Consider the following 288,358-nt stretch of genomic DNA (forward strand, 5'->3'; position numbering starts at 1 on the left):
TTTCTAATTTTTTTTTTTAAAGAGTAAAAACTACCGTAAAGCACAAAAATTGTTGCTAAATGTCTTGTAACTTTAGAGGCATGTTTATCCATTGTATATCCTCCTGAGAGCCAGAATTCTCTGCAATAGAGATTTTTGTTATGCATAACAGAAGAAAGAAGAAATAGACTAAAAAAGTGTTATGTTAGCTACTTGCAACAACTGAGTCCTGCCACTCCCCCCTTTAATAAGGAGCGCTTTTGTCACCTTTATGAGAGCGGCTTAGTGGTTTATCTGAGGGACTGGGTCATTCATAAACTTGCAAATGGTAGTTTTCCAAGACATTAATGACATGCCTCATGATGGCAGAGCTGCTAGATCTCCTCTTAGAGCTCTTATACAAACTCCGGACTGGAGAGAGAAACCATATTTGGAGATTTGTTTACATTGATTTGATGTGATGCGATCTCACTTTAACGATCTTTGCACTAAATATGAATGTCTTCAGCATGGTGTCATAACAATATAACCAATGTTTTGTTTGTTTGTCTGTTAGTTAGGAACATAATTTAAAGTTATGCTGATTTTCATGAAATGTTCAGTAAATGTTAAAAAAAACAATGGGATAAGGAACAACTGATTAGATATTAGATATTATGATAATTTCTCCTACGTTACAAGAGAAATGCTTTATTTGTCATTGAACTTTAAAAGTACAACAAGTTTTGTTTACAGTCAACCTGTTCAAGAAATAGAAATACAGTATGACAGGACACGAAGCTGATGGGTCGCCATGTGGGCGGCTCCCTGTAAAAGATGGGCAAAAAATAAAAAACAGGAATAGGGAGAAAAAAGCCACAACCAAAATAGTGCTCCTGTACGGAGCGCAGTGTGGGACTAGGAAAAAAAGACTTCACCAATCTTAAGCACAGTAAGTAAAGATTACGACAAACAACTTGGGACTTACAATAGGGGTTTGGTGTTGTTACAGCTCAGGCAGCCGACCTCTGCTGCAGCAGGAAACTGCCCAGCTCTGTGTCAATGTGCCATAGATTAGGATGTTTGTGTTAGGGCGAGTAGATACATTTCAATGCTTGTCTACCCTGTGTCTGTTCCTGTCCCTCAAATTGATCATAATTTTGCCTTGCAGAACTTAAAGCTTCTTCGCGATGTTATCCAGTTTGCAATTTAGTTCAGAAATGGCCACAGACATAGCACACACAGCCCTGCCTATCCATCAATCATGACTGGTAGTTTCTAGATACTTTGAACAGCTGCCGACGTCTTCCGACTTTGTTGATAATCTCATAAACTGATACCGTTATCATAGTTCCTAATAGGTAGATAGTTTTGATGTCTTCAACAGAAAGAATCGCCTGGTACTTGACCATATTCTTCTCCCAAACGTCCATCGTGTATTCAGCAGCAAACGTTCCATCAAGACAGACAGGTTACCTCGAACCTGAACTTCTCGTCAAGAAAAAAATTGTCAGATGTGTTAGAGACTAGTTTATCAATTCCATGTTTAAGATTTAGAAAACAGTTCGGGGAGAGACTCAAAAAAAGTTTAAGACGAGACAAAGTAAATGGTAAATGGGCTGTACTTGTATAGCGCTTTTCTACCCCTTTTTCAGGAGCCTAAAGCGCTTTGACAGTATTTCCACATTCGCACACCAGGGGCGTCACTAGACCTAATACTGTACTGGGGCACACCTGGGGCACAAATAATTCATGTGAGCGTGCAAAGCGCGCAAGCAAAAACATTTTTAGCACTTATTTATCATAAAAAATACATAAATAGTGCTTTAAACTATGAAAATCATATCAGATTATGTTATATGGATCTTTGATTAACCACCTGAAATTAACTAATGCATTTGACCTACTTGTGCACTTTTTTACTCCAGACTTCTAAACTGCTACTGGTAAAAGCAAAAAGGAAGAGCAATGGATCTTTTTGAAATATATATTGCAGTAATCATCTGCAAATTTAACATCTACAAAAGTAAAACAAAAAATAAAGCACCCCTACATCTCTGGGTTCTTTTATATTATTTAATTTCCATTCATGGCAATGTGGCTAATCCTATTTCAGATACACAAAACTATAAAATATACACAAAACAATAAAGCCATAGTAGTAGAATAAATGAACAACTGTTGTGTGTCTGTTCAGGGAATCATTTTCTGAGAAGTAAACTGTAACGTCTCGTTTTCATTTTTGCAAAGTGGTCAATCACTCTGGACAGACATGGAAATATTACAGTAACTGTTATACAGTTGACCAGTGGTTCCCAACTGGTGGGTCGTGACATAAAAGTGGATCGTGTGTCATTTTCAGTGAGTTGCAGTCAGATGTGTGCATGAAAAAAAAAAGTTAAGGGAGAAAAAAATCAAATTGTGGCAACAAAACCAGATATTTTTAGCCATTTTTCTAGTGACTATTAGTGAGTATTTTAGCAAAAGGCAAACCGACTAACAAGTTGGAGGAGGACTCAGGACAGACATGGAAATATTTATTTTTTTAAATCTAAATGGGGCAACAAAACCCGATATTTTCAGCCATCTTTCTGAAAACAAATACAGAAATGTTACTATTTTTTTCTGGAAACAAAACCAGATGCTTTAGCTGTAGCCATTTTTCTGGTGACAAAACAAGATTATTTTAGTCAAAGTCACACCGATTAACAAGACAAGTCTGCTGTGCTATTTTTCTGTGAAATAAACTTGAATGATTTAAAAATTTGGCTCACGACTTGATGATATGGAAAAATGTTTTTCTTCCTGAAGATAACCCATTTGAGAAGCACTCAACTCACACATGCTTACTCCAAATCATCATTGATGCAGAGGTCCTGAGCAGAAACAGCAGACAATAACCAACATTATGTTTCATGTTGATTGGAAATTCCCCCAACAGCTCGTACAGCAAATGAATATGTTTGTCTTGATACAAGGAATAACGTTAGCTAACTTAGCATAAACTTAAGACAATGATGTTGCCTAGCAAGGTAGGACTTCACTTACATATCTCATTCCTGCTGCTTCTTCCCTGCTGCGGGCGAATAACTTTCTGATATCCATCTAAGAGTTACAGTTTGAGTCAAATCCAAATCAAAATAATATAATTAACAAATTGTTGTTGGCTAACGTTACCTACCTCACGCAGTGACTCTCATCCTCTCTCTCTCTCTCTCTCTCTCTCTGTCTCTCTCTCTCTCTCTCAACCGAAATCTCGATCCACACGTAAATAAATTACCATATTAATTAGCCATGTGCTCATTGTTTCGTGGAGTGAATACAGTAGCAATCAATTACCGTACTAAGTAGTATGTGCGCTGTTGTCTATGTTATGTGGACTTGAAACTGAAGCGTTTTTTTTTTTTTGGGTGAAATTTTTACTGGGGCACTGCAGATCAACAGTGGGGCACGTGCCCCAGTGAAATATGTCTGGCGACGCCCCTGTCGCACACACATTCACACACTGATAGTGGGAGCTGCCATGCAAGGCGCTCACCAGGACCCATCAGGAGCAAGGGTGAAGCGTCTTGCCCAGGGACACAACGGACGTGACTGGGATGGTAGAAGTTGGGGATTGAACCAGTAACCCTCAGATTGCTGGCACAGCCACTCTACCAACTTCGCCACGCCGTCCCCAACAAAAGCTGGGGAAAGGGAAGGGAAGCGTCCGCCTTTATTGAGAGCAAGCAAGAAATACCTTACATTTATGTTATGAGCCTCAACTTCTCAGTGTGTGTGTATGCTAGCTGCATCCATCCCACCCACAGAGGCAAAGAGAGTGGATGACTGACAAGAGGGTTGACTTTGTTTCTTTAATTCTGCTGTAGATACTGTAAAATCAAAAAGTTACGGGCAGATTCTGCTTAAGCTTTCAGGAAATCTCAGAAATGGGATAAGGAACAAATTATTAGATTCGTGGGTGATCTTTCAGAATCTTTTTAAGATATTTTTTTTTACTATTGAGAGATGGTGCACTCAGTGCTTTTTTTAGTTTGATATAAAATGCTGTTATCAGCTTTGCAGCCACACTTTGTGTCTGTTTCCTCAAACACTCTGCTTGCCTGGTAATATTAGCAGCATGTCTAGATTACACAGATAGGAATTATATATGTTGTAATAGTATAAAATATTTTATTGGGAGGCCATAAATTTGAATGGGTGTGGAAGGAAATGTAGCCTTTTCAACTTGCAGCATTTCTACATTTTTAAATTTCTCTCTATACATACTAAATGTTTATACTCTTGTCTAACAAAGGTGCTGCGCTAATTTAGTTTTTTATTGTTCATTATTATGTCTTGACTACAATGGCAATATAGTGTTCAAAGAGCCACAATTATTTCTTCTTTCTAACAATTTAGAATAAAAGTACATTTTGTTAGTTGCTGTGGGAAAATCCGTGCTTTTATTTTGAAACTTACTTTGCACTAAACAGGAAGTGACTGCAGGCAGCACGGTGTAAGAGAGGTTAGTGCGTCTGCCTCACAATACGAAGGTCCTGTGTGGAGTTAGCATGTTCTCCCCGTGGCTGCGGCTTCCTCCCACTTCCAAAGACATGCACCTGGGGATAGGTTGATTGGCAACACTAAATTGGCCCTAGTGTGTGAATGTGAGTGTGAATGTTGTCTGTCTATCTGTGTTGGCCCTGCGATGAGGTGGCGACTTGTCCAGGGTGTACGCCGCCTTCCACCCGATCGTAGCAGAGATAGGCACCAGCGCCCCCCGCAACCCCAAAGGGAATAAGCGATAGAAAAAGATGGATGGATGGGAGGAAGTGACTGCATGTTTTACTTGCTGTATGTTGTTTCACGTTGCCTAGTGATAATGAAAAGGTTAACAATATTACATACACATACCAACATCTTTCATAAAAAGTACCTTATTAGCACTCATATTTTAAGTGACAAAAACTGTTGGCCGTGGATATTAACATCATCCCAACCGTTTACTTTGCTGTACTAAAAAGACTTTGCTGTACCAGGACTTGGGTTGTTCAACAAAGACTGGATGTCAACAAAATGTACATAAGCATGGTCTTACAGTCCACTTGAGAAAACTTAAATAGATGCAATTTAAGCTGCCTGATGCCAGTGTGTCTATTGTTGCAGCTTTCTCTTCTTGCTGTTCGCTAACAGGGTAGGAACAGGAACAGAGACGCCGACCTCGAGAATATGTTTTGTGTTGGATTTAATAAAACTCTCAACTAGCTGGAATCATAAGACTGTAAATTGTAATAGGCATAATATGACGTAGTGTAGCGACCAATTGTGTTGTGGTAAACAAATGTAGGGCTACCCAGCCCTAACTGTCTTTTCCTTCCCCACTGACACAGGTGAATGCACGGCCCTTATACTGTAATCACTTCCGTCCATGCATGCACATACACACACACACACACACACACACACACACACACACTCTTCCTGACCATCCTGTAGACCTGTCTCCAATATTTTATTATCTATATCTATCAGTGTCGGGCCGTGCGTTTCTCACCTACGCCTTCAGTGATGTCCTACTTTGTCCGACTTCATCTCTCAAAATACCGTAATTCATATTACCACATGGACACGGCTGGAGATACTATATGTAAACACACTTGCACACTACTGTGCATTGAACCCTAAACAGTGTAAAAAACGGTCTATTTTTCGGCACATTTAATATTCAAAAAACACGCTTCAGCAATTAAAACATATCTTACGTGGTACTGTCATAATTAAATAATTATATAAAACAAATGAAACATGAAGACTCACAATTTGTAGCACCCATCCAACGTTGTATAAGCCAGTCGGTAGTCGGTTGATTCGTGTGAAAGTGGCGAACAAACCATTTCACCGCCGGTGTTGTGCCAAAATGTGATTGCCTGCCAAAAATGTATTTCCTTCGTGGGAGCGCGAACCGCCCGCTAAACCTGCATTGCTTAGCTTTATTTTTGTGGTCATTGTACCTGTGAGTTTTTTGAGACTTTCTATGGCTCGTATGGTTCCAGTGCCACTTCATGTTTTCCCATCTTGTGATTGGATACTCACTTGGGACTCCCATGTGAGTATCCGGTCTCAGCGTTAGACCGGCTAGAAGGCCTTACTGACAACAACTCGTGATCTGATTAGCTATCGCAGTTGTCTATCCCCTCTATGTGTTCGTTCACTGATAGTGCACAGACGCCTGCATTGTTGATTCTGAACGCTCCGGGCTGATTTTGTACAGCATTGCAACATAAGCTAGCTGATTTTTGAGTGGATACAAAATCGAAACTAAAAACAAGAGCATTGGAAGGAGCATAATATGACATGAAGAGACCATGAATACTTTTAGATATTTAGGGAAAGTAAATAAAAAAAATACTTCTATCTTTAGTTATGATTATGATTTCTGGTTATGTTAGGCCAGCAGAGAAGGTTTTGCTAGCCCTGACGGCACACCACTGATATCTATAACATGCGACGTGTGACTACTTTAGCTTGGTGCAATTACACAAATGACCTCCACTCAAATTGAAACCTTACTTTGATAAAATATGTTTTGTACTTCCTGTGGTTGAGTAAATACAGTATACATCACTGTTTGAAACACTCTTTGTCTTGAGGGAAATTTACATAAAGGATGATCTCAGGAGTGGGATTAAAACCAATGCCTTCATGTAGAGCAGTGGTCTAGCAGCGGTACCGGGCCGCGGCTCGATTGATACCGGGTCGCAGGATAATTTATTTTTGTTATTATTATTATAATTTTTATATATTTTTTATTTTTATTTTTTTATTAAATCAACATAAAAACACAAGATACGCCTACAATTAGTGCACCAACCCAAAAAACCTCCCTTTTTCTAAGTATGACGTAGAACAATGTTTTATTAGTAAAGGTAGCATAGTTTATTTGTAACATGTGTAACAAAGTTACATTGAAGTGCATCAAGAAGAAGCACATTTTTTAAATACTATCTCTAATGTAACCAGCGTGGTTCAGTCCCTGCTTTGTGTTATCCCCAGAGTTGAAATCCCAAACTATCAATGGTTTACCAATGTACATTGGCTGGCCTCCGTTATACTTATCCATGTTTCAGTATTTTGTCCCTGGAACATGGCGCGGCATCTTCAGTCATGCGTACGCTGTATCGATCCGTTGTGGTGAAGAAGGAGCGGAGCCAGAAGCCAAAGCTTTCAATTTACGCGTCGATCTACTTTCCTATTCTCACCTATGAGAGAATTTAAGGGGATACCTTTAGTCAAAAATGATTTATGGGGGTCAAAGGTCAATGATTTATGAGGGGTCAAGGTCAAAGGTCGAGGTCAAAGGTCAAGTTTGAAGGTCAGGGTCAAATGTCAAGGTCAAGTGGGTGTGGCTTACCCCGGAAGAGGGTGGAGTTAAGACCTGCGGTGGGAGTGGTTAAACCAGGAAGAGGGTGGAGTTTTAACCAGAAAGAGGACGGAGTTAAGACCTGAGGTGGGAGTGGTTAAACCAGGAAGAGGGTGGGGTTAAGACCTGAAGTGGGAGGGGTTAAACCAGGAAGAGGGTGGAGTTAAGACCTGAAGAGGGAACAAAGGAGGGTTCAGGTTGAGGTCAGTTTTTAAGGAAGATTGAGAATGTCATATGAGCAGCATGTGACCATCCATTTGACAGTTTAAATGTTTACGATCGTTTGAAACAACTTCCAGACTTCCCGAAAACATATTTAAATGATTGGGAGGAACTAATTAGGTTAAGGTTAACCATATGTTTGACCCTGCTTCGATGTATTGATGGCTGGGAATGTTACGTAGGAAGATGTGCACACGCACACACACACACACACACACACACACACACACACAATTACCTCTGCTTTACCATGTTATTAGACAATGGTTTAACTCCGTTTAAGCATTTAAACGTTAAAAGCATTGCACGTGTACGACGTTGTAATACTTTTTTTTTTTACCAGCCGATGACGACGAAGTGAAAGACGAAGACCTTTGTTTAAACGATCTTACAAAGTTGGAAGATGATTATCGAGGTGTGTTTAAACCTTCGAATGATTTAATACTATGTTTATTCATTATTTTGTTTCATAGAGGAATTGCCGTAAGATCCTAACGCGATCGTTTTAACACAAACGCAGTCTGGTGAGTCAAATGATTCTCATTTTACAAGAAAAAAACATGCGGTATACAATACATATATACATATATTTACTTACAGATTTTCCGTTTACATCTCCGGCTCACTGGTCTCCCTTAACGCTGACGGGTCCGTCAATGGCCGTCGAAGAGAGTCGGCCATTCCAGGCAGAGGAGAAGGCTTGATTGCGCCAAAGAACCCAGACATCGAAACCTTGGTCCGGGACAATATCATCGAAAACAACGGCGAATGTCCGACATGCCCCCGCCGCAAGTTTTTCTTGCTTTCTGTAAGCTTTTTAAGATTCTCCGCGGTTTTAAAGAACTCCTCTCACTCCTCTGTCTTCCGCTCAAATGAATTTCGCACCTAAGGGGAATGGGCGGGGACTGATTCCGGAGGTGGGCGGTTGTTTCCGGCAAGCAACCTTCTGGTGTGCATTAGCGTCACCTACTGAAATGGAGTGTGGACCAAGATGGATCCCTACTCTATATTGTTTTATTTAACACAATATTTTTTTTAAATACGTGTATAATGCTTTATATCCTATGTGTTGTGAATTCCATCCTACTATATCTTCCAAGGAACCCAAAGAAATGTTACCACACCTCCCGCTTTATTTATTCTATAGATTGCCTGAACTATTTCATAAACTAAATCTTGTCTTGTTTCTGATGCTACGTTTTTTTATGCTCATCAATGCACTGCTTGAGTCCGAGCACACAACTACTTTCCTTGCTTTGTTTTCCTCTATCCAGTTAACTGCCGTATAAATTGCTACCAATTCCCAGTAAAAACAGTTTATCACTGATTATTTTATTTAATACTATGTTTCCTTGTGGGATAACTGCTACAGCTCTTACCTTTAATTTTTTTTATAGTTTTTGATGCATCCGTATATATCATATCTCAATCCATTTTTCTATCTGGTAACTATTTAAATTTCTATTCTTTAGTAATTGCATGTTTTCTTTTGGGTTATCAAACATTCGCGGTGGTATTGCAGGCATTGGTACTGTAGGACTAACTTTAATATTGTCAATTTTAACTTTATTACATATGTCTCCTATAATCCACCCAAAACTATTCTTTTTTTTTTTTCTCTTTTTCTTGGCAGTTTGGTAGCACTGGACAAGTCGGATATCCTTGCTTGGATCCTTTTAAAGTTGCCCGATAAACTGCTGAGAGTTGATCTCTCCTCTTGTCCAAAGGTTTTTCGTTCATTTTTACTTGTAATACTGCCACTAGGGTTGATGTAGTAGCTCCACAACATAACCTTAAAGCCTGTGACTGGATCCGGTCTATTTTCCCAAGTCATGTTTTTGAAGCAGATTGGTAAATAATGCATCCGTAATCAATAACAGATGGAATTAAAGTGATATATATACATATATTGTTTTCAACGTCAACCTATCACCCCCCAATCATTACCCCTCAAAGCCCTCATTATATTTAACACCTTTTTACTTTTTCCCCTATTTTTAATTTTCCTGAAGGAACACTCCTGAGCTGCAACCTTATCGTGGTAGAGGAGTTTGCGTGTCCCAATGATCCTAGGAGCTATGGTAGGGTCTCCCAAGGCAAACAGGTTCTAGGTGAGGGATCAGACAAAGAGCAGCTCGAAGACCTTTATGAAGATGAAAAACCATGGACCCAGATTTCCCTCGCCCGGACGCGGGTCACCGGGGCCCCCCTCTGGAGCCAGGCCCAGAGGTGGGGCACGATGGCGAGCGCCTGGTGGCCGGGCCTGTTCCCATGGGGCCCGGCCGGGCACAGCCCGAAGAGGCAACGTGGGTCACCCCTCCAATGGGCTCACCACCCATAGCAGGGGCCATAGAGGTCGGGTGCATTGTGAGCTGGGCGACAGCCGAAGGCAGGGCACTTGGCGGTCCGATCCTCGGCTACAGAAGCTAGTTCTTGGGACGTGGAACGTCACGTCACTGGGGGGGAAGGAGCCTGAGCTAGTGCGCGAAGTCGAGAAATTCCGGCTGGATATAGTTGGACTCACTTCGACGCACAGCAAGGGCTCTGGAACCACTTCTCTCGAGAGGGATTGGACCCTCTTCCACTCTGGCGTTGCCGGCAGTGAGAGGCGACGGGCTGGGGTGGCAATTCTTGTTTCCCCCCGGCTCAAAGCCTGTACGTTGGAGTTCAACCCGGTGGACGAAAGGGTAGCCTCCCTCCGCCTTCGGGTGGGGGGACGGGTCCTGACTGTTGTTTGTGCTTATGCACCAAACAGCAGTTCAGAGTACCCACCCTTTTTGGGAACACTCGAGGGAGTACTGGAAAGTGCTCCCCCGGGTGATTCCCTTGTCCTACTGGGAGACTTCAACGCTCACGTTGGCAACGACAGTGAAACCTGGAGAGGCGTGATTGGGAAGAATGGCCGCCCGGATCTGAACCCGAGTGGTGTTTTGTTATTGGACTTTTGTGCTCGTCACAGTTTGTCGATAACAAACACCATGTTCAAACATAAGGGTGTCCATATGTGCACTTGGCACCAGGACACCCTAGGCCGCAGTTCCATGATCGACTTTGTAGCTGTGTCATCGGATTTGCGGCCTCATGTTTTGGACACTCGGGTGAAGAGAGGGGCGGAGCTTTCTACCGATCACCACCTGGTGGTGAGTTGGCTGCGATGGTGGGGGAGGATGCCGGACAGACCTGGGAGGCCCAAACGCATTGTGAGGGTCTGCTGGGAACGTCTGGCAGAGTCTCCTGTCAGACAAAGTTTCAATTCCCACCTCCGGAAGAACTTTGAACATGTAACGAGGGAGGTGCTGGACATTGAGTCCGAGTGGACCATGTTCCGCACCTCTATTGTCGAGGCGGCAGATCGGAGCTGTGGCCGCAAGGTAGTTGGTGCCTGTCGGGGCGGCAATCCTAAAACCCCTTGGTGGACACCAGCGGTGAGGGATGCCGTCAAGCTGAAGAAGGAGTCCTATCGGGTCCTTTTGGCTCATAGGACTCCGGAGGCAGTGGACAGGTACCGACAGGCCAAGCGGTGTGCAGCTTCAGCGGTCGCGGAGGCAAAAACTCGGACATGGGAAGAGTTCGGGGAAGCCATGGAAAACGACTTCCGGACGGCTTCGAAGCGATTCTGGACCACCGTCCGCCGCCTCAGGAAGGGGAAGCAGTGCACTATCAACACCGTGTATGGTGCGGATGGTGTTCTGCTGACCTCGACTGCGGATGTTGTGGATAGGTGGAAGGAATACTTCGAAAACCTCCTCAATCCCACCAACACGTCTTCCTATGAGGAAGCAGTGCCTGGGGAATCTGTGGTGGACTCTCCTATTTCTGGGGCTGAGGTCCCTGAGGTAGTTAAAAAGCTCCTCGGTGGCAAGGCCCCAGGGGTGGACGAGATCCGCCCGGAGTTCCTTAAGGCTCTGGATGCTGTGGGGCTGTCTTGGTTGACAAGACTTTGCAGCATCGCGTGGACATCGGGGGCGGTACCTCTGGATTGGCAGACCGGGGTGGTGGTTCCTCTCTTTAAGAAGGGGGACCGGAGGGTGTGTTCCAACTATCGTGGGATCACACTCCTCAGCCTTCCCGGTAAGGTTTATTCAGGTGTACTGGAGAGGAGGCTACGTCGGATAGTCGAACCTCGGATTCAGGAGGAACAGTGTGGTTTTCGTCCTGGTCGTGGAACTGTGGACCAGCTCTATACTCTCGGCAGGGTTCTTGAGGGTGCATGGGAGTTTGCCCAACCAGTCTACATGTGCTTTGTGGACTTGGAGAAGGCATTCGACCGTGTCCCTCGGGAAGTCCTGTGGGGAGTGCTCAGAGACTATGGGGTATCGGACTGTCTTATTGTGGCGGTCCGTTCCCTGTACGATCAGTGCCAGAGCTTGGTTCGCATTGCCGGCAGTAAGTCGAACACATTTCCAGTGAGGGTTGGACTCCGCCAAGGCTGTCCTTTGTCACCGATTCTGTTCATAACTTTTATGGACAGAATTTCTAGGCGCAGTCAAGGCGTTGAGGGGTTCCGGTTTGGTAACCGCAGGATTAGGTCTCTGCTTTTTGCAGATGATGTGGTCCTGATGGCTTCATCTGACCGGGATCTTCAGCTCTCGCTGGATCGGTTCACAGCCGAGTGTGAAGCGACCGGAATGAGAATCAGCACCTCCAAATCCGAGTCCATGGTTCTCGCCCGGAAAAGGGTGGAGTGCCATCTCCGGGTTGGGGAGGAGCCCCTGCCCCAAGTGGAGGAGTTCAAGTACCTAGGAGTCTTGTTCACGAGTGAGGGAAGAGTGGATCGTGAGATCGACAGGCGGATCGGTGCGGCGTCTTCAGTAATGCGGACGTTGTACCGATCCGTTGTGGTGAAGAAGGAGCTGAGCCGGAAGGCAAAGCTCTCAATTTACCGGTCGATCTACGTTCCCATCCTCACCTATGGTCATGAGCTTTGGGTCATGACCGAAAGGATAAGATCACGGGTACAAGCGGCCGAAATGAGTTTCCTCCGCCGTGTGGCGGGGCTCTCCCTTAGAGATAGGGTGAGAAGCTCTGCCATCCGGGAGGAACTCAAAGTAAAGCCGCTGCTCCTCCACATCGAGAGGAGCCAGATGAGGTGGTTCGGGCATCTGGTCAGGATGCCACCCGAACGCCTCCCTAGGGAGGTGTTTAGGGCACGTCCAACCGGTAGGAGGCCACGGGGAAGACCCAGGACACGTTGGGAAGACTATGTCTCCCGGCTGGCCTGGGAACGCCTCGGGATCCCCCGGGAAGAGCTAGACGAAGTGGCTGGGGAGAGGGAAGTCTGGGTTTCCCTGCTTAGGCTGTTGCCCCCGCGACCCGACCTCGGATAAGCGGAAGATGATGGATGGATGATGGATGGAACACTCCTGAAGGAATAAATAAAGTACTATCTAATCTAATCTAATCAAATCTATTTTGCTGATGTGGGTTGACTAGTTCATATTTTTATCAAACCATATTCCTAAATATTTAAATACTTGTACCTCTTCTATATTTTCACCGTAGAGTTTTTATTTGGAGCTTGTTTTGTACTTTTGTCTTTGTAAAATGTATGACTTTTGTCTTTCCAACAGAGAATCTTAAACCCCAAGCCGTTCCCCAGTCTTGAACATTATTTACCACTTTGTTAGTTTTTTGATTATTTCTTTTGACTCTAAATAATATACTAGTCTTTCATTAATCATTTTTTCCATTACTTTCCCCAAATTTGAGGTCAATGCTATCGTCCTATAATTTGCTGCCTCTTCCGGGTCTTACCCTGACTTGGATATTGGAATTATTACCGCTAATTTTCCCCTCTGCCGGTCATTCTCCTTCTTCATATATCCTGTCATATCATTTCAAGACCACTTCTTTGACGATGCTACCTAAGTTTTTGATCATTTGATAACTCACCAGGTGTTTCCCCGGTGACGTATTTTTAACCTTTTTCAAAATTCGAACCATTTCATTCAAAGAAAATGTCATATCCATAGTGTTGGTAAAGCTATTATCGTTGTCTTCCATCATTTCCCCAATATTTAAACTCATCGTTTCTTCTCTCTTTTGTTTTTCTGCATTTCTCAAATTATCATTACTGTGCACTTTAACACATTTTTTTTTTGCTAAAGGTTCTGCTGGGAGTTTGCCCAACTAGTCTACATGTGCTTTGTGGACTTGGAGAAGGCATTCGACCGTGTCCCTCGGGAAGTCCTGTAGGGAGTGCTCAGAGAGTATGGGGTATCGGAATGTCTTATTGTGGCAGTCCGCTCCCTGTATGATCAGTGTCAGAGCTTGGTCCGCATTGCTGGCAGTAAGTCGGACACGTTTCCAGTGAAGGTTGGACTCCGCCAAGGCTGTCCTTTGTCACCGATTCTGTTCATAACTTTTATGGACAGAATTTCTAGGCGCAGTCAAGGCGTTGAGGGGTTCCGGTTTGGTGGCCACGGGATTAGGTCTCTGCTTTTTGCAGATGATGTAGTCCTGATGGCTCCATCTGGCCGGGATCTTCAGCTCTCACTGGATCGGTTCGCAGCCGAGTGTGAAGCGACCGGAATGAGAATCAGCACCTCCAAGTCCGAGTCTTATTTCCAGCCTGTTCTGTACAGTTTATTACGTAAGCCAGGAATACAACTAGTTTGTCCGTGGAAATTCCTGTATTTGTTGCCTCTTGTTTTTTTTTATTTCTTGAACTATTCACACTTCTGTTCTTTTCTACACTTTCTTGATTTCTCACTTTAAATGCCTCTGCGTATGTAATATTTCTTTCAACTTTGATTTGTTGTACTTCTGTTGCCTGTTTCATGATGTATGGCTTTTGATTATTTCTTTTTTCAATCTACAATTCCAATAAATAACACGTATTTCAAGATTACTGATAACTTTTTCAAAATAAAATGTAATTCCTGAATAAGATAATTGTATCGAATCCAATGGATTGTCTGGTCCTAAAACCTCTTTGTAATGTTTGTTTGATTCCCCCAAAATACGACACAGTCTAATTTGAAAAACATATGTGCCTCGTCGGCTGTAGTAAAAAAAAAAAAAGCAAACCCATGCCTCCTCGGTCTAACCTCTCACAGCCCTTTTTTTCTTTCGTGTCAAAGATGGATCAGAGACCACCTTGGCCCCTAACCCCCACTTCTTCTCCACTACCAAGAGAACAGTAATTAATCCGAGCTGAGTTTTTTAAAATATTCCAACATGACTTTTTACTTTCATTTTGTATCAAAGCTGAGTTGTGCTCTCTGGTTTATTTTGCAAATGAACCGACAGAACATGATCATGTACAAGACTCGCCTACCCACAATGCACTGCAGCCCAACGCTCCTGGTCGGATGTTTGTATCGGGGTTCATGGAGAGATGCGGTAAAGAGTGGTAGCCAAGACACACGGTCACACACGGTCACACTCGGCAATTATTTTGACCTGGGGAGCAGATTTAGAGGAAAAAAATGTGTCTGGGGGGCCGGGATATCTGATTTTCAGGTACAAAAAACTTCACAATGACACAAAATAAACACAACAGTTAAACCTCACACTAAAAACAAGACATTGACTTGTACGTTCAAAAGACAGAATAGAACAAGACAAGACATGCAATGCCATCTACAAAATGTTATGTAAATGTTAGTCATTACACACGCGGCTATGGTTTTGATGTATTTGTTACAGACATGTTTACGTCAAGTAACATCACATGGTTCCATTTGCACCTTTCAACAAATCTGAAAAGGAATATTAAGAAGTAAAACTTATATTTAATCCTACCTCTTCTCCGAGCACACGGTGACTGTACATACGGGTCGAAAAATGTTGACCTAATTCAGCATTTCTCAAAGTGTGGGGAATAGAGACATGACAGGTGGGGCGCGAGGAAAGGGAGGAAATTTCACTTTAATTTTTTTTTTTTTTTTACTATGCTTTCATTTTCTATACACACTGTAAATCACTTTGCGATTCTGTCTGTGAAATCCGCCGTATAAATAAATGTAAATTACTTATTTTTCCTGTAGGCTTTAAATTTCTCGGCAGGAGCGAAAGTTTGACAGACATAGCAACAGTAACTTTTGCAGGCGGATGGGTAGCAGGCTAATGTGCGGACCACAATTACACAAAATGGATAAATTTGCAACTCGCACCTCAAAGGTCTGCAGAGAAACAAAAATATGACGGGTCTAATCAACCAAAAAGTCAACCTAAAAGAAAATATGGCGAAGGGTATCTTGCTCTTGGATTCACAGCAGCGGAGGTGGGGGCAGAGGAGAGACCCCTGTGTGTTCTTTGTCTAAAACCGCTAGCAGCAGACAGCATGAGACCCAACAAATTAAAGAGACACCTCGAGACCTCACATGATGTCCAATAAATTGTTTTGTTGGGGCGATGGGGGTAGGTGGGCCTTGAAAACTAACCCCTTAGTCTAAAGTGGGGATGACAGAAAAAAAAAAAGTTTGAGAAGCCCTGACCTAATTGTACGGATCTCACTTTAAATGGCAAACCGATCATTTAAATGTTTTCACTTTGAATATGAAACGAGGAGTAAAATGTACAATGTACAATATTATCAATTATTTCACAATGACATGTTTTAAGGACATTGTACAGTATAATTAAATCTAAAATGAATGTGATCACTTTCAGGATCATTTTATTTTTAGCCAGTAAACAACTGTTATGTACTTTTGAATCGGGTTTTCCCCTTTAAATAACAAAAATTATAGAATTTTACAATATTCATTATTATTAAATATTAAATGTGCCAACTAGTTTTACAGCATACATCATCCCCCCTTTACCCATTTGTTAAAAAGACGAAAGTTGATGCGAACGCCTACGTGCTGTCAGAAAACTAAAAGAAGAAGAATGCCTTTGTGCAATTACTGCTATCCTGGCACAAGTTATAAAACAAACAAAGTTACCACATTTTTTTCTGAGGAGACAAAACGAAAAAGAAAGAAAAATAATAAATCAATCAATAAAATGCATCAGTCAAATAGTACAGGCAACTTCGTTAACATGGAGCCACAGACAATTTCATTCAAAAAGTCCCAATTGCTAACATAAAGATACAACAACAAATAAAGGCAAAGAAGGCCTAGTAGGTAATTACAACAACAGACAAAGTATTAAAAATGTCGGTCCAATAACTGCACAGGGATGGGCAGAGCCAAAACATGTGTAGCAAGTAAGCTGGAGACTGTTGACACTGAAATAAGGCTATATGTGGCACAGATACAAGATTTATAAACTCTACTTAAAGCCCCACTTAAGAACTTTCAGTTTTGGTTTATATTGGCCGCACCAGTGAACCAGAGCGATGGCGTTTTCCCAAAAGGAAAACCACATTTACCATGAGGACTAGCGCATATAGCGTCAAACTGACACGATAATGCCACAATGATTCTGTATTACTGAACTTTCCACAGTAGGAACCTATATCCATTTTCTACCGCTTATTCCGTTTTGGGGACGTGGGGGGCGCTGGCGCCTATCTCAGCTACAATCGGGCGGAAGGAGGTGTACACCCTGGACAAGTCGCCCCCTCATTGCAGGGTCAACATAGATAGACGGACAACATTCACACCAACCTACATATTTTACTCAAACCTTATATTTGCAGTTAGAAGTCACTGCATTGTTTTTTCCTTGTACAGTTCTTTTGAGTTTGTTGCGTGGTTGGTCAGTGTGGAACTGCGAAGTATCGCGCTGGTGGGTATTTATTGCTACCACACAAATTTCCAGTAGCTAAAATTAGCATTATTATTCTAATTTGAGCATTGAAAGTCACTTACTAGTTTAGCAGGAACAGATCCAAGGCAGCATTGGTCTAAAATCTCTCGTCTTTGACCTCACGCAAGCTAGTGAAAGTCGTGCCATTGTTGATCCTTGATTGTCCCTCCCTTTTTCTTTTTTTTTTGTCTCCTCAGAAAAAAATTTGGTAACTTTGTTTGTTTTATAACTTGTGCCAGGATAGCAGTAATTGCACAAAAGCATTCTTCTTCTTTTAGTTTTCTGACAGCACGTAGGCGTTCGCATCAACTTTCGTCTTTTTAACAAATGGGTAAAGGGGGGATGATGTATGCCGTAAAACTAGTTGGCACATTTAATACAGTATTTAATAATAATGAATATTGTAAAATTCTATAATTTTTGTTATTTAAAGGGGAAAACCCGATTCAAAAGTACATAACAGTTGTTTACTGGCTAAAAATAAAATGATCCTGAAAAAAAAATCACATTCATTTTAGATTTAATTATACTGTACAATATCCTTAAAACATGTCATTGTGAAATAATTGATAATATTGTACATTGTACATTTTACTCCTCGTTTCATATTCAAAGTGAAAACATTTAAATGATCGGTTTGCCATTTAAAGTGAGATCCGTACAATTAGGTCAGGGCTTCTCAAACTTTTTTTTTTCTTTCATCCCCACTTTAGACTAAGGGGTTAGTTTTCAAGGCCCACCTACCCCCATCGCCCCAACAAAACAATTTATTGGACATCATGTGAGGTCTCGAGGTGTCTCTTTAATTTGTTGGGTCTCATGCTGTCTGCTGCTAGCGGTTTTAGACACAGAACACACAGGGGTCTCTCCTCTGCCCCCACCTCCGCTGCCGTGAATCCAAGAGCAAGATACCCTTCGCCATATTTTCTTTTAGGTTGACTTTTTGGTTGATTAGACCCGTCATATTTTTGTTTCTCTGCAGACCTTTGAGGTGCGAGTTGCAAATTTATCCATTTTGTGTAATTGTGGTCTGCACATTAGCCTGCTACCCATCCGCGCGAAAGTTTGTTCCTCTTAGCCCCGCCTGCAAAAGTTACTGTTGCTATGTCTGTCAAACTTTCGCTCCTGCCGAGAAATTTAAAGCCTACAGGAAAAATAAGTAATTTACATTTATTTATACGGCGGATTTCACTGACAGAATCGCAAAGTGATTTACAGTGTGTATAGAAAATGAAAGCATAGTAAAAAAATAAAAAATTAAAGTGAAATTTCCTCCCTTTCCTCGCGCCCCACCTGTCATGTCTCTATTCCCCACACTTTGAGAAATGCTGAATTAGGTCAACATTTTTCGACCCGTATGTACAGTCACCGTGTGCTCGGAGAAGAGGTAGGATTAAATATAAGTTTTACTTCTTAATATTCCCTTTCAGATTTGTTGAAAGGTGCAAATGGAACCATGTGATGTTACTTGACGTAAACATGTCTGTAACAAATACATCAAAACCATAGCCGCGTGTGTAATGACTAACATTTACATAACATTTTGTAGATGGCATTGCATGTCTTGTCTTGTTCTATTCTGTCTTTTGAACGTACAAGTCAATGTCTTGTTTTTAGTGTGAGGTTTAACTGTTGTGTTTATTTTGTGTCATTGTGAAGTTTTTTGTACCTGAAAATCAGATATTCCGGCCCCCCCAGACACATTTTTTCCTTTAAATCTGCTCCCCAGGTCAAAATAATTGCCGAGTGTGACCGTGTATGACCGTGTGTCTTGGCTACCACTCTTTACCGCATCTCTCCATGAACCCCGATACAAACATCCGACCAGGAGCGTTGGGCTGCAGTGCATTGTGGGTAGGCGAGTCTTGTACATGATCATGTTCTGTCGGTTCATTTGCAAAATAAACCAGAGAGCACAACTCAGCTTTGATACAAAATGAAAGTAAAAAGTCATGTTGGAATATTTTTAAAAACTCAGCTCGGATTAATTACTGTTCTCTTGGTAGTGGAGAAGAAGTGGGGGTTAGGGGCCAAGGTGGTCTCTGATCCATCTTTGACACGGCAGAAAAGGGGCTGTGAGAGGTTAGACCGAGGAGGCATGGGTTTGCTTTTTTTTTTTTTACTACAGCCGACGAGGCACATATGTTTTTCAAATTAGACTGTGTCGTATTTTGGGGGAATCAAACTAACATTACAAAGAGGTTTTAGGACCAGACAATCCATTGGATTCGATACAATTATCTTATTCAGGAATTACATTTTATTTTGAAAAAGTTATCAGTAATCTTAAAATACGTGTTATTTATTGGAATTGTAGATTGAAAAAAGAAATAATCAAAAGCCATACATCATGAAACAGGCAACAGAAGTACAACAAATCAAAGTTGAAAGAAATATTACATACACAGAGGCATTTAAAGTGAGAAATCAAGAAAGTGTAGAAAAGAACAGAAGTGTGAATAGTTCAAGAAATAAAAAAAAACAAGAGGCAACAAATACAGGAATTTCCACGGACAAACTAGTTGTATTCCTGGCTCACGTAATAAACTGTACAGAACAGTCTAGAAATAAGACTGAGAAGATCAAAATAATTGTCAAAGCAGCAGCAAAGTTGTTGAAAGAACTATCTTGGGACCGGGTGCAAGCTGTACTACAGAGAGTAGACGTGACTGAGTCATGTTACCACATTCCAATACCCTGTTAATTGTCCGGTGGAATGCCAGAAGTTTGATAGCAACCGAACATGAATTAAAGGGATATATTAAAAATATGAAAACTAAACCACATATAATTTGTATTCAAGAAACAGGGCTGAAGCCAAAATTAAACTTTATAATAAAAGGATATATAACGATTCGTAAAGATAGGAATGAAGGGTAAAGAGGATGATGTGCCACATTTATTAAAGAAGATGTAGTCACGGGTAAAGAAACAGCAGAACCTTTAGCAAAAAAAAAATGTGTTAAAGTGCACAGTAATGATAATTTGAGAAATGTAGAAAAACAAAAGAGAGAAGAAACGATGAGTTTAAATATTGGGGAAATGATGGAAGACAACGATAATGGCTTTACCAACACTATGGATATGACATTTTCTTTGAATGAAATGGTTCGAATTTTGAAAAAGGTTAAAAATACGTCACCGGGGAAACACCTGGTGAGTTATCAAATGATCAAAAACTTAGGTAGCATCGTCAAAGAAGTAGTCTTGAAATGATATGACAGGATATATGAAGAAGGAGAATGACCGGCAGAGGGGAAAATTAGCGGTAACAATTCCAATATCCAAGTCAGGGTAAGACCCGGAAGAGGCAGGAAATTATAGGCCGATAGCATTGACCTCAAATTTGGGGAAAGTAATGGAAAAAATGATTAATGAAAGACTAGTATATTATTTAGAGTCAAAAGAAATAATCAAAAAACTAACAAAGTGGTAAATAATGTTCAAGACTGGGGAACGGCTTGGGGTTTAAGATTCTCTGTTGGAAAGACAAAAGTCATACATTTTACAAAGACAAAAGTACAAAACAAGCTCCAAATAAAAACTCTAAGGTGAAAATATAGAAGAGGTACAAGTATTTAAATATTTAGGAATATGGTTTGATAAAAATATGAACTAGTCAACCCACATCAGCAAAATAGATTTGATTAGATTAGATTAGATAGTACTTTATTTATTCCTTCAGGAGTGTTCCTTCCGGAAAATAAAAAAATAGGGGAAAAAGTAAAAAGGTGTTAAATATAATGAGGGCTTTGAGGGGTAATGATTGGGGGGCTGATAGGTTGACGTTGAAAACAATATATGTATATATTTATAACTTTAATTCCATCTGTTATTGATTACGGATGCATTATTTACCAATCTGCTTCAAAAACATGACTTGGGAAAATAGACCGGATCCAGTCACAGGCTTTAAGGTTATGTTGTGGAGCTACTACATCAACCCTAGTGGCAGTATTACAAGTAAAAATTAATGAAAAACCTTTGGACAAGAGGAGAGATCAACTCTCAGCAGTTTATCGGGCAACTTTAAAAGGATCCAAGCAAGGATATCCGACTTGTCCAGTGCTACCAAACTGCCAAGAAAAAGAGAGAAAAAAAAAAAAAAAGAATAGTTTTGGGTGGATTATAGGAGACATATGTAATAAAGTTAAAATTGACAATATTAAAGTTAGTCCTACAGTACCAATGCCTGCAATACCACCGTGGATGTTTGATAACCCAAAAGAAAACATGCAATTACTAAAGAATAGAAATTTAAATAGTTACCAGATAGAAAAATGGATTGAGATATGATATATACGGATGCATCAAAAACTATAAAAAAAATTAAAGGTAAGAGCTGTAGCAGTTATCCCACAAAGAAACATAGTATTAAATAAAATAATCAGTGATAAACTGTTTTTACGGGGAATTGGTAGCAATTTATACGGCAGTTAACTGGATAGAGGAAAACAAAGCAAGGAAAGTAGTTGTGTGCTCGGACTCCAGCAGTGCATTGATGAGCATAAAAAAACGTAGCATCAGAAACAAGACAAGATTTAGTTTATGAAATAGTTCAGGCAATCTATAGAATAAATAAAGCGGGAGGTGTGGTAACATTTCTTTGGGTTCCTTGGAAGATATTGTAGGATGGAATTCACAACACATAGGATATAAAGCATTATACACGTATTTAAAAAACATTGGGTTAAATAAAAGAATATAGAGTAGGGATCCATCTTGGTCCACACTCCATTTCAGTAGGTGACGCTAATGCACACCAGAAGGTTGCTTGGCGGAAACAACCGCCCACCTCCGGAATCAGTCCCCGCCCATTACCCTTAGGCGCGAAATTCATTTGAGCGAAAGACATTGGAATGAGAGGAGCTCTTTAAAGCTCCTGAGAATCTTAAAAAGCTTACAGAAAACGAGAAAAACTTACAGCGGGTGCCTGTCGGACATTCACCGTCGTTTTCGATGATTTCCCCTCGGAGCAAGGATTCGATGTCTGGAGTCTTTGGCGCAATCAAGCCTTCTCCTCTGCCTGGAATGGCCGTTGATGAACCCGCCAGCGTTAACGGTGACCAGCGAGCCGGAGATAAAAACGGAAAATCTGTAAGTAAATATATGTATATATGTATTGTATACCGCATGTTTTTTTTCTTGTAAAATGAGAATCATTTGACTCACCAGACTGCGTTTGTGTTAAAACGATCGCGTTAGGATCTTACGGCAATTCCTCTATGAAACAAAATAATGAATACACATAATATTAAATAATTCAAAGGTTTAAACACACCTCGATAATCATCTTCCAACTTTGTAAGATCGTTTAAACAAAGTTCTTCGTCTTTCACTTTGTCGTCATCGGCTGGTAAAAAAAAAAAGTATTACAACGTCGTACACGTGCAATGCTTTTAACGTTTAAATGCCTAAATGGAGTTAAACCGTTGTCTAATAACATGGTAAAGCAGAGGTAATGGGGTGTGTGTGTGTGTGTGTGTGTGTGTGTGTGTGTGTGTGTGTGTGTGTGTGTGTGTGTGTGTGTGTGTGTGTGTGTATCCACATCTCCCCAAGTAACATTCCCAGCCATCAATACATCGAAGCAGGGTCAAACATATGGTTAACCTTAACCTAATTAGTTCCTCCCAATCGTTTAAATATGTTTTCGGGAAGTCTGGAAGTTGTTTCAAACGATCGTAAACATTTAAACTGTCAAATGGATGGTCACATGCTGCTCAGATGACATTCTCAAGCTTCCTTAAAAAACTGACCTCAACCTGAACCCTCCTTTGTTCCCTCTTCAGGTCTTAACTCCACCCTCTTCCTGGCTCTTCCTGGTTTAACCACTCCCACCTCAGGTCTTAACTCCACCCTCTTCCTGGTTCAACCACTCCCACCTCAGGTCTTAACTCCGCCCTCTTTCTGGTTAAAACTCCACCCTCTTCCTGGTTTAACCACTCCCACCGCAGGTCTTAACTCCACCCTCTTCCGGGGTAAGCCACACCCCCTTGACATTTGACCCTTGACCTTCAAACTTGACATTTGACCTTTGACCTTGACCCCTCATAAATCATTGACCTTTGACCCCCATAAATCATTTTTGACTAAAGGTATCCCCTTAAATTCTCTCCTATGGTCATGAGCTTTGGGTTATGACCTAAAGGACAAGATCACGGGTACAAGCGGCCGAAATGAGTTTCCTACGCCGGGTGGCGGGGCGCTCCCTTAGCGATATAGGGTGAGGATCTTTGCCATTCAGGGTGAGCTCAAAGTAAAGCCGCTGCTCCTCCACATCGGGAGGAGTCAGATGAGGTGGCATCTGGTCAGGATGCCACCCAATCGCCTCTCTAGGGAGGTGTATAGGGCACGTCCGACCGGTAGGAAGCCAGGGGAAAGACTATGTCTTCCGGCTGGCCTGAGAACACTTCAGGATCCCCCGGAAGGAACTGGACGAAGTGGCTGGGGAGAGGGAAGTCTGGGCTTCTCTGCTTAGGTTGCTGCCCACGCAACCTGACCTCGGATAAGCGGAAGAAAATGGTGGATGGATGGACCCTGGGACACTTTGTGTGGGAAAATGTATTTCCAAATCCAAGCTGACCAACATCTCCGCTTCGGTTCTCACAGCTCCCTTGTTTGATGAAGGTGAGTAAAACCAGCATTGAGCAAAAATAAATAGGTTTGCATTTTTAAAGAGAGCTAAAAAGTCTAACAGAGTTTTATTCATGACCTTGCGTGAATCTGAATAAAATTGTCAATATTCATCTTGTTGGCGGACAAATGGGAAAAGAACATTCAGTGTGAAATGTTGACACATTTTGAAGTGTCATGTCTTGCTTGTGTAAGCCATTAAGCCCTTGCATATATTTCTATTTCTATGCATTTTTCATATTGTGTAATCACATCTCTGCTGCACTTAGCGTGACGTGTGGAAGTCAATGTCAACGCTGCCTCCCTCCCCTGCAGAGAGAGAGAGAGAGAGAGAGTCTCCTCATATAAACATGTAGGGAGCCACCAGCAGGATGAAGTGACTGAGAGGACACGGGATGCTCCATTTGACTTTAAACAGCGAGATTTGACATTTCTCAAGTTTCAATTCGACAATGAGAGAAGAAGAAGCACATTCTCCCTAATTGAGCCCAAACTTTGCCGAACCGGCACCATGATGTCCAGTGTTCGCCGGCACAGCCTGCGCCTCCAGACCGAGCTCCTGCACCGCTGGAGCGTCTGCGACCCGAGCTCACACTTGCTTCCCGACGGTCTCCTGGCCCGCGTCCCCGCCTGCATCTCCCACTCCAAGTCGAGCTCCGGCTCAGCCGGAGAGTCCGACGGAGGCAGCCGCGGCAGTTGGTCCTCTTCCGACTCGGTCATCTCCGCCGACTCCGGTAGTCCTTACCGGGTGGTGCTCCTTGGGGCCAGCGGGGTTGGCAAGTCCGCCTTCGCCTGCATCTTCTCCGGGGCCGCGGACAGCATGGACAGTGATGACTGCGAGCTTTGTGGAGGTCAGAACCGAGCATTCAGTTATAATTATGTCCTGTTTTTCCAGCTCGCACAGCACTTCCATAGCTCCTCATTTTCAAAATACTTCGGTCTGTTAAGTGCTAAAAGTTAAGATATGTTATTAATAGACATTACTCAAATAACTATTTTTATTTTGCCACTTTTGTGGTGTTTTGTTTAGTAAATTAGCGTTTACAGCTGGTTGTCAACATTTTGATTATCCATCCATCCATCCATCCATTTACTACCGCTTGTCCCTTTTGATTATCTGCAATGGAAAATATATGTAATGCAATAGACTACAAACTTAAAATCCACAATATTAAACATATTGTTAATTCATGGTATTAATGAGCATTATTAGCATTGACAATGCGTGAATTCTGCACATGAACCTACAAAGGTATATAAAATAAAACAACTTTTCTCCCCCAGATGAACTGCAAGAAAAGGAGGTTGAAGTTGATGGAGAACCTGCAACTATAACTCTTTTAGACACATGGGATGCAGAGGTGAGTCAGGGTCAATGATACATACCACCTAGCAGGCACAAGACATTGAAACAACATTGACAACTTGTTAAATTATGTCCTGACATTGAGTAACTCAAACTTAAAGGCCTACTGAAACCCACTACTACCAACCACGCAGTCTGATAGTTTATATATCAATGATGAAATAATAACGCTGCAACACATGCCAATACGGCCTATTTAGTTTACTAAATTGCAATTTTAAATTTCCCGCGAAGTGTCGTGTTGAAAATGTCGCGGTATGATGACGCGTAAGATGACACGTGCGTCTGACGTCTCTTGTTGTAGCGGACATGATTTTCCAGCGCCAATCCAAGCTAAAGGTAGTCTGCTTTAATCGCATAATTACACAGTTTTCTGGACATTTGTGTTGCTGAATCTTTTGCAATTTGTTCAATTAATAATGGAGACGTCAAAGTAAGGAGGTGGGAGGCTTTTAGCCTTTAGCCACACAAACACAGCCGACGTTTCCTTGTTTAACACAGCGGTCAAGCGAACATGGATCCAACCACATGTCAATCGGCAGGTTTCGGTAAGAAAATTGTGGTAATAAGTTGGCTCTTTTATGAGCGGAGCCTCCGTCCTCCAGCAGCTGCTGCGGTGACTATTACCTCCTCCCACATAGACACTGGCGCTCACTACACCCGTGGCCACACCCCTCTGACTTTCAGGTACTCTATAATCTCACTAAAACACTAGCAACACAATAGGCAGATAAGGGATTTTCCAGAATTATCCTAGTAAATGTGTCTAATAACATCTGAATCGCTGCCACTGCAATCGCCTTTTTTTAAATTAAAAAAACAACAAAAACATTTCTAGTCCTTTACTCTCAATATCCTCATCCACAAAACTTTCATCCTTGCTCAAATTAATTGGAAAATTGTCGCTTTCTCGGTCCGAATTGCTCTAGCTGCTGGTGGCTATGATTGTAAACAATGTAAGGATGTGAGGAGCCCTACAACCCCTGACGTCAAGCGCACATCGTCTGCTACTTCCGGTAAAGGCAAGGCTTTTTTATTAGTGACCAAAAGTTGCGAACTTTATCGTCGATGTTCTCTACTAAATCCTTTCAGCAAAAATATGGCAATATCGCAAGTTGATCAAGTATGAGACATAGAATGGACCTGATATACCCGTTTAAGTAAGAAAATCTAATTTCAGTAGGCCTTAATGTTGGAACAACATGCTTTTTGCCGACTCTTAATCAATCTTGGGTCCTGACGTGGATCTAACCATTGAAATTTGGTCATTTGCTTAACCAACAATGTAAATCCAACATTGGACATCAACGTTGTTTCAGTTTACAATACAACTATTTTGCAACATTGTTTCAAAGTCAATTTCAAAGGACATGTATGTATGATCAACATTGTGTCAATTCTTGTGCCTGCTGGGCAGCAGTTCAGGTGCTAACTTTGTAGTAAGACCCCCATCAAGTTGCTCCCCTCAAACTGATCCGTGTGTGTGTGTGTGTGTGTGTGTGTGTGTGTGTGTGTGTGTGTGTGTGTGTTTGTTTGTTTGTTTGTTTGTTTTACAGACTGACAGCGAATGGTCCCAGGAGCTCTACATGCAATCTGGTGACGCCTTCCTGTTGTTGTACTCCATAACTGACCGTGCGTCGTTCCTTCGTGCGTCAGAGCTGCGCATCGTTCTCCGCCGCTTTCGCCCTGCCCAGCACACGCCCATCATCCTGGTGGGCAACAAGTGTGACCTGGTGCGACGGAGAGAAGTTTCCACCAACGGTAAGTTCATTTGTGAGGTGCAGTAGAAGTGAAAATACAGGACAGATATCGCAGATTTACCGATACTTATAACTTTGAAATGTTTTAAAATGTTAGCCTGTAATTGTTAATCGTGAATTTAATCCAACTAAAACACAGGATGAAGATTTAAGGCACACAAAAATATCAACAAACTTATCTGTAAACAATTTAACAGTATAAAAATGTAAGACCAATATCGGCGTTAGATACATTTGGGCTACAACTAAAGAGTTACACACATAATAGTAGATCTGTCTGTGACTTGTTAGAACAACTCTGTACAGTAGATGGAATCATGACTCTGCTTCTTCACACACCTCATACACACCTGGTCTGCCAGAGAATAAAAACATGGAGCAGGACAGACCAGTGTTGCCAACTTGACGACTTTGAATGATTATATGTTTTTAATACTGAAGAAAGACATTTCAATACATGCACAATAAACTGAGTGCAATCATATTTGGAGCATTTCCAGCTTTTTAAAGATTTTTTTTTTTTTTAAATTTGAAAACTGGTTTATCTTCTTTTTGGTGTTTTTATCAATTTCTTTTTATCGTAACTTGAAAATTACATTATATTAAAATTATGAATCTAAATTTCTGTTGCTATATTTAGCGAGTAACCAGACCATATAATTTTTTTTTAAAAAGCAACTAACTACAAATGTATTCAAAATGTTCTTTCTTATTGGATAATTTTGGAGACCTTTGACAAAAGTCTGTGTTACACATGTGCTGTAACTAAATGTAAAAATACTCAAGGCGTCTCAGTCTTGCTTGTGTGTTACAAAAATTTAAAAAAGAAGCGATAAAATAAAGTTAATTTCCACAAGTATTTCTAAACATCTTTTCGTTTTTTTATGTTTTTTGCTCCTATCCAGTTAGAAAGATTGCTAATACTTTTGTTATCTTTTATTACATAACTTGTGGAACAATAATTTGGCAAAAGATGCTATTTTGTCCTAAATTCAAATTGTTCCAAATCCAAAGCCCTCTCGTGTCCAATAACTTATTCTCTGAATACCCTGATAATGATAATATCAACATATGCATCCATTTGCTCACCTACACAGTATCCTAACCAGTGTTTGAAATTGTACTTCTTGGTTCTAGAGGGCCGTGTCTGCGCCGCCGTCTTTGACTGCAAATTCATCGAAACGTCGGCCGCCATGCAGCACAACGTGTGGGAGGCTTTCCGCGGAATCGTGCGGCAGCTACGGCTGAGGAGAAACTCCAAGGACGCCGACTCCGCTGCTGCCAGATGCCGCGGCCGCCGGGAGAGCCTTCCCATAAAGGCCAAGCGTTTCCTGGACAAGATGGTGGCGAAGAACAATCCCACCAGGGCGTTCTGGCTCAAATCTAAGTCCTGCCATGACCTGTCTGTCCTGTAGGTCAGTGATTGACACATCTAGGCGAGGATGGCAGCTTTTGGGAAAACAGATGGTGTCATGAGGGGCGTTCAAGAGATCACTTTTGACCCTGATGATGACATGAACTGTTCAAATGTACCTGCTGCACAAAAAACATGTTTCTTCTCTCCTCACTGTGTGTGCATTCTGACTGCTAAGATGATTTATTTTTTTATAACTGCACTTTCCTGTCAATGCTACCTTAACGTAACTGCAGTGTTCCTTTAATAAAGTCTCTTCACTGTTGAACTTACACAAGCCTCTTTTTTATGTTGCCCCTGAGCTACACAATGTTTAACAGGCAGAAAAACACAACATGCTCCTGACCCAAAATAACATAATGACAAACGATGAGTCATGATAACGATGTCAAGATATATTTTGTAAAGATCAAATGAGCTCTTCTTTTGTGTACGAGCGTGTCTCACTCATTCACTGATGGGAGATGTAGGTCATAGTGTGACAGCGAGCAACATGCTCATATCAATGCCACAAACACTGCAAATAATGACAGAAAATGTTTCTAGGGTAACATTTACGTGATGTAAGTTATTGTTTTCGTGTCATAATGACATCCAACCTGTTCGTGAACTTTGTTTTTGTGAGTACTTTTTGGTTAGTCCACACAAGAAAAATGTGTGGATTAACGCCTGAATATGGGGACTGTTATCAGGGAATAAAACACTCTGGTCAATCCCAAATTCTTATGGATGACATATTTGTTGAGTAAGAAGGACCACCGAGAAGAAATAGTACTTGGCAAAGTTTTACTAAAGCTATAGGAGAGCAGCCCTTACAATGCGACAACAGCGTCCGCAAGAAGAGGTCTAAATCCAAACAGAAAGCGTCAGTTTATGTAGAGCAAAAACAGCTCCTCTCGCTCAGAAAGCAGCAAAGCTAAGACCTTTGAAGCAGATAAGAACTTGCCAAAACAGCTTTGTGAGCCAACCAACAGGAGCCCTTAAAACAAAACAAAGGGTTTACTAGCGGGCATAAGATAAAAGCACAGGGATCACATGAAAACACACTACATAGGAAAATACTAGCTGCTTTAAACAAGACTATGGATTAAAAATAACACTTAAAAATATCTCATTCTCACAGGACCTTTTTGTTTTTATTTATTATTTTTTTCTTTTTTTCAAGATGGCGCCGCTGTAGTGGCTGCTGTTGGCAGGAGCTCTGTGCTCTTGTGTCATCTGTTTGTGTTTCCCTCCTTTTTTCATGTGTTATATGTATATATATATATATATATACATATATATATATATATATATATATTCTTTTTTTCTTTTTTTTTTCTTTTTGCCTTTTGGTCCGGGACCCTTTGGGACTGTGTGACAAGGGGTGGCACTTTCTTGACCTCTGCGGTGCTTTTTTGTGGACTTCACGATCTGCCTCCCGGGAGCCTTTTGGCCATGGAGACCAGCTGCTGGGTCTCTGCCACACCAGAGTCAGTTTGGAGAGACAGGAGGAGATGCGGATGAAGAAACAGGGCTGCGGAGCTAGCACTGAGCGCTGGGACGGAGAAGCTTCACAGTGTCTTGGCTGAATGAGCAGGTATCGGACACCTCAGTCTCCTCGGACATATCCTCGCTCATCCACGCGGACTGGACGCTGGCCGAGAGTTGGTTGGCAACCCAGAGTGGAGGCGGCTCTCTTGGTTGCTTTGTTGGGTCTGCTCCTGTCTCTGGCCATGCTCTCTCCACCCCAGCAGACGATGGCGTGGAACACCGCAGAGGCCACCACAGTGTGTATGTTTCTTTTACTTTTTATTTATAGCTGTATGTAGAAGTGGCTGGTGTCATCAGCTCTGCTCTTTTAATGTATCTAATGTCCTTTGTTTTGTTTGATTTTAGCTGTTTCCTTCTTCCACACATGTAAGAGGGATGTGTGCTATGGCTATGAGTTGTTTTTTTCCCTTGGCCTCAGTCTGGACCGCCTCTCCAAGGGCCCAGGCTTAGACTGATTTTTTTTATTTTATTTTATTTTTTTCCACCCCCATGCTTCACTGTAGGTGTGGTGTTCTTGGGATGCAACTCAGTATTCTTCTTCCTCCAAACACGACGAGTTGAGTTTATACCAAAATGTTCTATTTTGGTTTCATCTGACCACATGACAGTCTCCCAATCCTCTGCTGTATCATCCATGTATTCATTTTGGTATGAACTCAATTCGTCGTGTTTGGAGGAAGAAGAATACTGAGTTGCATCCCAACAACAGCACACTTACTGTGAAGCATGGAGGTGGAAACATCATGCTTTGGAGCTGTTTTTCTGCTAAGGGGACATGACGATTGATCCGTGTTAAGAAAATAATGAATGGGGCCATGTATCGTGAGATTTTGAGCCAAGACCTCCTTCCATCAGTGAGAGCTTTGAATGGTTGACCAAATACTTATTTTCCACCATCCATCCATCTTCTTCCGCTTATCCGAGGTCGGGTCATGGGGGCAGCAGCCTAAACAGGGGAGCCCAGACTTCCCTCTCCCAAGCCACTTCGTCTAGCTCTTCCCGGGGGATCCCGAGGCGTTCCCAGGCCAGCCGGGAGACATAGTCTTCCCAACGTGTCCTGGGTCTTCCCCGTGGCCTCCTACCGGTTGGGCGTGCCCTAAACACCTCCCTCAGGAGGCGTTCGGGTGGCATCCTGACCAGATGCCCGAACCACCTCATTTGGCTCCTCTCGATGTGAAGGAGCAACGGCTCTACTTTGAGTTCCTCCCGGATGACAGAGCTTCTCACCCTATCTCTAAGGGAGAGGCCCCCCACACGGTGGAGGAAACTCATTTCGGCCGCTTGTACCCGTGATCTTATCCTTTCGGTTATGACCCAAAGCTCATGACCATAGGTGAGGATGGGAACGTAGATCGACCGGTAAATTGAGAGCTTTGCCTTCTGGCTCAGCTCCTTCTTCACCACAACGGATCGGTACAACGTCCGCATTACTGAAGACGCCGCACCGATCCGCCTGTCGATCTCACGATCCACTCTTACCCCACTCGTGAACAAGACACCTAGGTACTTGAACTCCTCCACTTGGGGAAATGTCTCCTCCCCAACCCGGGAATGGCACTCCACCCTTTTCCAGGAAAGAACCATGGACTCGGATTTGGAGGTGCTGATTCTCATTCCGGCAGCTTCACACTCGGCTGCGAACTGATCCAGTGAGAGCTGAAGATCCCGGCCAGATGAAGCCATCAGGACCGCATCATCTGCAAAAAGCAGAGACCTAATCCTGCGGCCACCAAACCGGAACCCCTCAACGCCTTGACTGCACCTAGAAATTCTGTCCATAAAAGTTATGAACAGAATCGGTGACAAAGGGCAGCCTTGGCGGAGTCCAACCCTCACTGGAAACGTGTCCGACTTACTGCCGGCAATGCGGACCAAGGTCTGACACTGATCGTACAGGGAAGGGACTGCCACAATAAGACAGTCCGATACCCCATACTCTCTGAGCACTCCCCACAGGACTTCCCGAGGGACACGGTCGAATGCCTTCTCCAAATCCACAAAGCACTGGTTGGGCAAACTCCCATGCACCGTCAAGAACCCTGCCGAGAGTATAGAGCTGGTCCACAGTTCCACGAACAGGACGAAAACCACACTGTTTCTCCTGAATCCGAGGTTCGAGTATCCGGCGTAGCCTCCTCTCCAGTACACCTGAATAAACCTTACCGGGAAGGCTGAGGAGTGTGATCCCACGATAGTTGGAACACACCCTCCGGTCCCCCTTTTTAAAGAGAGGAACCACCTCTTTTTAAAAACCTCTGGATTGGTCTTCCAATCCAGAGGTACCGCCCCCGATGTCCACACGATGCTGCAGAGTCTTATCAACCAAGACAGCCCCACAACATCCAGAGCCTTAAGGAACTCCGGGCGGATCTCATCCACCCTGGGGCCTTGCCACCGAGGAGCTTTTTAACTACCTCAGCAACCTCAGTCCCAGAAATAGGAGAGTCCACCACAGATTCCCCAGGCACTGCTTCCTCATAGGAAGACGTGTTGGTGGGATTGAGGATGTCTTCGAAGTATTCCTTCCACCTATCCACAACATCCGCAGTTGAGGTCAGCAGAACACCATCCGCACCATACACGGTGTTGACAGTGCAATGCTTCCCCTTCCTGAGGCTGCGGATGGTGGTCCAGAATCGCTTCGAAGCCATCCGGAACTCATTTTCCATGGCTTCCCCAAACTCTTCCCATGTCCGAGTTTTTGCCTCTGCGACCACTGAAGCTGCACAACGCTTGGCCTGTCGGTATAATAGTCCACCATAATATACAAATAAAGTCTTAAAAATTCCTACAATGTGAATTCCTGGATTTTTTTTTCACATTCTGTCTCTCACAGTTGAAATGTACCTATGATGAAAATTTACAGACCTCTGTCATCATTTAAAGTGGGAAAACTTGCACAATCGGTGGCTGACTAAATACTTTTTTGCCCCACTGTATATATCAATGATGAAATATTAACATTGCAACACATGCCAATACGGCCTTTTTAGTTTACTAAATTGCAATTTTAAATTTCCTGCGAGTTTCTTGTTGCGTCGCGGAATGATGACGCGTACGCGTGATGTCACGGACTGTAAGGAAATATTAGCGCTGCACCAAACATGGCTAAAAGTCGACTCAGTTCATGGCGTAAGTACACAGTATTTTGGACATCTGTGTTGCTGAATCTTTTGCAATTTGTTCATTTTATAATGGAGACTATAAAGAACAATGCTGTTGTTGGAAAGCGTTGGGTTGCAGCTGTCTTTAGCACCGAGACACAGCCAGTGTTTCTTTGTCTGTTGTGAAGCGGAGCGGTCAAGCGAACATGTTTTCTCTACGTCAAGCAGCATGTGTTTGGATGGGAAATTGTGATATATATCTTACCGGAGACATCAATGGATTATTCGTCGTCCTGCAGCAGCTGTAATGTCAAAAAAGGGAGCTGTGAGCTTTGCTCCTCGGCTTCTCTCTGAGACACTGCGTGTTCACCGCAGCCATCCGACCTCGAGGTATGTCTTTACAATATTTAAAATTTCACTAAAAACCTATTACAACAATAAGCAGATAAGGGATCTTCCAGAATTATCCTACTAAATGTGTCTAAAAACATCTGAATCGCTCACAATGCAATCACCTTTTTTTTTTTTTAAACTTTATTTATTTTTTTCTATTCCTTCGCTATCAATATCCTCAGCCACAAATCTTTCATCCTCGCTCAAATTAATGGGGGAATTGTTGTTTTCCCGCTCCGAATAGCTTTTTTTGTTGGAGGCTCCCATTATAAACAATGTGAGGATGTGAGGAGCCATCACACGGGTGACGTCATCGTCTGCGACTTCCAATACAGGCAAGGCTTTTTTATTAGCGACCAAAAGTCGCAAACTTTATCGTCGATGTTCTCTACTAAATCCTTTCAGCAAAAATATGGCAATATCTTGAAATGATCAAGTATTACACATAGAATGGACCTGCCATCCCCGTTTAAATAAGAAAATCTCATTTCAGTAGGCCTTTAAAACCAGCTTATGTGTCATCCAACGAACTCTGGGGGGTGACCAGAAGAAGACCGGGTCAGAACACAACAGCCCCCCGCAACCCCCAAAGGGAATAAGCGGTAGAAAATAGATGGATGGATAAATAGTGTGTGTAAGTGTTCTTGTCATCCTATCTTTGTGTGGCTCATGTTTGAAACCCTGCCTAATAATTGGCACCTTTTGTCTTTTGTAGACTTTTTTGCTGCTCCAGTCCAAAAAATGGTAGGATGAGATCCTTTCACATCAAGAATGTGTGTGTGAGTATTCTTCTCATTCTATCTTTGTTTGGCTCACCTCTTGACGTCCCACCCTTATGAAGGGCACCTTTGTATTTTCATGGACTTTTTAGCTACTCCACTCCAAAAAAATAAGGATCGGTTGAGAACCGTTCACCCTAATCCATTATTTATTATTATTATCATAATAGTGTTTGTGAGCATTCTTGTCAGCCTATTGTTGTGTGGCTCCCCTCTTGACACCCCATCCTCAATATTGAGACTTTTGTCTTTCATTATTCTTTTTAGCTGCTCCACTCCAAAAGTGATAGGATGATCGGCTTTCACTCTAATAATTTGTGTGAATGTTCACTTGTCATCCTATCTTTGTGTGGCTCACCTCTTGACACCACAGCCACAATTGCTTATATTCTGACAGGTGACTTCTTCCCACAAGTAAAAAACTGTGGAGGTTAACCAGGCTAAGATGTCTGTTTTGCAGCAAACGGTGTCAACTATCTGAGGACGCAATGGGCCTGGATCTTAATGCAAAAAGCAGATATGATAGAGAAATTGATCTTTTTTCTTTATCAAAAAAAGACCATGTATGCATGATTACATAATGGTTAATGTGAATTCTCTTTTTGCTGTTAAGTCACAGGTTGTGTTAAACGTCCTCGCTGCTGTGAAATGGTGACTCATTCACAGGCTGTTCACTCCTCGCGGTTAAGGATTCACACACATTTTCGCCTTTTTTTTTTCATTCCTTCTTCAACCTCCTCCTCCTCCTTCTGCCCAGCTTGTCACAGGATGTTTGGATAGATAAGGACTCTGGCATCTTCTACTTAAAGACATGTAAATATGCATGAATATCCACTAAGGCGGAATTTTAGCGGCAGCCAAGGTCAGCCGTTTAACATTCACCATGGTGGATCCGCCAGGTAACCCCTGTGACCTCATATCAATGCTTTCTTGTTGCAGAGGGTGTGATCCATCGGTGCTCTTGACGACATGAAGCTCCTTATCAGCCGTTGCCACTAATGGACAATCTGACAGAAAGCAGTCCCCAGTGTGCAGATCAAAGTCTGAAAAGAGAAACTTAGCGCTGAGTAGTAGAATTTGTTGACTTTTAACATTTATGTACTTGTGTACAGTTTAAATGGCTCTTTACACATTGAAAAATTATTATAAGCGTGTCCAATCTCTTGTTATCTATTGTGGTCAATGTGTGATCCAATGGTAAGATACTACTTACTTGTGCTTTAGAGCGCAAGGAACCTTATTTGGTAACACGACACAGGTCTACTACGATGGTGTACCATGCGACTACATCCAGCCAAGAAGAATTCACTGTTGTGCTACAATATCGTTTTACATTTGTATGATGTGATAATGAATACACATTTCCAAAAGTTACTGAAGTAAAAATTTATTAAATACTGACAAAAAGAAAGGTACATATTTATATTCTTAGTAAATATCAGTGATGGGCAATCTACTTGGAAAATGTAGTCAGTCATTCTACAAGTTACTCTTGATTAAAGGTAGCTAAGCTACATGGGAAGCTATCCCCAGATAATTGTAGCAAGCTACACGACCAGCTACACGGCAAAAGTAGCTTACTACATCAAAGCTACATTTAACAGCATTTATATTTATGGGCCCTCATGTTTAATATCAATGTTAATGTAACCAAGAGTGTACAAATGGACCCAATAAGGGTCCGTTACTATTAACTATCTGTCATTTACCTGGGGACGCCCTACAACTACCTCTAGGATTCCCTGCATCTTACTGTACAATCATATTTATTATAGTTTTTTGGCCCACATTTTCTCTGTCTACAGTAAAAAAAAATTTCATTTAGTATCTATATCTTGACAAAAAAAAATACTTATGTGTTGTTGACGATTATTAATAGTTATGTGCAGTAAAACTTTTCATGAACTCAACTCACCTTAATATGTGTTCCTAAATTTGTGTTGACGCCTTCAATGAAGAGAGCAGTTATGATTTTGGTTTACAGAGTAAAGAACTGAAAACTAACGTTTGGGGCGTTGTTTTCTCTAAAAGCATAAATAGGACTAAATATGGTTAAGGACACGCATTATTGTGGGTTTCCTGGTTTTCATCGTCATTACTGAAGGAAAAATCTAATCCGCGGGAAATTCCTCTGCCAACTTATTTTTTTCTGAGTGGTCAGCTTGAAGCATCCCTCTGTCTCTGACTCCCTCATCGTTATGTGACATGAGTGCGTGATTGTTATGATTTTGCTTATTAGTTTCGATGACCTGACTTATCTTGCCTCTGATTGGCCAGTTCGTAATGTTTCGCTCTAACCTTAGCCATTTTGTGACTCATCATACGAACATCTATACATACAGATTTTCTCTGTATGAATGGATCTTATCATTTATCCAGGTGATTGTATTTTTTTTGGCCTGTATGTTGTAGATCTGTTGTAATGGGTCTAAAAGTAGCTAAGATACAGAAAAGTCTACTTGTTAAAAAGGCTACAAGAAAATGTTGTTAAGTTACTTAGCTTATTACTGCCCATCACTGTAATGTATAAGTATATTGCATATCCTTGTTATAAGTATGAATATAAGTTTTGAATCTGCGTGATTCTTTCCGATGAGGCTTTGTCATATGTATGTACGTAACAAATACTTTGTTTACAAAGTTCCAGGTAGTTCATACTGCACTTCTTTTTCTAACATTTTTTTGCAACAAAGCAGCTGTAAGGAGATATTTGAAGTGAAAGCATCAAAGTGTTACTAGCTGATGATTGAATTAAGACTTTTAACTGTATTTTTCCCCTCCTTCCTTCTTTCCCTTCAGGCCGACCCCCCATTGGCTGGGAGTCCAGAGGTGATTAGACAATCATTAGATGCAATAAAAGTTTGCAGCTTTAACATGTGGTTAACGTTTGACCAGACAGGATGAGGCGGCTCCACATCCATCTTCACTCGGACTGACTGGCAAGAACTCTCTGGAGAAAGGTAAGATAACTCCATCTAAGCATTTTCCTTCTTTTGATTTTTTCTTTTTACTACTTTAGACAATTTGTTGATGTTACATTTTTCTACTTAAAACAATTTGTGTTGATGTTTTTCTGTCTTTTGAGTGCCGGAAGCTTTAATTTGGACTAACTTCCTTTGTCAAGCTCTTCTTGGCCACGGCTCCTAATTGGAAATATTATATACTAACTTTGGAAATGTGTCACCGTGAGTAAAATGGTTGAATATGATTTTGATTCTGTTTGTGACTTTACAAAAAGGTCACAAACAGTCACCACTCAATGTCACCTTCACCTTGTCTACTTCCCCTTTTACTACCCTTGTGTCCTTTGTGTCAACACTAACTGCTTAATCACACCGTAGATAAGCTTTGGTTTTTATAATATTATCAATTAAATGTGCTTTTCAGCATATTTGCAAAATTAGTGTAACACTTGAACATGTCTTCCAGTACAAGAACTGTATTAAAAATAAAAAATTCAGATGTTAGATTAATGATATACATTTAACAGTGTTTTATAGCTGCCCAATTTATTTGAAATATCTCTCATATACATATTTTTACATAATATATATTATAGATTATGCAGGCGTATAAGGTTATGAAGGGAGGAGAAGTTTTTCTCTTTGGCATGTTTGTTTAATATCTAACAAAGTTCATTCACCAAGTCGTAGTCAATTTTCCTTTTGTGTGTGTGTGTGTGTGTGTGTGGTTGTGTGTGTGTGTGCGTGTGTGTGCGTGTGTGTGCGTGTGAGTGATTGTTTAAAGCAAAGTATCACAATTACCTCATGATTACATGCAGGGACATCATGCCATCAATGGCTCCTTGAAAAGTGTCTGTTCTCTCCTACTCCCCAAAGACTGATCTACTTTTCTAAAGGGTGGTTGGGTTGTCCTTGTACCATTTGACTCTGGTTCCCTTGGTAGCGGCTCCTGTGCTGGCTTGTCTTGTTGTGTGATGCTTCTTTTCAATAACTCACACCGTCGTGTCAGTGACATCGTGTTACTTTAGAACGGGGATGTCGACACTTTTTGACACGGGGGCCGCATTGGCATAAAAAAAATTTGGCCGGGGGCTGAAAGACGACTGTATATATATATATATATATATATATATATATATATATATATATATATATATATATATATATATATATATATATATTTACATATATATGTGACAGGCTTCCTGCCGTCCTCGTGTGGGTTGCGGGGACACCTGAAACAGGACGCATCATAAAAGCTTTGACCTTGATTTATTATTTCAACAAATCTTTTGTCGACTGGCCCTTTTGTCGCGTCACTTTTCAGTGCGCTCTTCCGGCCTGTGTGCTGCCGCTGCGCGCCTTTCGGCGTCCGGGGCTTGCGTCCGCTGCGGGGGTGCGTCATCGCTCTCTTGGTGTGGGTTGTCGCGCTCTTTGTCTGCTGGCCGGTGTTTCCTCCTCCGTGCTGCTCTCCCGGTCGTTCCTCCCTCGCCCTTTTTGTATTATAGCAGCAGATAAACAGATTGTGAGCAGGTGTGTGATATACGCACCTGGCTCAGATTGCCGCTGAGGTGTCGCTCCGCGTGTGTCACGCCTCTCCTCGCCGACGCATGCCCCGCCTTCCGGCCTCCAGGTGGGCCCGCGCTGCTGCTTTCCGCCCGTTGTCGGCCCGTCGGCGGTGTCTCTCCACAATATATACAATATATATGTATACACACACACACACTACAGGCCAAAAGTGTGGAAACACTTTCTCATTCAATACAATTTCTTCATTTTCATGACTATTTACATTGTAGATTGTCATTGAAGGCATCAAAACTATGAATAAACAAATGTGGAGTTATGTACTTAACAAAAAAAGGTGAAATCATTGAAAACATGTTTTATATTCTAGTTCCTTCAAAATAGCCACCCTTTGCTGAATCTGAACCGAGGGTGTCGTTGTGGCTTGTGCAGCCCTTTGAGACACTCGTGATTTAAGGCTATATAAATAAACATTGATTGATTGGGTGTACGCCGCCTCCCGCCCGATTGTAGCTGAGATAGGCGCCAATGCCCCCGCGACCCCAAAGGGAATAAGCGGTAGAAAACGGATGGATGGATGGATGATTAATTGATTTGCTCTGATTACTGCTTTGCACACTCGGGGCTTTCTCTCAATGAGCTTAAAGGGGTAGTCACCTGAAATGGTTTTAACTTCACAGATGTCATAGTTGGATACCTTCAGTGACAATCTAAAAGGTAAATAGTCTTGAAAATAAAAAACAACGCATTGAAATAAGAAGGTGTGTCCAAACTTTTGGCCTGTACTGTGTATATATATATATATATATATATATATACAAACCCCATTTCCATATGAGTTGGGAAATTGTGTTAGATGTAAATATAAACGGAATACAATGATTTGCAAATCATTTTCAACCCATATTCAGTTGAATATGTTACAAAGACAACATATTTGATGTTTAAACTAATAAACCTTTTTTTTTTTTCAAATAATTATTAACTTTAAAATTTGATGCCAGCAACACGTGACAAAGAAGTTGGGAAATGTGGCAATAATTGCTGATATAATTGAGGAATGCTCATCCCACAGGTGTGCAGGCTAATTGGGAACAGGTGGGTGCCATGATTGGGTATAAAAACAGCTTCCCAAAAAATGCTCAGTCTTTCACAAGAAAGGATGGGGCGAGGTACACCTCTTTGTCCACAACTGCATGAGCAAATAGTCAAACAGTTTAAGAACAACATTTCTCAAAGTGCAATTCCAAGAAATGTAGGGATTTCAACATCTACGGTCCATAATATCATCAAATGATTCAGAAAATCTGGAGAAATCACTCCATGGCCGGAAACCAAAATTAAATGGCCGTGACCTTCGATCCCTCTGACGGCACTGTATCAAAAACCGACATCAATCTCTAAAGGATATCACCACATGGGCTCAGGAACACTTCAGAAAACCACTGTCACTAAATTCAGTTTGTCACTACATCTGTAAGTGCCAGTTAAAGCTCTACTGTACAAAGCGAAAGCCATTTATCAACAACATCCAGAAACGCCGCCGGCTTCTCTGGGCCCGAGATCATCTAAGATGGACTGATGCAAAGGGGAAAAGTGTTCTTTGGTCTGACGAGTCCACATTTCAAATTGTTTTTTGAAATATTCGACATTGTGTCATCCGGACCAAAGGGAAGCGAACCATCCAGACTGTTATCGACGCAAAGTTCAAAAGCCAGCATCTGTGATGGTATAGGGGTGCATTAATGCCCAAGGCATGGGTAACTTACACATCTGTGAAGGTACCATTAATGCTGAAAGGTAAATACAGGTTTTTGAACAACATATGCTGTCATCTAAGCACCGTCTTTTTCATGGACGCCCCTGCTTATTTCAGCAAGACAATGCCAAGCCACATTCAGCACGTGTTACAACAGCGTGGCTTCGTAAATAAAAGAGTAAGGTTACTTTCCTGGCCCGCCTGCAGTCCAGACCTGTCTCCCGTCGAAAATGTGTGGCGCATTATGAAGCGTGAAATACGATAGCGGAAACCCCGGACTGTTGAACAACTGAAGTGCTACATAAAACAAGAATGGGAAAGAAATCCACTTTCAAAGCTTCAACAATTATTTTCCTCAGTTCCCAAGCGTTTATTTAGTGTTGTTAAAAGAAAAGGTGATGTAACACAAGTGGGGAACATGCCCTTTCCCAACTACTTAGGCAAGCGTTGCAGCCATGAAATTCTAAGTTAATTATTAATTCCAAAAGAAAATAAAGTTTATGAGCTTGAACATCAAATGTCTTGTCTTTGTAGTGCATTCAATTGAATATGGGTTGAAAAGGATTTGCAAATCATTGTATTCCGTTTATATTTACATCAAACACAATTTCCCAACTCATATGGAAACGGGGTTAATATATATATATATATATATATATATATATATATATATATATATATATATATATATATATATATATATATATATATATACATATATATATATATATATATATATATATATATATATATATATATATATATATATATATATATATATATATATGATTGGGTATAAAAACAGCTTCCCAAAAATATATATACTATACTAGGGGTGGGCAAATTAGTGCGTTAATTATGAGTTAACTCATCAATCTATTAACGCCGACAATTATTTTATCGCACATTTGCGTATATTGTTTACATGCTTTTATTTTGTTAACGCCTTTTCTTAACAAGATGGCGTCGCCCGGCGTCGAGGGGCTCTTGGTAAAGATGGAACATTTGGCAAAAATACCGGACAATTCTGCAAATTTCATGGCTGCCTTACAGCGTGGTCACTCCGGGATCACTTCCGACCGCCAGACAATTCTGGATGTGGATAGATCGGGCCGTTTTGGACTGAATGACGCGTGCTTGCTAGACCGGCTAGCTAGCATGGGAATACTTTGCCGGCTACATCCAGCGGCCTGTGAAGCAGCGGAGTATATGTGTTGTCTGTCTATTCATGAATAATGCAGACGAGGAGTGTTGGCTGAGTTCTTAACGTTTGCTTTCAGAGCGTGCATATCACAACATACAAGATGCCGTCATGGCGACACACAACCTATACCGGGCTACCGTGCATGCTCGTCACTCCTGTTGCATGCTGGGTAGGGTAGTTCTTTTTTTCCCTGGCTCATAACGTCACAATATAGTACCATGTATATGATGCGTTCAGTTTATCAAAGCACCAAGCAAACAATCGGAAAATTCCCATCATATCAATTCCTAGATATGGTCATAATTATTTTAAGTGCACTACGCAGAATAAACACAACATTATTAATATTGCTACTACGGATAATTTGATCAAAAATTCCCTAAAACAGCCCACTACCTATAATATAGGTTTTTTAAACATAAGCTCCCTGATAAAAAAAAAAAAATTCTGCTGTTACCTCAGAAATTGCCTGTTCAGATGTTATGATTGTGGCTCAGAGATTTGTATGTAGATTATATTTATTTTCCATAACAAACAGGATAACTTAAATACCCTGGCAGTTGTAGTAATTAGCTTAAATGTTTGTATTTACATTTTTTGAGTTGATTTTCATAAAATATGCTATTTAACTGCTACTGTTTAACAGGACTGATTTAAATTGTGTTTCCACAACAAATGTTTTGGCACTTTTGTTCATGTGGGAGGATATTCCAATAAAGGTGCACTACACACTACTTTTGAATTCATTATTGGGCTTTGCGTATACAATGCAGTTAATCGCGATTAATTAGAGAAATTGTGCGATTAACTTCGATTAAAATTTGTAATCGTTGCCCAGCCCTAATATATACATATATATATATATATATATATATATATATATATATATACATACACACACACACACACACACACACACACATTTATATATATGTGTGTGTGTATATATATATACACATATGTACACACAGATATATATATATATATATATACATATATATATATATATATATATATATATATAAACAGTATATATATATGTGTGTGTGTGTGTGTATGTACAAACCCCGTTTCCATATTAGTTGGGAAACTGTGTTATAATGTAAATATAAACGGAATACAATGATTTGCAAATCATTTTCAACCCATATTCAGTTGACTATGCTACAGACAACATATTTGATGTTCTAACTCATAAACATTTTTTTTTTTTGCAAATCATCATTAACTTTAGAATTTGATGCCAGCAACATGTGACAAAGAAGTTGGGAAAGGTGGCAATAAATACTGATAAAGTTGAGGAATGCTCATCAAACACTTATTTGGAACATTCCACAGGTGTGCAGGCTATTTGGGAACAGGTGGGTGCCATGATTGGGTATAAAAACAGCTTCCTAAAAAATTTTTTGTCTTTCACGAGAAAGGATGGGGCGAGGTACACCCCTTTGTCCTCAACTGCGTGAGCAAATAGTCAAACAGTTTATGAACAACGTTTCTGAAAGAGCAATTGCAAGAACTTAAGGGATTTCAACATCTACGGTCCATAATATCATCAAAAGGTTCAGAGAATCTGGAGAAATCACTCAACGTAAGCGACATGGCCGGAAACCAACATTGAATGACCGTGACCTTTGATCCCTCTGACGGCACTGTATCAAAAACCGACATCAATCTCTAAAGGATATCACCAAATGGGCTCAGGAACACTTCAGAAAACGACTGTCACTAAATACAGTTGGTCGCTACATCTGTAATTGCCAGTTAAAACTCTTATATGCAAAGCGAAAGCCATTGATCAACAACATCCAGAAACGCCGCCGGCTTCTCTGGGCCCGAGATCATCTAAGATGGACTGATGAAAGTGGAAAAGTGTTCTGTGGTCTGACGAGTCCACATTTCAAATTGTTTCTGGAAATATTCGACATTGTGTCATCCGGACCAAAAGGGAAGCAAACCATCCAGACTGTTATCGACGCAAAGTTCAAAAGCCAACATCGGTTATGGTATGGGGTGCATTAGTGCCCAAGGCATGGGTAACTTACACATCTGTGAAGGCACCATTAATGCTGAAAGGTACATACAGGTTTTGGAACAACATATGCTGCCATCTAAGCACCGTCTTTTTCATGGCCGCCCCTGCTTATTTCAGCAAGACAATGCCAAGCCACATTCAGCACGTGTTACAACAGCGTGGCTTCGTAAAAAAAGAGTGCGGGTACTTTCCTGGCCCGCCTGCAGTCCAGACCTGTCCCCAATCGAAAATGTGTGGCGCATTATGAAGCGTAAAATAAAACAGCTGAGACCCTGGACTGTTGAACGACTGAAGCTCTACATAAGAAAATAATGGGAAAGAATTCCACTTTCAAAGCTTCAACAATTATTGTCCTCAGTTCTCAAACGTTTATTGAGTATTGTTAAAAGAAAAGGTGATGTAACACAGTGATGAACATGCCCTTTCCCAACTACTCTGGCACGTGTTGCAGCCCTGAAATTATAAGTTAATTATCATTTGCAAAAAAAAAAAAATGTTATGAGTTTGAACATCAAATATCTTGTCTTTGCCGTGCATTCAACTGAATATGGGTTGAAAAGGATTTGCAAATCATTGTATTCCGTTTATATTTACATCTAACACAATTTCCCAACTCATATGGAAACTGAGTTTGTACATAGTCTATACATGTTAAGAGTATGTGAAAGTTTAACTTCTACCTTGTTTACTTCCATGATGACCACCTTAAAGTTTTTAAATCAAACAGAAATATCAAGCAGCGCTAATACATTGTAGTGGCTTTAAATGGGTGTCATCTTGAAATATATATATTGATTGGACATGGTTTTGTTACATCCACAAAGTTCAGTGAGCAGGTTGTGTGACCACGTGTGTCGCCCTACTTTGTTGGTTCCAGTTCACGCCATGGGGGGGAAGGGAAGTTTGTTTGGATTGGCTCATTTAAGTGAATGCTGTGTAATTTACAATTTAAAGTAAAATTCTTGTTCATCGACCTGATTTAGTCACATTGATCACAACATGGCAGCAAATTTTCAGCAAGTATGATGTCAGCTATTTAAATTAAAGCTGTTTGTCCTAAATTTCTTACCAAACTTGTGACGTCTCGCAGGCCAAATTGACGCACTTGGCAAGTTTGGACACACCTGCTTTAAAACTAACCATTTACAGTTATACCTAATGATATACTACAACAACTATAGTTGATATACTTATTTCAGGTGTATGTGTAGTTAGCATTAAAATGTTTCCAGTTAGCATAAAAAGATTGGGACGGCGTGGCACAGTTGGGAGAGTGGCGGTGCCAGCAACATGAGGGTACAATGTGTTATATATTTATTCTCAAAGTAATATTGTAATTCTTATGATTACATTAATTACATTTATAATGTGCATGTTGTCACCCCACTTTGTATAAATATTAAATCAAAATACGACGTTGTTGTGTATGTAAGGTATGTCATTCAATACAATGACAAATAAATGCTGTAAGGAAATCTAATAAAAATAAATGAAGATCATTTTCTGTAGTTCAATATTTTAGCGCAGTGATTGTAATAATAAGAATAATATGCACAGTATGATTTCATAAGACAAAATTTTAGTTTTTTCCCCCAATTACTGTCACATTGTTGTGAAAGCTTGAAATCAGTCACACAACATTGTAAATATAATTACAAATTAATGTACTCATTTTTTAAAATTCTATTGAACTAGTATTGAATCAAACAAACTTATTAAAACATACCACAGTAATATTCTCATACAGTACAAATACAAATACTAATACTGTGAATACATTTTTTTTCTTTTTAAATGAACAGCAAATTGCGATCTATTGTGCAGCAACTGTCACATTTGTGCATTGAAATGTGAGAGTGTGCGTATCCGGCATCAGGAGGGTCACGCCTATGAGGACTTTAAGCGTGCAGCTCAACGTGCAAGTCAAAGACGGATACAGCGTGCACGTGCATGCTCTCACAGAGAACAAAGCTTTTCTTGGAGAAGCTTTGTCAATCAATAACACGTTTTTTCTCTGCTTTGTGCACACATACTGTACAATGCAAAGGAAACAAAGAGAGTTAATTTCTCAGTCACACAACTTGACCTGCTTGCACTTTGCTCAAAGTAAAACATTTTTAAGGCAAACATGAAACAAGAACACCATTGGCTAGCTTATGTTACTGTTAGCAGAACATGTAAGTGTCTATATTTTTAATGATTACAAATTACTGGCATATTGAAGAATATTTTCACAGCGATCATATGCACTTACACAAAAACAGTAACTAACAATTTGCAGTCATGTTGTTGTTTTGATACAATATACATTCAATAATAACTGACTTAAGTACCTAAATTAATGTAATCAGCTGACAACACACAAAGCTAATATGTGTGTGTGTTCCTTACGAGCATATTTGTTTACATCATAATGTGCTAAAAGCAAGAAAAAGGACAGAATGTAATGGTAACAACACAAGTTAGCATCCTCTAGGCAGCCGCATAAAGGTTTCAAACAGCCCATTTACAGTCTTGATCATAAGTTTCCATACACTTGTAGAGAACATAATGTCATGGCTGTCTTGAGTTTCCAATACTTTCTACAACTCTTATTTTTTGTGATACAGTGGTTGGAGCCCATACTTGTTTGTCACAAAAAACCTTTAAGAAGTTTGGTTCTTCTTTTATGAATTTATTATGGGTCTACTGAAAATGTGAGCAAATCTGCTGGGTCAAAAGTATACATACAGCAATGTTAATATTTGGTTACATGTCCCTTGGCAAGTTTCACTGCAATACATCGCTTTTGGTAGCCATCCACAAGCTTCTGGCAAGCTTCTGGTTGAATTTTTAACCACTTCTCTTGATTTTTAACCACTTCTCTTGACAAAATTGGTGCAGTTCAGCTAAATGTGTTGGTTTTCTGACATGAACTTGTTTCTCCAGTATTGTCCACACATTTTAGTCAGGACTTTGGCAAGGCCATTCTAAAATGTTCATTCTAGCCTAATTTAGCCAGTCTTTTAACACTTTTGATGTGTGTTTGGGGTCATTGTCCTGTTGGAACACCCAACTGCGCCCAAGACCTGACCTCCACGCTGATGATTTTATGTTGTCCTGAAGAATTTGGAGGAAATCCTCCTTTTCCATTGTCCCATTTATAGCACCAGTTCCAATGGCAGCAAAACAGGCCCAGAGCATAATACTATAACCACCATGCTTGATGATGGGGATGGTGTTCCTGGGATTAAAGGCCTCACTTTTTCTCCTCCAAACATTTTGCTGGGTATTGTGGCCAAACAACTAAATTTTTGTTTCATCTGACATATGGACAAAGATAAAACCTTCTGGAGGAAAGTTATGTGGTCAGATGAAACAAAAATTTAGCTGTTTGGCCACAATACCCAGCAATATGTTTGGAAGAGAAAAAGTGAGACCTTTAATCCCAGTAACATCAAGCCTACCATCAAACACGGTGGTGATAGTATTATGCTCTGGGCCTGTTTTGCTGCCAATGGAACTGGTGCTTTAAAGAGAGTAAATGGGACAGTGAAAAAGGAGGATTACCTCCAACCTAAACTCATCAGCCCGCAGGTTGGGTCTTGAGCGCAGTTGGGTGTTCCAACAGGACAATGACCCCAAACACACGTCAAAAGTGGTCAAGTAATGGCTAAATGAGGCAAACATTAAGGTTTTAGAATGGCCTTCCCAAAGTCCTGACTTAAACGTGTGGACAATGTTGAAGAAACAATTCCATGTCAGAAAACCAGCAAATTAAGTTGAACTGCAACAATTTTGTTAAGCTTGGTGTGTCAAAAATTCAACCACAAGTTTGCCAGACGCTTGTGGATGGCTACCAAAAGCGCCTTATTGCAGTGAAACTTGCCAGGGGACATGTAACCAAATATTAACATTACTTTTTTGTATACTTTTGACCCAGCACATTTGTTCACATTTTCAGTAGACCCAATAATAAAGTCACAAGGGAAACCAAACTTCATGAATGTTTTTTTGTGACCAACAAGTATGTGCTCCAATCACTCAATTACAAAAAAATTTGATTTGTAGAAATTATTGGAAACTCAAGACAGCCATGACATTATGTTCTTTACAAGTGTATGTAAACTTTTGATTGCGACTGTATATCGACAAGCTATCTAAGTAACTAAGTCCTGCTGCACGGTCTTCTTATTTTTACAAAATATCACCCGTTTAGGTTGACATTGACAAGGAGTCATGGGTAATTTTTTTATTCTGACATGTGTTGTAGTATTTTGTATTGTTTGTGATGAAGTCCAAATGAACACCAATAAATGAAGAAGGATGGGAGGAGCAACAGGAAAGGATGATCCAAAGGTCTTTTTTTTTCTTGTTTGGCAGTAAACTTCTCAGCCATTTGTTTTTTCCCCTTTTTCGTACATCTAACAAAATACAAACATTTAAATTTTGCACAAGATCATGTCAACACACTTCTTTATTATCACCCGTTTTCCTAACGTATTAAAGGACAAAATCACAAGTAAATACACAAGCATGGCAGATTTGTTCTTGTCGACAACCGCCTAATTGACAGACAACCGCTTATGTCGACGTGGACCTTGCAATCAGCCGGACATTAACTTAACATAACATGGAAAAAGTTCTGCGCTGTGAATACTCTCCGGGTGTAATGTACAGTAATCCCTTGCTTATCGCTGTTAGTTGCTTTTGAATTTTTTGGAAGTGGGAATCCTTACTTAAAAATTCAATATTTTCAAAAACCTGTTTACTAGCATTTGTCAGCATTATGGAAGCCCTTTTAGAAGTGAAATACCATCCTTTAGTCACCTTTACACTCTTTTAATCAAAAATGGTAAAAAAAAAATCTGCGACGTGGTAAAAGGCAACATTTGAATGTTGATGTGGTGAGAGACCACCGTATATACAACACAATAAACTACAATCTAAGGTGTACAAATGGAGGATAATCATGTCAACAATCTGCCCCCTCACTATCAGCCATTCAATTTCAAGTAAATGCACAAGCAAAGTCTAGTTTTGCTTATGTCGACAACAGCTTATGTCGATGTGAGCCAATCAATAAGAGGGACGTCACCTTAAACGTGTTCAACTGTACTCTGGAAAAGTGACTTATTAATTTGAGCAGTGATGTGCCGTCAGGGCCATCAAGGCCTGCTCTGCTGGCCTAACATAACTAGAAATCATGATCATAATTAAATAAAAAGTAATTCCTAATTTACTTTCCCTAAACATCTAAAATTATACATATTCCCTTCACGTCATATTATGCTCTTTCCAGTGTTGTTGTTTTTAGGTTAGAGTTGGTATCCAATCAGAATTCAGCTAGCTTCGGTTGCCATGCCGTACGAAATCTGCCTAGGGCCTTCAGAATTAACAATGCAGGCGTCTTTGCACTGTCAGTGAACGAACACATACGGTTGATAGACAATTGTCATAGCCTATCAGATCACAAGTTGTTGTCAGTTAGACCTTCGAGACAGTATTACGCTGTGATTGGATACTCACTTAGGGGTTCCAAGTGATTATCCAATCACAAGTTGCAAAAAAAGGGAGTGGCACCGGAGCCATACAAGCCATAGAAAGCTCACTGGTACTCACAAAGAGGAAGTGCAAAATGTTGATTAGGTGGCAAATATACAGTATATTTGCGAGACCGTTTTCAAGAAGGATACTTAAAAGAAACTACAAACCCCGTTTCCATATGAGTTGGGAAATTGTGTTGGATGTAAATATAAACGGAATACAATGATTTGCAAGAAAATATTTGAAGTGCACCAGCTTATATCGGCGTGAGGCAGGCAATCAGAGGGACATCCACTTAAACAGTATTAAGGAACTGTGACTTATTGTATGCAGTATACACACATATTTGAGTCTCTGAAATGTATGTCTTAAGAAGATTGTCATTATTATTATGTAAATTATTCTAAAATGATTAAAACCACTTATATTAGAATCTGATATATATTTATCAAACTGAATAGATGCAGGACATGCATGTGAACAATCTACCCCTTTATTCTCACCTATTCTCCTTACTTCCAAATCTCAAATAAATGCACACATGCTAGTTTTCCCTTATGTCAACAACCGCTTGTGTTGGCATGAGCCGAACAATGTGAGTGCAGGAGTAAAACGTTGTGCTGAGAACTTTGCCGTCAACTTCCCGATGGTATTTTCTTCCCAGACTGTTACGGCGATGACTCCCATGGTGCATCTGTGTCTTCTGGCTCTCCTGCTGGGCTCTGTGAGTACGCACCCTGTCAGTATGCGTATGAATATTCATGGGAAATCCTCAAACTCCACATTTCCCAGAGCATGCAGCAATAAGTGATTACCAGAATGGTTCATGGGTGACTCATTGATGTCAAATGTGTCCTTTGCCCTGCTCTGTCCTCCCTTTGCCGGGGATTTTTGCTGTACTCTAATAAATAACCCGCACTGTCATGTTTAGTTAGGCACTGCAGTGTTAAAATTGTTATTTTCTATGAAAACATTTACCCCCTGATAGGCTAATGGGTCGGGTCTGGAGGGTCAGAAGGTGTCCTTTGAGAACATGGTGGTGGAGGTAGCAGAAGGGACACCTGTACCTTATGTCCTCTACCAGGTATGACGCATACAAGCACATTCACTGACCTAATTCCATTTGACAAGTTTTGAATAGAGATTTCTGATCTTTTTCCTCAGTTCCAAGTCAACAATCCAAGTGTGAACGGCTTCAGGCTGAACGGTGAAGGCAGCGATGCCATCAAGATCTCTGAGGACGGATGGTTGTACCTGGACAAATCTCTGGACTGGTCCCACAATGACAACTACTTGGTTGCGGTAACATGCTCGCCACAAAACAACCACCCTTATTTTCTTTTTCATATCTATTTTCTGTATCAGATATGTCTTAAAAGTGTATCACGATATAAGTGTTTTGTATCGGTCGATATCGTTAATTATAGATATTTTTTATGGTTTTTAGAAAATAAGGACCAGGAGAAAAATATATATTTTGTTTAAACATTTTTGGTTCAGATGTAACCTTCCTCTGATTATCTCTGCCATCAAGGCAGAAACGAAAGGAAATGTCAACATAACCACGGAAAACACTCAACACCCAATCGATCAATGTAAACGCAATTCTTAAATTCTAAAATTCTAGGGACGGCGTGGCGCAGTGGGAGAGTGGCCGTGCGCAACCCGAGGGTCACTGGTTCAAATCCCACCTAGAACCAACCTTGTCACGTCCGTTGTGTCCTGAGCAAGACACTTCACCCTTGCTCCTGATGGGTGCTGGTTGGCGCCTTGCATGGCAGCTCCCTCCATCAGTGTGTGAATGGGTAAATGTGGAAGTAGTGTCAAAGCGCTTTGAGTACCTTGAAGGTAGAAAAGCGCTATACAAGTACAACCCATTTATCATTTATTTATTTAAATCACATTGAATACTTGGGACGGCGTGGCTCGGTTGGTAGAGTGGCCGTACCAGCATGTTCAGGGTTCCAGGTTCGATCCCCACTTCCGCCATCCTAGTCACTGCCCTTGTGTCCTTGGGCAAGACACTTTACCCACCTGCTCCCAACGCCACCCACATTAGTTTAAATGCAATTAAAATATGTATATAATGGGTTTTACTTAACGTCACTTAACATCCATCCATCCATTTTCTACCGCTTATTCCCTTTGGGGTCGCGGGGGCGCTGGTGCATATCTCAGCTACAATCAGGCGGAAAGCAGTGTACACCCTGGACAAGTCGCCACCTCACTGCAGGGCCAACACGGATAGACAGACAACATTCACACTCACATTCACACACTAGGGCCAATTTAGTGTTGCCAATCAACCTATCCCCAGATGCATGTCTTTGGAGGTGTGAGGAAGCCGGAGTACCCGGAGGGAACCCACGCAGTCACGGGTGGATAGATCTTTATTGTCATTGCACAAGTACAAAAAAATTAAATATTCAGCACAAATCGTTTCAACGCAATAGCTAGTTTGGATTATGTCCACAACCGCTTATGTCCGAAGTTCATCGACCGAGAACCATCACTCTTCCACATATTGAAAATTTTTTTCAGTTTTTCCAAAATATTTACATGCTAAATGTCAGATTATTATAGTGCATGAGTGTATTTCAATAGTGAAGAAGTGCAATGCATCATTCATGATAGTGACAGGCGTGTGCCTCCTGTGCTGCTTGTTGCCAATGGCAACAGTATTGGTCTACACTCCTGCAAATACAACCGCAAAAATAATCATTATTAGCTTTATTTTTGTAAAAAAAAAAGCTGATTTTTTTCATGCATATTTTGTGTTGGATCTCATTGAGTGTACAGGTGTTGCTAATGTTGTGACCCCAAAAAATTATTTGAATAAAAAAACTAATAATTGAATATTTATACATTCTGGATAAATACAATACAAATTAATTATATTATTTATAATAATAATAACAAAATAAATGAACAAAAAGTAAATATAGAATAGTAGAATTAATAAATGCAAATGCATTATTAATATTTTAGAGCATCCTATTTCTATGCAAAACATGCCAATATATGATTAAACAAAAAAAGATGCATCTCCAAATCTTCATATGTAACTAAAATTCCATAAAATATGCACATTATCTCTACATTTTCTTTTTAATCCGTAAAACGGCAAAATAAAATGTTCTTTGTGTTGTGCATAAAAAGACTCAGAAATTTTGGAGATGCATGCTTTTTGTTGGAGCACATACAGCACATCTTGTTTACCTGTGATAGTTTTGCTCTATAGTACGGCTATCGACTATTTTAGTAATCAACATCCACAGTTATGTCATTACGGCCTAGAAGCCGGAAGAGGGTGGGATTTAACACTTAAAAAACATTTGAACATTAGCACTCTCTTGGCATCTGTGTAATTGTTGCAGACTTTTAATGGAGAAATCAAATGTGTTTTATCTTTGATTTATTTGCCTCAATGCATATTTATTATAGTAATAATAAAGATAAAAACATTCTTGATTGGCATAATCCTCATTCTTCTTTTGTAACAAAAACAGATAATCACCATTGAAATTACACTTTTAACACGTGTGCACAATTTTTTTTATTTTTTTTTACTTAAAAACAAAAATTCAGCTGATGGCATCACACCACTTCATGTGCGCTCTATTTCAGAAACTGTGACTGTCTATTTAACGTTCCAATTTTGTAAATTTTTATTCGCTACACTCATAAAACAATACATGTAATCAACACATCATAAATAAAAATGTCTTCAAATCTAATTATTCGATTAATCGTTCATCCTTATTTGTGTGATTTTATTCCAAACACAAAGGAAATTATCATTGCTCATACATTTATTAGAAAATATTCCCAAATATTGTAAATACAAGCTTTTTTATTTGGACATCAATTACATGTTCGAGGTGCTTAAAAATTTGATTCATATCCAACTGGTGATTATTTTTTTATTCAGATTATAAAATGATTCATAATCATCGAAAATGTATTTTAAAAAAACATACCTTCTTTAGTTTTCTTTTTTAAGAATCAGTTTTCGATTTAAAACATTATTGATATCCACATTGTCAATATTGAGACTATTGATTTTATTATTTTTGTTTAAAAAATGTTTAATATTAAATAGTTTTTTAAATGTATTTTCAACTACTTTGTACATTTTCATTCCGAGTTTTTTAAAGCTGGAATTGGGTTGGAGTTGCTCTATTTTCTTTTATTAGCTTGACTAAATGTGTGTAAAATTCGCACATCAGCAGCGAAAAGGAGCTTTTGTAAAGATTGTAGACCTGTTTAAAAATGTTTATTATGATGTATTCGCCAAATAATATATTGTGAGATTTGTGTTCAATCCAGAATCGAATAGTCACCCCGAGAATCAGAATCAAATAGAATCGTGAGGCGCCCAAATAAAAACAGAAAGAAATCATCATGCTTTTAAAATGGACATTGTGTGTGTGTGTGTGTGTGTGTGTGTGTGTGTGTGTGTGTGTGTGTGTGTGTGTGTGTGTGTGTGTGTGTGTGTGTGTGTGTGTGTGTGTGTGTGTGTGTGTGTGTGTGTGTGTCCAGGTGGAAGCTTTGGTCGACGATGAAGTCGTGGAAGGGCCAGTTTACGTGACCATCAACGTGTTGGACATCAACAACTACGCTCCCGTCTTTAACCAAAGTTACTACACTGCTGTGTTCCGAGAGAACGCTCCAGCTGGTGGGTGGGAGGTCTAAACACGAGAAACAGGAAACTCTATCCAACTGTAACGTGTCCCGCCAGGCGTCCCCGTCACTCGCGTGTTTGCGTCGGACCGTGACGACCCCTTCACTCCCAACGCCCAGCTGAGATACAGCCTCGTCAGCCAGATCCCCAACAAGAACAACACTCTGCTCTTCCAGGTGGACGCCATCACCGGCGAGATCTCCACGTCCCAACAAGGTGCTCCTCTTCCTGTGGCTCACATTCATAGAGCCAGATCTAGAATCTGTCTGGGCCTGTAATCTGTCGGAATAGTGCCACTGTAAAGGCGGATTATGCCGCTCATCTTGTAAGATTAACACGGATTAGAGGCAGAGCGCCTAAACGAGTCGCATGAGGTTTGATGACACCACTTGATTACTTTGAGTCAGGGAGCACGTGAGTGTTTACAACCAAGCGGCCCGCAACTCATTTTTTTTAACGGCCCGCGGCACATTTTAATAACACTATGGCAAAAAACAACATTAAAAGTCGAATAAAAGCACAAACAGGTGTAATGTAATAAAATGTTGCAATACTGACACTAATAACACAAAGCTGCCATACAGGTAGTTTTTTACTTTAAAACTGGCACTAGGAAAATAATAAAACGTTTAATCAATTTAAGCGCTGAAAGTAAAAACATTATACATATATTGATATATTATTTATTACCAATACTAGCCCTTAGTTAGATTTTTTCTTAAAGGGGAATTTCACTTTTGGGGAAATTTCGCCTATCGTTCACAATCGTTATGAAAGACATGACGATGGATGGATTTTTTAAATGCATTCTATATATTAAATAAATGTACTGTAAATAAAAGTCTGCTTACAGCGGAGCCAATGGGAGCTCCTCTATTCCGCCCATAAAACCCAATACATAACCATTCAAAAAGTACCAACAATAATCTATTTACATTTTGTGAACTGAATATTAACCAAGTATTAGTGGTATTGTTATTATAAGCGCTAACGCAGACAAACTATTTATAGCGGCGACTTGATCACTCCCGTGTATCCCTATGTTTACATCATCGAGTGGTCTGCTGCTTCCTCGCTTCCTTGGAAGTTTATTGTAGATCATAAATGATGCCTCTCGCCTGGAAAGTAGATGGCTGAGAATGTAATCCGACAAGTTGGGACATTTTGACAGACATTTAAGACCCAGAACTGGCGAGACCGACACCCCATTTCTTCGTGAGGATTATGAGTCATTCTTCATCTAAATGGGAATATATCAACATCCAAGCAGTCAGCATCCAAATGACAGCAGACCTTACACAGTAAGTGATGTTTTATTATGTTTGTTGGCTCTCATAAAATCTGCAGTGAGTAATAATCAGGGATGACAAAAGAAGCAATGGTTGTGTTGCCATCCATCCATCCATCTTATTCCGCTTATCCGAGGTCGGGTCGCGGAGGCAGCAGTCTAAGCAGGGAAACCCAGACTTCCCTCTCCCCAGCCACTTCGTCCAGCTCTTCCCGGGGCATCCCGAGGCGTTCCCAGGCCAGCCGGGAGACATAGTCTTCCCAACATGTCCTGGGTCTTCCCCGTGGCCTCCTACCGGTCGGACGTGCCCTAAACACCTCACTAGGGAGGCGTTCAGGTGGCATCCTGACCAGATGCCCGAACCACCTCATCTGGCTCCTCTCGATGTGGAGGAGCAGCGGCTTTACTTTGAGTTCCTCCCGGATGGCAGAGCTTCTCACCCTATCTCTAAGGGAGAGGCCCGCCACACGGCGGAGGAAACTCATTTCGGCCGCTTGTACCCGTGATCTTGTCCTTTCGGTCATAACCTAAAGCTCATGACAATAGGTGAGGATGGGAACGTAGATCGACCGGTAAATTGAGAGCTTTGCCTTCCGGCTCAGCTCCATCTTCACCACAATGGATCGGTACAGCGTCCGCATTAAGGAAGACGCCGCACCGATCCGCCTGTCGATCTCACGATCCACTCTTCCCCCACTCGTGAACAAGACTCCTAGGTACTTGAACTCCTCCACTTGGGGCAGGGTCTCCTCCCCAACCCGGAGATGGCACTCCACCCTTTTCCGGGAGAGAACCATGTTTTAGGGGCTTTTGTAGACAGACAGACAGACTTTTGGTCGCATTTATTTGATATCTAATATGCTTTAAAAAACAAAACATCATCATAATGATTGTAAATAATAGGCAAAATTCCCAAAAAAGTGCAATTCCTCTTCAAACTGTCATTGATTAAATATAAAAATGACTCAAAAGCCATGTTGTTATGAATTGTTTACATATTTAAAACTCCAATTACTTCACATTAAATATTCCATTTTGAAAAATGTTTTAGGGAAAATATTGCACATTTTGTGTTTTTGCCATAAAAGATAAGGTATTCTTTGAAAAAGAAGGGCATAAAACAGAAAATTTTTTGGGGCAACGAATAAATCTGAAGATGATCTATCGGTATTTAAGTGAGAAAATAAAAAAATAACAAATATATAGGACTTATTTTTAACTCTGGAATGACTGAGACCCCCCCGAGACCTTTATCATTCACTAAATTAAGGGGGGGGGGGGCTTATGGGTTTCAATATATGTTGTATTAGTTTTGAAAATCAAACATGTCAAAATTATTTAATTTTTCCCTCATTGGGAAAAAGTGTGGACACCCCTGGTTTACAGTGCTGTAGCGACTGTTCATACACTACAACACAATCCCATTTACTGTACTTTAGGAGACAATGGAACATGAAATCATCTGTTCCCGGGTCAAACTGGGACCACAATAAAGATTTTTTTTAACTGGACTGGCAATGTTTTAAGTAGCATTTTCACCTCATGATTAAGACCAAATTTCTATATTCCAAACAATCCTCCTACTCGCACCAATTCTAGGACATTTAGGACAACAAGTATTTATTGTCAAAAACCTGCAAACACCCCGAGATCAGCATATGTCATTAAAAAGTCCTCAAAATTAATTAAGCTAACGTTAGCTACTCCATGGGGAAAAAAAAGGGTCCGGGGCACCTGAGAAACATGGTTTAGGGTTGAAAAAAGAAAAGAAGTTAACAATTCAGAAAAAATGAAGAGTGTAATTAACATGAACTTTAACAAGGAATGAATGTGCAAGTGATGTGAATCTCTTAGTCTCGCCATGTTGTATCGAGGCACATGTACCTCGTTTTCCTACGTCACAATCAACTCCACTTTTTGTTTTATGGTTATCGTCACACTTTTGCTGTCTGTGAGTGACATCTCACCAAGCGGTGCTGATTGTTTGTGTGACAGGACAGCAGAGCTTGAAGGCCAGTGAGACTATTCAGTACGCCAGAGGAGAAGACCACGGCGTTGATGCTCTCAAGGCAAAGTTTGACGGCTACTGCCCGGCGCCCACTGTCCCACATGACCAGAACCCCTTCTTCACCTGTGTGGAGAGAGCAGGTGTGTCTCCCACATCTTTTATTTCATTTGGCTGATGATGCAACACTGTGGAGGAGTTTAATTTCAAATGTTCTCGTGTTTTATTCCCTTTAAATGAAGCTGCAACAATGACTTGTTGACTTGTTTGACAAAAATGGTTTTATTTTTACTGAGGGGGCCAACATCTGCTATTTGCTGCTTGATAATAGGTTAGTTAGATGACCAGTTTCTGGTTGATGATAGGTTGGTTAGATCAGTGGTTCTCAAATAGGGGTACGCGTACCCATGGGGGTACTTATAGGTATGCCAAGGGGTACGTGAGATTTTAAAAAAATATTCTAAAAATAGCAACAATTCAAAAATCATTTATACATATATTTATTGAATAATACTTCAACAAAATATGAATGTAACTGTGAAAAGAAATGCAACAATGCAATATGCAGTGTTGGCAGCTACATTTTTTTTGTGGACATGTTCCATAAATATCGATTTTAAAGATTGCTTTTTTTGTGAAGAAATTTTTAGAATAACGTTCATGAACCCAGATGCATCTCTATTACAATCCCCAAAGAGGGAACTTTAAGTTGATGATTACTTCTATGTGTAGAAATCTTTATTTAGAATTGAATCACTTGTTTATTTTTCAACAAGTTTTGATTTTTTTTTTACATCTTTTTTTCCAAATAGTTCAAGAAAGACCACTAAAAATGAGCAATATTTTTCACTGTTATACAATTTAATAAATCAAAAACTGATGACACAGTGCTGTATTTTACTTATTTACTTCTTTTTTTCAACCAAAAATGCTTTGCTCTGATTAGGGGGTACTTGAATTTAAAAAATGTTCACAGGGGGTACATCACTGAAAAAAGGTTGAGAACCACTGACGAGACGAGATGACGAGTTGCTGGTTGATAATGGGTCAGTTAGATGACCAGTTGCTGGTTGACTTTGCTCAATTAGTTTGATTTGATTTAGATTCAATTGGAATGACTTTGATCCAATTATTTCACTCTGATTTGATTTAATTTGCTTTAATTTAAATGAATTCAATTCCATGTCGATTGGATTTACTTTGATTTAATTTAATTTGCTTTATTTTATCTCAGTTTGATTTGATAAGATTTGATTTTGTTTTTATTTTGGATTGGATTTGATTTACTGTACTGTTCTTTATTCAAACCATTTTTTAGCAATTAATTGCTTAATCAGCTAACAATTCATTAAATATCACCTTCTCTGAATAAGCCAACAAATATATGTATTTTTGTATTTAAGAGTAAATTCCAGTACATTTTCAAAGGAGTTGGGGATTAATATTCAATATTCAAAATTGGTCAACGTTTAGAATTGATGTCAATTAGTGTGAATGAACTGAGAAATGTATGGACGTATTCCGGTTCACGCCCATGTAGCGAAGTGTCAAAGTGGGTTGTGTGTGGAGAATTAAAAAGTTCATTCATGTGGTTAATTACAACACATTATCACATTAATTATGTTAATATGGAGATTAATCAATCATGCATATAGTTTTTTTTTTTTTACCTTATCCGTAGATGGTTAGCTGAAAGGTTGTTTTACGATCAGTGATCAGATCGATGCAATGTCGGTGCAAAGATGTGCGAGGAGACTGACTGGTGTGCTGGCTGGCTACTTTCACTTCAAAATTAACTCAGATGGAATTTTAGAGCAAATAAATGAAATACATTCAAGTTAAACATTTCTTAAATGTTCCTTGATGACATTTTGACGATAACATTTTTATTCAAATGTTGGGGTCTTTTTTACAAAACCCAAAACCAGTGAAGTTGACACATTATGTAATTAGAAAATAAAATCAGTGTACAACAATTTGCAAACCCTTTTCAACTTATATTCAATTGAATAGACTGCAAAGACAAGATATTTAATGTTTGAACTGAGAAACGTTTTTTTTTTTTTTTTACATAATCATTAACTTAGAATTTAATGGCAGCAACACATTGCAAAAAAGTTGGCACAGGGCATTTTTTACCACTGTGTTACATGGCCTTTCCTTTTAACAACACTCAGTAAATGTTTGGGAACTGAGGAGACCATTTTTTGAAGCATTCGGGTGGAATTATTTCCTATTTTTGCTTGATGTACAGCTTAAAGTTGTTCAACAGTCCGGGGTCTATGTTGTGGTATTTGACACTTAATAATGTGCCACTCATTTTCAATGGGAGACAGGTCTGGACTACAGGCAGGCCAGTCTAGTACCCGCACTCTTTTACTACAAAGCCACGCTGTTGTAACACGTGCAGAATGTGGCTTGGCATTGACTTGCTGAAAGAAGCAGAGACATATGTTGCTCCAAAACCTGTATGTACCTTTCAGCATTAATGATGCCTTCACAGATGTGTAAGTTACCCATGCCTTTGGCACTAATACACCCCCATACCATCACAAATGTTGGCTTTTGAACTTTTGCGCTTTGGACAATCTGGATGGTTCTTTTCCACTCTGTTCCGGAATTTGAAATGTAGACTCTTCAGATCACAGAACACTTTCACACTTTGCATCAGTCCATCTGCGTTTCTGGGTGTTGTTGATAAATGGCTTTTGCTTTGCGAAATAGAGTTTTAACTTGCACTTACAGATGTAGCGACAAACTGTAGTTACTGACAGTGGTTTTCTGAAGTCTTCCTGAGCCATGTGGTGATATCCTTTACACACTAATGTCGCTTTTTGATGCAGTACCGCCTGAGGCATCGAAGGTCCGTAATATCATTGCTTACGTGCAGTGATTTTTCCAGATTCCCTGAACCTTTTGATGATATTACGGACTCTAAATTCCTTGCAATAGCTCGTTGAGAAATGTTGTTCTTAAACTGTTCGACGATTTGCTCATGCATTTGCTCACAAAGAGGTGACCCTCGCCTCATCCTTGTTTGTGAATGACTGAGCATTTCATGGAAGCTGCTACCCAATCATGGCACCCATGTGTTCCTAATTAGCCTGTTCACCCGTGGAATGTTCCAATTTTGCCACTTGTGCCATCTTTTTTGAAACAGGTTGCAGGTATCAAATTCCAAATGAGCTAATATTTGCAAAAAATTGTGTTTTCCAGTTCGACCATTAATTATCTTGTCTTTGCAGTCTATTCAATTGAATATAGGTTGAAAAGGATTTGCAAATCATTGTATTCCGTTTTTATTTACTACGATTTACACAACGTGCCAACTTCACTGGTTTTGGGTTTTGTAAGTTAATTTACATTATACAAGCGATGACATCCTGTGATTGGTCATGATTAATCCAAATTCAAAAGTGTGATTAATTAGTGTAATTAATTAGCATTTAGCAATCTTAACATTTTTGCTATTTCAAACTGGTGTCAGAGACGAGAAGGAGGAACATAAACCCCGAGGAGGACCCCGACTACACCTTGTTTGTGCGCGTCCAGGACATGGCGGGCGCGTCTGAGATGGCGTTGAGCGGTAACACCAGAGTGCACATTGTGGTGCAGCCCAACCTGTGGGTGAACCCTGGCAGGCTCAGCGTTAAAGAACACGCGGAAGGACCTTATCCACGCGTCCTTACAAAGGTGAGGACAAGTCTGTGAGGAAGACACTTGACAACACTCAAGTACGCATCGTGTTGTCCGCTTTCAGGTCCAATCCAATGAGCCTGAGGCTGTCTACAGACTTGTGCAGAAAGAGAGAGAGCTGTCCTTCCCCTTCCAGATCAATGAAGATGGAGAAATTCTTCTTACGGAGGAGCTGGACAGAGAGGAGAAGGACATGGTGATAAAGACCTTCATCTTTCCTCAATGGGGGCTGATGCTGAGCTGGGCTTTGCGTGTCTTCCAGTACATCCTGGTGGTGATGGCCGAGGACCAATTCAACAAGGAGGTGGACCCGCCCATGGAGATCCAGGTTGTGGTGGAGGACGTGAACGACAACGCACCTGTGTGTATGACGGAGGAGAGTGTGTTTGAGGTGCAGGAGTACGAGCCCGTAGGTGAGACCACGTCAGAAAAGTATGGTTTCAACCGGGGAGGACGCCCCTCCCAATACATGGATCACGTGTAAAATGTCCATGTTTCATATCAAACGTATTTTTAGCCAATTCCTACTTGATCAATGATAAGAATGCAATGGAAAATGACTTATCTTCCATGGCGCTCGGCCACTACACAGTTGTCTGGATGATGTTTAAAAGTCAAAGTTATAGTACAACTGATAGTTACACACACACTAGGTGTGGGGAAATTACCCTCTGCATTTCACCCATCCCCTTGTCCACACCCTGGGAGGTGAGGGGATGGCGATGGCCGCGCTCAATAATATTTCTGGTGATTTAGCCCCCAACTCCAGCCATTGATGCTGAGTGCCAAGCAGGGAGGTAATGGGTTCCATTTTTCTCGTCTTTGGTATGACTCAGCCGGGGTTTGAACTCACGACCTACTAATCTCAGGGCAGACACTCTAACCACAAGGCCACTGAGCAGGCTAATTAAAATGATGTTCAATTTCTTATTTTGTCCTAAAAATGATTAATTATTGAACAATTTATTTCCCATGAATTCATTTCACTACAAAACAAGCATCAAATAAAAATTCAGTTTTATCAAAAAAGTATTAAATATTTTCACATACATAAAGTGTAAAGAAACGTTTAAATGTGGGCTGGGTTAAAAATACAATTCCACTTCCAGCCCCAATTGAAACGCAATAACACTCTCTTTATTGTAGAATGAGCAGCATCATAATGAGAGATGTTTTACTTTAATGCATATTTATATTATCAGCTAAAGAAGCTTACCAAAATATGCAAAGTAAACAAAACTTTACTGTAGGACTGAAATGAAGGCACATCATATTTACTCATTATTTTTTTTACTTGCCAACTTTACAACTGTGGCAGCAAAATGTGAAATAATATTTGCTGTAATTTACAGTCAAATGTGTTTACTTGGTCAAATACATCTGATTAAAATAAAAATAAAAAATATATATAAGAATTGAAATGAAACATAACCTGATCAAGTATGGTAATGGTTAAAGTTACACAGAAGTGCATCAGTTAGACAATTCAACTTGGCCGAAAAGTAGTAGGAAGAAGCAGAGCTTTTTAAAATATTTATTATTCTCAAGAATTACTGATAGTTTGATCAGTTCCTGTGTTTAACTTTTGCCACTTTTAGAATTTTTAACGGGGAAACAAGAGTTTAATAGAGTTTGTAGATAGCATCCACAGTTACAGTATATGAATAATAGAAAAAATAAACGTTGGGATGTTGTTAAATTAGTCAAATGAATAAGTTCCAATTTTTAATAAGAAAAGAAAAGAGGATAATGGGTTGCATTATAAAGTTATTAATTTATAGGTATGATTCACAGTAAATTAAATAGAACAATATACAAACATAGGCTTACAATTGAACCGAAACATAATAAATAAGTAAAATAAATAAGTTAATTTCAAAATATTTGAATTGAGGATAACACATTCTAAAATATGATAATGCTAACTTACAGTTTCAACTCCAGAATTTGCATGCAGTACATTTGAGTAAAACGTATATATTATTTCATTGTGTGTATATATATTTCATATTTTAGTGGTGATATTTATTGTACTACAATGTCACTATAATACTCTTTACTTACGTCACTGCTTTTATTATCGTTACCTTTCTTCCCTGGGAGCAGTCACATGGTTCCACTGCCTTGTGATGAGGCGTGCGGCATCCTTTTTGGTTTAAGTTTACATTTTAAGATGTCAGGCCAATGAGCTACTTGGGAATATGCCATCAGTCTTTTAATTTGATTATATACTGTACCATATGCGTACTAGAATAGTGATATGATAATACATACAATATCAGGGACGGCGTGGCGCAGTGGGAGACTGGCCGTCCGCAACCCGAGGGTCCCCGGTTCAATCCCACCCTAGTACCAACCTCGTCATGTCCGTTGTGTCCTGAGCAAGACACTTCACCCTTGCTCCTGATGGGTGCTGGTTAGCGCCTTGCATGGCAGCTCCCTCCCTCCATCAGTGTGTGAATGTGTGAGTGAATGGGTAAATGTGGAAGTAGTGTCAAAGCGCTTTGAGTACCTTGAAAGTAGAAAAGTGCTATACAAGTACAACCCATTTATTTATTTATTCTATATTGGAAAGTATGATTTGTACATATATTTCTGGCCTCCTACTGTCTCTTGTGGTTTCAGGCAGCCTGGTTGGACAACTACTGGCCCACGATGACGACGAAGAGGGGACGCTCAACGCTCTGCTGTCCTACACCCTCTTGTCCCAGGACCCGCCCACTTCGCCCGACGCTTTCACCATTGATGCCGCCTCTGGTCGAATTCAAGCATTGCGCTTGTTGCAGCGTCAAGAGCATCAGGTGTACAGACTCAGTGTCAGAGTCAGTGATTCAGGTAAACACACACACACACACACACACACACACACACACACACACACACACACACACACACACTCACACACACACACACACACACACACAGGTATGTGTACTCATCCTGTGTGTCCCTTAGTTTACAGTGCAGAATGCAAGGTGGTCATCAAAGTCATCGATGTCAACAACGAGCTGCCTCTCTTTGAGAAGAACGATGTAAGAACACACACTGCAGTGTGTGTGTGTGTGTGTGTGTGTTTTAATGGGTGAGTTGTGCAGTATGGCAGCCACACGTTGGCGGAGGACGCAGACGTAGGACACACGGTGCTCAGCATCAAGGCATCAGACGCAGACGACGCGGAAAGCGGTAGCTCCTTCATCGAGTTCTACATCTCGGCAGGCGATGATGACGGGGTGTTTGCCGTGGAAACGGACGGCCGAGGTGTCGGCCACCTGGTCATCGCCAAGGTAAGCACGACCTTTAACCTTTCATTTCCACCCGTGAATCGTACAAAGTAATAATTCTGTTTATTTAGTCTGGAAACATAATTGAAAGTTATCTTAGCTTGTTTGAAAAATATGTTTTTTAAAATTGTTCTCAAGTTGTCGCCGTTATTCTGGCGCCTCTTATCATATATCCATCCATCCATTTCTACCTCTCGTCCCTCAGCTGCATCCAGGCGGAAGGCAGCGTACACCCTGGACAATTTGCCACCTTCTTATCATTTATATTGACAGTATGTTGTCCACTTAGGGGAATAATCATAATAATAATGATTACAATTGCAATATTGATATTTTTTTGTACCAAACTCATTGTTAGAGGATACACACATTGTTATGATAGCAAATACATTATTGTGTCTTAAGAACTGTGAGGTTTGAACATCATTTGTTACTATTATTATTATAAGTATATGTATGTATGTATGTATGTATGTACAGGTATTATGGTAGGAAATAAAATACTTATCATTATATTTGAAAAGAATAAATGTTGATTAAAATAACACTATCATTTTATTAATGGTTTTAAAATTAGGATCATAATTATTTGTTATACATTGTATTATTGTATTATCATTATATATAGCCTCTCTATTATGGTCAGAAATAAAATAAACATTGTATGAAATAGAATACATGTCAACTAAATGAACTTATAATTGTATTTTTAGTAATATATATTTCGTTGTTATTATTATTATCCAAATATATGTGTACTATAGGTGATAAGAACAACTATTGTATTATTATAATAAAATAACTGTTGATAAAATAAAAATATTAACTCATGGTTCCAAAATATTTTTTTTTATACATACACAATACATACATACATATATTTTATTTATAGTTTCAAAATAAAGGATTTACAATTTTCATTAATATACTGTATACATACATATTTATGTAAAATTATACTTTTTATTCATATATTAAAATATATGTGTTTTACAGCTCATAATGAAAACAATTATTATTATGTTTTTAAAAAGAAAAAAAGTTGAGGAAATAAACACATTCTTTTATTCGTGGTTAAAACATTTATATTAAATATGATTATTAAATACATAAAACGTATGTAATACATTCATAAATGTTACTCATGGTTTTAAAAAATGTACTATTGTTGTCATATATATATATGTATATATATATATATATATATATATATATATATATATATATATATTCACATTATATTATATGTATAATATAAAAACCATATATATATTATTTATAATATATATTATATATATGATAAACATATGAAGATGGGTTAGTGCATCTGCCTCCCAATACGAAGGTCCTGAGTAGTCCTGAGTTCAGCTCGGGATCTTTCGGTGTGGAGTTTGCATGTTTTCCCCGTGACTGCGTGGGTTCCCTCCGGGTACTCCGGCTTCCTCCCACCGCCAAAAAACATGCACCTGAGGATAGGTTGATTGGCGACACTAAATTGGCCCTAGTGTGTGAATGTGAGTGTGAATGTTGTCTGTCTATCTTGAGTTGGCCCTGCGATGAGGTGCCGACTTGTCCAGGGTGTACCCCGCCTAACATCCGAATGCAGCTGAGATAGGCTCCAGCAACCCCCCCCCAAAAAGGGACAAGCGTTAGAAAATGGATGGATGGAGATATATATATATATATATGTACTGTATATGTATATATATGTATATATATATATATGTATATATATATATATATATATATATATATATATAGATATATATGTATATATATATAGATATATTTATATATATATATATATGTATATATATATATATCTATATATCTATATATCTATATATATATATATATATATATATATATATATATATATATATATATATATATATATATATATATTTATACACACACACATACATTTATACACCAGCATGTGTTTTTGTCAACAGCCTCTGGACTTTGAGACGTCCACCTCCTACAAGCTTAAGATCGACGCTCGTAACCCGGAGCCTCTGATGAGCGGCCTGCAGTACGGCGGCGACTCCAGCACCTTTGTGTCCTTGTCTGTCACCGACGTGGACGAAGTCCCGGAATTCACTTTGGACGTGCTGGATGTGGCCGTGGCAGAAAACACCACCAAGGGCACCGTGCTGCTCACTGTGGAGGCCAAGGACCCCGAGGGCAAGGAGATACGGTAAAGGGCAACCAGGGGGCGCACTACATTTTCAACATAATTGGTGCACTTCTTTTTAGGATTGCACTCGTGTTACAGTCTGCTTGCATTGGGTTCACTGAGCACTCCTGTCATATAGAGAGAGCAGTGTTCCTCATCCACCGGTCGCACAGAAACATTAATTAATTTATAAACTACCACATTTTCTCAGACCTAACTTTCTCCTGTCCCACTAATAAGCCTGTTAATAGATGTATATTACAACTCCATTGTAGTTGTAATGGGACAATGTACATCAATAAATATATAACATTATAATGTGCCAGATTGTGGGCAAAGGATAATTTACTCGTAGAAGGCCGGGCCGTGAAAATAATGCATACATTAAACCGGTCCCTGGTGGAAAAAAGGTTGAGGGACACTGATATAGAGGACCTTTGACTAGTGTTTTTGTAGCAGATTCCCAAAGAGCTAAACACTGTAGTAGTAAATGTAGTTGTAAATACTGTAGTAGTAAATGTAGTTGTAAATACTGTAGTGGTAAATGTAGTAGTAAATCAATCAATCAGTCAAAGTTTACTTTATAAAGCCCTAAATCACAAGTGTCTCAAAGGGCTGCACAAGCCACAACAATATCCTCGGCTCAGATCCCACATTAGGGCAAGAAAAAACTCAACCCAATGGGATGACAAATACTGTAGTTGTAAATACTGTGTTAGTAAATGTAGTTGTGAATGATGTAGTTGTCAATAATGTAGCAGTAAATATTGTAGCTATAAATGTAGTTGTAAATAATGTGATTGTTATTACTGTAGTAGTAATAAATACATACTGTAGTAATAAACAGAGGTGGGTAGAGTAGCCAGAAATTATACTCAAGTAAGAGTACTGTTACTTTAGAGATTTATTACTCACGTAAAAGTAAGGAGTAGTCACCCAAATATTTACTTGAGTAAAAGTAAAAAGTATGTTGTGAAAAAACTACTCAAGTACTGAGTAACTGATGAGTAACCTGATTACGGCAACAAATGCACAAAAACATAAAAATAGCAATGAGCAAATTCAGAGCCAGGAATATCTCTTAAGCAACTAAAACAATAATATATATTAAATAATAGTACATTAAAATCAAATTAAAAAATGGCACATTGAGCCACAATAACTTAACAGCACCATAGCCTCAGTAGGCATTCATTGATTTGATTGATTGATTGATTGATTGAAACATGTATTAGTAGATTGTACAGTACAGTACATATTCCGTACAATTGACCACTAAATGGTAACACCCCAATAAGTTTTTCATTGTTTATCAATTACTTAATAAATGACCAAGTCGAGGCGATCTACCTCATATATACATATATATACACACACATACCATTTATACACACACATATCATATATTCACACACATATCATATATATATATATATATATATATATATATATATATATATATATATATATATATATATATATATATATATATATATATGTATATATATATACATACATACATTTATATACACAGTATATAATGTATATTTAAATAAATAAATAAATAAATGGGTTGTACTTGTATAGCGCTTTTCTACCTTCAAAGGTACTCAAAGCGCTTTGACACTACTTCCACATTTACCCATTCACACATTTATTTATTTTGCCGTTTTTGTTGACATGTTAAAGGTGTTTTAATGAATATACATACATTTTTAACACATAGATTCCTATCTTTCATGAAGACAAGAATATAAATTGGTGTATTACCTGATTCTGATGACTTGCATTGATTGGAATCAGACAGTATTGATGATAACGTCCATGTTTTCAAATGGAAGGAAAAAAAAGTTCCTCTTTTCTGTCCAATACCACATGAAAGTCGTTGGTTTTTGGGGTCTTATTTGTCCAGCTTCCATATTCGTTTTCATACACTTTATAAGAAATACATTGACGGCAAACTCCGTAGCTTGCTAGCTTGTTTGCGCTGGCTTTCGGAGACTCTTATTTTGTTAGCGCAGGCGCGATGGAGCGGCGCTTTTATTGTGAAGACAGGAACAGTGCGATCAGTCTTTAGGCCATTGACGGGAAGTACGGTTGAAATAAAAAGTGTCTTTTTTTCTTTACACTTTTGATTGATTGATTGAAACTTTTATTAGTAGATTGCACAGTACAGTACATATTCTGTACAATTGACAACTAAATGGTAACACCCCAATAAGTTTTTCAACTTGTTTAAGTCGGGTCATGTGACCGCCTGGTTCTGTTTAATTGGTCCAACGTCACTAGTGACTGCATGTGATTGGTGAAAAGCAGGCATGCGTACATCCTACTTTGAATCTCTGTCATAAACCAAAACAAACATTAATTGAGCGATAAAAAAAAAGTAGCGAGTAGCGAGCTGAATGTAGATAAATGGAACGGAGTAAAAGTAGCGTTTATTCTCTATGAATATACTCAAGTAAAAGTAAAAGTATGTTGCATAAAAACTACTCGTAGAAGTACAATTTATCCCAAAAGTTACTCAAGTAAATGTAACGGAGTAAATGTAGCGCGTTACTACCCACCTCTGGTAATAAATACCGAAGAAGTAAATACGGTAGTAGTAAATACTGTAGCTGTAAATGTAGTTGTACATACTGTAGCTGTTAATACTGTAGTAGTAAATGTAGTTGTAAATAATGTAGTTGTAAAAACTGTAACTGTACATAATATAGTAGTACATAGTGTAGTAGTAAATACTCTAGTAGTACATAGTCATTTAATTCAATTTCATTCCAAGAAATTTAACAGTATTTTTGCATCTGACAAAAGGCACCTACAAACGCTGGCTTACTCTAATAAAAACGCCATGTTTGTTAGAAATCCAGTTTTAAAAAATAAGAAAAGAAAGAAATGCTGGCTTCCGCTGGAGAAACACATGTCTGTTTGTTTGAGCGCCCCCACTTCTACCAGTGTGGCGAGTCGGAGTACTGCTGAGGCATTGAACTGCAAATTGACAATATATCGGCCCCTACCTTGAGGCAGAGGTAATTGCTGCCTCAAGACCTGCCTTTTCCACATGGCAACAAGCATGCGCCCCCTCGCAGGCACATGCCCAATACACACCGTGTGTAACCGTGGAGGCAGCGCCTGTGTCTGGCTAACTTATCAGCTGCTGCATTGTTTTGATCAGGAAACATGGAATTTTTGCAATTTTGACCATGAAACTTATCAAAATATACAGGAACCACACCAAAATCACATAGAAAGCATAAACCATAGGAGAAATAACAAAACTTATTTTATTACTTTGTTTTGGAACATCTCATGGTTAGGCCATCTGGTGGCAGGTGAGGCACTGCCTCATTTGCCTCACCTAACAGCACGTCACTACAGTATAGTAGTAAGTACTGTAGTTGTAGTACATAGTGTAGTAGTAAGTACTGTAGTAGTAGTAAACAGTGTATTAGTAAGTACTGTAGTAGTAGTACATAGTGTAGTAATAAGTACTGTAGTAGTAGTACATAATGTAGTAGTAAGTACTGTAGTAGTAGTAGTACATAGTGTAGTAGTAAGTAGTGTAGTAGTAGTAAACAGTGTAGTAGTAAGTATTGTAGTAGTAGTACATAGTGTAGTAGTAAGTACTGTAGTAGTAGTACATAGTGTAGAAGTAAGTACTGTAGTAGTAGTACATAGTATAGTAGTAAGTACCGTAGTAGAAGTACATAGTGTAGTAGTAAGTACTTTAGTAGTAATACATAGTGTAGTAGTAAGTACTGTAGTAGTAGTAAACAGTGTATTAGTAAGTACTGTAGTAGTAGTACATAGTGTAGTAATAAGTACTGTAGTAGTAGTACATAATGTAGTAGTAAGTACTGTAGTAGAAGTACATAGTGTAGTAGTAAGTAGTGTAGTAGTAGTAAACAGTGTAGTAGTAAGTACTGTAGTTGTAGTACATAGTGTAGTAGTAAATACTGTAGTAGTAGTAAACAGTGTATTAGTAAGTACTGTAGTAGTAGTACATAGTGTAGTAATAAGTACTGTAGTAGTAGTACATAATGTAGTAGTAAGTACTGTAGTAGTAGTACATAGTGTAGTAGTAAGTACTGTAGTAGTAGTAAACAGTGTATTAGTAAGTACTGTAGTAGCAGTACATAGTGTAGTAATAGTACATAGTGTAGAAGTAAGTACTGTAGTAGTAGTACATAGTGTAGTAGTAAGTACCGTAGTAGAAGTACATAGTGTAGTAGTAAGAACTGTGGTAGTAGTACATAATGTAGTAGTAAGTACTGTAGTAGTAGTAGTACATAGTGTAGTAGTAAGTACTGTAGTAGTAGTACATAGTGTAGAAGTAAGTACTGTAGTAGTAGTACATAGTGTAGTAGTAAGTACCGTAGTAGAAGTACATAGTGTAATAGTAAGAACTGTGGTAGTAGTACATAATGTAGTAGTAAGTACTGTAGTAGTAGTACATAGTGTAGTAGTAAGTACTGTAGTAGTAGTAAACAGTGTATTAGTAAGTACTGTAGTAGTAGTACATAGTGTAGTAATAAGTACTGTAGTAGTAGTACATAATGTAGTAGTAAGTACTGTAGTAGTAGTACATAGTGTAGTAGTAAGTAGTGTAGTAGTAGTAAACAGTGTAGTAGTAAGTACTGTAGTAGTAGTACATAGTGTAGTAGTAAGTACTGTAGTAGTAGTACATAGTGTAGTAGTAAGCACCGTAGTAGAAGTACATAATGTAGTAGTAAGTACTGTAGTAGTAGTAAACAGTGTATTAGTAAGTACTGTAGTAGTAGTACATAGTGTAGTAATAAGTACTGTAGTAGTAGTACATAATGTAGTAGTAAGTACTGTAGTATTAGTACATAGTGTAGTAGTAAGTACTGTAGTAGTAGTAAACAGTGTATTAGTAAGTACTGTAGTAGCAGTACATAGTATAGTAATAGTACATAGTGTAGAAGTAAGTACTGTAGTAGTAGTACATAGTGTAGTAGTAAGTACCGTAGTAGAAGTACATAGTGTAGTAGTAAGAACTGTGGTAGTAGTACATAATGTAGTAGTAAGCACTGTAGTAGTAGTACATAGTGTAGTAGTAAGTACTGTAGTAGTAGTACATAGTGTAGAAGTAAGTACTGTAGTAGTAGTACATAGTGTAGTAGTAAGTACCGTAGTAGAAGTACATAGTGTAGTAGTAAGAACTGTGGTAGTAGTATATAATGTAGTAGTAAGTACTGTAGTAGTAGTACATAGTGTAGTAGTAAGTACTGTAGTACTTGTACATAGTGTAGTAGTAAGTACTGTAGTAGTAGTAAACAGTGTATTAGTAAGTACTGTAGTAGTAGTACATAGTATAGTAATAAGTACTGTAGTAGTAGTACATAATGTAGTAGTAAGTACTGTAGTAGTACTCCATAGTGTAGTAGTAAGTAGTGTAGTAGTAGTAAACAGTGTAGTAGTAAGTACTGTAGTAGTAGTACATAGTGTAGTAGTAAGTACTGTAGTAGTAGTAAACAGTGTAGAAGTAAGTACTGTAGTAGTAGTACATAGTGTAGTAGTAAGTACCGTAGTAGAAGTACATAGTGTAGTAGTAAGTACTGTAGTAGTAGTACATAGTGTATTAGTAAGTACTGTAGTACTTGTACATAGTGTAGTAGTAAGTACTGTAGTAGTAGTAAACAGTGTATTAGTAAGTACTGTAGTAGTAGTACATAGTGTAGTAATAAGTACTGTAGTAGTAGTACATAATGTAGTAGTAAGTACTGTAGTAGTACTCCATAGTGTAGTAGTAAGTAGTGTAGTAGTAGTAAACAGTGTAGTAGTAAGTACTGTAGTAGTAGTACATAGTGTAGTAGTAAGTACTGTAGTAGTAGTACATAGTGTAGTAGTAAGCACCGTAGTAGAAGTACATAGTGTAGTAGTAAGAACTGTGGTAGTAGTACATAATGTAGTAGTAAGTAGTGTAGTAGTAGTACATAGTGTAGTAGTAAGTACTGTAGTAGTAGTAAACAGTGTAGCAGTAAGTACTGTAGTAGTAGTACATAGTGTAGTAGTAAGTACTGTAGTAGTATTAAACAGTGTAGTAGTAAGTACTGTAGTAGTAGTAAACAGTGTAGTAGTATGTACTGTAGTAGTAGTAAACAGTGTAATAGTAAAATGTGCATGAGTGGTGAAAAGTGTGTGTTGTTGTGTCGTGCAGTTTCAAGATGGAGGGCGACTCTCAAGGCTGGCTGGAGATGGACGAGACTTCAGGACAAATCAGGACCAAAGAAAAACTGGACAGGGAGACTTTGGAGACCTTTGAAGTCAAGGTCACGGCCTTTGAGAAAGGTCAGCGACACGATTGCTAAGGTTTGGAACCAGTGACCTCTGACCTTTCCAAGTGGCCTAGAAGTCTGTGTTTGAGTCCACAGACAACGTGGACAAGTTTGAGGAGCGCTTGGTGTCCGTCAGGCTGCTGGACGTCAACGACAACATCCCCAAACTGACGGAGACCAAGGCCTTCATCTGCCGGAAGAAACCGGAAGCAGTCTTCATCAAAGCCCGTGACACAGACGCCTCCCCCTTCTCGCAGCCCTTCTCCTTTGCCTTCGCCCACGGGAAGAAGTCCCACAACTGGGACCTGCAAGTGGTGGACGGTACAACACGCACATGGTGCCACTGCCTCTGTTGGCACGTCCATCATGGCCATCTTTTTGTCTTCACATGCAGGAACCACCGCAAAACTCACCCTCAAGAAAACTCCTGAGAAAGATGATATCTTCTCACTTAACATCAACATTAAAGACAACGCGGGAGTCGGAGTCACGCAAGCCTTCCACGGTACACTCATGCATCCTCCTGACATCAGACTGCAAAAACTGCAATCTAAGTTATAAGGGGGATATTTGCTTATTTTCTGTCTGATAAGATAATTCTTCTCACTAAACAGATTTTATGTCAGAGTGTTTTACTTGTTTTAAGGGTTTTGGTCCCAACTGATCTCAGTAAGATATCACAGCTTGTTGCTGAGATTTTATGACCTATATTGAGTAAAACATGCTTGAAACTAGAATATCAAATGTTGCACAACTGTGGCATTAACACAAGTATAAAACTACTTTTTTAAAGTAATAACTTTTATTTCAAGCATTAAAAAAAAAAATCAAGACTTTGACACAATCGTGTCTCATATTAAAACACATGACAGCCAAATGGACTTTGCTGTTTTATTTTCAATGAAAGAATAGAAAATACATACTCATATAGTAGTACACTTGTTATTAGTGAGAATATACTTATTTTAAGGTATTTTTGGGTTCATTGAGGTTAGCTCAGTGGTGTCAAACTCATATTACCTCAGGGGCCACATTAAGGAAAATCTATTCCCAAGTGGGCCTGACTGGTAAAATCATTGCATGATAACTTAAAAATAAAGACAACTTCCGATTGTTTTCTTTTTTAGAAATAGGACAAGCACAACCTGAATATATACAAATTATAATGTTGTTTGTGTTTTTTTTTACACTTACATATTGCAGTTAATAGTGTTTTATCTTCCTATGTCGTTATTTCTACTTTCTGAATAAATTATGTAAAAATGTTCATCAGTGAAATAGGTAGAATTGCGTCTGGCTGAGTTTTAAATTGCTCCCATTGGTCTTCATTTTTATTATATCAGAAGATGGAATTGATAATAATGTAAATTATTATTATTATTATTACTATTTATCCATTTTCCTCAACTGATGTACTAACATCATGTAGTTTATTTTGTACATGTGTAGCATCATCTACACCAAAACTTGTGAATTTGGGCTTATTTCATTAATCACACATGAAGTTGAAGGGGGATGAAAATTATTTCAGCATATTTATGTGCGCCCAGACAATGTGTCCCCGGTTCTGTATTTTAACAGGGCACATAGCGCCGCCTCCTTAGTACCAGAGGACACAAAGAACTGCTATTGTGACATTCAATGGACACATTTAAAACAGCAGTTTCTTTCATTGAAAAATTTCAACTTATTTTTATACTTAGCAAATTCATCTCGCGGGCCGGATAAAACCTGTTAGTGGGCCTGATCCGGCCCGCGGGCCATACGTTTGACACCCCTGGGTTAGCTAATTCTACTTGTTTTGGAAAGTCTTGACAAGCCAAATTTTCTTGTTCTATTGACAGATAATTTTGCTTCGTTCAAATAAAATACCCCTCATTTTTGTATTTTTTATTCTTGTTTTGAACACTGACTTTTTGCAGTGCATAACTTTAGCACAATAATAGCAACTCCAAAATGATGCTTTATGATGCTCCATGTGCTCCAGGTTGCTTGAAGTTGCCTTTTGGCCAGTTGTTTTTAAGACAAATGGAATTAGCTAAAATTGTTCCATAATACATTAGCATGCTAACATTGGAACAGTTGCGAGACGGCACCATATATCAAAAACTATGATTTTTTTGTTTTAAAGGTTGAACATCAGGAAAAATGCTAAAATGTAACCTGGGAAAAATGTGTATACTTGCAAAATGCATGTATCAAAATCCATAATTTTCATGTTTGAACATACAAAATGAGCTATAATGCTAGTTGAAAAAACATTAGCATGCTAATGTTAGCATGCTATACTGAGAACACTTGGTATGTTCACAAGATGGCACTAAGTATCAAAAGCTATGATTTTTAGTTTTAAATGTGGAAAATCAGCCAAAATGCAAGCATGAAACGTAATTTGAGAACAATTTGCATATCTGCAAGATGGTGACATGTATAAAAATCCAAGATTTTGATGTTTGACCATACACAATTAGCTATATTGCTATTTAAAAATACATTAGCATGCTATACTGAGAGCAGTTAGTATACTTGCAAGATGGCACTGTATCAAAAGACAGGATTTATACGTACCCAAACATAAATGATTAAAATGCAAGCATAACATGATTGTCCAAGCATGGAAACCGTTAGCATACTTACAAGATGGCGCCAAGTATCAAAATCCATGATTCATAGATTTAATGGAATAAAATGAGCTAAAATGCAAGTATAAGTTATTAGCGTGCTAATGTTAGTATGCTAACATAAGAACAGTTAGTATTGTAAAATGGCGCCAAGTAACAAAAGCTATTATTTTTAATATAATCAGCTAAAACGCTTGCCATGTACATATTTGTATTTATATATGAGTAAGGGCAGCTAAAGTGCTAATAGCTAGCATGATAGCAGCCAACAGGAGAGTATGTCAAGAATCTACCGATCATTTTGACGTTGGAACAGTTGAGAATTGAGACAAATAAGGGATTGGTGAGGAAATCAATTTATATAAGTGAAGTTGGTGGGAGTGAATGGGGGGCTTTGGGGTAGGGCTTGGCGATGTATCGAATATACTCGATATATCACGGGTTTGTCTCTGTGCGATATAAAAAATGACTATATCGTGATATTTGAGTATACGTTCTCACACAGTTGCTTTTAGCTGCGGGCATTACACTACAGATGTTTTTCACTCTTTCTTGTCTCCTTCTCACAGAGACATAAAACAAGCGCACCTTCTTACATACTGTCGGGCGTGCAACGTCATACGCCCTCGCGGAGCAGAGAGGTAGCAGCATGGGTAAAGTTAGCTGTGATGCTAGCGGAGTGGTGCGAGTGGTAATTCGAGTAAAACAAGGTGCGAATCTGGTAACAAATGAAGAAATAATTAATTCCCAAGAAATACAGTCTGGTGGTGGTTTGGCTTCAAGCGGGAAGATGTCGAACAGACAACTGTATGCTGCAAAAGCGTTGCTACAAAAAGTAGCAGCTCTACTAAAGTGTAGCATCATTTGAAAAGTCACCTGCTAGAGAATGAGGAATGCTTGAAACTCTGCATGTCAACATCTCGGCCGGTGCCACACCCACAAAATGCCCAAGCAACCATTTCCACATCAACACCGTATGACAAAAAATAGTCAACAACAGTAGGAGATAACGTCCGCAGGAACCAACCACATAGCGAAGGATACACACTATTGGATTTCCTATTATGCAGCTCATTTTTATTTGACAGCTATTGAAATATCTTGTGTGACATCATGCACAAAAGTGCACTTTATTTGTTTCAAACTATTGTAGTGCCGTTCTGTACAAAAAGTGCACTTTAATTTAGTGTTGTTTTGATATGTCATCTTAGTGACATCATGCACAAAAGTGCACTCATAGCTTGTTTTAAAATGTCTCTGACAATCATGCACTTTCTGTTTTGGAAATGAAATGAATGTTTGTGCCACTGCTTAATAACTGTTTAATAAATACACTTTTGGTCAATTGACTTAATTGTGTTTTCCTTCTCTGCATTGAAGTTTGAAATGAGCATATATTAATGCAGTATGAAGTAGAATGTTTTAATGTAGACACATAGAATCATCATACTGCTGTGATTATATGTATCAAGTGTTCATTCAAGGCTGAGGCAAAACATCGAGGTATATATCGCGTAACGTGACATGGCCTAAAAATATTGAGATATTAATAAAAGGTCATATCGCCCAGCCCTACTTTGGGGCTCTCTGCCCATCACCTCATAGAAGTTAGGACAGTCACTGGACAGACAGGAATTACTAATGCATCACTGAGAGAACTCAGCTGTCATGTGACAGGCAGCCATCTTACAAATCATTGTGCAAATTTTACTGACAATTTTGTGGCCAAACTTAGTCCAGATGTGGACTAAGTTAGAATAAGAAGAATAAGTGCAAGCAATATTACAAACACTAATGCTGTGGTGTGACTGTGTGCTCCCCCTACAGTCCACGTGTGTACCTGCACTGAGTTAGGTTACTGCTACATGGCACCTGAGGAGCGCGCCTTCACCTTGGGCCTGGGACCCACAATCGGCATCCTGGCAGGAGTTCTGGGATTCGGCGGTGAGTCTGGCAAAGTCTTCACACGACCGTAATGAATCCATCCTAAACATCAACCTGTTTTATTCCTTGCAGTCATCGTCTTCGTCATCGTGATCAAACGTTCGAGTAAAAAGGAGGCGACGGAGGAGAAGAACGCTCTAATGTAAAACAACTTGTAGTGTTTTGGCGTGTGAGAGACGTTCGTGGAAGACATTAGCTTAGCTTATATTGACTTTTTACAAGACGTGATTCAAAACAGGCGCAGCAAACCTAATTTATTTTTATCGGAATGTACATCTATGCGCAACATATGCAAATGAGCCCTGAGCTATAATCTGATATATTTACATGTGTATATTTTTATCAATATGTATAAACAAATGATAATATGAATGGCATATTCAGTATTCAATATTTATCAGTTAGTCTTTTGCAATCACTGCTCTTTCCCCCTCCAATAAACCTTAGTGGACGCCACTTTAACACTGTGCTTGTTGTTTCTGAGTGACAGACACACACACACGCACGCACTCGTATTTTTTTTTACCTTCTTGAGACCTCCGATCACCCTTTGCGTGTGTGTGTGTGTGTGTGTGTGTGTGTGTGTGTGTGTGTGTATATATATATATATATATATATATATATATATATATATATATATATATATATATATATATATATATATGTACATATATATATATGTGATCGGAAACGCGGATGCCGAGCGGGGCAAAAAACAAAGCAGAAGGCTTATCCCCACAGAACACCACTTCCCTCCATCCTGAAGACGGATTTAAATGGAAGATGCGAGACTACTGGTCTGGGTAAGGAGTCAGTTGAATTAGAACAAGTTTGTTCTGCTTTGATTGTTTCAGAGTTGGACATGCGTTCTACTGAGGTGGCAAACTATGATGCGTTCAGTTTATCAAAGCAACAAACAAACTATTGGAAAATTCCCGTCGTATCAATTCCTAGATATGGTCGTAATTATACTAAATGCACTGGGCATAATAAACACAACATTATTAATATTGCTAGTACGGATAATTTGATCAAAAATTCCCTAAAACAGCCCACTACCTATAATATAAGTTTTTTAAACATAAGATCATTGTCTCCCAAAACGTTGTTAGTTAAGGATATCATCAGAGAAAACAATCTTAACGTCATCGATCTCAGCGAAACCTGGCTTAAACCAAACAACTTTTTTGCGCTAAATGAGGCATGTCCTCCCAACTTTACACATGCGCATATTGCCCGTCCTCTTAAAAGGGGTGGGGGGGTCGCACTAATATACAACGAAAACTTTAACCTTAGTCCTAACATAAATAATAAATATAAATCATTTGAGGTGCTTACTATGAGGTCTGTCACACCGCTGCCTCTACACCTGGCTGTTATCTACCGCCCCCCAGGGCCCTATTCGGACTTTATCAATGAATTCTCAGAGTTCGTTGCTGATCTAGTGACGCACGCCGATAATATAATCATAATGGGGGACTTTAATATCCATATGAATACCCTATCGGACCCACCGTGCGTAGCTCTCCAGACTATAATTGATTGCTGTGGTCTTACACAAATAATAAATGAACCCACGCATTGCAACGGTAATACGATAGACCTAGTGCTTGTCAGGGGTATCACCGTTTTCAAAGTTACGATGCTCCCGTATATTAAAGTATTGTCCGATCATTACCTTATAAAATTCGAGGTTCAGACGCATGTTCGTCAAACTAATAATAATAATAACTGCTATAGCAGCCGCAACATTAATACGGCCACAACGACAACTCTTGCTGACCTACTGCCCTCGGTAATGGCACCATTCCCAAAGTATGTGGGCTCTATTGATAACCTCACTAATAACTTTAACGACGCCCTGCGCGAAACCATTGATAACATAGCACCGCTAAAGTTAAAAAAGGCTCCAATAAAGCGTACCCCGTGGTTTACAGAAGAAACTACAGCTCAGAAATTATTATGTAGAAAGCTGGAACGCAAATGGCGCACGACTAAACTTGAGGTGCACCATCAAGCATGGAGTGATAGTTTAATAACTTATAAACGCATGCTTACCTTAGCTAAAGCTAAATATTACTCAAATCTCATCCACCGTAATAAAAACGATCCTAAATTTTTGTTTAGTACGGTAGCATCGCTAACCCAACAAGGGACCCCTTCCAGTAGCTCCACCCACTCAGCTGATGACTTTATGCAATTCTTCAGTAAGAAAATTGAAGTCATTAGAAAGGAGATTAAAGACAATGCGTCCCAGCTACAACTGGGTTCTATTAACACTGACACGATTGTATATACGGCGGATACTGCCCTCCAAAATAGTTTCTCTCGTTTTGAGGAAAAAACATTAGAGGAATTGTTACAACGTGTAAATGGAATAAAACAAACAACATGTTTACTTGACCCTCTTCTTGGGTAACTGATCAAGGAGCTCTTTGTATTATTAGGTCCATCAGTGCTAAATATTGTAAACTTATCACTTTCCTCGGGCACTGTTCCCCTAGCATTAAAAAAAACGGTTATTCATCCTCTTCTTAAAAGACCTAACCTCGATCCTGACCTCATGGTAAACTACCACCTTCCCTTTATTTCAAAAATCCTCGAAAAAATTGTTGCGGAGCAGTTAAATGAACACTTAGCGTCTAACAATCTATGTGAAACCTTTCAATCCGGTTTCAGGGCAAATCACTCTACGGAGACAGCCCTCACAAAAATGACTAATGATCTACTGCTAACGATGGATTCTGATGCGTCATCTATGTTGCTGCTCCTCAATCTTAGCGCTGCTTTCGATACCGTCGATCATAATATTTCATTAGAACGTATCAAAACACGAATTGGTATGTCAGACTTAGCCCTGTCTTGGTTTAACTCTTATCTTACTGATAGGATGCAGTGTGTCTCCCATAACAATGTGACCTCGGACTACGTTAAGGTAACGTGTGGAGTTCCCCAGGGTCCGGTCCTTGGCCCTGCACTCTTCAGCATGTACATGCTGCCGCTAGGTGACATCATAGGCAAATACGGTGTTAGCTTTCACTGTTATGCTGATGACACCCAACTCTACATGACCCTGAAGCTGACCAACACGCCGGATTGTAGTCAGCTGGAGGCGTGTCTTAATGAAATTAAACAATGGATGTCCGCCAACTTTTTGCAACTCAACGCCAAAAAAATGCTGATTATCGGTCTTGCTAGACACTGACCTCTATTTAGTAATACAACTCTAACATTTGACAACCAAACAATTAAACAAGGCGACACGGTAAAGAATCTGGGTATTATCTTTGACCCAACTCTCTCCTTTGAGTCACACATTAAAAGCGTTACTAAAACGGCCTTCTTTCATCTCCGTAATATCGCTAAAATTCGCTCCATTCTGTCCACTAAAGACGCTGAGATCATTATCCATGCGTTTGTTACGTCTCGCCTCGACTACTGTAACGTATTATTTTCGGGTCTCCCCATGTCTAGCATTAAAAGATTACAGTTGGTACAAAATGCGGCTGCTAGACTTTTGACAAGAACAAGAAAGTTTGATCATATTACGCCTGTACTGGCTCACCTGCACTGGCTTCCTGTGCACTTAAGATGTGACTTTAAGGTTTTACTACTTACGTATAAAATACTACACGGTCTAGCTCCATCCTATCTTGCCGATTGTATTGTACCATATGTCCCGGCAAGAAATCTGCGTTCAAAGGACTCCGGCTTATTAGTGATTCCCAAAGCCCAAAAAAAGTCTGCGGGCTATAGAGCCTTTTCCGTTCGGGCTCCAGTACTCTGGAATGCCCTCCCGGTAACAGTTCGAGATGCCACCTCAGTAGAAGCATTTAAGTCTCACCTTAAAACTAATTTGTATACTCTAGCCTTTAAATAGACTCCCTTTTTAGACCAGTTGATCTGCCGTTTCTTTTCTTTTTCTCCTATGTCCCACTCTCCCTTGTAGAGGGGGTCCGGTCCGATCCGGTGGCCATGTACTGCTTGCCTGTGTATCGGCTGGGGACATCTCTGCGCTGCTGATCCGCCTCCGCTTGGGATGGTTTCCTGCTGGCTCCGCTGTGAACGGGACTCTCGCTGCTGTGTTGGATCCGCTTTGAACTGGACACTCGCGACTGTGTTGGATCCATTATGGATTGAACTTTCACAGTATCCAGTTAGACCCGCTCGACATCCATTGCTTTCCTCCTCTCCAAGGTTCTCATAGTCATCATTGTCACCGACGTCCCACTGGGTGTGAGTTTTCCTTGCCCTTATGTGGGCCTACCGAGGATGTCGTAGTGGTTCGTGTTGTGGTTTGTGCAGCCCTTTGAGACACTAGTGATTTAGGGCTATATAAGTAAACATTGATTGATTGAGATATATATATATATATATATATATATATAAAAATTTGTACTTTATACCTTTGGTAAGTGCCGGAGTGAGAAGAGGTTTTAAAATAATTAGTGCATGCTTACTATTACCAAATGCCTTTGGTAAGTGCAGGCGTGAGAAGAGGTTTTAAATTAATTAGCGCCCTGGCGGAAATTCAAGGAAATATGGTATGTATATATATATATATATATATATATATATATATATATATATATATATATATATATATGTGTGTGTGTGTGTGTGTTTACATCTCAAACATGTTATGCTGGCAAAATGAACAATGATTACTATTTTGCATGCATTGAATGCAATTAACTGTATCGCAATCTTAAAATGTAAAACTGTTGGCGTCATTATTAAGTGGTTTGTCTTTTTATATTGTTTATGTATTGTCGGCAAGTTGAAAACAGCTCGGCGGATTTGCGTGGAGAAACCACCTATTACATGGCATTGTATAATTATCATCAAAAACGCATGAGAGACAAGAACTTCATTTATGCGGTCACACCACATAGCACATAGTACACCTGTTTTTAATAGCACACAGAAATTGGCACAATCAACCACGGACGCATTTCAGCTATGCGTGTCAGCCTTCAATAACAAAAACAGGCGTTTAGGAAATAAAAGCCAATTAGGCCAAATGCAATAATTGAGGGCATATTATAACATGTATAATTAAACCATAATTAAGCAAAAATATAATTTATTCGATTACTTGATTAATTGATCAGGATATTCAATAGAATACTCGATTACTAAAATATTCAATAGCTGCAGCTCTGCTCTATATACATATTTATTTAAATTTGTTTTGATACATTTTGGCCAAAGAGGGCACATTTCAATTTCTGACACCCATCCATTTTCTACCGCTTATTCCCTTTTGGGGTCGCGGGGGGCGCTGGCGCCTATCTCAGCTACAATCGGGCGGAAGGCGGGGTACACCCTGGACAAGTCGCAACCTCATCGCAGAATTTCTGACACACACTTGTTATTACATATGTTGGCCGGAGGGGGAGCACTTCAATTTTTTACAGACAATTGTTATTTCATATGTTGACCACAGGGGGATCACTTTGAAAAATCTCTCCTTTTTGGGACCGCCCTAATTTAAATAGATTTCACCACCAGGGGTGCAAATGAGACATTCTCTATTAGTTGCAATGGTTTTCTTTTTCTGTATTGGGACCATGATTTATGGAAGGTACTTTTCCTTGTTGATGTCTCAAGGGTAGCAACAGAAACAGAAACACACGCACACGCACACATTCACACTAACACTGACTCTTGTATTTCTTTACCTCTTGAGACCAGTGACGAGCAGTGAGCTTTGACGTTGGGGAGGCACTGACCCACTCGTCACATTTACAAACATACAGTATGTTGCTGAGTCACTGACTCAAAAGTCATATGATAATATGATGGAATGGCACCGGCTCAAAATCACAAAAACTCACAGTATGATGCTGGAATAAAACATTTCAACACCCTTAGCCCCGCCACCCCAAAAGGGAATAAGCGGTAGAAAGTGGATGAACACACTTAGCACACATTTAACACAACACTGCAGAGCAGACACTAAATGGGTTGTACTTCTATAGCGCTTTTCTACCCCTTTTTAAGGAGCCCAAAGCGCTTTGACAGTATTTCCACATTCGCCCATTCACACACACATTCACACACACATTCACACACTGACGGCGGGAGCTGCCATGCATGGTGCTCAGCAGGACCAAGGGTGAAGTGTCTTGCCCAAGGACACAACGGACATGACTAGGATGGTAGAAGGTGGGGATTGAACCAGTAACCTTAAGATTGCTGGCACAGCCACTCTACCAACTTCGCCACGCCGTGCCCAAACATTTTGACTCGAGGGGCCGCATTGGGTATAAAAAAATCTGGCCGGGGCTATGTGTGTGTGTGTGTGTGTGTATGTATGTATATATATATATATATGTATATATATATATATATATATATACTGTATATATATATACATATATATATATATATATATATATATGGTATTCCTCACGCACCAATTGACTAAAAGAGTGAGCACTTGCCGCACGCTCGCCCGACACTGCAAGCACGATGATGTCATGGTATGGATGGGAAAATGCATTTTTTGACAATATGATTTGCCTGAGCGGCGAGAAGACCCCGAGAGTAACAAGCTGTAGAAAATAGATTAAAAAAGACAAATTGAAAAAAAAACTATAACTTGAGACTTCCCGCGAGCCGGATTTTGGACGCTGTAGTTTGAGGACCACTTTACCGCTGTGGGGTATTTTTTTCTATACTTTTATTGTAATATTTTCAGAATGTGTTTGTTCTAATTTTGGCCGAAGTAAGACAAAGAAAACTATTTGAAGTTGTCTTTATTTTTTAGTTTTGATGCCATGATGGGCAGCACAGTGGAAGAGAGGTTAGTGCGTCTGCCTCACAATATGAAGGTCCTAAGTAGTGCTGGGTTCAATCCCGGGCTCCGGATCTTTCTGTGTGGAGTTTGCATGTTCTCCCCGTGAATGCGTGGGTTCCCTCCGGGTACTCCGGCTTCCTCCCACCTCCAAAGACATGCACCTGGGGATAGGTTGATTGGCAACACTAAATTGTCCCTAGTGTGTGAATGTTGTCTGTCTGTGTTGGCCCTGCGACAAGGTGGAAACTTGTCCAGGGTGTAACCCGCCTTCCGCTCGAATGCAGCTGAGATAGGCAGCGCCCCCAGCGCCCCCAAAGGGAATAAGCGGTAGAAAACTGATGGATGGATGGATAATGCCATGATTTTAATAGTCCGGCCCGCGTGTGTGCAGATTTCCTTCCATGCAGCCCCTGAGCTAAAATGAGTTGGACACCCCTGATTACGTTATTAAAGTATATGTAACAGCTGCAGTAACAAAAAAGGGCAGCATATAATACAGAGTAGATCCAGCAGAAAATAGACATTATAAACAAAGAGAGGTAGCGAACAGAAGCGGTCGGACAAATAAAATAAAATAAAATAAAATCCCACGATTGGAGGAGCTTGCACTCTCATCGTTACCACCAAATGCAAGCTCCTGTTCCCCCAAAAACCAAGAGGCGATGAGGTGGTGACTTGTCCAGGGGGTACCCCGCCTGCCGCTCAAATGCTCCGTGACCCCGAAAGGGACAAGCGGTAAAAAATTGATGGTTTATCAGGTCTTTTAATATATCATGATTTTCCTTTACATTGGCATTGTGGATGCTGATATTTAGTCTCATTTAGAGCCAGATCAATACGTGATATTCCAAATGTTTTGAAAGAAATCTGACCTTAAATGTGGGAAGATGAGCTTTCATTTTTTTAGAGGCTTATCGGCACGTTTTTCCAGATCAGTTTATCCCATTTGGGTCTAAACACGGCCACTCGTTGAGAATAAAAAGCAGGGAAAACAATAAAGACGTTGTTTTGTAGCACAGCCACAAAGCCATTATTTTCTAGTATACCATCCGTCCATTTTTCTACCGCTTGTCCTTTCGGCATCGCGGGGGGTGCTGGAGCCTATCTCAGCTGCATTCGGGCAATCCTTTTGAAATGAGCAAGTTATTTTCTGTCCTCGAATCAAATCTGGCAGCTCTGGCGTTGGTCTCCCAGTATTAATTACTTATTGCTTTGATTGAAAGTCCAGTTTTGAAAAATTCCCTCTTTTAGAAAAAAATTCCTCCATTTTTAGGGCGAAAAAGCGTCACAGTTGCGGGAAGCTTAGCAGTTGTTGTCTGTTGTTTTCTTCCCCTACTTCTTAAGGGTTAAGCGGTGTTGGCAGTTCATGAAATTTTGTTATATAGCCCCCTACTTTGAGGCAGATGTACTTCCTGCCTCATGGCCTGCCTTTACCCCGTGGCAAGAAGCACACACTCCCTCGCACACACACGCTCCACACACTTTGTGTGTAGCCGTGGAGGCACCACCTGTGTCTGCCTCACTTCTCATTATGTTTATCAGTAAACACGTAATTTCCACGATTTTGACCATGAAAATGATCAAAATACACAGGAACAACACCAAAATCACATAGAAAGCAGCGTCTAAAAGAGAAGTATTCAAACTTATTTTATGTTATGTTGTTTTTGAACATCCCATCCATCCATCCATTTTCTACCGATTGTCCCATTTGGGTTAAGCCTTTTACCCCCCTGGTGGGAAGTGAGGCAGCACGTCACTGCTTGAGACCTCCGAATAATGTCTACTTTAGGACCAACCTTTATAGATATATAAAGATTTGTGTTCACAACATTAATAATACGTACATACTATGCAAATATAAAAAAGCTTGTTGTGAAAAAATACTTGGACTTTCTCAAGAAGAGGTCACAGTTTCACAAGAAAAACTTAGAATTCTGGCAGTATTTTAATCAAAGTCAAAATTTCACAAGAAAAACTGAACATTTGTGCAATGTTATGATAAAAGTTGGAATTCTACTCAATAACAGTCACAATTTTACAAGAAAAACTTAAAATGTTGGCAGTTTTATGAAAAGAGTCTTAATTTTACTCGACAAAAGTTAAAATTTTATAAGAAAACTAACATTTTGGCAATAAAATAATAATCAGAATTTTTACTTGGCAAAATTATGACAAAAGTCACAATTTTACTCCAAAAATTGTACTATTTTACAGGAACAACAACAAAAATTGGCAATATTGTCAATTATGTCACCATTTTGCATTACAGAGTAATCATTTTATATAAAAAAGTAATAATTTTACGAGAAAATATTGCAACATTACAGAAACAGAAAGATTATGTTGGATATATATATATATATATATATATATGTATATATATATATACGTTGTGATATGTTGTGATATGTATATATGTGTGTGTGTATATATATATATATATATATATATATATATATATATATATATATATATATATATATATATATATATATATATATATGTGTATATATATATATATATATGTATACAGCCATCCATCCATCTTCTTCCGCTTATCCGAGGTCGGGTCGCGGGGGCAGCAGCCTAAGCAGGGAAGCCCAGACTACCCTCTCCCCAGCCACTTTGTCTAGCTCTTCCCGGGGGATCCCGAGGCGTTCCCAGGCCAGCCGGGAGACATAGTCTTCCCAATGTGTCCTGGGTCTTCCCCGTGGCCTCCTACCGGTTGGACGTGCCCTAAACACCTCCCTCGGGAGGCGTTCGGGTGGCATCCTGACCAGATGCCCGAACCACCTCATCTGGCTCCTCTCGATGTGGAGGAGCAGCGGCTTTACTTTGAGTTCCTCCCGGATGGCAGAGCTTCTCACCCTATTTCTAAGGGAGAGCCCCGCCACACGGCGGAGGAAACTCATTTCGGCCGCTTGTACCCGTGATCTTATCCTTTCGGTCATGACCCAAAGCTCATGACCATAGGTGAGGATGGGAACGTAGATCGACCGGTAAATTGAGAGCTTTGCCTTCCGGCTCAGCTCCTTCTTCACCACAACGGATCGGTACAACGTCCGCAATACTGAAGACGCCGCACCGATCCGCCTGTCGATCTCACGATCAACTCTTCCCCCACTCGTGAACAAGACTCCTAGGTACTTGAACTCCTCCACTTGGGGCAGGGTCTCCTCCCCAACCCGGAGATGGCACTCCACCCTTTTCCGGGAGAGAACCATGGACTCGGATTTGGAGGTGCTGATTCTCATTCCGGCCGCTTCACACTCGGCTGCGAACCGATCCAGTGAGAGCTGAAGATCCCGGCCAGATGAAGCCAACAGGACCACATCGTCTGCAAAAAGCAGAGACCTAATCCCGCGGCCACCAAACCGGAACCCCTCAATGCCTTGACTGCGCCTAGAAATTCTGTCCATAAAAGTTATGAACAGAATCGGTGACAAAGGGCAGCCTTGGCGGAGTCCAACCCTCACTGGAAACGTGTCCGACTTACTGCCAGCAATGCGGTCCAAGCTCTGACACTGATCGTACAGGGATCGGACTGCCATAATAAGACAGTCCGATACCCCATACTCTCTGAGCACTCCCCACAGGACTTCCCGAGGGACACGGTCGAATGCCTTCTCCAAGTCCACAAAGCACATGTAGACTGGTTGGGCAAACTCCCATGCACCCCCAAGAACCCTGCCGAGAGTACAGAGCTGGTCCACAGCTCCACGACCAGGACGAAAACCACACTGTTCCTCCTGAATCCGAGGTTCGACTATCCGACGTAGCCTCCTCTCCAGTACACCCGAACAAACCCCACTGGGAAGGCCGAGGAGTGCGATCCCACGATAGTTGGAACACACCCTCCGGTCCCCCTTCCCAAAGAGAGGGACCACCACCCTGGTCTGCCAATCCAGAGGTACCGCCCCCGATGTCCACGCGACGCTGCAGAGTCCTGTCAACCAAGACAGCATCCAGAGCCCCAAGGAACTCCGGGCGGATCTCATCCACCCCTGGGGCCTTGCCACCGAGGAGCTTTTTAACTACCTCATATATATATATATATATATATATATATATATATATATACATATACATATACATATATATATATGTAATATATATGTTATATATATATATAAGCGGTAGAAAATGGATGGATGGATATATATATATATGTTGTGGTTTGTGCAGCCCTTTCAGACACTAGTGATTTAGGGCTATATAAGTAAACATTGATTGATTGATTGATTATGAGAAATGGTTCCCAATTTTATAAGAAAAAAGTCGACACATTGTGAGAAAAAGACCGATTTTAGTTAATTTTTTGTTAGAATTATTTTTTTGTAGTAGCTTTTTAATCTTCATTATTTACTTCCAAGTTATTACAGTATGTCTCTATATATACATTTATTGTGTATTTGTTATACATTTTCGCCAAAAGGGGCGCAATTCAATTTCTGACACACACTTGTTATTACATATGTTGGCCAAAGGGGAGCACTTCAAATTTTTACACACACTTGTTATTTCATATGTTGACCAGAGGGGGAGCACTTATAAAACCGACACACAGTCAATTTGAAAAATCTCTCCTTTTTGGGACCACCCTCCTTTAAATAGATTTCAACACCAGGAGTGCAAATAAGATTCTCTATTAGATGCAATGGTTTATGTCCTAACTTGTTCACCAGTCCTCATAGGGAAGGTACTTTTCTTTGTTGATGTTTCAACAAGAGTAGGAATACAAGAACACGCACGCACACATGCACACAGTACCTATGTTCGACCACTGGTCCTACACACTTCACTCAGAAAATTCCTGAAAGGGGACCCTCAGGGGAAGATTTCAACCCTTGGGGATACCCCAAATATGGTGAATGTTAAAAGTCCCAGGGGAACCAAAAGGGTTTCAGCCATAAAAGTAAGTCATTTTTGTTTTTTATACCTCCAAATCTCTAGATCAGATAGAGTCTCAGACTGGTACGCGGGTAATATCTAGTGGTATGCCAAATAATCATTAAACTATTCAAAGACATTGTTACTGTTCAAACTGTGTGTGCTGTTACAGTGGCCAGGAATATTAAATATACTTGTTAAATAAACCCTCGGCCTTGTTTTTAATGAATACTTAGCCCTCTTACGCTACCGTGTTTTAATGTTGGTCATAATGGCAGTCTTGCTAACTTAAAGGAGCCATATGTAACAATTTCATGTCTAGTCATCATTAAATGGCCCTGATATGTCAAAGCCACTGTGATGAGGTGGCGACTTGTCCAGGGTGTACACCGCCTTCTGCCCAATTGTAGCTGAGATAGGCACCAGCGCCCCCCGCGATCCCAAAGGGAATAAATGGATTGATGTCAAAGCCATTAATAAATAATGTTATTTTCGAACACCTCTATAACTGATAACAGTAGTTTAGCCAGGATGTGCTCATTTCAAAATTAGATTTGCAGCCCTGAAATCTTATTGTTTTCATTTCGGTGCCCCGCCCTCCACTGTTTGACCGATTAAAAAGTCTGTGTGTGTGTCACATCCAGGTTGCCAGTTACGTCGTCGAGCTACAGCCACTGGTAAAGTTACCAAACATGTCAGACCTGAGTAAAACTAAAAGGCCTTGTTACGATTCTCAACTTGTTAATGACAAAAGCCAGGAACATAATGAGGATTTGTATCGGGGATGCCTTTGGAAGATGGAGACGATTGAAGGGGGAGAAGATTTTTTTCATCTGACACCAAACTTGCTAATTTCCTCCTTGATAGGTCAATCAGGCATTTACATTTTCTTATTACTTGTAATAAATGGAAAGGGACATTTCGTATCCAATACAGTCTATGATCTTGTCTAACAAAGCTAATATGTTCGTGCAACGAAGGTTTAGTGTGATGGTGCTTCACTCCTAGTGTCATGCTTAGCATGCTAACCATTGCTAGCGTTGGTTGTAGTTTTTTTTAAGTCTTTGTTTTCTGATAGTACTGACAATAACCATACACAGGCATGACGTTCTTCTTCCTGAAAATAGCCTGTGAGGCAGTGGAAGTTTGAAGTTCCTTGGAGTAGCCCAGACCATCGAGCTGGATTCAGCTACGTATCTCGCAACCTAAGTCAAGGAGAGAGGGGACGACAACAGAATTTTGACTGTGATTGCAGAACCATTTCTGGCCACATTATTAGATATGGCATCTTTAACAAAGAACAGACAATGCAAATTTATAGATTAATCCTTTCCCACTCCTGTGGCCATATTTAATCCCGCTAACCTTTAGAATGAACATTCTGTTGCATGACGACATCTTAAAAAGCAATAAAAAGACCCACAAAGGTCCCAGGTCTCCCCAACATCCATCCATCCATTTCCTACCGCTTATTCCCTTTGGGGTCGCGGGGGGCGCTGGTGCCTATCTCAGCTACAATCGGGCGGAAGGCAGTGTACACCCTGGACAAGTCGCCACCTCATCGCAGGGCCAACACAGATAGACAGACAACATTCACACTCACATTCACACACTAGGGTCAATTTAGTGTTGCCAATCAACCTATCCCCAGGTGCATGTTTTTGGAAGTGGGAGGAAGCCGGAGTACCCGGAGGGAACCCACGCATTCACGGGAGGACATGCAAACTCCACACAGAAATTGAGCCCTGACTACTCAGGACCTTTGTACCGTGAAGCCCTCTCCACAACATGCTTAAGAAATCATGCTTACTGTCGGGTCTATTAGCAGGCCATTTTCTGTTGTTTTCACATCTCTAACTCCTGACATTTAAATTTGTGTTTACAGCCAAACACTCTTCTGTCAGTCCGTCTGTCGCTGAGCAGAGTGCTGACTCATCTTTTTATACAACAGAGGCTACACAGTTGCATGATTGTGGCCTTTTGTGTCACACAAAGAGAACGCAACACTCACGCTTCTGGTGACAGAAAGAAAACATCACATGTGAGGGTTGGCTGTGGATGCCGTGTGTGTGTGTGTGTGTGTGTGTGTGTGTGTGTGTGTGTGTGTGTGTCTAACGTGTCTGCACTTTGTCTCTGCTTGTATCCCAGCAACACTTAACTCAACACAAAGATGGAATTTAGCATCCAACTCTCATTAGCCACAACAAAAAGCACAAAATAGTTACCGTATTTTTTGGACTATAAGTCAGTTTCTTTCATACTTTGGCTAGGCGTGCGATAAGATAAGATTTCATGGGATTTATCGATTAGGAGTGACAGATTGTTTGGTAAACGTATAGCATGTTCTATATGTTATAGTTATTTGAATGACTCTTACCATAATATGTTACATTAACATACCAGGCACCTTCTCAGTTGGTTATTTATGCGTCATACAACGTACACTTATTTAGCCTGTTGTTCATTATTCTTTATTTTAAATTGCCTTTCAAATGTCTATTATTGGTGTTGGGTTTTATCTAATACATTTCCCCCAAAAATGCGATTATACTCCAGTGCGACTTATATATGTTTTTTTCCTTCTTTATTATGCATTTTTGGCAGGTGCGACTTTTATAATTTCAAAATAAAATTATACCTTTCCTGCTGTAATAATGGACCTACTCAAATAAACATCACACCAATTGACAATGTATTTGATTACCTTCTGAATATTCCAACATTTACAGTTGGAATTGAAATCTTACCTGAGCACAAGCTATAATCATAACCCTCATTTTAACTTTCTGACTAAATCAGAGACCAATCCTGAAATCCAATAAAAGTCTTAACATCCTGAGTAAGATTCTAACCAGAACCTGAATCCTGACTGACATAAACCCCAACCCTACTGTAAATATTGTCATTGTAACATTTACAATAATTTAATTTGAATATTAAATGCTGTGAAATATGAGACCATTGTCATTTTTACAGTAATTTGTTGCAAGGTTCAATTTTGATTACAGTACTTTACTGTAAAATTTTGCTGTGAAATACTGTCCAATTTATACAGTGCATGTTTAAATCCCAACACTAAACCTGACCCAAAACTCATAAACTTGATCATAACATTGATACAAACTAGGGTTGTACGGTATACTGTGATACTACTGAATCATATTCAGTACTGTACCGCCTCTAAAAAGTACCGCTCGCCCACCCACCGTCGTCGTCACGTTGTGTCATTGCTGTGGTTTTGCGAGCTGGCGAGTATGTTCGGCAGCGCACAATCACGGAGTACTTACAAACAGACAGTGTGTAGACAGAAAAGGGAGAACGGATGCATTTTGGCTTAAAAACTAACTATAAAGGTGAAGTTATAACACTGAAACACCCTCAGGAAGAGTTGTTTTAAGACATGGCTGGTTAACGTCCATTCGCAGTCTGCAGTGTTTTAGCTACCTCTAAATCACTAATCATGGCGACAAAGAAATTAAGTTTCTTACAAGTATCATCCCTACAGGACGAGGAATAGCTAAACATGTTTCACTACACACCGTTGCTCACCGGCGTCACCGCTAATGCCGCCGTTCCTGAATGTAAACAAACGCCATTGGTGGATCTACACCTGACATCCACTGTAATGATACCAAGTACAGGAGCGTATCTAGTCGATACCACTACTATCGATATTCTTAGCATCACAAAAAATGTTTTCCTTCTGATACAGGAGTATCAGCTTCTAACCCCGCTTTTGAAAAGCTGTGCACTTCAAAACATGCTCGTTGTAGCCATTAATCCATGTTTTGTAGTTTGAAGTGTTTTCTATACTGCGCTCCTGAGTTAATGTTACTAATCAATTTGAATGTATTGAGTTTATTACATTTATTCATTGTCAAATGGGACAGTCCAAAAAATGTTTGAGTTATGTAAATAAGTATTTGCGGCGGTGAAGAAGAGGCTGCATTGATGTCTCAACGTGAAGTTTGGTCTTCTCTTCCCTTGTGACATTGCAGATCACTTTATCCAAAGGCCAGACACACAGATTCCATGATGCAACAAAGGCAGCGGACTTTGTAGACAAACTCCATTTTGGAGCTAAAGGACTACGAATACCAGAAGTGTGAGATATCTTGCCTTTCTTATTGATTATTCAGATGGTATAGAACAGGGGTCGCCAACCCAAAATGTTGAAAGTGCCATATTGGACCAAAAATACAAAAATAAATCTGTCTGGAGCCGCAAAACAAATTTAAAAGCCATATTACATACAGATAGTGTGTCATGTGTGTCCTCTCTGAGCTGCAAGCTTATCGTGGTAGAGGAGTTTGCGTGTCCCAATGATCCTAGGAGCTATGTTGTCCAGGGGCATAAAGCCCCCTGGTAGGGTCTCCCAAGGCAAACAGGTTCTAGGTGAGGGATCAGACAAAGAGCAGCTCGAAGACCTTTATGAAGAAGAAAAATCATGGACCCAGATTTCCCTCGCCCGGACGCGGGTCACCGGGGCCCCCCTCGCCTGGTGGCCGGGCCTGTTCCCATGGGGCCCGGCCGGGCACAGCCCGAAGAGGCAACGTGGGTCACCCCTCCAATGGGCTCACCACCCATAGCAGGGGCCATAGAGGTCGGGCGCAATGTGAGCTGGGCGGAAGCCGAAGGCAGGGCACTTGGCGGTCCGATCCTCGGCTATAGAAGCTAGCTCTTGGGATGTGGAACGTCACGTCACTGGGGGGGAAAGAGCCTGAGCTAGTGCGCGAAGTCGAGAAATTCCGGCTGGATATAGTCGGACTCACTTCGATGAACAGCAAGGGCTCTGGAACCACTTCTCTCGAGAGGGATTGGACCCTCTTCCACTCTGGCGTTGCCGGCAGTGAGAGGCGACGGGCTGGGGTGGCAATTCTTGTTTCCCCCCGGCTCAAAGCCTGTACGTTGGAGTTCAACCCGGTGGACGAAAGGGTAGCCTCCCTCCGCCTTCGGGTGGGGGGACGGGTCCTGACTGTTGTTTGTGCTTATGCACCAAACAGCAGTTCAGAGTACCCACCCATTTTGGGAACACTCGAGGGAGTACTGGAAAGTGCTCCCCCGGGTGATTCCCTTGTCCTACTGGGAGACTTCAACGCTCACGTTGGCAACGACAGTGAAACCTGGAGAGGCGTGATTGGGAAGAATGGCCGCCCGGATCTGAACCCGAGTGGTGTTTTATTGGACTTTTGTGCTCGTCACAGTTTGTCCATAACAAACACCATGTTCAAACATAAGGGTGTCCATATGTGCACTTGGCACCAGGACACCCTAGGCCGCAGTTCCATGATCGACTTTGTAGTTGTGTCATCGGATTTGCGGCCTCATGTTTTGGACACTCGGGTGAAGAGAGGGGCGGAGCTTTCTACCGATCACCACCTGGTGGTGAGTTGGCTGCGATGGTGGGGGAGGATGCCGGACAGACCTGGGAGGCCCAAACGCATTGTGAGGGTCTGCTGGGAACGTCTGGCAGAGTCTCCTGTCAGACAAAGTTTCAATTCCCACCTCCGGAAGAACTTTGAACATGTCACGAGGGAGGTGCTGGACATTGAGTCCGAGTGGACCATGTTCCGCACCTCTATTGTCGAGGCGGAAGATCGGAGCTGTGGCCGCAAGGTAGTTGGTGCCTGTCGGGGCGGCAATCCTAAAACCCCTTGGTGGACACCAGCGGTGAGGGATGCCGTCAAGCTGAAGAAGGAGTCCTATCGGGTCCTTTTGGCTCATAGGACTCCGGAGGCAGTGGACAGGTACCGACAGGCCAAGCGGTGTGCAGCTTCGGCGGTCGCGGAGGCAAAAACTCGGACATGGGAGGAGTTCGGGGAAGCCATGGAAAACGACTTCCGGACGGCTTCGAAGCGGTTCTGGACCACCGTCCGCCGCCTCAGGAAGGGGAAGCATTGCACTGTCAACACCGTGTATGGTGCGGATGGTGTTCTGCTGACCTCAACTGCGGATGTTGTGGATAGGTGGAAGGAATACTTCGAAGACCTCCTCAATCCCACCAACACGTCTTCCTATGAGGAAGCAGTGCCTGGGGAATCTGTGGTGGACTCTCCTATTTCTGGGGCTGAGGTCGCTGAGGTAGTTAAAAAGCTCCTCGGTGGCAAGGCCCCAGGGGTGGACGAGACCCGCCCGGAGTTCCTTAAGGCTCTGGAAGCTGTGGGGCTGTCTTGGTTGACAAGACTTTGCAGCATCGCGTGGACATCGGGGGCGGTACCTCTGGATGGGCAGACCGGGGTGTTGGTTCCGCTTTTTAAGAAGGGGGACCGGAGGGTGTGTTCCAACTATCGTGGGATCACACTCCTCAGCCTTCCCGGTAAGGTTTATTCAGGTGTACTGGAGAGGAGGCTACGTCGCATAGTCGAACCTCGGATTCAGGAGGAACAGTGTGGTTTTCGTCCTGGTCGTGGAACTGTGGACCAGCTCTATACTCTCGGCAGGGTTCTTGAGGGTGCATGGGAGTTTGCCCAACCAGTCTACATGTGCTTTGTGGACTTGGAGAAGGCATTCGACCGTGTCCCTCGGGAAGTCCTGTGGGGAGTGCTCAGAGAGTATGGGGTATCGGACTGTCTTATTGTGGCAGTCCGATCCCTGTACGATCAGTGTCGGAGCTTGGACCGCATTGCTGGCAGTAAGTCGGACACGTTTCCAGTGAGGGTTGGACTCCGCCAAGGCTGCCCTTTGTCACCGATTCTGTTCATAACTTTTATGGACAGAATTTCTAGGCGCAGTCAAGGCATTGAGGGGTTCCGGTTTGGTGGCCGCGGGATTAGGTCTCTGCTTTTTGCAGACGATGTGGTCCTGTTGGCTTCATCTGGCCGGGATCTTCAGCTCTCACTGGATCGGTTCGCAGCCGAGTGTGAAGCGACCGGAATGAGAATCAGCACCTCCAAGTCCGAGTCCATGGTTCTCGCCCGGAAAAGGGTGGAATGCCATCTCCGGGTTGGGGAGGAGACCCTTCCCCAAGTGGAGGAGTTCAAGTACCTAGGAGTCTTGTTCAGGAGTGAGGGAAGAGTGGATCGTGAGATCGACAGGCGGATCGGTGCGGCGTCTTCAGTAATGCGGACGTTGTACCGATCCGTTGTAGTGAAGAAGGAGCTGAGCCGGAAGGCAAAGCTCTCAATTTACCGGTCGATCTACGTTCCCATCCTCACCTATGGTCATGAGCTTTGGGTCATGACCGAAAGGATAAGATCACGGGTACAAGCGGCCGAAATGAGTTTCCTCCGCCGTGTGGCGGGGCTCTCCCTTAGAGATAGGGTGAGAAGCTCTGCCATCCGGGAGGGACTCAAAGTAGAGCCGCTGCTCCTTCACATCGAGAGGAGCCAGATGAGGTGGTTCGGGCATCTGGTCAGGATGCCACCCGAACGCCTCCCTAGGGAGGTGTTTAGGGCACGTCCAACCGGTAAGAGGCCACGGGGAAGACCCAGGACCCGTTGGGAAGACTATGTCTCCCGGCTGGCCTGGGAACGCCTTGGGATCCCCCGGGAAGAGCTAGACGAAGTGGATGGGGAGAGGGAAGTCTGGGTTTCCCTGCTTAGGCTGTTGCCCCCGCGACCCGACCTCGGATAAGCGGAAGATGATGGATGGATGATGGATAGTGTGTCATGAGATATAAATTGAATTAAAGGAACTTAAAGGAAAATAAAAGAGCTCAAATATAGCTACAAATGAGGCATAATGATTCAATGTGTACACATAGCTAGCCTAAATAGCATGTTAGCATCGATTAGCTTGCAGTCATGCACGGACCAAATATGCCCGATTAGCATTCCACACAAGTCAATAACATCAACAAAACTCACCTTAGTGCATTCACGCACATTAAAAGTTTGGTTGACAAAATGAGACGGAAAAAGAAGTGGCATAAAACACGTCCTAGAAAGTCGGAGAAAGTTGTACATGTAAACAAACCACGGAGAGTTCAAAGACCGCCAAAATAAACGGCGCTCGCCAAATACTTGAATCAGTGAAGCATGTTTAATACAAACAGTGTGCTTTATGAACAATTAGGGAGGTTTGTGTCATGTTTGTCCTCCTACAGAAACCATATTAAAACAAAAAATATATTTTTTCCCTTCACCTTTTTCCATTTTTCAAACATTTTAGAAAAAGGTCCAGAGAGCCACTAGGACGGCGCTAAAGGTGCGGCTCTAGAGCCGTGGGTTGCCGACCCCCGGTATAGTTCCTGTGTTCCTTCAAAATAACTACTAAGTATTTTTTGTATTATCTTATTGAGTAATTTATCGGTTGTTTATCGGTTTTCATTAGATATTTTTGAAAGAATAGGTTTTGATAGTAAGCAGCAATTAAACAGCATTTTTTTCAGTCTTTTTCAAATATATTCCTTCAGCACAAATTAGAGGGATGTTTCTGCAAGAGCTATGGGTTGGAGCCACTGTTTTGTTTTTCTTTTCTTTGCATCAGTCAAGCTTTTTGTTTTTTGTTTTACCACAGACTTGCATTGTTGCATACTGTATATTTGACGTTTGCATCTTTTAGCCGGCCTAATCTAACAGCAACGTCTGGGGGGTGTACTAACTAACTACTACTACTACTAAATCATATTTATATAGCGCTTTTCTCTAGTGACTCAAAGCGCTTTACATAGTGAATCCCAATATCTAAGTTACATTTAAACCAGTGTGGGTGGCACTGGGAGCAAGTGGGTAAAGTGTCTTGCCCAAGGACACAACGGCAGTGACGGCAGTGACTAGGATGGCGGAATCGGGAATCGAACCCGCAACCCTCAAGTTGCTGGCACGGCCGCTCTACCAACCGAGCTATGCCACACAAAAAAAAATGGTTTACCACTTTTAATTGCAAAAGTTTTAAAAATCCTATAAAACAAAGTAAATGCAAAACCCAAAATCAGTGAAGTTGGCACGTTGTGTATGTCCTAAATAAAAACACAATACTATGATTTGGAAATCCTTTTCAACTTATATTCAATTGACTAGACTACAAAGACAAGATATTTAATGTTCGAATTGAGAAACCTATTTTTTTTGCAAATGATCATTAACTTAGAATTTAATGGCACAGGGGCATTTTTACCACTGTGTTACATGGCCTTTCCTTTTAACAACATTACATAAATGTTTGGGAACTGAAGAGACCAATTTTTGAAGCTTTTCAGGTGGAATTTTTTCCCAATCGTGCTTGATGTACAGGTTAAGTTGTTCAACAGTCCTGGGTCTCCGTTGTGGTATTTTACGCTTCATAATGCACCACACATTTTCAAAGGGGGACAGGTCTGGACTACAGGCAGGCCAGTCTAGTACCCGCGCTCTTTTGCCATCAAACCACGCTGTTGTAACACGTGACTTGGCATTGTCTTGCTGAAATAAGCATGGGCGTCCATGATAATGTTTCTTGGATGGCAACATATGTTGTTCCAAAACCTGTATGTACCTTTCAGCATTAATGGCACTAATACACTCCCATACTATCACGATGCTGGCTTTTGAACTTCGCTGTGACGATCAGTCACTTCATTTCGGTTTGTTTCCTTGTTTTTGTATTTACTTCCCGTCACTGCTCTTATTTTGTTTCATTTCCTGTTTTTTCCGCGGAGCACTGTTTTTTCCTCACCTGCCGTTGATTGGCAGCCGGTCCACACCTGCTGCCAATCAACATGCATCCTATTTAATCTTCGAGCACTCCTCAGTGCTCGAAGATTACTTTATGTTGGAAGTGTTTCATGCAAGACTGCTTCCTCCTCTGTTGATGATAATTAAAATCATCTTACCTGCTCATCGTCCTCTTGGTTCTTGAATCTTGGGGTAACAAGACCTGCAGCCATGCGAGTTCCTAACATTAGCGCCTATAAGAGTCCGGATGGTTATTTTCCTCTTTGGTCCGGAGGACACGACGTCCACAGTTTCCAAAAACAATTTGAAATGATGAACTGGTCAGACCACTTTGTATCAGTCCATCTTAGATAAGCTCGGGCCCAGCGAAGCCGGCAGCGTTTCTGAATGTTGCTGATAAATGGCTTTCGCTTTGCATCGTATAGTTTTCACTTGCACTTACAGATGTAGCGACATACTGTAGTTACTGACAGTGGTATTGTGAAGTGTTCCTGAGCCCATGTGGTGATATCCTTTACACACTGATTTTGATGAAGGACCGCCTGAGGGATCGAAGGTCACTGGGAATTGAAGCTTACGTGCAGTGATTTCTCCAGGTTTCCAGATTCTCTGAACCTTTTGATGATATTACGGACCGTTTTTCCGAGAGACTCCTGAATTTCAGTGCACCTCTCGACAATCTACCAGTGTAACCATTTTCCTGAATTTGTCCCACTTTTCACACGGCCGACATTATTAAGGGCTGCCGTGACTGCACTGCCTTTAACGTCCTGTACAATAGTGGTTCTCAACCTTTTTTTGGTGGCGTACCCCATGTGAACATGTTTTTAATTAAAGTACCCCCTAATCAGAGCAAAGCATTTTGGTTGAAAAAAAGAGATACAAGAAGTAAAATACAGCACTATGTCATCAGTTTCTGATTTATTAAATTGTATAACAGTGCTAAATATTGCTCATTTGTAATGGTCTTTCTTGAACTATCTGGAAAAAAAGATGTAAATATAACAAAAAAACTTGTTGAATAATAAACAAGTATTTAAATTATAAATAAAGATTTCTACACAGAAGTAATCATCAACTTAAAGTGCCCCCTTTGGGGATTGTAATAGAGATCCATCTGGATTCATGAACTTAATTCTAAACATTTCTTCACAAAAAAAGAAAACTTTAACATAAATATTGATGGAACATGTCCATAAAAAATCTAGCTGTCAACACTCAATTCTTGCATTTCTTTTCACTGTTTGTGAACTTACATATTTTGTGAAGTGTTATCCAATAAATATATTTATTAAGTATTTATGACTGACTGCTATTTTTTAGAATGTTTTTGATAAATCTCACTTACCTTGGCATACCTACACGTAGCGTACCATCTACAAGAGAACTAGTGCTCTACAACTCGTCATTGCGCACATAACACAACTAAAGTAACAACTCTTAATCATGTTGTGCGAGACTTTTGCAGAACAACGTTAGTGGCTGCAAGATGTACTTACTCAACAGCCATACAGGTCACACTGAGGGTGACCGTATAACCAACTTCAACACTGTTACAAATATGTGCCACACTTTGAACTGACACCAAACAAGAATGACAAACACATTTTGGGAGAACATCCACACCCTAACAACTTAAACACAAGAGAACAACTACCCAGAACACCTTGCAGCCCAAACTCTCCTGGGCTACAATATGCACAACCTCAACCGACACAAGTAGGGAGGGTGAGGGTGTGGGGGGTTGGTGGTAGCGGGTGTGTGTGTATTGTACCCCGGAAGAGTCAGGCTGCATGGGATTCTGGGTATTTGTTCTGTTGAGTTTATGTTGTATTACGGTGCGGATGTTCTCCTGAAATGTGTTTGTCATTCTTGTTTGGTGTGGGTTCACAGTCTGGCACATATTTGTAACAGTGTTAAAAAAATGTTTACGGCCACACTCAGTGTGACCTGTGTAGCTGTTGACCAAATATGTCTTGCAACATGACACATGTGCACTGCTCAGCCAAATGTAACAATCAAATAGGCTTGCACGCTGTCTACAGGATTCAGAGGGCATTAAGAACAGTGCCATTGTGGCACCCCCTGAGTATTGTTGATTGGGTAAAAATCGGCAGGGATTACCACAGAATGATACACTGATATTAAGAGGACTCCCGTGAAAATTGGGAACTTTCCGTTCATATTAAACTCGCGTGCCGCACATACATTAAATCGTCATATCAAAGGGCGGGCCGCAAAATAACGTCTCCGCCGCATGTTTGAACCCCCTGCTCTAAGTGGACTATTCGGGGTAGCCCTTCTGCCATCTTCTCTCAGCAAATTCAATAAGAATCTGGTAGCGTTCACTATTTTGTTAACGAGAAGACTTATTGTGCTAAACTGGAAGGCTCAGTGCTCCTCTACCACACCCGCTGGATCAAGAGATATTATCGATTTCTTTAAATTGGAGAAAATTAGGCTGACATTGAACGGTTGATCTGTAAAATTTCAAGAAGTATGGGGTACTTTCCTAAAATATGTGGGGAGACGTTGTTGAATGATTGATGAGCCTTTTGTTTGCTTTTGTGTGTTGCTGCACAATGTTGGGGCCATTTGGAAGTGCAGTTGTCTGTGGCTTCATATCAATATTTGTCTGTACTTATTTGACTGATTTTTTATTGAGGGTGGTGGGAAAAAATTATTTGATTTGTATTGAATTATATTCCTGTTAACTGTGTCTGTCAAAAATGTCAATAAACAAATGTTTAATTTTGTATGTTATCACTTTTCTGTTAGGTAGGGTAATACAATTTTGTATTCACATTTGTATTTTGTCCTGATTTTAGTTTTATTTATACTTTTTATATCTAGGTACATTTTAATCTAATCTAGCTGTGTATTTCTTTCATGTATTGTTAAAATGCTAATGTGTTGTTTTTTTAGGTGTGAGAAAATTCCAAATGGTGACGTCACTGTCAAAGCATATGGATAAGGCACCACCTTATGGAATGTTTACAATGAAATCACAACAAAAATCTACTAATATATATATTTTTTTTAAACGTAGCTATAATAATGAGCCAGTATTTTTGAACGATTCTTTGAAAGAAACTGCTCCTCAAAAAGCCATAAATTCCATCTAGTCACAATATATTGTATGATTCGCAGTACACATACTGTCATCTATTATAGGTTATGTACATATGTAATGTAGATGCATGTCTGATGTAACCAGATAAATTATAGAATGTAATAAAGTGTCCTCTCTTCTTACATCACAGGACCTCCTTTTCAATGGAAGTACGACTGAACGACTTCATTTTAATTATAAAAACACAGGTCTGTTGCTGTGGAGACCAACTAAATACGAAGATTATGAGACCACATATTTGTATTATGTCATTAAGGTCACCTGCTCTGCAACAACTGTTTATCAACGTTGCTTTTCTTCGTCAGAAATGACATTTTTCAAATCAACTTTTCAATGGGAAAATTATTAACTTGTTTGACTCTTCATTAATGTATTATTATAGGTATCCAGTTAGTGGCAGTATTCAGGAACACAGTATGTAAACACACAGCAATGACCTACTTAATACTTTTCAATTTATTGTACAGCAGAAATATTGTATATTTTTTTAAATAGCTTTTTAAATCTTGATTTTGCAGCGCTGTTGCAGTTTAAAGGTTTGCAAAAAAATCACATTAGCCACACTTTAAGATTTAATGCTTTATGACATCAGATTTTTGGTTATGTACGTTTATTAATCTTTCCATATACAAAATAAGAGCCCAGTTTTCATAAGTGTTTATACATCCACCGTATATAAAATAAAAGCATGTAACATGAATAAATATCCAAGCATACATAGAGATTATTTGACTGGAGTTGAAGTGCAGCAAAAACACTGCTGTATGAGTCATGTAGAAATAAACAATAATAGCAATAATAACAATAACAATAATACAAATGATAAGAAATGACTAACATGTATTCTAGTGCAGTGTTTCCAAACCTTTGTTGAGCCAAGGCACACATTTTGCAAAAGGTGATTAACCAGATTACTAATTAGGGGTGCGCCAAAAAAACAAAACATTCACATCCAAATCGCGACTTTTATTAATTTAGATTCTAAATTGATACATAATTTTCGAAAAGCGGAGTTATTTTTCAAGAATCTATTTTTGGATTAAAAACATTTTAAAAAGTATTGCCATTATTATTATTATTATTATTATTGATAATGTTGCTGGTAGGGGTGTAACGGTACGTGTATTTGTATTGAACCATTTCGGTTCGGCGGTTTCGGTTCGATTCGGAGGTGTACCGAACGACACGGACATAGTAAGTAGCGCTCCGAACGTTGTGTAAACAATGCACACCGAGGCACTATGAATTGATTTACTGTACGTGGACCCCGACTTAAACAAGTTGAAAAACTTATTCGGGTGTTACCATTTAGTGGTCAATTCAACGGAATATGTACTGTACTGTGCAATCTACTAATAAAAGTTTCAATCAATCAAAAAAAAAAATCTAATAAAAGTTTCAATCAAAAAAAAAAAAACACACGGCATGCTAGCATCGGGCTATGATAGACTGACCATAACCTCCTCTTTTCACGGGATATGTCCTCTTTGCGGAGCTGTCCAGGTGGAGTTTCTTAAATGCGTCGAATGTCCGGCATTTTTGTATTTTCAATGTACGTTCAGGGTTGAGAAGGGGTTAAAAAAAAAAAAAGTGGTGCATGCAGCAGCATTCGTGAGGGAGGGGTGGAGACCGAGAGCGAGAGAGTTATGATAAACGCGCATGCGTCGCCAGGCTTTGCTTTTTATCCATTGATTTATCAGATTTAATTTTTTATTATCTAAAAGGTGTCAAAAGTGTGCCCACAGCTAATGTTTTAAAGCCCCGCTGCACATTCTAAAAATACTATTAAAATAAACAAAAACATAAACAAAAGTGAAATAAAAAAGCTTAAAGGCTAAATGTAATTTACAAAAAGTTGCAACTTTGACTAATAAAACAAAGCAGTTTTTTTTCTTTCAAACTGTCATTGCTCAAAACATAATATTGAATCAAAATCAATGTTATTATGAATTATTGACATATCCAAGTTTCCGATTACTTCACATCAAATATTCCGCTGAGAAAAATATTTTTGGAGGAAGATTTAGCAAATTTGTTGAATAAATAATCAAAAAATTTATATTTTTTTGTTTTCTTACTGTACCGAAAATGAACCGAACCGTGACCTCTGAACGGAGGTACGTACCGAACCGAAATTTTTGTGTACCGTTACACCCCTAGTTGCTGGGATTGGATTGAAGTTGCTCTATTTTATTGTATTAGATTGAATAACATTCTCGGATTTCTGTGAATAGTTTTAAAAACTATGTTTTTAAAATTACGTTTTTTTTAGGCTGCGTGTATAAGTTGTACGTCAGCAGCCAATAGGAACCTTTGTGACCTGTTTTGAGAATGTTTTACAATAATAGATATACCAAATAATACATTACGAGAATCGTGTTGAATCCAGAATCGATTCTGAATTAAATCGTCACCCCAATATCGAATTCAAATGAATTTCGAGATTCCAGAGATTCCCACTTCTACCAATTACAGTATGTACCTTCTTCCATCTAATGGAAGAACATTCAATTGTTCTGATGAACAAAGATATCATTTGTGGTAAATAATAATTTTCAGAGCAATTAAGTTAATGAGATAATTTCTCATTGCCCACCTATTGCGACTTACTAATGTGCTGCGGCACAGTGGTTGGAAATCACTGGTATAGAATATGCTAAAGCTAAGAATAGCATCCCTTACAGTCGATAAATATTTAAATATATATACTAATATATTGCAAATAAACAAAGAAAGATGGCCAGCGATAAAATATCATGTAAATCTGGCCATTTTTTATTATTTGCAATGAAAACAACATTAAAAGCTTACAAGCTGAGCAGTAAACTAGCCAAGCCACATTCCTTCAATAAAATTATATTTTTGTGCAAACATAATTCAGCGGGTTTTTTTTTTCTTTCTTTTTTTTCCTACATCATGCCAAACCTGAAGTTGGTGGGATTTCCACCTGACACTCTTGGGAACTTTGAAGGATCTTTTGGCAGAAGATACGTTTGTAACAGCGTCAAAGTGTTAACTGCATAAATACAGTAAGGTAACATGATGTATGCAACTTGTCTGTCTTCATAAATATTTGAAAAAAATATTAAAAAGTTGATCCACACAACCACTCGACCTTCAGTTAAGTGTGTGTGTGTGTGTGTGTGTGTGTGTGTTTACTCAGCGCTGCGTTCCGATCACGTGCGGGTTGAACTGTGAGATGATAATGGTGATGTCATCACGGTACATGCGGGCCAGCTCCTCGGGCAGCGACAGCATCTTAGATAGCCTTTCATGGTCCACCGTGCCAAACTCATTGTTGCCCACGGCATGACGCATCAGGTGTGTCGCCGAGTTCTGGTCCTCGAAAGCGGACGATGCGCGGGCTTTACGCTCCTCCAGCAGGCCCTGCATCTGTCCGAGGGTAACCCTGTAGCCCCCGACTGTGAGCGGCTGATGCTGGTGCACGCCTGTCAGGTACTCTCCCACAATGCGGATCACTTCCTGTCTGTGGAGCGTCTCCCAGAGGCCGTCAGACCCGATCACCTGCAGGTTGAAGACTAGGATTCACTTGATTGTGTCAATCAAAACATCAGAAATGTAAAAAAAACCTTTATTTTGTAGAGGGATGGAGTCATACATAAATATATATCTACTAACTCGCGAACCTAAGTCTCACATTATACTGGTACTTTAAAAAGGAAACTACACTTTTTGAGGGAGAATGTTGCCTCCCGTTCACAATCATCACAATCATTATGACCGATGTATTTTTTTCTAATGGATTCTAAATAAATAAATGCAATCAAAAGTCCACTTACTATGGAGCTTATGGGAGATGCTCTATTGTGCCTATAAAGCCCTTGAAAAAACATCCAAACACCTCCATTAATGTTTTATATACACGATGTCAGTATATATGTAATGTAGTAACGGGCACATGTATAATATAACATTTAATATTTACATATTTTGATCATATTAAGCATACGTGGCGCATTAATTTAAAAAACGCAACACAACATTATTATTATTTTTCTTCATTACTGATTATTACTTACTGCAGACTTCATGAGAACCAACAAACATAATAAGACAGCACTTACTGTATAAGGTCTGCTGTATAAGAGAGTGACCACCAAGTGTCTTTTCGTGCCGTTCTCGCCATTCCTGGGTCTAAATTGGATGTCAAAGTGTACCAACTAGTCGGTATACGTCCTCAGCCTTCTTCTGGCATGATTTATGATCTACAATAAACTTCCAAGCAGCAGGGAATCGAGGAAACACCAGACCACTTGATGATGTAAACATAGGGACACACAGTAGTGATCACATCGCCGCTATAAATAGTTTGTCTGTGTTAGCGCTTTTAACAACATCACTAATAATTGGTTAATATTTAAGTCACAAAATGTAAACAAAGTATTGCTGGCGGTTTTTGGATGGTTATTTATTGGGTTTTATGGGTGGAATAGAGGACCTCCCGTTGGTTACCCTGTAGGCTGACTTTTATTTACGTTTATTCACGAGTTAGAATGCATCATAAAAAAATCCATCCCTAGTCATGTCTTTCATAATGATTGTGAAACATTGGCAAATAAAAAAAAAAGTGCAGTTTCACTTTAAGGGCAAAAACAAGGAATTAAAATCAAAGCCAATATTAGGACATAATTTAAATATCTAGATATTGTTACATCACTATCCTGTTTTTTTTCAGATAATAATTGTGATCACAAATTGAATAATTCAATGATTTTGAACATTTGAAGTACCAGTATCAGCATTGATATGACAGATACCGCTCCCAGTAACTACTGGGTATTGGATCGATACCCAAACTTGTAGTATCACCCAAAACTAATGTAATGTATCCAAACAAAATAAGTATAAGTGCTTATTACATTTTAACAAAAAGTTTAGATATAAATATGTTACAACAGAAAGTAACCAGATATTGATAGTAAATTAACAATAGTTTTGAGAAAATAATACAACTGGAAATGATACAATGTTACTGCATATGTCAGCAGCCAAACTAGGACATTTTGTGACATGTTTTGAAATGCTTCTATTATACTTTACTATATTATATTATACTTATTGTATTATATATTATTCCGTGGACCCCGACTTAAACAAGTTGAATAACTTATTTAGGTGTTACCATTTAGTGGTCAATTGTACGACAAATGTACTGAACTGTGCAATCTACTAATAAAAGTTTCAATCAATCAAATAATTTACATACCAAATAATACAGTGTGATAAACAGCATTATCACAGGAGGCTGCGATATATATTGCAATATAGATTTTAATTGCCCATCCCTAGTGATATTTATACTTTGGTATCCAGTATATGGTACAAACCCCGTTTCCATATGAGTTGGGAAATTGTGTTGGATGTAAATATAAACGGAATACAATGATTTGCAAATCTTAACCCATATTCAATTGAATGCACTACAAATACAAGATATTTGATATTCAAACTAATAAACTTAATTTTTTTTAATGCAAATAATAATTAACTTAGAATTTCATGGCTGCAACACTTGTCAAAGTAGTTGGGAAAGGGCATGTTCACCACTGTGTTACATCACCTTTTCTTTTAACAACACTCAATAAACGTTTGGGAACTGAGGAAACTAATTGTTGAAGTTTTGAAAGTGGAATTCTTTTCCATTCTTGTTTTATGTAGAGCTTCAGACGTTCAACAGTCCGGGGTCTCAGCTGTCGTATTTTACGCTTCATAATGCGCCACACATTTTCGATGGGAGACAGGTCTGGACTGCAGGCGGGCCAGGAAAGTACCCGCACTCTTTTTTTACGAAGCCACACGGTTGTAACACGCGCTGAATGTGGCTTGGCATTGTCTTGCTGAAATAAGCAGGGGCATCCATGAAAAAGACGGCACTTAGATGGCAGCATATGTTGTTCCAAAACCTGTATGTACCTTTCAGCATTAATGGTGCCTTCACAGATGTGTAAGTTACTCATGCCTTGGGCACTAATGCATCCCTATACCATCACAGATGCTGGCTTTTGAACTTTGCGTCGATAACAGTCTGGATAGTTCGCATCCCCTTTGGTCCGGATGACACGATGTCGAATAATTCCAAAAACAATTTGAAAGGTGGACTCGTCAGACCACAGAACACTTTTCCACTTTGCATCAGTCCATCTTAGATGATCTCGGGTCCAGAGAAGCCGGCGACGTTTTTGGATGTTGTTGATGAATGGCTTTCGCTTTGCATAGTAGAGCTTTAACTTGCACTTACAGATGTAGCGACCAACTGTATTTAGTGACAGTGGTTTTCTGAAGTGTTCTTGAGCCCATGTGGTGATATCCTTTAGAGATTGATGTTGGTTTTTGATACAGTGCCGTCTGAGGGATCGAAGGTCACGGTCATTTAATGTTGGTTTCCGGCCATGCCGCTTACGTGGAGTGATTTCTCCAAATTCTCTGAACCTTTTGATGAAATTATGGACCGTGGATGTTGAAATCCCAAAATTTCTTGCAATTGCAATTTGAGAAACGTTGTTCTTAAACTGTTTGACTATTTGCTCACGCAGTTGTGGACAAAGGGGTGTACCTCGCCCCATCCTTTCTTGTGAAAGACTGAGCATTTTTTGGGAAGCTGTTTTTATACCCAATCATAGCATCCACCTGTTCCCAATTAGCCTGAACACCTGTGGGATGTTCCAAAAAAGTGTTTGATGAGCATTCCTCAACTTTATCAGCATTTATTGCCACCTTTCCCAACTTCTTTGTCACGTGTTGCTGGCATCAAATTCTAAAGTTAATGATTTGCAAAAAAAATAAATGTTTATCAGTTTGAACATCAAACATATTGTCTTTGTAGCACATTCAAATGAATATGAGTTGAAAATGATTTGCAAATCATTGTATTCCGTTTATATATACATCCAACAAGATTTCCCAACTCATATGTAAACGGGGTTTGTATATTTAATGTACTGTAAGTATTATTAGTTCATAAATGACTAAAACATCACAACAGAAACTTATATTGTCTATAAATATACTGGAGATATAACCACAATAAATTAGCATTAATATTAAAATAATAACAATATAAATGTATAAGTGTCTGTATCGTTGTTGGTCTTGAGTCCTTATCCTTTAGCTGTAATTTTGTTTTGTATATTGGCATATAAGGTCAGTAAATAAAGGAGTGCATGTATTTATTTAAGTGTAACACAGGTTTAAATGAATTAAATTATCATTTATTTTGTTAAAATATGGGTAATACCAAGCCCTGTAGTGGTATTGTATGGTTTATAAAAAATGTACTATGGCCCACCAATACTGGACAAATACTTTGTAAAGCACACTACTGCCACCTAGCGGACATGAGTGGATGTGTTTAGGAAGATAGTTCTAGCCTGTAAAAAGTTAAGAAGCTAAATTCTCACCAGGAATCTATCCTGTGACCTCAGCTTGTGATAGGTGATCTCCGGCTCAGCTGTCAGGTACGGAGGAGTGTGGTAGTTCGGCGGTATGAACTTGGTGTGCTCGTTTTCATGCAGCTGATCGGGCCCAGATTCCAGCACTCGCTTCTGCAGCTCGATGCTCCACTTGAACTTGACATCGCCGAAAGCGCGGAACGGCATGAGGAGGCCCAGCAAGCGGTCCTGATTGGACAAGAGACGTTAACGAGCTTGTAACGAGGAGTCGTTGCTACATGACAAGAGTCGCACCTGTCGTATGACAGTCTTCCTCTCAGATGAAGGATGTTCTCCTCGTATCCGAGCCATCTCGTCCTCGTTCTGGGCGCAGTGGTCATTGGAAAGCGTGTGTGCACTGAACGAGCCATCCTCCTCCTGCACTCCTAACACCGCCCGAGCGTCACCAGAGTTGGCAATATACCTTTAAGAACACATAAGAATTAAAGCTACATCAACAACTTATGAGTTCTTGAATCCCTTAGTGTTGGTGTTGGGCGTACAGGTCCTGTCCATCAATGTGAGCCACACATGCAGTCGCTCCAGAGAAGGCCACTCTGAGAACCCAGTAGTGCAGGAAAGCGTTCGGGTCGCCAACCTGTTCAGACATAAAGTCATCAAATGAATATGGACTTTAAAGGCGACATTACAGACGGAGATCTAAGGTCTAGAAACGGATAAATAACTGTGAATAAAATAGAATCTACTTTGCTCTGATATAGTGATGTGCATCCAATAATACTGCAGCTCTGCTTAGTTTTGACAAGACAGCGCTTGCATGTCTGCAAGAAAAAGACAACAGCTGAAATTCCGTCTACAGATGAGATTTATGGCTTTTTAAAGGGATCTTGAAGAGCCGCTCCTTTCAAAACACTGACTTGTTATCATAAATATACTGTATATATATATTTTAACTGTTTTTATTTTTTGGTATTTCCATTGCATAAGGGGGTGTCATCACCTAAAAACTTTTGTTTAATTTGAACAATAAAAAAAAACTCCACAAATAATAATGAATAATATTATTTCATTTGAACAATAAAGAAAAACTAAACCAATAAAAAGTAGGAAGAAATTGTATATAAGAGTATAAAAAAAGCTAGAATGAAAAATAAGACATGACAAAAATGTAAAGACAACAATTGCATTACACTTTAACTACTTTACATATCCAAATCAGATCAATGAATCAGAGAAGTGAGTCCAAATGCTCCTTTGTATTTTTAAACTTCATTTATTTGATTTTTTTTCTTGTGTAGTTGCCAGTCACGCTGTAAGCACATCCAGCCTGGTAAAATGCAGACGTTATATCTGCATGTGCATAAAAACATTTCCTAAACAAATGGGTTACAACTTATCGTTCACTTTAAAGAGTCTTTGAGAAGACTTGATTCATTCATTAATGTCACATATTTACTTCCCTCAGGAAGCTTGAGTAAAAAGTCAGTACCTCTTTTTTTATGTTATTTTATGAATTTGTTCTCAATATTTTAAGCGCAGTGCAGTATGCTTAGCTTTTTGCTTGTGCTACAAAATGAAAACATTTAGTAGCACATCAGTCTACTAAACATCAGTCACTTCCTTCAGTAGAAGAGGACTCAAAATAGAATACTAGCTGCTTACCTTCTGTTTTCTCTGCTACTAAATGAAAACATTTAGTAGCAGAGAAAACATTTTAGTGGCACAGGAAAAAAAAATAGGAGCAATATAAAATGTCCTAAATAACACAATATTACTATTAACACTCAAACAACATACACAATAACACACAGGTCCACTCATACATACAAACACAGAGCTATTATAAGGCGTAATGCAACCCTCAATGAAACATCCCTGTCCCACAGCTTTTTGTACTCAAGTCATACACACGTACTGAGCTACACACAGTCACATATCATGACTGACATCACATCACATGCAATTATATAACTGCTCAAAATTCTACTTATATACATGCCAAAATGACCACTAATGTTGATACGTTTTCAAAGTAGTGAGTCCCCAGGACCCACAAATGGTGATTCGAGTTAACAACATGACTTCAAGTTGTTAGTTGCTTCTCTTGGACTGTTTTTATATGTGTGCACGAGCTTCATGTGTGTACAAGTGTGTACGATATAGAAGAAAGTGACAAGCATGAACTCCAAACAAACTACTTAAACCGATGAGCTATCTTTATTCAATCTAATTAGTCATTTAAAAAAATATTTACACGTAAAAATATGTTCTGTTAAACGACTCATTGCCTGTGGTTTTCTAGTTATATATTTTTTTTAAATTGTTGTACTGAATTCTTTTGATATTGGTATTATATGATATGGTTATATTAACATATGGATTTATGTTGAAAATGTATCTAAAATTAAACAAAACTGTCACGAGGGAATGACATTCACAATTTTAATAAAATAGCATTTTGTAACAACATAAATAACACTTAAATAAATTAGTTGATATTTAAAATAAAACAACTAGGACCAAAACAATATCAGAAGAAGTGCTGATTTTAACACATTCCTATACGCAATCAATGTACCTGTATCATTAAGAGTAGTACACAAAATTGTCATCTAACATTTGTTTGTAGTGTTGATGAGTCAGTACTGATTTTCTTGAAAGGAGTGCATCAACAATACATTAACATGTGAGAGAATTTACCTGAGCCTCCAAGGATATGTCATTGTCCAGTCTCTTGAAGGCATTCATCAAAGCCTCACTGGTTTCAGGGACGTCACCTGGGCTGAAAACAGAGAAGACCAGAGCATCACCTCATAAAATTGAACAACATTTCATATTTATTAGTGATGATGTGTCAGTCAATAGTGAGCTTAACGAACTTTGTAGAGGCACAATCTTCAGTGCAGCTCTTAGTGTTGTCCCCCATTAAAGTCCATGTGTACCTAATAAATTGTCCTCACCTAGTAAGATCAATCAACTCCTGCCAGTAGGTCCGCAGGCTGTTAAAGTACAGCGTCTGAGCCTCCCTACTAAAGTAGTCGTTAGGGTGTTTGTGCCACTGGAGGATGGGACTGAGGGCCCTGCCAGCCTCCACGGCAGCCTCCAACTCACACAGGGTGTCATGGGGCAGCAGTGACACTGCGATGTAGTAGAAGAGCCTCTCGCTGAGCGCCTGGTAGAGAGAAGGAGATTGTGGAGTGTTGAAAAAATACCATCAAACGGTACAGTCTACATTATCTCACAAAGTAAGTGCAGTAAGTACCCCCATTATTTACTTTTTACTTTTTTAAATTGATCTCAACTCTGTACACTGCTGCTGGAATTTAAATTTTCCTGAAGGAACTCTCTTGAAGGAATCAATAAATTACTAACTATCTATCTATCTATCTACCTACCTATTTATCTATCAGTTCTTAAATTTCAGCAAACACTGAACACATAGCGTCCAGATGGGCCAAGATTTCCAAAAAAAGTTCTCTTTATGTACTTTTGTCCCTGAAAATTAATATTGCAGTCATTTCCCATAGTATCAATGAGTTTTTGAGTATTGTATTGTGTAACTAACTATACTTGGAACGCAACCTTTCTGTTGTTAATCTCAGTATGACGCCCCCCCTTAATGTGATGTTATCCAAAAAACAGGAGCCCATCTCTTCACATACAGTGTGGATAGAGGCATGTATAATTATTATTTTCATAATTTTACTGTATGTTTTTAATCGCCCTGGTCCATGATTACTTCAAAACTGAAATGGTTGAAATTATGAGCGAAAACAAAGCATTAAAGAATCGCCATTCTCTGACATCCCTCTGACATTCCCTCTTCAGCATTTCCTGAAGAATCTTCCAGAAATCATCAGTAAAAGAGGACTCAAAATAGAATACTAGCTGCTTACCTTCTGTTATTGAACGCTGGGCCTGCTCTATTCTGTAGGTTTTGACCAAGTCATTCCCCTCCTCGATGGTGTTCCTAATTTTCTGGATCATATTTGGCTTTACTCTTAAATGTTTTCCATCCAAACTCTGACCAAAACCATTTTTTTATCAAATTCAGAATTATTAAAATGATAACTCCAAATTGCCCTCCTCTCGCTTGGTTTGTTCAATTTGACTGGATATGTCCATACTTTCCTCACATTGCCATCATTTAGAAATTTATAGAGGATTTAGTATTGCTACAACCCGCAACAATGTACCTAGAAGACGTATTTGATTATCCCTTCAAATTATGTGCAAACATATCATGATTCAGGATGAAAATGCTGCCAAAATACAAACTATGCAATAGGTCTTCTATAGGTGACATCAGCATGCTAATGCATGTTTTGGGGTTTAAAGTGGGCGTTCCAAAATGTGTTGAAACCCATTAGAAAACAAGCCTAAACTCACTACGGTGTCTATTGTAGGTTTTTTTTTTACCTGTGGAAATGGTAGTTTTAAGGACACAACTATAAAGTCAAGGTACAGTTATGTAGCAGTATTGGTGCACTATCCAGATAACATCACTGGTGGATGTTAAGACAAGTTTTTCTGTTTAACACACCTTACTTCAGCTTAAGGGGTGCCACACAGGTGCTCAATTGCTTATTGTTATCTTTGAGGTGTGTTAGGTTTAGGTCCCGCAGGGTGGAGCTTCACAGTGACAGTGCACCACTAATCTTCCACCACCATGCTTGACTATAGCAAGAAGACACAATTTTTTTTGTACCCACTTGTGTTGCCAGCTAATTAGAAAATAATGCCTCGTGTTTTTTCATACATTATTTTATGTACGAATACAATTTAACTGCCAGCAATAGATTTGGCGCATTGTGTTCGCCCTCACTCATTACCACATCATGACGCACCTGGTCTGCCAGAGAATCGGAAGACAGAGCAGGCCGGACTATTAATGTTTACACGTTGTCGCTACATTCAGAGACCTCTACATACTCTATCAAAAAAGCACTAAGGAAAAATCTTGCAGAGCCTTTCAGAGACTCTAAAATGAAAACATATATTGCTCTTCTCAACGAACACCGGCTACTATTGCGGGTACCCTCACAGTCAAAGGTGTCCCTGTGCGTCTTGTGACATTACAAAAAGAACAACAGACAGAGTTTATTTGTAGTTATGAAAATGTTCTTTTAAATTTTGCAAATACATCTTGGCCAATTATGCACATTTGACAATTGTATCATTAACTTTCATTTCTATAGAACTTTCCCTTGGGAAAATATGATTAAATGGTTGCTGGAATGTGAAGCCAGTGTTTACATTGAGAGATACAATGTTGGAATCTCAATGATAGTGGTAAAGCGCTCTACCTGTGCACAAGCACATCCAGCGTGGCCATCAAACACACCCAGCAGCATTCCTCTTGTCTGCAGACATGACGCAGCACTGCGGCGATCTTCTATCGGAGCGTTTGCTGGCAGCTGATTACTCTCAAAGCCCATCACCGATGACAAGTTTTTGCCATCAAACTCAGGCACCTACACTCACCACGCATACACACAAAACTTAAATGACGGCAGTTGACTCGATTCAAAGCAAGCGACAGTGATTCAAACAAACCTTGAAGCTGTATTCATTGGCTTTGAGGATGGAGTTGACCTGCGGTGGAGTGAGGATGTAGCTGTGGAGTGCTGAGGCGGTCTGGTAACATCTTGATGGAGTGTGACACTTGTGGGACTGGCGCCTTGAGGGAGGTTGCTGAGTGGTCGCAGACCCCAAACAGGTTCGGTGATGTTGGCATGGTACCAGAGTGGAGGACAAGACCGTCGCCCGGGGCAAACCCCTGAGCAGCTGTGAAATCACAGGCATGGCTGATGGTATACTGCAAACACACGACTTTGTAGTTAGTCAATTTGTAATTTGTTACTGCTTAAAACATTACCTGTATAGCTCATAAAGGTTTTGTTTTATGGCGGGAACAGTTTTGACCATGGGACAGATTATTTCGACTTCTATGATTTCCTCGGTAGAAAGATATTCTAAATACACACTTGAGTCAAGCAACATCCCATCAACTGTGCTCAATTTCAGAAGTTCTACTTCAATTACTTATGTGAGTTTGGTATAATGTGGCTAAAGCTGTCTCGTTGGATTTATTCCAATCGATCACAGACTCATGATTCCTGTGTACAACGCAGCTCATTGTGCTAACTTTGCGGGGAAGCCTCGACCCGCCTTCTCAGATGCCTTGAGGGGGCAAAAAGGCCCAACATGAAGTCCCTAAAGAATTTTGCTTATTGAGAACAAGAAAAGACAACAGGCAGCATGACTCAAGATTAATCAATTCTACTTGGCTTCAATTATTTCCAACATAAATAAATTGCACCGGCAAAGACCAATAATAGACATCTACAACATGTATAAAATGTCATATTTACCTGTTCATTATACAATGTTTATGTCAGGTTTATCATTGGAGTACCCTCCCTGTTCATTAAACAAGACAGTAAAAAGGCAGAAAGAAATACAACAATGAACTAAGGTATTGTCATACTTCCTGACCTGTGCAATGTTTTTGTCAACTATTGCTCCATTATTTATCCTTTCGCTACTTATAAAAATTTAAACTATTTTTTTGTTAAACACAGAAAGTGAATCAATGAGCAGTAACTGCAGAAACAAGAAAGGGCATGTTGAATTGGTTGATATCAGCACTTCAGTCATTAACAATTGCATCATTTGAAAAAATGGACATTGTAACAGTGTAGGTCTGACTTCGTATGATATGTACAGCAAGTAGTGGACATAGAGAGATCAGAAAGCATAAGAACAAGTATATACATTCGATTATTTACCTTTGAATATTTACAATCCGGGGAGGTGGGATGTGGAGGGGGGAGGGTGTTAGTTTATGGTTGAAGTTTAAATAGTGCAAGGTGTGTTTTGTGTAATGAAGGTTATTTAGCACAAAACACGCACGGGCAGTTTGGACTGCTTGCTTGGGCAAGTAACTTAATCCTCCGTGTCTTGAGTTGCAGCACAACATAGGTCAACCATTGCTAAAAATAGTTTATAGTGGACGTTTGCATGGTGAATATGATATGTCTTCGTGTTATAATCACAATTATTTTCCAGATTAGACTACTCTACTTGGTTGAGGCAGTAATATAAAGCGAGTCTGGTGCATATCTAATGTCATGCAGAAAGACAAGCAAAGAGGAGGGCGCCGTTTAAAGCTGAATTAGAAAGTTGGCACGTTTCTATGTTGACATCACAAGCTTAACCTAAGCTAGCAGTCAAAGGGCATAAAACAAAAGAGCACAACAACGCGCGGTTTGCTTGCAGCAAAACAATACAAGGCGGACTAAATGTTCAACACTATTAAATGTTAAAAAAGTACTTTAAGTTCCCACTTGGCTGGCAAATTTTTACGATAGCATGCTAGCCAAAGTATGCTACTAGCCTGCGGGTTACACCCACTATGGTAAAACTGCAGGTCATGCCCGCCTAAAAACGTAAGGTTATAAGAGTCAAGTAAGTTATGTACCACATAACACAAGGCTAAAACACACAAAAGCTTGCTCACCTTTGCAAAATAATGTCTTAAGTTATTGAAGTTCATGGCTCGCCAACCAGCACTCCATGGCGACGTCGTTGGCCAGCGCCACGCACCGCCAAAGTGGAACCTGATTAGCTGAACACTGACAGCGCCCATGACGTCACGCATGAAAATAAACGCGGCCTTTCAAAATAAGACTTTATGCCGTTCCAGTGTTTTGGGATGTTTTGTTTTTTTAAAGACATTTGTCAGTGGTCATGTTGAAGAAATATTGATCAAATTTACTGGATGAGTTAATTATTTTTTCATACATATATATATATTTTAAATGTTTATATATATGTGTTTATATATATATATATATATATATATATATATATATATATATATATATATATATATATATATACATATATATATATATATATATATATACACACACATACATATATACACACACACACATATATATGTACACTTGACAACACTACCGATCTTTCTGGTAGACTCCTGATTTTCAGTGACCCTCCCGAAACTCTCCCGGGGCAATTATTCTCCCAAATTTCCACCTGGACAACAATATTGGGGGCATGCCTTTAAGGCACTGTCTTTAGCGTCCTCTATAACCTGTCGTCACGTCTGCTTTTCCTCCATACAAACAGCGTGTCGGCCCAGTCACATAATATAAGCAGCTTTCGCGCGCGTGCACAAGGCATACTTGATCAACCGCCACACAGGTCACACCGAAGGTGGCCGTGTAAACAACTTTAACACTGTTACAGATATGCACCACACTGTAAACCCACACCAATTAAGGATGACAAACACATTTCAAGAGAACATCCGCACCGTAACACAACATAAACACAACCAAACAAATACCCAGAATCCATTGCAGCACTAACTTTTCCGGGACGCTGCAATATACACCCCGCTACCACCAAACCCCACCCCCCCAACCCAGCCCGCCCCTATACAACACCCAAAAGATCCCTATACTGTACATGATATGTCTATTTTTTAGCAGAATTAGATGGAAAGAACATGTCACGAGGGAGGTGCGGGACATTGAGTCCGAGTGGACCACGTTCCGAACCTCTATTGTCGAGGCAGCTGATTGGAGCTGTGGCCGCGAGGTTGTTGGTGCCTGTCGTGGCGGTAATCCCAGAACCCGTTGGTGGACACCAGCAGTGAGGGATGCCGTCAAGCTGAAGAAGGAGTCCTATCGGGTTCTTTTGGCTCATAGGACTCCGGGGGCAGTGGACGGGTACCGATGGGCCAAGCGGTGTGCAGCTTTAGCGGTCGCGCAGGCAAAAACTCGGACATGGGAAGAGTTCGGGGAAGCCATGGAAAACGACTTCCGGACGGCTTCGAAACGATTCTGGACCACCATACGCCGCCTCGGGAAGGGGAAGCAGTGCACTATCAACACCGTGTATGGTGCAGATGGTGTTCTGCTGACTTCGACTGCGGATGTTGTGGATCGGTGGAAGGAATACTTCGAAGATCTCCTCAATCCCACCAACACGTCTTCCTTTGAGGAAGCGGTGCCTGGGGAATCTGTGGTGGACTCTCCTATTTCTGAGGATGAGGTTGCTGAGGTAGTCAAAAAGCTCCTCGGCGGCAAGGCCCCGGGGGTAGATGAGACCCGCCCGGAGTTCCTTAAGGCTCTGGATGCTGTGGGGCTGTCTTGGTTGACAAGACTCTGCAGCATCGCGTGGACATCGGGGGCGGTACCTCTGGATTGGCAGACCGGGGTGGTGGTCCCTCTCTTTAAGAAGGGGGACCGGAGGGTGTGTTCCAACTATCGTGGGATCACACTCCTCAGCCTTCCCGGTAAGGTTTATTCAGGTGTACTGGAGAGGAGGCTACGCCGGATAGTTGAACCTCGGATCCAGGAGGAACAGTGTGGTTTTCGTCCTGGTCGTGGAACTGTGGACCAGCTCTTTACTCTCGGCAGGGTTCTTGAGGGTGCATGGGAGCTTGCCCAACCAGTCTACATGTGCTTTGTGGACTTGGAGAAGGCATTCGACCGTGTCCCTCGGGAAGTCCTTTGGGGAGTGCTCAGAGAGTATGGGGTACCGGACTGTCTTATTGTGGCGGTCCGCTCCCTGTATGATCAGTGTCAGAGCTTGGTCCGCATTGCTGGCAGTAAGTCGGACACGTCTCCAGTGAGGGTTGGACTCCGCCAAGGCTGTCCTTTGTCACCGATTCTGTTCATAACTTTTATGGACGGAATCTCTAGGCGCAGTCAAGGTGTTGAGGGGTTCCGGTTTGGTGGCCGCGGGATTGGGTGTCTGCTTTTTGCAGATGATGTGGTCCTGATGGCTTCATCTGGCCGGGATCTTCAGCTCTCACTGGATCGGTTCGCAGCCGAGTGTGAAGCGACCGGAATGAGAATCAGCACCTCCAAGTCCGAGTCCATGGTTCTCGCCCGGAAAAGGGTGGAGTGCCATCTCCGGGTTGGGGAGGAGACCCTGCCCCAAGTGGAGGAGTTCAAGTACCTAGGAGTCTTGTTCACGAGTGGGGGAAGAGTGGATCGTGAGATCGACAGGCGGATCGGTGCGGCGTCTTCAGTAATGTGAACGTTGTATCGATCCGTTGTGGGGAAGAAGGAGCTAAGCCGGAAGGCAAAGCTCTCAATTTACCGGTCGATCTACGTTCCCATCCTCACCTATGGTCATGAGCTTTGGGTCATGACCGAAAGGATAAGATCACGGGTACAAGCGGCCGAAATTAGTTTCCTCCGCCAGGTGGCGGGGCTCTCCCTTAGAGATAGGGTGAGAAGCGGGGGGAACTCAAAGTAAAGCCGCTGCTTCTCCACATCGAGAGGAGCCAGATGAGGTGGCTCGGGCATCTGGTCAGGATGCCACCCGAACGCCTCCCTAGGGAGGTGTTTAGGGCACGTCCAGTCGGCAGGAGGCCACGGGGAAGACCCAGGACACGTTGGGAAGACTATGTCTCCCGGCTGGCCTGGGAACGCCTCGGGATCCCCCGGGAAGAGCTAGACGAAGTGGCTGGTGAGAGGGAAGTCTGGGCTTCCCTGCTTAGGCTGCTGCCCCCGCGACCCGACCTCGGATAAGCGGAAGATGATGGATAGATGGATGGAGAGATGGAAAGAGACTATATAATATCTTTACTGCACATTTTGGGAAGGTAGTATTTTTCCTCTTGAAGACCTCAGGTGTAGGTTTGTTCATTGTAGAAAAACCAACATTGAGCAGTCAATTGAGCAGTTTCAGGGTCTGTGATAATTATAAGAAGAAAATACATTTAATGGAAAATATTTCATTTATTTTGTCCATTACAATTAACAGTGGAGTTATGCAAACATACGGGTCTCTAAAGTGTTAAAAGTATTAAAAGTATTATTTATATAATATATATTAAGAGGATTCAGCGGTCGAAAATGGATGGATATTAGGAGGATTAATTTACTACATTTGAAATAAATACATATACAGTACAGGCCAAAAGTTTGGACACACCTTTTTATTCAATGTGTTTTCTATATATCCATGACTATTTAGTATTTACATTGTAGATCAAAACTATGAATGAACACATGTGGAGTTATGTGCTTAAAAAAAAAGGTGAAATAACTGAAAACATGTTTTATATTCTAGTTTCTTCACAATAGCCACCCTTTGCTCTGATTACTGCTTTGCACACTCTTGGCATTCTCTAAATGACCTTCAAGAGGTAGTCACCTGAAATGGTTTTCACTTCACAGGTGTGCCTTATCAGGGTTGATTAGTGTAATCTTTAGCTTCATCAAAGGGGTTGGGACCATCAGTTGAGTTGAGATATATATATATATATATATATATATATATATATATATATATATATGTATATATATACATATATATATATATATATATATATATATATATATATATGTATATATATACATATACATATATATACATATATATATACATATACATATATATACATACATATATACATATACATATATATACATACATATATATATATATATATATATATATATATATATATATATATATATATATATACTATAAAAAATGACTTTTTTGTCATTAAGATGTAGAAATTTAGCTCAAATATGCAAAATAATTTTATCCATTTTTTTGACTAAAATATTTTCATTGTCATTATTTTAGAGTAATGACATAGAATATACACACAAAAATGTATATAAAATATACTTTAAAGCCTTACTTCATTCCATGCCTTAAATACAATAATTATGTCTACTTTGTATGACACCGAATAAAAAAAAACACATTTTCATCATGAGAAAATACTTACATTTTACATGATGATCCAGGTTTGTAAAAACTGTGTAAAAATGTAAAAGCAAATACAGGAAAATGACCTAAAATAAACAATACTGGCAGTATGGATTATGTAGATACTACAAATGACTAAATCAGAAATCTGTCATCAACCAGGGTTTTGTTGACAATGTTCCTTCTTCCAAAGACATTGCGAATTCTTTTAAAGATCTGTGAGGAAAAATATCACTTACGTCTCGTGATGACAGTACATGAAATACACGTGCATAAAATACTGACCATTTGCTGCACATAGGTTAGCACGGCTGCAAGCACGAAGCTCTGAGACACTAGGTCGACAACACAGAAGAATAAAGTGTCAAAAATCAGCAGTGTTCCCTCGTTTCCATAATAGAGCACATCGCTGAAGGAGTGGCTTTCGTCTATGGCGGAAAAGAGACATTAAGTAAGTGTGTATCAACAGATATACAGAACAGACTGTCTCCTCTAAAGATGGCCACCATTATAAAAGATGCTCTTGTCATTTGGTTCAAGGAACTCCATGCCCATCACCCTCTCGAATGTTAGTTTGTCCCTCACATAGTAATCCATGTCAGGGTGGGCCTGAGGGGAAAGAAAACATAATGAGACCAGGAAAGATGTGCAAGAACAAATCCAAACCAGTCGGACACTAACATGATCAATGATTGATCCGAGGAAGTGGTTCATGGTGTGGTAAGCCCGGATGTTTGGATCTAACTGGTTGGCTGAGGCTGCGTCTATAAGCCGTGATGGTCCATGGCGCTGGAAATGTATAAAACAAGAATGCAGGACTGGAATACATATTGCACAGGTCAGGAAATATATCTTTTAAACTTAAGCAATTTGTTGACATTGTAGCCTTTTTCTATAATCTTAACAGAACTGCTGCACTTATGTCTTGTATGTCTGACTCTTGTTGATGCTGTATTCCCCACAAAACTGCAATGTCATTGTTGAATTTGCATAATTGGACAAAGCGCTCTGCAAAAAGTGATTACAAAGCATTAAAAGCAGGAAAAATATATTTAAAACTACAAATGTTTCTTTTGTTGCTTCTTGAAAGTTACAGACAAAATGGTGGCGGGCCCTAAAGAAGAGCGAAGTCGCCAAAAGACCCTTCACTGATTTGTAGCTTTTTAGAAAAAGAAAAAAAATAGAGATATTAGATTATCACTAAATATATCAAAAAAGTTGCTAAGTTGGCAACATCGGTCTCTCCTGTTCTATCTTTTTATGTTCTGGCTGACCAGGTACATTATATTGTGTTTGTGAGATTGGCAACACTAAATTGGCCCCAGTGTGTGAATGTGAGTGTAAATGTTGTCTGTCTCTCTGTGTTGGCCCTGCAATGAGGTGGCGACTTGTCCAGGGTGTACCCCGCCTACCGCCCGAATGCAGCTGAGATACGCTCCAGCGCCCAACCCGCGACCCAAAATGGATAAGCAGTAGAAAATGGATGGATGGAGTTAGGGCAAAACAGTAGTACTTGTGGCGGGTATGGGAAACACTGCTTGACAACGTTTATAGCAACAAAAAAGAATTAGCAATATATTTACAAAATAAAATTGGTGTATTTTGTTAGTTGTCCTGGTAGAATACAGTTTAATACTTATTTTATTCTGAAGCTGTTCCAGCCCCTCCTTTCTGCCCAAGGGTCAAACCGGGTCCCTGGATTGAGAGGCGAGAGCGCTAGAAAACGAGTTAAAAGCCACAGCTGGCATCTCATTGTCAAGCGCAAACTCTACACTCTAGCTGAAATCCGTTACGCTTACTTTAAACTGAACAGGAAGTAACAATGTGCAGGTTGATGCTGTGTAACTAAACATTAGTTATGTTGCTGTTGTCGTTTTACGCTGCATAGTGATAATGATGAAGTTAACAATACTACAACTCATGTACACATAAAGTGACCCTTTTTTTGCTTCTCAAATTGTCATCAACAAATCAAAAAACTTGACCAAAAATATCCACGTCGGCTTAAGTGGGGACTTTTTAGTAATATGGAAAACAAGGAGAGCAAGATCGGTTGGTCGACTTGGACGGGTTGTCATTATAAAGAAGATGCACAATATACACATTTATCTTTGCAACATTCATGGTGGAGAAAATTACTAACCCTGGTGAAGGACTCCCGTATCTTGTCGTAATGGGACCGCAGTCGGATGGAAAGGGCAACCTGGAATGTCTGGATGTCTGTGTTGGGAAGAAGACCTCTTTGGCCACACATTGACTCCTTGATGCCGGAAAGAGTAAACATAAGAATAACGCATATTAAAACTCTACTTAAAATAAAAACAATACAGTCTATCAGTGGATGTACCGCTTCTCTCCTCAAATTATTGCTCATCTCCTCCATGTCTGTATCAGCATGGCCATGCACTGAGCGCCCATGGATGTAGTAGCCAAAGCAGCGGTGAGGTAACAGCAGCACTGAAATCTGCATAAAACAAAACTTGGTGTTTTAATTTTTTGTTTTTGTACTGACCACCAGTATTAACAGAGTATTTAATGTAGTTCCTTATCAAAGTTAATAGTACACAATAACTACAAAAAAACAAAAACTACTATCTACTACTCTTTTTAAATGTTTTGTTTGTTTACTCTTAAAGTCCTCCAGTGTCCAGGGAATTTTTACCCGAGTTTGTAAACATTAACAAAAATAATATTTTGAGAACATAAAAATCATTGACCTTACTAGTCCAGTATCAATCATATTTCTTCCTGCTCAATATTTTTGAGGGTTTTGGTGAAATTGAAGCTTTCCCCCCATTTTTCACATCGTCCTGTGCTTTCTTTTCCACTGATGACACCTCCTGCAGGTGGGGCCTTGCAGCCATGTAAGTTTCAAAAGGTGGTTTACTTAGGGGGTATTTTTGGCATTTTAAACCATTTTTCAACCTTCTCAATGCATTCTTTCTAATGTTTATTGACCTTTGGAAACCATTCAGAATTAACGGCATCAGGGATTCATGTAAAGCAGAAAGCATAGATTAGAATAGATTAGATATTACTTTATTTATTCCTTCAGGAAAATTAAAATTATCTTCAGACTTGCATTAAAACATTAAGTTGAGATTTGACCAGTGACATATTTTTTCATCTTTCATTAGCTCTTTGAGAGACAAAGTCAGACATTTTATTTAATTCACAATTATTTTGCGTTCTTTTTCAATTATTTCGATTTTTATTCATCATGGCCTTTTCCTTGAATTATTTTTCTTTTGATGGATGTGCAGCAAGTTAGGGGGGTTGTAAGCCACATATTTTGCATGAACGACGCTTCCTGCATTGTCGGCTGATATGCCGACAAGCAACCAAAGCAAACTCTATTATTTGTTAAGATATTAATCTTTTCAATGTAGGCTTTCCTCTCCAATAGAGGGCATGACTCCAGCGTGTGTCCGTCCAATAGACGGCATGACTCCAGGGTGTGTTCAAAATGTTTACAGTAGACGCACGCAATCTCCGATTCATCCCTTGTCTTGTATGGTTGAGCCTTTTTTTTAAATTGTTGTAACAATGTGGAAAAGTCAAGGATTTTGTTCTACCGCCGTGCTTGACTGCCACCAGCGTTGGAGCATCCAGTCTGTCTCCAGTTATATGGTTGCTTTCAGATCACAGTGAGCCTGATGGCTGATGTATTCAAGTCGAACTGATTATATACATCAGGGTGTCCAAACTTTTTCCACTGAGGGCCGCACACTGAAAAATTAGAGCATGCGGGGGCTATTTTCATAATTTTTATTTTAAAAACCAATACAATATATGTATAAAAAATATACAATCAGTCCTCCAACGGTTTTGGTAAAAAAAAAAATTAAAAATGTGTCATTATTCAGTATTATAATTGTTATTATTATGCAAGTTTTAAATCTCTAGATCAACATTAGAAAAAAAAAAAAAGGAAAAAACACAAAATATGCAATATTTTCACACAATACCTTTTTTAGGTGGAATATTTGAGATTATATAATAATTGGAGCCTTAATTTTGGATTTAGATTCATTATTATTTTTGACCAATGACACTTAAAAACAAATCACACTAAAATAATTGGGAATCCAAAAGTGTCCTACTTATTAAAGTGTTAAAAAACAAATTATTCATTTTTTTTACTGTTTACTTTTTAGCACAGTAATCTCGAGATCAACTTCAAATATATCCGTCAATTTTAAGTGTTATTGTTGTTTATGTTTTGTTTGTTTTTTTTTAGGCCCTTCTTTAAAAAAAACAACTCGGTTTTTTATATGGCAAAACACAAAATATGCAACATTTTCCCCCTAAAATATCTCAAAGTGGAATATTTAATGAGACGTAATCGAAGCCTTGAATAGGTCAATAATTCAAAATGAAATTGATTTTGATTCATTATTATTTTTTAAAGAAAGAAACAGCCTGCATGGCAGCTTTGTGTTATAAGACTATAAAAATGGGACCCATTACCCCCCTGCTTGGCACTCAGCATTAAGGGTTGGAATTGGGGGTTAAATCACCATAAATTATTCCCGGACGCGGCACCGCTGCTGCCCACTGCTCCCCTTACCTCCCAAGGGGTGATCAAGGGTGATGGGTCAAATGCAGAGAATAATTTCGCCACATCTAGTATGTGTGTGACAATCATTGGTACTTTAACTTTTAATAAGAGTACGCATTGCAACAATTTCTTGTTACATTTCACCTGTTTGCTCTTTTATACCACTTTTTATGTTTTTAATTTTTTTCAATTGTATTCTTAAAATGTGCCGTAGGGTCGTTAAAAAATGACCCGCGGGCCGCAAATGGCCCCTGGGCCGCACTTTGGACACCCCAGATATACATCCTTCATCCCATTACACCTTACCTTATGTCAGTTACATGCAGTATACTGGCTGATACAATGCTTTTACACTAACATCCATCCATTTTATATATCACTTATCCTCACCTGGGTCGCAGGTAAGCTAGAGCCTTCACACACCAACAGTTGTTTTATTGTCCTCTTTCTACACACTTATTAATCTTCTTGCTATTACCTAAATATGGATATCTGTATGGATTTTAAATATTTCGCTTACTTTTTGCTGTAATGCTACACTTCTTTAACTTTACTAAGCACTTATTTTATCTCCTTGTGTAACATGTTTAGCCTTGTGCTAATAATGGTACTTGACAATAATACTTAAGATACTAAGAAATGCAGTTTATTTGCCGCAATGTAGGCAATTACTATTAACTATGGGGAGCTTCTCTACACTGTGTATGGAGACACATATTTAGCTGCTAGTCGCGGGACTGAAAATAAATAGTGTCAGCCAGAGGAGATCAGAAGTTTTTGATTGGCACTATAAAGGCATTAATAGGCAATGGCGATCAGCAATTTTTTTCCTGACAATTGGCCCACACTAGTTGGTGGCCGATCGATCAGCACATTAATGGTATAGACACTTGTTGATATTGTCATATTAAGAATGTTCAAATTTTCACAAATAACTTTTTTTTTTTTTTTTTTTAAATCAGGGCTGTTGGCACTTTGATGATAAAAAGGTATTGCAATCATGTATTTATATACACAGGTTAATCATCTAATTCATTTTGACATCACATGCTCCTACTTTAGCGGCATCAGTGATCATCATTTTGGATTTTCAATACATATGCCAGTGCAAAGATGAGATAAGAGACTGGTGGGCTTGCTGGCAAATTTGCCATAGAAATAAACCCAGACTATATATATGTATATATATATATATATATATATATATATATATATATATATATATATATATATATATATATATATATATATATATATATATACACACACACACACACACACACACACACACACACACACACACACACACACACAAAATAATTGTTTCCAAGTTTTGAGGAAATAAATGTATTTAAGTAAAACATTTAAAAAAAAAAATGTATATGACATTTTGAAAATAAAATAGCATTTGTGTCCTAATACTGGGGCATTTTCCTAAAGTTAGCAAGTAATATAACGTGATTCCTCAAAATTTAAAACGGTGCTTAATCTTAAATTGCTTTTGACAGGACTAATACAAACATTTATTGTTATGTGTCATGTGGTACATTCTATTCATAAACATCATCAACAAATCAAAAATCGCAAAATCATTCAAATATGTTGAACATTTAAAAAAAAAAAAAATATTGCCTTTAGCAATACTGTACGGTATTGGTAACAGATAATACCCAAACTTGAAATATTGCCCACCCAAACCACCAAGTGCAAATGTACACTCACTGTTTGTCATTTGTAGAAATCATAAAAACAATAATAATTCTGACTCACATTACTGATGGAGCAGAGATCCACAAACTGGCGGATTTTGTCTTCCACAAAATGCTCATAAAACACAGTGAAGAAAATCACCTGCATTGATAAATGATTAGATTTATTAGGTGTATGTTTTTTTTACATTCTTAAAATATGTGAGAAATAACTGAAAAGTATCACCTGCAGAAGTCCAAAGCAGAGCCATAGCGTTGCTGTCAGGCCGTAGCGCATGATCATGCTGTGTGAAGGCGTGTACGCATGTGGAGGGCGCTGTAAAGTTGGCCAGGGGTCTCTCAGGGCCAAGTTAGAAAAGCCCAACACCTAAATAAATCAAGCAGGGTGAAATTGAATTGAAGGAACAAAGGGATTCAAGTAAAAATAAGTATGCAGACGTAGAAGTACTTCAAGGAAGAAAAGCACAGCCATGATCTGAAATGTCGGACGTATCTTGCGGATGGTTTGGATCTCATTCCACTCATTGGCCACAAAGTATGTCCTCCAGATGCTGACAGGAGATGGATCACGCTTCTGCTCACCATTGGCTAACAACAGACGTAAATAATATTACAACCATTTTAAAAGTATTTTACATGATAATCACCTGACACAGTCTTGCTAGGTTTGCTGCGTGGTCTCTCCCAGTCAATAAAGAAGACATCAACAGACAACTGCACTATCAGCTTGTGGAGGAACTGGACTGCCTAGACACACAATAAGAATGCATCATTTGTAGCAGAAGGACAGTCTAGCTAAGGATGGGTACAGTTCACATTTGAACCGATACAGTACTGATTCCTGGTATATGGGAATCGATACTGGTACTCAACGGTACCAATTTTCAAAAGTTTTGTGTTTTAATAATTTTTAATTGTTATGTGTGTGAATGTGAGTGTGAATGTTGTCTGTCTGTCTGTGTTGGCCCTGCGATGAGGTGGCGACTTGAAGACAGGACTAATACAAACATTTATTTGTATTAGTCCTACCTCAGAATGCAGCTGAGGTAGGCTCCAGCACCCCCCGCCACCCCGAAAAGGACTGTGGAAGAAAATGGATGGATGGATGGATGTTTGAAAATAATATTTGTTTTTTTAATGTAACTTGAAAGGGAATAAGCGGTAGAAAATGGATGGATGGATGGATGGACACAATACAGATAATTCCTGGTATCTGGGAATTGATACCCAATTGGTATCCGACATTACCAATTTTTGGTACTTTGGTGTTTTAATACATTTGAATTGTTTGATAAAATAATGTCGTTTTTTAATGTAACATTTAAATATGAGCTGATTATGATAACTGTGCTGTCCAGTTGTCTGTTTTATAGTAACATTTTAATCTAATTTGCGATGCAGTTGTACTTCCAAGACCATAGATGCCAGTACTGTATACGATATTTATGGTGTATTGTCTACCTAGGAAGTAGCTTTTTCTATGAAGCTGATTGGGTTAGGTTGCGCCCTACACAGTGTTTATACTGTAAGCATTGTGCTTATTAAAAACCAACTGGTCGATTGTAACATTCATCTTAGTTGTAGTTTTCATTACCAAATTTGGAGCTGTTGAAATCACCATGTAAAAAAGCTAATGTGAATAGTAGCCTGTCTACGACTAATCAAAAGTGAAATTGGAATAAAGCTAGCGCATTTTGGAAGAGTGGCACTTTAGGTTAGAGTTTTTTTTACCAAGCATAAAGTCCACCATGAGTCCTGCTTGAGTGATCGTTTCCTTGATTGCTACCTAATGCTAATGATGATGGGCACGCATGGCCATTAAAGCGCTTTTACATTGTGAAACCCATTATCTAAATGTTTTTAAACTACAATTATACCAAGTGTGGGTGGCATGGGGAGCATGGTGGGTAAAGTGGCAACAGTAACTAAAGCAATTTCAGTGAAAAAAATGAAGAGAACATAAAAGTTGCATGTGGACCAAGGAACTACAATAAGAGTCATGCCTGACTACCTAACGGTAGTGAGAGCATTATCTGATGGCTAAATATTCCGGTCAGATGTTCTACCTCTATAAATATTATAGACATTCTACAGAGGAAGCGTAATTTGAAATGTAAATCAGTGTTTAGAATTTTAAGTTAGCATTTTTTGACGGGGTAGGTTAAATCCATAGACAGCGCTATCGAATTACGCGACTGGTAGCTTTTTTCTACAAAGCAGCTAATTTCGACAGAAAACTGGATGTGAGGTCACAAGCAACAAAATTATCTAAATATAGCACCATTTAATTTTACGTGAATCGACAGCCGGTAGTACCGACAAAATTTGGTCAGTGTCTAAAAAAGTACCAAATTCGGTACCCACTGCACTTTTTTTTCAATCATTATGAAAGAAATGACGACAGATGTGTTTTTTTTTTTAAGCATTCTAACTTGTAAATAAACGTAAATAAAAGTCTGCTTAGAGCGCAGTCAAAGGGAAGTCCTCTATTCCATCCTTAATACCCAATAAATAACCGCCCACAATAGTCCATTTATATTTCATGACTTGAATATTAACCAATAGGGCTGTGAATCTTTGGGCATTGCACAATTCGATTTGGTTCGATCCTAGGGGGTAACGATTCTATTCAGAATCAATTCTTGATTCAAAACAACTTTCGATTCAAAATCAATACTTTTTTAATACCGTATGATACCAGTTTTATGATTAACTACATTACTCCATAAAATAGTTAACAGCTCTGATAAATTACTATATTACTTAAAAGAAACTTGGTTTTGTGAAATTAAATTTTACCCAAACATTTATTAAATCCAACAATTTTCTTTCACGTCGCGGGGGCAGCAGCCTAAGTAGAGAAGCCCAGACTTTTCTCTCCCCAAACACTTTTGCCCAGCTCCTCCAAGGGGATACCAAGGCATTCCCAGGCCAGCCGGGAGACATAATCCTTTCAACGTGTCCTGGGTCTTCCCCGTGTCCTAAACACCTCCTCAGGGAGGCGTTCGAGTGGCATCCTGACCAGATGCCCAAACCACCTCATCTGGCTCCTCTCGAAGTGGAGGAGCAGCGTCTTTACTTTGAGCTCCTCCCTGATGACAAAGCTTCTCACCCTGTCACTTAGGGAGAGCCCGGTACCCCGATGGAGGAAACTAATTTCGTACGGGATAAATTGAGAGCTTTGCCTTCCGGCTCAGCTCCTTCTTTATAACACCTCCTCAGGGAGGCGTTCGAGTGGCATCCTGACCAGATGCCCAAACCACCTCATCTGGCTCCTCTCGAAGTGGAGGAGCAGCGTCTTTACTTTGAGCTCCTCCCTGATGACAAAGCTTCTCACCCTGTCACTTAGGGAGAGCCCGGTACCCCGATGGAGGGAACTAATTTTGTACGGGATAAATTGAGAGCTTTGCCTTCCGGCTCAGCTCCTTCTTTATTACAACGGATCAATACAGTGTCCGCATTACTGAAGACAACGCACCTATCCGACAGTTGATCTCACGATCCACTCTTCCCTCACTCGTGAACAAGACTCCGAGGTACTCTAACTCCTCCACTTTGGGCAAGATCTCTTCTCCAACCAGGAGATGGCACGCCACCCTTTTCTGGGCGAGAACCATGGACTCGGACTTGGAGGTGCTGATTCTCATCCCAGTCGCTTCATACTCGGCTGCGAAACAATCCAGTAAGAGTTGAAGATCCTGGCCAGATGAATCCATCAGGACCATATCATCTGCAAAAAGCAGATACCAAATCTTGCAGCCACCAAATCGGATCCCATTAACGCCCTGACTGTACCTAGAAATTCTGTCCATAAAAAGTTATGAAAAGAATCGGTGACAAAGGGCAGCCTTGGCGGAGTCCAACGCTCACTTAAAACGGGTCCAAATTACTGTCGGCAATGCGGACCAAGCTCTGACACTGATCATATCTGACCGCCACAATTAGACAGTCTGATACCCAATGCTCTCTGAGCACTCCCCACAGGGACAAGGTCGAATGCCTTCTCCAAGTCCACAGCACATGTAGACTGGTTGGGCAAACTCTCATGCAACCTCAAGGACCCTGCCGAGAGTATAGACCTGGTCCACAGTTCCACGACCAGAACGAAAATAGTTGAAACACACCCTCCATTTCCACTTTTTAAAATAAAGGAACCACCACCCAGGTCTGCCAATCCAGAGGTATTGCCCCCGATTACCAAGCAATGTTGTAGAGTCTTGTCAGCCTACAGCATCCAGAGCCTTAAGGAACTCCGGGCAGATCTCATCCACCCCTGGGGCCTAAGCCCCAGAAATAGGAGAGGCCACTCCTATAACTCACTACTTCCTCATAGGAAGATGTGTTGGTGGGATTGAGGAGGTCTTCGAAGTATTCCCTCCACCGATACACAACATCTGCAGCACAGCATTCTCACCATACACGGTGTTGACAGTGCACTGCTTCCCCTACCTGAGGCGGCGGCTGGTGGTCCAGAATCACTTCGAAGCCGTCCGGAAGTCGTTATTCCATGTCAAATACAAATAAGGTGACAAGAGAACTATCCAACACTTCTCTTTTCTAAAGTAAATCTGTTTAGCAGATGTGGCAACAACATGATTTGCCTGAGGCGTTGAACAAGACATATTTAAAAAAACAAAACATATATAACAGGGACGGCGTGGCGCAGTGGGGAGAGTGGCCGTGCGCAACCCGAGCGTCCCTGGTTCAATTCCCACCCAATACCAACCTCGTCACGTCCGTTGTGTCCTGAGCAAGACACTTCACCCTTGCTCCTGATGGGTGCTGGTTGGCGCCTTGCATGGCAGCTCCCTCCATCAGTGTGTGAATGTGTGTGTGAATGGGTAAATGTGGAAGTAATGTCAAAGCGCTTTGAGTACCTTGAAGGTAGAAAAGCGCTATACAAGTACAACCCATTTATTTATTTATTTATATATATATGGGACGGCGTGGGGCAGTGGGAGAGTGGCCGTGCGCAACCCGAGGCTCCCTGGTTCAAATCCCACCTAGTACCAACCTCGTCACGTCCGTTGTGTCCTGAGCAAGACACTTCACCCTTGCTCCTGATGGGTGCTGGTTGGCGCCTTGCATGGCAGCTCCCTCCATCAGTGTGTGAATGTGTGTGTGAATGGGTAAATGTGGAAGTAATGTCAAAGCGCTTTGAGTACCTTGAAGGTAGAAAAGCGCTATACAAGTACAACCCATTTATTTATTTATTTATATATATATGGGACGGCGTGGGGCAGTGGGAGAGTGGCCGTGCGCAACCCGAGGCTCCCTGGTTCAAATCCCACCTAGTACCAACCTCGTCACGTCCGTTGTGTCCTGAGCAAGACACTTCACCCTTGCTCCTGATGGGTACTGGTTTGCGCCTTGCATGGCAGCTCCCTCCATCAGTGTGTGAATGTGTGTGTGAATGGGTAAATGTGGAAGTAGTGTCAAAGCGCTTTGAGTACCTTGAAGGTAGAAAAGTGCTATACAAGTACAACCCATTTATTTATATTTATTTATAAAAAAAACAATATATACATATACTTTTAAATACATTTCAGTTTTTTTTTAAATACATTTTTGATTTTTTTGGATCAATTAAGAAAAGTTACAAGTAAGAATTGCGGTTAATTTGAAAATCTATTTGTTTTTGGACACCCCTATTAAGCACGTATTAGTGATAATGTTATTATAAGGGCTAACACGGAAAAACTATTTACAGCGGCGCCATAATCACAAGCTTGTGTGCCAATGTTGACATGATCGATCGACTGATGAGCTGCTTCATTGCTCGTCAAACTTAATTGTAGATCATAAATCATGGACAGTAGAAGGACAAGGACATATTCCAACAAGTTTGTAAACTTTGACAGCCAATTTAGACTCGACAATAGCGAGACCGACATGAAAAGACGCTTAGTTCCACCCCGCTATTCTTCGCAAGGATTATGAATCATTCATGTGCTTCATCTAAATAGGAATATATAAACATCCTAGCAGTCGGCATCCCAATGACTGTAAGTGATGTTGAATTATGTTTGTGGGCTCTCATAAAGTCTGCATTGAGCAGTAATCAGTGGTTAAGGTGCCGCGTATGCTTAAAATGAGCAAAATACATAAATATTAAATGTAATTATAAATGTGTCTGTTACAACATTACAATTATACGTACATCATGTGTATAAAACCTTAATGGAAGTGTTTTGATATTATTTAAGGCCTTTATAGGCAGAGTAGAGTGTCTCCCGTGGGCTCCATTGTAAGCATACTTTTGATTGCATTTATTTACTATTTAGAATACATTAAAAACTATTGTCATGTCTTTCATAATGATTGTAAACGATAGGCAACAATTAAAAAAAAAAATTGCAGTTCCCCTAAAGTCTCACTTTTCTAGCTTTGTTCACCTTTGGCATGTCTCACCTTGAGTGCAAAGGCACAACTGATGTATGTCACAAACTGCTCTTCTTGTTGAGGCAGTGGCAACAACACTGATGCCTGCTGCTGGGCCTGGAAAAAATAGCCGTCAGATGTGTCCTATGTTCTGTAAAATTCCGCATATAAGTATTGTATACCTTGTAAAGGATGAGCCAGTAGAGTCCAGTTCCCACAGTGACGGCAAGGAAAACATTGGCCAGATCTCCGGCGTAAAACAAGAAAAACATCAGCATGGTCTAAAAGCGGCAAGGGGTAAAGAAACAACTTTTGACATGGAAATGTCAAGTCTGTTAATGGCAAACATTCTAACTATACCCTCAAATCAACAATAGGTGAGGCAATCCTCCTCTTCCAACTGACTGTCTTCAGCACTGATAAGAGCACAGACAGACCAGCCAACACACCTAAAGCAGTCTGTGCACACACAATCAGGGTAATCACTATTACAATGATTCACGTTAGAAATAACTTTTAGTTTGAACTCACATTGGTCTTCATTCGAGCCTCACTTTGATCCATCTCATACTCCAAAGCAAAGCTCATCTACAGAAGGAGAGAAGTTTTAAATATAACCTCCGTCAGCAGCACTCATTATTACTAAGAAGTAGTATCACACCAGATCCAGCAGATAGCATTGTTTACATATTGTCTTTTAGAAAAGGGTTAGTTAATTGCGAAAATATTATTTATGTTATAAATTATTTGATAACCTTAAAGTTTTTAACAGGACAACAACTTACGAATAAACCCTAGGTAAATTTTTAGATTTATAAAAAGGCACAGGAGTCAAACTCAAGGCCCAAGGGCTAGATCTGGCCCTCCACATCATTTATGTACAGATTTACCAATCATACTTTATCAAATGCAAACGTTTTGATTTACGGACTATTTAAATGAGCAAACTATGTCTCTGTGCATGAACCATGTTGTTGTGTAGGATTGCTTCATTCTCTCATTTTGTGTCCGGCTATCAGCCATTTTGTGCTTGCCTGTATTAAAAAAAAAATTACACACATCAGCAAGTTTTTAATTGTGATGCGAACAGACTTTTCTGGAAAAATAAGCCAAAACGGACTTATTTTTCACAACGTCTCGTTCAGCGGCGTCTCTTTCTAATGAGCACGCGCACATACGCGCGCACACGCCTCCTTCTCCCCTTGTCAGCTCCTCCTTTTGTCAGCTGTTCATTTGCCGATGACAATTAAAAGAGGATTTAACTTTTTTAAATGTTTGTTATTGTAGCAATATGGTTGTCAAAGTTATGGATGTTTGTGATTTCTGAACATTTGTGGAGGCACCAAAGGGATTTCTATGTGTGTGCACATGTTGGCCAGAGCAGCACATACAGAAAACAGTTGAGGTTGTCATTGTTGTTGCTGTTGTTGTTTTGGCTTGTTAATAAAGAGATAGTTGATCTATCACACATTGTTATGTTTGTTTGATATATAATAGTGTATATATAGCACAAACCGCTACAAACTTTCACTAAAATATGGACTTTGGTTGAGGCTGGAGCCCATTATTTATACTTACATTGTTTCTTATGGCGAAATCTGCTTTATTATACAAACGTATTGAATTAAGAACCCTGCTTAAGAACCAATTGAGTTCATAAATCATAAATAGAGAATTGAGGTGGTGGTTCACAGAGTAATGCTGATCAAGTTAACATCCATAATGTCTAATCAATCTCACACCATGCACGGCACTGTGGAGGCCCGGCATGAGTAGCTCCTTCAGCATTAGACTGTTACATCCACAGTGCAAGAAGAAGCGCTATCACAAGTCCTTTCTACCCACGGCCATAAGACTTAACAACACACTTATGTGATTACTGTGATGTTTTTTTCTCGTGGTGTGCTATACCAATGATAGTGTTTTTTTTATTGTATATGATCTTCTATCTATATATATTTGTGAGCAATATGTAGTATGTATTGGTATTTTTTTGTTTTTCCTTATGCTTTACTTCTACTACTGTATGTAAAAAAAAAACTGCACTGCAACAATGTAATCCCCCCATTGTGTGATAAATAAAAGTCTATCCTATCTAAGTTTGTCATTATATGATTCTTATCTGATCATTATTTGCTAAAGTACTGAGTGACATAATTGACCGAACAATGTATGTTATGACTTACAGACACAGTTTGTGTATCGATATCAGTGATGGGAACATCTCTGTATTCCACAGTCAGCAAAGGAGGGAACACCTGACCTTCTTGTGTGTTTGGAACCAACTGGAACCTGCATTCATTCAAGCAAAATACCATCCCTCTGTCACCAGGAAGTGAAAAAAAAAAGTTTTTCTGTCTTGTGTTTGAATGCCACACCTTATTTTGACAGAATTGGCAACACGGATGACTTTCGGAAGGGAATTCATACTATTCTCCCTGCCGCTCAGCGCATCCAGAAGAAATATACGCCGAGACAGGTACCAGCTCTTCATGCTCTCTGTGCAAGGAGTGCGGAAAATAGGATACCACCCCGAAAATATCACACACTGACACATGGAACACAAATCTCACCTTGGTTGATGAAACGTCCGTTGTATTGCTGGTTATACACTAAAACAGGAATAGGGAGAAGTTTTCTGCTGTCTTCTCCACCGAGGTCCATAAATACATCATAAAACAGCGGCTCGGGAAGAGTGTGCAGCAAGTCTGCCACTGAAACATCACACTATACATAAACACATATGAGTCATGTGATCAGTACAAAACTGCTGTGATATCAATGAGTAAACAGGAGCAGTGAACTTACACTTTCTTGGTAAGATGTGCCAAAGCTGAAAGCTGACAATCTTTTGAGGGCAGTTTCTGGACAAATCTACAAACGAGAAGGCAAATACATAAATGTGAATTAGGCTAATCTACAGTATATAATATCCCAAATAAATATATGTGTCTGGTGCTGGAATAAAAAACAGTGGCATTTATTTTTACAGCTAACTTACACTCGGTAGCCACAAACAACATTAGAAAAAAAATAAGTGAGGGGTAGTGAAGTGAAGTGAATTATATTTATATAGCGCTTTTCTCTAGAAAAGCGCTAAATAAATAGAATGGTCATGTAGATTACATTACATTTGTTACAATCCAATTTAACAAAATAATACATTAATTAATACAATTATACGTCTAAATAGAATAACATTTAAAGAAATACAAAATAAAATTAAGAATAAAATCTAATGTTTTGCACTAATTGTTTGCTAGCAATTGGCGAGCCATTTTTCAACCAGCGATTAATGCGCCATGTGTCAATTATAGATTAGCGTGGCATGTGTCAGCAAGCTATTAATGCACAAGTTATCAGATAGCTATCAGTGGTGCTAAACTATATTAGCACCAGCTTAATTTAAAAAACAATTGTATGAAATATACGTAAGTTGGATTTGTATTGGATATGCTTTGGTGTTAATTTTGTATACATTTTACTGTACAGTCACTTTTATAACCCACTTTCTACAAGCAGTTTGTTTGTGAGGTTTTCCCTTCAGATTTAAAATTTAACCACGCCTCACCTTTTTCAATAGTATCAGAATCTCTCTTTTAAAAATGTACACTATTTGTACATCTTGAAAACGAACAACACCGCAATTTTTTTTTTCAGACACAGTCGAAAATACATAATGAGTATATAGATGCACCTGTCACAGCATGAGATACAACTGCACACTCTTGGATTATTACAGAGCTGTATAAAAAATGTCTTTTACCAACATTATATCAGTTAATGTCGGTGTTTTTGTGTACATGCCAAGATTAGCTGAAAAACAATACTTTATCCTACCTTGGCTTGTGTTTCCTCAAACCTGTAGTAATGTCACAATGGCGCAGTCTTTTCCTGTCAGAGTTTAGCGGCTAATCCAATTTCGTAACGGCCCATATTTCCAAAACAGTCCAGTGTTGTAGACACGGAGGCCAATATGACCTAAAATCTATATCAAGATATATTGTAGCCTCCTGCAATGGGATATAATATATATATATATATACATATATATATATATATATATGTATATATATATATATATATATATATATGTATATATATATATATATATATATATATGTATATATATATATATATATATATATATATATATATATATATATATAAAATTTAGTAAGTACATTATAATACAACCATCTCCAAAAAGATTTCAAAGGTTTCTAATTTGGCTGCTGAGGTATGCAGTAAGTGTTATTAAATAAATGATAAATGGGTTGTACTTGTATAGCGCTTTTCTACCTTCAAGGTACTCAAAGCGCTTTGACATTACTTCCACATTTACCCATTCACACACACATTCACACACTGATGGAGGGAGCTGCCATGCAAGGCGCCAACCAGCACCCATCAGGAGCAAGGGTGAAGTGTCTTGCTCAGAACACAACGGACGTGACGAGGTTGGTACTAGGTGGGATTTGAACCAGGGACCCTTGGGCTGCGCACGGCCACTCTCCCACTGCGCCACGCTTTTCAAAACTATTATTAATGTACTTTTTTCTACGTTCACTTCTGTTAAAATGTAATAAGCACTTATTCTTTTGTTCTTTGGATACTTTACATTAGTTTTGGGCGATAATACAAATGTGTGTGTTGATTCAATACAAGGGCAGACAAAAAAGTTAAAAGTACCACTGACAGTCACACACACACACACTAGGTGTGTTGAAATTACCCTCCACATTTGAACCCATCCCCATGTTCTACCAGCTGGAAGGTGAGGGGAGCAGTGAGCAGTAGTGGTGGCCGCGCTCAGGAATCATTTTGTTGATTTAACCCCCAATTCCAACCCTTGATGCTGAGTGCCAAGCAGGGAGGCAATGGGTCCCATTTTTATAGTCTGTGGTATGACTCGGCCGGGATTTGAACTCACGACCTACCGATCTCAGGGCGGACACTCTAACCACAAGGCCACTCAGCAGGATAATGGCAAAAAAATATGAATTCAATATTTATTTAATTATTGGTCACGATTTAAAACCTTTGGTTTTTACCCTTAAAGCTCTCCTGTGTTCAAAATCCTATTTCCTTAAGTTATAAGCAATAACAAAAACAACAAAAACATTTTTGTGAGAAATAAAATTATATATGTAACGTATCAATAACTATCGTTATTTGTGTTATTTTTTTCACATTCAAGGACTCTGGCTTGTGGTTAGCATATCTTCCTATGGTGTGTAGTGTAGCATGTTTAGTTGTTCTTAGCTCCAGTAACATGGTATTTTTAAGATAAGTACTTTAGTTGCTGCCATGGAGGCTGACTTACTAGCAATTTTGCACTGTGGAGCTGTTAAGGACGCGTTCGTTCGCTTGTCGCTGTCACATTTGTAGGACACCATTAAAACATGCTTTATCACAATATAACGATAGTAATAAAAGCTCTATCATCGCCCAAAAGGATACGATTTCTATCTTCCATATGGTGCAACCCTAACGGAAGTATTTATTTAGAATATATCCCAGGTTGAAGCCGAGAGGGAAGGCTGGCAGACAGCAAATACTTGAAATGTCCAAAAAAGTACCAATGGGAAAACCTATCCTTTGTGACCTCTGACCCTTCATCACTGACTATATACTGTAGATGTTGGCTCCTATCCATTTACCTCATGTGCTTTCCGATGGAATAAACCCCTCCAGAGTTCTGGGACCGAAGTTAAAATCAGACCCAGTCTAATAGAAAATATACATGTTATAATTTAAAGATACTACAAGCTCATGCCCAAATGCATGAACCTTATCATGTGTTTTGTCATTTCCCTGCCTTCTCTTTTATGGTGTCTGTTTTTTCTTCAGTCAATTAGTACACAGCGAGGCACACCTGCAACAAATCTCTACCCAGTAGTATTTAAACTCGTCACCGACAGCTAGTCTCTGCCGGTTGTTGTCTCCTGCACCTCCCACGTGCATGTGCCTGATTCACCTTGTCCTGCCTGGTATGTTGTCTCTCCGTATTCCTGAAATTCCTCACCTCTTTGTGTTTGCTTCGTAGCCTCCCTGAGGTAAAGAGGATTTTGTGTTAGACCTTTTGTTGAGCTCAGTGTGCCCTGGCTTTTTCCCCTGCCGACCAGTGAGGGACCTGTTTTTGTTTGCTTATTCATGGTGTGCACTTCTGCCCCATTGCCTTTAGTTACACTTTTTGGACTCATTAAATTGTTTAACTTTTTGTAATTCAACCACGCTTCCCGTCTCTGCATCCTGGGGTCACCTCCTTGATCAAATCCTAACACAGTTCTCACCATTAGATTTGATCCTCCAATGTTTTCCCATCTGAGGAACACTCCTCTGACGTTATAAACGGCAGCAAGCAGCTTAATATCTGTGTTCTGTCCAGGGGGAAAACATAACTTGTCAGTTAAAAGGAAGCTTTTCTGCATTTTGTGATTTAAGTTACCTTGTTTCTTCCCCTGAAACTAAAGCTAACTGGGACTGGATCTGTCTGAAGGACTCGACTTGCAAGTCCAGGTTCGTCGCCGTAGTAAAGCCATGGCAGATTTTGTCTCCTGCACGCAGAAATGATTGGCACCGTCACACATTGTATATCAAGAAATGTACTGTACCTATTGTTGAGTCCTATGAAAGTTTGTGTCTCTTTTTACTCTTACCAGTAGGAAATGTCTTGAGTGGAACTAAAAGCGGCCCGTGATCTGAAGACGGTGTTAAAGAGGCCGCAGGCATCAGTGCTTATTCCGCTAAAGGAGTGCATGTTCATCACGCACATGTTTCCCAGGGCCTGGCACGCAGTGAGGTTGGAGAAGCTCTGTTGACGTATCATTTGTTAACATAGACGATGGAGCTCACACAAAAGGCTACTTTTAACTAGAACTACATTAAATAATCATGAAGATAATAATTACAAGGCAGGCGGCTGCGGATGAGTACAGGTTTTTGACGAACCAGGCAGACAAAACACTGACCTTCTGTAAGGGAAGCACAATCAGAGTACATCAGAAAACAAGGGCAAGATTGAAAAAAACATACAGCCCTGAAATATTATAATATGTGGTGCTTAAGCTTTTAAAAAGAGCCAATCTCGATTAACTTCACATTAGTGCTCATGGTTAACTGCAGCTAGCAGTATGTCTTTACTAGCATAAAAAAACTAAACCCAAAACAGAGTCCAAAAAAAGTTGCCCTTGGCAGAGGTAACAATGAACATAAACATAGAAAGGCAAAAGACAAGAGACTTACCAGCTGAGCAAAGTTGACACTTGGATTGACATTAGTGGCAAGACTGCTCTGAGGTAGACATAACCCGCCTGCCTAAAATAACATAACAAATAACATGTAATAATTTAGCATAGCATAACCACAATATAGTGTTCCTGTTTACGAGGTGTTCAAAATACTGGCTCGCTGTTATGTTATCAAATATCAATGAAACTCGGAATCAAAATAAGTAAAACTTACACAACCCACCAATATTTATCCTATTAGTGTAAGTTATTTTGAAATGTTATTACAATTTCATTTGACTTGTGCTTTTATTGTGTACAATCCATATCCATCTTGTCCACGCATCCATATCCGTATGTTTTGACAAGGGGATCACTAGTTTGTATTTTCCCTTGCCGTAAAAAAATGGTGGCACAGTAAAATATGCAACATTAAGGGCCTGGTTTACCAGGGCAGCGTGGCTCAGATGGTAGAGCATCCTGCCAGAAACGTGAGGGTTCCTCATTCGATTTTAGCTTCCGCCATCCTAGTCACTGCCATTGCGTCATTGAGAGAGACTCTTTACCTTCCTTCTAGTGCCAACCACTGGTTTAAATGCCAACGGCCATCATTTTATAGTACGTATAAAAACAACTAGAATAAAAATATACACATAGTAAAAATGTGAATGCAAACGGGACAGTGAAGAATGGGCTTTTATTTGGTTTGGTTTGTTGCCATTTCTCTGCACTATTTGCCCAACAGAACCGCAATCAATTCTAGTTTTCCTTTTATCATATATTTATAATATACTCCTATCAACCCATGTAATTTATAACCTGATCTATTTACATCCTATATTATTTAAGTCAATGATTATGTACATACTATTGTTCTTGTAGTACACTTTGTACTTATTTTCAAGCACTGCTATATCCTTCCTGGTACAGCAGTAAAAGTGGCACACACATGTACTGTAGGCAGCATGGGCAATTTTCATATAAAAATGGCTCGCAACCGAACAACTGCCAACTGGGATTCAGTTCTCTACAGTCACTTTAAAGAGCCGTTCAAAAGCCTAAAGTCCTTCGTGAACGTCACATTTCTAGTTAGTAGGGAGCTCACCAGCACAGAGGGAGAGTTACACACACAGGAGCTTTTGATAAATGAAGCCTGGCATCTTTCACACCTGAAAGACAGAAAACACATAGAAGATCTTAGTGGTGATGTCCCCGCAAGACAATATTAGAAGACTTTATTGTGCAAATAAAAGAAGACACCAGTGTCATACTGCGATTATTGCTCGTTTTAAACGCTGGGTCAGTCTATTTACTGGTCCACACTGCGTATCTGAGTATATGAGCTTGCTGGGTCTATATTTTAATGTGTGGTACGGATACCTTTCGCCTCTGCGGTTTGGTACCGAGAAAGCTGAAACATTTCCATTGCACATCTCACACACTGCCTCATCCAAAAGGTTCCCGCTGACATCCCTCTCCACTGAAAGAAAAAAAGCCATGGGCAGCCATTTAGATATAAGACCCTTTATGTAGTCAACGTAAGGAATTTGAGGGACCTACCAAGGATGTATCCTGGAGGACATTGGCACTGTCCAGCCACAGTGAGACTACTTGGGCAGCGAATGCACCCAAAACCATCTTTAGTTACTGCCTGGATTCGAATTAAAACAATCGTCAAATCGCACACATGTTTTAGAAAATGCAATGGAAGAACATTTTAAGACACACAGCAATAAATACTTCATTAAAAAAGGTACCTACTGGCTTGTCTCCTGGACAGGACTCACAAGTAATGGACGTCTTCTCAGTTGTGACTGTGCGGAATCCACTTTTGCAAATACAACTCAGACCTGGAAAAGACGGAAAACAACTTTTGATTAGTTTATTTGTGGATAATACAATACGCTCTTATGTTTTTACTCACTTTGCTGTCCGCTATTCCTCACTCTTACAATTACAAGCACATGTGTCAAAATATGCAAATGAGACGATGACACCATTGCCCGCCCCAATGCATTGTTAGATAGATTGCAGTCCTATGGGGAAATACTGCTTCTCAAATACAGTACTTGTCTGTGGGGGTACTTGAGACCATACAAAAATGTGTATACATATATACACACACTTATTTACCACTTGATATTTGGATCTTAATAGATCAAGCCCGGGCTTCACGGTGACACAGGGGTTAGTGCGTCTGCCTCACAATACGAAGGTCTTGAGTAGTCAGGGTTCAATCCCGGGCTCAAGATCTTTCTGTGTGGAGTTTGCTTGTCCTCCCTGTGAATGCGTGGGTTCCCTCCGGGTACTCCGGCTTCCTCCCACCTCCAAAAACATGCACCTGGGGATAGGTTGATTGGCAACACTAAATTGACCCTAGAGTGTGAATGTGTGAGTACATTTTGTCTGTCTATCTGTGTTGGACTGCGATGAGATAGCGACTTGTCCAGGGTGTACAGCGCCTTCCGCCCAAATACAGCTGAGATAGGCCCCTGCGACCCCAAAAGGGACAAGCGGTAGAAATGAATGGATGGATGTCGTCATTAATGAAATAATTGGTTACATTTAAGTTGTTTTTTTTTTATTAGAAAATATTCAATACAAGACTACATTGACTGCTCGAGCAACGTTTCAATAATAAATCAGATGTGAGGATGTGTTCCACATCCTTTTTTTCCAAACAAGCCCAAGCCTTGAAAAACTGGTCAACATTACCACACGACGTCTTTTACTTTTAAACAAAACCCAGCACATATGTAATTTGACACACAAGTAGTAAACAATTTGTGCGTACACAACTGTTTTATTGAGATTATTTACAGACCTCCTGCGTTCTGTTGTTGATTTGGACCACAGTTTGCACACGACAGACTGGAAAAGTCGAAGAACTCGTCGACACTGCAGTTTGAAGGAGTTTCATACGGGATGATATACTGTTGGCCGTGAAGCGAAATAAAATGTATAAAATTAAACACTATGAACCGCACTTCGTATCGGCAATGAAAAGGCAATAGCGTCCCTGTCGCCATGGTGTGGTGGTTTCTTTCCCGTTTTTAAGCGTGAAGCCGTCTTTGCAGTAATGCCGTAGCGCCATCTTGTGTCTCGGAGGACGTCTCAATGCCTCCCGTTGGTAAGCATTTTTTAATATGTTTTTAATGGTAAAGAAAAAAAAACAAATTTAAATTAAATTACCTAAAAATAAACTCAGTCTGCATTAAATATCTTCATCCTGGGGGACGGCCTAAACCCTAAGGGTTTTGATTAATTGAAACTTTATTTTTTTGTGGGTTGCGCAGCTCATTATATATTCCATACCATTGACCACTAAATGGTAACACCCGAATAAGTTTTTCAACTTGTTTAAGTAGGGGTCCACGTTAATCAATTCATGGTTCCTGGTTCAATCCCCACCTTTTACCATCCTAGTCACGTCCGTTGTGTCCTTGAGCATTAAGACACTTCACCCTTGCTCCCGATGGGTCCTGATTAGCGCCTTGCATGGCAGCTCCCACCATCAGACGTGTGTGAATGGGTGAATGTGGAAATAGTGTCAAAGTGCTTTGAGTTCCTTCAAAAAAAGGTAGAAAAGTGCTATACAAGTATAATTCATTTACCATCCTCATTAGTATAATGTTTTGATAATAATTCCTGTTCATGTAAAAATTAAACGTTGGAGGTGCATTTTTAAATCAATACTACAAAAGAGTGTGAATGTTGTCTATCTGTGTTGGTCCTGTGAGGAGGTTGCGACTTGTCCAGGGTGTAGCCCGCCTTCCGCACAAGTACAGCTGGGATAGGCTCCAGCACCCCGAATGGGACAAGCGGTGGAAAATGGAAGGATGGATATTTTTTTAATCATTAGAGTTTCGGTATTAGTAAAATATCTGGCAGACTGCAATTTTAAAAAAGTATGACAATTTGTGCCTAATTCTTTTAAATCTAGAGTCTCTATGATATTCCCCCGTTTCCGAACTTGCCCAAAAAAAAAATAAAAAAAAATACATTATACACAATGTACAACACTGAATATACACATTTTAATCAATATAGTCATGTTTTACACATAACATTACAGTAAACAAATTGAAATCCAAGCTGTACTGTCTAAAAAGGGAAGCAGCACAAATATGAAAAACACTGACCTTTTATAGTTATGAGTTATTACCCTATTAATTATGTAAAAAACCTCTCATCCACTTGACTTTTGAAGACCAGGTTCTTCTTCCCGAGACCAACTCGGATCTTTTTAAAGATCTGTAGGGAGGTTGATTAATTTCAATACACCATCATGTCCGTCTTGGAAAAAGTATATACAGTACACTAAATACTAACCACTTGCTCCATGTACGTCAGCACGGCTGCAAGTACAAAGTTCTGAGATGCAAGATCAATGATGCAAAAGAACAACGTGTCAAAAATCAGCAGGGTGCCCTCATGTCCGTAGAAGAGCACATTACTGAAGGTGTGGGCTTCATCTGTGGTGACAAACATACTTTACAACATGCACCAACAAACAAATGTACATAACACCACAAATACCATTATAAAAGATGCTCTTGTCCTTTGGTTCAAGAAACTCCATGCCCATGATCCTCTCTAAGGTCAGTTTGTCCCTCACATAGTAGTCCACGTCAGGATGGGCCTGCATAAGAGGAAATTAGGCATGGAACTTGACCAATAACTAACTAAGTCAGTGTGAAACTAACATGATCTATAACGGATCCAAGGAAGTGGTTCATGGCATGGTAAGCCCGGATGTTTTGATCTGGCTGATTGGCAGAGTTCGGGTCCATTAGTCGTGATGGTCTGTACCGCTGAAAGAGAAAGCGAAGCATTCAAATTTAAACAATTGCATTCATAAAAATGGTTTTCAAAGTGTGAGGAGGCATAGTAGCTTGATTAAGACACTGGCAGACAGATTTTTAAAAATTAATTTAGCCAGCAACCTAAGCAGAGAAACCCAGTCAGTCTTCCGACTCCCCAGGTATTTCGTCCAGATGTTTCCAGGGGATTATGAGGCATTCCCAGGCCATCTTGGAGACATAGGGCTTGATCTATCCATCCATCCATTTTTCTACCGCTTATTCCCTTTGGAGTCGCGGGGGGCGCTGGTGCCTAGCTCAGCTACAATCGGGCGCAGGGCGGGGTACACCCTGGACAAGTCGCCACCTCATCACATGGCCAACACAGATAGACAGACAACATTCACACTCACATTCACACACTAGGGCCAATTTAGTGTTGCCATTCAACCTACCTCCAGGTGCATATCTTTGGATGTGGGAGGAAGCCGGAGTACCCAGGGGGAACCCACGCATTCACAAGGACAGGCAAACTCCACACAGAAAGCTCCTGAGCCCAGGATTGAACCCTGACTACTCAGGACCTTCATATTGTGAGGCAGACGCACTAACCCCCGTGTCAACGTGAAGCCCAGGCTTGATCTATTAAGATCCAAATATCAAGTGGTAAATAGCGTGTACAAATTTTAAATTTGCTAGTACTCTTTGTGGGCGTGTTGTGGGTGATCTATTAAGACTGAGTGAACAAGTAATAACAATTGCAAAAGTGGTGCAGACTGCCCTATTTCTAGTAATTTTTGTGTGTGTATAGTGGCTGTCACCTATTTTCTGCCTCATTTACAGCATCATTAGGTCCAAACCTGTGTTGGCGCTAGGAATTTTCAAAATGGGGTCCCAAGGACCCCATCAAGTCATAAAAATTGGGTCGCACAGTAAATTTTTGGAGTCCCACTTTTTTGTAACCGTTTTGGAAACAAATGATGAATGTATGCATTATCCTGTTATATCTGCCATTCTATATTGTGTTTTGAAAACAGGTTGTCATAAACGTTACTTCATTAAGAAAATAATCCAAAAGATAACACATTTTTATGCATATGTAAAAATTTTATAAACATTCATTCACTCACTGGATCGGTTCGCAGCCGAGTGTGAAGTGACTGAGATGAGAATCATCACCTCCAAGTCTGAGTCCATTGTTCTCGCCTGGAAAAGGGTGGAGTGCTATCTCTGGGTTGGGGAGGAGATCTTGCCCCAAGTGGAGGGGTTCAAGTACCTCGGAGTCTTGTTCATGAGTGAGGGAGGAGTGGATCGTGAGGTCGACAGGCACGGAAGCTGTATCGATCCGTTGTGGTGAAGAAGGAGCTGAGCCGGAAGGCAAAGCTCTCAATTTACCGGTCGATCTATGTTCCAATTTTCACCTATGGTCATGAGCTTTGGGTTATTACAGAAAGGACAAGATCACGGGTACAGGCGGCCAAAATGAGTTTCCTCCGCCAGGTGGCGGGGCTCTCCCTTACAGATAGGGTGAGAAGCTCTGTCATCCGGGAGGAGCTCAAAGTAAAGCCGCTGCTCTTACACATTGAGAGGAGCCCGATGAGGTGGTTCGGGCATCTGGTCAGGATGCCACCCGAACACCTCCCTAGGGAGGTGTTTAAGGCAGGAGGAGGTAGGAGGCCACGGGAAAGACCCAGGACACGTTGGCATGGGTCTTTCCATTCCATTCCCAGCCCTAAAATGTAACCTAGTCAGTAACAAGAGCCAAGATTCATTAGAGGCAAGCTATCTAAAACAGCTGGTTTGAGGGATTTTAACTCGGCCTTGCGAAATAGGCTTCTCAGCCGAGTCGACCACTAAAAGGAAGCGGGACAGATGTTGAACCAAAGAGTAGTTAGAACTAGGTGAATTGCCTCGCCATCCAGTTGAATAGAGCCTCGTCGATGGAGCAGCTTGGTAAGACCGACCGCGCCAAGAGGACGGGACCCTTCGAACGGAGGGCTGTACCTGATTTGCAAGTTCTGGGAAGAACTTGTGGGTTACCACCGTAATCTAACAAGTTCCATTCAAATATACTGCTTAAAAAGGGGCTCAGAAAGACAGAGACACATGAGAATGCACTGGTTCAACAATAACGTTTGTTGAATCCTAGAAGCAGCTTAAGAGTCTTCGGCGAACCAATCTAGCGAGTGCTTTGGTTCACAGCTCGATGAGGCCAGCAGAACCGCATCGTCCGGATAAAAATATCAGGGACGCAATACTGCGGCCATCGAACCAGGTCCCTTGATGCCCTGGATGTGTCTAGACATTTTGCTCATCAAAGACATTAACAGAATCGGAAACAAGCTTGACTTGCTGTCAATCTCTGGCAATTGCCATTCTGAAAGCAAATAGCCAAAATCAGTCAATCCAATATACATCCCTGTACCCTTCACATGATTCCTGGAACTACAGGGTCCTATTCTCAAGTCTACAACACACATGTGGACTAGTAGGGCAAACTCTCATGCACTCAAGTACCGTGCCAAATGTATAGTTGTTCAAAAGTTCTATGACCAGGTCGAAAACTACACTGCTACTCCTGGATAGCCGGTGCACCAGCCTCTCCAGAATAGATCTTACAAAAAAGGGGTTAGAAAAAATCTAAATAATACTTTAGAGAAACAGTGTTTTTGGGAGTAGTGGAGGCCCGACAGTATTGTGTTCTGAGGAGAGGTTTACTGTACCATTTTACATTTTATAAAAGTGGCAGAAATGAGTACAAACCGTAATGAAGGACTCCTGTATCCTGTCATAATGGGATCGCAGCTGTGTGGAAAGGGCCACCTGAAACGTCTGGATGTCTGTGTTGGGTAGAAGACCTCTTTGACCACACCTTGTCTCCTTTGAAATAGAACATACATATTTTACCGTCAGTAAGTTACAAGAATCTACCCTTTATCCCAGGGGTAGGGTACTTATGGCTCTCGGGCTAGATGTGGCTCTTTTGATGACCGCATCTGGCTCTTAGATAAATCTTAGCTGATGTTGCTTAACACGATAAGTAATTAATAATTCCGCTGGTAATCACAGTGTTAAAAATAACGTTCAAAATATAAAACATTCTCATGCATTTTAATCCATCCATCTGTTTCTATCGCGCCTGTTCAAGAAGTCACATTAATGGTCAAAAGTATTTTTTTTATTATTGGTTGCGTTCAGAATAACAATGTTATTAAAAAGAATAAGAGATGCACCCAATTAGTTGTTGTAATCAGGGAAAGTCCAAATAAAAGAGGAGGCATAGAATTCCCTTGTCAGAGCATAGGGCGGCACTGTACAAGTGTACAGGTCTATGCGTTTCTCCTCATTGAGCTAAATTTAATCCAGTCTCTGTTTAATTCCTTGCTTCCTGTCTGTTTAATTGATGTCATCAGTGTTTGAACCTGACAGTTGTATTCAGTGTTAAAAATATTATACGGCTCTCACGGAAATACATTTTAAAATATTTGGCTTTCATGGCTCTCAGCCAAAAAAGTTCCTGACCCGTGCTTTATCCTATGCTTACATTTCATTGTGCAACATTTGAATGTTTCAAAAGAACTAAATGTGATCTCTGAAAGGGGTACAAATTCTATTCACTGAAAGGACCCTTATCCGGACATACAATACCAGAATCCAAATCACTTGTATTAGAAAATAATCTCATGGAATTGACTGCTGTCATTTGATTATAATATAAGACATTTAACTTGTTAGTATAGCAGGTCTGTGATGAGCTGGCGATTTGTGGTGTAGCCCCGCCTTCCGCCCGAGTGCAGCTGGGATAAGCTCCAGCGCACTCCGTGACCCTAAAAGGGACACGCTGTAAAAAATGGATGGATGATGTCAGGTTTTGGACAGGTGTGATTCTGGTAAGACCACAGCGTGCAATTGGTGATGACCCTTATCAACGCTTATTATGCAATTTTGGCTGTCCAAAATCGGGACCCAGGATGGACCGCTTGTCCAGAGTCGGGACTCAAGATGAACCGCTCGCCTATGCATCGGTTGGGGACATCTCCGCGTTGCTGATCCGCCTCCGCTTGGGATGGTTCCTTGCTGGCTCCACTTTGGATGGGACTCTCGCTACTATATTGGATCCACTTTGGACTTGATTCTCATGGTTACGTTAGATCCACTATGGCTTGGACTTTCACAATATCATGTTAGATCCGCTTGGGGGGGGGGGGAATTTGCCCACATATGTGGTCCTCTCCAAGGTTTCTCATAGTCATCATGGTCGACGTCCCACTGGGGTGAGTTTTTCCTTGCCCTTATGTGGGCCCTACCGAGGATGTCTTTGTGGTTTGTGCAGCCCTTTGAGGCACTAGTGATTTAGGGCTATATAAATAAACATTGATTGATTGAATCCAATCCGTTCCACAACCCTCACATTACTAAAAATCTGAAAGAGATTATTTTCATTAGAACCCTTTTCTGTTTTCAGGTAAATTCTGTAGTGCTTTGCATGTTTATTTACACTGCTATCATCTGTGCAACGTTTCCCCGTCTTTTAAACATACTAAAATTTTACACATAAGCTCTTCCCTAAAGATGTGTGCTAATTTATGGGCTAATTTGCATACCGGTATACTTAAAGATGGAATATGACACTGCCGGTGTGGATGATAAAGCAACTAGGCATAAAAGTAAGGATTTATTCTTTTTGTATTACTGTTTTCATTATAGTATGGGTGAGTGAGGGGGCACAAATGCGGTCCTCTCCAAGGTTTCTCATAGTCATTGGCATCGACGTCCCACTGGGGTGAGTTTTTCCTTGTCCTTATGTGGGCTCTGTATTGTGGATGTCATTGTGGCTTGTGCAGCCCTTTGAGGCACTTGTGATTTAGGGCTATATAAATAAACATTGATTGATTGATTATTACTGTATTTACAGGATATGTCCTTCATGTGATTAGATTGAGGTAGGACTTCTTTCTTTCTTTCTTTTCTTAGTTTATTTCGAACGTGACACACCTATAACATTATACATCAGGCAATTTCATCATTTCACAATACACAATACATCATGTCCGAAAAGGAGGAGGAAGAAGCAAAGCTTATTTAATCCTACCCCTTTCCCACGTCAGAGCGCCCACAAATATATACATTCATTCACTGACCTTCTTTACAGCCAAATAGCAAAATAGCAAAATGACACCCGTGGATGAGTAACACAACAGTTTTATAATATGCACTTAATTAATTCAGTCATTATTAACATACTGAGATGAAGAATATCTTACTTTCAATAAGGTTGAAAGTGTTCTCATAATTCTTCTTCTTTGTACTTTGTAAGCACTATTAATTTGAACATCCTCTTAAAGTGGATCATATCAGTACAATGTTTAACTTCTTTACTTAATCCATTCCATAATTTGAATTCCACATACTGATATGCTAAAGGTTTTAAGTGTTGTACGTGCATACAAATGTTTTAAATTAGATTTTCCTCTAAGGTTATATTTCTCCTCTTTAGTTGAGAAGAATTGTCATACATTCTTTGGTAGCAGGTTATAATTTGCTTTGTACATCAATTTAGCTGTTTGCAATTTTACCAAATCACCGAACTTTAATATTTTTGACTCAATAGATAAAGGGTTTGTATATTCTCTATATCCAACGTTATGTATTATTCTAATTGATCTTTTTTGTAACACAGTTAACGAATGTAGTGCACATTTGTAGTTGTTTCGCCATATTTCTGCACAATAACTCAGATATGGTAACACTAGCGAGCGGTATAGAATATAAAGTGATTTTTGGCCCCGGACGTATTTTGCTTTATTCATTATTGAAATGTTTTTTGCCACCTTATGTTGTATGTTTTGTATTTGAGGTTTCCAGTTCATTTCATCATCTATTAATACTCCCAAAAATCTGGATTCTTTTACCCTTTCAATATCTACTCCGTCTATTTGTATTTGTGTCTGATGCTCTTTTCTACTGTTACCAAATAGCATTATTTTAGTTTTACTGAGATTCAAAGATAGTCTGTTTTTATCAAACCATTTTTTTAATTTGTTCATTTCTTCTGTTATTATTTGTATTATCTTCTGTGTGTTCTCTCCTGAACAGAAAGCAGTTGTGTCGTCTGCAAATAAAACTAACTTCAAGTCCTTTGTAACTTTACGAATGTCGTTTGTACAAAGATTAAACAATCTTGGTCCCAGTATTGATCCCTGGGGTACACCACAAGATATATCCAACCGTGTTGACATATTTTCACCCATCTTCACATATTGCTTCCTGTTGGTTAAATAGCTTCTTACCCAGTTCAATACTAAACCTCTGATGCCATATCGTTCTAGTTTTTCTATTAAAATATCATGATTAATTGTGTCAAATGCTTTTGTTAAATCCATGAATACTGCGGCTGCACATTCTGACACTAAAATGTAATTAACATTTAACTTACAATGCGTCGAAGGAACGTACCGGCCGGCGCTGCTGCTCACTGTTCCCCTCACCCCCCAGAGGATGAACAAGGGGATGGGTCAATGCAGAGGACAAATTTCACCACAACTAGCGTGTGTGTGTGACAATCATTGGTACTTTAATTTACTTTTAAAATGTAATGAATTAAGTGCCGATTTGTGAGCGTGGCAAAATGAAAAGCAAGTGTTGATATTTATACAAACCGCTTCTCTCCTCAGGTTGTTGTTCATTTCCTCCATGTTTGTATCAGCGTGGCCATGCACTGAACGTCCATGGATGTAGTAACCAAAACAACGGTGAGATAACAGCAGTACTGAAATCTGCACAAGAGCAAACCTGTCAATACTTATATGTGGAAATTGGGGAGTTTACCTGGACAATGAGGGAAACAAGGAAAAATAAGACGTTCCAAAATAGATTCAGAATGCCTAGTCTGGTACAACCGTATTCTTTTAAACTGTATGCTTTTATTTTGAAAGCTTGACTGGCTACAGACTGGGTTACACCAATCTTGTCAGAGTGTGCTTCAGGCTAAGCTATTACGATAATCATTTTTTCCTATGAAAGTTTAATATGGGAAAAACACAGGACAATTACGGGAAAAATACAGGCAATTATTAAAACAGGATGGTGCCAAGAAAGCAGGGCAAAATACGAGAGCTTCCCAGAGAAAATGGAAAGTCTGCAGCAGACAAAACACCAAGCTAAATTTAGAACCTAAGCAGATTTAAATTTTATACTTTTGTTTTTATGTGAAACAATCTTTATCCTTTTTAATGTGTTGCATATTTTGTATCCTAACAAAATCAATGTAAAATAAATTGTTCAATAATGATTTTCTTTAGTGGAAAATCATTTTATAATCATTAAAATACAATACTCCTGGCCCTATTTCGCAGAGAATATATCCCAGTACCATTGTTTTATGAGTTGAGCACTGTACAATGTTTGCCACGTAGCCATTATGATGGTGTTAGGGAAGTATGTCATCATATTTTAATCAGTGATGTAGCAGGAAGCGTCTAGGAATATGTTTGCGGTAAAGTTAAATATGAAGCGTTCTGTCATTCTGAAGTTGACATTTTTCACAAAACAGGGCCCACCACTGATCGCGAGGCCCTGTGATCTGTGTTTAGGGAGGGACAAGCCTGCTGAACACACTACTTTGGGCTGGGCGGATCAATCAAAATATAGATCGCATTGATCCAAATAGTAATATCAGTATTGATTCAAGCCATTTAATGTTTTTTCTAAATTTTTCCAGAGATATGTTTTTTGTACTTTTCACAAATACGTTCGGTAATAGAAATAATTTTGTTTGCCCCAAAAAAATTCCTGTGCTTTATTCTTATTACATGATATAAAAAAAGAAAAAAGTCATTCTGATCTTGGAAAATGTAGTTTAGGTATCAGTATCAGTGATACCTGGCCCTTTATTGACTTGACTTTGGATCGATTCCCAAAATTGTTGTATCGCCCACTCCTACTTTCTAGAAAAATTTGCATAGCAGTCAAGAGTTGAAGAGTTTGACACACATTGTAACTCACATTGCTGATGGAGCAGAGATCTACAAACTGGCGGATTTTATCGTCCACACAAATCTCGTAGAAGACCGACAAAATGATCTGTATGGATGAAGGAGTATATTTACAATGTCATCACAACAAACACACTGAATGTGACTTTTATTGAATGGAATGGTCACCTGCAGAAATCCAATGCAAAGCCAGAGTGTTGTTGCAAGGCCATAACGCAAGATCTGGCTGTATGAAGTTGTGCGGTCCTTTAACGTGTATTCAGAGAAACCCAACCCCTGAGTGATGTTATAAAAGGGGATACATGCGTCAAGCAGACATACTGTATAGCAGTGATAGTCAACCTAACTGTTTTGGGGGCCACATTTCATATTAGTCTTTGTCTTTTGACAAAAATATATTTTAGTTTTAGTCATATTTTAGTCCCTCCATCAAACCATTTTTTACCGCTTGTCCCTTTTGGGATCGCGGATGGTGCCGGAACCTATCTCAGCTGCATTCGGTCGGAAGGCGGCGTACACCCTGGACAAGTCGCCACCTCATCACATGGCCAACACAGATAGACAGACAACATTCACACTCACATTCACACACTACGGCCAATTTAGTTTGAAGTTGTCTTGATATTAAGGTTACAACAATTATTGTACAATGTAACAAATCGTCTGCCTCACAATACGAAGGTCCTGAGTAGTCAGGGTTCAATCCCGGGCTCGGGATCTTTCTGTGTGAAGTTTGCATGTTCTCCCCGTGACTGCGTGGGTTCTCTCCGGGTACTCCGGCTTCCTCCCACCGCAAAAGACATGCACCTGGGGATAGGTTGCTTGGCAACACTAAATTGGCCCTAGTGTGTGAATGTAAGTGTGAATGTTGTCTGTCTATCTGTGTTGGCCCTGTGATGAGGTGGCGACTTGACCAGTGTGTACCCTGCCTTCCGCCCAATTGTAGCTGAGATAGGCACCAGCACCCCCCGTGACCCCAAAAGGAATAAGCGGTAGAAAATGGATGGATGGGTAACATATCAACGCAGCATATACAGATTAATTTCAATACAAAGGGAACAAGCGGTAGAAAATGGATGGATGGATGGATGGACATCTGGATATGGTGCATTACCTAATTCAGAATCAATTCAGACTAAGAGACTAATTAAAGTCTCAAGATTTTTTTTTTTTGTCAGTCATTTCCGAATATGCATTCATTCAATAGAGTGTAGTATTTAACGGAGCAGATCGTCCGCCATTTTATTAATCAAACGAGCTGAGTAGAGCTATGGCAGGGTACAATGTATTCACTTGCTCTGAGCGGAGCGTGAAATAAAATAAAATAATTGTATTTATTTAACAGGAAATAAATAAAATTGACCATAACATGTAGGGCTGCTAATCTTTGGGTGTCCCACAATTCGATTCAATATCGATTCTTGGGGTCGCGATTCAATTATAAATCGATTTTTTCGATTCAACGTGATTCTCGATTAAAAAACGGTATTTTTACGATTCCAAACGATTCTCTATTCATTCAATACATAGGATTTCAGCAGGATCTATCCCAGTCTGCTGACATGCTAGCATAGTAGTAGATTTTTTTTAAAAAGCTTTTATAATAGTAAAGGACAGTGTTTTATCAACTGATTGCAATAATGTAAATGTGTTTTAACTATTAAACGAACCAAAAATATGACTTATTTTATCTTTGTGAAAACATTGGACACAGTGTGTTGTCAAGCTTATGAGATGTGATGCAAGTGTAAGCCACTGCGACACTATTGTTCTTTTTTTTAATTTCTATAAATGTCTAATGATAATGTCATTGAGGGATTTTTAATCACTGCTATGCTGAAATTACAACTAATAATGATACTGTTGTTGATAATATTCATTTTTGTTTTACTACTGTTGGTTTGTTCTGTGTCGTGTTTGTGTCTCCTCTCAATTGCTCTGTTTATTGCAGTTCTGAGTGTTGCAGGGTCAGGTTTGGTTTAGGAATTGGATTGCATTGTTATGGTATTGCTGTGTATGGTTTTGTTAGATTGATAAAAAGAAAAAAAAATCGATTTAAAAAAAAAAAAAGAGAATCGATACTGAATCGCTCAACGTGAGAATCGCGATTCAAATTCGAATCGATTTTTCCCACACCCCTAATAACATGTATTTTACACTCAAATCTTAACATTACTAATATAATGAGAACTGATATAATAAAAGTGTTACATTATTTACATATACAGGGTTGTTGTATACATGAACTGTTTGGACTGCATAACTTAAATTCATGTTTTAACTATAATAAAGGATGAATGGGTTTTCCTTGTATGGCGCTTTTCTACCTTCAAGGTACTCAAAGCGCTTTGACACTACTTCCACATATACCCATTCACACACACATTCACACACTGATGGAGGGAGCTGCCATGCAAGGCGCTAACCAGCACCCATCAGGAGCAAGGGTGAAGTGTTTTGGTCAGGACACAACGGACGTGACGAGGTTGGTACTAGGTGGGGATTGAACCAGGGACCCTCGGGTTACGCACGGCCACTCTTCCACTGCGCCACGCCGTCCCTATTGCGTTTAATAACAGTGTAACTATTTTCTGTTCTATGATTGAAATGTAATGTGGACATTATATCATGTAGGGGGGAGTACAACGCATGAAAATATGTGTGCGCGAATATGGTCATACGACGAAAAAAATCAAAATTTTATTCTATAGTGTGTACAACTGGCAGCACGGTGTTGGAGGGGTTAGGGAATCTGCCTCACAGCCTCAGGGTTAGTGCATCTGCGCTCGGGATTTTTCTGTGTGGAGTTTGCATGTTCTCCTCGTGACTGCATGGGTTCCCTCCGGGTACTCCGGCTTCCTCCCACCCCCAAAGACATGCACCTGGGGATAGGTGGATTGGCAACACTAAATTGGCCCTAGTGTGTAAATGTGAGTGTGATTGTTGTCTGTCTATCTGTGTTGGCCCTGCGACGAGGTGGTGACTTGTCCAGGGTGTACAGCGCCTTTCGCCCTAGTGCAGCTGAGATGGGCTGCAGCGATCCTCCGTGGCCCCGGAAGGGACAAGCGGTAGAAAATGTATGGATGGAGTGTGTAAAACTACACTGAGTGTGCATAATAATTTGCGTCTTGGCCACTATCCCATGTAAATACAGCAAGCAGTGTTATAAAACTAGCTGTCTTTCTTTGATGGTTAACTTGAAAAATGACATATCTGCTATTTTGGGTTGTTTAGTTGTGCAACAATGGCTGAACAGAACATCAGCTGAATATCGGTTAAAGAACTGTACAGGTATATATATTAGTTGCGTCATTATGGTCTTCTACAAAATATCTTGTTTTGTAAGTAAATATTTATTTTGGGACATGTGGTATATCAAACGATCCTGCTCGTTACCGTCTTTAGTAATAACAGTAATTCAGTACAGTACGAGTCATTTCGAAAAAATTTGCTTCGGCATTCTTACTGTTGCGATGGTTAAGTCTGCTGATGGCGCTACGAGTATGTTGAATTTTTGCCGAAGAAAATCAAGCCACAGGGTTTACAAATAGTTTTTTTGTCTACCGGGGCAAAGGTGAAGTGTGTCCTTATGTCTTATCTTCTCTTTCTTCTCGATGTAGAAGGAATGTTGATGTCTAGTATTGATTCTTGCTTTTCCGAATGAAAAATCAAAACAGTGTCCCCTTCAAAGACGTGAGTTCTGATTGAATACCCATTGTGCTTTTCCACCGTCTCTACCACACATGTAACTGATTGGCTATTTTGTCCCACCCATTTAAAGATCAAATTAAATACAATTGGACGTTGTCTCTCGTCAATATGTTTGTTTCATTTCAATTTGTTGACTAAATTGTCAATTAATTTTGTTATTGTTTTAGTCAACACGATAACGAAGACAAATATTTTTTTACGTCAACAAAATCAACACTGGTCCGAGTTACAGGAGCACTCTCCTGTTTTGAAGGACCTTCTGCAAAAAGGTTAGTCAAAGATGATCTCTATGACAGCACTCTAGTGTTTTTTAACAAATCTGCCGCAAAAATGTCGTAACAAGTTTTTCCATCTGACCTCGCAGTTGAACATCCCAGAAAATGAAAAAAAGAGGACCTAACATGAAACCTTGAGGAACACCACTAATATCCATCCATCCATCTTCTTCCGCTTATCCGAGGTTGGGTCGCGGGGGCAGCAGCCTAAGCAGAGATGCCCAGACTTCCTTTTCCCCAGCCACTTCGTCCAGCTCTTCCCGGGGATCCCGAGGTGTTCCCAGGCCAGCCGTGAGACATTGCCAACGTGTCCTGGCTCTTCCCCGTGGCCTCCTAACGGTTGGACGTGCCTTAAACACCTCCCTAGGGAGGCGTTCGGGTGGCATCCTGACCAGATGCCCGAACCACCTCTTCTGGCTCCTCTCGATGTGGAGGAGCAGCGGCTTTACCTTGAGCTCCTCCTGGATGGCAGAGCTTCTCACCCCATCTCTAATGGAGAGCCCCGCCACCCGGCGGAGGAAACTCATTTCGGCTGCTTGTACCCGTGATCTTGTCCTTTCGGTCATGACCCAAAGCTCATGACCATAGGTGAGGATGGGAATGTAGATTGACCGGTAAATTGAGAGATTTGCCTTTCGGCTCAGCTCCTTCTTCACCACAACGGTTTGATACAGCGCCCGCGTTACTGAAGACGCCGCACCAATCCGCCTGTCTATCTCGCGGTTCACTCTTCCCTCACTCGTGAACAAGACTCCTAGGTACCTGAACTCCTCCACTTGGGGCAGGGTCTTCTCCCCAGGTTTCTGGTGCGATGTGAGTTGGGCGAAAGTCAAAGGCAGGGCACTCGGCGGTCTGATCCTCGGCTACATAAGCTAGCTCTTGGGACGTGGAACGTCACACCACTCATATAACTAAAGCTAATGACTGCATCTGAAGTAAACAAGCTGTGGGAACATCTAGGGAAAATATGTGTAACTGCCAAAAGAAGAGGACTTAGAGGAGTGTCCTGAGGAACACCTCAGTTTTGACCCCTGTGTTCTATGTTTGCAACAGGAGCATTCTCGTGTTTTTAAGAGTTTACTGCAAAAGTGTTTTGTCTCACAAGTTTTGAACTGAACTGGGGTACTTTCCCAGTCCCAGGCTGGATTTTGCCCCAGGTCCCTGTTGAATAGCCCTGCTGTAGTGCTTGCATAAAATAAAATTAGATTGCATACTTCAAGGCAGAAGAGCACAGCCATGATCTGAAACGTCGGCCAAATCTTCCGGAGGGTTTGGATCTCTTTCCACTCGTTGGCCACAAAGTATGTCCTCCAGATGCTGACAGGGGAGATATCATGTTTCTGCTCACCATTGGCTAATGACAGAGGTGCAGAAAACAGTAAGTAGATATAAAATAGACAGCAATTAAGCATTTAAATACCTGACAAAGTCTTTTTCGCTGTGGTCCGTGGTCTCTCCCAGTCAAGAAAGAAGACATCAACGGATAACTGGATGGACAGCTTGTGGAGGAACTGGACCGCCTGGAAGGACATACAGTATCTTACTCTATATCAATCACTGACAGTTTATTTAAATATCCCTTAATCACAAATGCTTCAAAGGGCAGCACAAACTACAGCGACAACCTCGGCTTTGATCCCACATCAGCGCAAGAAAAAAGCTCAACCCAATGGGCACAGTGAGAAATCTTGGAAGGGACCGCAGATGTGACCGGTGCAATGGATGTCGATTGGATAGGGTTAATAAAGTGAGATTCCAGTCCACAGTGAGGCCAGCAGCATGGAGTCAGCAGCACAGAGACGTCACCAACTGATGCAGAGGAGTGGTCCACCCTGGGTGCCAACTTGGAACAGATAGCGCCCGAAACTGATCCTTGGCCACCTGATAATCTCTCCGCGCAGGAGAATGGGGCAGAGCAGAAAAGAGAGACAGCTGATCAACTGGTCTAAATTGGGCCTATTTAAAGGCTAGAGTATACAAATTAGTTAAGATGGGACTGGAATTATTCTACTGAGTTAGCATCTCTAATTGTTACCAGTAGGGCATTCCAGAGTAGTGGAAAACGCTCAATAGCCAGACTTTTTTGGGCTCTGGGAACCACTAATAAGCCGGAGTTCTTTGAATGTAGGTGTCAGGGCGGAACGTAGGGTACAATAAAATCTGCATGTGCATGACGTGTATTTTCTATGGATATATTTTGTTTGTGTGTAAGCCTGCAAAGTGGCTTTGTTCCGTGACCTTGGTGCTCTCGCATGGTGTTATCACAATAGTCAGCGATAGCCTGTCAGTCCAACAAAAGTCAACAAACAAAGTGTGTTGCTTGAACTTTTCACTCTAATTCTGTTTCTGGTTCTCAAAATCCATCATACCTTGCCATGCAGAGCAGACGGCATATCCAATATGTTGTCCAGCTTGTGATTTAGTCCAAAATCACAAAAGTTTGAGTGCCCATTGCTCTGCCCATCCTTCAGTCATTTTTGGCAGCTTTGGGGTACCATGAACAGCTGCCAGCATCTTCCAATTTTTCGATACTCCAGGGCAATGGTTACTCCAATCAGACGATATCCTGTTATCATGATTTTGAATCAGTAGATATTTTCAACGTCCTGGACTGAAAGGGTCGCTAGGTAAGCGGCACTCTGCTTCTCCCAAGAGTCCATTGTGTGTCCAGCAACAAACGTTCCGTCAGGACAGGCAGGTTCCCCTAAACTCGGGCTTCTCATCGAGAAGAGCTTGTCAATTTGGAAGAGCTTGTCAATTTCGAAGAGCGGCCAGTTGATGAATTTGATTGTTCAGATATAAAAAAGAGCAGTGCAAAAATGGGGCTCCAAGAAAGTTAAAACGAGACAAAACAAAGACGCAAGCGGGAAAGATAATGGAGAGGTAAGGAAAAGTGTCCGCCTTTGATAAGTGCCAGTAATAAAAATATAATTGTATTTGTTAATTTTATGCTAAAACTCACTCCTGTTATATACTTGAGTTGTTTTTAGTAGGACTAGAAATAAAATAAAGTTGCCTAAGATGGGACAAACAAATGGCACCATGGTGGAATGGCCCTCTACTGCTAATATATTCATATTTAATGGGAGGTCTTGTCTTACAACTCTGATGCGCCTGTTTTGCAGGATACTTGTGTGACAGAAGCTACTGAAAAGGATAGGCTAAGGGTCCAAAAAAAGACCCCAAACATTTTCATGATCTTATATCCTAGATAGAACCATTGAAATTAAGTGAATTACATTCATATAGCGCTTTTCTCTAGTGACTCAAAGCGCTTTACATAGTGAAATCCAATATCTAAGTTACATTTAAACCAGTGTCGGTGGCACTGGGAGCAGGTGGGTAAAGTGTCTTGCCCAAGGACACAACGGCAGTGACTAGGATGGTGGAAGCGGGAATCGAACCTGCAACCCTTTAGGTTGCTGGCACGGCCACTCTACCAACCGAGCTATGCCGGCCTAATACATTAATACAGGTCTGCTGCTTGATCTTATTTGATCTCACCTTGAGAGCAAAGGCACAAATGATGTACTTCACCAAGTGCTCCTCTTGATCTGGAAGCGGAAACATCACAGGCACTCGCTTTTGGGCCTAAACACACATAGACAGAAATATTAAATCCAATCCAATTCATTCCACTTTATTTATATAACACATTTAAACAACAATATTTCCAAAGTGTTGCACAACAATTTTAAAAACAATATTCAAATATTATCCTTAGCTCCACCAATGATTGAATAAAAACAAAAAATAGATGAATATAAAACCCATATAAAACCAATATAAACATATATACCTATTTTTCATTTCCAGCCCTGACTTAGATTACATGTTATGGTATACATCATATCAACAATTTGTAGCCTTTAAATCCATATTGTGTATTACGTGTAACTAATCAACTTCTGAGCTGCAGTCTGTATAAGAACCAGTCGGGGACCCTAAAAGCAGACGTCACCCATTATAAAGAGCTTTTTATTGACGTGGCCTTCTTTTACAGACACACTGGCCATCAGTCCGGCGACTTGTTTCTTTTGTTGTGGTTTCTGATGGAATTCATCTGCATCTAAGGCATTCCTTCTCAAATAGTGGAGCGGGGCCCCCTGAGGAGGCATGCTGTGATGCTCGGGGGGGCACCTGTTACCCCCGGAAACATGCTTTATCAGTATCATGCTTCAAACCTAGCCTTGAAAAACTGCTCCACAAAACATGTTAATTTTAGCCATTAGTCCTGACTTCATTTTTATATTAAAAAAATTTTGCACAAATTATTTTTATAGATTTCTGTTTTGAAGGTGAAATTATTAATCATTGTGCCCTTGAATTAATGTTGCTGATCAATTTAAATTGATCATTAGGGCCTGAGCAGCGGAGCAAGCCTCACAGGTGTTTTGCTGAGCAGCGCAACGGCCCTAAAGAAATAGTTGTTTATTATTTTTGTTATTAATATTCTGCTGGTTTAGATGCCTTTTTGAGGCTATTAACATCCACGAAAATTCCCCAAATTTGGCAGGTGTGTCAGGTATGGCGAAAAACTTTATATTTTGGGAGTATTCAAAACAAAAGTTCAAAATTAGAAAAGAGCCCCTCCCATCAGTTTCACAAACAGCCCTGGAAATCACTAGAGACTTGTTTAATGAGTTTATTTTAATTACATTTTTCAGTATCAAATAGTTCAAGTAGGTCAACAATTTTTTATCAGTTAAATAAGGATTTGTTATTTTTATTTCAGGCAAATCCATGCAGTTGATTAAATATTTTATGCACGGTGGCACAGGGGTTAGTGCATATGCCTTACAATACAAAGGTCCTGAGTAGATCACAGGATCTTTCTGTGTGGAGTTTGCATGTTCTCCCCATGACTGCGCGGGTTCCCTCCAGGTAGTCCGGCTTCCTCCCACCGCCAAAAACATGCACCTGGGGATAGGTTGATTGGCAACACTAAATTGGCCCTAGTGTGTGAATGTGAATGTGAATGTTGTCTGTCTATCTGTGTTGGCACTGTAATGAGGTGGCGACTTGTCCAAGGTGTACCCCGCCTTCCACACAAATGCAGCTGAGATAGGCTCCAGCACCCCCCGCCACTCCAAAAGGGACAAGTGGTAGGAAATGGATGGATGGATGGATGGATGGAATAAAAATCTTTTTTATAAACTAAGTCTTTGTTGTAAGTTGATCTAATTTTATTGAAATGTTTTCTTCTTCCAAGGGGGTGCGTAACAGAAAATACTAACTGCTTCAGCTTGAGTAAATTCCCTCTGATAGTCACACAGGGGCGGTATAGCTCGGTTGGTAGAGTGGCCGTGCCAGCAACTTGGGGGTTGCAGGTTCTATTCCCACTTCCGCCATCCTAGTCACTGCTGTTGTGTCCTTGGGAAAGACACTTTACCCACCTGCTCCCAGTGCCACCCACACTGGTTTAAATGTAACTTAGAATTTGGGTTTCACTAAGTAAAGTGCTTTGAGTCACTAGAGAAAAGCGCTATATAAAATATAATTCACTTCAATTCACTTCACACAATGGATTCATAGTTTTTCTGTTACACTTTCTCTATTAACATTTTTAACTACTTCCGCATTTTAAAATCGATTCTGCTTATTTATGGCAATTGTGCTTTGTCCAATATTCCACAAAAAATCCTGTTTATCCCAAATTTCCAATACATTCCCATTGAAAATTAATATTGTACATTTTTTCCAAGTTGAACTATTTCCACATTTGTCAACCGATTCGAATGACTCCAAAGTCCAAAAATACTCTTTGCTAATGTTTTCTAGCATGCTATGCTAACTTTTTAAGGAAATTTACCCTATTTTAGCTGATTTATAGATTATATTGTTTTATATTGTATATACATATCGTGCAAGCTGAGCCGGTAGCCTGATACCCAAACATTTTCAGAACAAACTTCTATTTGGATGGCGTGTCCTTTCAATACACACCTGGTGTCTTATAGCACACTTTGCAGCGCTCAAGTTGTTTCTCTTTATTTCAGTTCACAATTTTTTTTTTCCATTTCAATCACAAAAGGATGAAGCATAAGTGGAGCTAACCTTGCACAGCATGAGCCAGTAGAATGACGTTCCCACAGAGACGGTGAGGAAAACATTGGCCAGATCTCCAGCGTAAAACAAAATAAATGTCAAAATGACCTTAAAGAGCGAGGAATAAAATAAGAATATCAAATTATCGATAAGTTTCACTCTTGAAAATGTGACGTGGTGTAACCTTTACCCTCAAGTCAATGACCTCTGAGGCGATCCTTCTCTTCCAGCTGATCGTCTTCAACACCGATATGAGCACCGCTAGACCCGCCAACACACTAACAGTTGTCTGCATACATGAGGTGACACACACACGTGACACATTTGTCCACCCATCAGATGATACGGGTGGTGATTGCGCTGTAGGTGCAAGCAGGGTAACACAAGGTATCCGTGTTAGTGAGCCTCTCTTCTTTGCCGAGATAATCCATCCTACCTCACAGGTGTGGCACATCATAATGCTGATTAAACCGCATGATTATTGCACAGGTGTGCCTTAGGCTGCCCACAATAACAGGCCACTCTGAAATGTGCAGTTTTATCACACAGCACAATGCCACAGATGTCGCAAGTTTTTTGAGGGAGCGTGTAGTCGGGAATGTCCCCCAGAACTGTTCTCTGCGAATTGAATGTTCATTTCTCTAATGTAAGATGTGTCCAAAGGTGTTTTGGATAATTTGGTATTACATCCAACCGACCTTACAACTGCAGACCACGCGTAACCAGACCAGCCCAGGACCTCCACATCCAACAGGTGCACCTCCGTGATTGTCTGAGACCAGCCACCTGGACAGCTGCTGCAACAATTGGTTTGAATAACCAAATAATTTCTGCACAAACTGTGAGAAGCCGTATCAGGGAACTTCATCTGCATGCTCCTCCTCATTGGGGTCTCGACCTGACTGAAGTTCGTTGTTGAGTAACCCACTCGATTGGGCAAATACTCTCATTCAATGGCGTCTGAAGAGATCCGTGACGAGATGTTCTCTTCACGGATGAATCCCGGTTTTCACTGTTCAGGGCAGATGGCAGACAGCATGCGTGGCGTCGTGTGGTAGAGCGGTTTGCTGGTATCAATGTTGTGAATCAAGTGGTCCATGGTGGGGGTGGGATTATGGTATGGGCTAGCCTATGTTATGGACAACGAATGCAAGTGCATTTTATTGATGGTATTTTGAATGCACAGAGATACCTTAATGAGATCCTGGAGCCCATTGTTGAGAATATCACCTCATGTTGCAGCATTACGACCCCATGTTGCAAAGATTTGTATACAATTCCTGGAAGCTAAAAACATCCCAGTTCTTACATGGCCAGCATACTCACCGGACTTGACACCCATTGGGCATGTTTGGGATGCTGTGGATCGGCGTATACGAAAGCGTATTCCAGTTCCTGACAATATCCAGCAACTTTGCACAGCCATTGATGAGGAGTGGACCAATATTTCACAGGCTACAATCAACAACCTCATCAACTCTATACGAAGGAGATGTGTTGCACTGCATGGGGGAAATGATGGTCACATCAGGTACTGACTGCTTTTCTGACTCCCCCAGACCCTCTATAAAGCAAAACTGCACATTTCAGAGCAGCCTTTATTGTGGGCAGCCTAAGGCACACCTGTGTAATAATCATGCTGTTTGATCAGCATCTTGATATGCCACACCTGTGAGGAGGGATGGATTATCTTGGCAAAGAAGAAGTGCACTCTAAAAAAGATTTACACAGATTGGTGAACAATATTTGAGAGGAATAGGTCATTTGTGTATATAGTAAAAGCAAAAACAAAAGTGTTGCATTTATATTTTTGTATAGTATATATATTTGTATTTTTATTTATTTTTTAATTTTTTATTTTATTTTATATTTTTTTGGTCTTGTCCCCACAATTTCCCCTCTTTCTTTTTCCAACCTTTTCTGTCCCCTCTTGCTCTGGTCCTCTACATACTTGCCAACACTCCCGAATTTTCCGGGAGACCTCGAATTTCAGTGCCTCTCCCGAAAATCTCCCGGCACAACCATTCCCCCAAATTTCTCCCGATTTCTAGCCGGACAACAATATTTGGGGCGTGCCTTAAAGGCACTGCCATTAGCGTCCTCTCTCACCTGAAAAGGAGACTGTTATATATGTCTCCTTTATCCATAGGTTTATTTATAGCCCATAAAGTAGGCAGGCACGGAGCTATTTCTCAGCGTGTGTTTATTCCAGCGGGGCCGTTAATACACTGACACACAACATCCGGATTCCCATCATGCATTGCTTCAAAACTACAGCAAGTAGTTAAGTCCAAAAACATAACAGAGATGAAGCAGAAGAACAAAGAAAAGACAGCCATGGCAGTTGTGGTAGTGTTCATATGCGTGAAAGCAGACTCCAGAGACTTCATGTAAACTTCACACAGCTTTCTTTACTCGTTCTCCTTCATCCACCTCTTAATCCACACAATATACTCAATGGCGCCCCCTCTGGACGCTATGTGATATTGTACTTAACATCTGTACACCCCCCACCCCCTTTTAGCTTGTAAACCTCTTTTCTTTATTTTAAACATAGAACTGTTTCAAAATGAAATAATTCCAAAATGATAGTTACTTCTATCTTATTCACCAGGTATTAATAACTGAGCATATTCAACTCCCATTCAATAACATTAATACCCAACATAACACACATGTTTTTAGGAACAACAAACAAGACCAGGGAAAACTCTCCGGTCAATTAGCATGTTCATAAATCCAGTCTATCTGGAGGACGGGAAATTCTTTCCGACATGGTCACTGTTTCACCTGCATCTGTCTGCCTTTGGACAGTCTCTGTCTCATCAGGACAGGATAGACCTCTCTCCAGGAGCAGTGTGAAGTGAGCTCTGTTTCGTCTTAAGCTCCCTTGGTCTGTTTCCACATTGTACGACCTTGGTGTTGAAGCCTGTCCCTGGACAGTAGCTGTTGTCTGCGCTGTTTTAATTCACACTCTCTGTCCTGGAACCAGAACTGGTAAGTCTTTAGTCCTGTGTCTCAGGTCAGGTTGAATGACTCTCTCTGCTTCACTTTTAGTTCTTTGTCTTTTAAGCTCTGAGGTTTGGCCAGGTTGGTTTCAATGCTTGAGGAGAGGTAGGAACTGTTGATCTTATCCTCCTCCCCATCAACAGCTGCGCTGGGCTCAGCCCGTGGGCCAGTGGTGTAGCTCTGTCAGCCAAAAGAGCTTTCTGAGGGTCTGGACTTTTGTTGAGCAGCTGTTTGACCGTACGGAAGAGAATATAAGCATACACCTTTTGTCAAAAACGATTTATGTGGGTCAAAGGTGAATGATTTATGGGGGTCAAGGGGTCAAATGTCAAGGGGTCAAGGGGCCAAATGTCAAGGGGTGGGGCTTAACCCGGAAATGGGTGGGGTTAAGACCATAAGAGGGAGTGGTTTAACCAGGAAGAGGGTGGGGTTAAGACCGGAAGAGAGAGTTATTTAACCAGGAAGAGGGGGGGGGGGGGTTAAGACCGGAAGATGGAGTGTTTTAACCAGGAAGAGGGTGGGGTTAAGGCCGGAAGAGGGAGTAATTTAACCAGGAAGATGGTGGAACTTTAACCAGGACGAGGGTGGAGCTTTAACCAGGAAGAGGGTGTAGTTTAACCAGGAAGAACCTAAGACGGGAAGAGGGATTGGTTAAGCGGGAACAAAGGAGGGTTTAGCGGGAACAAAGAAGGGTTTAGTATGAGGTCAACCATATGTTTGACCCGGGGTCGACTTTGTGGAATGATGTATTGATGGATGGGAAAGTGACGTGCGGTAAATCGTGGGAAAATATAGAATGGATGACGTTAGCCATCTGTTAGGTTGAGGTTAACCATCTGTGTGACCTGGGGTTGATTTTGTGGAATGATGTATTGATGGATGGGAAAGCTACGTGGGGAAAATGTGGATTGAATGGATGAGGTTAGCCATCTGTTAGGTTGAGGTCAACCATCTGTTTGACCCGGGTTCAATTTAGGGTTAGGGTATATTAGTGGATGGGAAAGTTACGTGGGAAAAATGTGGACACACACACACACACACGCACACACACACACACACACAGGCACACACATGCACACACATGCACACGGGGGGTTACAAAAGGGTTTTGTAAGGGTCAGTCGTTATTTGGAGCTTTATACGTTAGAGTAAAGACTTTGTTCGATTCGGCCATTATTAGTGAAACGCCTGTTTCGATTTATAAAAATAATAAAACTTACTTTGACGCTCCGCAGAAAAGTCGACTGTTTCTGAGTCGTATTCAGATGCCTTCGACCGAGTCTCTACGTGAGAAATGGGACATGGAAGCTTACGGGATGGACGGATCTTTTGGATTTGTATTCACATACGGAATGGGAGATATCTGCTTATTTCAGTTAAAAGAAAGAAGAGACTGAAGCCCTTTCTCGATCGTTTCATCGCTATCTACCGTGGATTGGGAAGTGTTAAGTCTGACAATGCCCGATTTCCTGTGGCGTGAGCCTTCACCGGTGGATAAACGCGTAAAAGGAAGCGTGTTTACTTATCCGACGATGGATGAGTTGAGTGAGAGGAGAATTCTGTTCAGCGCTACTTGAGAGACGAAATTTTTGGCCCCGGGTCGTTGGTTTTTCCGTGCCAATCACCAGTGGACCGAGCCCGACGTCTTTTCCCTGGAGTCTTTCAACTCTGAATGCGGGGTGACACCGCTGGTGGACGTAACCATCGTGGCATGGTGAGAGCAAATGGCGCCAATGAAGGAGAAAATAAGAGACTTGTTCCGAAGCAGTCGTCAATGGAAATGCATGCCGACGACGAGAAGAAGGTTGTCCTTTGAGACCACACCCCCGACGGAGGACAAAAGGACCCCACCCGCTTCAGTTTCGACCAATAACTTTCAAGGAAACACCCCCTCCGCCGCCTTGTCCAATACCCTTTGAAAACAACCCCTACCGGTAGTTTGATTGATCGAGACTTTTTTCTTGAACCTCCCCTATAAAAAACAATCCCACCCTGCAATTTTTTATTTTTTTTTGGACCAAACCATATCGGGTTCCTTTATGAACGCACGGATCTCTCAAATAAGAAAATGGCAAACAAGACTATCAGACGCGTAAAGACCCGTCTTATACCACAGGACGATTTCGTAAACACGGCTGATGAAGCAACCATGATAGGAATCTTTAACCCTCCTGAATTGACGGTTGGTCCGGAGGTGGTGAGCGATGATGCAGATGCTTCTGCAGACGTGGGATGAAAACCGGCAGTGCTGCGCAGTCTTTGCCAGACGACGATATGAAGGAGGAGGAAAAGGAGAATGGCCTGGTCATCATAACTCCTCCACCGTCCCCGCCACCATCCCCGACGCTCTTGGACCCCCCATTGCACATCAATGATGAAACCGATGGGGGGAAGTGGTTGTTTTTCACCAGCACGGTGAAAACGGCCATGTTTCATCTCCTCAACGAGGCCATCCGCAAGTTCAGGCAGAGCGAGTGTTACGGTTGCCGGGTGAATCATCCGTGCTAGAGAAACCACCCATGCCTGGAACCCTATGAAGAGGACTTTCTCCTGTACAACTACGATGGACTCATCAAGACTCTGCGTACGTCTAAATTCATTCAAGCCATTCAACGCTTGCTGATAATTCGTCACATCGAGGCTAAGGATTCAAGGGTCGAAACCTACGGCGACTCTCTGCTGTCTCAAATGAAATCTGAGAGAAATGTCTAGTGGGCCATAGATGACGTGTACACCGAGTTGGTACGGGGTGATGAGACAATTTTGAGACATCTGGATATGGTGACAGAGTGTTGGGATAATTACAAAAAAGATGGGTAATTATTGGAGAAAACTTGTAAACTTTGTCGAGAACCACGCTGTTATTTACCCGTTGATTGACGCGGTGGAAACGTTTGTTCTAAAACGAGACAAACCTCAAAAACTACAAATAATTCCTGATTATGCCCGCTCTAAGCCTACCTGGAAAGCTACCATGGGAAGCCGTTGTCTCTCATGCTGTTGACTTTGACATTTTTGAAATCATTTTGGCGGAATGGTCTAAAGAAAAGTCTTTTCAACCTTCTCCTCATCACGTGTTCATTTTATATGCTCTGTTTGTTGATATGTCGAAATATCGTCTGCAATGCGACATCCCCGTCAACGTTCTGTTTGAACTACAAAAACTGCACAAAGCGATTAAATTCACCTACGGAATACCTGTTTTACATCAAACCTTGATTATAGTTTATAGTTCATAGGAAAAAAATGTTCCAGGGTTTTGAAGAGAAAAAACACCGAGGACCAACCCCCTTATCCCCACTCTCGATGTCATCAAGCTTTCTGTCTTCTGTTTTCAAGTCCTCACTTAGTTTTGGTAGTTCACTTGAAGATGCCTTCTGGCTTGATCCCACTGTTACAAACAAAAAAACAACAACACATTGACAGTAGTGTTTCATGGGTTCTATGTATGACAGGAGCATTATTTGTAATAAACAAAATATTACAAATCTTTTTCAGTTTGTGCCAAGCTGTTAGGTCACCCTCACAATTAAAACATAAGCTAGAAAATAAAAAATGTGAGTGACAAAGAGATGCAGACATATTTAGGGTTGAAGCACTAGTCAAACATGAAAATGTAAACCCCCCAAAAAAGACATGTTTGAAAAAAAAAAGTTTGGTAAATAACTACAGATTTTATGTAAGCGCAAATCAATTATGGGAATAAAGGAAATAAGTGATTTTTATCCGGATGTCACATTAGCGCCAAGCTTAGGCTCTGATGTTCACTATTGGCAAAAACAAAACTATAGGTTTACGAGCTGAAGATGTCAAAAAAGCTTGACAGGCTTCTATCACACAGCATATAATGAGGAGACGAGAAAGAACTTCAAATACTGTTTTTGTCGCTTCCATGCTAATGAGTGTTTCTTATGTTTATGTCATTTTTATTCAAAGTAAAATAAACTAACCAAAACTTTCCGCTTTGTGTTTAATCGTGTCCAAGAATGTTCAGCGACTACCAAAAAATTAGCGCTAAAAACACCCTGGCTGCCACCCACACATCAAATAATGTTATCATCTTCATACTCCGAGCCCATATCGATTTGTGTTTTTAGTATATGTTGTACCTGTTTTAACACATAACCAATAAAAAAATAAACAACATTAGATTACTGTACTGTTTGTAGGCAAGCTGCTTCGTGGGTAAAGGTAGGGGACCACCATCTTTGCATACATGAGAAATGCAATTTTATTCTCAGAATTTCATACAGGAGAATTGTTTAAATGTTTTACTTGAGTGCACGTCATTTTTTTAATGTATTTTTTTGCTCAAAACTTGCAGTATTGTATATTGTAAACATTTTAATCTGGGTCAATATCCACTTCATATTTTTTACTGCTCGCTAGTGTTACCATATCTGTGTTGTGTACATACATCTACTGATGCCTCTGGACATATCTTCAGTGATGTGCCTGGAATCATCAGGTGTTTCGGGTCTTTAAACATCATACACCCTTCTCCAGGTGACCCAGCCGGGGCTGATCAGACCCCAGCTTGTGTCCATATGGCTAGCCAGCTACCATGACTCCATGTCTCTCCCCTTTTGAGCCACAGCCATCTTGAGGGCCTCTCTTCCGCATCGGTGGTACTGCGGATGGCTCTCCTCCTCCTCTCTCCCTCGATGCCCAAAGTGCTGAAGGCTCTGGTCAAGGAGCGGGCTGCAAAACCCATGCATCCAACCTCAACCGGGAGACACCTCACTCTCCGGCCAGCCTGCTGACAGTCACTGACCAGTCCCGCGTACTTGGAGAGCTTCCTCTCAAAGGCTTCTTCCAGGCGGTCTTCCCATGGGACGGTCAGCTCCAGCAACACTACCTGCTTGGTGGACTCAGACACGAGGACAATGTCTGGTCGCAGGGTGGTGACTGCAATGTGGCTGGGGAACTTCAGCTGATGTTCAAGGTCCACCAACAGCTGCCAGTCTCTTGCAGAGGTTAGGATGCCCGCAGATGTTGTTCTGGCAGGGGTTGGCTGCTCCACAGCTCTGACAAAGGCGATGATTTTCTTGGAGGGTCGGAACTGCTTCGCACACACAAGTCCTGCGCTGATGGCTTCAGCAATGGTCTTAAGGACTTGGTCATGCCTCCAGCGGTACTGTCCATCTCCAAGTGCCCTGGTGCAGCAGCTGAGGATGTGTTCCAGGGTTCCTCGCTTGGAACACAAGGGGCATGCTGGTGTCTCTGCTATGCCCCATGTGTGCAGGTTTGATGGGCTTGGAAGCACATCGTACACTGCCTGGATGAGTAATTTAATGCGGTGAGGCTCGGTTTTCCACAGCTCGGCCCAGGTAACTTTCCTCTCAACCGCATTCTCCCATCTTGTCCAAGCTCCCTGTTGCTTCAATCCCACTGCCTTGCAAGTTCTTATTTCCTCCACTGCTGCTCTCACCTCCTCCTGAACAAGGTAGCGGCCTTCCTTCCCGCTGGTTTTTAATTGGGGAATTGGAAAGGAGCCTAGCCCAGCTCTACCTCGAGTGACCACTCCCACCAGGCTTCTTTGACGCAGCCTTGCCTCTGCCTCTTGAACTGCATCCTCAGCCCTCATCTTCTTACCAGTCCTCACTTGGATCCCTGCTTTAGCCACCTTCGGATCCCTGAGCTGAACCACTTCTCTGGCTCTTGCTACCTTAAACTCTTCCTCCAAGGATTTGAAGGGCAGTTGGAGTTTGTTGGTGTTCCCGTAGAGTGCGAGGCTGCTCAGGCTCTTTGGTAATCCCAGCCATCTCCGGAGGTGGCTACTGACCCTCCTCTCTAAGGTCTCCACTGTTGAGATGGGGACTGCATAGACAAGGAAAAATGCCATGTTGGTAGACCCAGGCTTTGAACTTTCCAGGTAGGCCTGACTTGTCCACGGATTTCAGCCAGCCATCCAACTCAGTGCAGGTCGACTGGATAGATGTGGTATCTCTCAGAGAACTGTCAAAAACCTTGCCTGAGCAAGCTCTTGACTGGCTTCTCTGTGATGGTTGGAATGGCTGTGCCTGTGATGTTAAACCGGAACTTGTCTTCCACCTTCCCTTTCCTCAGCACAATAGACCTTGATTTGGCTGGCTTGAAACGCATCCGGGCCCACTCCATCACATTTTCGAGTCCCCTCAGAATCCACCGGCAGCCTGGGACTGATTCTGTCATGACAGTGAGGTCATCCATGAACGCCCTGATGGGTGGTTGCCGTTGTCCGGATTTCGATAGAGGCCCTCTGCACTCTGGCTCAGCAGACTTGGTGAGCATGTTCATGGCCAGGGAGAATAGTGTCACAGAGATAGTGCACCCTGTGATGATACCGATCTCCACCTTGTGCCAACAAGATATTATTGCTCCCGAGGAGACCCTCATCCTGAAATTGGTGTAGTAATCAGCAATGAGGTCTTTACGTCTGCTGGGGACATGAAATATGGGGAAATAATTACAAATGAGCGCTTCATTCGTTAACAGTGTTACAAAAAAAGATCAATTAGACTGATACATAATGTTGGATATAGAGAACATACAAACAATTTATTTATTGAGTCAAAAATATTGAAGTTCGATGATGTGGTAAAATTGCAAACAGCTAAAATTATGTACAAAGCAAACTATAACCGGCTACCCAAGAATGTACAACAATTGTTCTCAACTAATGATGAGAAATATAACCTCAAAGGAAAATCTAAATTTAAACTTTTGTATGCTCGTACAACACTAAAAACCTTTAGAATATCAGTATGTGGAATTAGACTATGGAATGGATTAAGTAAATACGTTAAACAACGTACTGATATGATCCATTTTCAGAAGTTGTTCAAATTAATAGTGCTTACACACACCGTCAACCGTATTGAAAATAAGATATTCTGTATCTCAGTATATTTATCATGACCGACGATTATTTATTACAAAAACTGTTGTATTAATCACTCACAGATGTCATTATGCTACAAAAGATGTGAATAAATTAACATGTGTATTTGTAAACGCTCTGAAGTGGGAAAGGTGTAGGCTTATATAAGCTTTGCTTCTAAATTTGGGAGGACGTTGGTACAAAAACAACATTTTGAAACAATTTGATGCATGTTAGTGGCTTTAAAAAAACGTACTTCCTTTAACAAAAATACATCATTAAAAAAAATCAAGGTCTCCCATGCCTGACAGTGAATAGCGTAACACACACACACACACACACATACACACACACACACACACACACACACACACATACGCACGCACACACACACAAACACACACAAACACACACGCACACACACACACACACACACACAGGTGCTTGAGAATGCCATAAGGCCAGGATCTGACCAACAACTGATACCTTATACGTTTACGATCGTCTGGAAGAGCATTTTCCTTCAGATTTAGTTGTGAGTCTGAGAGAGGACCAAAGGTCATTCCCTCCGCCACCCAACGCACACACACGCATACACATACAAACACACACACACACACACACACACACACACACACACACACACACACACACACACACACACACACATGGCAGTGGACAACTGCAAAATAAATATGACTGATTTCTCTAGGTTGACTGGTTTATAATAATAATAAATCCCTTTAAGCATTAGTACAATACATTGATTCAATTTCCCAATTTAAAATGTATAAAGCATATGCAACTGTGTATTTTTCAAAACTAAATTTGTAAAAATGATAAGTCATATTTAATAAGTGATGTGAAATATTTGCACAAGTGTACACCGATGTAAGTAATAATTTTTTTTTTTTTTTTGGCTCAAAACTTGCAGTATTGTAAGAAGTCCACATTTTAAACTATTCTGCAGTGATGGAAATAATAAGTTGCTGATGTACACCGATAGATAATGTATCAAAGACATTCATAAACATAATTCAGAGTGCACTTTTGTCCTCAGGCAATCAAACTTGTGTGGTTAATTTGCATTTTTACAGGATATATGATTCATTTTTGTGAATAATCACATACATTAACATGTTGACTTTGTCAGTCCTAGTCCTGGGCAGTGTTGGAGATACTAATGTACACGAATTGGTATGTCAGACTTAGCCCTGTCTTGGTTTAACTCTTATCTTACTGATAGGATGCAGTGTGTCTCCCATAACAATGTGACCTCGGACTACGTTAAGGTAACGTGTGGAGTTCCCCAGGGTTCGGTCCTTGGCCCTGCACTCTTCAGCATCTACATGCTGCCGCTAGGTGACATCATACGCAAATACGGTATTAGCTTTCACTGTTATGCTGATGACACCCAACTCTACATGCCCCTAAAGCTGACCAACACGCCGGATTGTAGTCAGCTGGAGGCGTGTCTTAATGAAATTAAACAATGGATGTCCGCTAACTTTTTGCAACTCAACGCCAAAAAAACGGAAATGCTGATTATCGGTCCTGCTAGACACCGAACTCTATTTAATAATACAACTCTAACATTTGACAACCAAACAATTAAACAAGGCGACACGGTAAAGAATCTGGGTGTTATCTTCGACCCAACTCTCTCCTTTGAGGCACACATTAAAAGCGTTACTAAAACGGCCTTCTTTCATCTCCGTAATATCGCTAAAATTCGCTCCATTCTGTCCACTAAAGACGCTGAGATCATTATCCATGCGTTTGTTACGTCTCGCCTCGACTACTGTAACGTATTATTTTCGGGTCTCCCCATGTCTAGCATTAAAAGATTACAGTTGGTACAAAATGCGGCTGCTAGACTTTTGACAAGAACAAGAAAGTTTGATCACATTACGCCTGTACTGGCTCACCTGCACTGGCTTCCTGTGCACTTAAGATGTGACTTTAAGGTTTTACTACTTACGTATAAAATACTACACGGTCTAGCTCCATCTTATCTTGCCGATTGTATTGTACCATATGTCCCGGCAAGAAATCTGCGTTCAAAGGACTCCGGCTTATTAGTGATTCCCAAAGCCCAAAAAAAGTCTGCGGGCTATAGAGCATTTTCCGTTCGGGCTCCAGTACTCTGGAATGCCCTCCCGGTAACAGTTCGCGATGCCACCTCAGTAGAAGCATTTAAGTCTCACCTTAAAACTCATTTGTATACTCTAGCCTTTAAATAGACTCCCTTTTTAGACCAGTTGATCTGCCGTTTCTTTTCTTTTTCTTCTATGTCCCACTCTCCCGTGTGGAGGGGGTCCGGTCCGATCCGGTGGCCATGTACTGCTCGCCTGTGTATCGGCTGGGGACATCTCTGCGCTGCTGGTCCGCCTACGCTTGGGATGGTTTCCTGCTGGCTCCGCTGTGAACGGGACTCTCGCTGCTGTGTCTTGGATCCTCTTTGGACTGGACTCTCGCGACTGTGTTGTATCCATTGTGGATTGAACTTTCACAGTATCATGTTAGACCCGCTCGACATCCATTGCTTTCCTCCTCTCTAAGGTTCTCATAGTCATCATTGTCACCGACGTCCCACTGGGTCATTATTGTCACCAATGTCCCACTGGGTGTGAGTTTTCCTACCGAGGATGTCGTGGTGGTTTGTGCAGCCCTTTGAGACACTAGTGATTTAGGGCTATATAAGTAAACATTGATTGATTGATTGATAATGTTATGTTTGAATATGTACAGTATAAAATGATTGAACTTGAACCTATTTATTACTGAGTTTTCTGGGTTTCAATCAAGACTGAACACGTGTCTTGTTCCTCTGTAAGTGTCCAGATCAAGTAGAAGTGGTTTTCTCTTTTAGACAAATAATGTATACAAATAATGTGTAACTTGTTATTTCCATCATTGCAGAATAGTTTAAAATGTGGACTTCTTACAATACTGCAAGTTTTGAGCCCAAAAAAAAAAAAAAAAAGTATTACATCGGCGTACACTTGTGCAAATATTTCACATCACTTATTAAATATGACTTATCATTTTTACAAATTTAGTTTTGAAAAATACACAATTGCATATGCTTTATACATTTTAAATTGGGAAATTGAATCAATGTATTGTACTAATGCTTAAAGGGATTTATTGTTATTATAAACCAGTCAACCTAGAGAAATCAGTCATTTTCATTTTGCAGTTGTCCACTGCCATGTGGACAACTGCAAAATAAAGGGTTTGCAATTTTCGAACTTCACTATTTTTGACTCAATAAAGGGTTTTTATGTTTTCTATATCCAACATTATGTATCAGTCTAATCGATCTTTTTTTGTAACACGGTTAACGAATGAAGCGCTCATTTGTAATTATTTCCCTTTAATTCTACACTATAACTCAGATATGGTAACACTAGCGAGCAGTAAAAAATATGAAGTGGACATTGACCCAGATTAAAATGTTTACAATATACAATACTGCAAGTTTTGAGCGAAAAAATAAATTAAAAAAATGACGTGCACTCAAGTAAAACATTTAAACAATTTTCCTGTATGAAATTCTGAGAATAAAATTGCATTTCTCATGTATGCAAAGATGGTGGTCCCCTACCTTTTTCGACCCAAGGAGCAGCTTACCTACAAACAGTACAGTAATCCAATGTTGTTTATTTTTTTATTGGTTATGTGTTAAAACAGGTACAACATCAAACTAAAAACACAAATCGATATGGGCTCGGAGTATGAAGATGATAACATTATTTGATGTGTGGGTGGCAGCCAGGGTGTTTTTAGCGTTAATTTTTTGGTAGTCGCCGAACATTCTTGGACACGATTAAACACAAAGCGGAAAGTTTTGGTTAGTTTATTTTACTTTGAATAAAAATGACATAAACATAAGAAACACTCATTAGCATGGAAGCGACAAAAACAGTATTTGAAGTTCTTTCTCGTCTCCGCATTATGCTGTGTGATAGTAGCCTGCCAAGCTTTTTTGACATCTTCAGCTCGTAAACCTATAGTTTTGTTTTCGCCAATAGTGAACATCAGAGCCTACGCTTGGCGCTAATGTGACATCCGGATAAAAATCACTTATTTCCTTTATTCCCATAATTGATTTGCGCTTACATAAAATCTGTAGTTATTTACCAAACTTTTTTTTTTCAAACATGTCTTTTTTTGGGGGTTTACATTTTCATGTTTGACTAGTGCTCTAACTCTAAATATGTCTGCATCTCTTTGTCACTCACATTTTTTATTTTCTAGCTTATGTTTTAATTGTGAGGGTGACCTAACAGCTTGGCACAAACTGAAAAAGATTTGTAATATTTTGTTTATTACAAAAAATGCTCCTGTCATACATAGAACCCATGAAACACTGCTGTCAATGTATTGTTGTTTTTTTGTTTGTAACAGTGGGATCAAGCCAGAAGGCATCTTCAAGTGAACTACCAAAACTAAGTGAGGACTTGAAAACAGAAGACAGAAAGCTTGATGACATCGAGAGTGGGGATAAGGGGGCTGGTCCTCGGTGTTTTTTCTCTTCAAAACCCTGGAACATTTTTTTTCTATAAAATATAAACTATAATCAAGGTTTGGTGTAAAACAGGTATTCCGTAGGTGAATTAAATCGCTTCGTGCAGTTTTTGTAGTTCAAACAGAATGTCCACGGGGATGTCGCATCGCAGACGATATATCGACATATCAACAAACAGAGCATATAAAATGAACACGTGATGAGGAGAAGGTTGAAAAGACTTTTCTTTAGACCATTCCTTCAAAATGATTTCAAAAATGTCAAAGTCAAAAGCATGAGAGACAACGGCTTCCCAGGTAGCTTCCCAGGTAGGCTTAGAGCGGGCATAATCAAGAATGATTTGTACTTTTTGAGGTTTGTCTCGTTTTAGAACAAACGTTTCCACCGCGTCAATCAACGGGCAAATAACAGCGTGGTTCTCGACAAAGTTTACAAGTTTTCTCCAATAATTACCCATATTTTTTGTAATTATTCCAACACTCTGTCACCATATCCAGATGTCTCAAAATCGTCTCATCACCCCGTACCAACTTGGTGTACACGTCATCTATGGCCCACCAGACATTTCTCTCAGATTTCATTGAGACAGCAGAGAATCGGCATAGGTTTTGACCCTCGAATCCTCAGCCTCGATGTGAGGAAGCATCAGCAAGCGTTGACTGCCATCCATCCATCCATCATTATCCGCTTATCCGAGGTCAGGTCGCGGGGGCATCAGCCTAAGCAGAGATGCCCAGACTTCCCTCTCCCCAGCCACTTCGTCCAGCTCTTCCCGGGGGATCCCGAGGCGTTCCCAGGCCAGCCGGGAGACACAGTCTTCCCAACGTGTCCTGGGTCTTCCCCGTGTCCTCCTACAGGTTGGACGTGCCTAGGGAGGCGTTCGGGTGGCATCCTGACCACATGCCCGAACCACCTCATCTGTCTCCTCTCGATATGAAGGAGCAGCGGCTTTACTTTGAGTCCCTCCCGGTTGGCAGAGCTTCTTACCCTATCTCTAAGGGAGAGCCCCGCCACACTGCGGAGGAAACTCATTTCGGCCGCTTGTACCCGTGGATCTTATCCTTGCGGTCATGACCCAAAGCTCATGACCATGGGTGAGGATGGGAACGTAGATCGACCGGTAAATTGAGAGCTTTGCCTTCCGGCTTAGCTGCTCCTTCACCACAACAGATCGGTACAACGTATGCATTACTGAAGACGCCACACCGATCCGCCTGTCGATCTCACGATCCACTCTTCCCCCACTCGTGAACAAGACTCCTAGGTACTTGAACTCCTCCACTTGGGGCAGGGTCTCCTCCCCAACCCGGAGATGGCATTCCACCCTTTTCCGGGCGAGAACCATGGACTCGGACTTGGAGGTGCTGATTCTCATTCCGGTCGCTTCACACTCGGCTGCGAACCGATCCAGTGAGAGCGCAAGATCCCGGTCAGATGAAGCCATCAGGACCACATCATCTGCAAAAAGCAGAGACCTAATCCTGCGGTCACCAAACCCGAACCCCTCAATGCCTTGACTGCGCCTAGAAATTCTGTCCATAAAAGTTATGAACAGAACCGGTGTCAAAGGACAGCCTTTGCGGAGTCCAACCCTCACTGGAAATGTGTTTGACTTACTGCTGGCAATGCGGACCAAGTTCTGGCACTGATCGTACAGGGAGGGGACCGCCACAATAAGACAGTCTGATACCCCATACTCTCTGAGCACTCCCCACAGGACTTCCCGAGGGACACGGTCGAATGCCTTCTCCAAGTCCAAGTCCACAAAGCACATGTAGACTGGTTGGGCAAACTCCCATGCACCCTCAAGAACCCTAACCAGAGTATAGAGCTGGTCCACAGTTCCACGACCAGGACGAAAACCACACTGTTCCTCCTGAATCTGAGGTTCGACTATCCGGCGTAGCCTCCTCTCCAGTACACATGAATAAACCTTACCGGGAAGGCTGAGGAGTGTAATCCCACGATAGTTGGAACACACCCTCCGGTCCCCCTTCTTAAAGAGAGGAACCACCACCCCGGTCTGCCAATCCAGAGGTACCGCCCCCGATGTCCATGTGATGCTGCAGAGTCTTGTCAACCAAGACAGCCCCACAGCATCCAGAGCCTTAAGGAACTCCGGGCGGGTCTCATCCACCCCTGGGTTCTTGCCACCGAGGAGCTTTTTAACTACCTCAGCGACCCCAGCCCCAGAAATAGGAAAGTCCACCACAGATTCCCCAGGCACTGCTTCCTCATAGGGAGACGTGTTGGTGGGATTGAGGAGGTCTTCGAAGTATTCCTTGCACCTATCCAAAACATCCGCAGTTGAGGTCAGCACAAAACCATCCGCACCATACACGGTGTTGATAGTGCACTGCTTCCCCCTCCTGAGACGGCGGACGGTGGTCCAGAATCGCTTCGAAGCCATCCGGAAGTCGTTTTCCATGGCTTCCCCGAACTCCTCCCATGTCCAAGTTTTTGCGTTCGCGACCGCTGAAGCTGCACACCGCTTGGCCTGTCGGTACCTGTGCACTGCCTCCGGAGTCCTATGAGCCAAAAGGACCCGATAGGACTCCTCCTTTAACGGATGGTGTGGCGCAGTGTGAGAGTAGCCGTGCGCAACCCGAGGGTCCCTGGTTCAATCCCCACCTAGTACCAACCTCGTCATGTCCGTTGTGTCCTGAGCAAGACACTTCACCCTTGCTCCTGATGGGTGCTGGTTAGCGCCTTGCATGGCAGCTCCCTCCATCAGTGTGTGAATGTGTGTGAATGGGTAAATGTGGAAATAGTGTCAAAGCGCTTTGAGTACCTTAAAGGTAGAAAAGTACAACCAAGTACAACAAGTACAACCCATTCTTCAGCTTGACGGCATCCCTCACCGTTGGTGTCCACCAAGGGGTTTTAGGATTGCCGCCCCGACAGGCACCACTACCTTGCGGCCACAGCTCCGATCAGCCGCCTCGACAATAGAGGTGTGGAACATGGTCCACTCGGACTCAATGTCCTCTCTGATCGTGGTAGAGGAGTTTGCGTGTCCCAATGATCCTAGGAGCTGTGTTGTCCGGGGGGTTTATGCCCCCTGCTAGGGTCTCCCAAGGCAAACAGGTTCTAGGTGAGGGATCACACAAAGAGCAGCTCGAAGACCTTTATGAAGGAGAAAAAGCATGGACCCAGATTTCCCTTGCCCGGACGCGGGGTCAGCGGGGCCCCCCTCTGGAGCCAGGCCCGGAGGTGGGGCATGATGGCGAGCGCCTGGTGGCCGGGCCTGTTCCCATGGGGCCCGGCCAGGCACAACCCGAAGAAGCAACGTGGGTCACCCCTCCAATGGGCTCACCACCCATAGCAGGGGCCATAGAGGTAGGGTGCAATGTGAGCTGGGCGGCAGCCGAAGGCAGGGCACTTGGCGGTCCGATCCTCGGTTACAGAAGCTAGCTCTTGGGACGTGGAACGTCACCTCACTGGGGGGAAAGAGCCTGAGCTAGTGCGCGAAGTCGAGAAGTTACGGCTGGATATAGTCGGGCTCACTTCGACGCACAGCAAGGGCTCTGGAACCACTTCTCTCGAGAGGGACTGGACCCTCTTCCACTCTGGCGTTGCTGGCAGTGAGAGGCGACGGGCTGGGGTGGCAATTCTTGTTGATCCCCGGCTCAAAGCCTGCACTTTGGAGTTCAACCCGGTGGACGAAAGGGTAGCCTCCCCCCGCCTTCGGGTGGGGGGACGGGTCCTGACTGTTGTTTGTGCTTACGCACCAAACAGCAGTTTAGAGTACCCACCCTTTTTGGGAACACTCGAGGGATTACTGGAAAGTGGTCCCCCAGGTGATTCCCTTGTCCTACTGGGGGACTTCAACGCTCACGTTGGCAACGACAGTGAAACCTGGAGAGGCGTGATTGGGATGAATGGCTGCCCAGATCTGAACCCGAGTGGTGTTTTGTTATTGGACTTTTGTGCTCATCACAGTTTGTCCATAACAAACACCATGTTCAAACATAAGGGTGTCCATATGTGCACTTGGCACCAGGACACCCTAGGCCGCAGTTCCATGATCGACTTTGTAGTTGTGTCATCGGATTTGCGGCCTTATGTTTTGGACACTCGGGTGAAGAGAGGGGCGGAGCTTTCTACCGATCACCACCTGATGGTGAGGTGGCTGCGATGGTGGGGGAGGATGCCGGACAAACCTGGCAGGCCCAAACACATTGTGAGGGTCTGCATGGAACGTTTAGCAGAGTCTCCTGTCAGAGAAAGTTTCAATTCCCACCTCTGGAAGAACTTTGAACATGTCACGAGGGAGGTGCTGGACAAGCGTTGAAAGACTTGAATGAATTTAGACATACGCAGAGTCTTGATGAGTCAGTCGTAGTTGTACAGGAGAAAGTCCTCTTCATAGGGTTCCAGGCATGGGTGGTTTCTCTGGCTCAGATTGTTCACCCGGCAACCGTAACACTCGCTCTGCCTGAACTTGCGGATGGCCTCGTTGAAAAACAACCAGTTCCCCCCATCGGTTTCATCATCGATGTGCAATGGGGGTCCAAAAGCGTCGGTGATGGTGGCAGGGACGGAGGAGGAGGTATGATGACCAGGCCATTCTCCTTTTCCTCCTCCTTCATATCGTCATCTGGCAAAGACTGCGTAGCGTTGCCGGTTTTCATCCCCCGTCTGCAGAAGTATCTGCTGAAGCGACACGTCTCATCGTCGCTCACCACCTCCGGTCCAACCGTCATTTCAGGAGGGCTAAAGATTGCGGTCATGGTTGCTTCATCAGCCGTGTTTACGGATGGTATGAAATCGTCCTGTGGTATAAAACGAGTCTTTACGCGTCTGATTGTCTTGTTTGCCATTTTCTTGTTTGAGAGATCCGTGCGTTCATAAAGGGAACCGATATGGTTTGGTCCAAAAAAAAAAAATTGCAGGGTGGGGTTGTTTTTATAGGGGAGGTTCAAGATAAAAGTCTCGACCCATCAAATTACCGGTAGGGGTTGTTTTCAAAGGGTATTGGACGAGGCGGCGTAGGAGGTGTTTCCTTGAAGGTTATTGGTCGAAACTGAAGCGGGGGAGGTCCTTTCGTCCTCCGTCGGGGGTGTGGTCTCAAAGGACAACCTTCTTCTCGTCGTCAGCATGCATTTCCATTGACGACTGCTTCAGAACAAGTCGCTTATTTTCTCCTTCATTGGTGCCATTCGCTCTCGCTATGCCACGATGGGTACAACCACCAGGGAAAAGACGTCGGGCTCGGTCCACTGAGCCGGATAGGTACCGGTGATTTTTGGAGCACGGAGACTGGCACGGAAAAAACAACGACCCGAGGCCCAAGATTTCGTCTCCCAATTAGCGCTGAACAGAATTCTTCTCTCACTCAACTTATCCATCGTCGGATAAGTAAACAAGCTTCCTTTTACGCGATTATCCACCGGTGAACGATCACGCCACAGGAAATCGGGCATTGTCAGACTTAACACTTACCAATCCACGGTAGATAGAGATGAAACGATTGAGAAAGGGCTTCCGTCTCTTCTTTCTTTTAGCTGAAATAAGCAGACATCTCCCAATCCATATCTGAATACAAATCCAAAAGATCCGTCCATCCCAAAAGCTTCCAAGTCCCATTTCTCACCTAGAGATGCCTGAATACGACTCAGAAACACTCGACTTTTCTGCGTCAAAGTAAGTTTTATTATTTTTATAAATCAAAACAGGCGTTTCACTAATCATGGCCGACTCGAACAAAGTCTTTACTCCAACGTATAAAGCTCCAAATGACGACTGACCCCTACAAAACCCTTTTGTAACCCCCCGTGTGCATGTGTGTGCGTGTGTGCGTGCGTGCGTGCGTGTGTTAGTGTGTGTGTCCACATTTTTCCCACGTAACTTTCCCATCCATTAATACACCCTAACCCTAAATTGAACCCGGGTCAAACAGATGGTTGACCTCATACTAAACCCTCCTTTGTTCCCTTTTAACCAATCCCTCTTCCCGTCTTAGGTTCTTCCTGATTAAACTCCATTCTCTTCCTTGTTAAAGCTCCACCCTCTTCCTGGTCAAATCACTCCCTCTTCCGGTCTTAACCCCACCCTCTTCCTGGTTAAATCACTCCCTCTTCCGTTATTAACCCCACCCTCTTCCTGTTTAGACCACTCCCTCTTCCTGGTTAAATCACTCCCTCTTCCGGTCTTAACCCCACCCTCTTCCTGGTTAAACCACTCCCTCTTCTGGTCTTAACCCCACCCATTTCCTGGTTCAACCCCGCCCATTTCCTCCCACCCATTTCCTGGTTAAGCCCCGCCCCATTTACATTTGACCCCTTGACCTTTGACCCTTGAACCCCCATAAATCATTGACCTTGGACCCCCATAAATCATTTTTGACAAAACGTGTATGTTTATATTCTCTTACGGACAGCTCTCTCTGTTTCTCCGTTGCTCTGGGGATAGCGAGGGCTGCTGGTCGTGTGGTTGAAACCATAGTCCTGGACAAAAGTGGCAGAGTTCATGTTTCTTTCTTAGGGTTGTGTTGTGCAAGGACTGGAGGAGAACCCAGCTCTTTTTTAATTTTTTCAAAGGCTTTTTTCTGTTGTGCGTCCCAGGTCCATGTGCTATCACTTTTTAACAGGTCACGTAGGGGTTTTGTGAGAGCTGGTAAACTAGGTGAGAACTTGCCAACATAATTCACCAATCCCATGAACAGGCGGACCACCTCCACATTGCGAGGTTCTGGCATGTTTTTAATGGCGCTGATTTAGTCTGGACCAGCCTCGATTCCTGATGCGCTTATGTTGTGTCCAAGGAATTTCACTTTTTCCACTGAAAATTCACATTTTTCACTGAGGGTGAGGCCCGCTTTTTCACACCTTTTCAGTATTTAATGCAGCCTTTCATCATGCTCTTTTTTGTCTTTTCCATTGACCAAAATGTCTTCTGCATGGCACAGAGCGCCCTTTGCCCCTGCGATTATTTGTGAGATTCTCAGCTGAAAATGCTCAGGCGCGGAAGAAATGCCGAAGGGGAGCCTCTGAAATCAAAATCTTCCGAAGGGGGTGATAAAAGTTGTTAAAGGCTTTGATTTTTTATGTAGAGGAACTTGCCAGAAACCAGATGTTGCATCTAATTTCGAAAAGACTCTTGCCCCCTCAAGCTGCGCTAGTGTCTCATCAACTGCAGGCAGTATGTGTCTCTCTCTGCACACGCTGTCGTTAAGTCGGGTGAGGTCCACACAAATACAAGGTTTCTTATTTGGCTTGGGGACCACTACCAGCAACGCACACCATTCAGTTGGCTCCTCAATTTTTTCTTATGACCCCCATTGCTTCCACCCTGTCTAACTCTTCTTTAACTTGTTCTTTCATAGGTAATGGAACTCTGCGCGGGGCCGAGAGAGCATAAGCAACTGCTCCATTCTTCAATTTTATCTGGTAACTTCCTTGTAGCTTTCCAAGCCCTAAAAAAACTTTTGGGAACATTGCTCTGTATTGATGGCTCGCTTCTTGTTTATCCTCCTGTACTGAAGCTACCTGTTGAACCAGGTTCAGCTTTATTAAAGCAGGAAGTCCCATTAGTGGCATCACCAGGTTTGTCACAACATATACAGTACATCCTGCCTTATTTCTCTTTTTTCTGTTTTAATGTGTGCTTTCATGATGCCCAAAACCTTCAATAGACAGTTATCTGGACCTTTAATCTTCTTAGGTGGTGTCTTCAGCCAGCCATCACGTGCTCTCAAGTACATGGGAGATGGAATAGCTGTAACTGAGGCTCCTGAGTCTAGTTTAAATGTTACCTTCTTTTTGTTGAGACTGATTTCTTTTAACCATTGCTCTTCAATTCCTTATATGTTAACTGTCCCCATGAAAGCTATGTCTTCTTGTGTGTAGCTGTCCACTATAGCTTCCACTCTTTGAGATGATCTGCAGACCAGAACAAAATGTCTCTTTTTTTTGCATTTTCGACACTTTGGCTGGGCACAGTTTCCAGGGGTGTTGTGGCGCTTTGCTACACCTTGTACATTTTTCATTATAATATGTCTTGTTTACAGTGCTTGGCTTGAACGTAGACTGCTCTGGTCTGCGTGGGGGAGCTTGTCTATAATGTGTTTTCCCTCTGTGTTTATGGCATCCACATTAGCACCTTTAATTTCTGTGTGTCCCCCTCGTAGCAGTTGCTGTTGTTTCTTTTTTTCTCCCGTCCTTATCCGGGCTCCGATGCGGATCCACTGCTCTCCGTGCTCTCCGTAGCCTGGCGTAGCTAAGCCTGCCGCCGGCCAGGTAAACAATGACAACCTCAGCTGGACTATTTTAGCCTCACTTCTCCCAAATACACCTACTTTTTACCCCCAGTAGGTTCGCCTACTTCTGACACCATGTTGTGGTAGTGTTTATATGCGTGAAAGCAGACTCCAGAGACTTCATGTAAACTTCACACAACTTCCTTTACTCGTTCTCCTTCATTCACCTCTTAATCCACACAATATATTCAACGGCGCCCCCTCTGGATGCTATGTGATATTGTACTTAACATCTGTACAATGGCGACGAGGAGTAAGAAGAAGAAGTACGCTTGCAAGTTCCAAAATGATTGGAAACAAGAATTTCAGTTCGTCCAAGACAGCTCGAATGGGAAGTGTTATGCTGCCTGCAAAGTTTGTAGATCACACTTCTCCGTTTAACATGGTGGCCGAATGGATATAGTCCCCCGGCCCCGCCTAACCCGACTCCGGCCACCTCAAACACCCCCTCCCCCCAATCTCTCGAATTCTGAGGTTCCAAGGTTGGCAAGTATGGTCCTGTATATTTTCTGTGAATGATGTTATTCATTTCTTGTGTTGTTTAGTAAATAGCCACATAGCACATTGACCTAAGTACAGTAAGAAGTAGTACTGCTGTTGAACTGCTGCTACTCACATCAATCGCGTGGACCTTGTATTCCACAGTGGCCAACTGTAAAAATCAGCAAGGCAAACATTAAACAAAAGCGTGTTATGGTTAGGGATGACTATCAATACTTGCTACATCTTGGTGCTGATGTAAACGGTTGTTACCAAGTAGATAGTTACGCCTCATTTCAGTGCTAAATCATAATAGGTACTAAAACATTCATGACTGTTTTGGACGTTCATTTTGTTTTCCTGTGTTAGTGTTTGTTTATGTTCCAGCACTGTAATTCTCTGGTTTCTACTTCCTGTGTTGCTTCCATGTTTTGCCACTTCAACTGTGGTCTGAGCGTTGGTCTCCTCAACTGTTCCTGGTTGGCAATCAGGAGGCTCACCTGTTCCTGGACAGTCAGGGACAGGTGAGTCTCCATAGTTGACAATAAGGAGGGTTAAATATGTTCAGTGGAACTCTTTTGGATCTTGAACTGGGTTCCCAGAAAAGCTTGAAGAGTGGCACCTTGATTTTTGAAGCCGTCTTTTTGCGAACTTTCGATTTACGAACTATTCAGATCAAGACAAATTTCCCTTTGTGTGTGAATCATGTCTATGTGTAAGAACGCTTTAGTCGTTCATTCACATTGAGTTCTGCTGGCAAACATTTTGTGCCAGAGGGAAAAACAAACAAAATAGTTTGTGGCGCAGTCATTTTGGAGAGGCGGGGCCCTCTACGTCACTTCCTGTGCAGTACACTACACTACGCTGTACTTCTCTGTGCTTCAGCATGTGTTACATTTCTGTGTTTTTTTTTTTTTACAAATTTCAATTTTTTTTGTCCATTTTGCTATCTCAGTGTCTCCTTTTGGGACTAATGAGTCTCAAAAAGGCAACTGCTCAGCGTGGAAAGAATGAGGGAATCGTTGTGGAGTTAAAAAAGACTTAATGTGAGCAGTATATCAGAGATAATGTCACCCCAAAAAAGTGGGGTCAGCGGGGATAATTGTTTTATGACCGGGATGGTGGGTGTATGACACCCTCGGGAAGTGGGAGTGGCCTCCAATGTCACCCCAAAAATGGAGGGCAACGTCAAACTCATAGGGCATGGCCTAAACCGGAAACAGGAAGTATACGTCATGATAATTTTATCTTTTTTTTTTAAGATGTGCTCCATTTTAGTTGTAGTACTTACAGCTGTTATTCCATTTTAAAGGCTTTAATCTACCCCAGGGGTCCCCAAACGTTTTGACCTGGGGGACCGCATTGGGTTAAAATAATTTGGCCGGGGCCATATATATATATATATATATATATATATATATATACACACTGTATATATATATATATATATATATATATATATATATATATATATATATATACACACTGTATATATATATATATACACACTGTATATATATATATAAACACACACACACACTGTGTATATATATGTATATATATATATTAGGGCTGGGCAACGATTACAAATTTTAATCGAAGTTAATCGCACTATTTCTCCGATTAATCATGATTAACTGCATTGTATACGCAAAGCCCAATAATGAATTCAAAAGTAGTGTGTAGTGCACCTTTATTGGAATATTCCCCCACATGAACAAAAGCGCCAACACCTTTGTTGTGCAAACACAATTTAAATCAGTCCTTGTTAAACAGTAGCAGTTAAATAGCATATTTTATGAAAATCAACTAAAAAAATGTAAATAAAAACATGTAAGCTTATTGCCACTGCCAGGGTATTTAAGTTATCCTGTTTGTTATGGAAAATAAATATAATCTACATACAAATCTCTGAGCCACAATCATAACATCTGAACAGGCAATTTCTGAGGTAACAGCAGAAACATTTTTTTTTTATCAGGGATCTTATGTTTAAAAAACCTATATTATAGGTAGTGGGCTGTTTTAGGGAATTTTTGATCAAATTATCCGTGGTAGCAATATTAATAATGTTGTGTTTATTCTGCGTAGTGCACTTAAAACAATCATGACCATATCTAGGAATTGATATGATGGGAATTTTCCGATTGTTTGCTTGGTGCTTTGATAAACTGAACGCATCATATACATGGTACTATATTGTGATGTTTTGAGCCAGGGAAAAAAAGAACTACCCTACCCAACATGCAACAGGAGTGACGAGCATGCGAGGTAGCCCGGTATAGGTTGTGTCGCCATGACGGCATCTTGTATGTTGTGATATGCACGCTCTGAAAGTAAAGGTTAAGAACTCAGCCAACACTCCTCGTCTGTATTATTGATAAATAGACAGACAACACATATACTCCGCTGCTTCACAGGCCGCTGGATGTTGCCGGCAAAGTATTCCCATGCTAGCTAGCTGGTCTAGCAAGCACGCGTCATTCAGTCCAAAACGGCCCGATCTATCCACATCCAGAATTGTCTGGCGGTCGGAAGTGATCCCGGAGTGACCACGCTGTAAGGCAGCCATGAAATTTGCAGAATTGTCCGGTATTTTTGCCAAATGTTCCATCTTTACCAAGAGCCCCTCGACGCCGGGCGACGCCATCTTGTTAAGAAAAGGCGTTAACAAAATAAAAGCATGTAAACAATATACGCAAATGTGCGATAAAATAATTGTCGGCGTTAATAGATTGATGAGTTAACTCGTAATTAACGCATTAATTTGCCCACCCCTAATATATATATATATATATATATATATATATATATATATATATATATATATAATATCACGTCATCGATTGGAAAATGCATTTTTAGACAATGTGATTTCCTGAGCGGCTAGGAGACTCTGAGAGTAACAAGCAACAAGCGGTAGAAAATGGATTAGAAGGGACAGATTTAAATAAATAAAAAATAAATAAATAAAATTTAATAAAATAAAAACATTTTACTTGGGACTTCCCGCGGGCCAGATCTTAAACGCTGGCGGGCCATAGTTTGGGGACCGCTGATCTACCCTCTCAAATGTATTATTTAATTTAATTACAGTGATTTATTGTTTTTAATTGACTTTATTAGTTTTAGTTAAGGTAAGTAGTGCATTTATTTAACAGCATTTTAACCCAATTACCAAAGTTTATTTCTATTCCGAGGGTAAACCCAAATATTATTTTATTTTAGTTGTCTCGTACTACCAAGGCTGCTTTTGTAGCGGATTTGAGTTATAATAGATATCCATCCATCCATTTTCTACCGCTTATTCCCTTTAGGGTCGCGGGGGGCGCTGGGTAATCGGGCGGAAGGCGGTGTACACCGTGGACAAGTCGCCACATCATCGCAGTTATAATAGATATTTATGACTGAATATAACTTAAATAAAAAAATATTTACTTTTTCTTTTTAAATATTTTAGGTATTGTCTACTTTTTGTCTTAATTAAAGTTTCTAAATTATCTTCCTTATTAGTGTATTTTTGCCATTATTTCACAGCATTTTAACACAATTACAACTTTTTTTTTTATTCCGTGCCATCCATTCATCCTTCCATCCATTTCTACCGCTTATCCCCTTTGGGGTTGCGGGGGGGTTGGTGCCAAACGCACATATTTGTTGCTCTCGTGGTGTGCGTCATTAATATTCAGTTGCTAAACTGAAGGTCGTGGGTCCAATCCTCGCTCATAGTTGAAATTATAGTCAGGTTTATAATTTATGTTTTAATGATGTTAAAATTGTTTAATACGCTAAACTTCAGTATATTATATAAACAAAAAAAGTGGACGGTTACAAAAACTGGCTGTTTATCAAAGATGTTAGACATTATCACATGTGACAGTTCTACCTCAATGAAAGTTTTTGTTGTTCTGGAAATTCATTGCGTTGTTCAAGGTAATATTATTTATATAGTACATGATTTCAGCCTTTTAAAGTTCCTCATGGTCCACCAATTTTTGACCTTGGCATTTGTCACATCCTACGGTATTTGTTACGGCCCTGGTCACGCCGCCAGCAGGCATGCGTTTGCAGTTGTGGCCCTAAACAGGATTCTATTTGTGGCCCCATCTTGGTTTTTAATACTACACGCTAGAGGCTAGGACTGACTGCAACTTAGTGAGTATTGTAATAGTCGTAACTTTAGCTTCTAAAGGGGACTATTATTTCATGTCTAGGGGACTTTTCAATGTCGAAAAACACTATTAGAAAGTTGTAAACAGATTTTTATGCTACAGCTGTAAAAAATATTCTATATATAATGAATAATTCCTACTTTACCAAAATTAATTTATCATCAAAAATTTTATGATTAACTTGTGGGATGAATGTATTATGCTGATAGTATATATTTGTACCATGAATTGATTAACGTGGACCCCAACTTATAGAAGTTGAAAAACCTATTTGTGTGTTACCATTTAGTGGTCAATTGTACGAAATATGTACTGTACCTACTAATAAAAGTTTCAATCACTTTCAATCAAACCACGGTTAAGCCCGGAACCAATTAAACAGCGATAAACGAGGGCTTACTCTATCACCCCTGAACACCAAAAGTAACTACAAGAGTGTGCATCCGAGATACAACCAACAAAATTGCAGTCCAAATACATTCATAGTTAGATATTGAGAAATAATGTGTTCTTAATATTTTACAAGTTACGTAAAGGTTTGTATTTACAATAAATAATCACCTATGAACTACAGTTCAGTTTAATCCAATATGTTCAATAATCATGTGTTCATATTCCAGATAATGTCCAAAGTTCATATGAAAAGGTAAAAAATTAAGTTGATGGCTCTGAAGCGAAAAAAAATAAATAAAAAGGCATCTCCCATCGCACTGAAGCCACTTCAAATTAAAACTAATTGAAAAAGTAAACAAAACGCAATAAATGGACAAAAAAACAAATACAATGTTCTTTAGGCATTATATCTTTAAGGAAAGGTTTTGCGAACATTATAAACTTAAATAGTAAACTTGTTTTACAAATGCGACCATAAATATGCCACAATGACGGCGTTTGAAAAAATGCCAAATCAGCAATTATCTCTACGGACTTTTGAAGTGACACAGCCACCATCCTGCTAAACGGAAATAAAACTATTAAAACTTTAGCAGTGTAAAGCATAATTATCGGATATATTTGCACGGTGATGATCAGCTACTAAAGTGGCCGGTTGCCATAAACATGTGGCCCCTCCCCTAGTCGACCGCATAGTACAGAGATGTCAAAATCGTTTTTTTTGAGGGCCACATCGCAGTTATGGCTGCCATCATCAGAAAGGGCCGTTTGTAACAGTGAATAATGTATGAATTTGCCTCTGGAATTGTATTATTAATTATATACATTGTCAATACGGTAAAAACTTTATATTTACAACATTTTAATGTAGAATATAGTGGGTTTTTTTGTTTGTTTTTTTACAGCATTTTACGGTAAAGGAAAAAACAGTACCACTGTTTCTTAGGAGGGTTTTTACGGGAAAGCTGGCAGTTTAGTCGCCAGAATTTTTGTGTTAAATTGACATTGGTTTTTACAGTACAAGTTCTTTTTCTATTCTGGCAACTTAGATGCCAGGTTTTTCTAGAGTAAAAAATATATACTGTCTTTATATCTACAGTAATACAGTTAAAAACATCAACCTTAGATTTTACAGTTGAAAACTGGCAGCTCAGTCAGCAGAATTTTAACACAAAAAACAGTGGTAGTTTTTGTCCATCCATCCATCCATTTTCTGCTGCTCTTTCCATTTTGGGTCGCGGGTGGCAATGGTGCCTAGCTCAGCTACGATCGGGCGGAAGGTGGCGTACACCTTGGACAAGTCGCCACCTCACCGCAGGGCCAACACAGACAGACAACATTCACACTCACATTCACACACTAGGGCCAATTTAGTGTTGCCAATCAACCTATCCCCAGGTGCATGTCTTTGGAGGTGGGAGGAAGCCGGAGTACCTGGAGGGAACCCACACAGAAAGATCCCGAGCCCGGGATTGAACACAAGACTACTCAGGACCTTCGTATTGTGAGGCAGACACACTAACCCCTCTTCCACCATGAAGCCCTGTAGTTTTTGTCAATTTACAGTAATATGCTGTAAAGAACAACTTAAAATGTATTGTCATTTTTATTAATTTGATGGTTAGTTTGCTGTAAAGTTAAGTATTTTTATTTAGACAAAAACATGTTAGGAAAGTATGATAATGAACTGTAATATTTGTTGCAACATAGCATACTATTAAAATTTAACTTCAATTTCAAGCAGTACATATATTTGTTTGATTTAAAAAATCAATTACATTTAGTGACAAAATATTAAGTCCCTTTGTTAGAGCCATTTCGGACATATTTACACATATTTCTGATGTTTAAATATCATGCATGCCTTGTTTAAAGTAAATTTAAATTATACAGTAATAGCTTAAATGACTGCATATTATATGGGGCGGCATAGCTCGGTTGGTAAAGTGGCCGTGCCAGCAACTTGAGGGTCCCAGGTTAAATTCTCCCTTCCACCATCCTAGTCACTGCCATTGTGTCCTTTGGCCAAGACACCTTACCCACCTGCTCCCAGTGCCACCCACACTGGTTAAAATGTAACTTAGATATTGGATTTCACTATGTAAAGCACTTTGAGTCACTAGAGAAAAGCGCTATATAAATATAATTTACTTCATATATTTGGTATTTTGCTATATTATTGGTATTTCTTATGTTTACATATCATGCTTTGTTTAAACTAAATTTAATAATAGCTTAAATGACTGTATATTTAGTATTTTGCTATATTATTGGTATACAGCAGGGGTCTGGAACCTTTTTGGCTGAAAGAGCCAAGAAGCCAAATATTTTAAAATGTATTTCCTTAAGAGCCATATAATAATTTTTTTTAACTCTGAACACAACTAAACGCGTGCATTTTTAAGTAAGACCAACATTTCCAGAGTATAATAGGTCTCTTATTCTTTGTAATAACATTGTTATTCTGAAGCTAACTGTGGAGGGGGCGTGGCCTGCGGGCCTGCACTAAAGCAGGATGTTGCCAAGATTGGCCTCGAAATCAGCGACAGGTGTGTAGATGGCCCACCTGGGCCTTGTTATCTAATCACCTGTCGCTCTGTTATAAGCAGCAGCCAGGAGGAGAGACAGGGTTGGGGCTGGAGCCAGAGTGCGAATGAGGACGAAAGAGAAAAAGTCAATTGCTGAAAAGCAACTGAGAGACTAATTGAAAAAAATATATATATTTTAACCTTAAACAGGCTCTCATGTCGGTGCTTGGTGGTCTAAAGAACCCCCAGGAGGGCAAGCCCAACACTAACCAATAATAAATAAATTACTTCTTACCATTAACGCAACTTCTTGAACATAAAAATGCATGAGAATGTTTTAAATTTTGAATGTTATTTTTAACACTATGATTACATTGCTTACCGTGTTAAGCAATGTCAGCTCAGATTTATCCGAGAGCCAGATGCAGTCATCAAAAGAGCCACATCTGGCTCTAGAGCCATAGGTTTCCTACCCCTGGTATACAGTATAGTTTCAAATATTGTCTTTCACCTCCTATCAATGTAGTTGTGCTCTATTAGTTTGCTCCGCCCTTCCGCCCGATTGTAGCTGAGATAGGCTCCAGCACCCCTCGCGACCCCGAAAAGGGATAAGCGGTAGAAAATCAATCAATCAATCAATCAATCAATGATTATTTATATAGCCCTCAATCACTAGTGTCTCAAAGGGCTGCACAAACCACGATACAAACCACTACGACATCCTCGGTAGGGCCCACATAAAATGGATGGATAGATGTTTAGACTGGGTGTCGTAAAGTGCCAGTAACTGTCGTAAATTGTCGGCAACTGCCATAAATATGACAATGTTTTGTTTTAATAGGTCGAGCATGGCATGGAGCAACAGTTTTTTTTTGACTGTGTTTAAGCGTATTTACATTTGACCAAGGACATCCCAGCGCATCAATGACGTGTTTGTGCTAACACCAGCTGTATTATTTTTTGCAATCCTTGTGAGAGTTTGTCAAGAAGAAAAGTGGAAATAAACTCTGTATTTTTTTATATTTTCGTTATTGCGGGAAGCAGGAACAGCTGATCAAACGAAACCCACGCGGCAATAACTTTATGCCCTGCCGAGGAAACGACAAAGAAAGGTTAGTTGCCGTTACAACTTTATTGACACATATCATTTCCAGGTGTTTGCGGGCCAGATAAACTGATGTCGCAGGCTAGATCTGGACCCCGGGCTTTGAGTTTGACACCTGTGGCATAGTGTGTTTTGAGCCACCTTGGATTTGGTATGCTCCACTGTGCATTTCCTATTCTGACAGATATTTCCCCCCCCAGTATTTATATATCGTCTCAGTTATCATATGGTCAACCATTGCACGTAACAAACTAGTCTGATTGATTGCCTGTCTATCACTCCACGCAACTGGGTTCTCACATAAAGATTTCCACGCATTAGTGACAGTCTGAACTTTTTTTATTTTTATGGCGTATAGCTGCAAAATAACTCACCATATATCAAAGGGAAGTTGGATAAAGAGGTTAACAAACACGATTGAATTCAAGAAAGAACTCGTTGCAAAGTAAAAACTTGGCTCTTCCTTCCAATCTTAGCTCTCAACTCAACGCTGTTTTCACCAGCAAAAGACTTCAATTAATGACAAATTGATTTAATTTGTCATTTATACAGTATTTACTTCACATTTCTACTGTAAATACATACATGTATACATACTGAATATATGTGCATACACATATATGATAAATATATAATTTAATATATTTGTGTTGGCTGACTTACTGGTGGATGTAAGGTGCTGTCCTCGTTGGTGGAAATTGTATTCATCATGAAACGATATTTGCATTTAGTAAAAAAGACCGGAAGACAACGCACACCCACAGTATTGTAGAGTGGAGGCTGAGCCATAAAGTACGATGGGATTCAAAGAGGCACATTTCAAAGTCATAATACATCATACAGCCACAACAGGCCACTGTGATGCTTTCAGTACATGAAAGATTGTTAACTCTTATGGTGAAGGCCCCATCTACCACACTATGAGTTCACCATACGGGATCATGGAAATTATTGATAAAATTAGATGTATTACAAATATTTGTGTCTGTAAAAAATTAGAACTATATCGTAATTATTTTCTTCATTATGAATTGCCACTGTGACATCACCAAACATGGCACACGTGTACTTTTACTCGACTTGGTGATGTCCATCCATCCATCCATTTTCTACCGCTTATTCCCTTTCGGGGTCGCGGGGGGCACTGGCGCCTATCTCAGCTACAATCGGGCGGAAGGCGGGGTACACCCTGGACAAGTCGCCACTTGGTGATGTCACAGTGGCAATTCAAAAACCTGTACCACCGTAAACTGTATGTATGGGAAAATATAGATCATATAATATTATTGTTGTAGTAAAAAAATAAAACCTTGAAGATATTGAGGTAAATTATAATGTGTACATTTTTCTTAAACGATTGTTAATTAGCATGCATTTGTATTTGTTCACAGAATCTTTTAGGGGATTAGTCTATTAAGGAAATTGTCACGACTTGGACTTTGGTGAGGTTTGTTTTCTCGTGGTGCAAAGCGATTGGAACGGACATGGCGTGAAGGTAAGGACATCTTTTAATTAATAACTCAAAAAAGGAACAAACGAAAGGTGCTCACAACGGAGGTACAAACTTGGCTATGAAAACAAAACTTGCACTAAGGCAAAACTATGGTCATAAAACAAAAACTTGCACTATGGCATGATTAACAAAAAACTTACTTGGAACGAGAAAGGAACAGGGATCATCGGCATGGATAACAAGGTTGTGTCGAGAGTGAGTAGAAGGTGATAGAGGGTGATGTCGCGAGGCTGACTGCCTGGCAACTACAGGCTTAAATAGGTGCAGTGATTAACAGGTGCATGAGTCCAAATGAACCAGGTGCGTGACATGACAGGTGCAAACTAATTGGTGGTCATGGTGACAAAAACACATAATGACAGGAACTAATGAATTCAAGAACAAAACAGAACATAACTAAACAGAATATGATCACAAACACATAACAGAAATATGCCCTTAAAGGCCTACTGAAACCCACTACTACCGACCACGCAGTCTGATAGTTTATATATTAATGATGAAATCTTAACATTGCAACACATGCCAATACGGCCGGTTTAGTTTACAAAATTACAATTTTAAATTTCCCGCGGAGTCTCTTGTTGAAAACGTTGCGGAATGATGACGCGTATGATGACACGTGTTTGTGACGTCTGGGGTTGTAGCGGACATATTAGCCCAGCACCACTTACGGCTAAAAGTCGTCTCTTTTCATCTCATAATTACACAGTAATTCTGACATCTGTGTTGCTGAATCCTTTGCAATTTGTTCAATTAAAAATGGAGACTATGAAGAAGAATGCCGTTGGTGGAAAGCGGTGGATTGCAGCTGCCTTTAGCACCAAAACACAGCCGGTGTTTCTTTGTTTGTTGTGAAGCTTTAGCACAGAGCGGTCAAGCGAAAATGTTTCTCTACGTCAACCAGCAAGTTTTGGGATGGGAAAATTGTGATATTAAGTCGGCTCTTACCGGAGACTTCAGTGGATTATGGCACCTCCTCCTGTAGCTGTCAAAAAGGCAGCTGTGATCTTGGCTCCTCAAATTCTCTCAGAGACACTGGCGTTCACTGCAGCCATCTGACTTTAGAATCTCACTAAAATACTATTAACACAATAAGCAGATAAGGAATTTTCCAGAATTATCTTAGTAAATGTGTCTTATTACATCTGAAACGCTCACACAGCCGTCGCCCGGAGCCGTCGCTTTTTTTTTTTTTGTGCTTCACTCTAATTTCCCTCATCCACGAATCTTTCATCCTCGCTCAAATTAATGGGGAAATCGTCGCTTTCTCGGCCCGAATAGCTCTTGCTGCTTGAGGCTATGATTATAATGATAAATAAATGATAAATGGGTTGTACTTGTATAGCGCTTTTCTACCTTCAAGGTACTCAAAGCGCTTTGACACTACTTCCACATTTACCCATTCACACACACATTCACACACTGATGGAGGGAGCTGCAATGCAAGGCGCCAACCAGCACCCATCAGGAGCAAGGGTGAAGTGTCCTGCTCATGACACAACGGACGTAACGAGGTTGGTACTAGGTGGGATTTGAACCAGGGACCCTCGGGTTGGGCACGGCCACTCTCCCACTGCGCCACATGGGGATGTGAGGAGCCCTACAACCCGTGACGTCACTCGCACATTGTCTGCTACTTCCGGTAAAGGCAAGGCTTTTTTATTAGCGACCAAAAGTTGCGAACTTTATCGTCGATGTTCTCTACTAAATCCTTTAAGCAAAAATACGGCAATATCGCGAAATGATCAAGTATGACATAGAATGGACCTGCTATTCCCGTTTAAATAAGAAAATCTCATTTCAGTAGGCCTTTAAATAGCTTCAGATCCAGATGTCAAACAAATATCATCCACAGAGTGCTTGCTTTTGCCCCCAGGACATTGGGGAACTTAAAGGATAGCAGCAGTTGGATTTTAGGAGGAAGTGTAAACACAATAACGACATCTGGTAAGAGCCCCCACCGGTAGTAGTAGAGATCAGGGGTTGGAGGTCACCCGACTCCATTGATAAAAGTGACAACGTCCAGGTGTTGTCTGCATTTGTACAAACAAACTGGATGTTGTCCAAACGGGCCGGCCCCAAAGCAAGAACTACAAAGAGTAAGTGTCTTTGCGTAAAATGTATTTAAAGGCCTACTGAAATGAGATTTTCTTATTTAAACGGGGATAGCAGGTCCATTCTATGTGTCATACTTGATCATTTCGCGATATTGCCATATTTTTGCTTTTAGGACTTAGTAGAGAACATCTACGATAAAGTTCACAACTGGAGAAAAGCCCTGCCTCTACCAGGAGTCGCAGACGATGACGTCATATGTTGATGGCTCCTCATATATTCACATTGATTTTAATGGGAGCCTCAGACAAAAACAGCTATTCCGACCGAGAAAACGACAATTTTCCCATTAATTTGAGCGAGGATGAAAGATTCGTGTTTGAGGATATTGATAGCGACGGACTACAAAAAAACAAAAAACAAGTTTAAAAAAAAAACGCGATTGTAATCGTGTTGTATTGAGACAGATTCATATGTTTTTAGAGACATTTACTAGGATAATTCTAGGAAATCCCTTATCTTTCTATTGTTTTGCCAGTGTTTTAGTGAGTTTAACAGTACCTGATAGTCGGAAGTGTACGTCCACGGCCGGGTGATGCGCAGTGTCTCGGGGAAGTCGACGGCAGCTGTACGGTAGGCGCAAGCTCAGCAGATATCCGGTAAGAGGCGACTTTTTAACGACAATTTTCTCACCGAAACCTGCTGGTTGACATTCGGTCGGGATCCATGTTCGCTGTGATCCATAGTAAAGCTTCATGTCCGAGAATTTTAAACAAGGAATCACCGTGTGTTTTTGTGGCTAAAGGCTAAAGCTTCTTAACTCTGTCTTTCTACTTTGACTTCTCCAATATTAATTGAACAAATTGCAAAAGATTCAGCAACACAGATGTCCAAAATACTGTGTAATTATGCCGTTAAAGCAGACGACGTTTAGCTGTGTGTGTGTGCGCAGCGCGCATATCCATAACAGCCCGTGACGACACGCGTACACGTCATCATTATGCGACGTTTTCAAGAAAAAAGTCCCGGGAAATTTAAAATTGCAATTTAGTAAACTAAAAAGGCCATATTGGCATGTGTTGGAATGTTAATATTCCATCATTGATATATAAACTATCAGACTGCGAGGTGGGTAGTATTGGGTTTCAGTAGGCCTTTAAGGACAGTGGTCCGAGAGGACATTAGGAGAGGAATCAGGCCCATACTCTCCTCTTGGAAGCTGCAGTTCCAATCTGAGGCTCGCTGAAACAAAGGTTTTTGTTCGACGATGCCTCGTTGGCGTCTTCTTGGCTCATCACCCATCACACAGTCACTTTGTCATGGGAGAGTGACACGACCAGAAATATACCACAATACTAAAAATAATGACCTCACCCAGTTCTGCTCTTCATAGTTATTCACCATGGTCAGATAGAAATAAATATTACCGTTTTGACAATCCTAAATCCTTGATGCACTATTGTGGCAAATACTATAATGCTAGTGACACATAACATAGTTATTTTTTATTTTTTGGCATGTTTCCAATGTTATAAAGAAATGGCCAGAGAAAGCTATGGTCATTTAAGTGTTTATTCAAGATCTCAAATAAACATCAGATTACGTAGCTATAAGGTTATACTGCTAAAATAGTATCAAATCCACCAACAGGTTTGGATTAGATAATTTTTTAATGAAAGAAACTGCTGTTTTAAATGTGTCCACTGGATGTCGTAATAGCAATTCAAGTGTGCCTGTGATTGGCTGCCACTACTACTCCAATCAGTGCAGATGCAATCAGCTGCACCTGTTGTGGTTGGCAGCAGATCAGATGGAGACAGAATGATGCATTATCGACGCGTAATACCTTCTTTCATTGTAAATTTTCCACTCAGCGGATAAAATAACGGAACACTCAAATGCAAAGACTTAAGTCAAGATGACCATCATCTTCGTAGTACAAACCCCATTTCCATATGAGTTGGGAAATTGTGTTAGATGTAAATATAAACGGAATACAATGATTTGCAAATCATTTTCAACCCATATTCAGTTGAATATGCTACAAAGACAACATATTTGATGTTCAAACTGATAAACATTTTTTTTTTTTGCAAATAATCATTAACTTTAGAATTTGATGCCAACAACACGTGACAAAGAAGTTGGGAAAGGTGGCAATAAATACTGATAAAGTTGAGGAATGCTTATCAAACACTTATTTGGAACCTCCCACAGGTGTGCAGGCTAATTGGGAACAGGTGGGTGCCATGATTCGGTATAAAAACAGCTTCCTAAAAAATGCTCAGTCTTTCACAAGAAAGGATGGGGCGAGGTACACCCTTTTGTCCACAACTGCGTGAGCAAATAGTTAAACAGTTTAAGAACAATGTCGGTGATTGGTGGTCAGAAGAACCCACTGAGGGGCAACCTCCACATAACCATTTGCAGTAATACCTAATCCATCCATCCATTTCCTAATGATATACTATAATAATATATAACAGTTAACAAGCGGAAATATACTCATTTCATCAGGTATTTGTGTATGCTAGCAATATGCATTAAAAATACTCAAATCCTTAACTGTGGACATACCTACCAGTACGTGCTTCACGTGCCGCACATGTTGACTGGTTTTAGGTTCGCGAGCTAACATTGTGTTGGACTTATCAAGAGGTAATTGCAGCAGTGGCAACTTTTTCATCAGCTGATGGCAGAAATACCAGCGAGATCACTATTCATCCACAAGCTCTGTGATCACATGGATGTTTGTTTCCCAGAGGATGAATAGTGGTCTGCATCTGACATGGGATCCACATACACTACACTGTCCAAGAAGTATGAGACCATTCTCCACCATGTACCACCATACTATAAAGAACATTAACCATGAATGGGCTGAATTCAAGTAAATTGGGAAGCGGCACCTTACACAAGGATCAAACAGCACATTTTTAGATATATGCACGCCAACGTGAAGAGCTCAAGGAGATCTCACCAAACAGCTGGTGGATATTTGTGCTACATTTCAAGAGTCCAGGGCAGATTGTGAAAGAAGCTTCAGTTTGATGACTGGTATCAACAAAATCATCCAGAAAACCATCTTGAAGTAACACATTCGGACCAGCTGATGTGAACAAACATGTACAAGGTCTATAACCACTGGAGAAGTGAAAAGGGCAGGCAAGGAAAAAAAGGTGACATTCGTTTTCTTGTCCAGATTTGTGCTATTTAGTAAGATTTTTCATCTATAGATAATAATAATTAAATACTGCTACCAGATGATGAGGAGAAATGCATGTAAATAAACTGTATTTGTATCACATTCTTGTTCTTAATCACAAATCATTGTGCAAAATGCAAATGTTTCAACGTGAACTAAATGTGACTCTCAAGTCTCAATTCTTCCAGGGCCAGACTACCCCACAGAATATATCAACTTCTCACTGAGATACGGTATTCAAGTTGGAACCTACTACAGCTATGATATTCAACTGGCGGCGCAGGGCCAAATCCAACATCATAGTTCAGTTCAAAACTTGGGAGACAAACATTTTTGCAGCCAATTCCTAAACCCACTAGAGTGCTCCTGTTGGAACTTGGACTACTTGTAAACACATTGGCTGAGCCTTGCATTGACATCTCAACCTCGCTACAAGGGCAAAACAAAGAACACTGGGGTCATAACATAACATAACAGCAGACTGGACTATAAGGACAACAGCAAATCTGTATACAATCAATCAATCAATCAATGTTTACTTATATAGCCCTAAATCACTAGTGTCTCAAAGGGCTGCACAAACCACTACGACATCCTCAGTAGGCCCACATAAGGGCAAGGAAAACTCACACCCAGTGGGACATCGGTGACAATAATGACCCAGTGGGACGTCGGTGACAATGATGACTATGAGAACCTTGGAGAGTAGGAAAGCAATGGATGTCGAGCGGGTCTAACATGATACTGTGAAAGTTCAATCCATAATGGATCCAGCACAGTCGCGAGAGTCCAGTCCAAAGCGGATCCAACACAGCAGCGAGAGTCCCGTTCACAGCGGAGCCAGTGGAAAACATCCCAAGCGGAGGCGGATCAGCAGCGCAGAGATGTCCCCAGCCGATACACAGGCAAGCAGTACATGGCCACTGGATCGGACCGGACCCCCTCCACAAGGGAGAGTGGGACATAGAAGAAAAAGAAAAGAAACGGCAGATCAACTGGTCTAAAAAGGGAGTCTATTTAAAGGCTAGAGTATACAAATTAGTTTTAAGGTGAGACTTAAATGCTTCTACTGAGGTGGCATCTCGAACTGTTACCGGGAGGGCATTCCAGAGTACTGGAGCCCGAACGGAAAACGCTCTATAGCCCGCAGACTTTTTTGGGGCTTTGGGAATCACTAATAAGCCGGAGTCCTTTGAACGCAGATTTCTTGCCGGGACATATGGTACAATACAATCGGCAAGATAGGATGGAGCTAGACCGTGTAGTATTTTATACGTAAGTAGTAAAACCTTAAAGTCACATCTTAAGTGCACAGGAAGCCAGTGCAGATGAGCCAGTACAGGCGTAATGTGATCAAACTTTCTTGTTCTTGTCAAAAGTCTAGCAGCCGCATTTTGTACCAACTGTAATCTTTTAATGCTAGACATGGGGAGACCCGAAAATAATACGTTACAGTAGTCGAGGCGAGACGTAACAAACGCATGGATAATGATCTCAGCGTCTTTAGTGGACAGAATGGAGCGAATTTTAGCGATATTACGGAGATGAAAGAAGGCCGTTTTAGTAGCGCTTTTAATGTGTGCCTCAAAGGAGATAGTTGGGTCGAAGATAATACCCAGATTCTTTACCGTGTCGCCTTGTTTAATTGTTTGGTTGTCAAATGTTAAAGTTGTATTATTAAATAGAGTTCGGTGTCTAGCAGGACCGATAATCAGCATTTCCGTTTTTTTGGCGTTGAGTTGCAAAAAGTTAGCAGACATCCATTGTTTAATTTCATTAAGACACACCTCCAGCTGACTACAATCCGGCGTGTTGGTCAGCTTTAGGGGCATGTAGAGTTGGGTGTCATCAGCATAACAGTGAAAGCTAACACCGTATTTGCGTATGATGTCACCTAGCGGCAGCATGTAGATGCTGAAGAGTGCAGGGCCAAGGACCGAACCCTGGGGAACTCCACACGTTACCTTAACGTAGTCCGAGGTCACATTGTTATGGGAGACACACTGCATCCTATCAGTAAGATAAGAGTTAAACCAAGACAGGGCTAAGTCTGACATACCAATTCGTGTTTTGATACGTTCTAATAAAATATTATGATCGACAGTATCGAAAGCAGCGCTAAGATCGAGGAGCAGCAACATAGATGACGCATCAGAATCCATCGTTAGCAATAGATCATTAGTCATTTTTGCGAGGGCTGTCTCCGTCGAGTGATTTGCCCTGAAACCGGATTGAAAGGTTTCACATTGATTGTTAGACGCTAAGTGTTCATTTAACTGCTCCGCAACAATTTTTTCGAGGATTTTTGAAATAAAGGGAAGGTGAGACACCGGTCGGTAGTTTACCATGAGGTCAGGATCGAGGTTAGGTCTTTTAAGAAGAGGATGAATAACCGCTTTTTTGAATGCTAGGGGAACAGTGCCCGAGGAAAGTGATAAGTTTATAATATTTAGCACTGATGGACCTAATAATACAAAGAGCTCCTTGATCAGTTTCCCAGGAAGAGGGTCAAGTAAACATGTTGTTTGTTTTATTCCATTTACACGTTGTAACAATTCCTCTAATGTTATTTCCTCAAAACGAGAGAAACTATTTTGGAGGGCAGTATCCGCCGTATATACAATCGTATCCGTGTTAATAGAACCCTGTTGTAGCTGGGACGCATTGTTTAATCTCCTTTCTAATGACTTCAATTATCTTACTAAAGAATTGCATAAAGTCATCAGCTGAGTGGGTGGAGCTAGTGGAAGGGGTCCCTTGTTGGGTTAGCGATGCTACCGTACTAAACAAAAATTTAGGATCGTTTTTATTACGGTGGATGAGATTTGAGTAATATTTAGCTTTAGCTAAGGTAAGCATGCGTTTATAACTATCACTCCATGCTTGATGGTGCACCTCAAGTTTAGTCGTGCGCCATTTGCGTTCCAGCTTTCTACATAATAATTTCTGAGCTCTAGTTTCTTCTGTAAACCACGGGGTGCGCTTTTTTGGAGCCTTTTTTAACTTTAGCGGTGCTATGTTATCAATGGTTTTGCGCAGGGCGTCATTAAAGTTGTTAGTGAGGTTATCAATAGAGCCCACATGTTTTGGGAATGGTGCCATTACCGAGGGCAGTAGGTCAGCAAGAGTTGTCGTTGTGGCCGTATTAATGTTGCGGCTGCTATAGCAGTTATTATTATTATTAGTTTGACGAACATGCGTCTGAACCTCGAATTTTATAAGGTAATGATCGGACAATACTTTAGTATACGGGAGTATCGTAACTTTGGAAACGGTGATACCCCTGACAAGCACTAGGTCTATCGTATTACCGTTGCGATGCGTGGGTTCATTTATTATTTGTGTGAGACCACAGCTATCAATTACAGTCTGGAGCGCTACGCACGGTGGGTCCGATGGGGTATTCATATGGATATTAAAGTCCCCCATTATGATTATATTATCGGCGTGTGTCACTAGATCAGCAACGAACTCTGAGAATTCATTGATAATGTGAAGACTCTTCTTCGGCATGGTAATGCCGGTGTGGTTTTCCCGTGGATGCGTCGAAGCAGAACACAGCATAGGTAAGATAAAGGGTATTTAATAACAAAAGTCTATGAACAAAAATACTGGTGTAAAGAGAAAAAGTAAACAAAAGACGCTAGCGTGAAAGCTAGGATAAAACAAGGAAAACTAAAACTTGGTACGAGGACACAAAAGAGTAAACAAAACATTTAGCATGAAAGCTAGACAATAAAGTGGCTTGGCGTGAGAGCTAGCGAGAAAATACATACGAATGATGAGAGTCGTCACTGATGCGCGTGGGCAAATTAGGATCCGAGAATGAGTAAACAGAAAAGGTGAGCTTAAATAGGAGGGTGAAAATTAGTAGCAGGTGTGCGGGGCGAGACTAACAGGTGGACTGATGTGTAACCATAGTGATGGACAAAAACAGGAAATAAACGGGTCAGACTGAGAATGAAAAAACAAACACGTGAAGATCTGAGCAGCAGATCGCAACAGATAAAGTCCGAATAGGGCCCTGGGGGGCGGTAGATAACAGCCAGGTGTAGAGGCAGCGGTGTGACAGACCTCATAGTAAGCACCTCAAACGATTTATATTTATTATTTATGTTAGGACTAAGGTTAAAGTTTTCGTTGTAGTAGCAATATTAATAATGTTGTGTTTATTATGCCCAGTGCATTTAGTATAATTACGACCATATCTAGGAATTGATACGACGGGAATTTTCCGATTGTTTGATTGTTGCTTTGATAAACTGCACGCATCATGGTTAGCCACCTCAGTAACGGGGATTTTCCGATTGTTTGTTTGTTGCTTTGATAAACTGCACGCATCATAGTTAGCCACCTCAGTAAAACACATGTCCAACTCTGAAACACTCAAAGCAGAAAAAAACTTGTTCTAATTTAACTGACTCCCTACCCAGACCAGTAGTCTCGCATCTTCCATTTAAATCCGGCTTCAGGATGGGGGGAAGTGGTGTTCTGTGGGGATTAGCCTTCTGTTTTGTTTTTAGCCCCGCTCGGCATCCGCGTTTCCGATCACACCGCTGGCGTCTGCTCCGTAGACGGCCCCCGCTGTTACTATACTCCCCTGCTTCACAGGCTGCTGGATGTAGCTGCCAAATTATTCCCATGCTAGTTAGTACGTCTAGCAAGCACGCGTCTGTCAGTCCAAAACGGCCCGATATGTCCACATCCAGAAGTGTCTGGCGGTCGTACGTATTTCTGCCAACTGTTCCATCTTTAGCAGGAGCTCCGCGAAGAAGGGCATGAGCAGACTCTTTTTCCTGAGGAAGCTTAGGTCCTTTAATGTGTGCAGCAAGCTGTCGGAGATCTTTTTTCAGTCTGTTGTGGCCATTGCCCTGTACTTTGCAGTGGATGGTTGGGGGTGCAGCACCAGAAAAAGGGACTTAAACCAGATTGACAAACTCATCCGGAAAGTCGGACAAACTATTGGCACGCAGTTGGAGGGGTTTGTGTCAGTGAGGGACAGGAGAACACTGGACAAACTGCTGGCCATCATGGACAATCCTGCCCACCCACTCCAACAGACAATTGAAGGACAGCGGAGTTCACAGTCCAACAGGCTCCTTCAGCTTTGTTCCCACAGTGTTCGATTCAAGAACTCCTTCATTCCGCACTCCATCCAGTTGTACAAACCCCGTTTCCATATGAGTGGGGAAATTGTGTTAGATGTAAATACAAACAAAATACAATGATTTGCAAATCCTTTTCAACCCATATTCAATTGAATATGCTACAAAGACAACATATGTTATGTTCAAACTGATAAACTTTTTTTTTTTTTTTGCAAATAATCATTAACTTTAGAATTTGATGCCAGCAAGACGTGACAAAGAAGTTGGGAAAGGTGGCAATACATACTGATAAAGTTGAGGAATGCTCATCAAACACTTATTTGGAACATCCCACAGGTGTGCAGGCTAATTGGGAACAGGTGGGTGCCATGATTGGGTATAAAAACAGCTTCCCAAAAATGCTCAGTCTTTCACAAGAAAGGATGGGGCGAGGTACACCCCTTTGTCCACAACTGCGTGAGCAAATAGTCAAACAGTTTAAGAACAACGTTTCTCAAAGTGCAATTGCAAGAACTTTAGGGATTTCAACATCTACGGTCCATAATATCATCAAAAGGTTCAGATTATGTGGAGAAATCACTCCACGTAAGCGGCATGGCCAGAAACCAACATTGAATGACCGTGACCTTCGATCCCTGGATCAAAAACCGACATCAATCTCTAAAGGATATCACCACATGGGCTCAGTAACACTTCAGAAAACCAAATGGGCTCAGGAACACTTCAGAAAACCACTGTCACTAAATACAGTTCTTCGCTACATCTGTAAGTGCAAGTTAAAGCTCTACTATGCAAAGCGAAAGCCATTTATAAACAACATCCAGAAACGCCCCCGGCATCTCTGGGCCCGAGATCATCTAAGATGGACTGATGCAAAGTGGAAAAGTGTTCTGTGGTCTGACGAGTCCACATTTCAAATTGTTTTTGGAAATATTCGACATCGTGTCATCCGGACCAAAGGGAGAACGAACCATCCAGACTGTTATCGACGCAAAGTCCAAAAGACAGCATCTGTGATGGTATGGGGGTGCATTAGTGCCCAAGGCATGGGTAACTTACACATCTGTGAAGGCACCATTAATGCCGAAAGGTACATACAGGTTTTGGAACAACATATGCTGCCATCTAAGCGCCGTCTTTTTCATTGACTCCCCTGCTTATTTAAGCAAGACAATGCCAAGCCACATTCAGCACGTGTTACAACTGCATGGCTTCGTAAAAAAAGAGTGCGGGTACTTTCCTGGCCCGCCTGCAGTCCATACCTGTCTCCCATCAAAAATGTGTGGCGCATTATGAAGCGTAAAATACGACAGCGGAGACCTCGGACTGTTGAACGACTGAAGCTGTACATAAAACAAGAATGGGAAAGAATTCCACTTTCAAAGCTTCAACATTTAGTTTCCTTAGTTCCCAAACAATTATTGAGTGTTGTTAAAAGAAAAGGTGATGTAACAAAGTGGTGAACATGCCCTTTCCCAACCACTTTGGCACGTGTTGCAGCCATGAAATTCTAAGTAAATTATTATTTGCAAAAAAAATAAAGTTTATGAGTTTGAACGTCAAATATGTTGTCTTTGTAGTGCATTCAATTGAATATGGGTTGAAAGGGATTTGCAAATCATTGTATTCCGTTTATATTTACATCTAACACAATTTCTCAACTCATATGGAAACAGGGTTTGTATAATCACTCACCATACAGCAATAGATGATATCTGTCTATTACCTGACCGCTTCTATGTTAGCTAACTCTCTTTGTTTATAATGTATATTTTCTGCTGGATCTTTTTTTTTTGCTGAAGCTGTTACATATACTCTAATAATGTACATAGTAATTGGGATTTGTTATATATTGTATATATTATATACAAATATAATATCAGTATATATTATATACTCTATATATAATTTGTAAATATTACACATATGTTATATTTTATATTGCTACTATGGTACATATTTAGTGTACTTTATGCCTGCAGTATCCTTTTCATCCTTTGTAACTGAGCTAATGTGAGGAACAGTTTCCCTTGTGGATCAATAATGTCTGTCTAAGTCTAAGTCTGTAACATATAATTTGCATAACTGAGACATTCCTCAAAGCACCCCTTTAGGTCCGGTCCCTATTGGCACATACATCATTTTATTTCCTAATGTGATTTCTGTAACTAAGGTGTTTGCTGTAGTTTGTATACTTCAGATACACTAGTAATAATAGTACCCACTTTCTGTCAAACTGCCAATCAAAGAGATGACGTCATATAAATTTCATACGTATAAATAATACAAAAAACCTAAAGTTCCTGCTTGCCTTCCTTCTGACATCTCTCTGATGTTTGAGATAAGAATGTTGGGCTTGTACAGCTAGTTAGTAGTAGACAGCAAAAAGGATGTCCTGTTATCAAAGTGCTACCATAGGATTGTGGGCTTTCTTCCCCCTTTCTGGAAAGCTTGTCCGTTACAAAGTTAGTAGATAGAATAGATGGCAAGGAGGATGACCTGTTTGTCAAATGTAGTCATTGTCATCTGTGTGTGTGCGTGTGTGCGTGTGTGCGTGTGTGTGTGTGTGTGTGTGTGTGTGTGTGTGTGTGTGTGTGTGTGTGTGTGTGTGTGTGTGTGTGTGTGTGTGTGTGTGTGTGTGTGTGTGTGTGTGTGTGTGCGTGTGTGCGTGTGTGCGTGCGTGCGTGTAGATTTGAAGGTGTAGCAGCTGATGATGGAGATAACGATGTGGACTTTGTAGTTCTGGTAGGGGTTTTGAAAACAGGAGTGGACATATATCCGCCTGCGTGAGTGTGTTTATTTGCACGTGAGTGAGCAGCACCGCTCTGCTCACCCTGAAATGGGAAGGGCCTAGAAAAGATAGCCTAAAAATGGTCTGTTCCTCATCGCCCGTGCAGCCTACCGCAGTTGCCGGGCCATCCCTTTACGCGGTCGAAAACAAACGTACAAGAGAAACAAAATTCCCTTAACAATAGCGTCATGGAACGTCACCACACTTTTGGATGTGCGTAATCCCTCCTGCCGTCTGAAGCGAAGAACAGCATGTGTTGCACTAAACTAAACAGATGCGGCCCTGAACGAAACCCGCTTACACGGGGAAGACTCAATCACAGAGGCGGGAGAAGGCTACACTAGTAGATCCCAGACTCAGTCTTCAGTGTGTATAAGCGAAAGGTTCATGACGTGGCATGTACCACTCACCAAAAATCGCCGTGTCACCCTTATCAGCGCCTACGCCCCAACCCTGGATGCAGACCTCGGGAGCAAGGACACATTCTTGTCGCAATAGAAGGCTTGGGTCAGGCTGTGGGATCAAAGACTGTGGTGATTTCTGAACTGAATTGCAGGATGGATCACATCATGGAAAAGCTTGTTGAAATGGGAAAATTAGATATGAGAACAGCTTGGGCTGGGCGATATATCGATATAAACAATATATTGCGGGGTTGTCTCTGTGCAATATAAAAACTGTCTATATCGTGATATTCGAGTATACCTTCTCACACAGTTGCTTTTAACTGCGGGCATTACACTACAGACTTTTCCCCACTCCTACTTGTCCCTCCTTCTCACAGAGAGCAAGCGCAAAAATTTACACACGTCACATACTGCCACGCCATACGTCACATACGTATACGCCCTCGCGCATCAGCGAGGTAGCAGCATCGGTAACGTTATCTGTGATGCTAGCGAAGTCGTGCGAGTGGTAAGACGAGAGAAAGAAGGTGCTAATGAAGGAAGAATTAATTCCCAAGAAAAACAACAGGGGGTCCATCATCTGGCGGTGGTTTGGCTTCAAGCGGGAAGATGTCGAATAGACAACTTTAATATGTCAAGTGTGGGGCACAAGCGTTGCTACCAAAAGTAGCATTACTGCTGTTAAGATTGTATATATCCACGCTCTTACTCAGTGACTGTGTTATAGAAGTAGGATGTTGTAGCGCATGTTATCCCCTTGAGGGCGCTCTGGAACTGTGTAGTGTTTAACACAGAAGCAGTTGTGTGTTCAACAGAAGAAGAGAATAAAAGTCTCCTCGGTGAGAGGACGTTGATGTTCAAGACTCGTTGAAAGTGTCGTTCATGTGCACGCATAAAGAACTCTGTTAAGCTCAAACACCTTAACAGGTTATGGGCCCAGCAACCCAAATAACGCCAGGGACTGCAGCAACCCCAGGAACCGCAGTAATTCCAGGAACCGCAGTGATTCCAACCAACTCAAGCAAACAAGGCAAGGTAGCGTTGAGTCGACGCACGGACACAGAAGCCAAGGAAGTTTGCAGGTGTGGACTTGAGCTAACAGAGGAGAACTACTTGACCAAGGATAAAGGTAATGCAAACGTGAAGTATTACACGGAGCATTAAAGGGACTTTAGCCAATGAAGTAGCGTGTACTCTCGAAGAAGAAGTAACCGCGGCAAAGTTTGAGCTAATTAGCATAGCACAGTGCTAAAGTGCGGAGCTTAAACAAAAATGGCGGCTCGTACTACTGGAGCAGTATCCCCGCAACTGTACTTCGATGGATCCGAAAGCAAGTATGACCTTTGGGAAGCAAGGTTTTTGGGACACTTACATATTTTAAAGTTGAAAGACACTGTTCTAAATGAACCAGTTGGAGAAGAGCAAGCAGCAGCGGACAGAATAAAGAATCCAGACTGCTATGCAGAGCTCATAAGGTTGATCGATGATAAAAGCCTGTCTTTAATTAGACATGATGCTATATACGATGGAAGGAAAGCACTGAAAATGCTGAGGGAGCACTACTCAGGAAAAAGCAGAACACGAATAATCAACCTGTACACGTCCTTGACAAAACTACGGAAAGTAGATAGAGAGTCGACTACGGACTACATTATCAGAGCAGAAAACCTGATTACAGCACTTCGTGATGCCGGTGAGACTCTCAGTGATAGTCTGATCATAGCCATGATTCTTGGAGGACTTCCTGACGCTTACAAGCCATTAGCTGTACATGTAACACAAAACGAAGACAATGTGACATTTACAGATTTCAAAAGGAGATTACGTATTTACGAAGAGTCAGAGAAAATTAGTACTGCTGAGCCAACAGACAATGTGATGAAAATGTTCACAAAACAGGATAGAAATATCCAGAAGACGTACACCAGCAGCACTCAAAGTAGAAGTGGAGATGAAGATCTGACATGTTTCAAATGTGGATTAAAAGGACACAGAGCAAGAAATTGTATCCGAAAAGTGTGGTGCAACTTTTGTAAGAGCAACACACACCAAGAAACCATATGCAAAAAGAAAGATAAACGAGACAATGTCAAAAAGGTTACTGATGAACATTCCAGTGATTACCTCTTCAAAGCAGCACAAGAAGAAAGTGAGTCAGCACCCAAAATAAAGATGAAAGGCATTATGGTGGATGCAGGAGCGACATCCCACATTGTAAATGATGTGAATAACTTTACAAGCATTGACAACACTTTTCAGCCAGAGACTCATTCAGTGGAACTAGCTGATGGGACAAGATGCAGTGGAATGGCCCACGGAAGAGGAACAGCTACGATACATCTAATGGATAGCAATGGACGACAGCACAGGGCACAACTACAAAACGCTCTGTACATGCCCTCCTATCCCCACAACATCTTTTCAGTGGCGAGAGCAGCCGACGGAGGAGCAACCATAACTTTCAAGAAAGGACAGAGCCACATGATCACTAAAGATGGTAACAGATTTAAAATACACGAACATGAGAAGCCGTATTATCTACCAACTGTTGATGCGAATGAAGATCAGTGTAAAGTTTGTCATGACGTACAAACATGGCACGAGATTCTAGGACACTGCAACTATGACGATGTAATCAAACTCCAAACTGTGGTCAAAGGTATGGTAATTAAGGGAAATGTTAAGCCGGATCAGATGTGTGACATATGTACAAAAGGCAAGTTTACCCAAACGAGAAATAGGGAGCTAGATGCTAAAGCAAATAAACCCCTGGAGTTAATCCATACAGACCTAGCAGGACCAATGAAAACTGAGAGCATAGAAGGACACAAATACGCACAATGTTTCACAGATGACTATTCAGGTGCTGTATTAGTATATTTCCTTAAGTCAAAAAGTGATACAGTTACTGCAACAGAAAAGTTCTTAGCAGATGTAGCACCCTTTGGAGATGTAAAGTGTATACGTTCAGACAACGGCACTGAGTTTACAAACAGAGAGTTCCAAATGTTACTAACAAAGAACAAAATAAGACATGAGACGTCAGCGCCTTATTCGCCACACCAAAATGGCACAGCAGAGAGAGGATGGCGAACACTGTTTGACATGGCTAGATGCTTACTGATAGAAAGCAAACTACCAAACTATTTGTGGAACTATGCCATTCAAACAGCAGCTCATGTTAGAAACAGGTGTTACAATAGACGGATAAAGAAAACAGCATATGAGTTACTTTCAGGAAAAGTACCAAATGTGTCACAAATGCAAAAATTTGGGTCTACATGTTTTAGTTACAAACAAGAAAAAGGAAAACTAGACTCCAAAAGTGAACAGGGCATTTTCATAGGATATGATAAAAACAGCCCAGCATTCCTTGTATATTATCCAGAAATGGAAAAAGTCCAAAAGATCAGATTGGTGAAATTCGCAACCAAAACAAGTGTAGAGAGAGAGACACAAACTTTAGAGCCATACGCAGGACATGACATTGGAAACAGAGACAATGCAGTCTGTGACAGTGACCAGAAGGATGAGGACAGAGTTCAACCTGAAAACAAAACTGAGGATTTAAATGAGCAGGAAGATGTGGAACAGTCAGCGGCAAATGCCGAAACAGAAATCAGAAAGAATCCATTCAGAGTAAAACAAAAGCCATCTTATTTACAAGATTATGAGACTGATGATTCATTGGACAGATTACAAACATGCGTTGATTTCTGTTATCGAGCAGTTTGTGACATTCCAGAAACTTATCAGGAAGCCGTGTTATCATCCGAGTCAATGCACTGGAAAAACGCCATGAATGAGGAGATGAAGTCACTAGTGGAAAATGACACATTCCAGTTGACTGACTTACCACCAGGTAAGCGAGCTTTAAAAGCTAAGTGGGTTTATGCACTCAAAACAGACATAGATGGATCTAATAAATTTAAGGCAAGATTTGTTGCTAAAGGATACGACCAGAGAGCAGGAACTGATTACGACGAGACGTTTTCACCGACAGCTGACATGTTAAGTGTAAGAATTCTCATGCAGAAGGCGGCACAGGAGGACTTAATCTTACATCAGATGGACGTGAAGACCGCGTATCTACACGCACCCATCGACTGCGAAATCTATTTAGAACAACCACAAGGTTACGAGAAAAACTCTAACACTGGTGAAAAACTGGTATGTAAACTAAACAAATCATTGTATGGACTCAAACAGTCGGGCAGAAACTGGAATACAGTGCTACACACTCATTTATGTGAAAATGACTTTGTGCAAAATGATGCAGATCATTGTGTATATACAAGAGAAAAATATGGTCAAAAGGTAATTCTTATTATTTGGGTAGATGACCTTATTTTAGCTACCTCAAGTGAAAAATCAATGCAGGATGTAAAAAGAATGTTAACTCAGAGATTCAAAATGAAGGATTTGGGAACCCTAAAACATTTCTTAGGAATAGACTTTGAACAAACACATGGACTAGTCAAAATGTCACAAGACAGATATCTGAAAAAGGTTTTACAAAGGTTTGATATGGAAAATTGTAAACCAAGAGAAACTCCTTGTGAACCAAAACTTGATTATGCAGAAAATGTTGAAAAGTTGAAACAACCAAGACAGTACAGAGAAGCAGTGGGAAGTTTAATTTACTTATCAACATGCACTCGACCTGACATAAGCTTTGTTGTGAGTAAACTATCTCAACACTTTAATGAACCTACTATGGAACATTGGAATACAGTGAAACATGTATTCAGATACCTAAAAGGTACATCAGAACAAGGACTTAACTTCAAGAAGAATGTAACTGAAAGACTCGGTCCGACAGTTTACTGTGATGCAAGTTGGGCATCAAATGAAACAGACAGACGTAGCACATCAGGCTATTGTTCAACTTTGTGTGGAGGCAGTTCATTCATTTCATGGAAGACAAGAAAACAACAGTAGCTCTTTCTACTTGTGAAGCAGAATACATTTCTTTAGCTTCAGCTATACAGGAGTGTCTTTACATTGAACAGCTACTAAAAGGACTTGATAACTATCAATATGTTAAAACAAAAGTGTACGAAGACAATCAGGGTACGATTGCACTCACTAAAAATCCTGTTAACAGACAAAGATGCAAACACATTGATGTGAAATACCACTTCATAAGAGACATTGTTGCTACTGGTAGGGTAATACTGGAATATTGTCCTACAGAACAAATGGTTGCTGATATTCTGACAAAACCAGCTACTAAACAGAAGTTGAAATGTTTCTCACAGAATATGTTTGGCATGTTGGGATGAAGACTTGAAGGATAAATCCTAACAAAACAGGATGATGGAAAATGTTCTTAAAATATTGTTTAACACAGTGAGCTAATAGCGAGTGGGGGTGTTAAGATTGTATATATCCACGCTCTTACTCAGTGACTGTGTTATAGAAGTAGGATGTTGTAGCGCATGTTATCCCCTTGAGGGCGCTCTGGAACTGTGTAGTGTTTAACACAGAAGCAGTTGTGTGTTCAACAGAAGAAGAGAATAAAAGTCTCCTCGGTGAGAGGACGTTGATGTTCAAGACTCGTTGAAAGTGTCGTTCATGTGCACGCATAAAGAACTCTGTTAAGCTCAAACACCTTAACAACTGCTAATATGTAGCATCATTTGAAAAGTCACCTAATAATAACGTTAATAAATACAGTTTTGGTCAATTGACTTAGTTGTAATTTCCTTCTCTGCATGAAAGTTTAAAATGAGCATATATTGATGCAGTATGAAGAAGAATGTTTTAATGTAGACACATAGAATCATTATACTGCTGTGATTATATGTATCAAGTGTTCATTTAAAGCTAAGGCAAAATATTGAGATATATATCGTGTATCGCGATATTGCCTAAAAATATCGAGATACTAAAAAAAGGCCATATTGCCCAGCCCTAAGAGCAGCCATCACGTGTTCATTTTATATGCTCTGTTTGTTGGTATGACGATGTATCTATCGCCTGCAATGCGACATCCCCGTAAACGTTTTGCTTGAACTACAAAAACTACACGATACGAGTAAATACACCTAAGGTATCCTTGTTTTACATCAAACCTTGGTTATGGTTTATAGTTTATTCAAAACACAAATGTCTTAGATACACTGTGTTGTTTCTCATGAACGAATAAAAAAAATTGTTTTAGATACACTGTGTTGTTTCTCATGAATGAATAAAAAAATGTACCAAGCAACCCGAGGTCATTTCTCCCTCGTCTTTCCACAATGAAGAAAGCTATGGAAAAAAGCGTACTATACACCCGCACACCCGGGTAGATTCGGAGGGGTAGATCGACTACAGCTGGACAGGATGAAAACGGGGCAATGTGTCAAAAGAGAAAACGTTCAAGAATTTTTAACGGGCCAGGATGCCTATACACTCCACAAACCGGTTCGCATTAATTTTCCAAGAAACAGAGTCTTTATACCTCGACCTTTAACCCAGTTTCAAGCCGAACTCTGTGACATGCAAGCCTTGGCTGAATATAACGACCAGGGGGCGTCACTAGCTTTTAAGGACAGGGGGGGCTTAGCCCCCAGGAGATGCACAGGATGCGAGCGAACGTAGCGCACGAGCACAAAACTTCACAAACTAACAAAGACTTGGAAATTATTCATTGTTATTATTATTTCAGTTGGTTAAGAAGATGAAATATTTATGGAAGTCCGAATAGAAATGAGAAACGTTTATATATACTGTAAATAAGAAATGCTTAGAGTCCGTCTGCTGATCTGAAAAAGAGCCAAAGCTGTCAAAGAGCTGACGGACCATCTTCAAAGTCCAATGCTGAAACAAATAATGCAAACAATAAAATGTAACTTCCAGGGCTTGAGATTAATGTAGTCCTGTCGTCCCGGGGACGGTAAAAAAAATGCACGGAACGAAATTAAATGCTGCCCGGGACAATGGCTTTTAACCTTTTTTTTTTCTTATTCTCTTTATGTATTTATTCATTTTACATTTTTCTTTTAAATGTCTTGGTTTTTCCTCCCTCTAAAAATCCTATGAAATGTTTAACAAGCCAACCTATAATAATATTAATGTAACAATATAATAAACAAATATATTGAATAATGTTTTTTCCATTATTTTAACAATAGGCTAATGTATATTACTTTATATAGGTCGTACAAGAAAAAAAACTTTAAAACTAAGTTATTTACAATTGCAGACACAAGGTTTCGAGCAGCTTCACTCATTGTAAAGGAATACGGAAGTCCACGCAGGAGAAAAATGACTACAAAGATGGTGTCTGGGTTTTTCTTATATATATCCATCCATCCATCCATTTTCTACCGCTTATTCCCTTTGTGGTTGCGGGGGGCGCTGGTGCCCAACTCAGCTACGGTCGGGCAGAAGGCCCCGTACACCCTGGACGAGTCGCCACCTCATCGCAGGGCCAACACAGATAGACAGACAACATTCACACTCACATTCACACACTAGGGCCAATTTAGTGTTGCCAATCACAGTATCCCCAGGTGCATGTCTTTGGAGGTGGGAGGAAGCCGGAGTACCCGGAGGGAACCCACGCATTCACGGGGAGGTTATGCAAACTCCACACAGAAAGATCCCGAGCCCGGGATTGAACCCAGGAATACTCAGAACCTTCGTATTGTGAGGCAGACGCACTAACCCCTCTTCCACCGTAAAGCCCTATATATATATATATATATATATATATATATATATATATACATATATATGAAATACTTAAGGTATACGAGAGGATGTTGCGGATCATGTTGACTATCGGTCCTCCTAATTGTCAATCATTCTGGTGATGTTACGTAAGGATATATATATATATATATATATATATATATATATATATATATATATATATATATATATTAGGAGTGTGGGAAAAAATCGATTGAAATACATGTCGCGATTCTCATGTTGTGCGATTCAGAATCGATTATCTTTTTTTTTTTAAATCGATTAAATTTTCTTTTTTTTTATCAATCCAACAAAACAATACACAGCAATACCATAACAATGCAATCCAATTCCAAAACCAAACCTGACCCAGCAACACACAGAACTGCAATAAACACAGCAATCAAAATGATACACAAACACGACACAGAATAAACCAAAAGTAGTGAAACAAAAATAAATATTATCAACAACAGTATAAATATTAGTTATAATTTCAGCATAGCAGTGATTAAAAATCCCTTATTGACATTATCATTAGACATTTATAAAAAACAAACAAAAAAAACAATAGTGTCACAGTGGCTTACTCTTGCATCGCGTCTCATAAGCTTGACAACACACTGTGTCCAATATTTTCATAAAGATAAAATAAGTCGTATTTTTGGTTTGTTTAATAGTTAAAACACATTTAAATTATTGCAATCAGTTGATAAACATTGTCCTTTACAATTATAAAAATCTACTACTCTGCTAGCATGTCAGCAGACTGGGGTAGATCCTGCTGAAATCCTATGTATTGAATGAATACAGAATTCTTTTGAATCGAAAAAATATTGTTTTTGAATGGAGAATCGCGTTGATTTGAAAAAAATCGATACATAATCGAATCACGACCCCAAGAATCGATATTGAATCGTATCGCATCCCTAATATATATATATATATATATATATATATATATATATATATATATATATATATATATATATATATATATATATATATATATATATATATAATATATATATATATGTGTGTGTGTGTACAAAACCCGTTTTCATATGAGTTGGGAAATTGTGTTAGATATAAACGGAATACAATGATTTGCAAATCTTTTTCAACCCATATTCAATTGAATGCATTACAAAGAAAATATATTTTTGATGTTCGAACTCATACAATTTTTTTTTTTTGCAAATAATAATTAACTTAGACTTTAATGGCTGCAACACATGCCAAAGTAGTTGGGAAAGGGCATGTTCACCACTGTGTTACATCACATTTTCTTTTAACAACACTCAAATGTTTGGGAACTTAGGAAACTAACTGTTGAAGCTTTGGAAGTGGAATTATTTACCATTCTTGCTTGATGTACAGCTTTAGTTGTTGTCGTATTTTACGCTTCATAGTGCGCCACACATTTTCGATGGGAGACATGTCTGGACTGCAGGCGGGCCAGGAAAGTACCTTCACTCTTTTACTACGAAGCCACGCTGTTGTAACACATGGCTTGGCATTGTTTTGCTGAAATAAGCAGGGGCGTCCATGATAACGTTGCTTGGATGACAACACATGTTGCTCCAAAACCTGTATGGACCATTCAGCATTAATGGTGCCTTCACAGATGTGTAAGTTACCCATGCCTTGGGCACTAATACATCACCATACCATCACAGATCCTGGCTTTTGAACTTTGCGCCTATAACAATCCGGATGATTATTTTCCTCTTCTTTCTGGAGGACACCATGTCCACAGTTTCCAAATATAATTTTAAATGTGGACTCATCAGACCACAGAACACTTTTCCACTTTTCATCAGTCCATCTTAGATGAGCTCTGGCCAAGCGAAGCCGGCGGCGTTCCTCTGTGTTGTTGATGAATGACATTCGCTTTGCATAGTAGAGTTTTATTTGCATTTACAGATGTAGCAACCAACTGTAGTTACTGACAGTGGTTTTCTGAAGTGTTCCTGAGCCCATGTGGTGATATCCTTTACACATTGATGTCGGTTTTTGATGCAGTACCACCTGAGGGATCAAAAGTCCGTAATATCAGAAAACTCTCCGACTGTTGTATCAGATTCTGGCGTTTGCTTTTCAGTCCAGTCCTTTTATCGGCCAACAGTCGGATGATTTTCTGTTGTTTTTTAAGTTTAGCAACTTGAGACGGATATAAGGGCACTGTACCCTTCAGAATGTTTAAAGCGATTTCACACAGCATCTGGATAAAGTCTGGGGAGTCTGGGACGTTTTTGAGACGTGGCATGGTACAGAGCTTTTAACATAGGACCGTTCCTTTTTACACGCTCTTGACATTTTTTCAAATTATTTTTTTGGCATGTACACAATGGGCCACTGATGCAGAAGCACACCCGACCTCAGTCTTTATTGTTCTGGACAGAAAGGCGTCAGGTCGACCAATAAATATCCGTGAGCGTCCAAAGTAGCATCCGCAAAACTTTCAAAGGAAAAACTTTTTTGTATGGGGAACATTTGCAGAGCCCAGAGCCGGTCCAAGGCATAAGCGAACTAAGTGCTTGCTTAAGGCCCCGCGGCCACCAGGGGGCCCCCAAAAGCAATTAACAAAAAAATCTTATTTTTTTGCATGTACGTCTTATTTTTTTTTCATTTTGCATGTACGAGTCTGCACTCTTCCTGTGACTGTTGCATCTGCAGAGCGGAGCTTTTCTAAGCTCAAATTAATAAAAAACTATTTGAGATCTTCCATGGCTCAAGAAAGACTGAGTGGACTGGCAGTGATTGGTATTGATAACAAAGTCCTAAAACTACAAATTTTTTTCCAGAAAATTATGAAAGAAAATTGAATTCTGAGGAAAGCCTTTTATGTGAAGGCCTCATTGGAGAGGAAGAACTTGTGGAAGCTGTTAAATCTTTTCATCCAGGGAAAACCCCAGGATTAGATGGAATACCTATTGAGGTTTATCAAGTATTTTATGAAGAGATTAAGAAACCATTGCTTTCTAGTTTTAATTACTCATATAAAATAGGTTATTTGTTTAACACTCAAACAGAAGGTATTATTTCTTTATTGTTGAAACAGGAAATAAATGGTCAGTATAAAGACCCAGTTTATCTTAAAAATTGGAGACCAATAACACTTCAATGTTATGATGCTAAAATACTGGCAAAATGTTTGGCTACACGACTTAAGTCTGTTTTGTCAAATATTATTCACCAAGATCAATCAGGTTTCCTACAAGGAAGAAACATAGGAAATAATATTAGACAGTTATTAGAAATTATTGAAAATTATAATATGGAGAATAAAAGAGGCTTAATTTTTGTAGCCGACCTGGAGAAGGCTTTTGACAAAATTAGCTTAGATTTTATTTGTAAAAGCTTAGTTTTTTTCAATTTTGGCAACTCTCTATTACATTGGATCAAGACACTATATAATAAAACTAATTGTAAAATTATCAATAATGGATACATCTCTGGGACAATACCTCTATTAAGAGGTCTAAAACAAGGGTGCCCTTTGTCTCCATACCTATTTATTATTGCTATGGAAATATTGGCGATTAAAGTTAGATTGAATCGAAATATTGAAGGGCTCTGCAATAATACTATTGAAAGTAAAATAACAATGTATGCAGACGATACAAGCTTCTTTATCAGCCCCAATCCTCATTGTTTGCGGAACCTCCTTGATCTTTTGGATATATTTTCACAGCAATCTGGGTTTAAGCTTAATTATGATAAATGTAAAATTTTAAGGATCGGAAATCTAAAGGGAACATCCTTCCGAATGGAATGCAAAGTGCCTGTTTTGTGGACAGATGGACCTGTTAACATACTTGGTGTTGTTGTACCAGAGAATCTGGAAGATCTATGCTCAGTAAATTATGATAATCGACTAAGAAAGCTGGACAAAATTATGCAACTATGGAAAGGGAAATCCTTAACCTTATATGGTAAAATATCTATTGTCAACTCGTTAATTATTCCTCAGTTTATTTTTTTGTTTTTGTCATTACCAGCTCCATCACAAAACTTCTTCAAGGTTTATGAACGGAGGGTCTTTGATTTTGTCTGGGACGGCAAACCAGAAAAGATTAAAAGAAAGGTTTTGTACAATGAGTATGAATATGGGGGCCTAAAACTTCTCAACCTCGAAGCTATGTGTCTCTCTTTAAAAGCATCAATTGTTCCAAAGATGTACTTAAATACTGAGTGGTACACAAGTGTCCTGTTGGACAGAAAACATGTAATGTATCAAAGAAAATTGTATCCTTTTTTACAAGTGATCCCCTCCCATTATTCTTATGTAGAGAATCTGCTGGGAAACATGGAGGGGTTCATAAAGGAAACAATCCACTCATGGTGGTGTTTTCAATTTCATGTGCCAAAAAAAAGAGATGATATTTTGCAGCAGATAATATGGATGAACTCTAATATTTTAATAGATGGAAAGCCTTTCTTTTGGAAAAATATGTTTGAAAGAGGAATAATTTTTGTCAATGATATGATCAATGAGAATGGTAAAATTATGAAGTATGATGAATTTAGAACTATGTATGGTGATGCTTGTTCAAGCTTTTCTTTTAATCAACTAACTGGAGTAATTAGGAAAAGATGGAAACAAATAATTAATTATGGAACTACTAAATTACTAGTTTGTAAACCTCTAATAAGAAATTCTAGTTGGCAAAAAGGAACTAAAATGAATAAAAAAATATATAATTTTTATTTAATAAAGAAATCTTTGAAGGCTGTCCCATATAACACATATGGAAAATGGGAGGACTTTTTTGACTGCCCGTTGCCGTGGGATGCCATATTCAAACTAATCTACAAAACTACTATCGATGTGCAAAACCGTTATTTTCAAATTAAAATTATTTATAACTTCTTACCAACGGGGAAAATGTTAAAACTATGGAATATGACTGAGTCAGATGATTGCCGCTTTTGCTGTCAGGAATCTGAATCCACCCTGCATTTGTTTTGGTATTGTCATATTGTGTCTTCCTTTTGGGTGGAAGTTGAAAAAACGTGTTCAAGGATTGGTTTGTTTATGAAGCTTGATATAGTTTCTGTTATTTTAGGAGAGTTTATTGACAAGCATGACTTAGTTAATTTAATTATAGTACTTGGTAAAAGGTTTATTTTTAAGGCCAAAAATAGATATTCACTTAGTATTACTTTCTTTAAAACATTTATTCAGTATTTTTTAACTTTAGAAAGATACATGATTGACAACGATAATGATGCCAAAAAACATGAAAAAAGATGGGAAATCCTTAAAGGCTTATTATGAAAATGTAATAATGTTTATAGATATGCAACAACAGCAACATATATGCTATCTGTTGTTGTGTTCCCTTTTTTTTGAGTGTACAAAATGAAGGTGTGTGTTGAATCTGACTTGGACATAATATGGACTATACACAAATGCTTTTTATGAAAATGTAATTTTGTTTATAACTTATATGCAATCTGTTGTTTCCCTAATTTTTGTTGTTGCACATGGATGAGGGTGTGTGTTGCTGAGGCCCACTTTGACATTGTCTGGACTGGACCTGGTTTTAAAAACATTTTAGACAAGTCTAATTCCATTAACAACCTGGTCTGATGAAGATAAGGTTATTTTTTTTAATTTTTTTTTAATAAAATAAAATGAGATTAAAAAAAAGGAAAACAATGACATTTTTTTTGGATAAAAAAGAAAGTAAAATCATATAAAACAATTACATAAAAAATAGTAATTAATGATAGTGTTAGTGGACCGGCGACACACACAATCATGTGTGTTTCAGGGACTATGTCCCTTGCAGACTGTGTTATATATGTTGTGGGAACCAGCATTTTGGTAGCAGATAGAAATAACCCTTTTTTGTGTGAGTGGGTGTGGCTGGGTGTGAATGGGGGAGGGAGGGGTTTTCTTTGGGGGGTTGATGCACTGATGGAAAGTGTATTTTGTGTGTTTTTGTGTTGATTTGATAAAAAAAAAAAAAAAAAAAAAAAAAAAAAACAAAGTCGGCCATCAGATTTCGTACAGTGATGTCATAAATTACTTTGCCTCCAGAAAAGCCAGGAAGAACAGGCTTTAAGGAGTGGGTGGAGTGGTGTGGGTGGTGAAGAACAGAGGAACAAAACTGTGATGTGCTGGTCAAATGTGTGAATTAAGGTAGTTTATTTAGATTTTTTCCCCCCAAAATTTTTGCTCATCATTATGTACATTTACATAGTTTATATATGTAGTAACTTTATATTTGTTTATAAACCGTTATGTTACCTTGTTTCTGGTAACTCTGTTAATTAATATTATTTAAGTATTTGCTTGATATTTAATTTAATTATGTTGTTTTTTGTACAATTGAATTTGTTCCTTTTTATACATATTTAAGTGATTTTATTGTTGCACTTAATTGTTTTTCTTGCACTACGAATTATTTTTGCACATTGCTGTTTCAGGTTTTTGTTAACAAAAATAATAAAGTGAATCAGAAATCAGAATCAGATTTATTGTCCAGTTATGTTTAACACACATGGAATTTAACTTCAGTAGACTGCGCTCTCCTTGTACAAAGTAAACATTAAATATGAACAATTAACTAAAAATATAAACTAGTAATTAAAGACTAATATGTACAAGACTGATGAGACAAGATGACACTTTTACTGTAAATACAAAGCTTTATCACTTGGACTGTTCAACCCCAGGCCACTCTTGTAGCTGAATTTTTTCTACATTTTAAGATTAGGAACCATATGTGGCACTCTGGACATCATTCGTTCATTCATTGGTATTATTTATGTTCTTAACTGGGCCACCCCCATATCTTTATAAATGACATGTCATTTGTAAAGACATGCCAGGCTGACATTAGGATAATGTAAACAACACTGCAAGAGCCGTAATGAGTTTATAGTAGGTGTGTGAATGATCAACAATCAATATTATTGGCAGAAATAGAGGGCCCCAAAATCAAATTTTGCTTAGGGCCCCATGGAGGCTTGGCAGAGCCAACACGTTAATCTGCAATCTGTCCCCTGGGTTCTTAAACAGTATCATATAATTACAGTTTAAGCTAATTGTGTGTGAAAATTTACCCTGTTGAAAAACATTCTGGGTCAGCGTCATAACGCTCATATTTCTATGATGTCTATACTGCGTGAACATTTTAACCACTTCGCGATGATTGGAGGCTTGAAAAATAACATCGTCCAGAATGACCTAATGAGTCTGATCCGCCGGAAACAAGTTTTCATCTTCAAAATAATCAGGCAGTCCTTCAACATTTTTTTTTTTTTTTTTTTAATTCATCTTTTTTAGTTCAGCATACATGTGTTGAAAGGATGTATAAATCCACACAATGTTATCGGGTACAGAATTCATGACGTGTTCACAATTTTCCAATATACATTTGACAAAAAAAGTCTTACCACACCCGCTGGGCCCTACCTTCAGGCACGAAAAAGGTGTACAAAACCAAGGCTCAAAGTCTATTCGTTCCATTTTTTCCATTCTCTCTCTAATACCCAAAAGGTTAGCCGTCGGGAAACAGACGTCTTTTGTCATACACTACTCTAAAGTTTATTCCGAATGATGAGTTTTTTAAAGGAAAGCCCCTTTTATCACAAACAATTTTTTTGATGAAGTGTGTATATCTCACCCGTTTTCTCTCCCTGTAGATATCCATCCACCAAATTTTTAATGCTGTCAAAGTTGACCCTCACACAGCACTCCCGGGTTTGAGTTATTCCCTTGGCACGCAGCACAGTTTTTTTAACCTGACAGGTTTGGAAGGCGTAACTCTTTGGACTGAAGGAGGCCAATTCATGAATGCTGTCTCCCTCCAACTCATCTGTCAACTCGTCTAGGTAGGACCCCGTCTCCAGAGGAGCTTCTCCCTCGTTCACCGTGTACATTAAACTATTGGTATCTGTGTAAAGAACCCTCTCTTGCAGCCTCTCTAGGTAGCCGTACATTTTCAAGCGTGCGTAAGCGGTGGTAAAAGCGGCGATAAATACATTATTTGTGCTACCGGGAAGCACCACGCTGTTTTTACAGTATCTCCACGGTACCATAGCAAATTGCTCGCTGAGAAAGGAAAAATATTCAACCTGATATTTTCCTGAAAATACAAAGTCAAAAAGTTATTCACTTTTTCTCACCAAGGTGGTCTGAGTTCGATTGTGCTTCTCTACAAACTTTCCCCAAAGGCTGTTTAAGCAGAGTCTTTACATTTGTCTCTTGGCAGGGTTGACCTAGATTTTTGAAGCATCCAGCTGTAGTCCCTGATTTTCACGATATTCACGAATGTACTTTCCCCTGCTTTCTGCATCAACGGCTTCTTTAGGATAACCTAAAGCTTCTTGCTTCCCCTTTAGAAAAGTTGGAATGTAACCGTTAAAGATGGTGCCGCTCTGCTTTTCAAAGTGCTACACCTCCGTAATCTTATCGACTCCGTACCCCAGCTGCAGAGCTTTGTTGAATTCGACCGTGACCCAGACTCCCTTCAGTGCCCTACCTTCCTCATCATGCTCGCAAGGTCCCTGCTGGTTATTGTTTTCGGCACATGTGCGGCAAAGTGTAAACACTAGTTTGCCCTTGGCCGTTCTGTAGGGTAGTGTGGGGAAATGGAGACCTCGAGGAGAGTGAACGACGGCCCGGACCAGACCGAAATAGTTTTGAACATCGTCAAAATCCGTGTGGATGATGACGGGATGACCCAGCGGGTAAGGAAATGCGCTGTTGACGTACGGGTAGAGAGACGTGACATCCTCATACAATACGCGCTGCTTGTCACCCGTCGTGTGCCTCCAGCTGAAGGCACTCGTCCAACCCCCAATAAGAGCGTGTCGTGGGATAAGAGGTTCGGGGAAATTGCAAGTTTTGAGAAAGTCTATAACCCCCGGTTGCTATTTTTTCATCTCATTCCACTCTCATTCCACTCGTGCTCTCTGATGACGAGTGTGTTGACCTTGTGGTCGCACTTTAACGCCTCAATTTTTTCTTCGGTAGCCCTGTGCAACTCCTCGTAAGGAGTGTTTGTCAAAGGACACGTGGCGCTGGGTTCAAAACATGTTGGGCATCCGTGATAAAAACACCCCTGAAATTCCCAGACGAACGGTTTGTCGCCAATTACAGCAAATCCGTCTACAAAGTATGACCCCATTTTGGTAAATGGGTTGTACTTGTATAGCACTTTTCTACCCCTTTTTTTAAAGGAGCCCAAAGCGCTTTGACAATATTTCCACATTCGCCCATTCACACACACATTCACACACTGATGGCGGGAGCTGCCATGCAAGGCGCTTACCAGGACCCATCAGGAGCAAAGGTGAAGTGTCTTGCCCAAGGACACAACGGACGTGAATAGGATGGTAGAAGGTGTGGATTGAACCAGCAACCCTCAGATTGCTGGCACAGCCACTCTACCAACTTCGCCACGCCGTCTCCTTTGTTTAAAGCGTACTGAATGAAAATTCTGCGACGACGCGACTCCCATTCTAACCATTGGATGCTGGCGTGGGAGTAATTTTTACACAAAATTTTTACTAAATTTGTGAGGAAAATACCCCTTGCACCAGCAATCGTTGAGTCCCAGCGCTGAGCGGCATGGTAAGGAAGGAAAGCGAGTCAATGTATTTTAGCCTAAAATCAAGGTCTTCAAAACAGACTGTTTTACTCCCCTGCATGATGATAGAGGGTGCTATGCCCAACTGTACCATACCTCTCAGAATCAAGTAACCGTAAAATCCTCTCGAATGGTGGGCGATAAATGTAGATTGACGATAACAAAGTTTCCTGAAATGTGTGAGGTAAACTGTAACGCAGTCCGACCAAAAGCACACCACTCTTCTCCTTGCATCGTCTTTGTACAGACTAGAAAGGGAATGTGAGTGTTTTTGTCATCGACAACGTCTCAAAATCATAGAATATGATTTTATCATTGTGCTCTACATCGCGTGCTAGGGGTTGTATATAGCAAAGATGTCCTGTGCCGGTTGCCTCAGTGTTGCTGCAGGGTAACGCCTCTCTACATATTTTACATTTTAACGTAGGGCACTTGTGTTTAGCGATACCTAAAGCCACTGGTATATCATAAAATAGGTTGCATTTGAGGCATTTTTCCGTCGATCGCAAATGCTGTCGAGTTTACCCATTTTTAATTGTTTTTCCCTATGTCTGAGGAGACATGTAGGAGAGCGACACCACATGTTGCAATCCTGGCAAAAGACTGTTTCCTTAGTTATTTTTACACAGTCAGGATTTGTACAGACCAAGCAATGCCCAGCGCAACTGTGTCTGTTGGGTTTGTTGTACCCTCTGTAGCAGTAGTGGCAAACGTACATAAATAGACAGATACAACGGATAATCGGATTTGGGGGAATCTGTCTCGAACCGTGAGGAGGGGCGTTAATCCTCTTCTCTGTACAGTATGACAATTTTACATCGCACAACTTTTTCAAATTCAGGAATATGACTGCAAGTGACAGAGGACTGATCGTTTAAGCCCGCTTTTTTCTGTTTTTTCAGCCTCCAGCACAGCTTGGCTATCTGTAAATTCAGGATGGATCAGGCTAGGCTGATGGCAAAACACAGTTGATTATTGGAGTTGTTTGGTTTATACAGAGAGCGACCATGCTAACTGTAGAGTTCATGTTCCAAAAAGGTTTCCGCTTTTCTTCTAACACCGCCTCTAGGGTTATGTACCACTTGAACCACTATCTGTATTTCATCACAGTCCATAATTGCCGCGTTTGATTGTACTTGTGTGATGGGACACAAATAGGGGATTTTATTTTTTGTTGTTGTTTCATTGCCATGCAAGTTTTATTATAGTGTTTTATTGCTGTGGATTTTAAATTGCATGTTTTTATATTTTAGGATTTGATTATAGTTTTATTTGCATGTTTTTATATTTTAGAATTTGATTGTATTTTGAATTGCACGTTTTTACATTTTAAAATTTGATTGTCTTTTTTTAATTGCATGTTTTTACTCCTTGTGGACTTTGCTGGTATTTTAAGACATTGCCCCTTTTAGCTGGTTGCCCCGAACAACCAAAGTGTCCAATCAAACGGCACGGGAAATTGGACACACCTGTGGAGCATTAGGACTGCACATTTAAAAGAAGCAACAAGAGGAGGAAGAAGGAGTGAGACAGGAAGGGGAAGAAAGAGGTTGGAGCAGGGTCGACAGAGGAAAGACTGCATACTTTGCCAGGATGAGAGGGGATGGCAGGGTTCGGCAGGTTCTGGCCAGAACGGGGAAGAATCTGCGGCTTGGTCGAGAGCGACCGGGTAGACGCACGCAGGCTGGGAAGGAACCCCCGGACCACGCAGTAGACCCCGCAGGCTACCGGAACAAAACCCAAGACGTCCACAACAGGCAGGGGCAGAGGAAACTCTGCCGCCCAAGAGGGCGATTTGGACCCAGAGACCTGCGGCGACCCCCAGAAGCGACCAGGAGGCGGAGCGGGACGGGTACAGCCACGTGGGTCCCGCGAGTGACCGGAAACTGGCAAGGAGAGTGGGCGTACCCAAGACGTTGACGCGGAACTACAGCAAAGGCCTGCCTTGCGTGTAAGTGTGACGTCAGCCCAGATAGAACCTCCGTGGTTTTAGTTGATTTTATCCCCGTGGCCTGCCTCCCTTTTATTTTGCTTGCAGGAGGACGCTGTGGAAGTGGGCGGAGCCGGTATATATAACCAAACGCCTGTTGTGACTGTAACCTCGCCCATTACATTATTCATATTTGGTATTTTAGTGTCAACAACGTGACTGGTGTTTTTAATTGTATTTTAATAAATTGTGAACCAGTTAATCATCTTTCCTTATTTTGGACACCTGCTCTCACTACATTGGGTTCTTAATATTTATATTGACAGCTTTTATTGGTTTTAAGCAACAACTTTATTAGATTTTAATATTTTTACTACTCGGGACCATTACACTAGCAGGTCTAGCACGTCTTGAAAGTGTGTTGTTGCGCACTGTCACCAATTAACCTAATTGAACGATATCGTTGGGTCTAGCCTCCGCAGTTACCCTTTCCGGCAGGTTTTCAAGGTTCCCAATGACTCGCCGGTAAAATGTGGCGTAATCTGTTACACCGTTATTTTGAGGAAGAGTTAAAAGACTCAACTCTAAATTGTTAAATGCCTCGCACTTCAATACATTTGAGCCTTCACCTCTCTGTGTCTGTTGTGTGTTTGACCGGGTCTCATTAGAATTTGAATGGTCAAGAGTCGGCCGCTGCTGCTGTGCCCCCTGCAACGCCCCCTGCCCGTCCCTGTGTGTGTGTTTTGGGTCTCATTTTAATTTAAAACATTAAGAGCATCTTGCAAAGATTGGTCATAGTCTGATTCACAATTTGTCTGGTTAGTTGATTCTAAATGATCAAGCGCAATTTGTAAAGGGTGGAAAAAGTCTAATTCAGAATCTGCCTGGTTATTTGATTTAAATGACGATTAGAAACGTTTTTATTTTCTATTTCTCCGACAAACCTCCTCTAATTCGGGCGGAACTGCGACCCTTTCCTCTACCTTTCTATCCAATTCTCTAACAGCCTCTTCTAATTCCCCTTTCACATTTCGATATCAAACAATGTCTGCCATCATCTCGAAAGTCTGAGCCTGTATCCGGCAGTGTGGTTTAATCCACTCCCTCCTCCGCTCTTGACTTCTCCGCTCTCGACTCCTCCTCCTCCTCTCACGTCTATTGTCTGTGGGTAGAAAAATATGAACCACTTTAACCGCATATGGCGCTGTCATCTTGACTCACACTCGAAAACAACCCCCACCTCCGGAATCAGCCCCCGCCTACTTCCCTGAGCGCTAAATTCATTTGAGCGCAAGGCGGACGAGAGTGAGGATCTCCTTAAAGCTCCAGAGAATCTTAAAAAGCATACAGAAAACAAAAACTTACAGCGGGTGCATGTAGGACATTCTGATTCTGTGTCGTTGTGGTTCCGGAGCAAGGATTCAGGTGGGAGGAAAGCTTCGTCCTCGGGATTGAATGTCTGGGTGAAGACTCTCTGTCGGCTGTTGAAGACGACCGCTCCGTTAAGGGAATTCAGCGGGCCGGAGGTGTGAAGGGAATATCTGTAAGTGTGTGTATATATATATATATATATATATATATATATATATATATATATATATATATATATACACGCACACACAGGACTGTCTCGGAAAATTTGAATATTGAGATAAAGTCCTATTTTTCTGTAATGAAACTAAAAACATGGAAATGTCATGCATTCCGGATGCACTACACATCAACTGAAATATTGCAAGCCTTTTATTATTTTAATATTGCTGATATGGCATACAGCTTAAGAAAACTCAAAAATCCTATCTCAAAAAATTTCAATATTTCCTCAGACCAAGTTAAAAAAAAAAGTTTTATAACAGAAAAACAAAATCAAACATTTGAAAATGTCAATTAATGCACTAAATACTTGGTTAGGAATCCTTTCGCGTGGATTACTGCATCAACGCAGCGTGGCAAGTAGGCAATCGGCCTGTGGCATTGCTGGGTTGTTATGGATGCCCAAGATGCTTCACTAGCGGCCTTTAGTTCATTTGCATTATTGGGTCTGGTGTCTTTCAGCTTCTTCTTCACAATAACCCACAAATTCTCTATAGGGTTCAGGTCAGGGGAGTTGGCTGGCCAATCGCGGACAGTAATGCCATGGTCAATACACCAGTTACTGGTGGTTTTGGCACATTGGGCAGGTGCCAGATCATGCTGGAAAATGAAATAATCATCTCCATAAAGCTTTACAACAGATGGGAGCATGGAGTGCTCTTGGTACACAGCTGCATTGACTCTGGACTTGATGAAACACAGTGGACCAAAACCAGCAGCTGACATGGCTCCCCAAACCATTGCTGACTGTGGGAACACACTGGATTTCAATCAACTTGGATTTTGCTCCTCTCCAGCCTTCCTCCAGACTATAACGCCTTGACTTCCAAATGAAATACAAAATTTGCTTTCGTCTGAAAACAGGACTCTGGACCTCTCTGCTACTGTCCGTCAGTCAGACGCTTCTTGCGTTGTCTTGAGTTCAGGAGTTGCTTGACCATGGGAATACGGCTATTGTAGCTGTATCTGTTGAAAAGCTCTATGGAGATGATGATTTCATTTTCTAGCATGATCTGGCACCTGCCTAAAGTGCCAAAACCACCAGTAACTGGTGTATTGACCATGGCATTACTGTCCGCGATTGGCCTGCCAACTCCCCTAACCTGAACCCTATAGAGAATTTGTGGGGTATTGTGAAGAAGAAGCTGAAAGACACCAGACCCAATAATGCAAATGAGCTAAACGCCGCTAGTGAAGCATCTTTGGCATCCATAACAACCCAGCAATGCCACAGGCCGATTGCCTCCATGCTACGCTGCATTGATGCAATAATCCATGCGAAAACATTCCTAGCCAAGTACTGAGTGCATTAATTGACATTTTCAAATGTTTGATTTTGTTTTTCTGTTATAAAACTTTTTTTTTTAACTTGGTCTGAAGAAATATTGAAATTTTTTGAGATAGGATTTTTGAGTTTTCTTAAGCTGTATGCCATATCAGCAATATTAAAATAATAAAAGGCTTGCAATATTTCAGTTGATGTGTAGTGCATCCGGAATGCATGACATTTCCATGTTTTTAGTTTCATTACAGAAAATAAAGGACTTTTATCAAAATATTCAAATTTTCTGAGACAGTCCTGTGTGTGTGTGTGTGTGTATATATATATATATATATATATATATATATATATATATATATATATATAAAATGTTTTTTTTCTCTTGTAAAATGAGAATCATTTGACTCACCAAACTGCAATTGTGAAAAGGTTGTCACTTCAAGATCTTCCAACATTCCTTCTATAAAACAAAAATAATTAATACACATATCACTAATACACATATTATTAAACAATTAAATAGTTTAAACACACCCTGTGAGCTAGTAAAACAGAATTTAAGTATTAAATCAGTGTACACATGTACGAAGACTTCAACATTTAAATGCTTGAATGTTAAATGGGGAGAAGTAATCCGTAATACCAATGTCTAATAACATATACCAATAACATTGTAAATTGTAGGTAATGAAACAAAAAAAGTAAATCGGTACTTATACAAGACGGGTTGAGGATCTGGTAGATTGTTCCTCGATGGAGAGGGAATTTCGGCGCGATGTTCAACTGTTTTTTTTTTTAGAATAAATAATTATTATTTAGGGCTATATAAGTAAACATTGATTGATTGATTGATATTATTATAGAAACTCTAAAAACATATTTTAAGAGGAATGAAAAAAATAAAGATTATTACCCCTCATCCTCAGATACCTCAGAAGTTTAAAGATGTTTTCTGAATGTAAAGTTCTTTCTTTTTCATTATTGTGGGAGGACTTCAGGGGATACACGTCAAACAAAAGACGCTATTTTCCCAAGCTTTTGATGTTTAAGGATACGCTTCAATTTTTGAAGAACTTTAGGTTTCATTCAAAAGAGTGGGGTGTGTGTGTGTGTGTGTGTGTGTGTGTGTGTGTGTGTGTGTGTGTGTGTGTGTGTGTGTGTTGGGTGCCGGATCTGAAAAAACTTCAGGTTCCTGGGGGGAATGACCTTTGGTCCTTTGTCAGCAGACTCTGACTCCAAAATGAAATTTTATTGATTATGCTTCTCTTCCAGACATTCTCAGTCCATTGTGCCGGATGATTTTGCGGGAGCTTCACATTTCGGGGATGTTTCCTCGAAGGGGATTGGTCGAAACTGAAGCGGGGTATGTCCTTTCATCGTGTGTGTGTGTGTGTGTGTGTGTGTGTGTGTGTGTGTGTGTGTGTGTGTGTGTGTGTGTGTGTGTGTGTGTGTGTGATGGAAGACATGGAAAAATACATTTGGAAAAATAAGTGAAGCGACTTTTTTTAAAAGTCTGTGGAGAGACGAAGCCGACGAGCCGACAGCAGGGTAGGACAAACGGCGGTCCTACTCAAGATGGCGGCAAGGGGGGCGGAGTGTGCGGCGGAGCGGAGAGGAGGGGCGCTGAGGTAGGTCCTGCGGCCGTCTTCGGGGTTGCCTCCCGCTGCACCGCCAGGTGTTCCTCCGCCAATTTCACTGCCGCTTTAACGTCCATGGGACTGTGGTACCTCACCCAGGCTGAGGTTTTGGTCGGGATGGCGTCCAGGAATTGTTCCACAATGATGTCCTCCAGCATCTTCGGGTCCTGGCCGTTGGGCTGGAGCCAACGGGTCGCTGCGTTCCTCAGCCGGTAGGCGAACAGGAATGGCCGGTCGTCTGGCTCCAGCCTCATCGCCCTGAATTTTCTGCAACGGTCTTCGGGGCTGCTGCCGACTCAGTCCAAGATGGCATGCCGGAGGTTGATATATTGTAGACGGGCGGCTGCCGGGAGGCTCAACCCTGCCCGCTGTGCCTCCCCCACCAGGAGCAGCAGCAGCTTTGCTCCCCATTCCTCTTCCGGCCACCTGTTTGCCACTGCTGTCACCTCAAAGACATCCATGAAAGTTTGTGGATCCTCACCTTCCACCATGCGCTTCATGGTCGCTCCCCCTCTGGTTGTCTCTGTTCTTTCCATAAGGGTTTTGAGCACCTGTGTTTGTTGCTGGCTCGCTGCTGCCACCTGGGCCAGCACCTGCCCAATCGCCTCGAGGGGAGTTGGTGCTGACATCTTTTTCCGGGTTCTTCTGTGTTGGGCGCCACTATGAACGGCTTCCTGCCGTCATCGTGTGGGTTGCAGGGATCATTGAGGACGGATATCGCTGAGCAGGTTTGACTCTTGTTTTATTTTTCAATAAAGCTTCCGTCTTTTGCTCGGATCGCTTTTCAGCGCCTCCGATCCTGCTCGCTCCTCTCTCGCCTTCAGTCGGCCGCGTCTTCGTCGCTCTCGGTCGTTCTCGGTCTTCAGGTTCTGTTGCTGGTTCTTCTACTGTTTCCGCCTTGATCGCTCCTCCTTCTCCTGCTACAGGAGAAGATGCAGGGATTGAGAGCAGGTGTGTGATGTACGCACCTGACATGGATTGCCGCAGCGTCGCTTCAAGCGCGCCCTGCCTCTCCGCTCCGCCGCACACTCCGCCCCCTGGCCGCCATCTTGAGTAGGACCGCCGTTTTTCCTACCCTGCTGTCGGCTCGTCGGCTCCGTCTCTCCACAAAGTCCTTCCTCAAGTTTTGTTGGATGTTTCTTGGAAGAACAATTTTCCTTGTGGATCAATAAAGTGTGTCTACGTCTGAGCTTTGTGTGCATGTGGGGGATAGAATAGAGCACTTTTAAAGACGAGGGTGTTTCTAAAAGTGTTTCCTGGTAAGTCTGCTGGTTTTATATTTTGCTTATAAAAGAATGCACGGGCAGTTTGGTAGTGTTCAACACAATTCTCTACAACATACTTTTTTAAAGCATGGAGTCAGGTATATCTGCTCTTTTGATGTCTTTGTTGTGCCTTCGTTTGTAAAAAGATTTTATCGCAGCTGTCTACTGGTGTTTTTTGTTTTAACTTTGAGTTAGGAGGGCTATTTCCTGGTCAGTTACTTTTTAAAATTTTTTTTTTATTAAAGAGTAGTATCTATAACCTCCTACCATTTTTTTTTTTTTTTAAATGAAATAAGTTTATTTCGGTCATATAATCAACCATCAATCATCAACCATTTTGTGTGACCAGTTTAACAGTACAGATTATACATATATAACAATCATACACATTTACACACATTTCCAATAATTCTTTTTTGAAGTTTAATTATTGGGTCATTATTTGTTTTATAAACATTTCCCCAAACTTCAACACGATATGTTAAATGTGGGAAAATAAAAGAATAATATAACATATCTTATTCAGCATGTGTTTTACTTTATAAAGAATCGCAATGGATTTGGATATGTTTCCCTTCATGTATTCAATATGCGGTTCCCAACATAATGTATGATCAATTATTATTCCCAAGAATTTAGTTTCATGTACTCTATCGATTTCCACCATGTTTAATTTTAATTCTGCTTCACAATTTGTCTTTGCACCACTAAACACCATAAATTTAGTTTCATCATTAAATGATAACTTATTAATAACAAACCATTTTTTTTAGCTGAATTAACTCAACCATTATTATCCTCTACAATTCCTTCAAGTCTTCTCCTGAACAATATACATCTGTATCATCTGCAAACATAATACATTTCAATTTATTAAATACTGAACAAATATCATTTAAATAGAATATAAATAACTCACTTAATACCAAGCCTTGTGGAACCCCACAAGTTACTCTTCTTGGCTGTGATTTAGTCTTATTAATTTCAACATATTGAGATCTATTACTTAAATAACTACTTAACCACTGTTGTGAAACACCTCTTATGCCACAGTTTTCCAGATTTGCAGAAGTAAGGAATGATCGATTGTGTCAAAAGCTTTACATAAGTCAATAAATACTCAACGGTGTGCTACTTTTTTTTCTATTGCTGTAGCTATGTTTTCTACAAAGTCCATCACTGGTAGGGATGTAGATTGATTACTCCTGAAGCCATACTGATGATCATTCAGTAGTTCATGTTTGTCAAGGAACTTATCAAGTCTATTTACAAATAATTTCTCAGGAATTTTTTGCAAATTGAGGTAGTAGAGACACAGGTCTATAATTTGAGACCATATGTTTATCCCCATTCTTATAAATCGGAATAACTTAAAGGCCAACTAAAATCTAATTTTCTTACTCAAACGGGAATAGCAGGTCCATTCTATGTGTCATACTTGATCATTTCGCGATATCGCCATATTTTTGCTGAAAGAATTTAGTAGAGAAAATCGACGATAAAGTTCGCAACTTTTGGTCGCTAATAAAAAAGCCTTGCCAGTACCGGAAGAAGCAGACGATGTGCTCGTGACGTCACGGGTTGTGGAGCTCCTTACATCCTCACATTGTTTACAATCGTAGCCACAAGCAGCGAGAGCTATTCAGACCATGAACGCGACGATTTCCCCATTAATTTGAGCGAGGATGAAAGATTCGTGGATGAGGATAGTGAGAGTGAAGGACTACAGAAAAAAAAAAAAGACAGGGAAGTGGGAGTGATTCAGATGTTATTAGACACATTTACTAGGATAATTCTGGAAAATCCCTTATCTGCTTCTTGTGTTACTAGTGTTTTAGTGAGATTATATAGTCGTACCTGAAATTCAAAGGGGTGTGGCCACGGGTGTGGTGACCGCCAGTGTCTCCGAGGGAAGTCACGTTTCTCGACGAGGCGAAGCTTTTTTTCCCCCTCCTCCACACTGGAAGCATCCCAGGTTCGGGAGCGGCCGGTCAGAGAAAGCAAGACAGTCCTTAGCTGCCTCTTTGACAGGTGCACGAGGAATGGCGCAAGCTCCGCTCATGTCTACGGTAAAAGCTGACTTATCACCACAATTTTCTCACCGAAACCTGCCGGTTGACATGTGGTAGAGAACCATTTTCGCTTGACCGCTCTGTTCCATAGTGAAGCTTCACCTTCGGGAATGTAAACAAGGAAACACCGGCTGTGTTTGTGTTGCTAAAGGCAGCCACAATTCACCGCTGCCCACCTACATCTTTCTTCTTTGAAGTCTCCATTATTAATTGAACAAATTGAAAAAGATTCAGCAACACAGATGTCCAGAATACTGTGTAATTATGCGATTAAAGCAGACGACTTATAGCTGTGATTGGTGCTGGAAGAAAATGTCCGCTACAATCCGTGACGTCACGCGCACGCGTCATCATTCCGCAACGTTTTCAACAGGATACTTCGCGGGAAATTTAAAATTGCAATTTAGTAAACTAAACCAGCCGTATTGGCATGTGTTGCAATGTTAAGATTTCATCATTGCTATATAATCTATCAGGCTGCGTGGTCGGTAGTAGTGGGTTTCAGTAGGCTCTTAAGCAATTTTCATTTTGTCAGGAAAAGTTTCAATTGATAACGATGTATTACATATATAAGTAAATGGCTTTAGGACACAATCCATCACTTCTTTAACAAGTGACATATCCACGTTGTTACCATCGACAGATGTTTTGTTTTTAAAAACTTTCTGACCACTTCTAACACATCACTTTCACAAACTCCGCCAAGAAACATTGAATCTTTAATGTCAGATACACGCTTTAAATTTTTCTCATCATTCATATTAAAATGTATATTTTTTGCCAAATTTGGGCCAACATTCACAAAAAACTTATTGAATTCCTCAGCTATTTCTTCTATATTTTCAATGATTGAGTTGTCATCTTTTACCAGCTGTAAAATCCTTTTTGCTAGATTTTTTTTAACTCAGTATTAAGCACATTCCAGGTTTCAATGATATGTTATGTTTATGCAGCTATTGTTCATAATAGTTTTTTGTTGCAGCCTTATGATACATGTCAATCTGTTTTTATATTTTTTATATTTGTCCTCATTTTTCTTTGTTCGATTTTTAATAAATTCCTTGTAAAGCCTTTTTTTTTTTTTTTTTACAGGCTTTTACTAAACCCCTTGTTATTCATGGTTTCTCCCTCTTTTTAGTATTTTGCTTATCTTCTCTCAATGGACAATGACGGTCATAAAGTGTCAAAAATATATCCAGGAATGTATGGTATGTTTCATTAGCATCCTCAACAAAAACATTTTGCCAATCTTGATTTAAAAGATCAGCCTTGAATGCCTTAACTGCTTCTGGTGATTTTATTCTAACAAAGTTATTTATTTGTAAGTTTTGCTCGTTGTTCATTTGGATCACTATAAAAACAGGCAGGTGATCACTTACATCAGTCACTAAGAGTCCACTTTTTCTCTTCCCATTCATAAAAATATTGTCAATCAGTGTTAAGCTGTCCTTTGTTAATCTGCTAGGTTTTACAATTAGTGGAAAGAAACTCAAGATAAACATAAGATTAACAAAATCAGTGGTTTTCATGTGATCATTAAATGTCATCAAATCAATGTTGAAGTCACCACAAATCAAGATCACCTTATCATTACGTCGTTCATATAACTAAAAAAAATATATTATTAAGTTGATCAATGCATGTTCCTGGAGTTCTATGAATAAAACTAATTTATATGTTTTTGGATCTTTCAACACTGATTTCAATAGTTACACATGCCATCAGATTGTCAATGGCAGTTGTCATGTCAGCAATCAGCCTACATTTGAGAGAGGACATCACAAACAACACAACACCTCCTCCCCTTTTGTTCATCCTGTTTTGCCAAAACATTTCATATCCCTCTAATCCAGTGGTTCTCAACTTTTTTTCAGTGATGTACCCCCTGTGAACATTTTTTTTAATTCAAGTACCCCCTAATCAGAGCAAAGCATTTTTAGTTGGAAAAAAGAGATAAAGAAGTAAAATACAGCACTATGTCATCAGTTTCTGATTTATTAAATTGTATAACATTGCAAAATGTTGCTAATTTATAGTGGTCTGTCTTGAGCTATTTGGAAAAAAAGATATAAAAATAACTAAAAACTTGTTGGAAAAATAAACAAGTGATTCAATTATAAATAAAGATTTCTACACATAGAAGTGATCATCAACTTAAAGTGCCCTCTTTGGGGATTGTAATAGAGATCCGTCTGGATTCATGAACTTAATTCTAAACATTTCTTCACAAAAAAAGAAATATTTAACATCTATATTTATGGAACATGTCCACAAAAAATCTAGCTCTCAACACTGAATGTTGCATTATTGCATTTCATTTCACAGTTTATGAACGGAAAATCATATTTTGTTGAAGTACTATTCAATAAATATATTTATAAAGGATTTTTGCATTGTGGCTATTTTAGAATATTTAAAAAAAATCTCACGTACCCTTTGGCATACATTCAAGTACCCCCAGGGGTAAGCGTACCCCAATTTGAGAACCACTGCTCTAATCCATCCAGTAATTCCTTACTATCGTTCAACCAAGTCACTGACATTGCTATTATGGTAAACCCTTGCTGTATTTAAGATACTCTTTAATTTTGGAAATGTTACAAAGACTCCTACTGTTTAAATGAATCACTGAAAAGCCTTCCATTCAAACATTTGAATTAAACTGTTCTTCAGTATAATACTCACATCCCACAGAGTCCTGATAGAAGTGAATATTTGGGTCAATGTTATTTTCTAACTCTTAGTATTTATGATCATGAAAGTCAAAAGACTTGAATTTTGTGCAGCTCATTTGTTCTTCTATCATGTTGGTTGTCCACACTATTTATCTGCACACAGTACATAGTCAACAAGGAACATTTCCCCACTATTCCACTTCCTTATTATGATCATCTTTTTCATTTATATTGTTCAAGTTTCTGACCACTAATACTCTTGCTTGTTCTGGTGGACCATTCAATCTGATCATTACTTTACAGCTTCTTGTCCATGTGTCCTGGATTCGCTAATCCCTTTTTCAAGATCCTGGCTTGTTTTGCAATTTCTGCGTTTCTCCAGCTTAAGCATTTCAATTGTATGTTTTCTACTCACAAAATGGATGATGATGTTGGATCTGTTGTTTTTTTTTCAGTGGAATGGTGTGGCAAGCAGCTACACTTGAACTGCATACAGGAATTCCTTTGTTATTGAAGAAGTTGATGACTTGCGGCTCAAGCGTGTGCAGCTCACCTCTTGTGCATCTTCTCCTTCCTTGTCACCTGCTGTGATCCATGCATAGGAGCAGTGGCTTGTCTCAAGCCCAGAAATCACCTGGTAATCCATCCTGGAGTACTGCTCTTGGTCGTCCACTCTTTTTTCAAGTTCTTCAATCTTCTTGTCTTTGTCTTTTGATTATTGCCTTCAGCTCCTTAATTTCATCAATTAAGTCCAGAAGGCCCATTTGCTGTTTTGCTACTTTGCACAGTTCCTCTGACATGAAATTCAGAGACTTTTTAACCGCTTGCATTTCTTTTGCTAACTTCTTAGTCACCATTCTTTAGTGGGGAAACGTACTTTTAGAATTCAGTTGATCTTTCAGAATACTTTCTGATTACAGGCAATCCAGTATTGATGGCATGTCAGTGCATTAAAACACATATGTCATCAAAAAGTCTCCAACAAGTCCAAAATCACAAAAATGATCTGGCAGTCTGATGTTTATCTTCCTAATAAACATGAAGATGTTGCTCTGCTGGATGGATGTCAACTTATTTTCAAGCTTTTTCATGGATTGTTGGAGCTGTGTGACCCAGTGCATCTAGCCGGCAGCTATCTTGTTTAATTTTCAACATTTTCAAATTTTCTACCGCTTGTCCCTTTCAGGGGTGGCGGGGGGTGTTGGAGCCTAGCTCAGCTGCATAAGGGCGGAAGGCGGGGTACATCCTGGACAAGTCACCACCTTATCACAGGGCCAACACAGATAGACAGACAACATTCACACTCACATTCACACACTTGGGCCAATTTAGTGCTGCCAATCAACCTATCCCAAGGTGCATGTCTTTTTTTTAATTTGAGTAAAAATATTGTAAATCACCTCCAAATTGCTGCAGTAGTTTGTCTTCCCGTCCAGCGAGTGGCGCAACAGTACCCAGAAAATCCGTCCTCCATCGATTTTCTACCGCTTATTCCCTTCGGGGTCGCTGGAGCCTATCTCAGCTACAATCGGGCGGAAGGCGGCGTACACCCTGGACAAGTCGCCACCTCATCACAGGGCCAACACAGATAGACAACAATTACACTCACTTTCACACACTAGCGCCAATTTAGTGTTGCCAATCAACCTATCCCCAGGTGCATGTATTTTCTTTTTTTAATTTTTGGTTAAAAAAATTGTAATTTACCTCCAAATTGCTGCAGTAGTTTGTCTTCCCGTCCAGCGAGTGGCGCTACAGTTCCCAGATAATGTGTTATGCAATTTCTTGGTCAGTTACTTTCTAATAGCATTTTAAAAAAGTGATACGTTTAACATTTGAGTAAAAATAGTGTTAATAACCTCCAAATTGTTTTGTTAACACTACACACATACATTTTACAAACACAAAAATAGTTTGTCAACACTAGTTTTAACAACACTGCAAATAATAAAATATAACAAACATATACAAATATAGAAATATCTACAATATGATTTATTTCTTAATTTGTGTTTTTAGCTACATAATGCAGTAGAAAGATTTCGTACCATAAATATTTCAACAACTACGGATATTCATTTACATATTGTAACATTGTAACTTAGAGATAGGGTGAGAAGCTCTGCCATCGGGGAGGAGCTCAAAGTAAAGCCGCTGCTCCTCCACATCGAGAGGAGCCAGATGAGCTGGTTCGGGCATCTGGTCAGGATGCCACCCGAACGCCTCCCTAGGGAGGTATATCGTGCACGTCCGACCGGTAGGGGGCCACGGGGAAGACTCAGGACACATTGGGAAGACTATGTCTCCCGGCTGGCCTGGGAACGCCTCGTGATTCCCTGGGAAGAGCTGGACGAACTGGCTGGGGAGAGGGAAGTCTGGGCTTCCCTGCTTAGGCTGCTGCCCCCGCGACCCGACGTCGGATAAGATGGATGGATGGATGGAACATTGTAACTAACAGGGGCTCTCTTTTTAGACAAAAAATGTAATTCTACTGGTTTATCAAACTCGCAGTGTATTTATAGGCCTACTGAAATGAGATTTTCTTATTCAAACGGGGATTGCAGGTCTATTCCGTGTCATACTTGATCATTTCGCGACATTGCCATATTTTTGCTGAAAAGATTTAGTAGAGAACATCAACAATAAAGTTCGCAACTTTTGGTCGCTAATAAAAAAGCCTTGCCTGTACCGGAAGTAGCAGACAATGTACGCGTGATGTCACGGTTTGTGAGCTCCTCACATCCTCACATTGTTTACAATCATGGCCACCAGCAGTGAGAGCGATTTGGACCGAGAAAGCAATGATTTCCCCATTAATTTGAGCGAGGATGAAATATTTGTGGATGAGGAAAGTGACAGTGAAGAACTAGAAAAAAAAAAAAAAAAGACAAGGCAGTGGGACCGATTCAGATGTTATTAGACACATTTACTAGGATAATTCTTGAAAATCCCTTATCTGCTTATTGTGTTACTAGTGTTTTAGTGAGATTATATAGTCGTACCTGAAAGTCGGAGGGGTGTGGCCACGGGTGTGGTGACCACCAGTGTCTCTGAGGGAAGCCACGTTTCCCGAGGAGGCAAAGCGAAGGCAGCCGGTCGGGCCTGGCTGAGCTTTTTTTCCCCCTCCTCCACGGTGGAAGCATCCCACGTTCAGGGGCGGCCGGTTGGAGGAGGCAACAGAGTCTGCAGCTGCCTCTTTGACAGGTGCACGAGGAACGACGCAAGCTCCGCTCATGTCTACGGTAAGAGCCGATTCATTGTCACAATTTTCTCACCGAAACCTACCGGTTGACATGTGGTCGGGAACCATGTTCGCTTGACCGCTCTGTTCCATATTGAAGCTTCACCTTCGGGAATGTAAACAAGGAAACACCGGCTGTGTTTGTGTTGCTAAAGGCAGCCGCTATACACCGCTTCCCACCTACTTCTTTCTTCTTTGACGTCTCCATTATTAATTGAACAAATTGCAAAAGATTCAACAACTCAGATGTCCAGAATACTGTGTAATTATACGATTAAAGCAGACGACTTTTAGCCGTGATCGTTGCTGGATCAAAATGTCCGCTACAACCAGTGACGTCACGTGCACGCGTCATCATACCGCGACGTTTTCAACAGGATACTTAGCGCGAAATTTAAAATTGCAATTTAGTAAACTAAAAAGGCCGTATAGGCATGTGTTGCAATGTTAATATTTCATCATTGATATATAAACTATCACACTGCGTGGTCGGTAGTAGTGGGTTTCAGTATGCCTTTAAATATATTTAAATACGTTGTGTATGGATGTTCTCATTCATCCAGGGCATTGAATTCTCAGGGGATTTAACCGTCTACAATTGGACTGTTTGGTTTAAGTGGCGCAAAAGTACTCAGAAAATGTGTTATGCAATTTCCTGGTCAGTTACTTTTTTAATATGTTATTAAAGAGTACTACGTTTAGCATTATTTGAGTCAAAATTGTGTTAATTACCTTCAAATTGCTGTAGTAGTTCGTCTTCCCGTTCAGCAAGTGGCGCTAAAGTACCCGGGAAATGTGTTATGCAATCAGCGAGCGTTAAGGGGAAGAGTGGGCAGCGTGGGCTTCCTGGGTGGGTGGCAGAAGAGGTGCGGTGGAGGAAGCTTCCGGAAGGAGACGCGGAACTACCAAACATTTGGAGTGAATTTGACGGCGGCGAGAGTGGTTGAGCATAAGCTGTTTTGTGACTGGATCGAGATGGAAGGGGATAGTGACGGGATGTATGAGGATAGTATGGAAATGGATAGGACTAGAGGGGAGAGAGGAAAGAAGGTGAGAGGAAGGAGTGAAGGAAAGTCGAGTGCTAAAAGAGTGCATGAAGACGATGAAGAGGTTGATAAGAGGAAAAGTGTAATGGTGGATGAATATAAGATCATTTATACATTTAAATCAAACCAAGATATGAATGACATTAGCTTGATGACACTGGTTAAGGGATTAAAGAAGGACATTGGAGAGGTGGAGATAGCGAAGGTGCTCAGGGACGGACGGCTGTTGATTAAATGCAAAAATGGAGAGCAAAAGAACAAAGCAATGCGTTTGCAAAAACTGTGCAACAAAATAATAAAGGAAAAAATCGAAGTGGGAGAACGAAAGGGGGCAAGAGGAGTCGTGACAGGAATCCCAAGAGGAGAAAATTTAGATGATCTAAAAAGAGAAATAAAAGGAGGAACTGTCACTATGATGAAAAGAATGATGGCATTTGGGAACGGTGAAAAGACTGAGAGCGAATCCGTGCTGGTGCAATTTGCAGAGGAGGTCCTACGAGAGAGAATCAAGATTGGGTATTTAAGCTTCTATGTTAGAGCTTACGTGCCACCCCCAGTACGTTGTTTCAAGTGCCAACGCTATGGGCACATAGCTAGTGTGTGTCATGCTAAGATGAGATGTGGAAGGTGTGGAGGAGCGCATGGATATGGACAATGTGGAGAAAATGAACAGGTCAAGTGTTGTAATTGTGGCAGGAATCACACAGCAGCGTATGGGGGCTGCATCATAAGAAAACAGGCAACAGAAGTACAGCAAATCAGAGTTGAAAGAAATATTACATATGCAGAGGCAGTTAAAATAAGAAATCAAGAAAGTGCAGAACAGGACAGAAGTGAAAATAGTTCAAGAAATAAAAAACAAGAGGCAGCAAATACAGGAATTTCCATGGACAAACTAGTTGTATTCCTGGCTTATGTAATAAACTGTACAGAACAGGCTAGAAACAAGACTGAGAAAATCATAATAATTGTCAAAGCAGCAGCAAAGTTTTTAAATTTAAAAGAACTATCCTGGGAACAGGTGCAAGGTGAGCTACAGAGAGTAGACGAGACCGAGTCATGTTACCACAATCCAACGCCATGTTAATTGTTCAATGGAATGCCAGAAGTTTGATAGCCAACGGACAGGAATTAAAGGGATGTATTAATAATATGAAAAATAAACCACATATAATATGTATTCAAGAAACATGGCTGAAGCCAAAATTAAACTTTATAATAAAAGGATATATAACGATACGTAAAGATAGGAATGATGGGCAAGGAGGAGGATGTGCCATATTTATTAAGGAAGATATGCATTATTCAATATTAAAAGTAAAACAAGAACTAGAGATAATAGGAGTAGAAGTATGGAATAATAAAGAAAGATACAAAGTACTAAACTTCTATATTCCATGCAAGAAATTAGAAATTCAACTAGAAACAATAATGGAGCACTGGAGTGTCAATATTATTTGGTGTGGTGACTTTAATGCACATAGCACAATGTGGGGTGAAAGGGATGACTGGAATGGGGAAACATTGGAAGCACTTTTGGAGGAAAAAGAACTGGTGTGTGTGAATGATGGGTCAGGAACAAGGTTAGATGTCGTCACGGGTAAAGAAACAGCAATAGATAAAACAATAGTGTCACAAGGGTTAGCAAGAAAGGTGGAGTGGGAAGTAAATAAATACAGCACTATGGGAAGTGATCACTATTGTTGAGACGCACTTTTAGTGCCGTCTCACCCGGGCCGGGAGCAGGAAAACAATTCGAGGAGGCATGAGTTGAGTCAAGTAGAAGTATTTTATTGAACGCAGTCTGCAGAGAGCGGAGATCGTATAGTACACTTGAACAGTAGTACCAGTAAAACCCAAAGCGATCTGTCTGAGAGTTTGTTGTACAGCAGCTTATATACACTGTGCCAGTAGTTATCTGATTGGTCAGTCTACTGACTGACGTCTGTTGCTATGTGTCTCGTGTCTAGGAATAATTATGCTGAACTACTCTTGGTTTCCTGTTATGTTGGTTGTTGCTCAAGCATCTGTTTCCTGTATGTGCAGTGTTTGCTTGGTTTCCTGTTATGTTCGTTATTGCTCAAGTATCTGTTTCTTGTAGGTGCAGTGTTTGGCACACTGAGTCAAATTGAGGTCAGGACGTTTCCTGTATGTTTGGTACACTCTGAACTCTCAGACATGAGGCTTTGTACACTCATTACTATCCAATCTTCATTCACATAAACATAAATCAAAGGACAGAAAGCACTAGGATAGAAGGAAGATGGAAGTATAATCATGGTGACTGGGGGAAATTTAGGGAAATTACCGACATAACTTTAAAGGAAGTAGATATAAATCAAGATATTGAACAATTAAATACAGATATAACAAAGTGCATAATAGAAGCAGCCGAACAGAGCATACCAAGGAATAGTATAGGGAGAAGAAGGAAGATAGTGCACAAGAGTGCACAGATGCAATACAAGAACGGAAGAGAGCATTTAGAATATTGAGAAGAACACATAATTTCCAAGACATGATCCAATATAAAAGGCATCAAGCTAGAGTAAGGTATGTTATTAAAAAAACAAGAAAACACCATTGGAGAACTTTTTGTGAAACACTAAATAGAACTACTCCTTTAAGCCAAGTGTGGGGAATGATCAAGAGAATGTCAGGGGTCAGAAAAGAACATAAAAATCATGTGATGAAAGATGGAACGCGGAATGTGGTAGGAAATAAAGAAAAAGCAGAACTTTTAGCAAAAACCTTTGTTAAAGTGCACAGTAATGATAATTAGAGAAATGTAGAAAAACAAAAGAGAGAAGAAACAATTAGTTTAAATATGGAGGAAATGAAGGAAGACAACGATAATAGTTTTACCAATACTATGGATATGACATTTTCTTTGGATGAGATGGTTTGAATTTAAAAAAAAGTTAAAAATACGACGCCAGGGAAAGACCTGGTGTGTAATCAAATGATCAAAAATTTAGGTAGCATCGGCAAAGAAGTGGTCTTGAAATTATATAATAGGATTTATGAAGAAGGAAAATTACCAGATGAGTTAAAAACAGCTGTAATAATTCCAATATGCAAGCCAGGGAAAGATCCGGAAGAGGCAGGACATTATAGGCCGATAGCATTGACCTCAAATTTGGGCAAAGTAATGGAAAAAATGATTAATGAAAGATTAATATATTATTTAGAGTCAAAAGAAATTATAAAAAAAACTACCAAAATGGTTTTCGCAAAGCAAGAAGCACAAATGACCCAGCAGTGCAGCTGGAAGAGGAAATTAGAAAGGGACAAATAAATAAATAAAGTATAATTGCGGTATTTTTTGACATAGAGAAAGCGTATGATATGTTGTGGAAACAGGGGTTGCTGATGAAACTAAATAAGATTGGGATTAGAGGAAGAATGTATAGATGGATAAAATACTTTTTAACAAGTAGAACATTATTAGTAATAATAGAGAATGAATATAGCAGAGAATACGAAGTGGAAAATGGGACCCCGCAAGGGAGTATAATAAGTCCAGTACTATTTTCCATCATGATAAATGAAGTTTTTAGTGAAGTGGAAGGGTTAGTGGAGGTGGCATTGTTTGCTGATGATGAAGTGATGTGGAAGAGAGGTAGAAATACAAATCATATAGAAAAGAAGATTCAAAAAGCGGTAAATAATGTTCAAGACTGGGGGACGGCTTGGGGTTTAAGATTCTCTGTTGGAAAGACAAAAGTCATAAATTTTACGAAGAGGAAAGTACAAAACAAGCTCCAAATAAAACTCTATGGAGAAAACATAGAAGAGGTACAAGTATTTAAATATTTAGGAATATGGTTTGATAAAAATATTAACTGGTCAACCCACATCAGCAAAATAGTGGAGAAAAATAAAAAGGTGTTAAATATAATGAGGGCTTTGAGGGGTAAAGATTAGGGGGCTGATAGGTTGACATTGAAAACAATATATATCACTTTAATTCGATCTGTTATTGACTACGGATGCATTATTTATCAATCTGCTTCAAAAACACTACTTGGGAAAATAGACCGGATCCAGTCGCAGGCTTTAAGATTATGTTGTAGAGCTACTAAATCTACTCCAGTGGCAGCATTACAAGTAGAAATGAACGAAAAACCTTTGGACATGAGGAGAGATCCACTCTCAGCAGTTTATTGGGCAAACTTAAAAGGGTCCAAGCAAGGACATCCAACCCGTCAAGTGCTACTAAACTGCCAAGAAAAAGAGAAGAAAAAAATTAATAGTTTTGGGTGGATAATAGGAGATATATGTAACAAAACACAAATTGACAATATTAAAGTTAGCCCTACTGTACCAATTCCTGCAATACCACCGTGGATGTATGACAACCCAAAGGTAAACATGCAATTACTGAAGAATAGACATTTAAATAGTTACCAAATAGAACAATGGATTGAGGAAATGTTTTTGACAACATCATGATATTCACAGATGCATCAAAAACTATAAATAGTAAAGTAGGAGCTGCTGCAGTTATCCCACAAGGACATATAGTATTAAATAAAAGAATCAGTGATAAACTATCTGTTTTTACGGGGGAATTGGTAGCAATTTATATGGCAGTTAACTGGATAGAGGAAAACAAAGCAAGGAAAATAGTCGTGTGCTCGGACTCCAGCAGTGCATTGATGAGCATAAAAAACATAGCATCAGAAACAAGACAAGATATAGTTTATGAAATAGTTCATGCAATCTACAGGATAAATAAAGCGGGAGGTGTGGTAACATTTCTCTAGGTTCCTGCTCATGTAGGAGTTGTGGGGAATGAGTTAGCTGATAGATATGCAAAACAAGCAACCACTAAAACAGAAGTAAACATGGAGATTAAGCACAGTAAAGAAGAAGTAAAGAGCATAATTAAGATAGAACACAATAAAAAGTGGCAGGATAATTGGAATAAGGAAACAAAAGGTAGAGAGTTTTACAAAGTCCAGAGGAGTGTAGGTGTAATGAGAGGAGGGAGTAGAAATAGGAAAGAACAAGACATTATTACTAGAATGAGATTAGGACATACAAAAATCTAAATAGTTCACTAAAATTGAAAGGAAAACATACTGCAGGGCAGTGTGATTTTTGTCATCAAATAGAGAATGTTGACCATGTTTTAATACAGTGTAGGAAATACAATAGAGGAAGAGAAATACTGGAAAATAAGTTAGCAAAAGAAAATATTGGGTTAGAAGTGGGAGGTATATTAGGATTGCATTCAGAAAACATAGGATATAAAGCAATATACACATATTTAAAAAACACTGGGTTAAATAAAAGAATATAAAGTAGGGATCCACCTCGGTCCACACTCCATTACCGTAGGTGGCGGTAATGCGCACTAGAAGGTTGTTTGCCAAACGCCATAAAAAACAAAATAAGAAGAAGAAGAAGTGGGCTTCCTGGGCGGGTTTTTGTGCGACTTACTGAACGTATACACACCCTTCATACTCGACTTACTGAACGTATACACACTCGACTTACTGAATGTATACACACTCGACTTACTGAATGTATACACACTCTTCATACGGGCGTCTTTCAGAAGTTTACAGACTTCAAAGTTTATTTTTGTTGCGTTACAAGCCACAAAAGGCCGACTTTAAATATTCTCCTTGTTGCGGCACAAGCTACAAAAGTGTGGGGTGAGTGTGTGCTCTTGCCCGACTATGTCTGCAGACAACGGCTCCTATAACAGTCGTCATTACGTCTCTGTTTTTCAGCAAGTGCCCGCCTTTTTGTCATAATGGCAAGCAGCATCGTGAGGCTGAAAGGACTGGATGTTAACGCGGGCGCCGATGACATCCGGGCCTTTTTTCGTCGCTTTCACATCCCCGGCGGTGGCGTCTACATTTTGGGAGGTGAACGACGCGAGGCGTTTATTGCGTTCTCCTGTGTCAAGGACGCTCGGCGAGCCATCCACTACTCTCGGCGCCCCCTCAAAGGCTCCAAGGTGGAAATCCGCCGCAGTACTATTACAGAACTGGAAAATAAACTCAAGTACTTTTTAAAGAAGAGGAAGTCATTTTCAGAGCCCACAAAGACACTTGAAAGTGCTCCGGCGCCCTCTGGCGGTTATTTTCAGTCCTCTCCTGAAATTATAACGGATCTAGGATATGAGTCAACGAATTCCTCTGTGGCATTACATTCTGTTCCTAGCGAATTTCTAAAAAATTCACGCAAATCAAAAGATCCAAGAAATACACATTTTTTGACCATGGACTGTCCACAGCTCCACTTTGTCGATCCAGGAAATGAGTCAACAAAATCCTTTGTGACATCACACTCTGTTCCTAGCGGATGTCTACAAATTTCACGCAAATCAAAAGATCCAAGAACTACACATTTTTTCAACAGTGACTGTCCACAGCCCCATGTTGCCGATCCAGGAAATGAGTCAAATAATTCCTCTGTTACACCAAGTGGATTTCTACAAATTTCAAGCAAATCAAAAGACCCAAGGACTACACATTTTTTCACCAGTGACTGTCCACAGCCCCGCTTTCTCGGTCCAGGAAATGAGTCAACAAATTCCTCTGTGACATCAAATAGATTTCTACAAATTTCAAGCAATTTAAAGGACCCAAGAACTACACATTTTGTCACCAGTAAAAGTCCACAGCCTCACGATCCCAGAGTATCGCCGCCTTTTGAAACCACACAAATGTGTGACAAGAGTCTAAAGACCGCCTCCAAATCTGTTTTACCATGTGTTACGAGTGAGTGTCTTAAGACTCCTGATGATTTACACACTCTCAGAACTTCTCCACATTTTGTTGGCAGCAGCTCTCCACAGATGGGGGATGAGCTGCATGAGCCCAGTTGTCTAAACACTCTTGAAGGGTCACACCAACCTAGAGTTTCACTTTTTGACACCAGTGAGTGTCCACATCTGTACAACCAAATACAATCTTCGGCGTCTATACAAAATGCTTTTGTTCTTGGGGTTTGTACCGCGCTGCAACATCTCCAGTCTTGCCGTCCAAATGAGCCCCAGGAGGTTTTGCCAGGAATTAATTTGCTGGATGCTAACAATGTAAGAGCACCAGAACAAATGGCTAAGATACCATCACCAGGCTACGTGAGGCTGTTAGGGCTGCCGGACTCTATAACTAAGGAGGATATTAATGATTTTTTCAAAGGACTGAAGGTGCAAGAAATGGTGGCCAATGTGAAGTTTGAACATCGTCGCGTGTGCCTTGTTAAGTTTGGGGATGAAGACGACGCTCTTGCTGCGCTGCAGTTCAATAATCGGTTCATGGGGTCCATATGTGTGGAGGTACGCAACGCAACAGAGCTAATGTGGACCACAGCATTACAAGAATGTGAAAACCAAGACGTGAGGTGTTTGAAATCCAAACAAAGGTATCTCACAGACCCAAAGAACTATAAACCAAAGTTCAGTTTTGAACCACAGAACAGATTACCAGTGCCACACATCTCCAAAAGGTCCCGACTGTCCATGGCAACGAAGGAGTACATTGTTATGGTCTGCAATATACCTGTAACAACCACTAAGACAGAATTGAGAGAACTGCTTGGGTATCCTGATATGCAAAGCTCTAAAATACAACACTTACTTGCCAAAGACTTCAGCCGGACAGACACTGCATTCCTTATCTTTGACCGAAAAGAGGACTATAAACATGCAATGTCACAAAATGGTCTGTACATTTACTCAAAATGCATGGAACTGTCAGCTATTACCAGAGAGAGGATGAATGACATAATGGGGAAAAAACACCACATGGGGCCCCAGTATGGCGCCAAGATCTCCGCGTCCAAGTATGGCGCCAAGATCTCCGCGTCCAAGTATGGCGCCAAGATCTCCGTGTCCAAGTATGGCGCCAAGATCTCCGCGTCCAAGTATGGCGCCAAGATCTCCGCGTCCAAGTATGGCGCCAAGATCTCCGCGTCCAAGTATGGCGCCAAGATCTCCGCGTCCAAGTATGGCGCCAAGATCTCCCGGTCCAAGTATGACACCAATATCTCCCCGTCCAAGTAAGGTGTCAAGATCTCCCCGTCCAAGTATGACGCCAAGATCTCCCCGTCCAAGTATGACGCCAAGATCTCCCCGTCCAAGTAAGGTGTCAAGATCTCCCCGTCCAAGTATGGCGCCAAGATCTCCGCGTCCAAGTATGGCGCCAAGATCTCCCCGTCCAAGTATGACGCCAAGATCTCCCCATCCAAGTATGACGCCAATATCTCCCCGTCCAAGTAAGGTGTCAAGATCTCCCCGTCCAAGTGTGGCGCGAAGATCTCCCCGTCCAAGTATGACGCCAAGATCTCCCCGTCCAAGTATGACGCCAATATCTCCCCGTCCAAGTAAGGTGTCAAGATCTCCCCGTCCAAGTAAGGTGTCAAGATCTCCCCGTCCAAGTGTGGCGCGAAGACTTCTCCATCAGCAGAGAAGGGAGGCAACAAGATGCTGGAAAACCCGGATCTACTTGAACACCTGCCCGCAGATACTAAAAAAAGCCATATAATGAAGTTAACAAATTTAATTTGACAACTATATAAACCTTTAAGAAACCGCAATATTAACACTTTTATTAAGTGAAAGTCTGTTCAAAGTTGTTGCGCATTATAAATGGCAAGCCAAGACTGGAAAGTGTGCATCTTGTTTTGAAAGCAGAAGTAAGAAAAGTTTATTTAGAATAATCCAATGTAGTTGTTACAACCTCTTATGGTCTACTTGCATCAGATGTGAGACTTTTCCAGCAATGTTTTGCCAACCCCCACCAAGGACACTTGAATATTATTAGTCCATTAAGCAAGCAGATTAAATGTGATGCTTGGATGAAATTTGTTTATTTCAAAAGAAACAACTCAGTAGATACATGTTGCTTCATCAGATGATGTGTCTGGTAACTAAGTGAAAGATTCTGATGTTTTGTACAAACCTAAAAGTTAAAAATAAAAAGGCAGAAAGTGTATAAGACATTCACTGCTGATGGACACCAAGTGAAGAATGAGGTCAGAAAAACGTCTAGAATCTGGAGGACCATCAGTAACGAGGACGATCTGTAGACAAAAAGACTGGATTATAAATTGCAACAAAAAAGATGATCACATTATTTTGGACGTGGGAAATAACAGCTGTTTGTGAGAATGTCATTAAAATCCAGGCAGTGCTTATGTGTGTCGACATAGGAATGTGTGTATGAACACTACTACAACAGCGTCTTCTTCCTGGCTGGATGTAACTCCGTATATGGACCTTTATTTACTGGTTATTTGGGAAATAGTTTTGTTTAGTACAAATAAAGCCACGACACATCAGGATAGAAGTAGGACTAAGATAGTGGCAGTTTGAATGTTCATTGGTTTAAAACGTTTTAAATTTGTTATTCTGCTTGCTACATTCTTGTTGATCAAGTGTTCAATAAAGTGAACGATGATCACCTTCTTAGCAACACTTTCTGCTTGGTCCAGGGTGTACTCCGCCTTCCACCCGATTGTAGCTGAGATGGGCACCGCGATCCCAAAGGGAAAGTGGTAGGAAATGGAATGATGGGTTACAGTCCAAACAACATACTACTGTATTTAACATCTACGTGGCAAATGAGTGCGATCGCCTTGCTTTTTATGCCGTGGGTAAACTTACGCATGCAGAAACACTGCAGGAAAATAATGTGCACTTCGATATTTGATAGTTAGTACAAAGAAACATTACAGTACTTTCATCCTCATCTCAAACATTTGCATGTCTATCAATTAAAAGCAATCAGAATGCCTTTCATCGCTTTTTGGAAGTTTAAAATTCTTGTGTACCCTGTGTTCAAGACTTCCTGGGATGCTGAACTAGGCTCGAAAATGTGCATGAACAAAAGTACTTAAATTGACTGGAGGATATGAGGAAGGCCAGCTCTTCCAAAAGCGAGCATCTTGGATAAGGCACACTGAGATGGGCCTTGGCCATGCTGTGCAGCCAGAATACACGCTGTTGCACACCTTTTTTTTACTTCACTAGTGTTCTGGCTGCGAGGGGTGTTGGAGCCTATCTAAGCACCCACCGCAACCCAGAAAGTGACAAGTGGTAAAAAATGGATGAATGGATAGTGTCCTGGCTAGAAGATGAAGTGTGTCAAGTATACCTCGAAATAGGGGGCGGGAATGTCGGGTATCGCTTCTTGGTAGGCTGGAGGACATGGATGAGAAGCCGGAGTTCATTGACAAGCTGCTCATGCTAGGACCCTGTGGAGAATGGAGATCACAAACACATTCATATTGGAGTTGTATATTCCAACAAGGGTCTTAAAGGCCAATCCAAGTCTATAATCATGAAATGATGAAACCTACTGGAGGTAAATGCACCAGCCGCTAGATTACATCTGACCAATCCAAGTTTATAAGCATGAACTGATGAAGCCTACTTAGATAAGAGGCAAAACATCTTCTAAGACAAACTACACAGTCCAGTTGCGATCAGTTGAATGCCCTGAGATTAAAGCATAATGCTTCAATATAACAAAGGCTATTAAACATGAGCGTAATAAACAATTGTGATGTTGTGATAATTGCATTTTGAGGTAGTCAAAGCCGAATTAAGTACACTTTTCAAAAGTGTTGATCCACAAAATGTTCCCCAATTATTTAAACACCCATTCCTAGCACCTTTTAAATTTCAACCGATACGTCACAAATTCCCAGTACCTGAGAATCCATACCCGTGCTCAATAGTACCGATATTTTATATTTTGTGTGTGTTCATATGAAAATAAATGTGGTTATTTTGTACCCCTGGGCTGATTGATAATGATAGATGTGCTGCCCTGTTATATTTTGTTTTCTTACACTTCCTCGTATAATTTACAAATGTGCATTCATTTCAGTTTGTCCTTGGTGTGTTGTCCAAGTCAGGAAGTGGTATTTGCCATTAGATTGAATGTGCCAGGCTAGTCTCCTTTTTAGCCCTACAATATTTGTATCTCTGACTACGGAAGCCGTGATGGGCCAACAACCCATCAAGCAGTGCGGCTTCAAAGTCATACTAAAACATTTTGACAGATTTTTGAGTGCTGTGTGTAATGTTCTTTATTTTCAATGGAACATTTAAAGTTTTGGTGTTGTTTACTGGCGTCATATTACAGTCTACACGTATCTCTTATGTGTGATCACCATCTACTGGTCACACTTATTACGCCATGGACCAAATAAAATTGCTTCGAGGTCAGTAAGCACAACCAGTATTATTCCGTACATTAGGCACAACGTGTTATTTAGGCGCACTGTCGATTTTTGAGAAAATTAAAGGATTTTAAGTGCGCCTTATAGTCCGAAAAATACGGTAATTGGCACTATCCAACCAGCTTAATGTGGCATTTACATATATAAGTCTGTGAGCATAAAAGGGGAGCAAGTCGACAACATTTTAAACTGGTTGTGCAGATCTGGAAGCATGTCTTTCAGTGATTTTGCCAACTTACAAGTATTCAATTTTTGAGGTGATAATCTCTCAAGCCTTGCTTTGGTGTTTGTAGCTTCACATTTCTTGTTTGCTTTAACCTCCATACACCGTGCAGGGTCTTTATTCCCTAGTAAAGTCTGAAATAACTTACATAGGCGACCCCGTCATGCCCTCTTTTCCCTGCGTAGCCTCCAACAAGGCACCGCCAAAAATCCGACGCAGAGTTGTGTTTCATCAGTTTTTGCCAAGGAGTGTCCCTGAACATAGGCTAACAGACGTGCTTAAAATGCACAAATTATTGTATGGTACATATTCATTCTCATGAACACACATCTTTTTCTCACACACGCACGCAACACTTCTCATTCTCTGTCAATCATCTTTTGGGCAGGGTGGATTTACCAACATTTGTGAACTCTGAACATGAACGTATCAGCATTTTGTTAACTTACAAGTTATTTAAGAGTTGTATTTACATGATAGCTCACTATTGTCCCATGTCCCAAACGGCCGAATTACAAGGCAAAAAAAAAGAGCACCCACTGCCGCTACCCGTTCAGAAGTTGCAAAGTCTATCTTTACTAAGGTATTTTCCTCTGGTTCATAAGTAAAATGTACATTAAAAGTAAAGCAATGATTTTGAATGATTAGTTCAAGTGTAGACAAAAATGTCCCTGATGTGGCTGCCGTCACTCTTTACAAGAAGGAAATACAGTATCTAGTCAAATACAGTTACAGTTGCTCCTTCTAAGACAGTGGTCCCCAACCACCAGGCCGCGACCCAGTACCGGGCCGTGGCCCGATTGGTACCGGGCCGCAGAATAATTTTTTATTCATTTTTATTTAAAAAAAAAAAAAAGTTTTTATTTTTTATTAAATCAACATAAAAAACACAATATACACTTACAATTAGTGCACCAACCACAAAACCCTCCCTTTTTCATGACAAAAACATCCCTTTTTCATGACAAAGAAAATAAAAAAGGATTCCCCCTACTCTTATGTTACAAACTGGTCCAATTCCAACAGGTTTTACACTTTAGTCTCTGTGCTTCCTCCGACACAAAACGACAATTTGTCACTTTGCCAATTTGCTTTCAGGCACAGACGGTGTGTTGCGATCGTGGGAAATTTACACATCAAATAAACTACACAAACATAAAAATTACCACAAGCTGATTGTTACAGTATTAATAGATATATAGCCTATTTGTACACTATTGACCAGTGATGCACTGAAAATTGGGCCACCAAAAACAGCGCTGCTGATACCGGATGTTGTGACGTAGTCAGCATGTCTGCATAACTTAATGTAACCGAGATATCCCCACGATCAACAAAATGTGCCAATATTGAGAGGACAATGGCGGCTTTAAAGGGGCAAAAGTCCAACTGGAGCAGCAGCATGACGCAAGTGTGAGGTCATGCTCTCTGCAGCCACCGTTTTGTCGGGGACATCAGGGGACAGAAGTAGAGACTCTAAACACAAGTACATTCTATAATATCAGACAGATATGCTAGATGTCCTGAAAAAAGAAAAAGTCATAAAAGTTTCTAGGCACTTCAAAATTCTCATCAAAGTAAATTGTACAATAAGCAGCAACAATTGAAAATAGAGCAAAAAATATATATGTATAAATATATGCTAATACAAATCCTTAACCCATTTGTTTTTAAATGTAAGTATACATTTTTGAGCCTTCTTAAAGGGAAATCATATCCATCCATCCATTTTCTGCTGCTAGTCCCTCTCAAAGTTGCAGGGGTGCTGGAGCCTATCCCAGCTGCATTCGGGTGGAAGGCCGAGTACACCCTGGACAAAATCACCACCTCATTGAAGGGACAGCACAGATAGAAAACATTCATGATCACATTCACACACTAGGGCCTATTTAGTGTTGCCAACCAACTTATCCCCAGGTGCACGTCTTTAGAGGTGGGACGAAGCTGGACTTCCCGTAGGGAACCCACACATGCAAACTCCACACAGAAAGACCCAGTATTGAACACAGGGCCTCCTGACTGTAAGGTACTAGCACTAAGCCCTGTTCTACTCTGCTGCCTGAAATCATACCATCTTAAGCAAATTATACGCTGTTATGGTAACCACACGCTCACCGCCACAGATATTTTGGCAATCTAGAGGAAAACCTGACACTAGCAAAGTAAGTGCATCTTAATTTTAGTTCATGTACAAACCCTGTTTCCATGAGTTGGGAAATTGTGTTAGATGTAAATATAAACGGAATACAATGATTTGCAAATCCTTTTCAACCCTTATTCAATTGAATGCACTACAAAGACAATATATTTGATGTTCAAACTCATTAACTTTTTTTTTTTGCAAATAATAATTAACTTAAAATTTCATGGCTGCAACACATGCCAACGTAGGTGGGAAAGGGCATGTTCACCACTATGTTACATCACATTTTGTTTTAACAACACTCAAACGTTTGGGGACTGAGGAAACTAATAGTTGAAGCTTTGAAAGTGGAATTCTTTACCATTCTTGCTTTTTGTACAGTTTAAGTTGTTCAACAGTCGGGGGTCTTCTTGTCGTATTTTAGGCTTTATAATGCGCCACACATTTTCAATGGGAAACATGTCTGGACTGCAGGCGGGCCCGGAAAGTACCCACACTCTTTTACTACGAAGCCACGCTGTTGTAACACGTGGCTAGGCATTGTTTTGCTGAAATAAGCAAGATAACGTTGCTTGGATGACAACATATGTTGCTCCAAAACCTGTATGGACCATTCAGCATTAATGGTGCCTTCACAGATTTGTAAGTTACCCATGCCTTGGGCACTAATACACCACCATACCATCACAGATGCTGGCTTTTGAACTTTGCGCCTACAACAATCCGGATGGTTCTTTTCCTCTTTGGTCCGGAGGACACGACGTCCACAGTTTCCAAAAAACAATTTGAAATGTGGACTCGTCAGACCACAGAACACTTCTCCACTTTGCATCAGTTCATCTTAGATGAGCTCGGGCCCAGCGAAGCCAGGGGCGTTCCTCGGTGTTGTTGATAAATGGCATTCGCTTTGCATAGTAGAGTTTTAACTTGCATTTACAGATGTAGCGACCAACTGTAGTTACTGTGGTTTTCTGAAGGGTTCCTGAGCCCATGTGGTGATATCATTTACACATTGATGTCAGTTTTTGGTGCAGTACCGCCTGAGGGATCAAAAGTCTGTAATATCATCGCTTACGTGCAGTGATTTCTACAGATTCTCTGAACCTTTTGATAATTTTGCGGACCGTAGATGGTAAAATCCCTATATTCCTTGCAATAGCTCGTTGAGAAATGTTGTTCTAAAACTGTTCGACAATTTGCTTACAAATTGGTGACCCTCGCTCCATCCTTGTTTGTGAATTAGCATTTCATGGAAGCTGCTTTTTTACCCAATCATGGCACCCGCCTGTTCCCAATTAGCCTGCACACCAGTGGGATGTTCCAAGTAGGTGTTTGATGAGCATTCCTCAACTATATCAGTATTTATTGCCACCTTTCCCAACTTCTTAGTCATGTGTTGCTGGCATCAAATTCAAAAGTTAATGATTATTTGCAAAGAAAAATGTTTATCAGTTTTAACATCAAATATGTTGTCTTTGTAGCACATTCAACTGAATATGGGTTGAAAATGATTAGAAAATCATTGTATTCTGTTTATATTTACATCTAACACAATTTCCCAACTCATATGGAAACGGGGTTTGTATATGGCATATGATATAATGGAAATTAGCATCCAGCTAGCACATTTTTAAAGTCAGAGCCTTACTTTTTGGCATGCTTACTTTGTTGGCATGGAAAATTGCAATAATACCTAAAAGCGGTCCGATGCAAATACATTGTGTGCCTGTCAACTGCTTGAGTCCGTGCAGAGTCTTCATCCGGTTGTGACGTCACGTTTAACTAATGTAATAAAATATGCTATGTTTTGACTTTTACATGAATCAGTTCTGGGAGTTCCGATGGAATCCGTTTCGTACCTATGAAGGTACCAAATTCCGTAGCTTTTTCGATCTAACACATATCATGATATCATTTACTTTCTGTAAGGCTACATTCACACTGCAGGGTACGATGCCAAAATTCGCATTTTGTTAAATCCAACCTTTTTTATGTAGTAATATGAGACTTCTGTGAATGTCTAACGTGAACGGAATGTGTCCCTTATCTGACCCGCATGTCTTAATCCTGGCGCATTTGTGACAATTTTAAGGATTTTTGTTCAAATGGAGTCAATATTTACATAACCTAATTATTTGGTGTAGGAGATTGAGAAGGAAGATGATTTTGGCTCTCTCAGAGCCAGGAGTGGTCCCATGTAAGCTCTAAAACATATATTTTTAACCTGTCCACTATTTTTTATTTTGGCGAAGAATTATGACGCTAATCACTTTTTGATGGCTTATAGGTCAGATGAATGCGACACGGTCATTCAGGCTGCAGTCACATCTGATATATATCAAATTTATATCCGCATACGAAAGAGGGCTGAGTCTGATTTGTGCTTTTCACAAAATCAAATACAGGTCAATATGGGCAAACAAATTGGAATTGGCCAGCTGTGTGGACATAACCAGAGTGTGAGACATTTTAAAGGCAAATCAAGGTTACATTCTTACTGTTGATGATATGCTCCTCAGTCTAAAGTCCATCAGCATATCTGTTAGTTTTTGTGTCACCTTCAGCACCATTTGTGCATCATTCTCATTCTTTATCTGGAAGGTCTCCTGAAAACACAAGTAATGTGGATCTTTATATTTCACCCTATTTCCTGAGTGTTGGGGGAATGTTCTTGACGCAATGAAGTGCCTACCAGGTAATCAAGCAGTGGATTAGAATCATGGCCTCTTTTTGGTTCCATGGGGAGTGCTCTGTCAAAGGGCTTCTCCACATGTAAGTCCATTAAGCTGCCTGCCATGGAGGAGCCTTGGTACTTGTCAAACATTTTGCCAGGGTTAAAACGATCTTGTCCATTGTTCAGCCTAAAATCACCCCCCGGTCCATCTGTATATTGTCTCGGTCTCATACCAGGGCCTGGGCACCCGCGATCAGGTGAAAAGCTTTCAAACTCTAACTGTTCAAAGTCATCAGTATATTCTTCATAAGGACCAAGGTCTGGAGGACACCGCTCGTCATTGAACATCGGATCTGGAAAACGATGGTTCAGTTAAATAAGTTACATACCATGGAACAGCCAAACAACTCACTAAAGAGGGGTTCCTTTGTCCCCATTTCGGGTCCAAGTGGGGGTATTGGCTTTGGAACAGTAGTAGCTGAGAACAGAAAAATAAGATGTAGCAAAATCAGTGAACCCAATACACCATATTTTAGATGGAAATATTTTAGAATAACTTACGGAGACCCTGGAATGCGGACACAGTGGAAGGCTCCTTCATGACCACCTAAAACAATCAGTCCAATCAATAATAAAGATGAAATTACGAAAGGCATCCACCTTTAAAGTATATATGCTGTGATGTTGATAGGTATTTAAAATGTATTTATACACACATCTTTAAGTACCAGTTAGGGCTCGATATATCGCGGGTTTGACTCTGTGCGAGATAGAAAATGACGATATTGTGATATTCGAGTATAAATTCTCACGCAGTTGCCTTTAGCTGCGGCATTACACTGCAGGCTCTTCTCACTCTTGTCGCTCCTTCTCCCAGAGACCTAAAACAAGTGCACCTTCTTACATACGTCAGATACTGGCGTGAGCAACATCATACACCCTCACAGAGTAGAGAGGTAGCGGCATGGTAACATTAGCTGTGGTGCTCGCGGAGTGGTAATAAGAGAGGAAGAAGGTGCGAATCTGGTAACCAATGAAGGAAGAATTAATTCCCAAGAAAAACAGCACAGGCTCCATCATCTGGCGGTGGTTTGGCTTCAAGCGGGAAGATATCGAACAAGTATGCGGCAAAAGCGTTCTTACAAAAAGTAGCACCTACTGCTAATTTGTAGCATCATTTAAAAAGTCACCCCCTAGAGCAGGGGTCACCAACCTTTTTGAAACCAAGAGCTACTTCTTGGGTACTGATTAATGCGAAGGGCTACCATTTTGATACAAACTTAAATAAATTGCCAGAAATAGCCAATTTGCTGCATTTTGTTAGAATATATAACGAATTGGACCAAGCTATATTTCTAACAAAGATAAATCATTATTTCTTCTGGAGTTTCCAGAACAAAAATTTTAAAAGAAATTCAAAAGACTTTGAATTAAGATTTAAATTTGATTCTAAAGATTGTCTAGATTTGCCAGAATAATTTTTTTGAATTTTAATCATAATAAGTTTGAAGAAATATTTCACATATATTCTTTGTTGAAAAAACAGAAGCTAAAATGAAGAATTAAATTAAAATGTATTTTTTATTCTTTACAATAAAAAAATAGATTTACTTGAACATTGATTTAAATTGTCAGAAAAGAAGAAGAAGGAATTTAAAAGGTAAAAACTTATGTGTTTAAAAGTCGTAAAATAATTATTAAAGTTGCATTTTTTCTCTAAAATTGTCTTTCTGAAAGTTATAAGAAGCAAAGTAAAAAAATAAATGTATTTATTTAAACAAGTGAAGATTAAGTCTTCAAGATGTTTTCTTGGATTTTCAAATTATATTTGAGTTTTGTCTCTCTTAGAATTAAAAATGTCGAGCAAAGCGAGACCAGCTTGCTAGTAAATAAATACATTTTTTAAAACAGAGGCAGCTCACTGTTAAGTGCTGCTATTTGAGCTATTTTTAGAACAGGCCAGTGGGCTACTCATCTGGTCCTTACGGGCTACCTGGTGCCCGCGGGCACCGCGTTGGTGACCTCTGCCCTAGAGAATGAAGAGTGCTTGAAACTACGCATGTCAACATCTCCGTTCCGTGCCACACCCACAAAATGCCAAAGCAACTATTTACAGATCAACACCGTATGAAAATAATTGTCAACAACAGAAGGAGATCATGTCCGCAGGAACCTACCACATAGCAAAGGACATACACTATTTGATTTCCTATTTTTCAGCTAATTTTAATTTGACACCTATCTAAATATGTCTTGTGTGACAACATGCACAAAAGTGCACTTCATTTGTTTTAAACTATTTCAGTTGCGTTCTGTACAAAAAGTGCACTTTAATTTAGTGTTGTTTTGGTATGTCATCTTAGCGACATCATGCACAAAAGTGCACTAGTAGCTTGTTTTAAAATGCCTCTGACAATCTTGCATGTTCTGTTTTGAAATAACATGACATTTTGTGCCCCGGCTTAATAACTGTTTAATAAATAGAGTTTTGGTAAATTGACTTAGTTGTAGTTTCCCTCTCTGCATGAAAGTTTAAAATTAGCATATATTAATTCTGTATGAACTAGAATGTTTTAATGTAGACACATAGAATCATCATACTGCTGTGATTAAATGCATCAAGTGTTAATTCAAGGCTAAGGCAAAATATTGAGATATATATCATGACATTGCTTGGAAATATTGAGATATTAATAAAAGGCCATATCGCCTAGCCCTAGTACAAGTAGAGCGGAAAAGCTAGTTGGCTCCATTGTGAAGCTATTATCATATATATTTGATGTATGAGACCGAAAGACTTCCAAAGTTTGAGTAAATAGATATGATCAAAATAGTATCAATCTCGTGGATATTTCTGAGCCATTTTGAGAAATAATGAGCTAGCCAGACACATCGCGGGACAGAGGTAGGAACCACAGATACCTTAATCACCAACAAAAATGCAAATCATGCAGACTTTGTGAGAGCCAACAACAATTACTTTGGGAAAAATGATGATCCCTAAACTTATATTGTTGATCCTGAAAAAAAGGAGGATAGGCTACACGTTTTAGAAGCTCTGCTAAACAGACCGAGCTTTAGTGAAACACTAAACATCATGTAGGAGGATTGCTAAGTGCTAAACAAGATATACAAACTACAAACATAAGACGATAGCTTACTGTACAATGTCTGTCCTTACTTTGCTGACGACTGATAGGCTGTCCATAACTTCCTGTTTATATGAAGAATTCATCATGATGCACACGAAGGGTTAGCCAGGAAAAGTCTCCCTCCAGACACTGTCTTCGTTTGTGTATGAATTTAATGTCACATATAAACAACTTCTAGATTTAAGGTTAAATCCTCCTAATATTAAGATGAGAGGCATGATTTGTTTGTAACCTAGTAAAAAGAGCCGAGACGCGATGATACCGGAGCAGCAGGACATCACGGCCAGCTCACAGCCAAAGAGCTGTGTGTTATCAATCAGCCACTAAAAAAAATAGTCTGTCTGCATTAGTGCTTATATTAATAACATTGCTAATATTTGGTTGATATTAAGGTCACGATACGTACATAGAGTATTGTTAGAGGGTTTTGGATGGTTATTTGGAGGGTTTTGTGGGTGGAATATAGAGCCATCATTGACTATATTGTTGGCTGACTTTTTATGTATTTATCTATTTACAACCTAGAAAGCATAAAAAAGAAAAACATGTTCATGTCTAATAAATTGATTTTGAAGGACAGCACATCTCTCTCTAAGTATTTCCAATATGACTGATACAATACAAAGGTCAGAGTGAAGAAGTGTTGCTGCAGCGATGTCAATCTACAAAAATTACCGAAGACGTTTGGAGCGGATTATTCAAAATGGCTGACATAATTTGTGGCATTTTGTGATGTTTAGACAGTATTTTCACAAACTTTGCAGATTGTAAATACAATTAGATATGGTTTATTAAATACAATGAAACAATTAAGCATATAAAGTCAACTTGTTTTTCCACTCAACTGGTACTTTAAAGGGGAACATTATCACCAGACCTATGTAAGCGTCAATATATACCTTGATGTTGCAGAAAAAAGACCATATGTTTTTTAACCGATTTCCAACCTCTAAAAGGGTGAATTTGGCGTTTGAAACGCCTTTCAATTGTTCGCTGTCGAGCAATGACCTTTCACCCATGACGTCACAACAGGAAGCAATCCGCCATTTTCTCAAACACATTACACACACCAAGTCAAATCAGCTCTGTTATTTTCCGTACCTTGGAGACATTATGCCTCGTCGGTGTGTTGTCGGAGGGTGTAACAACACGAACAGAGACGGTTTCAAGGTGACTTACGTGGAGTGTGCTAATCAGACATATCAATGGTCACGGCATGCTAATCGATGCTAACATGCTATTTAGGCTAGCTGTATGTACATATTGCATCATTATGCCTCATTTGTAGCTATATTTGCATCCAGCCTTTTCCTCCACCCACATTTAATGCCAAACGAACACATACTAATCGAGGGATTCAAGTTGCACCAGTGGTCAAAAGATGCAATCGTTGGTTAGAAGGAGATCTCCGAATTTGTCCTCCTTGCCGCTGTCTCCTGATATGGCTCAAGAGCTTCAGTTTCTTCTTCAATTTGGTTTTCGCTATCTGCCTCCACACTCCAACCATCCGTTTCAATACATGCGTAATCTGTTGAATCGCTTAAACCGCTGAAATCCGAGTCTGAATCCGAGCTAATGTCACTATATCTTTCTGTTCTATCCGCCATGTTTGTTTGTATTGGCATCATGCAGTGACGTCACAGGAAAATGGACGGGTGGATTTAACAATGGTGAAAACTTCCAAAAATAAAATAAACCATTGGGAACGGATTTTTATTGGTTTTAACCCTACTGAAATTATGATAATGTTTCCCTTTAAGCTTTCTGATGTGACAATGTTTCGTTGGTTTGCATTCCTTCTTGTACTCGCGTTGTAGATGTTCATTCAGTCTCCGTGTCAAGGGGGAAAACGTTTAAATCCACTGCTCTTTAATGTTGTTTATCTTGTTTACCGTCCGACGTATTATTTCTTTCACCAAGGCATTGTTTGCTTTACTCATAATTCTCTCCGCCTTTTTCCTTCAAATACGGTTTTAGATTTATTTAAATTTATTATCAATAGGTCAAATGAACCTCTTCACTATATGGTGTTTAATGCAGTAGTACGTGCGGCGTAGTTTACTGAAAGATAATATTTACAACTGTAAGGAAAGTTAGCGCTTTACAGGCAACCGCATACAGATTGTAAACAGGCCCTTGAAATTATATTACGTTTTTTTGCAAAACAGTCACAGTAGCATGACATCCATCCATCCATTTTCTACCGCTTATTCCCTTTTGGGGTCGCGGGGGGCGCTGGTGCCTATCTCAGCTACAATCGGGCGGAAGGCGGGGTACACCCTGGACAAGTCGCCACCTCATCACAGGGCCAACACAGATAGACAGACAACATTCACACTCACATTCACACACTAGGGCCAATTTAGTGTTGCCAATCAACCTATCCCCAGGTGCATGTCTTTGGAGGTGGGAGGAAGCCGGAGTACCCGGAGGGAACCCACGCATTCAAACTCCACACAGAAAGATCCCGAGCCTGGATTTGAACCCAGGACTGCAGGTCCTTTGTATTGTGAGGCAGACGCACTAACCCCTCTGCCACCGTGAAGCCCAGTAGCATGACATACAACATTCAAATGTAATGTAATTTTTGTAGCAAAATAAATAGCACCAAAATAAATTACTAAAATTATAATACAACTTTTGTTTGCCTGTATTACCAAAAATGTATATATCTACTATAAACTTGAGATATATTTTTAGACATCTACCAACTAACAATTGAGGCGAACGATAGAGAGGAACTTAATTCAGAAATATTTAGTTATACTTCACAGTAGGGCTGGGTGATATGGCAAAAAATATGATCACGATTCATTTTTTCATATCATTCAATCTCGATTAATATCACAATCTTTTCATTATTAAAGGCGGATTGTCCTGTGCAGGATTATAGCGAGTACCGTTGCATCCGTAGTGTTTCCTGCTCCAGTATCTTGTAACGGACATTTCTGCCATGTTTGATCGAGGTAATATATGATCCAAGCTGACAGCTGTCATTTGGTTCATATATATATATATATATATATATATATATATATATAATATAATCGTGTTTATCCCACACTACGGTCCATACCTGGTTTTAGGGCCACGGTTTTGCTTCTTTTCGGTACATTTTGTGGGGGTAATGGGAACAAATATTCTTCCTACCGGTTATTCTGTTTTTGCTCATCATCACAAACATTCTGCAGTAAACAAATTATCATTGGTGTACTGAATACCATAAGACTTTTATTTCAAGTTGGCAATTTACTAAACACTTTCAATTGGTAAATTATTATTTGTAATCTTTAATTACTTGTATACATATATATATTTTCTAAACCAAACTACAGTAGCTTATGTTAAATATGGGTGAATAAACACGTCTATTCTGGTTCACAACTTTTAATCCCGCCCATAAACACTGCGCATGCGTTAACCCAGTATATGGAGAAACATGTTAACAGCTTACTAAAAATATGTTAAAGTTCGGTTTGAATTTGAGGTACTGTAAAATATGTAAAAAAAAAACAATAAGTTTAATAATTATTTCAGGAACACAATGTTTTTTTATCGACAAACTCAAAAATTATTTGAACAGAAATTGTCTACAGAGTTGTTTAGTAGATGTTAAATCAGGAGTTGAAACTTTGTAGACACAAACAAAAGTCTAATAAGAAAATATTTAGATTTAAAAATTATTTTTTCTGATTTAATTAGTTAAGTGTGTTGATTCTCACAGTTGTGACTAATATCGTATAATTCAGTCACATAGACGTGCCTGCGAGTCCACATTGAGTCCTGCGCACCACAAATTGAACTCAGGCAGTCAGTCGGACTAAAGTCTGTCACTAAAGTCGATGCGCCTTCTATATGTTGTTTCAACATATATGTAAGTGTTAATCATATTTATTTATTTTATTCTTCTACGCTGCACTTCATGCTGTGTAACGGGGAAGAGAAGCACAACGAGATTGAACATTAATTACATTATGACAAGCCTGCCATTCGCGACAGTGGAACGGGAGGTCGCGCACACACACGGACACACCATTTCTTCTCCAAAAATAATGCTGGGTATTGTGGTAAGATGAAACAAAAATTAAGCTGTTTGGCCGAAATATCCAGCAATATGTTTGGAGGAAAAAAGGTGAGGCCTTTAATCCCAGGAACACCAATTTGTACCGTCAAGCATGGTGGTGGCAGTATTAAACTCTGGGCCTGTTTTGCTGCCAATGGAACGGGTACTTTACAGAGAGTAAATGGGACAATGAAAAAGGAGGATTACCTCCAATTCTGTGTGTGTGTGTGTGTATATATATATATATATATATATTATATATATATATATATATATATATATATATATATATATATATATATATATATATATATATATATGTATATACACACACACACACACTATATATATATATATACATAAATAAAAATAAAAGGTGAAAATAACTGTTAACGTGTTTTATAGTTTTTATAAAATAGCCACCCTTTGCTGTGATTACTTTTTCACACACTCTTGGCATTCTCTCGAGGAGTTTCAAGAGGAAACAGTTATTTCCTGCAATCTGAAATAGCTTTCACTTCACAGGTGTGCTTGAAGCTATTCGAGATAATGCCAAGAATGTGCAAAGTAGTAATCACTGGTACGCAATACACGTAACTAGCAACATCACTGTGTAAGCATCTGCTTTTTTTGAACCGATGATTAGTGACTCACCTTGAGTTGTCCCCTTCCCTCCATCCTTTCCACTTCCAATGTAATCTCTTTAATCCTCTTCCTCAAGCCAGGATCTTTCATGGACTCCTCCTCCCCACTCACGACCATATTAGGGTGCACCTTTTGCTGCACACAAAGAAAATGTATTTTTTCAATAACAGGCAAGATATGACAAGTAAATTCAGCGGATATCAAAAACGATACTGATCACATGCATTGATTATACATTTTTTGATTTAGCGTGAGTGACAGTGACAACATCACCACAATATTTGAAGTACTTGCTAATTATTTTTTTATTACATACAACTGAGCAAAACAAAGTCAATAGTTCACAACATTTAACCAAATTTAAAAAATACTATTACTCTTTTAAATCCTTTTTGCCCACAAATCCCTCCTGTGTTCAAGAAATGAGTCCTAAAACGTGTAAACAAAACAGACAAAAAAAGATTGAGAAAATAAAAATATATACCAAGACAATCTAGTATCGATCGTATACTGATATTACCCCAATTAATTATTTAAGGATTGATTGAGCCTCCTTGTGTGCTGTGTACCACTGGTTGTAACAATGTTGACACATTACCAGTTAAGAGTTGGTATATTATCCTCTCTTTAGACAATAATCTACTTGTTTATATCTGCTTATTTTCTGCTGTAACTCGCTTCCATCCACACTTCTTAAACTTTACTAGCACTTATTTCTTCTCTTGTTTAAAGCTAGTTTAGCAGCTAGCTAGCCGGCATGCCTGCTCCTGCTTGCTCTCGGTGTTTAACATGTTTATCCTTGTCTTAATACTTGATAATGATACTTAGGATATTAAGAAATGCAGTTTATTTGCCGTAATGGAGGTTATTATTATTAACTTGGGGGAGTGTCTCCATACTGTATTGAGATACCCACTTAGGCACTAGCTTGTCAACTGGGGTACTCAAAATAAAACCATATCAGCCGTAGGGGATCAGCGTTTGTGATCGACATTAGAATGCATTTAAAGGGCGATTAATCAGACAATACGGATTGTAGACCGACCGATCGGCACATTCCTAGTCAAATATTAATTTCAAGTGTTGATCAGCTTTTTATAGAAAAACTAGCATCTGATCACAACATGAATCCTTTTAGGGTACCATGTATGCCTTGTCCTTTAATTAAAACAAAGTAAATAGTTTTAGTACAGGGGTTTTAAATTCATTTCAGCTCAGGCGCATGAAGGAAACTCTACTTCCACATGAGCTGGATTGGTAAAATCATAGCATGATAACTTCAAAATACAACGAAAACTTCAGATTGTTTTCTTTGTTTTACTTTGCCCCAAAATAGATCAAGCACATTCTGAAAACGCACATATTAGAAAAAAATCCTCTTTTCAGTACACTTTGAGTTAGTGACAATCCTGAGGAAAAAAAATGGTGCATCAGCAAAAACAATATGAAGAACACAATGAACTTTAACTGTGTCTCAGCATATCCACAAAACCATTAAACTGATTTACAATCACACCCTATCTGGGATTGAACTAAATAATAAATAAAAACTATTCTAGGCATGAAATGCCTCATTTGTCATTTTCATATATTAATCTTGTGCTAACTCAACAAGAGATATAACCTATTCAAGAGGGTTGAGTTATGTCCTGCCTCGTAGACATAACTGTGTATTGATAAAAAATAAATAAAAGCTGTGCAATGCATGAACAATTTCAACAAACCAAACGTTTGAACTAAGTGACAGTATTGCAGCAAATCATACTGTTTACTTTCTATAAATTTCCGCAGAAGACATACATTTTTACAGAACTATAACATGGTGCAATGTCTCATGCAGCATTTTAGGTGGGGTTAACAATTTTCTAATTTACTACTGAAACCTGGCATAATTTGGCTTTAACAGGTGTATCAACATCAGGTGTCAGATCTAGAGAGTCAGACAATTTCAAGATATTATTCAAGTGCTTGTGCGTGAGCCTTGCTTTATTTTTATTGTTCATTAGAGAAAACTTGCTTGAAAATATTTATTTCCTATGCACTTCAGTGAATAAATATTTTTTCTAGAACACTGCGCCCACTTTTCTCTTTTTTGACAATGACATTTTGGGGAAATGAGGGTTCCAAAACAATGTGTGCGAAGAAGGTTTTTACTTTGGGTCGAGGGGGAGGAGCCGCAGCCCCACTTTATTGTGTACCTAACAGAATTGCTATTGTGACATTCAGTGGACACGTTGAGAACAGCAGTTTCTTTCATTTAAAAATGAAACTAATTTTTACACTGCGCAAACTAATCTCGCGGGCTGGATTAAACACATTTGCGGGCCTGATCCGGCCAACGAATGACAGTAGAGCATTTTATTTTTCAGTTAAAACTTGATGTCCTCTTGATTGCAGAACTGAAACCCGCCCTTTGCTGAGACAGTCTTTATTGTAGAACTGAAACCTGCCCTGTGGTGACTGTAAGTAGGCCTCTGCTCAAGGCAGGAAATACAACTACAAATGTTACAAAGCTCTGCAATCTGCACATGTATAGGTTGTATTCTATTACATGGCTTTTGAACTTAAGTTAATGAAGTGGTGGGCCACCAATCTGATTACGCATGGGGTTTAGATCTTACCGGTAACAGCAAATGCGAGCAAAAAATGCAAACTATGCTATGGAATAGAACCACATATGATGTAAGAAAGATTTGTCAAGTGATATAAAAAATTATCAGTTGGTCGCGTTGCCAGACATATCGAACTATCTGGTGCACACGACCTCATTCTACACAACAAAACAGATGAAAACTTTAAAAAGCACAAAGGTGTACAACTTCTTTGTGTTTGGCTGCATCAAGTAAATTGATAAAGACTTTCTCAGATAAATCGTGCACTATTTTTGCTTGGGGAAAGTTGCATTTCATGATTTAACTTCACAGTTACAGTCATGTTTGTTGTGTTATTGTCGCACGAGTTTGAGTATGCGCATGTTCTCTGTCTTAATGAAAATGTAACTATAGATCGCAATGTTGTGTATGTGCTGAAAGCTGTCATTTATGACTGCTGCCTTGGTAAAAGCTTAACTGTTCTGGTTTTTGCTCACATTTGTTTTTTTTTTATTATTTTGACTTACCTTCCCTTATAATAAATATTTGTTAACAGCCTTTTTCCTGATTTGCCATGGCATGCCAATGCCTTAATGCCCAATTTTCAAAGGTTGGCTGTCACAATCGAGCAAACAGAGAAAAACATCTGCAGTATTACAGTATGCCTAAAGTTGTGACAAAAAAGGAAGTGCATCAAGAACAATTGTCTAAAGGAAGATGGCCAGAATTTGTATGGAACAATGAGGATAACATTAGAATTTGCTCAGCTCGTTTTGTATATGGTATGTATTCATGTTGACTAAATTTTCACCTGCTTTCAGTGGATTGTTTGAAATATGAGTATACTATATATACTCCTGTGAGTACACTAGTATTAGTCATTGCACAACAGGGAAACTGGCTATTAGCGCGAGTTCTTCCACTTATTGGTCCTTTTCCAAGTTCATCAGTAGCCATGCGTACATGGACAACATTTATTTAATCTCATCATCATTCAGATCATGTGCATAACTCAGCAAACGGAAATGTGTTATTGTTTATGCTGTGGCGCCATCATTTGGAAAAATGTGCTCACTGCAAGTGCTGAAGAGGCAGTAGACTTATACTGTAAACAAAGATGGATGGATTTGTGCATTTCTGCTTGTCCGACATTATCAGGGAAATTTATAATTTCTTCATCATGATCACTACTTTAGTTTTACGTGGCTTCTTAAAATGGAGTTGTACTGTGCTTTTTATGTTGTGATTATATCTGGGTTTTGGCACATCTTCATGTTACGAAATTCTGTGTATGTGTTTGAGAATGTTAGCACTTGGAATACCTGTAATGTCGGGAATAAAAGCTTGTTAAGACAAGAACCGCATCCTTTCTTTTATTGTTACATCGACACATGACACTCCAGACCACACTTCAGTTTTGCTAGTCTTGTTTTAAAGCAACAAACTCAACAGCATATAACACTATATCTGTTCTTTTTGAATGAGAAACAGAAGCAAGACCATCGCTTCATACCGAGATGATTATATCCCGCTCTACCACTTAAGTATAGCTGACATCAAAAACATGCGCAGTAAGAATAATTCTAACCCCATTTTCGGAAGATGTGTTTTCATGCGCTACAATCTGAATAACTATCAGCATAAATTTCTTTCCTAACGTGTGTGAACAGGTCAAAATATTCCGAATGGCGTGTCTACATGTAACATTTTTAGAATTTTATTCCGATTAAATGCGTCCATGAGCACATAGCTAGTGTAATGCTTTGCATGTCGTTGTGTTTTTAGCATAATTAGATGCAGACTTGCTTCAAATGTTCAACCTTTTCATTTTTATTCCATTCACTTTAACCACAATGTTTACACATGCTGCCCTCCACAATGGCCCCACATTCGGATCCCGAAACTTTATATGTTTCCATCCACCGGCTTCCATCAAGCCTTAACTTCAAAATCATTGAACTTGTATTCAACCATCTTACACAGATGACTCGGCTTTGCTAGTTAGCTGATTTGCTAACTCATCAAAGATGAAGCTAATTAGCTCAACTAAAATGTATGCTACTTGTTAAGTTAGCACATACTCATTCATTTTCATTTTTGGAATGTTGCCTATCCTTCATAAACCTTACAAGAGACAAGAAAATATGTTTTTTTTTGCCTTCTAATTTGTAAATCGGCATATTCTTCGTGGTTAGCTAACGGGAGCAATCCATTTTGCCTCTAACTATGCATCCAAAACTGCCAACAATACTTCATTTATGTTCCATAGCCTCTATAATAAAGCTGTAGCAACATTGGTATCGTAAAAGCAAACACTGAAAACTGTTTTTCTAGCATCGTAACAAATCGCTAGTTATCAAAAGTTATTTGTTCTACAGCGTCCTAGCCTCTCTTTTTAATCGGAGTGGCAATGTGGATGAAGGGTTCTAGCAAGTGCCCCTGAAAGTCTTACAGTGTATTCCCCAAAATAAACACCATATATTTGGGTTGAAGTGCTGATTTGTGGCCATTGTAAGTTGTTTTAGCTGCAAGAATAAAAGACACACAACTCAACTGACTTACTCACCAGGTACCGTAAGTTGTGCCTCCAACTTTTGACGTGAGCAACCATATCTTGCAGCAAGCGGGACACCAAGCAAAGTTTGCACTGGTAATGTGGTGGGACAGTTTTACTGGGGCTGCGGTATTCCCACACATACTGGAGACCTGCAAACATGTCATTCATGTGTCATACAGGCATTTGGTCAAACACCAGTCAAATTGTACACATAAGCAAAAACTTTTCTTACCAAGCATGGGCTCCGTTATCTCGTTTAAGACTTTGCCGATAGAGGGCACGGTCTGCATAATGGCCCCCTTGGCATATACTGGCACAACAAAACAATGGTTAGTGTTAAAGGTTAGTGTTAAATATCAAAAGGAAGGAAATCGAGTGTTGTCATATTTCCAATCCACACAGTTTCCCATGAAAAAAACATTGACAACGCTTTGTGATGTAACATTTCTATCAATACACAATGTGTGTTGCATCAGAGACTGCAAAATCAGGTTTTATATAATTAGGGATGTATATCGTTAAAATGTTATCAGTACTATTATCAATATTCCTTATACATATACACATGTTGCTCCAAATCCTGTATGTGCCTTCACAGATGTTTAAGTCACCCATGCCTTGGGCACTAATCCACCCCCATACCATCACAGATGCTGGCTTTTGAATTTTGCGCCTAGGACAGTCAAGATGGTTCTTTTCCTCTTTGGTCCGTAAGACACAACGTCCACAGTTTCCAAAAACAATTTGAAATGTGGACTCGTCAGACCACAGAACACTTTTTCACTTTGCATCAGTCCATCTTAGATGAGCTCGGGCCCAGTGTAGCCAGCGGTGTTTCTAGGTGGTGTTGATAAATGGCTTTCGCTTTGCATAGTAGTTTTAACTTGCACTTACAGATGTAGCGACAAATTGTAGTTACTGACAGGGGTTTTCTGAAATGTTCCTGAGCCCTTGTGGTGATATCCTTGACACACTGATTTTGTTTTTTGATGCATTACTGCCTGAGGGATCGAAAGTTACGGGCATTCAATGTTGGTTGGCCTTCTCGCTTACGTGCAGTAATTACTCAAGATTCTCTGAACCTTTTGATGATATAATGGGCCGTAGATGGTGAAATCCCAAAATTCCTTGCAATAGTTCATTGAGAAATGTTCTTAAACTGTTTGACAGTTTGCTCACACATTTGTTCACATTGTAAATGACTGAGCATTTAATGGAAGCAGCTGTTATACCCAATCATGGCACCCACCTGTTCCCAATTAGCCTGTTCACCTGTGGGATGTTACTAATGAGTGTTTGATGAAAATTCCTCAACTTTTTTTTGTCTTTTTTGCCACTTGTGCCAGCTTTTTTGAGACATGCTGCAGGCGTCAACTTAACTCAACATCAAGAGCTAATATTTAAAAAAATAATGTTTACCAGTTTGAACATTGAGTATCATGTCTTTGCAATGTATTTAATTCAAAATAGGTTGAAAAGGATTTGGAAATCATTGTATTTTGTTGTTTACAATTTTCACAACGTGGCAACCTCACTGGTTTTGCACAACAAACTTAACAGAGAGAAAGAACAACAAAAGTAACTTTTGACTTGCAGCAACTATTGTGGGGCATCTGCGTGCTGAAGAATGGTGATGAGTGGAACTATATTGCAGTGTTTTTACTCAGCCGTAGTCTTTAAAATCTATCTATGCAGTTCATCCATCCATCCGTCTATCTTCTTCTGCTTATTTGCGGTCGGGTTGCAGGGGCAGCAGCCTAAGCAGAGAAGCCTAGAATACCCTCCCCCAGCCAATTCTTTCAGCTATTCCGGGGGGATACTGAGGCGTTCCCAGGTCAGCCAGGAGATGGTCTTCCCAACGTGCCCTGCGTCTTCCCCGTGTCCTCCTACCGGTGAGACGTACCCTGGCATCCTGACCAAATGTCTGAACCACCTCATCTGTTTTTTCTAAATGTAGAAGAACAGCGGCTTTACTTTGAGCTCCTCCAGAATGAGAGCTTGTCACCCTGTCTGCAAGGGAGAGCCCTGCCACCCGACAGAGGAACCTAATTTTGGCCGCTTGTATCCGTGATCTTTTCTTTTCGGTCATAACCCAAAGCTCATGACCATACGTGAGGATGGGAGCGTACATCGACCGGTTAATTTAGAGCTATGCCTTCTGGCTAAGTTCCTCCTTTACCACAACGGATCGATACAGCATCCGTATTATTGCAGACGCCGGACTGATCTGCCTGTCGATTTCACGATCCACTCTTCCCTCACTAGTGAACCAGACTTTGAGGTACTTCAACTCCTCCACTTGGAGCTAGATCTCCTCCCCAACCCGGAGATAGCACTCCATCGTTTTCCAGGCGAGAACCATGGACTCGGACTTGGAGATGCTGATTCTCATCCCAGTCGTTTCACACCTGGCTGCGAATCGATCCAGTGAGAGCTGAAGATCCTTGCCGGATGAAGCTATCAGGACAACATCATCTGCAAAAAGCAGAGACCTAATCCTGAAGCCACCAAACCAGATCCCCTCAACACCTGGACTGTGCCAAGAAATTTTGTCCAAAATAGTTATGAACAGAATTGGTGACAAAAGTCAGCCCTGGCAAAGTCCAACGCTCACTGAAAACGGGTCCGAGACATTGCCGGCAATGCTGACCAAGCTCTGACACAGATTATACAGGGATTGGACTACCACAATCCGATACTCCATACTTACTATCTGAGCACTCCCCGAGGGACACGGTAGAATTCCTTCTCCACGTCCAAAAAGCACATGTGGACTGCTTGGTTTAAACTTCTATGCACCCTCAAGGAGCCTGCCAAAAGTATAGAGTTGGTCCACAGTTCCATGACCAGGACGAAAACCCCACTGCTCCTACTGAATACAAAGTTTGACTATCCAGCGTAGCCTCCTCTCCAGTACACCTGAATAGACCTTACCGGAAAAGCTAAGGAGATAGTTTGAACACACCCTTCAGTGACATGTTCCAAGTTTTCCCGGAAGTGGTATTTGGAACTCTCTGATAGGAGACTCTGCTAGACGTTCCCAGCAGACCGTCACAATGTGTTTGGGCAGCCAGGTCTGTCCGGCATCCTCTCCCACCATTGGAGCCAACTCACCACCAGGTGGTGATCGGTAAAAAGCTACGCCCCTCTCTTCACCAGTGTCCAAAACATGAGACCGCAAATCCAATGACAACCGCAAAGTCGATAAACTGCAGCCAAGAGTGACCTGGTGCCAAGTGCACATGTGGACACCCTTATGTTTGAACATTGTATTTGTAATAGACAATCTGTGACGAGCACATAAGTCCAATAACAAAACAGCAATCTGGTTCAGATCCGGGCAGCCGTTCCTCACAATCACACCTCTTCAGGTTTCAACAGTCATTGCCACTGTGAGCATTGAAGTCACCCAGCAGAACAAGGGCATCACCAGAGGGAGAACTCTCCAGTACTCCCTCAATGGAATCCAAAAAGGGTGGGTACTCTGAGCTGCTGTTTAGTGCATAAGTACAAACTACAGGCAGGACCTGTCCCACGGCGCGAAGGTGGAGGGAAGCTTCTCTCTCGTCTACCGGGTTAAACTCCAGCGTACAGGCTCTGAGCCAAGGCGCAAGAGGAATTGCCACCCCAGCTCGTTGCCTCTCACTGCGTGCAACGCCAGAGTGGAAGAGATTCCAGCCCCTCTTGAGAGGACTGGTCCCAGAGCCCTTGCTGTGTGTCGAAGTGAGTCTGACTATATCAAGCCGGAACCTCATCATCTCGTGCACCAGCTCCAGCTCCTTCCCCCCCAACAAGGTGATGTTCCACATCTCAAGAGCCAGCTTCTATAACAGGGGATTGGACCGCCAAGGGCCTTGCCTTTGGCTGCTGCCAAGCTCACACTGCACCCGACCCGTGTGCCCCCTCCTACGAGTGGGCATGATCTCAGCTGCTTACTACTCTGACTTTGTTGGATAAATGTGAAATAAAAGAGGCAGTACACGAACGGAGAATGTAATTATTACCCATTTACTTTATCACTTGACCTAATAAAGATACTGCGCAAAGTCATTATAGCAGCCGTGAGACAATCAAACATCACTGTTAACGGCATCACATAGTGCATGTTGGTATGTTTAAGGCATTTTCAGACTGCCAAGTATGAATCAAAGCATGTTTTATTCTGTTACACACGTAGCATTTAGTAGGCTGTTAGCATTGTCCAAGCTAGTTGTAGGCTACAAGCAATGTACATCATTTCGGAATAAAACATGTCAGTTTACTTTTAGTCATGTGTAAGCAAACACATTGTTGAGTATTATTTTTGGAAAAGTAGCCCACTGATCAAAGTATTTAAAAGTAATAATGGGTTTGATTTTTCAGGGAAACCTGCTTATAGAATGAGGGATGAAAGCCATAGATATATACCAATTTGAATGGAGGACAAAGACTCTGGTATAAAAACTGACTCTGTTGAAAAGTTACACACAAGTTTGGCTTCGAAAATGGGGGAAGCTTACTTACAGTATCTTGTCCTTATGTATCAATTCCACCAATATTATGTGTTTTTTTTTTAAGTAGCAAGCCTTTGGAATAGAGTACAGTTTGTCTCGGTACAGTCCCTCGATTTTTTATTTATTTTGTACGATCTATTTTAACCCAGTTTGTTGACATTACTGTCAACAAAATCTTTGGTCAACAAAAACGACTGCCGTGAATGGTAAATGGGTTGTACTTGTACAGCGCTTTTCTACCCCTTTTTAAAAAGGAGCCCAAAGCGTCCATCCATCCATTTTCTACCGCTTATTCCCTTTCGGGGTCGCGGGGGGCGCTGGCACCTATCTCAGCTACAATCGGGCGGAAGGCAGGGTACACCCTGGACAAGTCGCCACCTCATCGCAGCCCAAAGCGCTTTGACAGTATTTCCACATTCGCCCATTCACACACACATTCACACACTGATGGCGGGAGCTGCCATGCAAGGCCTTCACCAGGACCCATCAGGAGCAAGGGTGAAGTGTCTTGCCCAAGGACACAACAGACGTGACTAGGATGGTAGAAGGTGGGGATTCAACCAGCAACCCTCAGATTGCTGGCAAAGCCACTCTACCAACTTTGCCACGCCATCAGACAATGCAGCGCGGAATCATAAGTTTTTTCGAGTCCTATAGGGCGGCACCATTCTTGAGTTTGAGGATAAATAGTTGGGGTTTTGGCACTCGCCTCTCGACTACATCTGACCAATTGAAATCTATAAACATGAACTGATGACGCCTACTTGGAGAGGTAAAACATCTAAGACAAACTAAACAGTCCATTTGCAATCGATTGAATGACCCGAGAATACAATGACCTGGATGAATGAAAATGTCCATAAACACTTCAAAGGTAATGGCATATTTTGCTTAATAAAGTGCGGCAGGCTTAAAATAAAGCCATTCCACTTTTTCCCCCCACATTAACCTTCACAACGCAGTTAAGTCATCTTAGCCAACAGGCTGATTTTTTTTTTACTGCCTTTGGTTTCAGCAGGTTACACGCTGCTGCCACATGCTAAGACTATTCATACCTGCTTGCAAAATACATACAGGTTGACAGCTCTTCCACATACTGGTAAAAAAATTACAATGTTTTAAATTAATTTTTGCAACAAAATGTATTGGTCTCTCTTGAACAAGAGCATTGAATGGCACTCAAAAGGCCTGATTTATGAGAGCATATCAGAGTGGTAGACATGCCACCACTCCATGAAAAGAAGCATGAACATCAAGGTCTCAAGCTTCAATACTCTCAGCACAGGAAGCAGTACCATATATATCGGAGACTTACCTATGTCAGCAGTGGGCTGCAGTTGCTGCTTTGCCTATCAGAGGAGGGAATAAGTCCACAAGAAGAAAGAGACACATACAGGCATTAGTGACACCATGATAGCTAGCTGTGGACTGAACTCCTCGTTGATGCACACCACACCTTATGACCGTCATGCATCAGCAATGGCATGTCATGGATACAGGTGTACAGATTCTCACCAAGTGAGAATGTGCATTGGGCAGAAGAGAGGCATATACAGGCATTAGTGACAATATGGTAGCTAGTTTTGGACTGAACTCCTCGATACCTCATGACCGTCATGCATCAGCAATGGCATGTCATGTCATGGATACAGGTCTACAAATTCTCATCAACTGAGAATGTGCATTGGGTAAAACGGCAGCAAATGCCTATTAAGGGTAACCTAAGATTTGTACTGGACCAAAAATGAAAAAAATGAAAAATAAAATAAAAAAGATACGGTTTGCCTATGCAAGTGTATTTTAGTAGTATATCAAATAATGCTTTCACTTAAGCATCTGCATAAATGTATGCCCTGTTTGGATAGTATATGTCAGAATCAGAAGAGTTTTTATTGCCATTGTTTGAGAACGGGTTCACAAACTAGGAATTTTACTTGGCGCAATCGTGCAACATAAAACACATACAACACAGAACAGATTAACATGAGCTGTAACTTAGCTATGTATGTAATGCTAATAATCATAATTAATAATTATCTGCAATAATTTGTAGGTCAATATATCCATCCATCCATTTTCTACCGCTTATTACCTTTGGGGTCGCTGGTGCCTATCTCAGCTATAATCGGGCGGAAGGCGGTGTACAACCTGGACAAGTCGCCACCTCATCGCAGGGCCAACACAGATAGACAGACAACATTCACACTCACATTCACACACTAGGGCCAATTTAGTGTCCCCAGGTGCATGTTTTTGGAGGTGGGAGGAAGGCGGTGTACCCAGAGGGAATCCACGCAATCACGGGGAGAACATGCAAACTCCACACAGAAAGATCCCGAGCCCGGGATTGAACTCAGGACCTTCGTATTGTGAGGCAGGCGCACTAACCCCTCTGCCACCGTAAGCAAAATTTGTTATCAGCCCAAGCCTAATAGTTACTTCTTCTCTACTGCAATTTTGATTGCTGCCCGGAAAGTATTATTTACATCGCTAACCATGATGTCATTACACATCAAACTGTGCATGAAAGTACACTGTCAACTCGCAACAATATCCCACTTGGTTGGGTTTTGTATAAAAGGCACGCAATAATATATTGTTACTGCTCTGATACAGCTTTTTTCAGGTATTGCCATGTGAAAGAGGAACTAGCTGCATAAAAAAAATGGGCTTTCAAATTTGTATTTCACTACGGTGGGATATACAGGGGCAGTAGCAAGTCGATGTAACATATATTGCCTCAACACGAGTAAATCCAAGTTTCAGAGACTAAGCTCGAAACAGGTATAATGTGTACCAGGAGAGCAGCAAAGTGTACCAAGGGTACACAAGAGTCAAAACGCATAAAAAGAGTGAACAATTGCTGGCAGGTCTGCAACCATGCAATATATTTTGTGGTTACACCAAGCCCTATAAAAGAGTATGGATAAATTGGTGGCCGACAAGGGAAACCTGCAGCAGCAATGTATAAGTCCTCCAAACACAGAAATTGACACCATACAACAAATGCAACGAGGAAATTCTGCTGATTCAAAATACCACAGTCAGATAAAAAGATCAAAAACACGCGCTGCAAATATCAAAAAACACACTCATAAAAACAATTGCATGACGGAGATGCTGCAAGTTTACCCAACAAAACAGTATATTTTTTTTTTTACGTCAATGTTAAGAATTTGGCTGTAACATTATACAACATCACAGAGCAACATACTTATGAAGCCAATGTTAGCTTTACAATGAGACTGTGTGTTCTCATACAGAAAGAAAGATGGACCTTCTCAACGAGCCTCTTCGAAAAGGAACTGCAATTTTTGGGGGGGGTTTTGCCAATTGTTCACAATCATTATAAGACAAGTCAACAGATGTATTTAAAAAAAATGCATTTCGACTCGAAAATAAACGTAAATATAAGTCTGCTTACAACAGAGCCAATGCCCATAAAACCAAATAAATAACCATTCAAAACCCGCCAACAACATTCCATTTACATTTTGTCACTTGAATATTAATCAAATATAAGTGATATTGTTATTATAAACTAACGCAGACAAAATATTTATAGCGGCGCCATGATCACAAGCTTGAGTGCCTATGTTGACATCATGTAAGCTGCCTCCTCACTTCCTTGATGGCCAATTTAGACCCGGAAAGGACGAGAACGACACTGAAAGAGGCTTATCCCCCCACCTCCCTTTTGTTTGCGAGTCATTCGTCACATAAATGGGACTATAAAGAGATTCTATCAACTGGCATCCTAATGACAGCAGACACTGCTTAGTAAGTGATGTTGTATTATGGATGTTGAATCTCACGAAGTCTACAGTGAGACATAATCAGTGATGTAAAAAAGGTGAACGTGATGCGATTTTGAAATTACTGCGCCATGTATGCTTTAAATGAGCAAAATACGTAAATATTAAATATAAACCTGCCTTTTACTACATTACATATATATATATATATATATATATATATATAATATATTAATATCTATATATATACATCTACATTACATATCCCATATACTCCATTTTAAGCACTTTTAATCACATGTATTTATTATTTCAAATGCATAACAAAAAGAAAAACATAAGTGTTCATGTCTTACATAAAGATTGTGAATTATAAGCCAAATTCCCCCAAAAAGTGCAGTTCCCTGAAGTCAGACTATTTACTACTGGGCATTCTGATCATGTCTTTTATGACGGACATCCCTCAGGCACATGTCTGCTAATAGCACAGTAAAATCTAGTTTTATTGTGAAATTGCTGCATTTCTCTCATACAATTGTTTTTCGTCTTTCTCTTATGTGATCGCAGCATTATCAAGTTTAATTTGTTTTATTGTGTTAATGAATTTTTACTGTTTTTGAAAATGTCCCTATCCGCTACCATGTGATACACTCACTGCATCACACAATTTATCAGGGAGCTGAGGATCAGAGAGCAACCACAGTGGGGCTAGACTCAATTTACCTCTTTAGTCACAAGGGTTGTCATAAGTATCAATACTCAAGAGTATTGATACCACAATATATGCAGACACAATACACCCAATTGCAATATATAGGATCAATACCATAACACCAGGCAAACATTATGGGATCACATTTTTTTTTCTTTCCAAGATGGCGCTGCTGTAGTAGCTGCTGTTGGCAGGAGCTCTGTGCTCTTGTGTCATCCTTTTGTGTTTCCCTCGTTTTCATGTGTTATATTTTTTTGCCTTTTGGTCCGGGACCCCTCGGAACTGTGTGACAAGGGGTGGCACTTTCGTGACCTCTGTGGTGCTTTTTTTGTGGACTTCTGGATCTCCCTCCCGGGAGCCTTTTGGCCATGGAGACCAGCTGCTGGGTCTCTGCCACACCGGAGTCGGTTTGGAGGGACTGGAGGAGATACCGATGAGGGGACAGGGCTGCGGAGCTAGCACTGAGCACCGGGACGGAGAGGTTTCGCGGTGTCTTGGCTGGGTGAGCAGGTGTGGAACACCTCAGTCTCCTTGGACGTATCTTCATTCAGCCATGCGCACTAGGCACTGGCCGAGAGTGGAGTCGGCTCTCTCGGTTGCTTTGTTGGGTCTACTCCTGTCTCTGGCCATGCTCCCTCCACCCCAGCGGACGATGGCGTGGAACACCGCAGAGGCCACCACAGTGTTTTTTTTTTTTTTACTTTTTATTCATAGCTGTATGTAGAAATGGCTGGTTGCATCCGCTGCTTTAATGTCTTTAATGTCCATTGATGTTTCGCTCTTACACACATGAAAGAGGGATGTGTACTATGGCTATGAGTTGTTGTTTTTTTTACCTTGGCCTCAGTCTGGACCCCCTCTCCAGGGCCCAGGCTTAGACCGATTTTTTTAAATTTTATTTTAATCTTCTATTTCCCCCGTTTACCTGTATCTCATTATTTTGTAAGGGGCGCTGAAGCCGGCAGACTCGTCAGCGATCCTGTTCTGTCTCCCTGTAATGTTTGTCTGATCTTGAATGGGATTGTGCTGAAAATTGTAATTTTCCTGAAGGAACTCTCCTGAAGGAATAAATAATGTACTATCTAATCTAATGTAATGACACAAAACTACAATATAATCAAACTTCCTGGCTTTAAGAAGTATTAAAAGAAATCAAGAATAACAATTGTGGTAGTCAGTAATCGCTTAATTTTTACTTTATTGAAATGATTGACTGTGTTGGCCTGTAATTTGGCGGAGACTTATCGAGGGTGTACTTTCACCCGAGTGCAGCTGAGATAGGCTCCAGAGCGCAATGCTGTTGGAGGAGAAAAATATTTGATGTTGCAGTTTAATTTTGAACATGCAGCTAGCGTCCTTCCGTCAGCTGCTGGGACTGAGTTACCATGCAGCAGGCGAATTGACGAGAACGTTGCCACAACTTGTTTATAAAGTGGTTGAGACAGGGCGATGTATCGAGTTTGTAAGATATATGGATATATTTATAAACAAGATATGAATTAGGACAATATCGTAATATTGATATAATTTATTTCATGTTAAAATGACCAAACGCCGCTTATTTTTTGTGTTCCTTGTTCTCCGGCGCTCCCCACTCCCTCTCATGGGCTACTAAACCCCTCCCCTTCCTCCTTCCAAGACGTGCTTGCAGTATAAGAACATCCATGATTGGTTCGTTGTTTACCATTATGAGTCACGATTGTTTGAGATTAGGCCAATCAGAGGCAATATAGCGCGGGTCATTGAACCAGGAAGGGAAATCACAACAGGCATCCCAAATGACGACGAGTCGTAGGAGAGAAGAGTGATTTATATATTAAAAAACTAGTAGAAGATGGCAGAGGGATTCTCTTCTTTTGTCTTTTCTTTTAGCAATGTAGACATCATCCAGGAAACCCACATTTGGACAAATATATGCGTCTGGATAAAACATTAATTTGAGTGGTTTACCATGTAAGCCCAAATCCAAACTGTTCCAGAGTTGCCAAGAGAAATGCTGCCAAAAAAGTATTGTTTGCACAGCTATGTTATTTATTTTACGTAGTAAGAATATTTTTCTATTTTATTTGTGTAATGTAATTCTGTGCTACTTACAGTTTATAATCTGTGCTGTTAATACCCATCTTGATTAACTGGGTTAATAAAAGTGCCACTACCTGTTTACAGTACAGTTGTCATTCACTTCAATATCAGTGAATCACGCTCTTAAATGAATATCTTTAAAGTATACTTTCATCGGAAAATATATACAGATATACATAGAATATAGAGTTTACGTAAAAATATATTGAGATACACTTTTCCGTCCGAATCGTCCTGCCCTAAAGGTAGTTATAATAATCCATAACTTTCTTATTATCTATCACTGCAATTTTACCATTACTGGAATCTGCTTCCCAAGACCTGTCTGATAATACTGCTAAAAGGTCTGTATTTATATAGCACTTTACCATTCCTTGAATGATACCCAAAACGCTTTACATACACATCACATTCACCCATTGATTGACACACAGACTTACACTGATGGCAGAAGATGCCATGCAAGGCACTAACCACGACCCAGTAATGGTGAAGTTTCTTGCCCAAAGACCCAACGAACAGTAATAGAATGGTGGAAGCTCGAATCCAACCTGGAACCCTCAAGTTGCTGACCTGACTCTCGCCAGATCCTTGTAGTTTGCTGAGCTTCACATAAGGATCTGGGACTTCTCCATAGGAGATGTATTTAAAAAGGCGGGGCATTGTAAAAAAAATAAAATTGTATGTGATTGGATAAACTATTTGTCCGTTACCTTGAATGACGTGCTACTTCAACCACTAACATCGAAATCAATCCGTGATGCTGATGAGAGCGACGCTGGGAAATCCAAAACAGAACAGCCGACAAAATGGATGAAGACAGAGCGAAAAGTTCTTTGTTCAACTTTTAAATAATTAATATTCAATAGATTCGACAAAACAGTTGCAATCATACTTGCCAACCCTCACGATTTTCCCGGGAGACTCCTGAATTTCAGTGCCCCTCCCGAAAATCTCCCGGGGCAACCATTCTCCCGAATTCCTACCCGGACAACACTATTGGGCCTTTAAAACCTGTCGTCATGTTGTCGTCACGTCCGCTTTTCCTCTGTACAAACAGGGTGCTGGCCCAGTCACATAATATATGCGGCTTTTACACACACAAGTGAATGCAAGGCATACTTGATCAACTGCCATACAGGTCACACTGAGGGTGGCCGTATAAACAACTTTAACACTGTTACAAATATGCGCCACACTGTGAATCTACACCAAACAAGAATGAAAAACACATTTCGGGAGAACATCCGCACCATAACACGACATAAACACAACAGAACTAATAACCAGCCTCCCTTGCAGCACTAACTCTTCCGGGATGCTACAATATACACCCCCGCTACCACCCAGCCCCGCACCCCCATCTCCTGAATTCGGAGGTCTCAAGGTTGGCAAGTATGGTTATAATAGCAGAATCAATGTCAGCAGACGACTCCTCACTGCGTGCCGCCATTGCTGTTTGAATCAAACCGTTGCTTCGGCGCTACGTCACATCTATGAAATTCTGCCGGTGATCCTGATTGGTTCATTATTTTTTGCTATCTTGAAGGAGTTTGTATTGCCCTCGAGCCAAGATCCTTTTGTGGAGCTAAGCGAACTACAAGGATCTGGCGAAAGTCCGGCTAGCAAGTTGGTGGCACAGCTGCACTTACACCTGAGCCACGCCACATCATGCAAATCCTTTAATCTTTCAAATTTTACACAGCTACATACTTCACGATTAAATACCACAGGGTAGATCATAGTAAAATGTGATTTGATGTCAAACTAGGTCTGATTGATTGAAACTTTAATTAGTAGATTGCAGAGTACAGTACATATTCCGTACAATTGACCACTAAATGGTAACACCCGAGAAGGTTTTGCAACTTGTTTAAGTCGGGGTCCACGTTAATCAATTGTAGGAATTTCAAATAATTTGTAAATTATGGTGGAAAATAAGTATTTGGTCACTTCAAACAAGGAAGATCTCTGGCTCTCACAGACCTGTAACTTCTTCTTTAAGAAGCTCTTCTGTCCTCCACTTGTTACCTGTATTAATGGAACCTGTTTGAACTCGTCATCTGTATAAAAGACACCTGTCCACAGCCTCAAACAGTCAGACTCCAAACTCCACAATGGCCAAGACCAAAGAGCTGTCGAAGGACACCAGGAAAAGAATTGTAAACCTGCAACCAGACTGGGAAGAGTGAATCTACAATAGGCAAGCAGCTTGGTGTGAAAAAATCAACAGACCTGTAACTTCTTCTTTAAGAAGCTCTTCTGTCCTCCACTCGTTAACTGTATTAATGGAACCTGTTTGAACTCGTTATCTGTATAAAAGACACCTGTCCACAGCCTCAAACAGTCAGACTCCAAACTCCACTGTGGCTAAGACCAAATAGCTGTCAAAGGACACCCGGAAAAGAATTGTAGATCTGCACCAGACTGGGAAGAGTGAAACTACAATAGGCAAGCAGCTTGGTGTGAAAAAATCAACTGTGGGAGCTATTATCAGAAAATGGAAGACACACAAGACCACTGATAATCTCCCTCGATCTGGGGCTCCACGCAAGCTCTCATCCCGTGGGGTCAAAATGATCATGAGAACGGTGACAAAAAATCCCAGAACCACACGCGGGGACCTGGTGAATGACCTGCAGAGAGCTGGGACCAAAGTAACAAAGGTTACCATCAGTTACACACTACACCGACAGGGAATCAAATCCTGCAGTGCCAGACGTGTCCCCCCGCTTAAGCCAGTGCATGTCCAGGCCCGTCTGAAGTTTGCTAGAGAGCACTTGGATGATATAGCAGAGGATTGGGAGAATGTCATGTGGTCAGGTGAAACCAAAATATAACTTTTTGGTATAAACTCAACTCGTCATGTTTGGAGGAAGAAGAATACTGAGTTGCATCCCAAGAACACCATACCTACTGTGAAGCATGGAGGTGGAAACATCATGCTTTGGGGCTGTTTTTCTGCTAAGGGGACAGGACGACTGATCCGTGTTAAGGAAAGAATGAATGGGGCCATGTATCGTGAGATTTTGAGCCAAAACCTCCTTCCATCAGTGAGAGTTTTGAAGATGAAACGTGGCTGAGTCTTCCAGCATGACAATGATCCCAAACACACCGCCCGGGCAACGAAGGAGTGGCTCTGTAAGAAGCATTTGAAAGTCCTGCAGTGGCCTAGCCAGTCTCCAGAACCTTAACCCCATAGAAAATCTGTGGAGGGAGATGAAAGTCTGTGTTGCTCGGCGACAGCCCCAAAACATCACTGCTCTCGAGTAGATCTGCATAGAGGAATGGGCCAAAATACCAGCTACTGTGTGTGCAAACCTGGTAAAGACCAATAGCAGGGGTGCCCATTAAGTCGATCGCAAGCTACCGGTCGACCGCGGGGGGTGTGTCAGTCGATCTCCAGCCAGGCTTTTAAAAAAATAGACCTAAAAATTAGCCATCATCAATCTTCACCAAGACGTCACTTGATTGACATTCACGGCACCCGAGGGTCTTGTGAGATGACGCTGGTTGCAGCGAGATCATTTTTATGAAAAAATGGCCCAGAGGAAGGCGAGAAACACTTTTTATTTCAACAGACTCTCCCGCCGTACCTTCCGTCAAAAGCCTAAAGGCCGACTGCACATTACCTATCTTCACAATAAAAGCCCTGCTTCATGCTGCCTGCGCTAACAAAATAAAGAGTCTCAGAGAGCTGGCGTGCACAAGCGATTGCTCAGAAAGCTGGCGTGCACAAGCGCTCAGAAAGCTGGCGTGCACAAGCGCTCAGAAAACTGCTGTGCACAAGCAATCACTTGTGCACGCCAGCTTTCCGAGACTCTTATTTTGTTAGCGCAGGAAGCATGAAGAAGGGCTGTTATTGTGAAGATAGGAAATGTGCAGTCGGCCTTTAGGCTTTTGACGGAAGGTACAGCGCGAGAGTCTGTTGAAATAAAGTGTTTCTCGCCTTCCTCTCGGTCAATTTGTCGCCAATGTTTATCTTGTAAAGTGTATGAA

The 288,358-nt window shown here is 40.5% G+C and overlaps 6 protein-coding genes and 2 long non-coding RNA genes across 14 annotated transcripts in view; 4 read left to right on the forward strand and 4 right to left on the reverse strand.

Moving 5' to 3' along the window:
• The first annotated feature begins 628 nt into the window (after positions 1-628).
• Positions 629-28,728, forward strand: gem (GTP binding protein overexpressed in skeletal muscle). 2 transcript variants are annotated; one of them, XM_061915680.1, is made up of 5 exons: positions 629-910; positions 24,236-24,771; positions 25,205-25,281; positions 26,843-27,047; positions 28,184-28,728. In XM_061915680.1, the coding sequence occupies exons 2-5, from the start codon at positions 24,432-24,434 to the stop codon at positions 28,459-28,461; spliced, it is 900 nt and encodes a 299-aa protein (XP_061771664.1). In that variant the 5' UTR covers positions 629-910; positions 24,236-24,431; the 3' UTR covers positions 28,462-28,728. The 2 variants fall into 2 exon arrangements, with proteins under 2 accessions (XP_061771664.1, XP_061771663.1); XM_061915679.1 differs by lacking the exon at positions 629-910 and adding an exon at positions 23,421-23,914.
• A 6,306-nt stretch (positions 28,729-35,034) lies between these two features.
• Positions 35,035-77,739, forward strand: cdh17 (cadherin 17, LI cadherin (liver-intestine)). The gene is made up of 22 exons (XM_061915681.1): positions 35,035-35,131; positions 35,209-35,336; positions 37,069-37,098; positions 37,165-37,229; positions 49,945-50,004; positions 50,269-50,364; positions 50,445-50,582; positions 53,823-53,958; positions 54,022-54,180; positions 57,248-57,400; positions 60,745-60,950; positions 61,018-61,149; positions 61,216-61,366; positions 63,579-63,788; positions 63,909-63,985; positions 64,049-64,237; positions 66,190-66,434; positions 72,595-72,725; positions 72,809-73,033; positions 73,107-73,217; positions 77,161-77,277; positions 77,350-77,739. The coding sequence occupies exons 5-22, from the start codon at positions 49,957-49,959 to the stop codon at positions 77,421-77,423; spliced, it is 2,598 nt and encodes an 865-aa protein (XP_061771665.1). The 5' UTR covers positions 35,035-35,131; positions 35,209-35,336; positions 37,069-37,098; positions 37,165-37,229; positions 49,945-49,956; the 3' UTR covers positions 77,424-77,739.
• A 24,526-nt stretch (positions 77,740-102,265) lies between these two features.
• Positions 102,266-116,784, reverse strand: pdp1 (pyruvate dehydrogenase phosphatase catalytic subunit 1). 2 transcript variants are annotated; one of them, XM_061915683.1, is made up of 9 exons: positions 116,633-116,784; positions 114,667-114,928; positions 114,417-114,584; positions 112,071-112,282; positions 111,811-111,892; positions 109,653-109,747; positions 109,405-109,573; positions 109,120-109,338; positions 102,266-105,226 (listed from the first exon to the last, which is right to left on the reverse strand). In XM_061915683.1, exons 2-9 carry the CDS (start codon positions 114,913-114,915, stop codon positions 104,861-104,863), a joined length of 1,560 nt encoding a protein of 519 aa, XP_061771667.1. In that variant the 5' UTR covers positions 114,916-114,928; positions 116,633-116,784; the 3' UTR covers positions 102,266-104,860. The 2 variants fall into 2 exon arrangements, with proteins under 2 accessions (XP_061771667.1, XP_061771666.1); XM_061915682.1 differs by having other exon boundaries at positions 114,667-114,897; positions 116,633-116,746.
• A 3,862-nt stretch (positions 116,785-120,646) lies between these two features.
• On the reverse strand, positions 120,647-143,843 carry LOC133561411 (meckelin-like). The gene is made up of 28 exons (XM_061914710.1): positions 143,593-143,843; positions 142,530-142,618; positions 142,329-142,419; positions 142,149-142,248; positions 141,874-141,937; positions 140,785-140,856; positions 140,451-140,513; positions 140,199-140,353; positions 139,988-140,096; positions 139,833-139,919; positions 136,345-136,410; positions 136,110-136,263; positions 135,915-136,035; positions 135,723-135,828; positions 134,068-134,124; positions 133,897-133,995; positions 133,719-133,817; positions 133,567-133,653; positions 127,803-127,902; positions 127,604-127,743; positions 127,382-127,522; positions 127,217-127,297; positions 123,233-123,349; positions 123,029-123,145; positions 121,567-121,674; positions 121,392-121,494; positions 121,171-121,313; positions 120,647-121,101 (listed from the first exon to the last, which is right to left on the reverse strand). Exons 1-28 carry the CDS (start codon positions 143,795-143,797, stop codon positions 121,021-121,023), a joined length of 2,955 nt encoding a protein of 984 aa, XP_061770694.1. The 5' UTR covers positions 143,798-143,843; the 3' UTR covers positions 120,647-121,020.
• A 973-nt stretch (positions 143,844-144,816) lies between these two features.
• Positions 144,817-165,844, reverse strand: LOC133561412 (meckelin-like). The gene is made up of 14 exons (XM_061914711.1): positions 165,708-165,844; positions 163,789-163,887; positions 163,608-163,706; positions 161,055-161,141; positions 158,971-159,070; positions 158,765-158,904; positions 153,733-153,840; positions 153,575-153,652; positions 152,230-152,346; positions 148,334-148,450; positions 145,475-145,582; positions 145,308-145,410; positions 145,101-145,243; positions 144,817-145,022 (listed from the first exon to the last, which is right to left on the reverse strand). The coding sequence occupies exons 3-14, from the start codon at positions 163,617-163,619 to the stop codon at positions 144,942-144,944; spliced, it is 1,194 nt and encodes a 397-aa protein (XP_061770695.1). The 5' UTR covers positions 163,620-163,706; positions 163,789-163,887; positions 165,708-165,844; the 3' UTR covers positions 144,817-144,941.
• A 62,957-nt stretch (positions 165,845-228,801) lies between these two features.
• Positions 228,802-229,509, forward strand: LOC133561952 (uncharacterized). The gene is made up of 2 exons (XR_009808805.1): positions 228,802-229,268; positions 229,356-229,509. It is a non-coding gene; the product is annotated as an uncharacterized LOC133561952 (long non-coding RNA).
• Positions 229,510-230,529: 1,020 nt separating this feature from the next.
• LOC133561951 (uncharacterized) lies at positions 230,530-240,829 on the forward strand. Of its 2 annotated transcripts, none has more exons than XR_009808803.1 (3): positions 230,530-230,790; positions 233,395-233,485; positions 240,227-240,829. It is a non-coding gene; the product is annotated as an uncharacterized LOC133561951 (long non-coding RNA). The 2 variants fall into 2 exon arrangements; XR_009808804.1 differs by having other exon boundaries at positions 230,530-230,773.
• A 12,045-nt stretch (positions 240,830-252,874) lies between these two features.
• Positions 252,875-288,358, reverse strand: part of si:ch211-197h24.6 (uncharacterized) — a 36,741-nt gene continuing 1,257 nt past the window's right edge. For 2 of the 4 annotated variants that reach the window (XM_061915691.1, XM_061915690.1), the window contains exons 3-12: positions 279,126-279,159; positions 273,550-273,627; positions 273,327-273,466; positions 268,179-268,304; positions 260,871-260,916; positions 260,722-260,787; positions 260,328-260,662; positions 260,134-260,241; positions 254,177-254,276; positions 252,875-253,103 (exon numbers count right to left, since the gene is read on the reverse strand). In XM_061915691.1, the coding sequence (XP_061771675.1) occupies positions 253,087-253,103; positions 254,177-254,276; positions 260,134-260,241; positions 260,328-260,662; positions 260,722-260,787; positions 260,871-260,916; positions 268,179-268,304; positions 273,327-273,466; positions 273,550-273,627; positions 279,126-279,159 (1,050 nt within the window). In that variant the 3' untranslated portion in view covers positions 252,875-253,086. The remainder of the gene's footprint in view (positions 253,104-254,176; positions 254,277-260,133; positions 260,242-260,327; positions 260,663-260,721; positions 260,788-260,870; positions 260,917-268,178; positions 268,305-273,326; positions 273,467-273,549; positions 273,628-279,125; positions 279,160-288,358) is intronic. The other 2 variants (XM_061915692.1, XM_061915693.1) reach the window with 1 other exon arrangement.

This window comes from Nerophis ophidion, linkage group LG11 (genome assembly GCF_033978795.1).
Source record: "Nerophis ophidion isolate RoL-2023_Sa linkage group LG11, RoL_Noph_v1.0, whole genome shotgun sequence".
NCBI lineage: Eukaryota > Metazoa > Chordata > Actinopteri > Syngnathiformes > Syngnathidae > Nerophis > Nerophis ophidion.

What these genes read in the sequence shown, in the direction of transcription:
- LOC133561411 (XM_061914710.1), bottom strand. Translation starts at nt 143,797, where the DNA reads ATGGCGACAGGGACGCTATTGCCTTTTCATTGCCGATACGAAGTGCGG. An exon ending in ACTCAAGACATTTCCTACTG is followed by an intron (nt 140,097 to 140,198) that starts GTAAGAGTAAAA and finishes TTCTGCGTGCAG; the next exon opens with GAGACAAAATCTGCCATGGC. An exon ending in ATAATTTGAGGAGAGAAGCG is followed by an intron (nt 123,146 to 123,232) that starts GTACATCCACTG and finishes TCCGGCATCAAG; the next exon opens with GAGTCAATGTGTGGCCAAAG.
- LOC133561412 (XM_061914711.1), bottom strand. An exon ending in TTTGTGCCTTTGCTCTCAAG is followed by an intron (nt 159,071 to 161,054) that starts GTGAGATCAAAT and finishes ATGTCCTTCCAG; the next exon opens with GCGGTCCAGTTCCTCCACAA. An exon ending in CTGTGCTCTTCTGCCTTGAA is followed by an intron (nt 153,841 to 158,764) that starts GTATGCAATCTA and finishes AACATCACTCAG; the next exon opens with GGGTTGGGTTTCTCTGAATA.
- pdp1 (XM_061915682.1), bottom strand. Translation starts at nt 116,668, where the DNA reads ATGAACTTCAATAACTTAAGACATTATTTTGCAAAG. An exon ending in GGAAGACTGTCATACGACAG is followed by an intron (nt 109,339 to 109,404) that starts GTGCGACTCTTG and finishes TTGTCCAATCAG; the next exon opens with GACCGCTTGCTGGGCCTCCT. An exon ending in GGTCACAGGATAGATTCCTG is followed by an intron (nt 105,227 to 109,119) that starts GTGAGAATTTAG and finishes TTCAACCTGCAG; the next exon opens with GTGATCGGGTCTGACGGCCT.
- cdh17 (XM_061915681.1), top strand. Translation starts at nt 49,957, where the DNA reads ATGACTCCCATGGTGCATCTGTGTCTTCTGGCTCTCCTGCTGGGCTCT. An exon ending in ATCCACGCGTCCTTACAAAG is followed by an intron (nt 60,951 to 61,017) that starts GTGAGGACAAGT and finishes GTCCGCTTTCAG; the next exon opens with GTCCAATCCAATGAGCCTGA. An exon ending in ACAGAGAGGAGAAGGACATG is followed by an intron (nt 61,150 to 61,215) that starts GTGATAAAGACC and finishes CGTGTCTTCCAG; the next exon opens with TACATCCTGGTGGTGATGGC.
- gem (XM_061915680.1), top strand. Translation starts at nt 24,432, where the DNA reads ATGATGTCCAGTGTTCGCCGGCACAGCCTGCGCCTCCAGACCGAGCTC. An exon ending in TGACTGCGAGCTTTGTGGAG is followed by an intron (nt 24,772 to 25,204) that starts GTCAGAACCGAG and finishes TTTCTCCCCCAG; the next exon opens with ATGAACTGCAAGAAAAGGAG. An exon ending in GAGAGAAGTTTCCACCAACG is followed by an intron (nt 27,048 to 28,183) that starts GTAAGTTCATTT and finishes TCTTGGTTCTAG; the next exon opens with AGGGCCGTGTCTGCGCCGCC.